The following is a 288358-nucleotide window of genomic DNA, read 5'->3' as shown; positions in this document are numbered from 1 at the left end:
CAACAAATGCGCGATTGTTGTTCCAGAGCAGGCATTTCAGTCATCTCAGTACTTTTGCTTTGTGCCTCAATCGTCTTTTATGGCTTTGTTTTTTTTGCAGCGCCACGCAATGCAACCTGCGACGCACTTTTTCTGCGCAAACGACGCTCGCCACTCTTCCTTCGTTTAACGCGTCGCCAAGTGCTTCTCATCACCAACGTAGTGAACCACCACACCGCATTGATGCAAAATCGATGCATTTTAGATTGATTTATGTTTTGTTTTGTCGTTTGACGGCTGCCGGCTGCAGGGAGCTTGCAACACGCTGTGGCCAACCGGCAACGGCAACGGCAACAACATCGACATTGGTACCGGCGCGGCGCTGGCAGTGGCAGTTATGCAAAATTGCTGTGGTAATCTGCTTCCTGCCACTGCCACACAGCTGCATAAAGTGCTTTCAAAAGCTTTTGCTGCCACTGCTGCTGCTGCGTAAATAATGCGTCGCCTCCGACTGAATGACTGTCTGTCTGTCGGACTATGGAAATTCGACGACTGCGATGATGATGAGAAAACGCATAGCGCTTGGTTTTAGCGGTGGATGTAAATAGTCAGTGACGGTAGGCAGGTGGGCGGGGTGTTGGACGCTTTGAAGTTATGAGGCTGTTAACTTTATACGTCGTTGCCTTAAAAGCCTTAAGGAAATTGAACGGAATAAGTGAATGCCTGCCCGGCTGCCTGCCTTCGCTCTATTACATAAGCAGTCGCTGCGAATATATTTTCTGAAATGTTTGCTATTGGATAGTTAGACGAATGGATGGATGGCTGGATGGCTGGATGGATGGATGGATCGTTGGTTGAATGGCTGTGTATTATGCATAACCAATAAAATAGAATGCGGGACATCAAGTGCAGATAGATTGAAGTGAGTGGATTAAGACTGCCATGAGAGAATTTTTAATAGACTTGTATCGAGGCTTAACGAATTTGCGCGTGCAACAAGTAAGCAACATTTCGATTTTAGCAAGGAAGTGCAGAAAAACGCTTTCTTTTCGAAGCGTGCCTGAGAAGAAAAGAAAGAAAAGAAGAACATTTAGTGAGTCCAGTGCAACAATTCCTCCTGTTGAAATTCCTTGAATTGCAAAGTGAAAAAATTATGCAACTTCCATAAACTTTCTTCTCCCAATATTTGTAAGTATGTGGGCTATTGTCATAGTTTCAGAATGTTGAAATATTTAGAAATAGTTTGAGTGCTTATGGATGTTAACAATGTGCGGCTTTGGAGAACAAATTTGCTAAAAAATAATATCAAAAGAACAAATAAAACTTCCCAAAATCAAAAAATTCGTGCCTAAGTCGAGTCTAAATGATTTTGTCGATAATTCTGGTGGCAACTGAAGGTACCTAAGGGGTTCCGGAGGTCAAGAGCTCGAATGTTTAAGGTATTTACAGGAATTTTATTTACAATAACAAGAATGAAAAACGACATTTAAAATTTTTGGGTCTTTTATTTAAATTCTTTTACATACAAAAATGAAATTGGAAAAATGAAAATTGGACCTGGACGGTGTTGCCTATTTTTTATATAGTATACATAAAGGGGTTTTTAGCACTAAGAGGTGTTTTTTTGATATTCAAAGAAAAATGCTATTTTTTAATATAATTGATCGGATGTTTATTTCATTCTAAAGAGGAAGGTACGCCGTTAATAGTGGAAAATAACATCAAGCAAATGACCACCACGACCACGCTTGCGGGACAATATCATTTTCATGAAATTTTCCATTACCGAATTACAAAGTGGCCGCCCTATGTCCTCGATAGGCTCGCGAATTCCATCTTAGAGTTCTTGAATCGGCCCTGGACTATTGGTGTAGACGTTCTCTTTCACGTGTCCCCAAAGAAAGAAGTCACAAGGTGCTAAATCACCATATCTCGGTGGCCAATTCTGATCACTTCTTCGAGAGATAACACGGTGCGGAAACTTTTCCCGTAAAAGATCAATGGTTTCGTTGCTTGAGTGGCATGTAGCACCATCTTGTTGAAAATAAACGTTGTCCAAATCAATACCATCCAATTCCGGATATAAAAAATCGTTAATCATCTTTTGATAGCGCAATCCATTCATTCATAACACCTGTTATTGGAACACCCTTTATAATTGGTGCGTACACCCTTTAATTTGGCCAAGCTCCTCCTCCTATTTATTGCGTGCGTCTTGATGTTGTTCCACAAATGGATGGATCTACAGTTTTAAGTCGGCTCCAAACGGCAAATACCTTTTATGAGAAGCTTTTTCATGGCAGAAATACATTCGAAGGTTTGCCATTGCCTGCCGAGGGGTGAACGCTATTAGAAAAACCTTTTTCTTCATTTTGGTGTATGACCAAGATTCGAATCTACGTTCTCTCTGAATTCACGCACCAACCCATTCGGCTACGGCGGCCTATACTTTCGAAATGTCGAAAAAACAAGAAATCGATTTTTTGAAATTTCTACACCACCGGGTCCCCTTAAGGAGACCACGATAGTCGAATGGGTTAGCGCGTGACATCCATTCGATAGTGCCCGAGTTCTATGCCCAGTGTAGGCGTCAAACACCAAATGGTAGACAATGTTTTTTTTCAATAGCAATCGATTGTTCATAAACAACCATCTGAACTTCGAAGCGGTAAGTCTAAAGAATGAATTTTGTCATAAAAAAATATTGACTCTGTTTGAGCTCCCTGATTCCGCTCTCATGACAAATGCTTTTTGCCTAATTCTTTGCATTTTAAAAGGATGCTATTTGAAAATATTTTACTTATATAAAAAATAATTTTGTTTTTTTTTCAAATTTTATTCAACATACATATTTTTCAATTCTACACATTTTTTTAAGAGCTTAAATTATTCTTTTCATGCACTATTGCCGTCATTGCGTTGCCGTTAATTTGCGTAATTCACGGTAATTACCACCTTAAGTTACATATGGTCAAAATAATTGCCGTTAGCATTGTATTGGAAAAAAAAACTTTTTGTTTTTCTATCAGATGAACTCAATCACGCACTAGGCCATTGACACAGCGAGGTGAAGGTGGTAATTTTAGCTGAACTCAAGCAAACAAACAAGTAGAGGAAAATCTAAAAGTCATACTGGCGATGCTAAAAAAAAAAAAGAAAAACAAGTAATCACTGTCGCATAGGCACTCGTCAGTTATGAGTTGCAGTGCTCAAGGAGTAAAGGCTAACCATGTCCAGCCGAAATCTTCTGTTTTTTTATTTTATTTATTTTTGTTGCATTTAAACGAAAATGTTGCAGTCATTGTGAGGCTGGACAAAGGCTGTAAAAAAACAAATATTTTGTTATAAAATTTTATGAATAATACCAACCAATTGCCAGCGTTTATTTCTTCACACATTTGCCAACGCATTGACTGCCTGCCGCCTGGTGACCTCTAATAAATGTCGCTGCCACTTGTAGCACTGCCGGCTCATATGTCTTTGCTGCACTCCAAAATAAATATCTTTTAAGCTGCTTTGTTGTCAATTTTCACGGCAACATTTAATTGATTTTAACGCTCGCACATACACACAAACACACACATGTAAACGAGCGTAGTTGGCAGAGCGCAGGGTGACTTGCTGCCGCCGCTTGCCATGTCATAGCATAATTTGCAAATTGTACTCGTATTACCGCCTGCCGCTCAGCAAGTAAGCAACTTTTTTCTATTTTCTGCGGCAATTGCATTTTTTTTTTTTGGCCTCTGGTGTTTTTTTGCGGCATTTCTGTTGTGGTATTTTATGAAATCTCTGTGATTCGACATTAATTCTATGACTCGTTGCATAAATTCGCCTATTTTCGATTACTTTACCACAATTGTTTTTATTGTTGTTCGGTGTATGTGCATGCATTTGTGCTCATTTACACTCAGTTAAATGTATTTGTAGGTATATTTTCGTGGAATTTTGTTTGGCATGTGGTAATTAAGTTGTAATTTTTGTACTTATTTGCCGATTACGATTGTTGTGGTGGCTTTTTTTTTTTGTTTCAAGTATTTCTTACACTTTGTTTACTAAGCTTTTTGGGTGTGTGTGCACAGGCTTGTCATTGCTACTCATTTTGATTTTTTGAATGACATATCTGTGTATCTACCTGACATTTGATTGAAATCCTGTCAGTTGCATAATCGTTCGAATCCAACCATTTTGCGCGTTGAATGCCTGCCAGATCTAATTTTTTTTGTATATCTCTAAAAATTTGCTAGGGTTGCTGCATTAAATATAAAACTTAAAAAATTATGATTATAAAAATTAGAAAAAAAATGGACAAAAATTCAATGTTTGTGTGGTTCCCACACTTTCTTAAATTGATTCCAACCGGTTAACGTTTTTGGCTGACTTTAAAAGAGCGGCTTAATATCGCAATTTCTGCCTATACTAATTTGCCACTGATTTGATTTTACTTCCTTTTCTATTAAATATTTCATCAGTGGGTGCTTTCATATTTCAATATCTCAAGTATTGCATCCACTTGGATGGCATGGACTAGTCGAGAGTGTAACTACAGCCCGTGAAAAAATGTAGCACCTCAACAGTTTTAACTATTTGCCTTTTTTGCTTGAATGCATATCATTTTTTTTGAAATTATAGCACTTTGACTAAAAAATTTATATTAAATTTACTAATAAAAAAATACATATTTAATATACAATTTTTGTGATAAAATTAAAAATCTTTGTCTAAAAAAAATTACATTAAATTTGTTAATTTTTTCTATAAAATTAAGTTTTTCTAAAAAACAATTATATTAAGTTTACTATTTTTTTAATAAATTAATTTGTCCAAAACAAATTATATTAATCCAAATACTAAACTCCATTCCATTTCATTCCAAAAAATATATTAAATTAATTAAAAAAAATTATAATAGGACTATGAATAAGTTCGTGCGGTTTTTTTTCGAAATTTGAAACTTTATTGACGTAAAATGGTTACAAATTTAATATTCAAAATATTGTCCATCGCTTACTACTACTTTTTCCCATCTTTCTGGCAATTCACGGATTCCCTTTGTGAAAAATTCGGTCGGTTTTGCCGCAATCCACGAATCGATCCATTTTTTGACTTCATCGTAATTACGGAAGTGCTGGTCAGCCAGGCCATGTTGCATCGATCGGAAGAGATAGTAATCGGATGGCGCAAGGTCTGGACTATACGGCGGGTGGGGTAGGGCATCCCATTTGAGCGTTTCTAAGTATGTTTTGACCACTTGTGCAACATGTGGCCGAGCATTGTCATGTTGCAAAATAACTTTGTCGTGTCTATCGGCGTATTGCGGCCGTTTTTCTCGCAGTGCTCGGCTCAAACGCATCAATTGTCGTCGGTAGACATCCCCCGTAATCGTTTCATTCGGTTTCAGTAGCTCATAATACACAACACCCAGCTGGTCCCACCAGATACACAGCATAACCTTCAGGCCATGAATATTCTGCGCCGACGTCGATGTTGAAGCATGGCCAGGGTATCCATACGTTGCCCGATGTTTTGGATTGTCGTAATGGACCCACTTTTCATCGCCAGTCACAATTCGATGCAAAAAACCCTTTCTTTTGTGCCGTTGAAGCAGTTGTTCGCATGCCATAAAACGGCGTTCAACGTCTCTTGGCTTCAATTCATACGGCACCCAATGGCCTACCTTTCGGATCATTCCCATGGCTTTTAAACGTTTGGAAATGGTTGATTGATCAACTCCCAAAGTTTTTGCAACCTCTTCTTGCGTTTGAGCCGGATCTTGATCGAGCAATTCCTCCAATTCGGTATCCATGAACTTTGGCGGCGCACCCTCGCGTTCTTCGTCTTCCAAGCCAAAATCACCACTTTTAAAGCGTGCAAACCACTTCTGGCACGTTCGCTCAGATAGAGCATGCTCACCATAAACTTCCACCAAGATACGATGACTTTCGGCTGCTTTTTTCTTCATATTAAAATAATGAAGAAGAATTCCCCGCAAAAACACATTATTTGGCACGAAATTCGACATTTTCAAGTGTGGTAAAAATATTGTTGTTTACGCTTCAAATAAAAAACTTATACTGACGTTTGTGCCTTACGACAGTAGCTCTCCAATGAATGTTTGGAAATGTGGATCGATGGAATAATAATCAAGTTACGCCATCTGTTGTAAAACCGCACGAACTTATTCATAGTCCTATTATTAAATCTAAGTCTAAACAAAATTATATTAAATTTATTAATTACAAAAAAAAATTGTTTTAAATTTACTATTTTTTTTTTATAAAATTATAAATCTTTGTCTACACAAAAATTATATGAAATTTGGCTAATTAAAAACAAAAATTACATCAAATTTACAATTTAAAAAATTTTTTTTTTTTTTTTTTGGGTGTTTGGCCGAGCTCCTCCTCCTATTTGCGGCGTGCGCCATGACGTTTTTCCAAAAATGGAGGGACCTACAGTTTTAAGCCGACTCCGAACGGTAGATATTTTCATGGCAGAAATACACTCGGAGATTTGCCATTGCCTGCCGAGGGGCGACCGCTATTAGATAAAACTTTTTCTTAATTTTGGTGTTTTGCCGAGATTCGAACCTACGTTCTCTCTGTGAATTCCAAATGGTGGTAACGCACCAACCGATTCGAAAGTTATAAATTTTTGTCTAACCAAAAAGTATATTAAATGAACTAATTAAAATAAAATTATATTAAATTTGCTATTTAAAAACAAAAAAATGATATTAAATTTACTAATTTTTTTTTTTATAAAATTATTTGTCTAAAAATTATATTAATCCAAGTACTAAACTTCATTTCATTTAATTTAATTTTTTATTCAATAAAAAATCCACAAATTAAAAAATATGTTGGTATGTAATTATAAATTTTATTAATTTTGTTTAGAGTTTGAAGTGTCTAAAAAATTGCCTTGATTTTTGTCTTTCACGCATTTTTTCCATACAACAAAGAACTGACGTGGAGATCCGCTATCCAAAATCAACGCGCACTCAAAGTCACATCAAACTTGCATTTTATTATATTAAAGTCTATAAAGCTTTAAAACTACGTACCCCAATTTTTTTTTTAAACTCTGATTAAAAAGTTTAAAATTTGGATGAAAATTTGTCGAATTCTTTAGTTCTTTTACAACTAAAGAGAATACGGGGTGTGTTTAAAAAATATCGCTAATTTTGTGTTTTTCAAACATTAATTATTTATTCATTAATATCTATTCTGTCCCTTTCAAAGAAATCCACATGAGACATTATACACTTATGCCAACGATTTCTCCAATCTTCGAAGCACTTCAAAACTTGCAGGTAACATTTCTTATTGACCGTTTTACCCTGTGGCAAGAACTCATGATGCACAACGCCGCTGCAATCGAAGAAAACGGCAAGAAAACTTTTACATTCGAACGAACTTGACGCGCTTTTTTTCGGTCTTGGTTCGTGCAGCAGCTTCCATTGAGATGATTGACCTTTAGTTTCCACGTCAGAACCATAAACCCACGATTCGTCACCAGTTATAACCCTCTGGAGCAAATTTGGGTCGTCGCAGACAGAGTCTAACATCTCATTAGCAATGTTCATGCGATGCTGCTTTTGGTCGAAATTTAGCAGTCCGTCTCATGCCCAAATCATAGAAAAAAATCTAATGGCACCAGACAATCAATATGTCTAGGTCCTCAGCAACTTCTCTAACGGTGATTCGACGATTGGCCAATACCATTTTCTTCACTTCATCAGTTATTTCGTCTGTTGTTGAAGTGCTCGGGCATCCGGCACACTTTTCATCGTTCACAACTCGGCTTTCTGAGAACATTTTGTACCACCGATAAACGTTGCTTTGGTCCAAAGCATGTTCTTTGATCCACCTTTTTGAATAGGTAAAAATCGAGGACGAGCCGAAAGACGTGCAAGCAAAGCAGCTGTCAACAATTAACTGAACATTCAAAATGGCCGAACTCGTCTGCATGAGTGAGAGACATGATTACCAACATATCGCTACGAAACAATCGAAATTCGCGATACTTTTTGAACACCCCTCGTAAAACTTGGATTAACATTAAACTTGAATTAACATAGCTTTTGGCGTAGAATGAACTGTATTTATTTTTTAAATAAATAAAAAATACTCAAAACTTGTTAAAACTTGAGGTGCTAAAATTTTTTCGCATGCTGCATATTTTTATTAAAACAAAAAAATCTCATTTCTCAAACATAAAACCTTATCCTTCCCATCCTTACTCCCGCACAATAGACAGCAAATTCAATATTTGCATTGTGGCTGATAAAACAAGCAAAAAACAAAAACAAAATAGCAGTTACACATTGCATCAGTGGCGTGAGGAAGAGGAAGCGGTCAACCGCGTCAATAGCGCAGATACACTAAATTTAGCGCAGTCCTCAACCATCTGTGCGATCCTTCTGCCAAAAAAAAGTGAAACACAGATGGCGTTCCAAGCAGTAAGAAGGCGTTGTTCCCAAGCAACGACAGGTGGGCATTCCCACTACTTAGGACTGCTAGCGGCAGGCTAATCACCTACCCTGTCAGAAAGCAAAATAGATTAACCAATGCAACGCAAGACAAGTCTTGTCGAGGCCCTATGCTCCCGAGAGGAGTGAGCAAGGAAAACAAAAAAAATATTTGAATTCAATATATTACGGCTGCCGTGGCTGAGTGAGTGCGTGAGTGAGGCCTTGAAAAACCTTTGTACTGGACCAAGGATGCATAAGTTAAAAAAATCCATCTAGCAGGATTAACAAAAAAATGCGTCCGAACAAGGCCGATTTGTATTCGTGGCTGAATCTTTTACAACTGACCTTACAACTGACCTTACAAATTATCTTAATTCTAAAACTAGGTCTAAAAGCTAAGCCCTTGTGCTTCCAACGTGACCGGTATTTTGCTGATTTGGCGTTTCCCACGGGATCCATGGAAAATTTATGTCCGTGCATTAAAAAAAAAATGTAAAACAGTTGCCTGATTTTCATAATTTAAATTGTTTGCTCGCTACTTGAATATGCGCCTTTACCTTTTACTGATATTTTTTTCGATACTCGATACTTTGCTCCGATACCAGAAACAAGTAAAAGTGTCGAAACCAAGGCCGCGTGTCGAATGATCACTACTCGTTAAGGCTCCACTGCAGTCGGTTGTACATACATTTTCCAAGAAAAAGGTTTTCGATTTCAGCAATCGCGCGTCTACATCTGCAGAGCGCACATACAGCCATACACACACACACACCTACAAATATTTTGTAAGCAATACTCATTAACGCTATTAATTTGAAGTACAGACGACACCGCAAAACAACACCGCATCAGCAGCAATTGTGGCCAATTAAGTGTATGTGCAATGCTGTTGCACAATCGCCGAGAACTTGCAACATCTGCAAGACAACACGCACGAAGCGGCATTTTTGTGGCAATTTTGTTTATTTTGGTTGCAGCTTTTTTGTAATTTTTATTTGTATTCTTAAGTTTGTTTATCTATTTGTTTTTTTATTTTTTGCTTTTGCGCATCGCACACACTTTCCTAAGCAGAACTTGCAACACAAATTAAAAAATTCAATAACGATGACGTTGGTGTTTTTTTATGCTTTTGTTTTGTGTTTCTATTTTATTCAGTGTATGTGTGTGTGTGTTTTTATTCGCTTCGTGTTGTTGTTGTTTCTCGATGTAATTTCCAAATTGCCGAATTGCAAATAAATTTTACGAAAATTACCTTCAAATTGGTTCAGGGACTTTGTGTGGCAGCGCATTTGGTTGGCTCGCATGCGTGGTGTTCTAAGTGCCACAACAAGTGGCGGTGCATGTAGCAAATGCATGTGTAGTGGTAAAGTAGCAAATTACAAATTGTAAATTGAAATAAAAATTAAAACCGAAAAAGAATGGCCAGATTCCAAACTCATTGTTGCGGTTACTCGCCGCTATTTTATTGTTATTATTCTGTGGCATTGTTGCTTTATTTTGTTTGTGTTGTTGTTTTTTTTATTTTGGTTTTGATTCGTTTTGCTTGTCGCTTTGGCTGTCAATAATCTGCATCAATCAACGGCAATGTTAGCGACAAAAAAAAAAAAAATACAACAACAAAAAATAGCAACAACAGCAGCCGTCTAATTTAGCTCATAATTATTTTTCGCCATTCACACACACACACACACATACACACACAAATTACAATTGCCAGCATGCATACATAAACACTTACACTCAGGAGTGCTTTTGTTTATGCATAGTTTCGTGTTATTGCTACAACAACACCCAATGATATTCACAACGTATGGCATTGCAACATTGCCGTTGCCGTTGCCGTTGTAGTCATTGTTGTTGTTGCAATCACCTGTTTGTGGTTGGTGGCATGCCTGCGCAGCATTTAAATGCGACATTAGGCAGCAACAGCAGCAGCGACAGCGGCGGCAGTGGCGGCGGCGTGATTAATTGAAGGCAGGTTGGGCACTTTTTGAAAGGGGAACAATGGCAAAAATAAATAAAAACGAACAATAAGAAATGTTTTGTAAAAATGCTCGTAAAATAGAAACTATCAAAACATTAAAATTGTCGTTTATGCGCCGCCAAATGAAGTAAATGCAGCGTTCGCGAAGTTGCACTAAACTGTTTAACTGTTCTTGATTCTTATCGCAGTGTGAGTGCAACCATAGTGCAGTCGGAATAAATTGGACCAATATTCAGTTGATGTTACTCACTCAAAAGGCGTCAACTGCTAATGGTTCCTAGTGAAGACCAATGTGCGTTCCAACACTTACAACTTATCGGGAGCGTCGATTATACGGCTACAAAAGATCGCTCAAAAATCACACTACACTGGGTCTAGAAAAGCCGCGATAACCACAGAAGATGTTTCAAATGGCCATAGATGCTACACCAACCACTTCTGTGCCTGCCTGCTTTTTCAAATGTTCATCTCCAGAGCAAGCTTTTCGACTTCTTCAACAATGTCTGAGGACGTCGTCGCAATCGACAGGCCTTAGCGCTGATCATCTCAAAGTGACTCTCTATTTTAATATACTTGGGCCAGAGTCACTGTAAAGATATGCCATCTTTTTCGTAATGATTTGTGATATTTTTCTTTGTTTGGTGAGGTGCGAAACCTAGTTTTAGTAGCTGATGATTTTTTCTCAATTTACTTCTTTATCTGGCAGTAACTCAAAGGTTAAACAAACTATTTATTTGATTAGTATTTTCAGTTACATTTGGCCGCCAAATAATGCTGGGTATAAAAATCTCTCCTATTGAGAATGTTCTTTATTTCTTTTAGTTTACCTTGACCAAATTTTTTTTTTTTTTGATAATTTGAATTCTTAAAGGAATCCGTAAAAGCACTTTCCAAAAGAAATATCGGAATTACTTCTTCTCCGGAGTAGGAATTGCGAACTCAAACAAGTCTCTTAGAAACTTCGATTTTTATGTATTAAATTTAGTCCAGATATGTCTTGCCAGATAAAATAGGACAGGTATCCCATCGATTATTGCGAATTAACTTTTATTTGGCGCGATAACCGCATACGCGATTTTAGTCGCTTCTTTCTCATGCTGACCGGCGTCAGATGGACACACCAAATGAAACCAAGAACCCTTGGAAACGTTCCTCTTCCAAGAGGGGGCCCTCCTCTGCTACATACTATCAGCTGGTACCGTATCGAATACTTTCAGAGCCGAAGCATTTGTACCCATTCGGACGACATGACACAGTCCACGTAGCTGCTGAATCTTTATTCGCTATTGTCGTAAAGCTCATACAGCTTATTGTTCCATCGCCTGCGAGCATGATAAGAGCTTTATAGAATGTTAGAATGTACATTTGGGTGGGACAATTTGCCTCAATTTTTCTCGAAATCATTCCCAGAAGATTTGGAATCTATATAAAATTCTAAAAACTGCCCACAAGAGTATAGTTGTATAGTCAATTTCGGTCTCCCCTAATTTTAAAATAAAGCTATATCTAATTATTGAGTGTTTGGCCGAGATACTCTACTAATTGTGGGGTGCGTCTTGATGTTTTCCCACAAATGGAGAGCCCTACAGTTGTATGCCAACTTCAAATGTCAGCTGGTTTTCTATGAGGAGAATTCTTATGGCAGGAAGAGGAGGAGATTTTTTGTGGCATTTGGAGGGGCGGCCACTATTTGAAAAGGAACGTATTCTATAGTTCAGTATTTCATGCCCACGGTGGGTTGTGAATCCGGGTCAGACCAAACGAAAGTCACGCACAAACTCTTTCAGCTACGGCGGCCAACTTTAAAGACAGCGTTTACCTCAGATAATCAAGTCTCTTTCCTTGTTAGATAAGGGAGGGATAAGATTTAGTGAGAGCTCAGTATTTTATTCCACTACTTAACCTGATTTTCATTCCAGAGTCATCTGTAAAAATAGTCTGCGATCCTGATTCTAGTTCCGTGAGGTTTTCCTATGCATTCCTCTCTGTGTTCTTGCGAAAAATGTATAGCCAAATAGATGAGAGGAGTGCGAGTTCGTTGGAAAAAGCTTCACCACTTGCCAATCCGGAAGCGATATCGCTACGAGTTATGTTAGATTTGATCACCGAGCTCAACGTAAACTTGCAATCTCAGATTATTCTTAGCTTTGCGGCTGGTGATACCAGGAGCAAGAGTGTTGCTTGTATACATAAAAAGATACCCGATTCTCAGAACTACTTCTGAGTTGCTTTCCAATAGACCCTGCAGAAACTCTTAATCTTAGCTAGTTAGATTATGATAATAAGAAAGATCTACCGAGCACTTCGGAGCGCAGCTCCGCTCAGTGACACGGTCCGTTTTGGAATCATCGGTATGGATGGCTATGTAATTCTCTTCAGTTACTTTGCATCTCCTCCACTTCACTGTAGAACGAAATCCCGAAGTACCGATTGCAAAGATGTGGCCAACATCTAACCGTTAATTGCGTCTCAGCGAACTTGAAGGTGTCGGCTGTTTTGCTGACGTAATAAGTGAGATGACAGCTGTTTATTTACAATGTAGGTCGGCAAAACCTTAGATTGCATTAGTCAGGTAAGGAAAAATCAATGCAGTCCCTGCCCATATTACTGCGTTGCCATCTGAACAACTGAACTGCTTGGAAGAGCGTAAGCAAACGCATTGAAATGTGCGGGCACTATTCTGCTTAAATCCCAGCTCTGCTCAAATCCCTCATGCCGTAGCAGCCAGAATTAGATTAGATTAGATTCTTAGATGAGGTTTGCACTTCGACCTCATGGTCTTTTGTGCCCTCTACTCATCACAGTAACTCATCCAGTCTCAGTTCCCTTATTAAACTCAGGATTGAGATGGGTTGGATTGAGCGTATGTGCCTTTCTTCTGGCTGCAGTTGGTCTAGATGTCTCAACTTTCTACAGGAGAAGGTGCATTGGAGAGCAGCCACAAATACTTTCACAATTTTGCATCGCAATTCCAAATCTTGTATTCAATCATTTTTGGAAGAATTGTACGCCTTAAAGTTCTGCTTAGGTCGTAACCGCTAATACCTTGCGCGCCTCGCTCTCCACTTAGTCTACCTTACGTTGCCACTTTTATCAGGTATTGATCAGTCGGCATCAGGTTACGGGTAAGATTTGGTATAAAATATAAACCTGTTTGGCCTGAAAACTGCTTATTAGCCTTATATTCCTACATCATAAAATTACTAATACTTTGGTGGTAAAAGCTCATATGGAATGCAATGCAACAATATCTATCGAAACTCCTCTCACAAGAATAAAAAATTATTTTTGTTCATTGCCACTCAGCCATCAAAAACGGCAACCAAAATCAAGAAACAAAGTAACCAAAAAAGTAAGTCAAATTACCCAAATCACATTTCCTTCGCTTGCAATAAATCTCTACGCCGTCGCACTAATTAATAGACAATGACAGCTACGCAGTCGCGTTTGCTTGCGTCAACACGTTACTTACCTTGCTGCCACACACCGGAAGTGATTGGCAAAAAGTCATGACTGGCAAGTGAGACTGTGCATGCGTCATTGCTCCTAATTGTTGCAGTTGTATTGTTCTTGTAGCCGCTATGTAACTGTAAAACGCTTTTGCCACCTTTCACCGTCAATTTAACGGCGCTCTCATTTACTTGTGATTATTGCAATTATCTTTATATGTTGCCTGTGCTGTGTTGTTTCTTTTTATAACTCTATTTTTTACTGCCTCTACCTCCGCATTAGACAGCTGCTTCCTTTTCAAGCGCCCAATTTTTGTAATTTTTTCTTTTTTTGGTGTTTTGTTTTTTAATTCTTTTTTCTATAAGCCTCCTCGATTTCAATTTGAATGGCTATAAAATTGCCACCATTTGACGCTTTATTCGAATTGCTGCAAGCTGCATTGACACCGCACGAGTGAGGTGGTGCCACACATTCGCATTTTTCGGCTGCGTTCTTTGCCACATGTGGTGCACTAATGTACTTTATATACAAAATTAATTAGCACCTCCCCGGGCAGCATGCAATTGCATACGTTCTAAGCTATAAAACATAAATCTCTGTTAAAATGTAGGTGCGAGATAGCCACTCATACATTCTAGTATACAAAATACGATTGTTAGGTAAATGTGGTCGTTGGCAAAAAGCAAGAGGAGATGCTTGGGTTAAAAGACAAGATAAAAGATGGTACCAGCAGAATTTTGGCAGAAGATCTTCTTAAATCACACCAGACCCTTTGTTATCACTGTTCAGTCTGATTTAGTCTGCCAGAGCTCCCGAAAATGCTAAGCCTGTTCCAGTACTGTCCGCTAAAGCAGTTATGGTTCTTGCTATAACAACAAAAAATATTACTCATAAATGCTTGCGGAATGCCGTGGAAGTGACAGTCCTTAGCCGGATATAAATCCCAGTCCTTCGCTATATACTCGTATGCTATAAAAGAAGCTCCTTACTGCTGCCGCAATGACTTTTCTTCTAATGCTACAGTGAATACAAACGATAGGACGCATCCGCAATAACTTTTTGACTAAGCTGATCTGGGATACGTTAGAACGGACGTAATGCGAGCCTTATAAAGTGTTAGTTTTTATGGCAAAATGGACATAGCTAACACTTTATAGGGTTCTTATCAAGACCGTTCTATCGTGTGGCGCAGAAGCGTGGACGATAACAATATCCGAGGAGGCGTCACTTGGAGTCTTTGAGAGAAAGACTCTGCGGAAGATTTTTGGATCTTCACACGTTAGCAGCGCTGAGTATCATAAACGATGGAATAATGAGCTGTATGAACTTTACGTGGTCTGGGTCATGTCGTCATACAAGCACTCCGGCTCTGAAAGTATTCGATGCGGTACCAGCTGGTGGTAGCAGAGGAAGAAGAAGCCCTCTCTTGCGTTGAAAAGCTCAGATGGAGAAGGACTCTGCTTCAGATGGTGTTTCCAACTGGCGCCGATTAGCATGAGAAAGAAACGACTGACGCGCCTTGTTAAACTCGATCAAAGTCGCTTAAGCGATTATCGCTTTTTATATCGTTTCCAATTTTCGTACTTAAGTCGTGTGGTATAAACAAAGTGATATTGACCCCGCTACGCTTAATACGCTTGGGTGAGCAATGATATACATACCTACAACCTCTTCCGCAGCTGAGCGCTAATCTGTATACGGCACTTAGCGTTGAATAGAAAAATGAGGAATGAGGCGAATGTACGAGAAGAGGGTCAGAGACAGGAATCTAGTCAAAGCATGCAAGCGTCGCTGAGTATCCTATTTTCACAAGGTGATGAAGCAGTACATGGGGGGTAGACCATCGTCGCAGTATCACTTTAACTAACCCTAGATGAGCTATATATAAATACGAACTTACTGAAGATGGGACAAAAAGGCATATGCGACTTCTTATGGCAATACCAAAAGAGTGCTGAATTATTGGTCATATCATCACTAGATTCCGTATCTCACATAACGATTTATTTAGAATTGGTAGGGCGGCCGCGGTAGCCGAATGGGTTGGTGCGTGACTACCATTCGGAATTCGGAAAACATAGGTTCGAATCTTCGTGAAATTCCAAAATGAAGAAAAACTTTTTATTTAAAAGCGATCGCCCCTCGGCAGGCAATGGCAAACCTCCGAGTGTATTTCCGCTATAAAAAAAGCTTCTCAAAAAGAATATCTGCTGTTCGGTGTCGGCTTAAAAGTGTAGGTCCGTCCATTTTTGGAACAACATCAAGAAGCACGTCACAAATAGGAGGAGGAACTAGGCCAAAAACCGAAAGGGTTGTAAGCGCCTTGTATATAGAATTGGTAGAGATGAGGAAGCGGTAGAGTTTATTTAGTATTTCTGTGCGATTACCCGACCCTCGAAAAAGGCGCTGTATATGTCTGAGAAACTGTGCCATCTGGATACTTTGTGCATAATCTCGCTGTGGAGGCTGATTGGTTTATCCATAAAGATATATAAGGATAAGACTCGAGAAAGGTTTAAAAATATGTAATATAAGACTAGAAAAATCTACTCTGAGAACGGTAACGGTCCTTTCGAGCGCGAGAAAACACTTTTTAAGAGCTGATATTTCTTAGCTATTGAGAAATAAATCTTAGCCCTTTTTCCAATATTTCTTCTTAAATCTGTTCGAGAACTTTTTGCAAAGACAACTTTATACAACGGTTTCTTAAACAGATCTTCTTCATATCATTTTTATTTTTTGACTGGTAGGAAATTTAGTAAAGTCCTAGCGAGTCTCGGAACCCTCGAAAAAATATTAGAAAATTTTTATGAAGTAAACATTCCTAAATGCCATACGCGCAACAAAAAATCTACTTTGAGATATTTGTTTTTGGATATGAGTCACCTGTATGTTAGGGCGTTCCAAATAAAAGGACCAAGTAGCGGAAATTCGATACATTCTTTAGTACCACTAAGACTAAGACGAAAAGTCGGAATTTGGATTATGACAAAAAATTCAATTTGCAAAAATTGTAGTGCATCTGCTTTCTTCTCTTTTGGTCCGCTGAATTACACTAGTTTACAGCCAAAAAGGCCCAAGAACCAGACCATCAAATTCCTATGTAAAATCGATCGTGGAGTCCGAAAATCTGCATATTTTTTTCTGTTATGTAGTTTATGGTAAAACGCCAAATAACGGTTTTGGATTAAAAAAATAACGGCAGGCAGGCCTTATCCCCGTTTTATTTATTAATTTTTTTTCTTTCATTTTCCAGTTTCCATAACCAAGAAAAAAAAAAATTGTTTGTGAACTTTCGGACTAAGCGCCCAATTTTGCATAAAAAGCGGTTGGTCTCATTCTTAACTAAAAAAAAACTTATTAATTATTTGTAAGCCCGTGTAATGTAAGCAATAGCAAACAGCCCTTCGACAAGTACGAGGGTTGCTATATATATTTCTGACCTTTGGCGCTTCCCGTTTCCATTGGAAAATTTGACTTGCTCGTATTTCACCGCAAGCGCAGAACTCAGAACTTTTTGATGAGTGAACCAAATTTGTGTTGATTACAGTTGTTTTAAATACTCAGCTCGGCTCAGATGGTTATCCAAAATCAGAGCTGATTGATCACAATGAGCACGACGATCTGTGACGCCGCATATTGCCAGATTGCGGCATTCTTGGGCATTAGTATGACGAGCATCAATACAATTTGTAGTATATATAAAATGCCGCCGTAGCCGAATGGGTTGGTGCGTGATTACCATTCGGAATTCACAGAGAGATCGTTGGTTCGAATCTCGGTGAAAGCAAAAGTAATAAAAACATTTTTCTAATAGCGGTCGCCCCTCGGCAGGCAATGGCAAACCTCCGAGTGTAATTCTGCCATGAAAAAGTTCCTCATAAAAATAAATATCTGCCGTTCGGAGTCGGCTTGAAACTGTAGGTCCCTCCATTTGTGGAACAACATCAAGACGCACACCCCAAATCCGGAGGAGGAGCTCGGCCAAACACCTAACAGAAGTGTACGCGCCAATTATTTATTTTTTTTTTTATAATATAAAATGTGGCAAAAAATGTATGTCCGCGATGCAACCCGCACAACCTAAAAAACGCCCTGAAAACATAACTAAAAAAAGTGCTTCGAAAATGTCTTGAGACGAATTCAAAAGTGTATTGTTTAAAATGGATTATATTTTGAAAGACAATAAAACCGTTTTGAACCACCAATCTTCATTGCTGCATTGTTAGGCCAGAAATATAAATAGCAACCTTCGTAATATTATAAAGGGTGGTTAAGTTTCAAGGGCCGGTGTTGATTTTGAATAAAATACAATTTTTTTGGGAATTTATTATCACTTCTCTTTATTATGATAATATTGGTACGGCTGAATAAGGTATGGAACAAAATATCGGCCAAATGGCCGCCGTGGCCTCGGTGACACACCTCCAAAAACCACCAAATGAAAATAGTTCCTTATCTAAGGGGTGGTTAAGTTTCAAGGCCCGGTGTTGATTTTGATTAAAATACAACTCTTTTAGAAAATTATTGTCATTTCTCTTCATTACGATAATATTGATATAACTAAAATACGTTTGGAACAAAATATCGGCCAACTGGCCGCCGTGGCCTCGGCGGCACACCTCCATCCGATGGTCCAAATTTTCGATGACGCTGAGGCATAATGGATGATCTATGCCGTTAATGTGCCGAATTATCTCATCCTTTAGCTCTTGAATTGTTGCTCGCTTATCGACGTACACCTTTTCTTTCAAATAACCCCAAAGAAAGAAGTCCAACGGTGTCGTTGACGTTTAGGTGTGGTTCACATTCAACATCGGCCCTTGAAATTTAACCACCCTTTAGTTTTCTTCGAGATCAAAGGATCGTGCACGGAATTCTTCTGACGGCGATAGTCAGAATTTTACAAGCAGACGTCAGTCCCTGAAATGATAAGTTTGTCTCGGGCTTTGCTGTTCCATACACTTAGGAAATGGCAATACTTCGCGAAACCTAGTTGGCTAATTTAGCTTATTTTAAAGCTTCCCCGTATAAGAAGTCATGATAACTGTTTTTATTAGTAACTTAAGGTGTGCATTGCTTTTTGAACTACCTGCCCGTGCGTGTGATCTCAGCTGCACTCAAACGCTACTCGTTCTTTCTCTACCATAAGATCCACAACTTTTTCACAGGTCCTTTAATCAACACCACCAATAGTCGCGTACATTGCGCCGCCTTGCTTCTTGCGAAAGGTGTAACAAATTCTGAAATCCCTGCCTTCCTGCTTGTGCAGCTCTGAACGATTTCAACTAAAAGAGACCGGCGATTGCGGTGATAATTTCCAAGCGATTACTGCTTAGCAAATTTAGCGAAAAGATTTTGCTACGATACGAGTAATGCAGTTATTAGAACGCCACTCCTCCTCTGGTCAATAGCTTTCAAGAACTTTATTGCAACATTAAATCAAAAGTTGATAATGCAGCAACAAACAAGCGCACGCATACATACATTTTATATATTTAGCTGCTTGTAGTTGCTGTTGTTGTAGTTGTGATTATGCACAAATACTCTTCTTACGTGTAATAAATTTCTTTTACGCAATGTAATAGACGCAGTGTGCCAACGCAGCACTTGTTGCATGCACGAGCATGCGCCTGCTTACACGCATACATATGTACATGCATGTCTAGTAGTACATACATACTTGCCACATGTGAATATATGCGTTTAGGCAGCACACCAATTGCCACCTGCGATATTTAGTTGCATTGTAGTTGAGTGCCTTTTATTTTTTTGGTTTGGTGGTTGCCTTTGTTTTTCTCAGCTTCTGCTGCTGCTTCAGTTTTTGCTTTTGTTGTTGTTTTTTTTGTTGTGCTTCAGTTTTTCTGCTCTAGCTGCTATTACGCGCTGTTAGCGCTTGCTGCTACTTATGTTTTATTTTTTATCTTTTATTTTATTTTCTATTTTATTTAATTTTTTTTGTTTTTGCCTCTTCTTGGCGGCGGCTACCAGCGCCAAAGAGTGCTGCTGCCTCGCCCGTATTTGCGATTATTAATTGCACTGCCATAACATGTGTACCGACCGATGTTGTTGATGTTTTTGATGTTGCTGCGGCAGCCAAAGTTATTGCACCGCCAAAGCAGTTGTTGCCCGCTGCTGTTGTTGACTCCCTCTGATTTGCCGCCACCGCCATTGCCACCGCTGCTGCTGCTGCTCCTGCTCCTACTGCTATTTGATGGCGTCGCTGATATGCTATACTTAAACTACTTGCCCGGCTGATGGGCCGGCTTGTTCTGTTTTGTTGTTGTTGTGGTTGTTGTTGCAGCCGCTGATGAGTTGCCTATGCACACGGTAATTGTTGTGTTGTTAATTTTTCAAATCTTTTTGCCATGTTATGCAGATTTTCAGTTTATTATAAAAATAACGAAAACAGACAGTCACAGGCATTCATACACGCACACATAAATACATGCCTCCACACATACACACATACACCCATACAACATCGGAGAAGAATGCAACTTGAACAAAAGCACAAAAGCGGAGCTTGACTTGTGTGTAGTAGTTCATAGTAGTTGTTATAATTGTTGTTTTTTCTTTTTCGTATTTAGTTGTTATTGCAGTTTTTTATACAATATTAAGCTTCTTTTTTGCATTCATAATAATTAACAACAATGTTTAATGGCTGCTTCATTTATAAACGTTCACCACTATCACAGTTTTATGCGTTTCATATGTGTATGTGTGTGTGTGTATGTTCTAGCGTATCTAGAAAGTGTTGTTGCATATGTTGCCAAACATTGTTGCCGTAGTCTTGTGATTTTCATTAACGACATTACATGACTGAAATCAATCATGTCCACTAATGAGGCTATTATTACCCCAGCTAATGTGGCTACAACACGCGACGCCAGGCTGAAAGAGGGGGAATAAGATAAGAGTTTCTAAGATGGGCAATTTAATGAGAACCGATGAACTTTTTGCTAGTGCAAGTCGAATGGTATTCTATACAGCCTTAAATAGGAATCTAACAAAGGCTATAAAGACATTCAGTGCTTGTTAAATCAGGTACGATTTAACTAAAGAGTTTTTCAAACGAAGGCAAAGTCTAACCGTGGCTTTGATGGCTGCAGAACGGAGTGGCGGAACGGGCCAAAGAAGTTGGCCTCAGAGCCCATTCTGGCTAAAGAGTCAGAGATATCTCGTTACCCACGATACCCACGTGTCCCGGAACCAATGTTAGCATCAGGCTATTATGTCTACCGGATTTACAGGACTCGACAACCACTGATGCGCAGCTTGGCTGTCGCTGCAGACACATATAGATCAGGTTCTCCTTCTGTTTTCCAGTTTCCAAGTTCACAGATGCAAGCATTCCAAGAGCAAAGTGCAGTTTGTCCCGCTGGATTCCACTTAGGCCCCAGAGCCGAAGTCGTGCTCGGTCCTGGAGCCATCCGTGAAAAACAGTGTTTGCCGGGCTTATTTTCTGAGTTTAACCACAGTTGAGCCTCTAGCAGCACCACACTGTATCTCTTATCAAGCACGACTCTGAATGGCATGGAGTCAAGGGGCATGCCAAGGATCGTTAGATCGAAGTCCATGCCTACTCTGTTATCCAATGCTGGAGAGGGGCCGTATCAATTCGCTTTGTGTTACAGCCTGCAGATGGCCTCCAAGGCCTCTCCTTGGATGAAAACATCAAGTGGTGGTAGACTAATTAAAGCATCTAATGCCGGACCTGAAGTAGTCGGAAAAGCTCCGCCGCAACAGATACCCACTGTGCGTCGTAGTCTCAATTGGGGTTTGTCCTTTAGACGCTATCGCGTCTCTTAACGTTGGGTGTTTGAGTCTGAACATTGGAAAATGTTGACAGAGTATTTCAGCCCTAAAACTTCCCAAATAAACGGATGCTGATGGCCATTCAGGTACTCTTTTCAAACACTGTTCTCTTCTTGCTCTGCGCCTCAAGTTCAGAGGTTAAGGGTAGTCAGAGGCCCTAAAAATGATGATTTCATTAATTTGTTTTTGCTAGTCAGTTGTTATTTTACAAAAATAAAAACAAAGCATTAATACATCATTGAGTTTAGCAAATTCTGTTTGTGTGGAGCCCTTTTCTCCAGAATACCCTTGCGGTGGTCATCACTAGTCCTTGGAGATTCATCTAAAATCAATCGGACAAGAGAAAGTAGTTTTACTAATAGATAACCATGTGCCTGATCGAAGCCTTTTTCAAAATTAGCAATATGGCGACCTCAGAAAATATTTTTCAGATTTTCGAGAAAAAAACCGACAATTAATTGTTTAAAAAAAATCGAAATTTTTGAAAAAAAATCCTTCGATCAGGCACGAGTAGTTTTTGTTTTTCAAAAGCAGTATTGTTGAAATTTACCTAGCGGCTTTTAAGTTACAGTAATCACCAGTTCAAAAAACATAGTTTTGAGAAAAACGCATTTAAAGTTTTGCTATCTGCGCCGAAGCGCCCGAGCGCCCTTTGTTAATTGTTGAATAACTCGAAATATATTATATTTGTCGAATTCACTTCAAATTTTCACACAATATTTTTCAGATATTATACTTTCAGAAAATGCTAATCCACTTTTTTGAAAATTCTGACTACCCCCAACCCCTTAGTTTTCAATAAATCGTTGGTCAGTTAATACTCCAATTTTTAAGAGAGAAAAAAAAAAATGATGATCGTAATTGAAGACCAATCTCGAAGCTCTCTTATTTGAAAATATTCTAAAAGAAACGATGTATTTTGCAACTAAAAGTATCATATCACCATACCAGCAAAGAGGTATATTGGCTTTCGTGCTATCATTTATCAATGATGTCATCATCTTCATCATCCCTTCGTCTCCGTTGCAGAGCATAGGGTCAAATCAATGATATACATAGTTTTTTTTCTTTTGCCAACTTCCTTCTGTTGCGGAATACTCTCTTTTATTTCACACTCAGCTGACTTAGCTGATATTAACAGTTTAGTTAATTGGTGTAATGTCCCTCGATTATCGCTTAATACTAAAAAATGTTTTAAACTCACATTTTCTAAAATAACTAACATCCCTTCTACCTGTTACGATATCGATGATGATATATTTCAATCTGCTGAAGAAATCAAAGATTTTCAGGTTGCTTTTGATGCACGTTTTACATTCCCCATAACCACTTAGAGTTTATTCTTCCTAAAACGTACTCTCATCTTGGTTTCATAAAAAGGAATAGCTCGAGCTTTGCATACCCTTTTACTCTTAAGTTACTGTTTAAAGCATTTCTTCATTCTGCATTAGAATATGTCGTGTTTATTTGGAGAGCTTACCATTGATTCTCTTTCGACAGAGTTGAACGAATTCTTCTCATCCTGTCCCGTCATATAAATGTCGCTTACTTCTAATTAATCTTTAATATTATTGTGGATTTTATCTTTAATGGAATATTGTGGGAGTGTCAGCCTTTCTAAATATGCAGACATCATGAAAATCGGTTGCGAAATAAAGATGCTGTAACTCCCTCAAATTTGCTTCATTGGCCGGAAACTTTGACATAAAAACTTTCAGTAAAAGTGCTGTAACTCGCTCAGCTTTGCTCTGATTGGCTTCAAATTTCAGGATGGAATTGTAGAAGCTTCAGCCTTTCTAAATATGCAAAAATGATGAAAATTGGTTGTGAAATAACAAAACTGTCAAATCTTCTCGGTAAAGATGCTGCAACTCCTATGTGGAATCGCTCAAATAGTATTCCGGCTATAGCCTTTCTGTTTATGCTGTCAAATGCTTGTTTTAAGTCTCCAAACAGCAGGCGTAAGTTGATGTTGTATGCAAGGTACTTTTCCAGAGAACTGTTTCAGAGAGAATATTTGGTCTGACGTCGATTTTTCTGGCCTGAAACCGCACTGATATTCTGGTAGAACTTTTTCGGTGTAGTTAATAGGCCTTTTTTTGACAATTTTTTAAAACAACTTGTAAGTTGCTGAAGTGTTGAGAAAAGAAATTCCGCGCTAGTTTTTACACTTTGTTTTATGTCGATGACACCAAATGCTCTCAGGGACTCAATACTAACAGGGTAGTATAAATTACGGGAAGTAGTTCTCAAATATCACACATCATCATCATCATCCATCAACAAGACATGGTTCGCTATTATTTTCTAAAATTTTTATCTTACTATTTAAATACTTTATTCCTCACATTTATTTGCACTGCTCTCATAGTAACTAGTTTTTCTTAGATGCAGAGCAATGCCGTTTGTATATAGTGGAGATTTTCTTGGAGATAATCTGACCATTCGCCTTTTAGCGTGTTACAAATCTATTTAACACTAACCGATTCATCCACATCTTTAATCATAAATGAACCAGTGTTGAAGCAGTTTTTAAAGGCATACAAATTCACACAAAATTATTAATAATTATATTTTTTTCTCATTAGCTGAAATAATAAAAAAATGCAGCTTTTTTCAATTAAGTGGCTTAATTATATTACACGAACGCTTTTTATGACTTAATTTTTACTTCATCAAAAAATTTGAATCGACTGGGTGGTATGAATGTTGCACCTATTCATGTACATAGGTATACAAGTTCATATACAGAAATGTGCGAGTATTTGCGTCTATATGAAAGTACGCCTGTTGTAGGAAAAAAAGTGGGAGGTGTACCCTACACATTATTAATGAGAATAATTTATTATTCTTAGGAAGTTATGAATAATGCAAAAGCAAAACCAAAGGTAGAACTTAGGATAGAAAAATTTCATTTTAGGAAAATTTTTATAAATTATTTTAGTAGCTCTCATTAATTATTTAACAAGCCACATGCTTCGCCAAAATAACAAAAAAATAAAAATTAATTAGGTTATTCTAATAACTTGTAAACATGAATGCACTTGACGATCAAGAATCTTTTGGGCAAAAATAGCAACTGGAAGGCATGAGGAGATTTTTGATCATGAAGAAAAAGCATTTAATAATTCAGTTGCGAAATCTCCAGTAATACCAATACCACTTAAAAGTTGCATAGAGTAAACTAACTTCATTTTCTTCTTCTTTCCCTTCTTCTTCTTCATAAGGGGTTCCGGTGGTCTAGAGCTCGGAAATTTAGGGTGTTTTCAGGAATATTTTTTACAATAAAAAAATTAAAAACGATATTTAAATTTTTTACACTTCCTATTTAACTTCTTTTGCATACAAAAATGAAAAAAAAAGTTTTTTTTTTATTTAAATTTTTTTATTAAAAATTGGACCTGGATGGTGTTGTCAATTTGGCTTTCTTCTTTCAGCTTTTTAATCAAAAAATAATAATTGAAATAAGAGTATAATTATAGTAGGGGCGATGGCCATTGAGGTTGTGCACAACATATTAAAATTTTAGACGCTTCGGTTGGATAGTTTTTTTTATTTTTTGACAACACCAGACCGAAAAAAGTAGTGAGATAATTGAGCTTAAGGTTTTGAGAGTGGCCGCATGACGAATCTGACTCTACCTGCTAAAATGGCTGTTGTATCAAAAATACTGGGAATATCCTTCGAAAAATTTGAAGAATATTCTTAAAAGCCTATACTTTCGAAATATCAAAAAAAAAACACAAATCGATTTTTTCAAAATTCTAGACCACTGGGAAACCTTAAGGATGACTCTATGTATGTATAGAAATCCACGCAAGTAGGAAGGTTCCTAATTGCTTTTGCCTTAGGGGTAGCCAGGACTATTCTTCTAAATATAGTCCAAGCAGTTCACAGCTTCCGGGCTTTGCCCAAGTATTCTCTGGGTAGCTTCCGAACATCCGTTTGAGAGCGAGAAAATGTGAGAAGGCGAAGCAACCCAAACGTAGAAAAGTCCTCTCTCAACGAAACTCACATTTTATAAGGCTTTTCCTATCGTATGGCGCAGAAGCTTGGGCGAAGAGAATAAAGATCCAGCGACTTCGTTGGCTGGGTCATGTCGTCGGAAAGGATGCAAACGCTTCGTCTCTGGTAGCAGAGGAAAAGGAAGGCCCCTTCTGCGTTGGAAATATCTGGTTGAATGGCTTGATTGGCTTATTGTTTCCAACTGGTGCCGGTTAGCACGAGAAAGAAGCGAATGACACGCTTTGTTAAACTTTGTCAAAATGACATAAGTGGTTAACGCGCCAATAAATGACGACCCTCGTACTTACCCGTAGAAAAATATATTAAAAAATAGGTTTTTGAGAAAGAAGCTTTAATATGAACCTCCGTTAACCTTTCACTCAATCTATTCCAATACAAAAAAACTGTTGTGATAAAAGTTTGATCCAGTGTTCCTATTTCGCAAGCAGTTGCTGGCATTTGCAATACAAAAATCCGTCTACAAATAAACCGTTCAACAGTTGAATGATTGCCGCAAAGAAGTCACTTGAGAAACGTTTTCACAATTCGAAAACCGAACTCTTTTACGATCGATTTCCACTTGCCATTGTTGCTACTGTGCGTGGCTGCGCATGCGCATATGCTCGTAAATTAATTCATACATACACACATGCACACATACACAACTACATATACAATATATAGGCACATAAAAATGGTTTATGCGCATGCGCACACCGTGGGATACCGAATACTGTTGAAATATTAACGGAAAATATTGCACGAGTGAAGATGAGATGAGGCCAATTTGAAGAAGAGCCTAAGCGCTGCGCAGCTGGAGCTGACTTGTTGGTGTTGTTGCAAAAGAGGAATATAAACATTGCAGCTTACCTTTTGTCTGCGATATGCACATGATTATTGTGCTTGTGTTTGCTGTGTTGCTGCAATTGGCAATTTGCAGCTCGCCTTAAATTACCAACAAAGCTACTCGACTTACGCCGCCAAGGCAATCAACAAAGCGTTGCAAGCACTGCAACGATTGTACACAACAGTCGGCGCTTTACTGTTGCAAATAGTCATCATCTGTTTTATGATGGCTGCTGACACAACAACAACAACATGACAGGAACCATACAAGCAATAGCAAATGCACTTGATGCACTCTAAGCACTCGTGAGTTCCCCACCACCGCTGAGTGCCTCATTAAGAGGCTTGAAAAGTGAAGAATTCATAAAAACTGAACAAAAACAAAAACAAATTTTTTTCAGTGATTGCCACTTGTTGCTGTCAGTCGCTGTAATTGTTGCGATGGTCTGTTTTTTTTTGTTTTTTGTTAGTTGGCAGCCGGTAGTTGCTACCGTTGGTGTACGCCGAGTGATGCATTTTGCCGCTAAACATTCAACTTGCTATTCAACAGCTAATTGGCGGTCAGACTAAGTGACGCAAATTAATTTAATGCATTCGCATTTTTTGTTGCGCTCGTCATTCCAAGAAATTGTGCACATTTTTCACGCCTCTCGTTCGGCATTAGGCGAGATTTTTTCTCAAATGAATTTTTAAATATATTTGCTGTCACTTTGTCTCATTTATAATTTACTCTATGCTTGGTTACTTGCAACAATTTCACATTCTCTTTTTTTTCATTTATGTTTTTTTATTTGCTTTTGCTGAAATTTTTCATTGTTTGTCGTTGTTGCTGTTGTTGTTGTTATTATGAGCATTTTGAGAAATGTGCAACACGCTTTCGCATTAAGGCTTCCACAACAACTTCCTGCTATCGCGCAGCGCCGAACAGCGGGCAGCGAGCTGTGGTGGCAGTGAAAAGTTCGCATTAAATACCTTACCGCATACTCGTATGTGGGCAAACAGACACAAATAAACATGCATGTGTGTGTGTGTGTATTTGCACACCTGTTGTTGAGCGTTTGTGCGCCTTTTTGCCCACTTGCGTTACGATGAAGCCATCGTAAATGACCAAATTTATTTAAACAAATAAAACTTTGATTTATCGCAGCACGCACAGCATGTTGCAGCATCGATATGTGCACACATACGCACACACATATGAACCTCCTCAATGCCGCTAGGCTGCATGGTGCGCATGCGTTTAGAGCTTACCGCTTTCTGCTGCTGCACAGCGCCACGAGTTTTGTTTGCTTTGAATTTATTTGCAGGTCAAAATACTTGCAACATGGCAGTGCGAAATGCGAGCACACGCAACAGTGGTCACGGGTGATGAGAAATGTTTGATCGTACAGTTCTCTACATTTTCGAAGAATCAAAACAGGTTCCGATCATTGCCAAATCTAGCGTGCGGTGATTCGAGAGGCGACAGAACTAAAGTTGAGAGTACAAAAAATTACTTACTTACTTAGGTGGCCGTAACAACCCGTTACCGAGTTTCGGCCGACCTCACGAGCTCGCTCCAGGCGCCTCTGCTCCGCGCGCGCCTTCTCCAATTCTGTACGCCAAGCGAGCATAGGGTTTCCTCCACCTGGTCTTTCCACCGGAGCAATGGTCTTCCTCTGCGTTGGGTCCCTTGGACTTCGCCCTCGAACACCTTCTTTGCTGGAGCTTCTTCATCCATACGCACGACAACGCCCTAGCCAGGCGTTGGATGGCGATGCGTTGAAATATGTCAATGTTGGCGTAGAGCTCATACAGCTCGTGGTTCATTCTTGAACGGTAGTCTTCGCCAACGCGTACAGTACCGAAGATCTTACGAAGAACTTTTCTCTCGAACACCCCAAGAGCGGCTGCATCGCTTTGTGACACTACCTATGCCTCTGCGCCATAAAGCAACACGGGTATGATGAGCGTCTTGTAAAGTGTCAGTTTGGTCATGCAAGAGAGGGCTCGACTACTCAATTGCTTACTTAGCCCATAGCAACACCTATTAGCAAGAATGATTCTCCGTTTGATCTCCAGGCTGATATCGTTGTTGCTGTTAACGGCGGTGCCAAGATAAATAAATTCTGGCGCAACTTCGAAGGTGTAGTTGTCCGCAATGACGTGCGTTCCTACACGCCGTGTGTTCCGCGTTGTAGGCAGCATATACTTCGTTTTACCCTTTAGTGTCCCAAAGTGGTGAGCAAAGACTTGTCAGAGTGCGAAAAAATAATTGCGTGGAAAATAATAAAAGAAAGCGCATCAAAAGCGTCTACAAATAAAGCTCCTAAGTAGAAAATAAAACAAGAGTAAGGTCTTAAGATGCAGTTTCGAGTACCAATAAAATACAATTAAAAATACTCTTCAGAGTCTAATGTCGCTAGCAGATTCGAACAATTAAGCTCGCGAGTGGAATACAAGTGGTTCAAAGTCGAGCGTCTAAAAAAAGATGTTTTCAGCAAAAAATAAAAAATCATGAGAGCCCATAAATAAAGTCCTTGAGCACTAAATAATACAGTTTTGAGTTTAAAAACAGAAAAAAAGCTTGTCAGAGTCGGGAAAAAAATTCTTGTGTAGAAAGTAATAAAACTGTAGAGACTTGAAATGATGATGATGAGAATCTAGCAACAGAGTTCTTGAATAGAAAGTAGTAACAGAAAGTTTTTAAGAATAATGTTTCGGGTAAAAAAGGTCCAAAAAGGTCTATAACTGATGTCGCTAGCAGATACAAGTAATTAAATTCCCGAGTGTAGGTAAAAGTCAAAAATTTAAAACAAAAATTCTCAAGGGAAAAATAGAATCGTCAGAGTCTACAACTGCAGCTCCCGAGCACTAAACAATATAGTTTGGAGTTTAAAAATAGTATTGCGAGCAAAAACAAAAAATCTCATCAAAATCAGAATAAAAAGTGTTTGTCATGAAAAATGATGATGATCAAAGTCTAAGAGTAAGAGTAAAAACTAATACCAAAACAGTTTTTGAAAATAATATTTCGGGCAAAAAACGGCTGGCTCGTCAGAGTCTAAAACTAATGTCGTTAGCAGATAAGCTTCCGGGTTTCTGCACAATTAAAAGTCAAGAGATTAAAAAAAATTGCAAGCGAAAAACAAATATTCCCAGTTTCTATGAATACAGCTCTGAGCACTAAATTATATAGCTTGGAGCTTAAAAGTAGTATTGCGAGCAAAAACAAAAAGTCTTATTAAAATCAGAACATAAAGTGTTTGTCATGAAAAATGATGGTGATGATAGTTTGAAAGTAAGAAAAAAAGTAATATCAAAACAGTTTTTGATAATAATATTTCGGACTAAAACGGTTCGTCAGAGTCTAGAACTAATCTTGCTACCAGAGTCCAACAATTAGGCTCTTGGATGGAAAGTAATAAAAGCCCTTCCCGCTTTGGCAGCTAACTGTACATCTTCCTCTTCTTCTTGATTGGTGCGATAACCGCTTACACAATTTTGGTCGAGTTTAACAAAGCGCGCCAGTCGTTTCTCCCTCGTGCTAACCGGCTCCAGTTGGACACGCCAAGTGAAGTCAAATCCTTCTCCACCTGATCTTTTCAACACAGAGGATACCTTCCTCTTCCTCTGCTACCACCAGCTGGTACTGCACGGAATACTTTCAGAGTCAGGACGTTTGTACACGTTCGGAGGACATGACCCAGCCAACTATGTCTATGTCGCCGTAAAGCTCATACAGCTCATTGCTTCATCGCCTACGATACTTGGCGTCATCAACGTGCAAAGGTTCAACAAGCTTCTATAGAACCTTTCTCTCGAACTCTCCAAGGAACGCCTCTTCGGTTATTGTCATCGTCCAAGTTTCTGCGCCATACTTTAGGACGGGCATGATGAGAGCCTTATAGAGGGTTAGTAATAAAAGTCTAGGTTTAAAAAATCTAAGAATAAAGCTTCTGAACCGAAAGTAGTAAAATGTAGTAATATTTTGAGCCAAAACAGACTCGACGAAAAACTATAGAGCGAAAAAATTAAGAAAAAGAACGAACCTAAAAATGATATCTCGAGCAAAGATATACTCCTCAGAGTGCAAAACTGAAGTACCAGAGCAGAAAGTAATAAAGTCTAGTAAAATTTTTACCAAAATTATACTCGTCGAAGTAGAATCTGAAAATTATATTGCGGGCACAAAAAGATAAACTCCTTAGAGCTCAAAAATAAATTTATTTAAGAGATATAGGGATTTGTTGCGAGCACAACCCGACTCACTGCTTGGAAAATGGGCCAATTGCGTCACCGAGAAGGACTGAAATTCAGGTGGAACTCGAAGTACCTGAGAAAGCATCTTTGTGTTTAGATATTGCATTAAATTCAGTACTTGTGACTAAATTAATTCCGAATTCGGTGCATAGAGTCGCTTCTAAGAGGGGGTGATACTAAGCCCAAGCACTACCATACATTTAGCAGTTGACGGTCAGTCGTATTTTTATTTTTTGGAACTAAGAAACCACTTTTAGAAAAAAAAATACACAATACCGCATGAAACCAACAGATATGCTAACAGGAGTAAATCAAATTGGATCTAAAGCACCTTCTGGTATAGTTAAAAAAAAAAAAAAAAATTTAAAATTTTTTTTGAATATTTTTTTACATTTTTTTTAATTTTTTCTTTTTAATTTTTTTTAATGTTGTTTTTTCCAATTTTTTTTTTGTTTTAATTTTTCCTTTATTTTATTTTGTAAATTTTTTTTGTTTTAATGAAGACGAAAATGCAGAACTGCCTCCCTGCAAGTAATGGAATCATTTCACCAAGAATATTTTTTTTTACTTTTTTTGATTTTTCCTTTTTAATCTTTTTTTTATATTTCTTTTTTTAATTTTTTTTGTTTAAAATTTACCCTTTTAATTTTTTGGAATCATTTCACGAAGAATAATTTTTTTTACTTTGTTTAATTTTTTTGTTTTTAATTTTTTTTTTTTTGTTTTAATTTTTCCTCTTTTATTTTATTTTATTTTATTTTGTTTTTTTTTGTTTTAATTTTTCCTCTTTTATTTTATTTGTTTTATTTTTTTTTGTCTTAATGAAGACGAAAATGCAGAACTGCCTCCCTGCAGGTAATGAAATCATTTCACCAAGAATAATTTTTTTTACGTTTTTTTTAATTTTTCTTGTTTTAATTTTTCCCTTTTAATTTTTTTTTAATATTTTTATTTAAGTTTTTTTGTTTTAATTTTTCCTTTTTTATTTTATTTTTTTAATTTTTTTTGTCTTGATGAAGACGAAAATGCAGAACAGCCTCACTGCAGGCAATGGAATCGTTTCACCAAGAATAATTTTAGTACAATTTCGCCAAAAGCCGCACACTGTAACCCCATTGCCAAATTACTTAAACGCTCAATACATATCAATAAACCTGAAACAGTTGCAATTGCTCTTATAACTGCTGTCGTTACCGTTGCTGCCTGTAACAACTTACTACCAGCCTATTTCGTGCTGGCGCATTGCTGTTACCGCTGATCGTAAAGTAAATTACATGCAATTGTTGCATGCAGATAATAATGAGAATTCAATTTGTGCGTTAGAAGCACACAAAAAACAACAACAACAGCAACAATAAAATTTACTACTAGCTTATTGCGAATACGCAATCCTGGTATTTTTATGCACTTTTTTTTATTCACTTTGGTTTTTGCATAGCCATAAAGCGCTGCGACAAGCAGGAAAACTTTCGGCAAATCGCTTTGTGCCACAAACAGCAGCACCGTTTCCCAATTCCCAGTGCAAATGTTGTTCGATCGCACGCGATTATTTAGAGATCGTAATCGCGTTATCGCTTTCGCTGTGCCATTGACAAACTGCGTGCGATTACGATCGCTGGCGAGGTGCAAAATACGAGCGCACTCGCTTGTTGCAGGTTGCAAGGTCACCAAGGCAATAGAAGCAATAAAAGCAAATTATCATAAATATACGGAGGTTGTAACGGTGTTGCCGGAGACATTGCCGCCGATCGAAGACCAACATTTTACAGTTGTGGCCATAAAATGGCACCATTTCGGAGTCTTGTTAGGAAAAAACTAAAAAAATAAATAAAAATAAAAAACAGAAATGGAAAAGTGTGCAAAACATTTGAAACTGTTACTCGTATGGCAACAACAAACATATAATGGCCCAACAACATTCGTATGAGTTGTTAAAAGTTGGCTATTACAATCGCTTTAACGCTTTACTTTGTTGCTATAATGCTACTGAAATTTACTGCACGCAATAAACAACAAAAACAACAGCGACAATAATAATGTTTACAACAGCAATTGAAACAATTGCAAATTGAAATAAAAATTTTTAGAATGTAAGTAACACTTTTTAGCACCGAAACTCACGCTAAACGCAAATATACATTGAATTTGCATGCAAGCGCAATTGAGCAAAAAAAAAAAAACTATATAAATAGATAAAAACAACTGTTATTAAGTACAGTCAAAACTAGATAAACGAGAACAGTAAAAGGAAAAACTATCTACGGCACGTTGCCCGATCGCTGCATTTCGACCCTCAAAAGTAGCTGTAAATATGTAGCAGAAGCCGCAAGCCTCTATAAGCGAAGGACGTTCCGTTAAGCTCGTGTCTTCTGCAAAAATTACACACTAAGTGAAAAGGAAATGGTTTACTGATTACCATCGGGTGTGCGTCGTTTCCGCTGCTAACTCTAAACTTGGATTTTTGAAGTACTTAAGCTACTTGCTTACCCTAAAAAGCATCTCTTTCATGCCTAGTGGGACCTATTTTTGAGTATGCAAACTCTATATAGGACTCTGGGTACACCGTACATTCCGATCTATTGAGAGATTTTTAAAAAATTCGCTAAATTTTCTCTTCGCCGAATGTTTTCCCATGATTCCATTGTCAATATTTAATCTGCGTTGCTGAATGTTCAACTTAATGAGCCTTGCAAACAGAAGAAAAATATTTATAATAGAGTGAATTCACTTTAACTATTATCTCTATTGTCTCTAAACAGTCCCCCCTGACCTCTAAACCTGAAAGAGATATTTTATCCATATTTTACATAAAATATCACTGAACTTTAATTTTAATGGTACATTTTTTATATGAAGAAAATGCACAACACCGTGAAGACGAAAAATTCTAAGAAGTCAGCGGAATTTTCCAGCAACTTCAAATTTGCACTTGCACAACTGCGTACCCATTATTTGTTTTCATTCTGATTAAAAATTATGTACAACTTTTCTAATTTTTGTATAAAATGTAATATTTGGATTCACTTGATTTTTTGTTAGACAATGAGCTATACTTTAAAAAAAAAGTAACTTTAAAAGGGCAAAATAGTCAAAACTGTCCAAAGTGTTGATTTGCTTAATTTTTTCGTGAGCTGCATATGCAGTTTTTAACTTTTGTAGTTTTTATTCGAATCTGTTAGGGGCAAGCCGGTTAGATTAACTTGAGATTAGCTTAATAAATAAGTAATTAAGTTTGATTTGAAATGAACTCCTATTCATACAATTAAGTTTTGATGAAAACCTCATTCAAAAGACCTCCTCGGCTTCTATTGCAGGAACGAATCCGATAAACCCAATAATTTTCCATTGAATTTTCTACTAAATCGGCTCGAATGTTATGAATGGCACGTTGAATATTGGCTTTCAAAGTATGTGAGGAGTCTAATTTATTCACATATAGCAATGACTTAAGTCATAACTTTTTGCAGGCCATTCGCTGTCACAATTTCTTTAAATAATCGAATCGCACGTAGCCCCGTTTTGTTGAAACTAACTCTTGTCAAGATCAAATTTTCTTAATTTTTAAATGCCCTCTATGAGAAAAATATTGAAGACTTATTCTATAATATGGGCTGGATAATAGAACAGGACAGACAACATCCAATCCACTTTGGACGAAAATTCATAGCAATCCCAGTTTGGAGTTGTTGTACTACACGTACAAGTTTTGAAATCCTGGAACAACGAATAATAGAATTTGTTCGAAGCTGAAAAATATCCACTCTATTCTGCAATTACCTTCTCCTTTGAAAAAAATATTTTTTCCCATCAGCCATTTCTTCAAATTGGGAAACACATAGTAGGCCGAGGGATTTGTTAAACAGCCAAGTCTGGATAATTGGGGGGATGTGAAATGATTGGAACCATATTTCTATTAATTTTTTCCGTAAATTTATATGTATAATTTTTTTTTTTCAAGAAATATATTAATCATATTTTTATTTTCTCATTTCAGGTAAGTTTATGCAGCGAAGTTTTCTATGTCAGAATAACAACCACATTTGCATTCGTCTACCTAAAAGGATTATAGTATATTTACGCCCACATCGCATTTTCCAAGGTAATGTAGAAAAATATCTATGATCAGCACAAGAACTGACCTAAGTTGGCATAAGATTGAAAAGGAAAAGCTGACTTTATTTTTCGTATTTTCATAGTTAGTTTAGTAATAGCGACTGTGGTAGTTAGTAAATGTACTGGAGTGGCAGCGCTGCTAAAAAAAGCGATGTCTGTTTTTGCATATTATAATTTTGAATATATTTTGAGGCAGCATATTTTATATGTTAATAATTTTCCAATAGAAAGGTTCTTTGAAGATACATAAGTAACAAAAAAAAAAAAAATCGAAGCGACAGCCAATGCTTTTCTACCACGAAAAGATCGACAATGCACTCGCATACCTCGCAGCTCGCTTACCTGTTAATATATTACACATACATACAAAAATCAGTTGACACAAGCCACATTTTGCAAATTGAAAGCTGAGAAATGGCAAAGGAAGAGAGAAGAGTAAGTAATTACGAAATATTCAGCCCTATCACTGAATCCACCGTCGAACGATGTTCGTAGATTCTACGAAAAAAGGCATCACAGAGTACGAATGGCTACATCGTAAGTTCAAAAATCGCAGAGTGGCAGCGCTAAGTTTATTTGTAACGCCATTTCGTAGATTTTCCAAAGAATTTGTTCCGATCTCTTTTTTTGGTTTTTGGCGAAAAGTTTTGATATACAATTTAGAAGGAATAACTAACTAACTATTTTATCACATAAAAATTCGCGAAATAGAGAAAAATTCAAGTATTAAATTTAATTAAAAAATAGGTTTTTTTAAGAAATTTGCTCATTTGAGCTAAAAAAATTTAACAAATCGTCAGTAATACACCTAATTGTTGCCACTTTGTAAAAAAAAATTCAAAATTTTGACAGCGAATGCCAAAAGAGGAGGTGGACAAATTTTGGCAAAATGTGTCACAGGAGGCGAAAATATGATTTGTTCAATCTAAAATTTTTAATAAATCTATAATTTAAAACTTGCAAAATTATAAATTTTGGAAAACAATAATTTTGCTCATAAAGTGTCGGCCATTTCCAGTAAAAGCATCTGCCTATGCCTTCCGCTGCATTTAGTGTAGTATTTAAAAATTTTGCTGTCGTGCTTTTTGCCAATCGCCAATTTTATTTTAATATTTTCCTTTAAATGTCTTTTATTATTATTGTATATTAAAAAGTATTTAATTGTACTACCTAATTTGCGAACCTCGTCATCAAGCCAGCTATAAATTTATTTTGATCAATAAGTGTTTTATTAGAAAATAATAATAAGCAAAAACAATAAATATAAATGTAAAATAGGTTATGTTAAAAAATACTTTTTATAAAAAGGTTTATTTATGTATTTTAACTTAAGTGCACTTTTGAATTTAATTTATGTGCGCTTTTTGCGATAATTGCTAACATTTTTCTTCGTTAAGCGGCGTTAGCAAATACGCACCTTATACCAAGACAATAAGCCAAGCGAAATTACTAACGCACACACGCATGCGTTAATTACGGAAAATTAGTATCCCACGCCTGATTTATGAATTAGCATTCTTGCAGCATTTAGCGTTGCAATCGATGAAAAGGTTGGCTTACTCGTCTCCTTTTCAGCTGTGTTGTGTGTTTTCTATGGTTTCCTCCTTTCACTCGCCCCTCAATTACCACTTTGGGGTTTTGCGTTGCAACCATTTAGTTGTCTGCAACGAAGTAGTCTGGCTGCCACTTGAATTTTTAAATTGTTTGCAGTTGCTTCCCTTGCAATAGAATTATTATGCGTATGCTAATCGTTTGTGGAATGCACTGAGACAGTTGTGAGTAGAAAAACAGGAGCATATCTTTATGAGTATGCAGTTAAATGAGTTTTTCAATGCCAGGTGATGCAAGAACTATGCACATTGTTGTTAATTTTTCTAAAAATTGGCTTATTTGTGGACTTCAGTGTAATAAGAAGTAAACTGAAATTTTTCCTGCATTTTATAATTTTGAGATTTATTCAATGCTGAAAATGTTGATCACGAATTCTTTTAAGTGATATATTATCGGCTACTTTCAACATTTTAAAAAATTTTGGAATTAATCACATTTTGTTTAAAAATATTTTTGTTTGGAAAAAAATTCCTTTTTTTAAAGAACTTTTTTGGAAAAAAGATTTGTTTTATACAAAACTTTTTTGGAAATTTTTTTTTAATGAAAATTAAATAAAATAAAGTCTTTTTTTAACAAAAGTTTTTTGGAAAAAAAATTACAAAAAAAAGAAGAAAAGTTTTGTTAAAAAAAAAAAATTTAAAGAAAAAAAAAGAAAATCTTTTCCTAAAAAATTTTGTTAAAAAAACAATGAATTTTTTTCCAATAAAATGAAAAAAAAAAAATTTTTTTTTCCAAAGAAAACCAAAATCTATTTCATTCCTCAAATTTTTAGAATGTTTCAAAATTGTAATTATTTGGTAAAAAGGTTTTTGGAAAATATATTGTATAAATTTAGTTACAAATTTTCCAAAAGAGTTTTGTTAAAAAATAAAAGAATTCTTAAAAGAAGAAAAAAGAAAATTTTTCTCAAAAAACTTTTGATTAAAAAAAAAAGAATTTTTTTCCAAAAAAGTTTTTGAAAAAAAGGAAACTTTTTTCCAAAACAAAATGTGTTTCATTCCAAAATTTTTTAAAATGTTGAAAGTAGCCGATAATATATCAAACATAATTTTTTTTCAAAAAAGTTTTTTAAAAAAAAAAGGAAATTTTTTCCCAAAAAAATTTTTTTGAAAAAAAATGTGTTTCATTCCAAAAATTTTTAAAGGGTTTTTTTTTGCCATTTTTGGAAAACCTGAGATATTTTTCTTATTGTTTATTAGTAATTGAACCTTTGCCCAGAATCCCCATAATTTTTCAAGGTATATTTAAATACGTGCAGCGAACCAGTGAAAAATACCGCGTATCTGCGTCTGTACCTTCAATCGATTTGCAAACGGATGTAATATTAGTGGAAAAAATAAAAAACAAATATGAGTGAGGTGTTTTCAAAAATTACGGAAAAAATGTTTCCCAAGAATTTTCAACAAACATTTTTTGTTAAAAACTTAAAATTAAAATTTTAATTCAAAAACTGAATTTACAATTATAGTTTTTAATTAATAATTCTTCTTCTTCTTAATTGGCGCTATAACCGCTTACGCGATTTTGGCCGAGTTTAACAAAGCACGCCAGTCGTTTCTTTCTCGTGCTAACCGGCGCCAGTTGGACACACCAAGTGAAGCCAAGTCCTTCTCCACCTGATCTTTCCAACGCAGAGGAGGCCTTCCTCTTCCTCTGCTACCACCAGCTGGTACCGCATCGAATACTTTCAAAGCCGGAGCGTTTGAATCCATTCGGGCGACATGACCCAGCCAACGAAGCCGCTGGATCTTTATTCGCTGCGCTATGTCTATGTCGTCGTAAAGCTCATACAGCTCATCGTTCCATCGCCTGCGATATTCGCCGTTGCCAACGTGCAAAGGTCCAAAAACCTTACGCAGAATCTTTCTCTCGAACACTCCAAGCGTCGCTTCATCGGATGTTGTCATCGTCCAAGCTTCTGCGCCATACGTTAGGACGGGCATGATGAGAGTCTTGTAGAGTGTTAGTTTTAACATTTTAAATTAAGAAGTTTAAAAAATTATTGTTTTGTAATTTATGAAAAACGTTAAAATGGTTTTATGCTTTTTTATTAATAGCTGAGCAAATTTTTCCACAAAAATGTTAAACAAATGTTTTCTATGAAAAACTAAACATTTTAATTATTCGGTGAAAAATATTTTCGAAAAAATATTAACTTTTTAGTTAAAAATTTTTCGGAAAAAAATTCTTTTTTGTCATTTATAAAAAACATCAAATTTTTCCTTACTTTTTTTATCAATAGCTGAAAAAATATTTTCCCAAAAATTTTTGTGGAAACATTTTTTATTACAAAAATTAGAAATTTAAAATTTTTTGGTTGGAAATTTTTACGGAAAATTTTTTGTTAAAAAAAATTGAAATTTATAATTCGAAATATACAATTTTTTGGTTGAAAACGTACGGTTTTTTACTTATTATGGTTTTGTTTTTCATTTTTTAATTATTTTTCGGAAAAATTTGTTTTTTGTAATTTATGGAAAACATCAGATTTGTTCTTTTTTTTAACAATAGCTTTTCGTTAAAAAAAATTTAAAATTTAAATTTAAACATTTTTTTTATGATTTTATTAGGAGCTGAGACTTTGCACATTGATCACAATTTTTTTCCAAAAAATTTTCAACAAAAAATTTAAACCTTTTCCACAAAAAAATTTTGTATCCATTAAATATTATCCCGAAATAGATTAAAAATATAAAAATAAAAAGAGACTTCCCGTTTTCAAATTTGAATGACTCTCAAATCAATTCACTTAAGCCTACAAATTTACACAACAAATTTATTAGCAGAATTGACAACTCAATGGCCAAAATACTTGAATGACTTGGCATGAAATCGCTTAGTTGCTAAATAGAACAACATCCAAGGCGAATCTGTCAAAGGTGGTATCGGTAAATCAGCTGATTTGTTTTCTTTTCCTTTCGCCGTGTCGATGTGGCTGTCAGCACAGAATGAAACAAGGCGAATTAATTCTTTGTTTTCGTTTTTTGCCAATACTTTGCCCTGACAATCGAAAGTACAAAACATTGTTGTTGGTGTAGTGCCATTGTTGTTGGAATGTGCCTGGACAACATCTCACCAAAAATAGTTCTTTTTTTTTCGAGCGGGGAATCTTCATAGATACCGTCACAAAGACGGCATGCTCGATTCATACTGCTTGCTAAAATACACCTCATTTGGGACCACGCCCAGTCAGTAATTATCTTACTACAAAACAGTACGCCTACGTACTAAACCCTGAACTCCGTCTCCTCCACCACTCTCCCTGCTTTACTGCTTCAACGTTGTACTTCGCAGGGTTGGTTAGCTACATATAAATATAGGTTCGTCACTTTTTTCTATTGTGTCCTCTAGCCTGTTCTATCTATATCTTAGCTCCCTCTGAGTTCTTGCAGCGAATGCAGCTACTTCAATAAACCTTCCTTCCTTCCAATTCCATCATGTAGCCAACTATGTCGGTTGCATTTGGAAGTCTACTTCTTGCCGTGAACAGCGCACATTGGAAACTGACACGTCAATGTTTATGCGTACAGGGCAGTGGGCGCTATCGTCGTGCCCAAACCTATAAGGGTATTTTCTAAAGCCTCCGTGCCCAGAAAGGAACTGTGTCATGTGATAGGTTGTATTACCAAAAATAGTCTAATGGAATTAATATGCAGATTTTAGTCGACTAATTTACATCACCGCTTTAGGTGATAGTTCAATTTCCACGATTTTCGTATATTTTTAATATTTTCCAACTTTGTTCAGGCGAAAAGTGACCAACTTCAACTAACCATAAACTAAATTTCTAATACATGACAGTTGTTATTTTTGCAGTCGAAGGAAATTTATAGTTTGAATTTCAAACGCTAGATGGACCGCCCTTTAGTTAGCTTCTTTCTTTCTTTTTTTATTATTCACATAAGGCATCAGGCTTTTGCTCTACTTTCTACTTATTCCAGTATTTAAGAGAAGGTTCTTCACTCAGTTGTAGGTCCACTCGTCGTTTATGCACTCAACTGGATTGCTGCTGATAGAACGGGGCGTTTTTATTTTTGCAATTTCTCACGCCATTTCTTATAAAGAGAATTTTGTTTATACAGCAGGGCTCACAACGCATTACAATCATATCAGAATATTGGCTTTCAATTTTCAGTTTTTCCACCTGTACATTAATACGTATTTATATTTATGTTTGTGGGTGATTAAAGGATTAAGTGTTGCTGCTGTGGCTATCATTGACCAGCGAAGCAAATGACTAATTACTCCATAGCTGTAGTTCGAATTTAATAAAATCACTTTTGTTTTATATTTACCGATTTTTGCTGACATGTTTATGACCAGCCTGCTGACAGATTTAAATTTCCCAAACATTTCCTTGTAAAACGAAAAATTAATATGACTTGCCACACAATTATAAGCTCATATGCACACATACATGTATACGTACACACATACATATAAAAATGTTCGGCTGCAGGCATGAAAATACTTGAATGGGGAAAAAATTGCAGCTCAAACCCGCAATTAACTAAATACTACACGCAACTAAAATTGAATAATTGATTTACATGGAAACTGTCTAGAAGTATATATCGCTGTAATTACTGACTGTTGGCTTAGCTTAATTTTTCACCTGTCTTCAGATTGCAACAAATGCGGATTTTGATGTAATAAAATTTTATTCTTCGGTTGTGTGTGAAAAAGACTAAGCGGCACTAGAAAGTGAACAGTGTGAGAAGTGGGATGTTATTTGAGCTGAGTTGAAAGAACGGCATGAGCACCAAGGGCGCGTCATAGGAGCTTTGCTTTCTGCACATAGCGCGCCTATGTTAAATATCTCGGGGTTTCAGGGTAGTTAGGATTTAGTCTGCTAGAATATCCAGCACGCAGGTGTTGAAGAGCAGCACAATGCATGATTTAACGAAGGTAGATAGTCTACTAGATCCAAAGATTTATGGGCCCTATTATTGCATATCGGCCAGTGACCATTAGAATGTGTGTATGGCAACTTTGCTCCTAGAATAGTATGGCATCTTAATTGACTCGGTATGGCAGCTTTACTTTGGAGTTATTTAGGAGTCATATGCCTATGTGTAGCATTCAAGCAGATTTGTAGTTTCATCTTCATCCATTTCAGACAAGAGTTATTATTTTAGATCTTTGTAAGATCTGTAAATAACATGAAAAAAGTCACGCCAAGGAAGGTAACTCTGAGTGCCGCATTCCAATAGATCTCTTGTTTCCTTAACTATCTTTTTATTCTCACGTCAAATATTTCTATGCATCAAAACGAGTTGGCCTTCACCCAGTATAGAGTTGTTGTTTCAGTGATCTACCACTGGTAAGATCAGTCTATAGCGTTTTGTTCATAAGAAGGCCAAGACGTGGCACATTCCTGCATTCCAATAGATCTGTAACCATCACGGCAATACCACAGATCATAGTGACAAGTACAGATTCAGACAGATTTGTAGTTTGATCTATTTCCATTTATTTCTCAAGATAGCCAGTTCCAAGTACTAATATGAGTTGAGGTTTAACCAGACAAGGCCTAGTTTTTGAATGGTCGGATCTGTGAACCCGTCGTACCATTTTTTTCGATGAGATTTAACTTCATTTAACTATCACTATTGCTACCTCGGCTGCACTATCACTATCACGGCAGACAACGGAGCAGATGAAGATGTCAACTGCAGGCTAAATAAAGCAACGGTGGCATTCGGGTGAATGCATACAGTATTGGCGAGTTCGCAAATCTCCAGGCGCTTTAACCTGCGAATATTCAGCTCACGTGTAAATTCGGTATTGTTGTACGGAAGTGAAATACGGCTGGTCTCTAACATCATGACACAGGGGCTACAATATGCAGAACGCGGCGATGGATAGGTCACACCTTTAGAAAACCATCAGATAGCATCACGAGAAAAGCACTGGACTGAAACCCGCAAGGAAGCAGAGGCCGTGGTCAGCCAAAGAATATTTGGAGGAGGGCGATGTTTCGCGAGCTAGCAGATGCCGACGTCACATGGGACAGCGCAAAAACAGAACCGTGTACAATGGAAGAGCCTTTTCGAGACCCTATGATCCCGAGCGGAGTGAAGAAGGAAAACAAAGGACTATCACTTGGTTTCGTTGATGGGAAAAACACTTAGCAGAGCATCAGCACTTTGTTTCTTATAAAATGTGGAAAAATCACTAGATCGGTTGTTTTGCTGAAAAGAGAAGACATTTTTTTTGTTTGTTTCTTGAAGTAGTGTTCGCAAATTGTTTGTGGAAATTACTGAAAGCTGTTATGAAAATGGTCGCTTTTTAAGAAAAACGTATGGCAAAATTCTTGTTTTTTTTTGTGCAAATAATCGTCCGAGTGAATTGACAATTCAAAGGTTGGTGAAAAAATTTCAAGAAACTGGTTCTTGAAAAAGAACTGGCAGACCAAAAACTGGACGACCTATTGAGAATATTACTGCTGTAGCCCATAGTGTTGCTGAGCAACCTTCAACATCGACATTTCGACGTTCTCCACAATTAGGCATTCATGAATTGACTGTTTGGCGGATGTTACCGGTAGAATGATGCAAATTTTCAAATATAATTTTTAACAGCCATATTTTCGTGAAGTAAATAGTGAATAGCGGCCGCCGTAGCCGAGTGGGTTGGTGCGTGATCACCATTCGGAATTCACAGAGCGAACGTTGGTTCGAACCTCGATGAAACACCAAAGTTAAGAAAAACATTTTTCTAACAGCGGTCACCCCTCGGCAGGCAATGGCAAACCTCCGAGTGTATTTCGGCCATGAAAAAGCTCCTCATAAAAATATCTGCCGTTCGGAGTCGGCTTGAAACTGTAGGTCCCTCCATTTGTGGAACAACACCAAGCCCCACACAACAAATATGAGGAGGAGCTCGGCCAAACACCCAAAACGGGTGCACGCGCCAATTCTATATATATGGTATAAATAGTGAATCCTGAAAAATCTAAGTATTCGCATGTTTTATTTTAAAACAACGTAGAGACGCGTCTTATGGCGCAGAAGCTTGGACGATGACAATATCCGATAAAGCGACGCTTGGAGTGTTTGAGAGAAAGGTTCTGCGTAAGATTTTTGGACCTTTGCACGTTGGCAACGGCGAATATCGCAGGCGATGGAACGATGAGCTGTATGAGCTTTACGACGTCACAGACATAGCACAACGAATAAAAATCCAGCGGCTACGTTGGCTGGGTCATGTCGTCCGAATGGATACAAACGCTCCGGCTTTGAAAGTATTCGATGCAGTACCAGCTGGTGGTAGCAGAGGAAGAAAAAGGCCTCCTCTGCGTTGGAAAAACCAGGTGGAGAAGGACTTGGCTTCACTTGGTGTGTCCAATTGGCGCCGGTTAGCACGAGAAAGAAACGACTGGCGCGCTTTGTTAAACTCTACCAAAATCGCGTAAGCGGTTATAGCGGCAATTAACGAGAAGAAGAAGAGACGTGTCTTCTGAAATACCCTTTATTTACGCCATAAACGCTTTAAAGGAGAAATGTGAAAAGTATGGGAGCTCTTTTACTCTCATATCGATCAAGTTTCCCCTAGCTTCGCCAATTTTTTTAATTCCGGTTTCATAGGTATAAGCTTGAAGTTCTATTACCAATGAAAATTCGTGACTTCGGAAAAGTTGTAAAGCAAAAACGTTATCAGTTGTTGAACGCTCTTTCAGTTTTATACTTTCATATAAGAGTATAATCCTGTCAGCGGGCACCCTCACCTTGACGCACATTGTTTTTCATCACACCGTTTTTGTTTTTGTTCTTGCATACTCGTACGCATATTATCATTTGCCAAGTATTTCCCCAGCTCACACACACGCACACACACACACACAATTGCTTGCCTTGTGTGGCATGTGTGAATTATGCGTGAACAGCATAAATTTTCCCAGGCATCTAAGTCGCCGAAGTTGCCGCCGCCGGCATGCCTCAGTGAATGCGAATGCGTTAATTGGCAAATTGGGCAAAATGAATGCAACTAAATGTGAGAGATTAATGCCTAAATTACTATAATCACCAACGAGATCAATTGCCAGCAGCAGTGGCGGCCGCGGCGCGCAAGTCTCAACAAGTGCAGCCAACAAGCGCTTGATTAATTTGCGAATTGTCGCGCCACCACCACCACCACCACCAGCAATTGGCGGCAGCAGCTGCAGCGGCGCTAAAAAAAGTGCGTTCACGTTCACATTCGTTCGGCGGCGTTGCTGCGTCACAACGACTGCGCGAATGCAAATTGCTGTTGACAATGTATCGTTGCATGTCCAACAAAGTATGTCAACAGCAATAATAATTACTCAATTGAACGGTGCGCCGTTGCGATTGACGGAGAGCTAGTCTGTCAGCCTATTCGTCTATGCAGCGGCCTGACTGACTGTGAGCTGGCTAGGCAGCTACGACAGCGAGCGGACGCATTTTTTTTGTTACAATATTAAGTAGTTGTTTGCCATTCCACATATAATTGAATGCAAATGCGTCGCTGGCCGACTGGTTGGCTGGCTGGCTCGCTCTCTGACTAGCTCGTCTAAAGTACTAGGCCTAGTGCTGGTTTAGCGCGTAATTGTCATAGTTAGCGCAACAATAGCAGCAAAACTATGTATATGGAGAACAGCACATTTCAGTGCTTCTCCTCCGTTTTCCATCGCGCAGAACGCACCTTTTTATTACGCAAATTTTAATAATCCAGCAATTAATGCAACAACCTCGTCACAACAACAATTACCGTACAACAAAAAGGTAACCCTCACAATTTATAGCGCACAATGGCACGAACCGGCAGTAGCGTCTTGCAAAAAAGTCGTCAATTAAACGTACAACCAACAAATTAAAATCGGTCAAAGAGGTGCGAGGTCAAAAGTTGAAAGCAGACAAGGAAAAATGAGCTAAAAGCGCATCCACGCATTTGTTTGCCACAAGTGTGTTGACTGGTCGTCTGTGGGCTAAATGTATTTATGCATGCATGCATGTGTGTGTGTGTGTGTGTGGCATGCGGCACTCGCATGTTAGTGCGCGCAAATTGCAACCAGAAATGCATGTCAGCAAAACTTTTGTATGCAAACGACGCGCACAAGCAAGCAAGGGGCCGAACGTGAGGTGAGTTCAGTTGTTTGTGGCACCAGTTGAGCTGAGGTGCGGTGGCAGATCACGGAAGCCTTGGAATTTCTATCTACGAGTATTGCTAGTGCAATCATTTGAACTAAGCTAACTAGGCGTACGTATAGTTGAAGGTGGCGCAGGCAACACTGGGCGGCCAGACGGTGGTGGATGGTGGACGGTGGACGATGAGGAAAATTGTGTGTGTAAGTTGTCAGAAAGCCACAACGATGTAGTAAATGGGAATACGTAGTACAACGAGTGCACCGGCAAAAAATGTACTGAAGGAGGGAAAAGTTTATTTTATCCGCTGCTAATCGCAGTTCCAGTGGTGTTTAGGTTTATTGGATTCGCTTAAGTGGTTTGGTCACTGTAGCGGTGGGAGTTTGGAAATTTTTTCAACGGGATAATGAAATCAAAAGAGTTTATACTGCATGACATAAGCTGCGTAATTTTTCTTTGTTTTTTCTTCTATAGGAAGGTAATATAAAAGAAAATGGCTGCTGCACAACTTTTCTTCAATGAAAAACTATTTTGAAAGGCTCTGTACACCTTCAGTTTTTAACCTACGGTGAAAAAGACAAAAGGCGGCCGCCGTAGCCGAATGGGTTGGTGCGCGACTACCATTCGGAATTCACAGAGAGAACGTCGGTTCGAATCTCGGTGAGAACACCAAAAAGCTCCAGGCGCACACCACAAATACGAGGAGGAGCTCGGCCAAACACCCAAAACGGGTGTACGCGCCAATAAAAAAAAAAAAAAAAAAAAAAAACCAGACAGATTTTCTATGAGAAATGGCGTGTTTAAACAAAAGAAAATGGTCCCAAACTATGAATGCATGGAAAAATTTATATATTGCGTTGGGGAATAAGTTCGTAGCGTTTTTATCGAAGACTTTTAGTTAAACAAAAAGCAACAACTATATCAATGAGTTAATCAATTACATATTCCCCGTTACTGTTTACAACCTCTTCCCACCTCTCGACCAATTTGTTGATGCCGTTCCGCCAAAAATCGCCTGGTCTGGTGTCAAAGAAGTTGTTGAGCCAGTTTTTAAGGATCTCTTTGTTATCGAATACCCTTCATATGGCTTGACAGGAAGCGGAAAAGATGGCAATCGGTCGGTTCAAGGTACGGATAATTCGGCGGATGCTGAAGGATCCTTCATTCTTGCTCTTGGAGTGTGGCTTTGACGACTTGTGCAACTTGGCGCCTGACGTTGTCGTGAAGGATTATGGTTTGACCATGTCGATCAGGTCTTTTCAGTCAAATAACCTCATTAGCGAGGTGTAGCTGGGCAATAGAGAGCTCCTTGTTGCCCTGGCATTCTTTTCGAGCATTTCAAAATGCACTATGCAGCTCCAGTCCCACCAAACAAAAATCAAGATCTTCTTTGGATGAAGATCTGGCTTGACTGTCGACTTCGGTGTATCTCCTGGAGCCACCCACTCATTTCTTTGCTTCATATTAATGTATAGGCACCTTTTCTTATCTCCCGTGATGATTTGATACAAAAAGCGCTGTTTCTGACCGCGTGTTGCTCAATGGCGGGCGAGATGCTGAGAAGTAATTTGAAGCCGACTTTCTTTGTTGAGCGCGTGAGGCACCCAGACTCCCAATTTTTCGGTAAGTCTCATTGAATGGTGGTGATTAAGAATCGTTTTATGCTCGCAACTGGTTTGGTGGTCGTTCTAATTCAAAAGTGATTTCAGACGTTCTTCATCGAATTCAGAAGGCCTTCCGCTGCGAGACGTGTTATCCACGTGAAAGTCGCCATGTTTGAGCACCAATTCCGTGCTGTAGATTCGCCTATGACAGCTTGTCCATACAAGTGTCGCAAGTGTCCCGGGCTGCTTCGGCAACTTTTGACCTCGTTGAAATGCAAGGAAGAGCAGGTGTCGAAAATATTGATTTATGCCTCCAGGGTATTCCATTTCTAAGCTTCAAAACTAATAAAAAAATTAAAAAACTCGAAAATACAAATAACATAGTTTTGCAGAGCAGAAAGAGTTCTATCGAATGAATACTTACCCTTTGCCAAACAGCTAACAAATCGTTGTAAAATAAAAGAAAATATAAAAACGCTACGAACTTATTCCCCAACCCAATAGCTCCACTATATGTACATATATATGTATATATATATAATTGGCGCATACACCCTTTTTGGGTGTTTGGCCGAGCTCCTCCTCCTATAAGTGGTGTGCGTCTTGATGTTGTTCCACAAATGGAGGGACCTACAGTTTCAAACCGACTCCGAACGGCAGAAATTTTTATGAGCAGCTTTTTCATGGCCGAAATACACTCGGAGGTTTGCCATTGCCTGCCAAAGGGCGACCGCTATTAGAGAAATGCTTTTCTTAACTGTGGTGTTTCACTGAGATTAGAACTTGCGTTTTCTCTCTGAATTCCGAATGCTAGTCACGCACCAACCCATTCGGCTACGGCGGCCTAGCTCCACTAGGTATCTATAATTAGAGGCATAAAACACATATCGCTCATTCACTTCATTTGTGTCATAGCTCTAAAACCAAAATGTCGAGAAAAAGTGGTTGAAAATTTTCAGTTTACTAAGCCTTCCTAAGTGAAAGTAAAGCCATATTTTCATCTAATGAGACACGGCTGGCAGATATCGCTATGCATTTTTTACACGGCATAAAGGAAGAGGTCGTGGTAATTTCTGCATACTTATAATCTTTTTTTGTGTTTTAATCTTGAGGCTATTGAAGTAAATGCGCGATATGTATCTACAGTAGGCCTTGCACCCGGGACAAACCGAGTAGTAATTGCGCCAACCCACTCGGCTACAGCGACCAGTCAAAAGGATGTTCTAATAAATTGCCCATCATTAATGGAATAAATGAGCTATATTTTTTTTGTTTTCTTAAATCTCTATTTTAAAAATTAACGGTGTATTAACACGCATAATGAAAATAAATCAAAGAGCGTGGCGCGATTACTTTAATCGAAAATTAAGAAAACAAAACCAACAGAAGACCAACTGCATTTGAACAAAAGCACAAAAATAAAAACAAGTAACGTATTTTGTTGTTGTTGCAGTGTGCATTTGTGCAAATCAGACTTCATTGAATGCACTTGCATACTAATGTGGTATATTAGTTTTTGTTGTAACATTTGTTACCACATGCAAAGAACATGTTTAATTACCAAGCCGTCGGTTCATTTGACAGCCGAACGATGTCGGACGGTCGGGCGGTCGGACAGCCGTACGATTTGACGGTCTTCTGGTCACTGCGCATGCGTGCGCACTCGCAGATGTGATCAGTATTTCATGCACTTGCCTTTAGCTTGTGTGTGTGTGTGTGTTTGGCACACATACATATGCATGCATATGCGTGTACATTTGCGCGTGCATTGCATTGCTGATGAATTGCTCTTTAATTCGTGGGCGAAATAATTAGAGGTCGGCTATGTGTGCGATTTTATTTGTACGTGAATTTTTTCACTTTTTCTTTTACTTAACTCGACTTCTTTCCTCGTGTTTTACAAATATAAGCCAATTTCACGCTTGGTAACGCTAAATAACTGGTTGCAGGCGTTTTGTGATCGACAATGTTTAGATAAAAATGTTATTACATTACCAGTAGGGGCTGATTGTTGAAGGCCTCCTGATAGCTTGCACGCACACACTTTCTTACACACTACTCATCAGAGTTTATGGAAAATTCGGTTTTTTGTTTTTCAAAAATCACCCACATTTTTTTGCGATAATTAGGTTTTTCGGTACTGATATTTTGTCCCTTGAAATGGTTTACGAAGTGAAGTCCAAAATAAATAAGACTGAGCTAAAATAGAAACGACAGCAGCTTTGTTCTGATAACATTGAGTTTGTTTATTCAAAATAGTCCCCTCTGGCCTTGATACATTGTTTTGCGTGCTCCAAAAGCTTTTCGAACGAGTGTTTCAGGTCATTGACCGGAATACCCTTCAGGATGTCGGCACCAACCGTTTGGATGGCCTCTACGGACCCAAAACGTTTTCCTTTCATGGCCAAATGCAACTTTCCGTATAGGTAGAAGTCACAGGGAGCCATATCAGGCGAATACGCTGAGTGATTGATGGTTAAAAGTCGATTTCTAGTCAAAAAAATCAGTCACAAGAGTAGATCTATGAGATGGTTCATTATCATGCAACAAGCGCCAGTTCCTTGCTTCACGGTATTCAGGGCGCATTCGACGAATGCGATACAACAAATGCTTCAAAATGCCAACATAGAAATTTGCATTGACGGTTTGGCCCATTGGCACGAGCTCCTTGTGGACAATTCCCTTGGAATCATAAAAACAAATGAGCATCGATTTGATTTTTGACTTCTCTAAACGCGATTTTTTGTGTGGTGGCTCGTCGGGGGCCTTCCATTCGGCACTTTCACGCTTAGTTTCAGGTTCATGTTGGAAACACCACGTTTCATCACCAGTTACAATGTTGTAAATGAAATTCTCGTCTCTTTGCGCCTCTTAAATGAGGTCTTTCGAATGTTAAATTTTCAGCAATTTTTGGTCCTCAGTTAACTCGTGCGAAATGAAACGTGCACAGACCTTTCTGAAACCCAAATGATCAGTTAAAATGCGATAAATCGGTGTTTTGGAAATATTCAACTCCGATTCCATGAATTTTAACGATGGTTTCCGTTCTTTTTTGATACATTTATGAACACTTTCGATGGAGTTTTCGGTGATTACTGATTTGGGCGGTCCGTATGTTCATTGTCATTTATGTCCTCACAAAATTCTCTGAAACGTGTACGAGTTAACCACTCATGAACTCGGGCACGAGATATACAATCATCGCCATAAACGTTTTTCATCAATTCAAATGTTTAGGTAAAGGTCTTACCGATTTTAAAACAAAATTTAATATTAACTCTTTTTTCGAAATTCATTTTTGTACCTACAACACAAACATGCTGCCATTTTAAACGCAATAACTTCGCTGCCACTGAACCGAATATCACCAAGCTTTCACTGGAAGTCAGCTAGGGATGTTACTTCCAACTCATTAACTCTTAAAAAGATGACGCCATGAAAAACATTTTTATGACGCCAGTCTTCTTTATTCTGGACTTCACTTTGTAGATTTGGAGGTAACCTGAGAATAAGAGATCGATCATTTGAACATATTTCGACCTACTGGATGTTTTGCATTCTGATATTACGTCTCTAACCACCAGCTGTCAAGTCAGTTTCAAATTCCCTACTTGAGGGTAAAAGATCCATTGACGCACCTAATTGTAATTTATTGAGGAAAATCAGTCTCTATACAGCGTAGGCGTGCGTTCTTATAAAATCTAAAATTTGAAGGCAGTTAATCGCCTTACAGACATATGCAGCATTATTTAGGTACAGAATCAAACGCTGTTGATTATGACTTAAGAGGTAACCTGAGAGCTACAATCAGTTGACGTTTTACACACCGGTTACGCGCTTTGTACTAACTACATCTTACTGCTTTCCCCTTTCTGAGTGCACCCACTCTCTTAATAACCCTCTAGAGACTTTGTCTTCAACATATTAGTGTCCGCACGATGCTGGTTTTGAAATATTTTTATAAATCCCAGTTATGGTCCAATTCGGCTTATATTCAAAATATAGTCCCAGGCGGTCGTATTTACATGGCATACCATCACCGGAATGTATTCAGAAAATTCAGAATACGAGTTTATTCCTCAAAGTGATATTATCGTGCCCCATTGAGTGCAACGCACTTATGCCAGCGTTTCAACCAACTCTCGAAACATTTCTGGCATCGAAGCCGTTTTCGATTTTTCCATTACTTCCTTTCGGCTGTTAATTTCTTCGAGTAAACGTCTCAGAACGTCAATAATCCATAGTTTGTGACTGACATTTGCTGTTACTTTAGAAAAATGTAAGAAACCAATATCAGTTTTTGTTGTTGTTCTTTTTTCCTTGAAAATTATACAAACACATTTGTTTAAATTTTCACTAGTTTAAGGGGTTAGGGACAGTCAGAGAACCGAAAAAATGAAGTTTTTCAGTATTTTTTTTATCCATTTAATTTTGCATTTAATTGAATAAAAGAATCCAAGTATTCCTTCTTCTTCTTTAACTTAGCCTTTATTCTATTTCGGGTGGGCTCTTCTTTTGCGACACTCTAGGTCACGTGGTCCTAAATCGTAACTTCGCTAACATTTCTCTATCGCATGTCTTTTTCCATGGGATTTTACAGGTTTTTGGTGGTCTGCCTGACTCTCTTTTAGCTACTTTGATCTGCATCGCTTGCCTCATTGCGTGATCCTCTGGTCTTCTCATTACATGACCGTACTAGTGTAGGCGATTTTCCTGGAGCATAGAGCTGATTGAGCAAACTTATCCAGCAGTGTAACGCCACTGGCCCACCTCAGCATCCACATTTCTACCGCCTGCAGTTTCACCTTTAGTTTACGTGGTGCAGCCCAGCACTCGGATGTATAAGTTATTGCTGACCTAATAATGCTTTTGTAGATTTTACCTTTAAATTTTTTGCTTAGATTTTACCTTTAAATTAGTTGCTTCATTTTACAAAAATAAAAACACACCATTTATACTCATACTTAATCTTGTTTCGACTTGACTTAAACAAAATTAAAAAAAATAATAATAATTTAATTTCAGATTTTGGAAGAAAGTGCAACAACTAATTGTTTAAACAAAATTGAAATTAAGAAAAAAATCCTCCATCAAACACGAGTTGTTTATGTTTTTCAAAATCAGTATAAATTTTATTGAAAGCTTCGAAGCGGCTTTTAAGTTACCGTGATTACTAGTTCAAAAAACATAGTTTTGAGAAAAACGCATTTAAAGTTTTTGTTTTTGTTTGGTTTTGCCCGAGTGGCCTTTGTTTAATTGTTGAATAACTCGAAAAGTTTTTGTCGGATTCACTTCAAATTTCTACACAGTATTTTTAAGATATTATACTTTAAGGAAATGCAAAGAAAGATCCAATGAAAATTCTGCCTACCGCTAACCCGTTAGGGTTGCCGGAGCTAGACTCCTTCGGCTTTTATTTCATGTTCTGGAGACTTTGACACAACATTCTGGGTGTATAATACTTAAAAAAAGTATAAAGAACCAAAACTCTGTTATTGGAAAAAAATAAATAAAAAATCAAATAGAGCTGCTAAACGCCAGAGCAGCGCATGACGGGTATTTGCCCATATATTAATTTACAAAAAACGTTTGTTCTGTTGTGGATTCCTTACGAGCTCTGAAATACATGCAGGTACCCAATCCGATAGATGTGTTCAAATTAGATTTACATTGTATACATATATACATATACATTAGGGCGGGTCGATTTAAAAATCGCTCATTGCTCTGTGAAAATCGTATTCTAGGGATCAAAATAAGAAACTTTGCCGAAGGAACCATACCTCTAAAACGAATTCTGATGTCCCCCACTTTGGGTCGAACGAAAAATCCCACTTTGACCCATTTAGAGTGCTCCAATCGAGTCCAAATGTATGACCGACCCCCACTAACTTTGGACGGCTGATCCACCCATGCCCGTGGCACACCCCCTGGAACTCCCCTGGGGGGTTCCCCATACAATCATTTCAAAATATCACCATTTTTGCCCTTTACATGAGAAAAGAAACTAAAAAGTTCGACCCGAATTGGGGGACATCAGAATTCGTTTTAGAGGTATGGTTCCTTCGGCAAAGTTTCTTATTTTGATCCCTAGAATATGATTTTCACAGAACAATGGGCGATTTTTTTGCCTCCCCACAAATCGACCCGGCCTAATATACATATATTATACATGCAGACCTTAAATGAATTAACCTGAAATTCAATCGACCTTAATAAATTTGCACGCAGTGAGCCTGCCATGGTTCTAAGCTCACCACACCCATACACACACACAGCCACACAGCAAAGTACAGCGGCGGCCACTTCTCGCATTTCCCTGCCTTTCATTTTGTCTAATTAACACGCAGTGCATGCTAGAGCTGATACATGCATTAATGCGCACATACACACACACACACATGCGTAAGTATGTAATCTAATGCTTGGCTAGCATATCCGCATATCTGCATCTCCATAAGTATGATTAATCATGTGTTTTGCGCAAATGTATGCACCCGCTTTGTCTATCCGACCTACTTACCGACCCGCAGACCGCCTGCCAATTACATGCGCACGCACTCGCACTCGCAGCCGTAACCGGCCTTCCAGCGCCAGAGTCGCAGCTCACCGCCGCTCACGCGCAATCACAATTTAACTGCAACACAAAAGCGCAACAGCAAACAAATGAGATTACATTCATACATAGGCGTGCATGTAAGTAGGTGCATATGTCGATAGCTGAGTGCGCTGAAATGTAGTCGCATGTAAACACGCATGCGCGCCAATAGTTTTAGCGCGTCGATCAGCCGACATGCGGCCCAGCAAGCGCATTCATTCATTCTTTCAACATTTGTATGCCTTTAGCTTCTACATTCACCGCTGCGCACATTCGCGCACGCAGTGCATTTAACAAAAACAATATTTAATTTACAAGCGAAACTGCAGAGAACGTGAAGAAGTGAAAAAGCGAAGCTCAAGGAGAACTTCCGCATAGCGCGTAAATTACTAAATTTTCCCGAACTAAACGGAAGGGTGCACTTGTTGTTTTTGGTCTTAAGAAATGTATATAGGCAGATATGTATATGTATGTAAAAATGTTTCTTTTTTCTAATTTGCATAACTAAATTCCTTTGCCTTCATGCGTGTAATTATATTTATATCCTAAGTTCTTTTGTTTCTGTGTTTTTTGTTTTTTAATTCGCCACACCAAAGCTCATGTTTCTGCCGCTCTTTCATTTTGTGTAATTACAGCAGCGTAAGCTGTCACCGACATGGGCAGTGAGCACTACTGCTTGAGGTGGAACAATCATCAATCCAACCTGTTAGGGGTGTTTAGTCAATTACTACAGGACGAGAGTCTGGTGGACGTCACATTAGCTTGTTCAGAGGGCGCCCTCATCAAAGCCCATAAGGTGAGTACAGTTGATTGATTATATTTACTTTTATAGATAATTATCTTAATGCACAACTTTAATGAATATTAATTGTTTAAGGAAATTGTTATATTATACCTGATAATTAAAACAAAATAGAACTCTAACTCTGTCATGTAAAGGTCTTTGTAGAAATAAAAAAAATTTAAGTTCACCGAATATAATACAGGGCGGTTCAAATGTTGTTGTCTACATTTCTGGAAATTGGGTTTATTTGCCGCTATAATAAGACTAAAGTAAAGTGGCATAATTTTGAAAAAAAAAAAGAAATGAAACTATAGGACCTTCCAAACAGAGGTGTTATTTTGATATTCAAAGAAAAATGCTAATTTTTAATATAAATGATCGGATGTTTATTTCATTATAAAGAGGAAGGTATGCCTCTAATAGTGGAAAACAACATCAAGCAAATAACCACCACGACCACGCTTACAGGGCAATATCCTTTTCATGAAATTTTCCATAACCGAATTGCAAAGTGGCTGCCCTCGATAGCCTCACGAATTCCATCTTTGAGGTCTTGAATTGACCTTGGGCTGTTTGATGTGGACCTTCTCTTTCACGTGGCCCCAAAGAAAAAAGTCACAAGGTGTTAAATCACAAGGTCTCGGTGGCCAATTGTGATCACCTCTTCGAGAGATAACACGTTTCCCCTAAAAGATCATTGGTTTTGTTGCTTGAGTGGCGCTTAGCGCCGTCTTGTTGAAATAAACGTTGTCCAGATCAATACCATCCACTTCCGGCCATAAAAAATCGTTAATCATCTCTCGATAGCGGAAATTCATTCATAACACCTGTTATTGGAAAACCCTATATTTTGAGATTTGTTCAATGTTGAAAATTTTTATATGCAGCTTTTTTAAAGAGAGAGACATTTCTTTGCTCTTTTCAATAACTTATTTTATTATCTGAAATTGTAAAAATTATTTTAAAAATTTATTTTTTCATGTTTATTTTTAATTTATTTTTTGATGTATTATAATATATGTTTTTGAAATTATTTTTTAAATAATAAAATAAATAAACAGCAGTATCATTTTTATTAAAAAATTAAAAAATTAAAATAATTTTTTAATAAGTTAAATTTTATACATTATTTCACTATATTAAAAAAATTTTTTTGCTTGAATAATTAACTATTTTTTTGAAATAATAAAATTTTTTTTTAAGTAAAATTGGTAAATAAAAAATTAAAAACATATTTTTTTAAATAAAAAATTGTTTTCATTAATATTAAAATTTATTTTTTTGATGTTTATTTCTATTTATTTTTTTACTTAATAAATGTTTTTTAACATACTTTTTTAAGTTACAAAATGATTAAATATAAATTTAATTTTATTAAAAAATAGTTTTAACAAAAAAACAATTTTTTTATTTATTTGTTTTATTTAAAAAAATATGTTTTTAATTTTTTATTTACTACTTTTATTTAAAAAAAATTGTATTATTTAAAAAAATAATTAATTATTAAAAAAAAAAAAATTTTTTTAATATAGTGAAATAATGATTACGCGTTTGAAATTCAGATGTATTCAATGTTGAAAATTTTGATATGGAATTAGAAAAAAGAATATATTTGGTTCGTTTCGACATTTTTATAAATTATTTTATAAAAAATTATTTTTTCTTCATTGAAACATTTATTTCTTATATAAAAAATGACTTTATTAAAATATTTTTAAAAATTTATTTATTAAAAAAAATATATATTTTTTTAATTATTATTTTTAAATAAAAAACACTTTTATTAAAAATTTGGTTTTTTTTCTAATTTTATAAAAAAACTAATTTTTGTAAATAAAAAAATGTATTTTAAAAATTTTTTACTTCTAAAATTGGGACTTATCAGCACGGAAAATTTTGTTGTAAAATTTTTTAAAGACAAATATCTTTGGTTCTTTTCATAAATTTTAATGAAAAATGATTTGTTTAATTAAAAAAAAAAGAATTTTCATAAATAATAATATTTTGAATAAAAAAATATTTTATTAAAAAATTTATTTATTTTTAATTTTATTAAAAAATTTATTTATTGTTAAGTTTATTAAAAAAATTTACTTTATAAATTAAAAAATTATTTTATTAAAAGATTGATTTAAAAAAACTTTTTGTTTCAAATTTTTTGTTTTTTTTTTGTAACACGCAAATACATTAGTTACACTGGCACACAAAAATAAAAAGTTGTCTGCACACCGGGTGTAACCTATCTACGGCCATGTTTTTCGACCCGCTGAATACGAATTTAAAGCCAGTTTGGGCCGTCCAGCCTTCAATTACTAGTAAATTGCAAAACCCCCCGAAAATTAGCGAACTAATGGCGTTCGTATTACATTTTGAGTACCAACATTTAATTGCACTCTCGTAGGCTATTCTTTTTTCACATAGTGATTCTTTCTGTCTATGCCATCCCACAAACATAGATAGCAAGGATATTTTGTGAATCCTGATTGTTGGCCTAAAAGAAGTGTTGCGGTTTTGAGATCCCTGCAAATTTGCCATTGGTGTTCTGAATATTTTATCTTGTCCAATACAATTTCCAAATTTTCATATTATGTTTCCAATGTGAAGCAAGAGAGCTTTGAGACTTCTAGTTGATGAATCTATAAAGAGTCTCCACTCATCGTCTTTACAGATATTAGGTTTTAATTCATCAACCAAGCTTTTAACATTGGAACAGTACACCACCGAGTTCTCATCGTCCTTTGTGAAAACTTCCGGAACTCCTCTTCTCTATTCCGATAAAAGTAAGTACGATCGAAATTAGTATGTAACGAACCAAAATACATAAAAAATTATGCTTTCCTTAGATCTCAAAATTTTTTTTTTTGCCAAAACATCGAATTTTCCATATTTTTTGGATTTGTTTGCAATTTACTCGAAATTGAAGGCTTGACGGCCCAAACTGACTTGAAATTCGTATTCAGCCGGTCGAAAAACATGGCCGTAGATAGGTTACACCCGGTGTACAGACAATTTTTTGTTTGTGTGCCGTTGTTATTTATCAAAATTACATGAATTGTTTTGATATTTCGGTACAGTTTGAGAAATAGCAAGTTAAGATTTTTTTATTTTTTTTTTATTATTTTTTAGTATCAGGGCAGCTAACACCCGTATTTGTTGCCTTCTGTTCATCTTTTACTGACAAAACTGTCCAATAAACAAATCAGTAGTTCCCTAATCCACGTAACAATCGTCTGCTATACTAAAATTTTAATCAGCTGAACTGTCTTAGTAATCAGGATTAGCGCCGCTGTCTGCCAATGCTATAAGAATACGATAATGCAGAGTTCATACTATACCCCGTGCCGTTTCACGCAATACGCACAGTGAGCGGTAAACTCGTTCGCAAATCTGTAAAAATGTGCCTTGAAATAGCCATGCCCGCTGAAAAATTGCGTTGTATGGAAGTCTCTTTCGTTATCAGACATCTGAATCCAGTGTTGGATATTAGGTCTACAACGGTGAAGACATCATTTCCTTGGCCGAATTCACGCAGTTGTCTTTGCTCGCATTTGATGAGCGTAATTTGTCGGCTACTGAGTGGAAATAAAATGGGCCACTTCTCTTCACATGAATCTCAAGAGAAAGCATTCCGGAAATCACCAGCAATGCCTAGCCCGATACAGTTGTAGCACTTGTGCACGCATACATGCGTATATATGTATGTATGTATTTTCTGAAATGTACGTAATTTCTCGCTCGTTTCATGCTCTGAGTAATTTCCTCACTAAATCATGTCGATTACATAATTTTCATATCAATTTCACTTATCATTCATTCTTTTCAATTAGCTAGCAATTCTCAAGCACTTAATGTACTTAAGTGCACATATTTCCCAACAACAACAACAACAAGCTTATACACGTCGTCGGCGCTTTTCAATTTGCGACGCATTACAGCACCGCGTCACGGCGGCACCGCTGCATGTCGCGCACATTTATTGACACGTCAACCAGCTATTCAGTTAGCTATTTTGAGCGCAGTAATTTTCATATTTGTCAGTCAATTGTCAACTTAAAGTGTACGCACCAGAAGTAGTAACGGCAGCGGCAGCGGCACCGCCAACAGCAACACTAACAAAGTTGGCTACTAGCGGCATTAAATTGCACACGCTTTGGCCTGAAGCGGCATTCGGTGTGTTGCATGCCAAGTCGAGCGAGCCGAGCACCGTTTGGCATGTTGCGGCAACATGTTGACAAGGTCAATAGTAGCGTAACCGGCAGCAATAAGTAGCGATTGCAACAACAACAACACTCACACTCGCAACAACAGTTATGCACGTAAATATGTATGGATGTGTGGTATGTGTGTATGTAGTTGCACGAGTGCATAAATCATGCGAACGTCGCTTGTCAATTGTGAATTCCGCCAATTAAATTAAGCGGCAAATGTTGCCGCATGCGTTGCAATGTTTTGTGACTTGTAATATTCTATTTATTCTTTTGCTGTTGTTGTTCTTGTTCTCAATGCCACCAGGCTGCTGCATTGCGTCTCATATTTCTGATGAAGTTATTTACGCTGTCGCTGTCGCGGCCAGCAATTGCTGCCACTTGGTGTGGTAGTTGTAGTTGTTGCCGTTATTGTTGTTCATTTTCACTATTTTCCTGTTGCTGTTGACATTGCCAACTAGTAAATTGATCAATTATTATGCGTTTAGCTGCGACTTGTTGCTTTTATTTTTTTCGTTTTAATTTTTTGCTGCGTTTTCGCTGCTTTGGGCTTTCTTCCTACTCACTCGGCGCATGCGTACCACCTTGTTTTTGCTGTGGCCGTTGGAGCTCTTAAATAGCTTGCGGCATCATTCATATGCACACACACATACGTACACCAAGAGCTCTAATAGAATTTTAAATGCTGTCATAAATTGCAGAATGCCTACATTAGCGGCTTTCATGTATTAGGTATACAAACACACGCACACACACATACACACTTACTTTCGCGTGTTTTTGGCTTGCGGCAAACACTTGCAGCTGATGGTATGCAAATCACGCTGGTGGCATGTGGGTTTTGACAGTGGGACAGACAGTTTTAGAGTATTTAGCGAGCGCCGATTGCTCGCAGACTCAGGGCGCTAGAAGCAATTCCAGGGAAGAGAAACAAAAATTATAATACCGCAAGTGAACGCAGAGCTGCGTAGGCTGTGGCGCTTGCGTGACGTCAATGCTTAAGTTGTGGAATTACGCTGATTAAAATTTAACACAGCATACCAATTTACGACTTCGATGTGAAATCAGTTAAAAAAAGAAAATAGTGATAAAGCAAATTTGATGGAAAAATTAAAATGTAAATATTTCTATTGCATTCAAATTTTATAAATGAAATGTTAGCAACTGAGAGTGGAACACCCAGCATGGCAAAAGTATGCACGAATAAAAATTGGTGGTCGTGACCACTGCACAGTAGGCTAAGTTAACACTTTTTCGGCGAAAAATCAATAACAGCTACGAAACCATATTCTTACAATTGAAACCGCAAAAATAATAGAAACTTTAGTAGGTAGGAAAAGTGAAAAGTAACGCGCACTCAATCAGACTTCCAAACCGGTGTAGTGTCTTGCAAGCTGAGATCTACGCTATAGCAAGCAGCAAACACAATAAGACTAATGGATTTACTTACTAACCTCCGGCAAACCGTACCATTTTTGTTGATAGTCAAGCAACGATCAAGTCACTGACCTCAGCGCGTATAAATTAGAGATGTGTTAAAGAATGTGGGAAGTCGCTCGCGCTTATCCAACAACACAACACCGCACTTTGTCGGGTTCCCAGCCACTCTGGAGTGTAGGGAAATGCAAAAGCGGATGAGTGTGCAAGGATAGGCTCTGAGCTGGATCGTCAGCGAGTGGTAGAGAACATAAGCATTCCTCTAAACGAGGTATACAATGCGACTGACTTAAGCGTAATCGCGTAATCGTGGTCTCTGACTACTAACTGCAGGGTCTTCAAAGCACTCTGGCCAAAACTGAATCTTAAAAGGACAAAATGTTTCTTGGATTCAGCATATCAACTACCAGCGTTTTCACAGGTGTTACAACAGGTCACTGCACTATTTGCATCCTAGCCATTAGAATGCATAGACCTCACAATGACTTACGCAATAATTGTGGATGTGAAGAAGAAATTAAGTGGTAACAACACCTCTTCTATGGATGTCCTGCCATGCCAAATATCTTAGCGATTATTTCTTTGAATACATGGCAAATTTGCGAAATGTCTCACTGGAGCGACGAGTTACCCTCGTAAAAAATCTAAGCGGTTTAAGCAACTAAGTTAGGGGATGGAAATCAAATGCAGGTACCAGAATGGGCCTTAGGGCCAGCGAGTGTAACCCAACCTACCCTCGCTCTCAAAAAAAAATTATAATAATAATAATAATAAGGACTCTTATTATTAAGTCAACTATTTAAAAATAGTTGACATTTTTTTTACCCATTCTCTGCCATATTTTAAAGAGGCCGCTGTTTTTGATGACGTGTTTAAAAGTGTTTTTCACTACGCTAAGTGCCACACAAGCAACGAAAGCATTGATCTTTTACGGGACAAGTTTCCGCACCGTGGGGAGGTGGTCACAATTGGCCACCGCGATCTTGTGATTTAACACCTTGTGACTTTTTTCTTTGGGACCACGTGAAAGAGAAGGTCTACGCCAACACACCAACAGCCCAGGGTCAATTCAAGACCTCAAAGATGGAATTCGTGAGGCTATCGAGGGCATAGGGCAGCCACTTTGCAATTCAGTATTGGAAAATTTGATGAAAAGGATATTGTCCTGTAAGCGTGGCGTGGTGGTCATTTGCCTGATGTTATTTTCCACTATTTAGGGGAGAGCCTGGTTTATGAGGTCTAAAAATTGCATCTCTTTGCGATTTTTTTTAAGGAAAAAATTAATTTAGCACTGCAAAGTTTTTTTCTATCTTTTAATGAACATTTAAAAAGTATACAACATTTGTGTACTGGTTAAAATAAGTTGAAAGAAATGTTTAACATAGAAGTTAGTAGCGCGCTGCAACGCTGGAGTTTCCAACTGGCGTACAAGATACAGCTCGTAATTATTATCTAAAGCAAAAAATTCAAATGGATTTCTAATTATCATGATTTTTTATTCTAGATGAACTAAGAAAACTGAGAGAAATCCCAAAATTTCAACTTTTTGGAGGTTTTAAAGAAAAAAATTTCTTTCTATAAAAAAAAATTCACTTCAACTTGGTTTAAAAATCTTAACAAATTTTTTTTATCTATTTTGTTAGTTCAAATAGAAGAGAATTTAATACTGAAGGGAACAAGCTATGATTCATTTCAAAAGGTTCATTAGTTTTTTTTCATTCATGTACGACAATTCAAAGAAATCATAAAAACGAAAAGTCGAGAAAAGAAGATAAAGTTTGTACTATAGCTGTCCGGTCACAGCGTAACTACCTAACGCTCGCTTACCTTTGGCTTTGTATCTACGGAAATATTGAGAATTAGGATCTGTAACTTTGTGTGAATATTCTGAAATATATTCGGAATCGCTTAAAACGAAAAAAAAAAAATTGATTTTTTTGACCTTATAAACCAGGCTCTCCCCTTAACGGCATACCTTCCTCTTTATAATGAAATAAACATAAACATATTAAAAAATAGCATTTTTCTTTGAATATCAAAATAACACCTCTTATTGGAAAGCCCTTTATTTCAGTAATGTATAATAAAATGCAAGTTTGAAATCGCTAAAAATTTTCGTTGATTTTTTATCATTTTTTCCCTGACGCTGTTTTGAATTTGCTCCGTATAAAAAAATATGTCCACAGTCGCCCAACCAAAGCCAGCAAAGCAAGCATGCATTAGGCCAGTATCCGAAATTAAGTTTCACTGTATGGCTTTCTATAATTTGCACTTACTGCTTTTAGAAAAATTAAAAAAATTCCAGTCACCAATATTTTTATATATAAAAGCGTCAAACCCATTAAAATGCCCAGCTATTTGGTCAGTGCTCATCAGCCAAGTGATAATAATCACTCACAGCTGCATCAGGCTAGAGATTTTAATGAAGTATGCAAATATTGAGTGCAATTATATGCTTGTAGCGTGCGTCATATATAAGTAGTGGCATACATCGTAATCAGTAGCAAATTTAGTGGCGTACAGGGAGGAAAAGGTTGCCTTGCGCTGCCTCGAGGGCGAAATGCATTTAATGAAAAGATTTGTAATTGCAATTTTTGAGGATTGGCACCCTTTAGGTATGAAAAACAAAACATGCGTACACACATTCATACCTGCATATCTACATATGCATACAACGGCCTGATCTACTCACTTCGTGATAGCGAATGGAGATCCCTCTCTAAAGAATGTAGAGAATACGCTTAAGCCGGATGAACTACTTTGTTATTATACTTTCCACCACATTTTGCCTGTATGTGTGTATATCGGAAAGTGATTCTGAAATTTTTACTACAATTAAATGCGATAAACATTTTTATTGTCTTCAAATATTCCCTTTTAACCGCCAAACCTACAATTATTATACTTTTTGTGTTTCTTACTATTCATCTCCCTACTCTTACTTGGCACTGTGTATGTAGGTATGTATGCTAGTCCGCTAAATTGTTGCCAACAATTATAACTGTTATCTCACTTTTTCACTATTGTGTATTTGTACTTTGTTGCAGCAATTGTTGTCGCTGGCAGCTGTGTAGATTTTTGGCATTAATTACACCAACTCCCGCGTCTCCTTGCAGTCATGAATGAATGAATGGCTAAATGAATGAATGAATGAATAAATGAAGCGAATGAAAGATTGTTATTACGCTCTTCTATGCACAGTGACACTGATTGTTGAGTCATTTTTTATTGTTCATTTGACAAATATCATTGCTATTGTTCGTTTCCACGTCGCTGGTCGCTGGCTCACTCTCCACAACAGTTGAGGTGGCGTTAGGGTAATTTGTCAACAACTCACTCACTCACTGTGTGTGGCAAGCGCGAGTGATGAAGTCATTGACAAGAGTAAAACTCTGTCTTATGTGTTGGTTGTGGTGTTGCTCTAATCGCAGAGTCTACTCTAAGATGAGGTTAGAGAAGCACGAAACGCGATTTTTCAAGTGATTAACAATACTATTACGCTACTGCGCACTGCCACCAAAATAGATTGATTCTGCAAAGTGTGCTGAGGTACCCTCAATTGTTAAGCTTTGTAAGGATTTTAGCACCTTCTGGGGCTTATTGCTCCATAGTTTATATGGAGGCACGGCAATACCACCAAGTTGCTGTAGCCGTTTTCTGTCTAGTGCAGGACATTTACAAAGAATGTGTTCTGAATTTTCATTGTCCATTTCACAGAATCGGCAGGTGATGATCTCGCAGAGGCCAGTTTTGTTTAAGTGATATCTCAGGCTGCAGTGGCTTGTAAAGTTAGTAGTTAAAAGTTTTAAGTCTGCAAGGCTACAGTGACCTCTAAAGTTACCAGTTAAAAGTCTTAAGTTTGTTCTGCTAAGTGAAAGTCGCTTATCAGAAATTCCTCTCTTGAGCGTTAGGAATTCTTTTGCTTGTCGCTGACCATTAGGGTTTCGCCAGTGTTCAACGAACTTCTTCACCTTCTACATAATTTAAATGTTATAACAATTAGAGTAGTTTCCTTATAAGCTGAGCTAGGGTAGTCTACTTGCTAAAAGTCGGTAAGCGACTTAGAGGGATTATTTGTCCTATAAGGGAATTAACCCGGAAAAAAAGCAAACAAGAAGATTTTAGAAATGGTTTAGGTAAATGGGGAGTTGGTGTAATTGATAACCCACAATAAAAACTTTTTTGTGTTTTACGAAGAGCGTTCAATGTATTCCCGGTATTCAAATTAAATCCCACACATTTTTATTCCTTTTTCATCATAATCGCACTTCAATTTTCAATAAACTTCTTATAACTTGAAATTAATTTTCCAGTGCCCTCTAGAAAACATATTTGCTTCTTGTTCAAAAACTGTGCGGCTTTAGCTTCCTTGAAATTTTTTGTTTTCACGAAGACTTTTTTTACAAATTTGAGAACAAAAATTAATTACTAGGACCTAAATATACGCTGAGTAATTAAGTTATTCGCAGGCACACGCTCATACATCAGCATTCTAAACTAAAGCTTTGTTTTGAATAAGCAATACACCGGCTGTCCGTTTGTCCATATTTTTTCTTTGCATGCTTCCTTTGAATTATGCAAAGTGGGCGCGTGAAATGCGTGTTTTTCGTGTGATCAGTAGATCAATCGAATTATCAATAGAATCAATAGAATTATTTTCCAATTGCCAAACAAAACTGCCGTCATGGCCTTTTCGGCAGATGTAGGTAGGTAGGTGAAATGGTTGAAGTGCCAACCTGGCACTCCTCAAATAGCACTGAAGCGCCGTTTTTATACAATTGTGAGACCTCCAACAGGCAGATATCAACAGCCAGCCAGAGCTTTTGATATAATGGGGAAGATTGACGGGATTAACGTTGACGCACTACCCCAGGCTGTCGAAGAAAGGAGCGCCCAGTGACCTTAATCGTCTAGCTGCCAAACCCGGACATTTTGAGAAAAAGTGCTCAACAGTCTTCTTCTCTGAAAAGTCCCCACAGCTTTTGCAATGGGGGTTGTAGTGACTTGAATTTTTTTATGAAGGTTTGCATTCTTATTATGCCACTGCATGGGCTATTGCTTACTTCCAGGGTCATAGCGTCGCACCTATGTTTCATCTTCAGTAACACTACGGTCCAAAATACTCATTGATTTTTCGCCATGGAATTCCAAAAACTTTTTGCAGCACTCTAACTTTATTTTGAGGTGTCCGCATCCGCATGTCCTCCATATAATAAATGCTCGATTTTTTTTATCCAACACCGTCAGCGGCAAAAATTGTAAAAAATGAACGTAATTTTGAGCGACTTGAGACTTGCACAAAATTCAATGGACACAAAACTGCATACGCGAAATTTTCCCAGAAATTCCGATTAAAAGTTTGAAATTTGTATGAAAATTCCACCGATTTTTATAAATTTTGTTTAAAATTTGAGGCTTTGCGTTCTATGGTTTTTGTTGAAGTATAAAGTATAGTTTATGTCATGTCAATACACTCGGAGGTTTGCCATTGTCTGCCGAGGAAACCGCTATTAGAAAAATGTTTTTCTTAATTTTCCCATTTACTGTTAAAAAATTTAAAAAAATTTTTTTTGCCGTACGAGGTTCGTTCAAAAAGTTATCAGTCTTCAAAAAATGCCTTTCCAAAAAAAAGATATATAGCTGACGACACGGATTCCGGGGCTCACAGGTGTCTGAAATCAAAAAGAAAAAAGGTTCTTATTCAGTATGAATGGCGTTTTCGTGTGAACTACGATCAATCGGAAAAAAATTTGTTTAGTATTCATTTCGAATCTTTAAAGTCAAAAACAAGGATCAAAAACCGGTTGTCATCTTTGAACGTCCGGCATTTTGTGAATTTTTTGTTTTTTGTAATTACTTTTTTTGAATTACTCACTGTAAATTTTGAGCTCAATTAAGCTGAGTCTACGGTTCTACGTTACCGGAACGACCCGGATTTATATCCGGCCAAGGACTGTCACTTCAGCAGTATTCCCTATATATGTATGGGGAATGTTCATGCTGCTACAACAACAACAACAACAGCTCAATTAAGCCATTTATTGCTAAAACTTTCCAATTGAGCAACAACGGCCATAGTATACAACAATTTTATGGGATAAAATATTTTTGGAGAAAATATTCGGTATTTATTCTGCAATTTAGTTTATATTTTGAAAGCATCTTAGTCAACTGGTTTACAGATGATACAATCAGAACAATAAAATTTATAATATTTTAAGACTTCTATCAAAATATTTCTGAAAAATTTTGAAATTTTTACAGAATAAATTAGCTTTTAAAGAAAGATTTTCCAAAAAATCCTTTCTGTGATTCAAAATGCTAAAATTATCTGCGTAAAATTAAAAAACAAAAAGTATCTACTAGTTTCCGATTCAGCTGAACGGATGAGAGCCTAGGCTAGACTGGAGAGGGCTGGGCTAGAGTGATTCGTACAGTAACATAAGATACACGCTTTGCAGAAATTCAATGGGCTGAAGTAAATATCAGAGAGATCTAATTTTGGAAATCTATTTTCTAACCTTATTCTGAAAAAATCGCATTTATGCTGCAATTTGGTTCATACTCGGAATGTAATTTATAAACCTAAAAAGTAATGCTTTCATAAAAAAATACGCTAAACGGCGCTAGCATCAACATGGTTCGGAAAATTTTGGTTATGGTTCGATTCAGAGTACCTTTTGAGTATTTAAAATGAATTGCTTTTGGAGGTAAATAGGCGCGCCAAATGCCCAGCGCCATTCCATCGCTTTGATGGTTCATATTCAGATAATATTTTTTTATTAGCGAGTATATGAGAAGAAATATTTGCGCAGACTATAGAACTGTTAACTGGTGCTGCGTTGCAGTTTTTGTTTTGTATAAGCCGCATTAATGGCGCAATTTATCAAATCTCAAGGTGTTTGTTTCTATTATCGCTATGAAGGTACAAGAAGCAAAGTACTTTGACGGTTTTGATATCCATTTGAGAAGAGAAGGACTCGGAATATCTCCCGGTTGGCATTATAAATACTTTCCATACTGCAGCGTAAATACTTCATAAACTGACTTTTGGCACTGCCTGAACGATAATGACCAGAAGTATAAAGTTACGAATACTTGATCTTGAAGTAAGAGAGAACTTAACCCTGTGCGGTAATGAAATATAACTTTTATAAGTACTCGGCAAAAGTTAGAGATCGATTAAAGCTAAGAAAATTTTGTGGAAGAAATTTTCTCGTGCACCCCTAAATCACATGCTGGTACAAAACCTAGTTTTTGGCTAGGTCAATGTGAGTAATCGCTCGCATTTTCGATGATTTTCGTTCAATTTTCGATTTTATGGTGTCAGAAGCCAGATGAGACGGCAGTGCATTTCATAAATGTCAATTTGTTTTTATTTATCTATATATAATTGGCGCATACACCTTTCTTGGGGGTTTGGCCGTGCTCCTCGTCCTCTTTGTGGTGTGCGTCTTGATGTTGTTCCACAAATGGAGGGGCCTACAGTTTTTTTTTTTTTATGATAAGCTTTGTCATGGCAGAAACACACTTGGAGGCTTGCCATTGTCTGCCGAGGGGTGACCGCTATTCTTTCTTTATTTTGATCTTTCACCGAGATTCAAACTTACGAATTTCCGAATGGCAGTCACGCATCAACCCATTCCGAATTTTTTACTTAATTTCAATAATTTTCATTACAAATATAGTTTATTCTACTAAAAGTTCTTATTAATCCGAGTTTTAAGCTTTGCGTAAATTAAAAAAAAAAATAATAAAAAATTTTCATTCGAAGCGTGCATTTCCCATCTGCTCGAAATTTTTTCATTTAATTTCGTAAAAATTAGACCGTAAAAAACGAAAAATGTTCTCTTCATGCTCGCATAATCAATCGAAATCGCGCGCCCCCATTTTGAACTACCAAATCTTCGCAAGCACCCAGTATTGGTCAAAAGTCATTGGAATCCAATGCATCAAAAAGCATTTAACAACACTTTGAGCCGTTGTAAACAGTGCAAGCCACACATTGCCTGCAACACAATCCTGCATGCACAGTTTAAAAAAAAACCACATACCCATATTGCGAAAGTCAAAATCACACACACACACACAAACCCAAGCAATGGTTTTTTCCATATCAATGCTTAAGTAACGCCGCCAGCAAACAAAGCGTATCCTAAGCGCCTAACAGTATGTTAGATGTTGTTAGCGAAAAAAATGCTTGGAAAAAATTGCTTCATCAAATGTGGCGAATAAAAGTGGAAGAAAAAATGTTGCATACATCTACACATGGCACTCGTAGTTGCAGTTGTAGTTGTAGTTGGAATAGCCGCCAGACAACTAACAAGGCAAATCGCATCAAATTTCAACCGAGCATACGATAAATGCCTCAAATTGAGTTACACTTTGCACGTGCGGAATTTGGTGGGCAGAGGAGTGCAGAGCACGAGGGAAGTTGCTGTAAAACAAACTACAAACTGCAACTTACACACAGCGTCGCCAGTGAGGCAGTGAGGCAAGTTAGGCAGCAAGCAAAAATCTGCAGCAAGTGAATTGGCCAAAGCTGGCGAGAAAGCAAAACAAAACTACGAATAGAAAAAAAACTGAAATGGAAAAGGCAAATGATTTGAAATGAAAAAGCCACATACAGAAAAAAAAACAAAAAAATCTCATAAAAAGTGGGAAAAAGTAGAATAACAGGGAGAGGCAAAGCATTTTAACATTTTTGGGAGCTAACCAGTTAACGTGTGGTGCATGCCACAAGGCGAACGGACAGTTGTGTGTTGATAGTTGAGGCTAACTTGCAACCGGCGGACAATAAGTGTCACGCTGCAAACACACACGCACGCACACACATTTATACACTCATGCACACACACATATATATATTGCATATATACATATCCTCACATGGCTTCACTTCATCGCTGTGTATGTTGCATGTCGCCTCTTCATTTGACTTGCTACAGTTGTTTTCGATTTATTGCTAATTTTTTCTCCACTTGACACTAGCCAAAACACTGCCTAGTATGTTGTTGGAGCTCGGGTGATCGGTTACTTTTAACTTGAGTCAATATGCGCGCAATTTTTTCTCTATAAATTTTTAGCATTTTTTCACATTCTTTCAGCCAACCAACTGGTGGCCAGCCGTTTGGCTGTCGATTGCCTGACAACGTCAACACTTTACCAATTTCCTAAAGCGATTTTACGACTCAGTCTCCGCTTAGTAGTAATGTTTGTCTCGTTTCTCCACACGCTCGCTCTCTCTCCCGCTCTCTCTCTTCCACTCTTCCCTATCACTATCTACATCCCTTTCTGTGAAGCTAGTGCCAACTTGTATCATCAATTTCCATTAAAATGTTTGCTTACTTAACAGTCTGAGTTGATTACTGGGAAGCTGAAATTTATTTCTATTTTCTTAGTTTATTTACTAGTTTTTTTTTTGGTGTTTTTTGCACTCTTTTGCTATCCCCGACTTGAGAAAGCGTTGATGAGTTGTTTGCCTTTATATGTTTTTCATTTTCATTTCATGTGCAGGGCTTTACCAATGTGCATGAATATGTGGATTTTCAAACAAACGCACGCACACACACACACAAGACCGCATAGGCTGGAGTGTATTAAATTCTCTCTTTATAGAGTCATATTTGCCAAAGCTCACTGCAACTTTATTGACTTCTGCTGCGTGTAGTTAATCTTTGCTTTCATTGATACGGAATTTTTCTCATTATTCCCTCTTGTTTTTACTTGTTTTTTTGTTTTTTTCTTTTCTTCTTTTCGGACTGTTTTTTTGGTTTTTTTTGTGCTTTTGTGTGCTTCTCTCACCGTTTCGCTCTATAAAGTGTTGACTTTTTTCTACTAATTTTTGTTTCATGTTGTGGCATGTAGCAATCAATACTCTTGTATGTTTGTTTGCTTTAATCAATTTAGACGTTTAGGTGACGTTTGTGCTTCTTCTTCAATACTGGCGAGCAATGTTGCTCATACGCCCAGTTGACTTTCGTCGTTGATGTTGACATATTCATTTCCCTGCTTTGTTGCATATTTTTGCTGTATGTACTTTGAAATGATTTTTGTTTGGGTAATATTTTCTCTGAACAATCCCATAAAATTGAAAATTCATGCAAAATTTAAATTCATTCACGCTTTTGCGCTTATGCATGTTTTATGTATTTCTGTAATCAAATATATTACTTATATTCAAATATTTGGTACGCGTCAACTGCAGCTACTTTGGCAATCATATCCACCAGATAATGAAAAGCCATGACCTCTGCTCTCAGTTTGTCCATTTACCTTACCTGGCCTCACTGCAACGCACACCGATTCTTTCGTAAGGACACCTGCAACGCGTATAAATTTTATTTGTATTTATTTCGCGCAAATGCTTGTCAATTAAATGCATGTCACTGTTTGGGCATCACAAGCAAGTGCGTTAGTGACGCGGCTATAAATACAAATTAAATTAAATATAAAATAAACAATAATTGAACTGTAATATTAAAGCCGCTCTATGCACAAGTACTTCTGCTTAGTTGTAGGCACATTAGAGCGGGTCGATTTAAAAATCGCTCATTGCTCTGTGAAAATCGTATTCTATGGATCAAAATAAGAGACTATGCTGAAGGAACCATACCTCTAAAACGAATTCTGATGTCCCCCAATTTGGGTCGAACGAAAAATCCCACTTTAACCCATTTAGAGTGCTCCAATCGAGTCCAAATGTATGACCGACCCCCACTAACTTTGGACGGCCGATCCACCTATGCCAGTGGCACACCCCTTGGAACTCTCCTGCGGGGTTCCTCATACAATCATTTCAAAATATCACCATTTTTGGCCTTTACATGAGAAAAGAAACTAAAGAGTTCGACCCAAATTGGGGGACATCAGAATTCGTTTTAGAGGTACGGTTCCTTCGGCAAAGTTTCTTATTTTGATACCTAGAATATGATTTTCACAGAGCAATGGGCGATTTTTTTGCCTCCCCACAAATCGACCCGGCCTAAGGCACATAGATTTAAATGAGAATGGATAGGCTCGAATTTACTTTGAATGCGACTGACTGTTAGAGTAGCACAGCCAAACGGGCGTTATTCTTTCTTTAAAAAGGAAAAATTTTACTTTTTTTTAATTTTTTTTCTTTTGTGGTGGGTGAGGAGGATTTAAAATGACTTCGCACGTACAGCGACCGTCGTCAACTGCATCGAATGGTGTAGCCACTAAAACGATCCCTCCCTTCCCGGAACTACCTTGCATTACTTCGGGAAGGCCCAGAACGGTGTCCATTAAATGGACCAATACTACTCACCCACGTCTGGGTCCACCATATTTGTAGCCAGCTTCATGCTATAGGCACGTCTTCTAATGTCTCAGTGCCGTCATACCAGTGGTATGTGTGGCATGCTCTGGGGCGTATGGATGTTGTACGCTATCGAGGTTTCTTTTGCATCTGTAGCAAAGAAGATGTTGCGGTAATATTATACCGTCTTATGCCGCCGTGAGCACATGACTCGACCGTCTGTTATTTGTCGTCAGTTCAAAAACAGTCCACCTCCTATCGAGGGCTGATTTGTTTTTCTCAGCGTACAAAATAATCCTCCTTAAGTACTGCTATAGCGGCCTGAGAGCAGAAATTATATATGAAGATGTTTTAAAATTAATATTTTCGTTAAACTATTCGCACTTTCGCCCAAAAACGTTAACTACAAATATATCGAACGAAATCAAAACAAGAATAGCTTTAATAGAAGATGAAGCGCCAAGACGAGGCTATACAAGGTGTTGTTGCCAGAGTAACTGGTTTGCTTTTCTCTTACGGTTTGGTGTTTTGAATAGAAGCCGACGTGGACGAATGGTTCGGCGCATGATTAGCATTTGGAAGTGCTCCAGTTCGAAACAACGAGCACGAAACACCGAATAATAACGCCGAAAAAGATTTTTTTTAGTAGCGGTCCACCCTCAGCAGGCAATGAATAGCTTTTTTATGATACATTTCTGCCATAAAAAAGCTTTTCATAAAAAACCATCTGCCGTTCGGGGACGATCTAAAACTGTAAGCCAGTTATTATTTTTATTAATTTTTAAAGTACACCAAACTCCAATCCGCTTTTATTAGTTAGGCGAAAAATTCACAAATAATTTAAAGAATTGATTTGAAATGATTTTTAAAATTTTTTGATTGTTTCATAGTTTTCATCAAGGCGAATCTATTAAAGGTGGTGTTGGTAAATCAGCTGATTTGTTTTTTTTTTTTTTTGCTTTCGCCGTGTCCATGTGGCTGTCAGCTCAGAATGAAACGAAAGGCGAATTAATTCTTTGTTTTCTACTTTTCCAATACTTTGCCGTGACAATCAAACGTACAAAACATTGTTGTTGGTCTAGTGCCACCACCTTTAAAAAATGCGCCTTGGTTTTCATATCTTACAAGAACATGTGCGGCAAGTGGTTTTGTATAGTTGGGACATAAACAAATTTTATTTTCCTCACCTTTCAAGTATTTTTTATACGCTAAATTCGGAAAATGAATTTGAATTATTTTGACTTCCTATGTATTTTTATTTTTATTATTTCCTATACATACACATATGCAATTATTTATTTTTACTTTTTAAAAACTTTTTTTTTTCAAATATTTATTGTGAAAATTTTTTTTATTTTTTTGTTTTTGTAAAAAATAACTGCTGGCAGCAGCTGCCACTCGCCGCTATTCTCCATAACATCATTTTTCTTAATCACGCAGCAATACCACACACACACACATACACTTCAAGTACCAACAATTGCCATTGCACACTGCTACGCAGCGGTCATATGTTGCGCAACTTGTTGCCACACCGCAACAACGTTCAGAATTCAATTAATCACTGTGCTACTAATACTAACAACATGCTGCTGCCTTTGCCACAAAAAATATGATGAAAATCGCTATTCAGCACCACTGTGGCACGTTGGTTTCGCTTGCGCATTGTTGCATAATGAAATTGTGTCAAATTGCCGCTTAAAATTAATTCATTTCCTCCACTCAACGGACATACGAGAACAATAAGCTTACGTGGCAACTTTGTCTGAGCGCAGCTGAGGCAAGTAGGCAAATGAGTGGGATTGAAAAAAAAAAAACACATTTACGAAAAAGCTTATTGCCTAGAACAATATGAGTACATAACCTGGTACCGTCAAACGCGTAGTAAAAAATAATCAAATAATGGTAATAATTATAGTGCGGCAAGTAATCGGCGCTTGGCATCGGCAACTTTTAATATGAGCAGCAATAGGTCGACGCTTTATTTAACAAAGCTTGCCACTCTTATGCTGCTGTTGCTGCTGCGAAACAATGCCACTCTGACGCTTTAACCTCGGCTAAAGCTGTTGTGAGCCTCCACTCTACACCTGCTGTCACTAGGCAATCGGCCACAGTTAGTCTACCCATGTGGCAGGCAGACCACAGGCTGACTTGGCGGTTAGTAAGCGCCAACATTCATTCAACAATAATCAATTGGCAATACGGCGCAGAAAAAAGTCTAACTACCTGGTCGACAATGCGCTTTGGCGGCAGCACAAACTCTAAGGCAAGTAACAATGTGCTGCTCAGTGGTAACAGCTGCTCAGCGGCACTTTTATTGCTGCAGTGGTGCATGCGCATGCCACTCCTACGACAATGGTCTCGTTGTACTCGCAGCAATTCGCGCAAAAGCAAAATTTATTCATTGTTGTATTTTTTATTTTATTAATTTTTCATATTTTCCTGCATGAAATATGAGTGTCAGCGATGAAAGATAACAGATAATATTTTTCTTTATATTGCATAGTTGCACATTTTGTGACTTGTTAACATAAAATTGCAATTAGCTGTATTTTGTAGGCTGACGCACTCGAGCGCACACACCTACATTCACGCATACATGCATACATACAGAGCTACTCGCTAACATTCTTAAGCTGCACGTGTAGATAAAGTTCAAATAGCCTCCCATTGGTCAATTTTCGCATTTGCGTTGAATTTGCTGCCACAAACAGCTATGTAATTATTGGTACTAAATTAAAGTTTTTCATGCTTATACAACATCTTAATAAGAGCCCATAAAGTCAACAATTACCATGTACTCAAAATTGGCTGATTTAAATTGCTGCATTACTATGTAATTACTAGTCAATTACTTGAGGTTGAACAGAATTATCTTTTTTGAAATTATGAAGTTGTTAAAATTTTGCGTGTATACAAATACTTTAGCTAATTTGTGCTTGGATACGCTCGATTACTTAGTAATTACTTTAAATTACTTTAATGTGTTAGTGAAGTAAGATCCTGTGGTAAAATTTATTTAGCTTTGAAATTTCTTATTTGCATTTTAGAGCATAATTCTTCATGCATTACTTTCAAATACACTAAGGCATTACTACCAATTACTTTTATGGATTAATGAGGCAAGATCTTTTGATCAAATGTACCAAGTGAGAAATTATTCATGTATGTGCTTCTGAAGCTTAATTCTTCATGCATTACCTTTAATTAATTAGTTTAGTCCGGTTTCTTATATATTTATCTTATTTTAAAATTTTTTACGTTGCGCTTTAGAGCATAATTCTTTGCATTACTTACTTGAAAATAAATCTAACTAAGACCTACTGGGTTGAAATGGTAAAAATCAACATAGTTACATACGAATTTAAATAAAAGCGTCAAATATTTTTTCGATTTTGTGCTCAGGCGAACTTAAATACTTATGCATTACTCTAAATTACATGCTGAATAATTTAATTGGAAAATGGTTACTTTTTATTACAAAACTTAGGCGAGATGTTACCTCATTCTGCGCTTGGAAGTGATTCATTACTTATGTAATATTGCTAATTACTCGGTAATCAAGTTGAAACAAGCGTAATGCTTCTAATTACTCGGTAATTAAGTTGAAATAAGCATTGAAATTAAGCAAACATTTTAAAAATTAACTTCGTGGTGTGCTGAGAAAAACCAAAGTACGCATTACTTTTAATTACATGCTGAATAATTGAATTCCAAAACTTATTTCAACAGAACTTTAGCGAAATATCATTTCATTGAATACTTGGTAATGTATTGTTTTCAACTACTTTGATTACCATATTTTTTTGTTAAAGGACAGCAAACATTTTTAAATTATTGTAAGCTTGAAATCTATGCATCATCTTCTTATAACTGTACAATATGCTTGCGAAGCAATTAAATTATCATCGATTACATTTTTGCCTAATTAAGACTTTTTAAAAAAAGTCGAACTGTCACTTTAAAATTAATATTCTTTAAAAACATTTACCAATCGAGTTAAATGAAATTAATGGTGTTTGCTTCTCTCGAAAAATCACTTCATTATGCTATAGAATATTCATAATTACCCATGCATTACATTTAATCATAACTAAATACTGCAGAGAAATTGTAATTAGAAGCTGCAAGTGTATTATAGTTATGATTGCGGCAAAACTGTGTTGTGACCTTTCAACATTCTTAGTTTTTAGAGGTTTAATTACTTGGGCATTACAGCTCATTACATTTTGTATTTAGAAACCATTCACTTCCGTTTTATTCCGTTGTATTTCAAACGATCTACTTATGATAACTCGACCAATGCATTACTTTTTTCGAGAAACTGAATTATTTATTTTGAATTACTACATAATTACTTTTGCATTACGATTACTTTGATAATACTTAGCAAATTTTTTTTTTATAAAGCGTGTAGGGACTTTGCTTTGACTACAATATAGTGAAAAATTTACTTGATTAATATTTGACTACATTGTAATTATATTAATATATTATTAAGAAATAAAGCAAATTGATGAAATGTTGTACGGCAAAAGAACGTGAAGATTGCAAATTGCGAACGATTACTTGCTAATTACTTTTAATTACTTTTCAATTAAAATCAGTAAATTAATACTACATTGATTTGCTATATCTTGTAACATTTTTCAAGTTAGATTTTGAGGCATTTAACGCGAAATTTATTAATAATTTTTCCATTACTTTTAATACCACAGTATTTGTTGAAAACTATTTGATTACTATTGAATTACTTACAGAATTTTGGTTAAAACCTAATACTTGCAAGAAAAAATTCACCAAGAATTTCCCCTCTCCATTCGCATAGTTAGCGTGCCGCCATTACGTAAAATACTTAAGCATTACTTTTGAATGCCGCACAGATTAGTTCTATCTTGAGTTTAATATGCAGTCTTCATGCTCTAAGTACATCAAAGTAAGCAAGTTTTTAGATAAGACATCTAAAATACACTTCACTTTAAGTAATGCATTACGTTACCTAATGAATCAGCTCCATTACTTCTTCAGTTCCATCTATGCACTTTTACCGACTACCGAACTGTTTCCAACAATGGAAAGTATGTATTTATAAAATTTAAGTTATTTATAAAATGTATAAAAATTAATTGCCTTACTGATATAAAAATATAATTTTTTTTTTTTTTTTTTTAAAGCAGCATTACTTCAGCAACAATGTTGCTGAAAAATTGCAAACAAATTACTTCTTTTTCATTTTTTCATGGCATTTCAAGAAAAAATATATATCTTTTTTCCTCTCAACTTTGTTGACAGCCAAACGTCAAATCGTATGTGTATCTACAAATCGTGATTACTTGGTTCACTTTGTACAAACTGCCAACTTTATCTGCGACGTGTATCGTAAACTAAAATCAAACTGGAAAATTTGTTGGCGATCACGGCAAATAAAGTCACCTCACCTCTCAGGTGAGACAAGACAAGCAAGCAAGCAGCATTTGAGATTTTGACATCTGACTTGAGTCGGTTGTCAATTTATGCGCTAGCGATAACACGTCAAAAGAAACAACAACAAAATTGGAGTTGAAAGAAAAAGAAAAATCTAAAAAAACACAGAAAATGGAAGGAAGCAAAATACACAACTGAAAAGTAGAAAATAAACACTTTTTTTTAAGCCAACAAACGATTTAAAGGCCAGGCAAATTTTTGACTAATTACCGAGGTCCAAGTGAACCAAGAAAGAAGAAAGGATGGTCAACTTCACTGTACGAAACTATAATTAAATTGAAAAAGCACGCAATTAAGCGCCGAAATTTCCAAATAAATAGTATTCAATTTCGAGTGCCATAGTTCATCCACATTGGGTTGCATTTCCTTCAAATCAACTCGAAATAATTAAATTTGGTTTCATTATGACGTCACACCTGACTAGCGTTTTTCGAATTTATTAGTGCGCTTGAAGTGCGTAGGTCTCAATTGGAAGAGTTTTGCTCTTGTGGTAAAGGATGTGATGGAAAACATGGCTGTTTCATAAGCCTCATGAGAGGTACAGAGATTTACCAGGCGAATGAAATAAGAAGCAAATTGTGCAACTTGCTGCACACGTAAAGGCGAGTAGAAAATTAGTTCAGCATAATTTGCAAATACCCTATACACCTGTGAGAAAATTAAAAGTTAATTTTCATTCTTCTATTTATAAATGCTTGCTAGAAAATTCTTGAGCCTTTTCGACTGGCTTACTCGAATTAAGGGGTAACACCACTGTACACGCGTAAAATAAACACGATTTTTAAAGAATTTTTTTGAATAGAAGAAAAAGGAAAACAATCACTCTGTTTGGGGAAGTTATTACTTATATACTAAAATACAAAACTACAGAGTTTGGTCGAAAAATTTTACAAAATGGCGGCATTGGAGACATTTTTGTAATACGGTTTCTCTTGAAGGAGCTCCGCGGCACGCAGCACAGAGGGTGCAAATTTTAATCTGGAGCAAAGAAACATTTTTTTTCTTAATCTAGATAAGAATAACTAGAGAAACACGTAGGGGATTTAAAAAATATTTATTTTTGTGGAATTAGCAAGCATTTGAAGGAAAAAACTCTATTTTGGACTAAAAAAACGGCATTTAAATAATTATAACAATCGTTTAAATTAATCTATCGAAAATCCCCTACGCTCTTCTCTTAAGAAGGTTATTATACAGACGTAGTGAAAACCCTGATTAAAAATATTTAAAATTGTTTGAGTTATGCTGCGTGCCAATTTCAGAAAACGTGTTTTGAGAAAAACGCGCTTAAAGTTTGGAAATTTGGCGAAGTTGTTAGGTAGCAGTCACTAACGCTTGGTTGAAAGCTTAAAATATTTATGAAATAAACTTCGGTAACGTATAAAACTTTTTGTTCTGTATTTTAAAAGGTTCAAGAATTTTTTAAGCTTATAAAAAAAAAATCAATTTTTTGAAATTTCTACAATGGTGTTACCCCTTAAACTGGTGACTTATGTATACTGAGGAAATACCGTAGAATTTACTATGTGATGGTTTTTACTTCTTTTTGTGTAAAAATAATTTTAGGAAGGGACATTTTCAACTGGTTTGTCGCAGACTAGTTCACAACTAGTTACCTTGGCACCAGTTGGTAAACTACTATAAATGACTAAATAAGGCCACAAAATACTTGCGGTACCATAATAAAATTTGCCTATCTTTCTCCCACCAGTTTGTCGGTGGTTTCGCTGTTTTTGGTCCTGCATTAGACAAAGCATAACTGTGGTTTTTTCTACTAGAAGCTGACTAGCATCATAAGAATCCTCAATAAGTACTAGTAAAAATTTGCTTCCCAACATTTTTTCAAGTTCCTATACAAATAGTTCGAAGAAAGGAGTTTTACAACTAGTTAATCACAAACTAGTTTACAACTAGTTACTTTGAAATTAGCTCGCAAATTACTCAAATCGGTCAAATAAGATCAGAAAATATTTCCGATGCCATAAAAACGTTTGCCGATCTCACTCTCACCAGCTGGTCGGTATGCAACTAGTCCTGTAATAGCCAAACTCACAACAAACATAACTGTAGTTTTTCTGACGAGTGTCATAACACTCCTGAACAAGTTTCGATAAGTAAAATTTTGCCCTCCAAAACTTTTCCGAGTTTCTTTTACAATTAGTTCTAGGAAGTAGCATTTACAACTAGTTAATCGCAAACTAGTCTGCGACTAGTTATTTTGCAACTACTTTGTAAATTACTAAAAACGATCACAAATAAGATCACAAAATGTTTCCGGTGCCATGAAAACGTTTGTCGATCTTCCTCCCACCAGCTAGACGGTATGCCCCATTAACTACGATCATGCATTAATCCTTTTCATAGCAAAGCGTAATTGTGAAGAAGCCGCCAAATCACACGAATAACACCCTTTAACAAGCTTGGATAACTATAAAAGTGCTCTCGAAAAAGTTTTAGGCTGGTTCATAGATTGGCAGAACCTCAGCCTGGTCATGTGTGCCAATCGCGACTAAAAGCTTGCTATACAAGTAAATACCCGACCCAATTTCCTTATATAACTTTGAATTATTTATACACCTTCTATTAAGTTATAAATTAAACGTTATTTTCTGATTAATTTTTTAAAGAGCGTACATGTCTGAGCATAAGATAAGGGAACTCGTTTATATCTGGTTTTACCTGGTTCTCAAGTCTTAAGTCTGGTCTTAAGTCTGTCTTCTAGTCAAATGGCCGGCTATGTCTTAGGGTTGTTAAGGTTTTTGCGTATATATTTTTTAAAAGTCCGATCTTCGTCAGGATTTTGGTCATGAAATCTTTACTATTACTATGGGCGAGCCCCATGAGCGTAAAGTTAGATTTCCTTATTTCGCATTGGAGGTGTTGTGACCTCATTCAGCGTTTTATTTAACCAACAAATTACATAGCTGGGTAAAGTGCTTTGATATATTCTCTCCTAATGTCCTTTCTAGTATTCCTCAGAAAGGCTAAAGAAATCGTGAGCTTTAGCAATTCATCCACTAACGAGCTCTTACCATTCTTTAGGCAGCCTAAAGGCAACTTGAGCAACCAGGGTTAGGTACGTATACACTGGAATACATAGTACACTTAAGGTCACTGCGACACTTCATTCTGCTATGACCAATATTCTATCTATCTTCTATTCCCTTTCACATCAACTTGTATTTCTGTATATATTTGCTTGCCTTCATGCATTCTCTATGTGCAAATCATCCATTGGAATTCTCGCATATTAAACTCATTTACCATTTACTGGCAACAATAAAACCAGTTGTTCGGGCAAATTTAATGAGCATTCATACGCCTACTAGGCAATTAAATATTACCAGCACACATTTACAAATTTACATAAGTGCCTTACACGTACATGCACGCACGCACACGTTGCCATATACATGCATCATACGGCGAGTGGCATGCAAGCGAGCCAACTAGTTAACCAGCTATGTAGCCAGGCAGCCATGAATGTATGTATGTATGTATGTATGTATGTATGCAAGTGAATTGCGCCTTTTGCTGCATGTAATTATCAATTAACAATCAATTGATTGCATTCTCTATTGCCATAAATTTGCGACAAGACAATAGCCGCAAGCCGGTGGCAAAACACCAACAACAAAAGCAACAGCAACATCAATAACACTCGATACACAACTGCATTGGCGGCTATTAACAGTGAAAACCACCAATTAGTATGGCATACATGTACGTACATGTGTATGGAGAGTTGCAACACGTTTTTGTTGTTGTACTAGCGGTGGGCCTGGGAAAATTGCATTGGAAATAGATGTGAAAAAAGTGCGAAAAAATCGATCGTAACCACTTGGAAGTGAGCGGGAGAAAATTAGGCATTAATTCAAATTGGAAAATTATACAAAAGTATTTGGAAATGTGCGGACACAGACGCAGGGCGCGGGCGCAGACACATTCGATTACATCGCCAACAAAACTGAAAGCGAAACGTCACGTTTTCACGTTGCATACCAACCGAGCAGCCTGTGTGTGTATAGGTCCAGAACAGCTTAGAGCGAAGTGGCTAAGCGCAGCTCAATTCAACTCAACGGCAATCAAATGCTCAGCCGCGCTGTAAAGGAAAAATGCGAAAATGCCAGCGTGTAGGGGCGAGGCGCGAATTCATACGATTGTTCGTTCGTTTTTTTTTTTTAACTTTTCTGTTTTTGGTGTTTTTTTCTTCCTTTTATTCTTTTTTTTTTTCTTTATAGCTGTCAATTGGTGTTTTTGTTATCACAATAGCAACAAACAATTCACGCATTCATTTAAAGCTAAAAAAAAATAAAACAAATAAAAATAAAAAAACGTGCCACTCCATGCACACGAAGTGCTGCCGTCGAGATCTTGGCGGAATTATACTCTTATGTATATTCATATGCGCATATCTCAGGCCTGGCATCCACTTACTCTGTTGCATGACAGCAACAACTGCATCGATGGTGGTGGTTGTGGTGGCGGTGGTGGCTTACACAATCGCATAACATAAATATGCATTAAAACTCAATAAAATTGTCATGTTTTTTGTATGCGATTATGGCTAATCTATCACAGCGATCAACTGTAAAGAGCTGGAAATTTGAAAACAATATGAAGCTAAAGCAAAAAATTGAAGCTTTCAAATGAAGAATAAAATAAAATGAAATAAAAAGCAATTAGAATAAAATAAATGTATAAATAATATAAAATTGAACCGGTTTTGTTGAGCCGATAGCGGAAATAGATGGTTAGGTGAGGCTTGGTTTGAGAGGCTGTCCAGCAGCGGCCCATTAAGGCACGTAAAGAGTAGCTAGCAGTCCATTGGGGCAAGCGAGAGAAATAAAAAGAAAGAAAGGGAATGTGTACTATTCGGTGGATCCCGGGTTCGTTACCCATTGCGGGTAATAAACCTTAAATTCTACTAAATTCTTTTTTTCATAGCAGTCGTGCCTTGGCAGACACTGGCAAATCCTAGAGTGCATTTCGGGCATGTAAATGTTTATCACAAAAACGGTTTGACATTTCGAGTCAATTGAAAAAAGGCGAGCCAAGAAGCACCGAGAGAATGGTAGCACCTAAAACACTCAGACTAAAAAGTCCATTGTATTCGAAGCTCTTCTAGATAATCACACAGAAAAGCAGAGAAGTTACACAGAGAAAGAGATAGGATAGAGTAGAGACAAAGACAGAGACAGAGATATCTACTTGTGTGAGTATTTTCCGGATAATTAGGCAAATCTAAAAATATGCTCCAGTTTGGAAGAACGAATTTTACTCATTCTCATGACATCGGAACCCAAAGTTCGTAGCCTTGCTATAGTAAAGGCAGGGCACTCACGGAAAAAGTGCTCAGTGCTAGCCGCCTCCTCTAAGGAAGATTAGGCAAATCGAGCTCGCAATGATTCCAATGGTGGTCACTTGGTGACTCCATGGGTTGTGTCCCGTAATACCGACCATCAACCGAACGTTTTTTCTACCAAGTTTTAGAAGAAAGTGCGTCACTTTTCTGTTCGGACTTGTCACAGAACTCTTTGCAGTTCTGCAGCTTTCTGGGCCGGACATAATCGCTGATCTACTACATGATTCCTTTAGAACTGATTCCGGTTATTGGGGTAACCGCTGATCCACAGTTGGCCAATTTATCGGCAATTCGAGTTGCAACTGTAAGTCTCCCCATTTTGGTATTATAACATCAAGACACACAGCAAAAATTGGCGGAGAAGTTCGGTCAAACGTCTGACAAAAACCGCATTTAAAAGCTCGGTCATGATTCTGACTGTAGGTAGGTTAGATGGCAAGAGTACCTCAGGTAAACTACAAGTAGCACTTACGTACCGTTTTGATACCATAATGTGGGCCACTATCTGCGAAAAAATGTTGGGAAGAGAAAACCGTCTACAACTGATGAGAGAATTACAAACTGGGCTTGCAGCATTAGTGTATAAAATCTAGATTTCTATAATTTTTCCTTGATAGCTTTTACTATCGCACGTTAAGGAAATTTCGCTCAAGACTCATACTAACCGCCGATGGATAGATAGATAGATAGATTTCCCGACAACTAAAGTACTCGATGAGGCAAAGGTAATGAAATCATTCACTCTCACCGTACACCAAATAACTACCACAGTGCAGACTTTTTAAGTGAGCTAAATAAATTCTTTGACTTGCTCATCAGTACAGCTCCCACAAAAAATAATTTTACGATGATCCAAACCAATGGTCCAGCATCTCATTAGGGTATCCATTAATTTTCGAGATCCTTAGTAAGTTCCCCTCTAGCTATGCTAGCCTTCTCTTCAACTTGCGAAAACACGAAAGCTAGCGAGACTTTTATGATTGGACTCGATTTCCCAAGTCGTTTTTCAGAACCTTTCTAATCACATACGTCTAGTTACTAATTTCAAAAAACACCACCGTCAGTGAGCTCTTGCAGAGATTGTGGAATTCTTCGACATTTTTGAACACATTTCAGTTAGACGCTGCTAATCGACTGGCCTGGGTTGCAGCTTGAATGAACGACGTTCATACTGACTACGTCATTTCACTTACACAAATCTCGACTTAAAAATGGCTGCAGTGGCCCAGAAGTCCGTAAGCTTTTCTGAATAAGAGTTGCTGGGAGAAGACGCTAGATCCTTCGTACCTACTACGTGAACATTAACTCGGAAATTTATTTGTGATTAGCCGAATTTTTAGTTAATAACTTTCAGCTTTAATAAGCGGGAAAAAGATCAAAAACTTTACTGAACTGATGTGAATTGATGTCAATAGTTCTACACCTATTTCAATTAGCTAAATAATCGAAAAATCAATAAAAGCGCACTACATTTAAAACAACAAAGTGGAGTAAGGCAAGCATGGCAAGGGGATAGCAGGCAAAAAAAAAAAACGTACGACTGACGATGACTCGACACTGTGAGGGCTGGTTTTGGCTGTAACCACGAGCTGCGAAAATGACATGCAGTGCAGTCAAATCAATGAGTGAGGCAGTCACTCAGCCAGCTAACTAAGAAACCAACCACAGGTAAACAGTTAGTTAGCAAGCCGAGACAGCCGCTTAGCAAGTTCTACACGCTGAGACAATGCGCTGAAAATGCGATAGAAACGCTGATTAGTGTTTATATAATTTGTAGCTAAGCTATCGAATGCGAAGGCATCTCACACATACACCCATACAGCCATCCATACATACATTCATATGACATACTCGCCTATATGTATGCGTGTGTATGTGTTTGTGTACTTAAGCGCATGCAGGTAATTGTTATTGTATAAATACCGCACAAACAAGCCGCTGCAGCAGCTTTTGTTGGCAGTAACTTTGTTTAAGCAAATAGCAAAGAAGGAGAAGTGAATAAGTAGAAAAAAAGAAACAGAATCTGAACAGAAATTATAAGCAGCCACGCTGATGTTGAGCATTAAAAACTTTTATTCAAGGTCGCTGCTGGCACGACTTTCGGCTTGGCAATTGAGGCGCGTGCAAAGTCAACGTATGTGTGTGTGTGTATTTGAATTTGTATGCATATGTATGCATATATGAGTGGAGATCTAAGTACATACATACACACATATCTAAACATACATGCATATGCATGCAGTTGAAGTGCCGCTTATTTACTGCCACTATTCGCCACCTTCTCCTTTTCCGCTACTTAGTCACAACTTGTCTTCAGCAGCTTTGCGCCTGCACATACGCATATACATACATACATACAGGCATGCATATATATGTACGTACTTATTCGCATTGTTAGCATTTCCTTGCGTTTCTCTACAGCGCCAGTTAATTGAGTGGGCGCAAGACAGGAAATGTATGAATGCCTTATATTTGCCCCTAAATGAATCTTACTCTGTGTTACCCAAATTAATCGAAATTTTAATAAGTTAAATAAATTGCTAGATCTAATAGTTGTAAGTGATAATATTAACAAGGCGATTGAAAAGCAGAGCCCTCTCTCGATACACGAAAAAAAGCACTACCAATCACTCATCCTCAGGGTCTTACTATATGGCGCTGAGTCCATGGTTGACGAACACCGATGGATTGCTATTTGGGACCTTCACGAGAAAAACTTTTCGCAAGTTCTATGGTCCGATTTGCGTGAATGATGAATATCGAATACGATGGAACTACGAGCTGTACGCCGACATCGACGTAGTAAAGCGCATTGAAATTCAGCGTCAGCGCTGGTTAGGTCACGTTGAGTGAATGGACAGTAACATTCCAGCAAATGCACTCTTTTCGAAATGCACTGGTGGAACTCGCAAAAAGGACGTCCTCATCTACGACGGAAAGACCAAGTCGGCGACGGTCTGACCACACGTCGGAGTCTAAGTTGATTGCGTTTACACTGACTTCTCTAAGGCATTCTTGAAAAAAAATTAACTTGCTTGGGCTTTCACTTTCATCATTTTGCAATGGCTTAGGGGTTCCGGTGGTGTAGAACTCGAAAATTTATGGTATTTTCAGGATTTGTTTTTTACACTAAACAAACTGAAAAACGATATTGAAATTGTTAGGCTTTTATTTAACTTCTTTTACATACAAAAATTAAAAAAAAAATTTTAATTTTAATAATTTAAAAAATAGAGCTAAAGTTGACCTTCCCAAAAAGTGGACGTTGTCCACTTTGGCTCTTCTATGTATTTATCTGAAACACAAAAACCAAAAAAACTACTAACTGACTGTAGCTATGTCCCGTACTAGAATAAAAAAAAAACTTTGACAAAATGGCGCGGTTTTGAATTTCACACTCTAAAAATCGGTTTTTCTTCAATAGTTTGTCTTTCTGGAATAGTTTTTTTTGTTTTTTTTGACAACATCAGGCCGAAAAAAGTCGGTTCGAGATAAATGAATTTAAAGTATGAGGCAGAGGAGCGTACAGACGGCTCTCTACCTAGTTAATTGGCTGTAGAAGCTATAATATTGGAAATTTCTGCATGAAAACTTCACAACATATTCTTAAGATACCATACTTTCGAAATATCGAAAAAACAAAAAATCGATTTTTTGAAATTTCTAGACCACCGAGGCCCCTTAAGTCATTTTTATCGAACCACCTCGTTGATTCATCAGCTGTACTCTAAGGAAGCATCTTAGGGCCACTTCTTTCTTTTATCATTTTTATCAATGACATAGCAAATATTTTACTTTTTCTAATTTCTTGCTCTTCGCGGATGATTTAAATATTTTCTCATCTGTTAAGGACTCAGTGGATGCTCAGAAGCTTCAACTCGACTTGAACGATCTTCATTGTTGGTTCACGAGGTCGCGGCAGACTTTAAATATTCCCAAATGTGTTCAGTTAACATTTTTGAGACGTCAGCACATTTTTAACACATCCTACACCATTTCTAATAATACACTACAAAATGTGAAACAGGGGTTAAGGGGACAGGTACCTGTAAATGGCCATATTTTTCCTGATTTTCATTAAAATTATTTAAAACGAAGAAGTCAAAATATTTTTTTCAAAATTGGCATACAGTTTGTTTATATAATACATTAAAATAATATAGAAAATTATTTTTATTTGAATCATTTAAAATGGCGGATGTACGATCAATTTTTCCATGAAGGTCGCAGCGAGGCTCCTCAATCGGCGAGCATTGTAGCAGCGGCGTCAGTGACCTGAATACAAAAAACCTAAAATTTTTGTGTTTATTAATGTCATAATTTCTATATGAATTAAATAAAAATAAAAATAAAAAAATCGCGGAATAAAATGCTTAAAAAAAAATTATTTTGGAGCGAATTTTCCTACTATTTTTGCTTCGAAAAATTGTCGAAAGCTTGGAACACATAGAAAGTAATATCATAAAAAAAATATGTGCAAAATTTCAGGGAGATCGTTCAATAACTTTTCGAGTTATCGTGTACGCCAATTCGAAAAATATATTGTAGTTTTGAGAAAAACGCGTTTAAAGTTTGAATACCACGTAATTATGTTTCCCCCAGCTCTCGAACGCAAAGAATAGAGTCGTCACGATTGACGATTTTTAATATAAGAAATACTTAAATTTACGTTCTAAAATTTTTTTGAGATATTCTTAAAGGATTATATTAACATTTTATGAAAAAAAAATTCGAAATTTTACAGGTATCTGTCCCCTTAAGGATCTTGGAGTTTTATTCGATACGAAATTTTCCGTCAGTGGTCAAATTAATTTTTATCTTTCAAAATTGTACTCGATTCTAGGCTTCATTCGACGCAATACAACTGAATTTTCTGATGCATATACTCGAAAGTTGCTGTTTATTCAATAAAATAAATAAGCAAATGAAATTCACAAATCAAAATATGAAATAATTAAAAATTTTTCACAGCTCTCCTTTCTAATGCGCAATAAGATGCAAATAAATGGTCTTTCTACACCTTCCTTTGCGGCATTTTTTAAATAGCTAATTTTTATTAAAATTTTTTTTTTTGATATTTTCTTTAACTCGCTAAGCAGCTGCATACATTGAGTTTTTCGCCAAGCAGCTGAGGTAATTCATAAGCCAAACAATAATTTTCAAAAAAACACGTAGGTAATAGTGCAAGCGCACACCCTTACTTAGATATACATAAACTCGCATATATGCACTCGATTTTACCGCTATATGCCCATTTGTTAACAGCAAATTGCCTGTCGGTAACAATATTAACGCGTTTGCGCTTCAAGCTTTGCATACACAAAACCTACTTACAAACTCTTGGTGAATATTTATGTGTGTGCGTATGTATGTATGTATATTTTTCCCTCTCTGTATCATACAGTTGTACAAATAACTAAAAAATTTGCACACAAAAAATATTTATGCACAATTAAAGATTTCCTTTAAACTAATTTCGAGTACATAAAACGATAACGGTACAAATGTGCACGCGCGCACGTTCGATTTTAAAGGTAGCTCAGTAGGAAAATTTGAACATTAAATCGCTTGAAAAGCGCAAAGAATTCTGAGTTGTAAAGTCGAGTCGGCCGGCATAGCCGAATAAGTTGATGCGTGATGACCATTCGGGAGTGCGAATCTCCGGGAGGAAGTTCGAATCTCCGTGCATAAAACAGTAAAATAATAGAACTCGTTTTTTCTAATAGCGTCCACCCCTCAGTAGGCAATAGCAAAGCTCCGAGTCTGTTTCCGCCATGAAAAATATTCTCATAAAAAACCATTTGCTCGGCCAAACACCTTACAGAAGTGTACGCGCCACGCCAATTACCAGGTTGCTCAATAAGTTTAGCGGTTCGATAAGAAGGGAGGTGCTAATAGCCAACAATTTTTTTTTTTTTTTTTTTTGCTATGTTGGTACATTCTTCATATAAACGCGTTTGAAGTTTCATTTCAATCTGTCAATTCATTATTTGTTCACAAGCCATTTAATAGCAACGTGTCAGAGTATTTTCTACAAAGGGAAAAATCAAGTATCGTTTGGAAGGCTTAAGAGCAGTGGAAATTTATGAACGAATGTTGAAAATGTATAAGGACTTTTCGCCATCAAATTAGAATAGCAAAAAGATGGATTGCTGATTTTGAATGTGGTCGTACTAGCCTTGAAGATGAACCACGTCAAGCGCGTCCAAAAACTGCAACAACACCAGAAATTGTAGAAAAAATACAGGAAATCGTATTGGAAAATCGTCAAGTGACAGAAAGAGGTTTCATAGAGGCCTTAGGCATTTCATTGGGAAGTGTAAGCAATATTTTGACTTGTGACAATACTGGGGTTTCAGAAGGCTGTGTGCCGCATTCACTAGTAATGGAACAAAACCACATTCGAATGCGACTTTCTCAGCAACGTTTAAAGCGTTTTCGAGGTGGATTTTGTGCGTCAATTCATCACTATGGCTGAGACCTGGGTACATCATCATGACCCCAAATCAAAACAAAAGGCTAAAGAGTGGTGGGAACCTGGTTACTTGGCTCCGGAACCAGGTTGTGCCCAGAAATCGGCCAAGAATACTTGTTTTTCTCAGTTATTTGGGATACGAGAGGAATTTTGTTTGTGGATTACTTGGGAACAGGTGAAACAAAAAATTCTGAATATATTGTAACCTTTTGGACCAGCTGATAGAAAAAATTCGTGAAAAAAGACCCTATTTGCAAAATCAAAAAATTATAATAGGACTATGAATAAGTTCGTGCGGTTTTTTTTCGAAATTTGAAACTTTATTGACGTAAAATGGTTACAAATTTAATATTCAAAATATTGTCCATCGCTTACTACTACTTTTTCCCATCTTTCTGGCAATTCACGGATTCCCTTTGTGAAAAATTCGGTCGGTTTTGCCGCAATCCACGAATCGATCCATTTTTTGACTTCATCGTAATTACGGAAGTGCTGGTCAGCCAGGCCATGTTGCATCGATCGGAAGAGATAGTAATCGGATGGCGCAAGGTCTGGACTATACGGCGGGTGGGGTAGGACATCCCATTTGAGCGTTTCTAAGTATGTTTTGACCACTTGTGCAACATGTGGCCGAGCATTGTCATGTTGCAAAATAACTTTGTCGTGTCTATCAGCGTATTGCGGCCGTTTTTCTCGCAGTGCTCGGCTCAAACGCATCAATTGTCGTCGGTAGACATCCCCCGTAATCGTTTCATTCGGTTTCAGTAGCTCATAATACACAACACCCAGCTGGTCCCACCAGATACACAGCATAACCTTCAGGCCATGAATATTCTGCGCCGACGTCGATGTTGAAGCATGGCCAGGGTATCCATACGTTGCCCGACGTTTTGGATTGTCGTAATGGACCCACTTTTCATCGCCAGTCACAATTCGATGCAAAAAACCCTTTCTTTTGTGCCGTTGAAGCAGTTGTTCGCATGCCATAAAACGGCGTTCAACGTCTCTTGGCTTCAATTCATACGGCACCCAATGGCCTACCTTTCGGATCATTCCCATGGCTTTTAAACGTTTGGAAATGGTTGATTGATCAACTCCCAAAGTTTTTGCAACCTCTTCTTGCGTTTGAGCCGGATCTTGATCGAGCAATTCCTCCAATTCGGTATCCATGAACTTTGGCGGCGCACCCTCGCGTTCTTCGTCTTCCAAGCCAAAATCACCACTTTTAAAGCGTGCAAACCACTTCTGGCACGTTCGCTCAGATAGAGCATGCTCACCATAAACTTCCACCAAGATACGATGACTTTCGGCTGCTTTTTTCTTCATATTAAAATAATGAAGAAGAATTCCCCGCAAAAACACATTATTTGGCACGAAATTCGACATTTTCAAGTGTGGTAAAAATATTGTTGTTTACGCTTCAAATAAAAAACTTATACTGACGTTTGTGCCTTACGACAGTAGCTCTCCAATGAATGTTTGGAAATGTGGATCGATGGAATAATAATCAAGTTACGCCATCTGTTGTAAAACCGCACGAACTTATTCATAGTCCTATTATTTCGTCAGGATAATGCACCGTGTCATAAGAGCATTTAGACAATGGCTAAAATCCATGATTTAAAGCTCGAATTGTTGGAGCCACCACCGAATTCAACAGATTTGGCCTCTAGTGGCATCCATCTGCTTCCAGACCTGAAATAATTCATGCATAGAAAACGTTTTTCATCAAATTATGAGGTCGTAACAGCTGTGGAAGCGTATTTTGCAGCCCTTCCAGATTCTCCTTTCAGGTATTGAATTCATAAATTTGAATCTCGTTGGAACCAGTGTTTTGATGCTCAGGGAGACTATACAGAATAAAAAAGTGCATTTCAAACCATAAAATTGTGTTTTGCTTTTCAAACCGCAAAATTTATCTAACAACTTAGTATTGTATAAAATATATATAATTAATATATGCATTTTTTTATAAAATTGCATACCCAGAAAAATTCTGTAAATTCTGTTCAAAAAGTTGTAAGTTATGAAGAAATTTTGAAAAGTTTCTTACAAAGTCTGAAACTTTGTGTTATATGGTTTTTGTTTCGGTATGAACTACAAAAGAATAAAAAAAAAATTTAAAAACAATTGTGGCAAGTTTATAATTTTGCAATGGCATGGGAAGAAGTCATAGGGGTACGAATTATCAGTGATTAGGGCAAGAATATAAAAATCTCAAATCTCTAATCTCTTTTAGTTTGCACCTCTGCGCTTCATCACCGATCGTTCTATATCACACCATGGATTTTACCGCCTTGGTGCTCCGGTGTGGTGAGCTCAATTGGGTCATCAGAGTGCTTGGGTTAGTATGATCGATCTTCGATGTGGACAAGTCTGCATAAAAGAAATCAGGCTCTTCGTTGGTTCATCTGATGGTATTTTTACCCAGCTGATAGAGTTAAATGAGCACCACTACACGCTTTCTAATCAAGTTATAAAATAATCTTATTAAGCAATAAAGAACAACAATCCCCTGCGATATTCGATACGTCCGTGTTGAGTCTTTGAAACACTGATATCGATTTTGTAAGCACAAACCACAACTAAACTGCCATATCAAACAAGTGTCAAACGAAGGCCACAACATCGGTGCTAACTTTCTAGCTTTAACAGCTGTTTAAATACATTTGCTTTCACAACTTAGGTCCTCTTCAACTGTCCGAGGTACATGTAAATAATACCATAACTAATAAAAACTGTGCAACAATTTAGGGTCATTGCCTGGGGAGGGAATGAAACTAATTTAGAATGAAAGCACTGGGGCCATACCTATAGTAAAAGCTCCAACATTTTTTGCATTTTTTGGTCAATTTTTTTATAGTCTAATAAATTTTTAATTACGTATGTACGTGAACGGTTTTCGAGAAAACCCCTAGTTCCGAAGTATTTTGTAGAATTTTACGAGAAACACTTTTGTATAATACCCTATGATCAAAAAGTACCGGGCTGACCGGGAAGACAGTTTTCTTCAATTGCCAAGGCGTAGTGCACCATTAGTACCTTCCATCGGGCCAGATAGTCAATAAAGAATATTATTTATCCGTTTTGAAGCGTTTGAGAGATGCTGTACGTCGCAAACAGCCGGAAATGGATTTTGCATGATGATGAAGCGCCATCGCACCGAGCCCAAATTGTGCTGGATTATTTGACCCAACACCAAGTAAATACCATCGTGCCGGCACCGTATTCACCTGATATGGCCCCGCGCGACTTCTTTTTGTTTCCCAAGTTGAAGTTACCACTTCATGGAAGGTGATTTCAGTCGATAGTGGAGATCAAAGAGAATGCGGCGAAGGAGCTGAGGGCCATTCCTTCGTCGGCCTACCAGGGGTGCATGGAGGACTGGGTTAAACGTTGGCACATGTGTGTTGCTTCAGACCAGTCATATTTTGAACGAGATAAAATAAATTTGTCTGAAATTTAACTCTGTTTTATTTTATTTAAACATTCCCGGTACTTTCTGATCATTGGGTATTTTAGTTCGTTAAGGGGGGATCCTGCTTTAGAGGCTTTAAAAAATCGATTTTTTCGTGGATATTCGATTGAAACGAAACTTTCAGGTTTTATTGTTATATATTTCAACAGTTTTCTCTTCTTTTTTCTTTAAAATATATGTCATATTATGGCTGGTGCAAGCATTTTGCCGAGGTGCTTCGAGTGTGCATTTTTAATTTTTAAAAAAATTTTATTTAAGTATAGTATAGCTTCTAGTTAAACCAAGAAAATTAAACAAAAAGTAAGAAATTCAACAATATTTCACTAATTAAAAAAAAAATCATTTTTTTTTTGGAAAAACAAATTTACTTTAGATTGTTTAAAAAGTGGGTTAATCATAACTTTCTTAAGGTTTTGTAGGTTCAAGAAGAGAAGAGAAGAGAATTTCATTCCGAATACAATCACTGTTATCTCGTTTCGATAGGACGTTTAACGTTTTCCCTATCTTTCCCGCCAATCAGGGAAAATCGTAAAAATAAAAAACCGAGAAATCGCGCGTCAAAGTTTTTGTATATAAAAAATTCGCTCGTATACCTGCTCGACGCTTGCTCACAATTTCTTCTGTAACTCCGAAAATATTTTGAATTTGCTTCCGAAATTTTGAGGACACATTCTTGGATAGTTTGGGAAGACATTTATGGAAAAAAAGAAATCGATTTTTTGAAGCCTCTAAAGCAGGCTCCCCCCTTAACTCAATCAAAATGTAGTAATTTCTACCCTTTTTTGGAGAAGTTTGAAAAACAATGCACTTCTAAGTTCGCTAGGGCGTTAGAATGTTCTAGAAAATTGTTCTTCGAAAAATTTCACTAGTGATCTTCTCTGACAAAATCTACACAAAAGAACTTACAAGTCTACTGAAACTAAAATAGTAAATAGTTCTTTGTCCAACTTCAATGCGCGCATTGCTCGTCTTTTTTTTTCTGTGGTTCCCAATCAGATACCGAACGCAAAAATGCTAATAATTTCCTTCATTCTCTAGCAAACTTGATTATTTTTCTTGTAACTGAGGTGAAAATTTAATTCTAGAAGCTTTTCGTTCAAATAAAGGCGCTCGAAATTCTACATCAGTTTATAGAAAATTTAGTTTACAAAAGCTTTTCCCATGCGGGTAAATGGATCTGCATACATTTACACACACAAGTATACATAAGTTCAGTATTCTACAAAACCATGCGCATGTTGCACGCAGCAAGCGACATATGAAGCCTATGTGGCAAGTAAGCTTTTCAACGCTGCTTCGACAAAAGTGACCAATAAGCGCGCTAATATGCCAAAAGGCTCACAAATAACAGCCAGCGTCGATTGTGCCGCCTCACCTTAACTATGCCGCTTGCAAATATTCATAAGAGCGGACATATGCGCGCACATTCATATACTAAATATGCATACATACATACCTACATTTATACGAAGAGATATTGGTATTGCTACCAATTGCCACGAAAACTAATAATAAGTGTATAAATAAATGCGCCGGCCAGCACAGGTAGAGCCGCAGCGCGCGCGTCGAGCCGTTGCACACTCCTCGTATGTATGTGCGTATGTATTCTAGCAGGCGGCGGCAGGGTAGGCGTTTTTTGGCTATTCAATTGTTTTCGGGGCATTTGCCGCACAAAAATTAAAAAAAAAAAATTGAGAAAACCCAAAAACACGGGCATATATTCAGATTGGTTTTTCCTCGACGGCTTGTGCAGCCGTTGGCGCTGCTGACATCTGCGATAAGAGGAACGGCACAGACGGCGCAAACGCGCCTTAGAAATATTCGTACAAATATTTTTTTACATTTTTGCATCTCGAAAATGAATAGATTTGCTATTTTGTTGTTACTGTTGTTGTTGTGCAGCAGTGCGCGCATTGTTTTCGGGGCATAAGCGCAGCATCAGCAATCGTAACAGCAAAAGCAACAGCAGCACTGCAGCTGCGCTTTGGTTGCTACTCCCAAAATGAAATTTACATACGCTTTATTGTTATCTCTATTAGCGTTGCTTTTATTATTGTTTTTTTTTTTTTTATTTTCTTTTTTGGCTTTTTTTATACATATTTTTCTGTTGTCACTGTCACAAGGTGCGTGCCAGCTTGTTGTTGCACGTCTGTTCGCCTGACCACGTAGCTCAAATGTGCGCACATATGTATGTATGTATGTATGTATGTATATGCAAATGTCCACCAACTCGTATGAGTGTTGAGCGCCTGTGTGTTTGGTTGCCTGGCTGACTCCCTGTCCACGCATGCGCGCCACTGCTGCGCCTCTCTTATCAGCATCTTGTATCAGCTGCGCCTATCAGCTGTGCACAGCAGTTGTTGGCGTTCCGTGTAGTTTCCATGTCTTTTGTTTCGAAGCTATACACTATTATTTTGGCTTTTGTTTTTTATTATTATTTTAATGATTTTTGCTGCTGCTTTTTGCCTTCTTATTTTCCATACACGAAATGTGTTTGTTTGCATCATGTTTTCGCTGAGTTGACATGAAAGCGCACACAACGCATATTGTAAGTCAATTAAGTTGGATATTTGTGAGCCAGGTGGAGAGATCAAGAGATAAGGAAACGATTCGAATGACTACGAAATGTAGAATGTCTCAAATTTAGATGTGCGTGTTAGTAAATTTTCGTGAAATTAGGAGTGAGTGTGAAAGCTTTGGCTGCAGTGCAAACGAGAGTGAAATTTGGGCGAAATTCAAGTATCATACTTTATCTAAATCAGGCTCGTGCGCAGACCCTCAGATTTAGTGGGGCTTCCAACTTTTGTTGCAGTGCCTTTTTTTCATATCGACTCATGCAAAAAAATTTTTTAAAACTTCGTCTGGGGGGGTTTGCAGGGTTGCGCATGGGCCTTACCTAAATGACTTGTATTAAAGACGGGCAACAGTATTTTTCGCTGTAATTGCCTCAAGTCGATACGAAATATAGCATAATGAGTATATTTTCTGTTGAGCATGCAAGGCTGGGCATTTTTTTAGAGTCGCAATCTGTGAAGACAGTTGCATAATGAGAACTTTATGCATTCACGAAAGAAATTATGCAGTAAAAAATAGTCATAAAATTTCGGAGATCAATTTATCAGATTGACAGCCGTAGCCGAATGGGTTAGAGTGTGATTTCCTCCTCTTCTCGATTGGCGCGATAACCGCATACGCGATTTTGATCGAATTTAACAAAGCGCGCCAGTCGTTTCTTTCTTCGAGCATTCCAGCGCCAGTTGGATACACCAAGTAAGGCCAAGTCCTTCTCCACCAGATCCTTCCCACGCAGAGGAGGCTTCCTTTTCCTCTGTTACCACCAGCCCGTGCCGCATCGAATACTTTCAGAGCCAAAGCATTTGTATCCATTCGGACGTCATGACCCAGCCAAACAAACCGCTGAATCTTTATTCGCTGCGCTATGTCTATGTCGGCCGTGGTAAATCTCATACATCTCTTAGTTTTTCATCATCTGCGGTACTCGCCGTCGTCAACGCGTAAAGCCCCAAAAATTTTGCGCAGAATCTTTCTCTCAAACACTCCAAGTGACGCCTCATCGGATGTTGTCATGGTCCAAGCTTCTGCGTCATATGTTAGGACGGGCATGATGAGTGCCTTGTAGAGTGTTAGTTTTGTTCGTCGAGAGAGGACTTTACTAATCAATTGCTTACTTTGTACAAAGTAGCACTTGTTGGCAAGAGTGATCCTCATTGGATTTCAAGGCTGACATTGTTATCGGTGTGAATGCTGGTTCCGAGATAAACGAAGTCCCTTCCAACCTTGCAATCAGAACTGTCGACAGTAACTCGCGATACGCGGGTGCGCCGACTGTTTGTTTGATGACAGTAACTTCTTCGCTTTGTCCTGGCTCACCATCAGACCCATTCGTTAGTGAGTGATTACCATTCGATAATTCGTGACCTCGGACCAGAAACACCACTATTTTAGAAAAAGTATTTTTTCTAATAGCGGTCGCCCCTCGGCAGAGAAAGAAAAAACCACCGAGTGTATTTCTGCCACGAAAAAGTTGCTCATAAAAACTAGCTACCGGTCGAAGGTGGCCTAAAACCATAAGTCAAGCTTTTTTTGAAAAGCATCAAGACGCACAAAATAGAAGAAGGCGCTCGGCCAGGTATCCAATCGGTAAAATATATTACGAATATATGAAATGTCTGACAGGCTTCTTGACACCAAATGAAACCAATATCATCCGCAGACGCTGGTAATTGTACGCGCCTATAATACAAGTATAGGACAGTTGAATGATTAAGTTTTGCGGCTCTCAAAATCCTTTCCGGCATTAGGTTTTAGAAGTCACACGGCAGAGAGTCTTGAAGCTCACCTTGTCTTGAAGCCTGTTTTTGCCAAACAATTCAGAGAGGTCCTTTATGGGGTTTTCAGTTAGAGCGCTTCAACTTTTGAACTTTTTTGAATAAAACACAAACGGTTTGACTTTTTTAACTAATTTTTTTTTATTATCGAGTTTGAACATATACATTTAAGTATGAAATTCGATTTCTTTTGCATGACCACCGCGTGCACGTTTTACGAAGTCCAATCGTTGAACCCAATTTTCGACCACTCTTTTGCATAAATCGGTCAAAATTCCAGCAATTTCGCGTTCAATATTGGCTCTGAGCTCACAAATCGTCGCCGGCTTGTTACTGTAGACCAATGACTTCACATAACCCCAAAACGGGACGGCTTGTTAAATGGACCGTAAAATGGCCGTAATACTCTTAAAGTAGCAGCAACAGAACGATTATTTTCATAAAAAATTTGCACGATTTGTAATCGTTGCTCAAGTGTGTAGCATTCCATGATGAAATGTATACTAATGAAGTTTACAAATGACAAGCGAAAAATAACAAATATTGCGTGGTTCGCCCTCCCTAACGGAAAAAAGTTGAAGCGCACCTATTGAACAACCCTATATATATATTATTATATTTCCGTTGTTCCTAGGTGGAACATAGGATCTCTCGGTTTCGGTATTCCCTAAGTTTAAGATGAGTGGGGCATTAGCCTTCTGCATACGGGCCTGAATCCGAGGCTGTCAGCTTTGACACCAAGCTGGCATGGTGTAGAGAATTTCTTCCTCGCTGATGGAAAGGTTATGCCACCTTGACTCAGTCGACAGAGCCTCGTTACGAAAACAGGGGGGCACCAAGTCCAGAACAGTAACTCTAGGATAGAGGGTGAAGATTGTCGTTTAGAGAGGAGTGGCTGTGTTATCCGCTGTGACAGTGCTGGTCAACATCATTTTGCGCACCGTATTAGTTTGCGGGGATACTGGCAACTTTTTTTCGTGTTACCGAAAGCGGCTTCAAAATCAACCAAGAGTTAGTGGGTGTCGATTTTCCTTTCACGGGTCTTTTCTGATAAGGTCCATCCAAATGGTTAACTCCGTGTTAGTTAGCGCAGATTGCAGGATCACTCTGCTTAGGGATTGAAGAAGCAAAATAGTGTTAAGCTTAAATCAACAGGCTTTTATCCGATTACATTTTTCTTTAGAGCTGATGCATGCACTTTATCAGCTCTTGGGCGCTATGTGTGAATTGCTCAGCTGGCAGTACCGCGACTTTGTTGTTGATGTTGTTGTTGTATCAGCATACATACACATTCCCCATTCATATACAGGGAATGTTGCTGAAATGACCGTACTTGACCAGACATAAATCCACATCGTTCCGGTTAGGTAGAACCGATTGTCGTGGGAACGGGACTTTGTTGTTCTTAAGTCGCACTATTGCTATTCGCTCCTCTTCATCGCCGGAATGGCTGATCCATCGATAGCAATTGAGAGATCAGTTTATTCACTCTTCCTGTGATATCCACTGCTGCCATCATCGAGTAGGTGGGAGTAGAGTTTCCTTCGTAATTTAAGATTGCTTTGCACGTCAATAACCAGGCCATCGTCTTTGTTCTTAAAAAACGCTGCGATCTTAAAACCCTCTGTAAACCGCTGAGCTTTCCGGCAACATTTTCGGAACATTTTCCTATCGGCCAATTCAAATTCTTCCTACTCATGTATTGCGACCTCTTATTTATTCTTTGGATTTCAGAGTGAGAACGTAGGTTCGAATCTCGGTGAAAGACCAAAATGAAGAAAAAAGTTTTTTATAATAGCGGTCGCCCCACGGCAGGCAATGGCAAACCTCCGAGTGTATTTCTGCCATGAAAAAGCTCCTCATAAAAAAATATCTGCCGTTCGGAGTCGGCCTGAAACTGTAGGCCCCTCCACTCATCAAGCCGCACATTATAAATAGGACGAGGAGCTCGACCAAACATCCAACAAAGGGGGTACGCGCCATATATACATATATATCTATAATACGCCTCATTTCCTTTCTAAACACTCGGTGAGTTGATCGGTGATGATGATATCACACGGCGCACAGTGCGCCCGATCGCGGTGGGATCTCATCCAAGTCGTTAATTATTTTTTCGTTGGAAAGTGGTTTTACATAATGGATCTCGAACCCAGTGTAGAACGTTACTCTGCGGACTGGTACGATTAACTACCGTTTATTAGAAGTTGGCTTGAATTTTGAGTCCGTGGATTCCTTCAGCGTAGTCTTGCTCATGGTCAAAATAGCATGCTCCCGTGGTAGTTGGCTGCTATGCAATTAATTATTTCTTAGTCTGCTTGGGAACTACAGACCTTTCTATCAGGCGAATCGAACCATAACCTCAGTAAAAGAGATGCACGTCCGTCTGATCCCACAGAGTTCCTTTATAATGGTAAATTCTGTCTCAGAATTGTCATAACCTAAAAATTTGACATCTAATTAACATTTACCTTCTTTTCCTTAGTTTTTCTCAATTCTCATTATTTTGCTGCCACTTCTGTTCACTTAGTTTGCGCGCTTTATATTATATATATCTTCGCATGCAATTATGTGCCACCAAAGCCTAAGGTATTTACGGAAATGGGAAAATAATTTCCTAACAATCGCGCATAAATGCAAGTGAATATTTCATCAGTCCACACCCATAAATATTGTGGATAAATACATAATTGCCATAAATATGAATGCGGCCATTCTGCTTAACGCGATGCTTAAATGCTAACTTATGTATGCCATGCCAAATTAACATTAGCATTAGCAATGATCAGTTATCTAAATTGACATCACGACCCGGCAATATTTCTACGGTACCTACCTAGTACCTACAAATAAATATACAAACACATATATAGCCATATGCGGGCGAATATATTTTGCAATTGCGAATGCATTAATTCTAGCGCTTGCAATAATTGCCGCACCAATGGAGGTATTCACAGAGAAGCTGTGCAAGGAGAAAATGTTGGATTTTTTGTACATTTTTTTCCAAATATTTAATGTAAAATAAGACTTTGTGTGTATTTGGTAAGAAAAAATGCGAAAATATTTTTTTTTTTTTAAATTCATATTACAGTAGAAACTCGAGTCTTGCATGTAATCAAAACCGAGCTCGGTGCAGGCTTCGATATTTTTTCACATTTATTAAAATATTAAATTGGGGAATGCGGAGCTTCTTGTTGGCCGTGGCATTCTTTTCGATAATTTCCCAGCGCACCAGGCTCTCCCACTTCCACCAAACACATATCACGATCTTCTTTGGTTGAAGATACGGCTTGACTCTCGACTTCGGTGTATCTCCAGGAGCCACTCACTTCATTCTTTGCTTCATATTGATGTATAGGCACCATTTCTCATTCCTCGTGAGGACAAAAAATGCTGTTCATGACCGCTTGTTGCTCGATGGCGGGCGTTATGCTGAGAATCAATTTGAAAGCGAATTTCTTTGTTTCTTTCGTTGAGCTCGTGAGGCACCCAGATTCTCAGGCTCGCAATTTTTCAATAAATCCCATTGAATGAAGGTGATTGATTGCACTTCTTTTTCTCCGCCAATTCATGACTAGTTTGCCAACCGTTCTCTTTGAAAAATGACGTGAGACGTTCTTTATCGAATTCAGAAGGTCTTCCGCTGCGCGACGTTTAATCAACGTCAAAGACGCCGTTCACGGCGCAAATGTCTCAAGCTGCTTCGACAGCTTTTTGGCTTCGATAAAAAGCAAAGAAGAGCAGGCGTCGAAAATGTTGATTTTTGCCTCCTGAGTATTCCATTTCTAAGCCTCAAAACTCCTAAGAAATTAAATAACTCAAAAATACAATCAACATATTTTTATAGAGCAGAAAGAGTTCTATCGAATGAATGCTTAATCTTTGGCAAATAGCAAACAAATCGTTTTGAAATATAAAAAAAATAAAAAGGCTATGAAGTTATTCTTGAGCCCAATACTTTATGACTTCCAGCAGCATTTGTACAAGCAAGAAACGTTACTCTCCCCTTACTGATCTTATGCCCTCTGAGTGCACAAGAGTTTTATCGGGTAGGAGCTTCCAAATCAGCCAGACTAATTGGCATTGTAATCTGCCCTTTGTTCAAATTTAAATCCGTAATTATTTTGTACATTTTTTTCAAAAATGAGCTATTGGAGTCCTTCTTATTTTAATAAGTTTTTCGTCCTTTGATCCGCAAACCAATTCAACAGCGTCGTGTCAACCTTTGGTTTTATTGTAAGCAGCGTAAATTTTCTCTTTGACATTATCAGGCCACCGAATGCAAAAGTTAACGCAAAATTATCATTTCGAATGGCAACTGCATTACGGTATCTTCCCTAAATTTATACAGCTGATTCAATCCAAAACAATATTATTATCAGAATGACATCGGCGGTACTTCCCCAAGCTGTATGCTCAAAAATGCAACGTAAAAAGAGCGAAAGAGACAGACAAACCAAAAATTGTTTCATTTATCGAGGTAAAAAATGTCTAACGTCGCAAGTACTGAGTACGCAATGAAAAGGAATTGTGTCGCAAGTATCGAGGTGTGTGCAAGAATCGAGCTTCTACTGCATTTTAATTGCCCTTTATGTGTGAATACCCCAAGCGCGCGTGTTTTCTGCGTTTAATGCTCGTTGGTAGCTCACGGCGTCATTAGCCTATTGGGGAAGCGCGCGTAAATTTGCATTAATTGGTTTTTAATCGTCGCTGCGTATATATGTTTTCACACATACAGAGAAGAATATACATACATACATATGTATGTAGATAAAAAAATTAAAAATTAAAAATTAAAAAAAAAAATAAAATTAAATTGTCAAGAATTATAAATATTAAAAGAAATCAGCAACTGACTAAAGTATTAAAAAATTAAATGCAGCCCCACAATTATTTCCTTGAAATTATTTATCTAAAAATTTAGATTTTAGCGGCTAAAATTCTCGAAAGCAGCTACTGCGCCTGCGTGACGTGTCTTTGCGAACTCACTCGTTAGGCGAAAACGCAGGAGAGCAGCGCAAAGTGCGCCAGACATGACCGAACAATAATGTCTAAAATATTTCCGGACTAAACAGCCACCAAATAGTACAAATAAAAAGGTAAACAAACTGACAATAAAAGGGCTGCATTAGTGAATTTGAGAAAAAAAGAAAACAACAACAAAAAAATGCTCGCATTGTTCGCGCGTCTGCCACACCATACAAAATGCGTGTCGAATGTATAAAATTTCGCATTGAAAATTTCATGCAACATAATTTTTTTTGTTTTTTTTTTTTTTGCACAGAACCACACACCGGCATACATACACACATCAATACGTATGTGCCTCGGTGCTTTTTACGGTCACTCTGTCACATTGCAGCACAGTTAGGCCAGCACAGGACGGACAGTCAACCTGCAGGTACGCAAGTCATAAACGATAAAAATTTAGATCGTCATCAAGCAAATATTTAATGAAAAGAAAATTAAAGACAATGAGCAGCGAAGCGCTGCAAAAGGACATTTTTGAAGTGGGACTTTGTGTGTTTGCTTGCATGTCAACTCGTGTGTCCCTGCTAGGCAGTGGCAGCCAAACGGCGCGGGTTGTCAGCACGTAGAGCTTGAGCAGCAGCGGCAGGAAGAGGGAATAATGAGCTGTGTTGCAGGACAAGCAGGACAGCAGGTAGAGAATTTGATGGCCTGCTTGTAGTATTGCTTGCTGTGTCCCTATGAAAATACCGAAATTCGCATTATTTTAAGTACAAAAAATAAAAACACACACAAACAAAAACGAAAAGTTTTCAATTTCGAATTTTGTGGACTTTTTTGTTTTGAATTTTTGCAAACTTTTTCATATGCGTGTAATTTTTATTCCACTCAATATTCGCCTTTTTTTCCTTTGCACTTGAATTTCGTTCAATACATTTGCATTCAGGTGGTGGATCAGTCAGCCGCCAGCTGTGTGGTCAGTTGTCGTTGTGGTCACCGGGTACTTAGTGCTCGTTCACATTTTAATAATGGTCCTTGGAGTCTTATTAGCGCAACATACACATACACATACACACACATGCATATACACGCACATAATGATGGGCTGTGGAGCCTCTTTAGTGCAACATGCGTACTCACATGCACTAGGGTGGTCCACAAAATGTCGAGGTGCTGACTATTTATTGATATTAAATGGTGACATAAAGCCGGCGAAGGTTCTTATGGATATTACATGGGAAAAATGCTTTTTTTGCAAAATTTTAGTACTTGTAAAATTAGTAAAAATGAGGTTGATAAATTTTGTAATAAAATTATAGAAATAGTAATTTTTGATCAAATTATAATTAATTTCTTTTATCCCATTTCCCTCGGGGTCAGCTCTCCTCTCTTAGTACGGACTATCCACATTTTTCGACCCTGGTTCGTCTCAGAGTTTATGTTCACGAGATTTTTCTTTACTAGGAGAAATGTTTGGCTTTGCTTTTGCGACCGGTTACGACCTGACGTCAAGGTAGTATCCCTACAGACCTGGACTTGAGACTGGCACCGTTGACTCTTACTCATGAGCTCCTCCGCTGTCCTCTCCTACACTACACCCTACCTGATGTTCTTGTCCTCCGTGGCCTCATCCTCGGTATATGACAGAGTTGCTCCACCAGAGGATTTGCCTGTTTGGTGCCCGCGAGGTATTTTATTTCCCTCCTAGCCTTCATACGTCTTATCTAGGGATTTCAGGCTCCTCCGAGAGAGCTTAACTATTTCCAAATGCAAGTTTCAATTCGTTTCGTTTAAGAAAAACATATTATATAAAAAAACAAAAACCTTTTTTTGGCTTTTCGCCATGTAAAACGCCTAAAAAACTTCATGAGCCTTGTGGCACCATTAAAACTCAATCGATTTCAAAATAACAAAATCTTAACCAATTTTCAGTACTTCGATTTTTTGCGACCCACCCTAGCATACACATATACCCCCATACAAACATTTCTTATAAGCCTAAACATTTTTTGAATCCTTTTTCTATCAACTTCCTTTTGCGGTTGACCACTGCGCAGGAAAAAACAAGTGTTTCTTGCGATCGCAAAAAAAATTAAATAAAATAATCGCTCGATCGCACTTGACCTGCCAGCAACATTTGTCCGGCCTCGAGCGTGAAGTTGATTATTTTTATTTATTTTTTTCATATCACATTATTTGCTAACCTTTTATGCCAACATTCTCTATTTAGCCTACCAATACTTTTATAATTTTTCCCTTCCATCCTCTGGACAATGGTCAGTGGCTAGTCACTTGCGCTTTGTTTGTAGAGACGCAGTCGACTGCTGGTTATTCATTGGGAAGCGCCTTTGGCTTTCACATTTTGAAGGTCAGTTCTAGAACTTGGACTTTTGTAAAGCAAACAAAGATGTGAAATAAAAAACAAAAAACCCCAAGAAAACAAGAGTTTGTTATTCTTAGAAAAAGATTTCCCACGCAAAACAAAGCAAAAGTTGTGCTCCATTTTATTTTTAACGGAAACGCCAATTGGACATTGTAAACTTGAATAAAAGAAGAAACGCGTATGAATTGACGAATAAAAAATATTTTAAAAACTGTTAATTCAGCGTCTAAGCTACTTCCTTTACGTGTATGAATTTTTATTTAATTTTTGCTGCTCGACTGTGCGAAATGACTTAAGCGAGTACTAAAATTTCCACTATTAATAATCGCTAAATATGGACGTAATGATTCTAAAAGGGTGCAATGCGGAAATCACATTTTGTAGCGTGGAAAAGGTGAATAATAGAAGCTAGGTTAAAATGCACCAAAAGGTATGAAGTCAAGTGCAATAGTGAAAATTTGCGCATCTTCTTAATTCTAGTATTTTTTGGTAAATTTGTCGCTTATTTAAATTTGGTTTTGAATCTTGAAAACTAAAACTGCATAACAATCACCCTAAAGGGAGAGAGTGTTCTCCCCTATTCTATAGGTCGCAGCGTTACGTTCACTGGAGTAAAGCCTAAGCTGTAGGCTATAAGTTCGATACTCCCCATTCGATTATGACCAGGATAAATGAAATGTTTCCACATACTTTGTGTGATACAACACAAGTTGATAAAATTCCAGAGGTGAACTAATGTGAAAACGTGTGGGAGTTCATAAACGGGTGCAAATTTCTACTGCTAAGATCACCTGTGTTAGCAAAAGTCACAAATCCGAAGCGCTTACGAATCAAGTAAGCGAATCCGTAGAGAATCTTGAAATGTTTCTTGATAAAAATAAATACAAAGGAAAGTGCGACAAACCACTTTTGGGGATTACAGCTTCGGGGTGTGAACTTTTGGCAGTATAGTGGTATGGTGGCGAGTACCTACATAAGAAGTATCAGCTGCTCCCCAAAGCAGAGAACGGCAGAGAGTCTCCACGCATTGGAGGACGCAATGAGACAATAAATTCTACTCTGCACATCCTATCCATAGAATCTGCGCTATTGCTACAATAAGTAAAAAGTGGGCAAGTAGTAGGTAGAGGTCATACTAGAGGGTGTTTCAATAAGGCCGCAGATTTTTATAAACCAAATTGTCGAAATATTTTTCTTTTATTTCATCACTTCTTTTAGTCTATGGCATTTATGTATGAAACACAATGTCCGTAAACTGCTCACCCCGACTTCTCTGGCTTTAAAGGATGAGCATATCAAATTTTCTTTGACTTTTTGTCATTGTTCGGGCGGTATATCATTCATAACCCATACTAATTCCTTCTTCAGCTCAGGAGTCGCCTCCGGCTTATTGGCACAGACCATAGTTTTTTTTTTGTTGAATGAGATGTGAAATGCACTTCTTGTGGAAAGACTATTTTCAAAAAACTTGCGGATCACTTTCACGAGTTGTTCAACTGGGTGTTGCTCAATTAGTAAGTTTGTCATAGCCTGTAGTAAAAATTTTTTTTCGGAAAACGAAAAGAAATTGAAATTGATTTCAAAGATTTACAGCACCCACATAAAGTAGAGGGAGCGCAGTCAAATGCCCAAAAAGGGATGTACTTATACAATATCAAAAACGAAACATAATCACAGTGTCTCTCTCCTTATCTCCATAGAATTTAAGTTTATTTGCATACACTTTGCATGGTTGAGGGAGAACGGATGACTACAATGTAAGCAGCGAATGAAAAGAGTTTTTGATCGACAAAGCTGCGTTTTAGAAGACAAACGGTTGTACTATAGTCGTTGTTTCTTCCGACCACCCTAATGCATGGATGCAAGCTATTTCCCACGTAATCGCAAGCCATAAATTATTAAATAAATATTCCTAAATTCAAGTATATTTTAAGCAATTAAAAATATATATTTTTCCAATCCAGTACCTTTACAAAAAACAAAAACAAAAACCATAATATTCAGTTACAAGCGCCAAATAAACCTTTACGCCTCAATTAGCACCTAAAGGAATTCAAACGAGATCAAAAGCTTACAAAAAACGGAAAAAAAGCAAGCTGAGCTAGACATAAAAACCCAAGTTCAATAGCCGCCAACTCACGCACTTTTCGGAGCTAAAAATAAAACGATTATTATGCGTATAAGCGGCTGCGTACGGCGTGCAACAACAACAAAAAAGTGGCTATTAGCAACAAAAACGCAATGAAAATACTAAAAAAGCACGCGTAAAGTAAACAAACGCACGAAAATTCCATTCATATTTCATAGACGCCAGACAAAGCAACAAATAAAAATTAAATAAATGAAAAAAAGCTATAACGAAATTCGTTGTACGGCTAACATAAAAAATTCATTAAAATTTACGCATAAAAATTAATCGCTTAACAAGTGCGTATACCACCAACAATAAAAAAAGTGCGTCGCGCTCACTTTTATTGGACGCGAATTATACGTCATCGCTGTTGGCGAGCATTGAACTTTTTGCGGTCTAAAAATATAAAAACAACATTTCTAGATAATTGCTTAGCGCCAAGCAGCTGTTTTGCTTCTGGCTCGCGGCCATTTAGCTCACGCACAAATTTACGCACAAACGTCAGCGTACGCATATCTTACCACTAACCGGCCTCTAGTTGGCCTCGACAGCCTCAAATGATTATGAACGCGCCGGCAATTTGGCTTTGAACTTGACTTTGACTCTGAATTTCTCAATGTTATGGCCGTTCAAAACCAATGTCACACACAGTAACCTACATTTTTCCAATCTATATGGTCATACAGTCATGCATATATATGGATATATATGTATATGTACATATATGTAAGTGTTTGTTTTATAGACCCTGCAGAGAAATGCTCTAGCAACAAACTGGTACGCTTCTAGTGAATGTAGAACCATTGCTAACCAGTTCGCGCTAGAATGGGTGTGAATTGTGTATGGTCGAAGTTTTCCAAGCACTCGGGTAATAGCGATCGATGATACCTGTGGTAACCAGGGCTTGTAGCTCACTGACTTTGTGTTTGAGAAGTAATCTTGCTCGGCCTGTTCAGAAAACACCTGCTTGTATTGCAGGTGTTAGTACTACACCAACGATTTTCATGAGTTTTGTTAATGAAAACCTGATATAGCGGACCGTTCTCGCTACGCTTAACCCTACAATTAACTTCAGTACAATTGAACATTCCAAAGAATCGCAATTCACCTGTTCATCAGCCAGTTCGTGGCCTTAAATAACACAGTGTGCCGGCACCCGCTTACCCTATGTAGGTTCAAGCTCATTCCATCTTCATTTATCAAAGCAGTTTAGTCTCATCTTACATTTCGGAACTATTTTTGAAGTGATGTAAGTAGTTTCTGAGGCATTTTGAGCAGCTCGGCTGTCACTGCAGGCTCTGATTTATCGACCTCACCATCTTTCATCAAGATCTAGCCTGCCTTAAGTATTGCAATTCCGCTATACTGAATTGACTAAAGTTATCGCCCAAACCCCATTCAACAGCAGCACAAGTTTCAGTCCTGGAGCCGTCGGTTGTCGTCTAGCTCGCATGAGCTGTTCAATATGTATAGGTATAAAATGTTTTATATAATTTGTCTCCAGATATAAAAATACTTTAATTTGAAAGCATTTGTTTCCTTCTCTTTAGCATTCTTCATCGAGCTGTTGGTTGAAAAATGTCATACTTTGCGTTCGAAATCAGCTGATTTCAGCTGCGAATACCCTTTTTATCAACTGATAGACATCTTACTTATGCATACATTTAAGTTATATATGTAATTGTTGTAACTGTTATGACCCGAACAAATCACTTTCGTGTTTACTTTTCGGCTTCCAAAGTGTCACACTCTGAGAACAAATGCCACCGCTTGCAACTTGACTAGCGAGTGGGTTTGCCTTTAGTGAAATCATATCAGATTTTTTCTCATTAAGTGAAATTTTCCCTGCCGGTCATATTATGAGCTGACTGTAAACATTATTAAACAAATGCGTTGTATCATCACTGATAAGCGTAAGTATATATTTGTAGATAATTTAAGTGTGAGTACTTTTGTGTTCACGTAACAAAATACAGTTTTGTAAACATACATATGAAGGTGTCTATTTATATTTCATATTTATAAAATATAATATAACAACATACCCTGCAGGAAAAAACCGAATTAAAAAAACTTGCTAGCTAGTAATAATAACAATAATTGGCGTGTACGCTTCGGTTAGGTGTTTGGCCGAGCTCCTCCTCACCCTCCCACTGTGGGAGCGCATTTGAGCTTATATGGTTCCCTTCAGTTGCTTTTATCAGAATTTCTAAGAGCAACATACAAATCCAAAACAAAATCCGTTAATAATTTCAAAATTTATATAATTTAATTTTTATTTTATTATTTTTGTTACAGAGTCCGGCACTCGAAGTGTAACGAATTAAAAAGGTCATAAATTTAGTTTGAAAAATTACTTTTATTCAAAGTAAAAAATGTGTGAAAATAACACAAAATTAAGAATCAATTTACCACCTTTTGCCTTAACTATGGCCCTGAGACAGTCCAGAAACGAATCGCAAGCTGCCCGAATGTGACTTGCAGGTATTTTGGCCCACTCGCGGACAATGGCTTTTCTCAGCCGTTCGAGACTGGTGAATCTTTTAGCTCGGAATTTGCTCTCCAAAATGGCCCAAAGAGAGTAATCCATCGAATTCGCATCTGGTGAATTTAAGAGCCATTGTGTGGACGTTTGAAGTTCGGAACGTTGTTTTTTAGCCACTCTTGGTTTACTCGACCTTTATGAGACGGTGCCGAGTCTTGTTAAAACCTCCATGGTCTGCCACGGTTGTACCATTGAATACTTTCCTGATAATATTTCGCATTTACCTTGACGCCAGGCTCTATGAAAATGATGGGAAGCGACCATCTGCGGTTACAGCGGCCATTACCTTTGGCGGGTGCTGATTCCTGGTGGCCTATCGATTACTCAAATTCTCATATGAACGGTTGGTCAAATAAACCTTATCGTTTTGGGAGTTTCAGAATTGATCAATTTGAAAAATTGTCTCGTCAGAAAACACAATGTGCGGAAATTGACCGCTTTCGTCCAAGCAAAGCAATTTCTTCGCTCTCTCAAGTCTGACTTGTTGATGCTTTGGGGTGAGATCATGCGCCTTTTGGATCTTATAAGGCTTGACTTTGAGATAATTTTTCAGAACACGGCCTATGATACGGTCAAATTTTTTCAATTCTTTTGCCATTTGATTGGCACTTTGTCGGCGATTTCGCTTAAGTCGCTTCTTCACTTTTGGAACCATTTTACGTGACGTTGCAGTCTTTTGATGACCAGCTCCGTGACATTTAGCGGTGCTACCAGTATCATTGTAACGGGTAATGGTGCGATAAGCAAAAACTTTATTTAGTAAAGTAAGTAAAGTAAGGTGCTCGAGCTCACGAACAACCTCCGGCTGTGACTTTCCTGCCAAATATAAGGCAAATCCATTACTGATTTTCTTTTTTCGCGTTTACTCTCGGCAAAATGCTTCGGTGCGCTTGTAAACAATACTCTGAACTGTCATTTAGCCAACTAACAGACAGCTGGTTGGTTGGTTACACTTCGAGAGCCTGACCCTGTATTATTCATTATCCTCTCAAGCTACGGATGTACCATGAAATTCCAACTAAAACCAAATCCAGTCAAAATTTGGAATTTAGGTTATTTAGAACTTATTTTTTCTAGAATCTTTACCCAAATTATGTTGTAAAGCAGACTTTAGCACCTTTTCCGTTTGGTGTTATCATAGTTCAGTTTCCTGCTGGGCACTTTCATTATTGCTATATAAGGTTTTGTTGTTTTTTCTACTTATGGCTTGAGCGTTACGCACCAGAGGCGTTATCTGTGTAATTTATTTATCAACTAACGGCGTTATCTAAGCACTGTTTCTCATAGGCTTTTTGTTGTTTATTCTATTTATTCCCACTCGTTCATCTTATCTCAACAATCGCATTTATGTCCGATTAATGTGTAAATGAGTACTTTGAGTAAATATTTCAAAGAATTAGTTTTATGTATTTTTTATTTTATTAGCTCGTTGTTTGAAACTGCTATGGCCAAGGAATGAATCGACAAATCCAAATACAATTTTTTTGGGCGTGAAAATAAAAAATGAAATACTAAAATGAAGCTGCATAAAGTTTGTTCCTCTACTGATTAATGGGAGTCGCTTGGAACACTTTTCAACCCCTCTATGTATTTTAACGGCAGGTGACAAAACGCCATTACCTAAATTTTTTGACTTGCTTTGACTATTTTTCCTTTAAAGTTCTCTTTGGAAGCTAAATTATATTTTTTATAAAAGTGTAATTACATAATTGCCTTACGAAAACCTCATAAATATCAATTTTAAAGTTTATAAAAACTTAGATCGCTTAAAAAAATTTTTCATCACAATTTCAAATTTCTAGTAAGATTTTTAGTACGCACTCTTATAGCACATGAAATTTTGGGATAAGAAAGTGTAAATTTGCTATTAATAAAAATTCGCGTTGATTTTTCACAATTTGTTTCCCTAACGGTGTTGCTCATTTGTGCCCTATAAATAAAATGTCTTGCATTCATTATAGGGAAAAAACGCGCAAAACCGTCGAAATAAAAAAATGATCAAAAATCAAAGAAAACTTTGAGCCACATCAAATTTACACTTTCTTATACTAGAATTAAACGAGCTATAAAACCGGATATCTAGAAACTTTCTAAAGGTTCTGAGTGAATGCACAACTTTGAAAAATTAAAAAATTTTGCACAAAGTTCGAAACTTGTGCAAGATGGTGCAAAATGAATTAGCCTCAATCATATTTCAATAATCATATTTGACAAACAGACAAACAATGGAGCGGGAAAAGGTCACAATAAAGATTTCCCTCACTTAAAATATTTTTTTTATTTGGTAAATATTTTTAAATTTCTATTGAAAACCAAATTGGATGAATAATTTTGCGCCATCTCGAATTTTTTTTATAGAATTAAATACATTTTTACAAAAAAAATAAAATAAAAAAATATTTTTATAAAATATATTTTTATAAAAAAATTTATTTATTTTTTTTCATAAAACAAAAAGTATTTTTGTGGAATTAAAATTAATACAAAAATATATATATACTCAAATCTTTTGAATGTAGGTATATAATATAATATGCGGTGATCTTATCATTATGTCACTCACTGTATTTTTTGTGTCAGTGCAACAGAATAAAATATTAGCTAATTCGAAATCTTCGTCGCGCTTAACTTTATAAAGTTCTCCAATTCATTTTTAATTTTTCAAACAAAAGATAGTAAAACATTTTTTAAAGTTATGCTGAGCGCCATTTTGAAAAGCATTTAAAATTGGTAAAAAGCATTTTTAGTCAGATATGCAAGATGCTTTAGGGGAAAATCGAGACTCCATGGAATTAATATTAGTTTGGGGAAAAAGAAATTCATTATTTTTGCATAAAATTGTTGCGCAAATGGCTCAAAACTGTTTTATGGTCGATCTTTAGCTCCTGGTTGACGCTATGACTACCAACATTCTGGTCATCTTCTAATATTTCTGTGATTTTATCAACATTTTTGATATTTTCTTTAACATTAAAATGTTTGAACGGAATCGATGGAACTAAAATTCAACGTAATCGGCTGTTGCAGTACCGCCACCATAACCACCATTCACAATTTCAGCGACCTGGCTGCATTTTCGTATATTCGCCTTCATCAAAGAAACAAAATTGTAAAATGTACCGAATTTTGTCCTTGTTGACTTCTATTGTTAATACCCGTTACTCACAACGGAATGGAACAAAGAAAAGACAGCAAAAGAATTTTGTAGTGCCAAATGTCATTTTGACAACGAGCATAAACTTTAAATTGTTTGATCGATACTTTACGAGATATCGATCACTATAGCTAGGTAAGGTAGTGGTGGTTGCCCAGAAAGTGGACCCACGTGGACGAAGGAAGTTTGGTTCATTCTTTGTGATACCATTGCAAGAGGGGGATAAGAGGTGAAGGAAAAGGACGATAGGACGAAAGGGGAAGGGGGTGGGGAGGGTTGAGTATTTGTGGACTATGAACGGTGAATAATCTGCGGTTGTGTAAACCTCTTTATGCTGCTGATGAAGTTCATCAGATTTTTGTTATCAAGACCTGCTATATCAGCAGGCGCAGAAAAGAAATGATAACCAAGATGCTTAAATCTTAGTCCCCCGAGAGCTGGGCAGCTAGGGAGCAGGTGCTGAGATGATTCCACCATCACTATTGCTATCAACCGAGAAAATAATATTTTTCCCACACTAATATTTTTCACGCATCCGACTTTCTCTTCATATTTAGCAAAACTCAAGGCATGTTTTAAGCCAATTAAAAAATTTTTATGTTTTTCAAAATTTTTCTGTTAAATTTTAATCATAAATTTTAGTAAATTAAAGCATGAAGGACGAACCTCCAATTAACAAATATTATTAGCTTCAAACCAATTCTATTTAATACAAAAAAGAACAGCAAACAAACAAACAAAGAGCAAGCACGCTGAAACTCCACTTCCGTCAAATCGGCAAAAGAAGTGTTTGTTGCCAACCAAAATGTGAGACCACAGTTTTGTTAAAGCTGCAAAAATCACTGCATAAACACATACACACCTACACATGAATAAGTGCCTGCAATAAAAAAATAAATTAAACACTGCCTGCATACCAAAACGAAGTCATGAATTTAAATATTATACAAGTTTATACAAGCATACACCCATACATACATACATACACTTATCCATGCGCATTCATTTGCTGGCGGCTAGCCCCAGCGTCTACATAGTTCAAGGCCACACATGCTACGCAATCAGTCAAATTATATGAGCAGCTTAACGATTTTTTTTTCAACTTTTTTCACTGCCTCTTTATTTCTTAATTTTCTCCTTTTATAAGATTTATTTACTATTTTATGATTTTTTTGCAATTCTAAATTTTTGGTAGTTGTTAATTTCTTTTATAATTTTCTGCTGAGTTTATTTCGCTCTTATATTCAATTTAATTTATTTTTATTTAATAATTTTTTTTATTGCTTCCAATTACATTTTAATGATCACTTTTAAATTAGCAAAAGAATTATTTCTGCTGTTTGTAGAAATACTATCTATTCGTATATGTGTACTTATATATGTATATGTGCAGTGCATTAGTATGCACGTATACATGCAATTATTTTTATACAAACACTTACGTACGTACATGAATGCGTTTTAGCGCAATTTACATTTAAATTATTCATTTACTTCTGTTCTTCGCATACTCGCCAACATCCCACTAAGGGTGCGTGCATGTCCGAGATGCGATAAGCGATAAGAGCGTCGATAAGAGCGAAGCGTAGAAAATTAATGTATGTATTTTAATAGAAGTGTGCATGTCGGAGCAGCGCGCTAACTCACTCTTCGCTCGCTATCATCGATAAGAGCGTAGAAATTATAGGTTAGTAATTTCTTCGCTATTATCGATGATGGACACAGAAGAATTTATAGGTGCAGTATTTTTAAAACCTGCAATTTGGGATCAAAAAGATCCAAATCACCACAACAGGTTCATTTTGGATAAATTGTGGCAAGTAAAAGTTTATTGCCTCATCTAATCTCATCAGAAAAATATTACTTCATTGCATAAACTAGAATACATACTATTTATATTGAATGTAACACTGAAAACTCCACGGCTAGATGTGATGACAATGCACAAAACAATGAATATCCGATTTAGATTCACAATATTCTAAATGTTTAAAATATTTCATTTTTTTTGTTATTTACCAATGAATATGTTAATTTTTCTCCAATAAAATTATTCGTACGTATGTATCTTATTGTAAGCATCAATCGCTCCTCTTGCAAAATTGGTATGTTGTGTCAGTTTCGCCAATTATGCTGCAGTCGATCCGAAATTTGAGACAGAATATAATCGAATGTATCGGTTGTCATTCTCATATATTCGAAAAACTTTTTTGGATCCTGTCTCAAACTATTATAAAGATGGTGAAATTCTCCGAGTTGTAGTCTTGCTTGGTTTATAGGATGCGCCGAAAACTGACGTTTTTCCCTTACAGTATTATGTAGATGATAATATGCAGCAGTAGGCGTCAACAACAACATATTTTCTTCCTTTGAATCACTCATTATTATAAATATTATAGCTCTTCACTTTTCAAAACTTAAATTTCAAATGCAACTAACGCTCTTATCGCAGCTCTATTTTATACACCACACAAAACTAAAGCTCGACGCTATGCTTTTGTCGCTGCTCTTATCGACGCTCTTATCGCTTATCACAGCTCCGACATGCACGCACCCTTACTCGTGCATACTTACATATGTGATAAATCACTCAGCACTTAAGTTCCCTCGACACGATCACAAACTGGCAAAACTGTTGCCACTGCTTCTTCTTTATTGGCATTATAACCACCGAAGTGTTTCTTGCCACGCTATGCAAAGCGCGTTCTGAGTTGTTGCTATGGAAAGTCGGGTGATGTTAATACCCACTCTGGTTGGTTTTGAGCCGTTGTGGGCGGAAAAGGATTCGCTTGGACCCGACTTAGATATACACAGGCCAGTCTCAAAACCTCAGAGAGAAATTCGGGACAGTGTCACCTACAATATCTTCTTCTTCTTAATTGGCACGATAACCGCTTATCAGATTTTGACCGAGTTTAACAAAACGCGTTAGTTAGACACACCAAGTAAAGCCAAGTCCTTCTCAACCAGACCTTTCCAACGCAGAGGAGAGCTACTATCACCAGCTGGTACCGCATCGAATACTTTCAGAGCCGGAGTGTTTGTATCCATTCGGACGATAGGACGCAACCAACGAAGTCGCTAGATCTTGGACTAAGTAGGCCCCTTGTTGGAAAGAGAGACTCTGCGTTGTATTTCCAGGCTGGCATTTTTATCAGTGTTAATGCTGGTTCCTAAATAATCGAAGTCTCTTACAACCTCAAAATTTTAACTGTCAACAGTGACGTGACTGCCGTTACGTGAGTGTACCGACTGTTTGCTTGATGATAGGAAGTACTTCGTTTTGTGCTAGTTGACCACCACTTTAATTCACTTTGCTGTAATATACACTGGCATTATATCTAACTAATTGCTGAGCGCCAGAGTGGAAGTGACTTCAATTAAGGCCGCTCTTTATACTCTCACCAGCTCCAAAAGCCAATGAAGCCTTCTCAACAAATTTTTCTAGCCAACATTGATTTATTACTGACCTCATTATTATTTTATAAAACTAATATAAATCTTAAAGTTAAATTAAAATTAAATATAAAACTTGTCCTTCTCCATGAATGTTTTCGGTCGACTCCTATTTCTTATTCTTTGCGGGGTCCAATGTCAAGACGGCATCTGCTATTTTGCTCACAAGTTTGCTTAAGGTGTGACAGATCCAGACATACTTTATTTTCATGATTTGTTTTTCAATTGCCTCTTGTTGTGTTAAGGCCCATAGCTACTTCTTACTAATTATTCTCGGCTACCATATTTTTAAAAGCGAAGCCATAAAGCAACACTCTAGGTCTCTACATCTTATTTAGATTGGCAAAAGCACATCTGCAGTTTTTTAACCGGTTGGTGATGTCAATGACAGTACCCCCCTCAGTGGTAACATTACTCCCAAGGTACTCAAATTGAGTAACGTCTTCTACCAGATTGCCACTAATATTAAACTGAGCATCATTGTTGGCGTTGATTCGCATGTAGTTTCATTTTAATTCATTAAATCGGACCCAGATAATTCGGCTTATGAGGAATCACTAGGAGAGCGCCCTCGTTTGAGACAAACTTGTGTTTCTACGAAAAAAATACGAGCTGATGCTTTCCATTTCAATTCAACCGGGCTATTCGGGACATGTTCTTCGATTTCGATGAAACTCAAATATGTTGCTGTCTAGTCAAAATAATGAGACACGTATTTTTTTGTTTGCCTGAAATTTTGTTTTTCGGCTCAAAATCGATTTTTTCAATTATATAAGGAAACATTTTTTTTAATTGCTCATAGCTTAGTCAAAAATCAACCGATTTTAATGATTCTGGGTTCAGTACTTGAATCAATTATATAATAGTTACTTCTATATTATAAAACATATCTAAAATACTGTGAGCAAAAGCAGGCTGAACTTCATTGCTGCAGGCAACAATTACTGGATCTGGTCGACGTTCAGTTAATCAGTTGGCGGAGGTTGGATCGAAATTACCTTACTTGTCAAATTTAGTCAGGTTGAAATCAACAATTATGATTATTTCCTTGTATGGAGGATGATATTTGCTTTGTTAAAAACTTATTGAGATTATTTTTCTCCTTTTTCTATTTCAATACTGGAGTTGAAAAATTTGATTTGCCAAAACAAAAAATCACTCGAGTGTAGTTAATTAGAAATAATTTCTCAAACAAGAATTCACAATCTGGAATATGATTATGCATTGCCCACTTGCGTCACGCTGAGCAGCGCCAGCCACATGGGTTTAACAGCAACAACAACAATAATAATGACAATAAATTAACGCAGCACATAAAAACGCAACGCGTTGCCGTTACCACCTCCGTCGTCGCCGCCACTGCCACTGCCAACTCAAAAGCAGACAGGAATTAAGCGGATCTTTTTTCATAATTAACGTCAAAGGGGCAAAAAACCAACAAATTTCCGATTAGATAATTTTTGCATTGACGAGCATTTTTGCTGTGTTTGTAGTTTTTTTCTTGAGTATTCTCGAAGTGTGTGAGTGTGCGTTTTTGGATGGATGAAAAATTAGTATTTTTGATTTTTTGCGTTGCCTTTTCATGTTCTCCGCGATTTCTAATATTCATACTCGTACTTGTTCAATGTCAATTTTTTGCAAATGAATTGCATGTTGTACAACTGATTTTTTGTTTAGTATTTCGCAATTTTTAGAGGTGTATTTCTGTGTTTTTTTGTTTTTAAATTTTTCATATTTTTTGTTTAATTTTTAATTTTTTTATTTTAATTTTCTTTCGTCCCAGTTGAGTACCCCGCCAATGACAGCGATCTCATTCAAGCTAAACACGCCCCATTTCGCGGTGTGCTATAAGCAGACTCTCCTATTTCAATGCGCTGTGTGCTGAATGCTCGCGGGGTTGAGGGAGCGGAAAGTTACGCAGTGTCCCAGTAGCCTATATAGAAAATTTCAAAAATAAACTTAAGCCATATGTGCGTGTGTGTACCTTTGTACAATGCACGTACGTTAAAGTATATTGCGCACAGGACAAACCTGAACTAGCGCAATAAATTTCTAGGTCTGGTTCGGAACTGGTGCGATTTTGCCCATTGCGAACAACTTTGCGAATTATTTTACTTCTGAGTAAAAAATTAAAAACTGGAAATTTATTAAAAAAAAACCATAGTAATAATAAAAATAATATAGTAACTGACTATTTGTTATTAAAACATCAATAATAATAATGTCTTTTATAATAGTAATAATATTTTTTATAAAAACGGTAAAAACTGAAATTAAAAAAAAGTAAAATTACTATAAAGCTTGTATGGCTTAAAACTAAACAAAACTGAAAACTTATTAAAGAAATAATAAAAATTTGAACTGAAAAGTTGAAATTAAAAAAAAAATCAGCGAAAGTAAAATCTAACCACTTGTCATTAAAATCAATAAAAAAAGGAAATTAAAAAAAAAATTAAATATACACATCTAAACTTCGCTATAAAAAAATGAAATGAAAATAAAACTGAAAATATTAAATTAAAAAATCCAAAACCGATCATTAGAACTATAAAAATGATCTTTGAAACATATCCACAAGGCGACAGAAAAAGAGGTCGGTCGAGAAAATTTTTTTTATTTTTTATTTTGGTTTCTTTTAATTCCTTTCTTTATTTCCATCTGTTTTTAAAACATTAAGCAATATTTTTTAATTCATTTAAGAGAAAAAACATTTATGGAATGCACCCAGTGGAGCAACCATTTACTAATTAAATTATAAAATAAATTTAGCCTAGTTTATTGCCTTAAGAGGTATTTTGTAGACTTTCTCTTGAGTCTGGTGAAGGTTATGGGATTTGCTATTATTTGTGCGACAAGAGAGTCTGAGTGCGATCGAAGTCGTGTGTTGTGTGATGTGGCCTATTTTCTTATTACTTTAATTATTGTGCGCTCTTTGACATCACGATGAGTTTGTGAATTTGTGATGATGCGGTTGAGATCACTGAGAGGGTTTTCGACTGCAAACTTTGAAGTATTTCAATATTGGAGTTGCAGTGCCCCAAAGTTGAATGCCATGTGTCCATATCGGCTTGAAGATAGCTGACCAAAGTGAGAGCTTACTTTCAAGAGAAACATGACAATTTGACATGACATAGAAGAAGTCACAAAAACTATAGGCATATATGATGTAAAAAGAAAAGTGGAAGACCGAGTAACATGGAGGCAAATTGTGACGGAAGCAATGGTACACTCCGAACTGTGTTTTTATGATAATGATGAAATAGCTTATTTTAAATTTTTGATATTTTGAAAGTGAAATTTTATTTCAAAACTATTTTTGTTGCATAAAATAAATTTGTTATAAAAAAAACAAAAATATTTAAAAAAAAATTAAAATATGAAACTAAAATCAATGAAAGTAAAAAATCAATAATAAAAGTAAAAACTGGCAATTTATTATTACCAAGAAATGCATCACGAAATGCCGCAAAATCAATCACTCTGTCGAAGGAATTGACATTTGTGAACTAGACAGTTGCTGTATACAAACAATCAAGCAATGGAGCTCGTAAAGGCCACAATAAAGATTTATATTCCTGAAAATCATTTTTTCTTTTATTTAGTAGAAGAGTTATTCAAAAACAAAATTGGATGATTAATTTTGCGCCACTTTGTATAAAGAGGGTTCGAAACACCAGGGACCAATCACTAAATTAAAGAAAAAAATTTTTTTCAAATATCGGTCGCCCCCCGGGTCAATGGCAAACCTCCTGAGTGTACATCTGCGATGAAAATGAAAAACCTATCTTCCGTTCAGAGTCGGCTTAAAACTGTAGGTCCCTTCGTCCCTCTAAAAATCGAACCTAATACTCTCGGGATGGAGCTTTAATGCTTTATGCGATTAACGCGATAGAACCCCAAATCCAGCTACACTAGAATTTTGTTTATCATAGATACCATACAACGATCTAAGTAATAAAAAACAAAATATTTAATTTTCTTTACTAAAAACTAAAACTACCGACTGAAAATTTTTTAACAAAACAAAAGTAATAAAAAAAATTAAATTTTTAAATTAAATTTTTAAATTAATTTTTTAAATAAAATTTTTTTTATAAAAAACTAAAACTAGCGACTGAAAATTTTTTAATGAAAAAGTTAAATACAAACCTAAAATTTTTTAATAAAAAAGCCGGTTAAGTAATAAAACAAAATATTTAATTTCCTTTTTTAAATACTAAAACTACTGACTGAAAATTTGTTAATAAAATAATTAAATAAAAATCGAAAATTTGTTAATAACCAAAAAAAAAAACAAAAAAAAAATATGTAATTATCCTCATAAAAAGTTAGTAAAAAAATTAAATAAAAACCGAAAATTTGTAAAAAAAATTAAATAAAAATCGAACTTTTCTTTTGCATATCCTAAAAATTTAACCTAAAACCCCTTAAAATGGAGCTTAGTTGCTCCACCTATTAAAAGCACAGAGTCGCAACTCCACCTATACTGCAATTTTGTTTGCCATAGACATCATCCAACGCTTTAAGTACTTTTTGCAAACTATCTAGATTTCAGCAGGCTAATTACGCAAAAATTGCGATGTATCAAAAACTTGGTATAGTGAAAAGTGAAGCGGGAACGACGAACACTTCCTATAACACAGCCATGTAAAACTCATCAACAATTTACCCGTAACAGAGGAGTAATGTGAACTGATCATAGTTCCAAAATGTACTAGAAACGCGCCAGAATAGATTTCCCTACAGGGTATTCACACACCTACACACTTTACTTTTTATCACGCTTCTAATATTCGCTTGGCGTAGCGTTAAAGCGTTTGCGTTGCGTTTCCCTATTCAATGCGAATCGCATAACGCTGGAGCCACTCAACCAGCCACATGCATATGTACATACATACATATGTACACATAGAAATAATTAGATGTACTGGCATACATACGTACGTACGTGCATACATACACACATATGTGTATGCCCATGTTTATATAAGCACATCGACGACGTTCGGTTTCGCTGTGTCTTTAATATTTATCGTCTCATTGCGAATATCAAGGTCAAAGTGACGTATGCGTGCACAAACATACATCCACCCATACATGTATATATGTACGTATTTCAAACACTAGCAAACAACAAGTGAGCGATTTTATTATTAGCCACTGCATACGCGCCGCCGTTCGAATAGTCAGTCACAGCTGGTTTGTTGAGTTGGTTTTTCTTATTCAATTTCTTATACCTTTTTTTTTGCTATTTCTTCAGTTTCTTGCGCTTTATTCTTCCTATTCACAACTAAACACTACATTTTTGCGTTTTCAGAAACAAGTTTTCTGCGGCGATTGTTAAATGACAATGATCTGCGTTTTAATGGCATTTAATAATTCACGATGTATCTCAAAGCGTTTGCAAACATAGCAAACACGTGTTGGTGGGCAGCAAGCGGTTGTTGTTATAGTGTAGTGTATTTTTATTTATTTATTTTTTTTTTTTTGAGCGCACAATTTGAAAATTGCAGGAATTAAAAAAAAATAGTATTTGTGGTTGAATTCTTCTAGCGTAGAGAAGAAAATTACATAAATGCAGGCGTATTACGTATTCCGATGCGATTTGAAAAGCAAAATGGTAGAGCATAGTTTTCGTACTTCTTCTATTGGCTTCTTCAATTCCGGGTTAAATTTCATTCCGGCGACACGGCGATTGAAGTTAAGTTGGTTACTAAGGTATTTCTCAAATATCCAAAGTTCATCCGCAAGAGTAGGAATTGAGAAGGTTGTGTTCTCTCCGAAACGTTCATTATTTTTTTGTCAAATATTTTATTGAAAATTAGTTCTCAATTTGAGCTCAAATTTAATTATCTTCTTTTGGGCTTGCCAAACATTTTATTGAAAAAAGTTAGTTTTTAATTTGAGCTCAAATACAATTCTTCAAAGGCGCTTCACATGATTATTCTAAATGAGTTTTGGTTTACTTTTTTCCCTAATTTTGCTCTTTAGAATCGAATAGTCATAGCAAAATAAATATATTTAAAAATTTATTTAATAATTTTTATAAAAATTTGCTTATGAATTTAGCAAATTAGTCATCTGCTGAGCTGTTGCAGCATTCTGAATAAATATGATTGACTCTGAAAATTGTATCCATAGCATTAAGTATATCGAAACTATGACTCGATGTCGTTGGGAGCACCGCAGGTACACTTTCAATCACCTCTCTGGTGGTAGGTTCGCCACAAGTTTCTCCTCGTGCTATATTTTTTTTTCTTCTTTTTTTTCTTTTGACTAGACAAAATCGCTTTATTTTAATACTTACATTTCTATCCTTTATATTTCTGTTCTATTCCAAAAATGATTTACATGTCTCTTTCACTTCTAAATGCATTGCCTGTCGTCTCGCTTTGAATACGTAAATAAATTAGAATGCAAAAAATTCATGTGTAGGTGCAGCCTTTTTTATAGGTACATTTGTATTTTTGTACACTGAATTTGTACAATGAATTTGTACAAAAATATACTGTTGAAAATGATGGCAGATATCAACTTGGGAATTATAAATTTCTCAAAAATTAGGAAGTCCAGTTTAGAAGCTGGTGTTGGAAACTAACTTGAGAATTATAAATTTCTCAAACGATGCAGATGCAGTTGAAAATGATGGCAGATATCAACTTAGGAATTATAAATTTCTCAAAGGTTGAAGTACCCATTTTCTCGTGGTCGAAATAACAAGTGTGGTTTGTTTAAAATCCGAGCATATTTTACCAAAGAAAAATGCAGAAGAAGCTTGATTTACAGTGCGTTCCATAACTATTGCACAGGGACTAATTGACAGGTTTTAATAATTTATTTGATTCTTATTTAATTTTCATAACTTTTTTTATTAAAATATAGTTTATTCTATAACCAAAACCACATAAAGGCAAGTTTCAAACTTTATGTACTTAAACAAAAAAGTTTTAAAAATTTCAACAAAATTTCAGAATTAATCAGAATTTTTCGAAAATTTTTGAGAATGCTATTTCAAAGCCCATATCATTTGGTATGATAAAGTGCAAGTTTGAAGTGGCTCAAAGCTCGCATTGATTTTTTCAAAATTTTATTTACTAACGATGTTGGGTGTTTTCTTCCATTTGGGGGGATTTATATTAAATTTTTAGGGTATGCAAAAACAAAAGTTTGAGTTTTATTTAATTTTTTTATTAACGAATTTTCGGTTTTTTAACTTTTTTTTTTACAAATTTCCGGTTTTTATGTAATTTTTTTATTAACAAATTTTCAGTCGGTAGTTTTAGTTTTTTTTTTTAAATAATTTTTTTTTTATTATTTCTTTTTTTATTAACAAATTTTCAGTCGGTGGTTTTAGTTTTTTATAAAAAAAATTATTTTTTGTTTTTTATTATTTCTTTTTTTATTGACAAAATGTCGGTTTTTATTAAACTCAAAGCTCGCATTGATTTTTTCGAAATTTTTTTTACTAACGATGTTGAGTGTTTTCTTCCATATGAGGAAAAAAAAATTAAAAAAATGTCGAGATTACGTTGCTGCTGGCTCACTTTCTCACCTTTCTTCTCTTATTTTTTATTAATTTTATTTTTAGTTTTCTTTCACAACTCGTTTCATACGCATCAATTATACTTTTAGTCGATCTTCGTGTTGCTTCTGCTAACTTTGAGCAGTCCATAAAACTATGTACACCCAGCTTAGCCCACAGAATATAGAGCCACAGCTTCATTCTAAGGTATTAGTTTCGAAGCCGAATATTAAGGCTGTGAGGGAGTTCGCAAAAATTGATACCTAAATAGAGAAAGATCGTAAATCACTGGAGACTGGTTGGTAATGTAGTGAGTGGCAACAGTTTAGATTATTTTTGAGCGTACTTTTCATCTTCAACCTTTATCTGTAAAGTTTGCTAGAGGGAACGTTAAGTATGGAGTGCTGGAAGCCTCCCTCCCCTGAAATATTAGTTTAGGAACTAAAATTTAGACGAACTGGTACACAGGCTACGTTGCTTATCCTTCGTTGCAAGAACACTTTATTTTTCTATCGTTAAGTAAAGTGTGGGTTAGGTTAGGTTGAAGCGGTTGTCCTATGGGACACACTCAGGCTCACAGCCTATTGTGATGCCTTAAGTGATGTCCGCTGCGAAGTAAAGTGTATCGTAATAATTTTTTTATTCCACAAAATTTATAGTAAAACTAACAAAAATATGATCCTAAGTTTCAAGTCAAAATTTCAATTCCTTCTGAAATCTTCAAAAGCTTATTTATTTTGCTATAATTGCAAATCTTTGCTATACGAAAAGTTATGGAAGAAATTCAAAGTGATTTTAATCTGATTTTATTACAGGTTGAGGTAGAAAAGAGTTTGCTGTGTAAGTTGCTTCATAGAAACGGGACACGAATACGTTTCGCCTTCAAATACAACACAAAGTGAAATCAGGCAAAATTTTTCGGTACGATATCTTTTTCGTATTTTAGATTCTTTATGCTAAGTGTTTTACAAATATTTTAGTTCAGTTACGGTAAGGTTAACTTGGCTGATCAATACTAATCCCACTTAGAGCAACACTGGACGCTTATACTGTCAACCATTAGATTAGATTGAGTTAGATGTGTGGGGTAGGACAAGTTCAAGCACTCAGTCAGGAAGACCATTGTACTACACACTGATAGATTACAGTAGAAGGAATAGAGAGGCAGGATAGCTACAGTATGGATGGTAAGACGACGAAATTGGTTTGAGGTCACTCTACCGCGAATCTTTTGGATTCATTGGTGAATCTTAAGAGATTCGGACGAGGAAGAGTACGAACTTTATCCATACTCAGTACATTGCAGCCCAACAGCCTAAGTTTGATTCTGGAAAACGCCGGATAGCTACAGAGAAAATGCTCTGCAGAGGGCTCATTCTCACCACAGGATAGGCATAACGATTCACCAATGATTCCCATAGTAGTCATATGCTAACAACAGGCGTTGTGCTCTATGATTACACCCACCAGTACTCTCAGGTCCTTCCTACTAAGTTTTAGGAGAAAGGCTGCTAATTTCCTGTTGGGTTCTTTCAGAAAGCGCTTCGCTACTCTCCAGGAGCCCAACTCCGACCAACGTCTTCTATGAGTAGACCTCGTGTAGTCGTCAAACCATAGTTGAATCGATGCAGAATTGACACCTAGAAAGGGTTCAGGGTCTAATAGTATGCTTGCAGAGCTTTTATTAGCCAGTTTATCAGGCAACTCGTTCCCTGCAATACCACAATGTCCAGGCACCCAAAGAAGACAAACTTTGTAGTTCTGTTTTGTCTTACATTCATCGACTAATTTCGGAGAGCAGCGTGGATTAGCAAGGGCTCTTAGTGCAGCTTTACTGTCATTGCAAACCAGACTCTGCATGCAATATTTGTTCTAGGCAACGGCTGAATCCCTGATCTATATTATTCCTTCAATGAGGTAGAAGTGCTCAGGTCATACGACTGATGCAATATTTTTACAGACTTAGTCAGCTGTTTATTCTTTGGTCCGCCATATCACTCAATAAGATGCAATAACGCAGAACTGATAGATTTTAGCTGATTTTTTAGATATCTCGAAAAGATCCAATTTCCAAATGAAATGTTGAAACTTCTCATGACTCTTGGCAAGCATGGCATTGAACTCCTCCATTGCCTTTCTTTGATCCCCTAAATCACTTTACTTTCTGAAAGAGCTTTTCGCCTATTCCTCTTTGAAATTTGTATTGAGTTGGTTTTTTTGTTATTAGTTTCTTGCTAATTCAATCAATAAGCCACACCTCAGCACAAAGTCCAGTCGTTCATAAATTAATTTCTCTGTCATTACGTGCGCCTGCGTAAAAGCCCAACTATCAACATGCAATAGCTGCAAATTATATAGCAATTTGTGAGCTATTTGCTGTAAAATTTATATACCAATAATATTAATTTGTGAACATTATAGAAAACTTGTAGATACAGTTGTTTTTTTATATAATAATAGAAGTGGGCAAACAAAAATCAAACGGTAATAAACCTTAAATCATATTAAGACATAAATGTTGAAGAAAATCCCCAATACTTATGTGAGTGTGTGAGTAAATGGCCGCCAGCGAAAACAAAAAAACAGAAGAAAAATCAGCACAATTTATATTCGGGTATACAGATACAAGTATGCATGTGTGTGTGTATGCATGGTATGTACATCTGAATGGGATGTGAATTTGGTTAGGCTAGCCTGGCCATTCGGCACATGCGCACCCGTCCAAATTACGATAATTTGCATATGGTGCTGCTGCACTGGTGGTCACAACAACAGCCATATGGGCAACAACAAACCCCAATAGCCGCAGCCTCAACGACAGACACAGGCACAGCTACAGTCACAGCGCCAGCTGAAGCATCAACCAAGCAGGCAGCAGCCGTTGGATAATAGAAATGTTAGACTTTTATATTTTAGCCATAAAAAGTCATAAAATATTTACACAAAACTGTGCTGAAGACAGCAAGCAGTGGCGGGGTAAGGGTATGGGGATGGGCTAGGAGTTAGGAGAACAGAAAAAACTACGAAACGAAATGCGCAATGTCCACAAACGCCTACTGTCCTTTGTTTTAAGTCTGCTATTTTCCTTAATGTTTTATTTTTCCAATTTTCCTACAGCATTTCAACCTCTCAAGCTCTCTCTGCAACAGCTTTACTATTTTCCTCTCCCTTTCCCCTTTCGTGGCTTATGCGAAATATTCACTTTGGCATAAAGTCACACCCTAAAATTGTAATGTTCGAGCTAAACAACTTAACTATTGCAGCACATACAGCAGATCTGTCTAGAAATAATGTATGTGCATAGGGAGAAATAGGCAAAGAGTGCGGAAAAGTGCGCCCAATGTGCAGCTGCAACCACCCTCAGGGCTGTATTGTAATTGCAAAGCTGAAGATGTGCGCCATCAACCCAACTATGATCGCAGCGTAAAATCGCTCATGTATGCATATTATAAATGCATTCGTTGTTGTTGTTGTTGTTGTGTGGGATTTTTATCTATTGCACTCGTCTACAGCAGCATTGTGCTGTGCTGTGCCATGCTGTGCTTTCGGTGGACTGGCGCCGCTTTTGCCGCTATCAAATTTAAATCTTACAATTCTATCAGTCGACGACTAAATAAAGCAAAACACTAAAGAAAAATTATACAAAAACAAACAAAAAACCAAAAGCATTTCTTTCTCTAGCCGACAGGTATGCATATGAATTCTGTGGTGATTTTGTTTGTGCAGTTGGCGCGCATGCGTGTGGCACATGACTCTCTAGAAGCTGCGAGTGACGCATGCCATTGTGCGGTGGTTGGCTGAGGTTAGGAAGTCAGTTTATTTTGCATATCTGTAGCAGATACGCGGAATTGAATCTATAACCGCCGGTGATATGCGAGAATTTTGCAAAATGCGCAGCAAACCGCTGCAAATTAGATTATGAGTCGTCAGTAAGAATAGATGGCTTTGGTGGTGCCTATTGAAGGGTTATCAGGGTAACTCTTGTGAAAATAGAGGACCAAAGTGGACGTAAACATTTGTATATTGTAAGACCAATTGCACGATGGCAACATCCGATCAGGCGGAGTAAACGATTCTGCAGAAGATTTTTGTCCTTTGCACGTTGGTGGCGACGAATATCGTACACGACATCACAGATATAGCACAGCGAATAAAGATCCAGCGGTTATGGTGGCTATGGACTCATATGGATGGCTGGTCCGATGCAAATGCTCCGGCTCTGAACGTATTCGATGCGGTACCAGTTGATGGTAGCAGAGGAAGAGGAAGGTCTCATCTGTGTTGGAAAAATCAGATGGAGAAGGACTTGCCTTCCCTTTGTGTGTCCAACTGGCGCCCGTTAGTATGAGAAAGAAAGGACTGGCGCGCTTTGTTAAACTCGGCCAAAATCGTGTAAGCGGTTATCGCGCCAATCAAGAAAACGGAGAAGAAGAAATGTAATCACCTACATCCATTACCCAGATACCTATCTATGCACACAATCTATGTGAGAGTTTTGACCGAGACTTTTTCGCCATGTACACAGTCTATCGCAACTAGATCTATATCTCTACCTCCGTTACTGTATCTATCCCTATCTTCTTCTCTATTACTATCATTATCTATATCTCTATCTCTATCGCTATCTCTACCTCCGTTTCTGTATCTATCCCTAACTCCTTCTCTATCTCTATCTCTATCTCTACCTTCGGTTCTGTATATATCCCTAACTCCTTCTCTATCTCTACCTCCGTTTCTGTATCTATCCCTAACTCCTTCTCTATCTCTACCTCCTATATCTATCCCTATCTCTATCTCTATCGCTATCTCTACCTTCGTTTCTGTATATATCCCTAACTCCTTCTCTATCTCTACCTCCGTTTCTGTATCTATTCCTAACTCCTCTATCTCTATCTGTACCTTCGTTTCTGTATATATCCCTAACTCCTTCTCTATCACTATCACTCTCTATATCTCTATATCTATATCTATCCCTGTCTCTATCTCTATCGCTATCTCTACCTCCGTTTCTGCATCTATCCCAAACTCCTTCTCTATCACTATCATTATCTCTATCTCTATCTCTACCTCCGTTTCTGTATCTATCCCTAACTCCTTCTCTATCACCATCTCTATCTCTATCTTTATCTCTATCCTTATCTCTATCTCTATATCTATCTCTATCGCTATCCCTATCTCTATCTCTATCTCTACCGCTATCTCTACATCCGTTTCTGTATCTATCCCTAACTCCTTCTCTATCACTATCTCTTTCATTATCTCTATCTCTATCTCTCTTTCTATCTCTATTTCTATCTCTATCTCTATCCCTATCTGTATCTCTACCTCCTCTATCCCTATCTCTATCTCTACTCCTTCTCTATCACCATCTCTATCTCTATCTCTCTCTCTCTCTCTATCTCTATCTTTATCTATATCTCTATCTCGAACTCTCTCTCTATCGCTATCCCTATCTCTATCCCTATCCATATCACTGTCTCTGTCTGTAGTCTCTATTCTCTCTATCTCACTCAATTGAATTCTATCTCCAACTTTTGACTGTATTTCTAACTCAATTGTATACAATATGTAACTTACTCAAAGTCAAACTCTAATATGACGGTTTAACCCGGCTCGTCGTCAAATTTATTTTCTAAATCACTCTTTGACCGTCGCAGAGTTCTTGATTCTGCTAATCATTCTAGGAACTCATGTCCAACGATATCAAGCAACTTCGTGTCATCTCTACCATTTTCCCACTCCACTCTTTTCAACCGCGCTCTGCTCAAAGCTCTCGTCAAAGTGCAATCGTTCGATAAATCGTTTCAAATCATGGCCACAAATCCAGCCTGACAGAGGAAGGCACACATTTTTAGCACTATGTAACAAATACACACACACACAAACACAATGTAATGAAGAGTACCAATCTGTTTAAAAAAGAATATTGGAAACAACAACAACTCAAATAAAAGGCAGCTAAAATAAAACAAAAAACTTCAGGCAATCAACAGTCAACGCATTGCAACAATGCGCTGTCACTTCAGCGTTTCTGCTCGAAATTCCCATGATGATAATAATGAATTGATGAGGCTGTACCAACCAACAACACAGCTGCCACACATTCACCGTCACACTGACCGACCGCTCATTTAGCTTGCCTCGCGTATCTTGCAACACGCCGCATTGTCGTGCGCACAAAAAAATGGCACGACTCTCGCAGCAACAGCGGCAATAACAAAAACAATAAAGAAATAATAGCGCAAAAATATGCGCAACGCAGAAACAGCAACAAAAAAGAATTGGTATCGCCAAAAAAAGTTTTCAAATTTGTAACATTTTCAAATAAGTAAAGCCTTGCGACAACACAGAAGAAATAAATGTATTTTCTTTTAGTTTGTGGCATTCAAAGAAAAAGGCGAATCATAATCGTAAAGAAAGCAAAAAATAAAATGAGTAACAAAATCACCAGCAAACCCATAAACCAAATGCGAATTAATAGAAAAAGAAAGAAATGAATTTGAAATCATAAGAAAAGCAACGGGAGCGAAAGCGTTGCATAAAATAGCCGAAAATGCAGCAGCCACCACAGCAGCAGCAGCGATTGAAGCCAATTTTAACGCAATTGAGGCAGAACGCGCACAAAACGCAAATGTTGCATGCAACAAACAACTATGCAGAATAAATGGTGCTGCAGCGCAATGGCAATTGTAATGCTTGTGTTCGGCATTTCTTACTTTATTGTTGTTGTAATTGTTATTGTACTTGTTCGCCACGTTTGCATTTTTCGTGAACTTGTCACGATCTGCAATAAATTTCATGATTGTTGCTTTATTTGCCAAAAATGCACACACACACACATATATACCTACGTACTTTCGTACTTGCACGCACACATAAACACTTCGCCTTGTGTTGTTCTGGTTGGGTGTAGGTACTAGAGAGTGGTAGGTATTTCTTCCTTTTCTTTTGCTCTCAATTCAAAGAAGTGCCCTGCGTTAGAAAAACTCAATAGATTCATTGCATATTTCAGCATAAATGCATTTTTATAATGTAACTTCTTTTCTGGAATATTACTATGCTAAAGTAAATATGTAACTTCGCCAATTTTGGAACTAAAAAGTTAATTTAATGCATCTAAGAGACTTTGGCGCTGAGTATTAAAGAGTGAGTGGAAATGGTGTGGAACTACTCGATTGCTAAATGCTAATTAGAGTCCCATGAGAGGAGTAATAAACATTTTAAAATCGCTATGCTAAGTTACATGTTTATAGATGCACATTAGGCCGGGTCGATTTGTGGGGAGGCAAAAAAATCGCCCATTGCTCTGTAAAAATCATATTCTAGGGAACAAAATAAGAAACTTTGCCGAAGGAACCATACCTCTAAAACGAATTCTGATGTCCCCCAATTTGGGTCGAACTTTTTAGTTTATTTTCTCATGTAAAGGCCAAAAATGGTGATATTTAGAAATGATTGTATGGGGAACCCTCCAGGGGAGTTCCAGGGGGTGTGCCACTGGCATGGGTGGATCGGCCGTCCAAAGTTAGTGGGGATCGGTCATACATTTGGACTCGATTGGAGCACTCTAAATGGGTCAAAGTGAGATTTTTCGTTCGGCCCAAATTGGGGGACATCAGAATTCGTTTTAGAGGTATGGTTTCTTCGGCAAAGTTTCTTATTTTGATCCCTAGAATACGATTTTCACAGAGCAATGAGCGATTTTTAAATCGACCCGCCCTAATGCTCATACATATGTATGTATGTAAATATGCAATTATGCCTTGTATTTGTTTTTTTTTTTTGTATGGAGGTGGCAAAAAGCATTGAAAGCCGAAAAGTGTGGGACTTGTCTTTCGACTCACCCACTAAAACCCCACCCCAGCTCCGTTTCCCTACCGCGGGACTACCGTTAGGTAATACTTCACGGGAGGGGGAGCGGCCTATTGCCTTTACATAGAAATCTGCGCTGTTGTTCAGCGCGACGCAGTTTGGTGATTACTATTCTTGCCATGTTACTGACAGCGGACCAATGTTCTTTTGAGTCAAGCTGTTGATATCTACTAGGCTACTAACCATTATTGGCTTCCCAACCCTATCACTCAAATCTTCTCTTTCTAGTTCAAAATGAGGGCAGACAAAGAAAACTTGCTCTGTATCTTCAATTAGACTGTCCCAAAAGGTGCAAAACGGGCCATCTTCGTGCTTAAATCTATGCAGATAAGCCTTAAAGCATCGATGCCCACTAAGTATTATTCGGAATCAATCGATATGTCCATCGTCCGTTCTTGGAGTTCCTCCATGCCTTCTGCCAAGAACGGATGCTTCGCTCCCGGTCAGTCCATCGGTTAGTCAGCTGTGCTGGATCCGGTCGATGTTTTTTTTATTTCGGCGAATTCGAGTGCAGTCAGCTTAACTGGTAGCATTCTCGCGAAGGCTAATACAGCATCCTCCGATACTGTGCGGAATGCACAGCACACCCTGAGGGCACATAACCGGTATACCGATTTAATGTCTTTCATGTATGTGCTGCTGCTTGTTGCTCCCTCCCTTGTATGTATGTATGTGTGTGTGTTATACACTCTATTTACATCAAATATAATATTTAGGTACCATTTTATTGGGCACCACATTAGGAATACAATGGGATACATTCTCACAAAAAAGGACTTAAAACAATACCACTTAATTGTTAATGTTAGTATAAACCATAATTTTCAACACCGAAGTTATACCAAACATATCGGGGCTGATCGCAAAATTTTTTTCACTCAAAGTTCCCATAATCTCATTTTCCAATTACATGTCGTCTTAAAGAGTTAATTCATCTGAGTTTTCTCTGTCTCTTCAATCCCGAAATTACGCCAAACACATCGGGACTGGCCCCGAAATTTGTTTGTCCAAAAGTTTCTGCAATCTAATTCTATAACTAAATCTTAACTCAAAGAGATAATTCATCTGAGTTTTCTCTGTCTCTTCAATCCCGAAAGTGCACCCAACACATTGTGTTCGATCTCGAAATTGTATATTTTTTTTGCTCAAAAGTTACCATAATTTCCTCTCCTAATTCAACGTCATCTCGGAGGGATAGTTTATCTAAGTTTTCTCTGTCTCTTCAATCCCAAAATCATACCGAAATAAGTAGACGTCATTTCAAAGAAATAATTCATCTGAGTTTTCCCCGTCTCTTCAATGTCACTTCAATCCCGCAAGTTCAGTAAACATAACGTGATCGATCCCAAAATTATGTGTTCTTGCTCAAAAGCTGCTTTAACTTCTTTCTTAATTAAAAGTCATCTCGGAGGGATAGTTTGACTATGTTTTCTCTGTCTCTACAATCCAGAGGTGACACCAAGCACCCGCAAGTGCAGCAAACTTATCGCGATCGATCCCGGAATTATGTTTTCTTGCTCAAAAGCTTCTATAATATTTTTTTCTAACTAAATATCAAGCCCTTGTTCATCTAAGGTTTCTGTCTTTTCAATCTCGAAATTACCCTAAACATATCGGGACTGATCCCTACTTTTTTTATCCAAAAGTTCCCATAATCTCATCTTCTAAATAACTGTCATCTCAAAGAGATGAGAGAATATTTTATCTGCCACCTCAATCCCGAAAGTACACCGAACATATCGTGATCGGCCCCGAAATTATGTTTTCTTGCTCAAAAGCTGCCATAACTTCCTTTCTTAATTAAAGGTCACCTCTGAGATTTCTTTGTTATCTCATTGACTTTCGCAATAAAGTGCCATTTTCATTTCTAAATCCTATGGACTCCTGCTTTAAAAACATCAAAAGTGTATGCCGGTATATTTAGATCCAATCTTTAACTCAAAAATATCAATTATGTACCATATGGTTAGACGAATCCATTTTCTACTTTCTTTTATTTATATAACGAAGCGGTCCGATCTTTCACCTAATCGAATTTCTGGACATATTTTGATACTAAGTTAGTGCTAATGAGTGCAAAAAACTATCCGTAATCAAAGAAAAAGACTGGCACTGGTGACAATAGGAACTGAATTCAGAGATCAACTCAATTATCATTTATCAAGTGCCTTGTGAAATGAAGTGCGAGAAGGAAAGCAATTAGTTACCAGTTGCACAAGATATGTGCTGTGATTTCATCATTCTCCAGACAGAATCTGTACTCTGTCTCATTCTTAATGTGAATTTTTGAGTGATGGTAGTTTAATTAATAGCGACCTGTCAGAAAACCAACCTTTAACGCGCTGCTCGATTGTGTATCTTTCCATGGTTCGAATTGAGTCTGAAATTGAAAAATGTCAAATGAAATGCAGAAAAAGCTTAACGTTTAGGTGTGGTTCACCTTCAACATCGGCCATAGAAATTTAACCACTCTTTATTTTCCTGATGTCCACTTTACGGATGTTATGCAGTTCCCTATTGTAAGTAAAATGTCTTATAAGCCTTTCGGCTCGACGGAGTTCGTGTGTTGCTTCCCAATGGGTAATTCTTTGAATATCCCCTCACTATTCACCCTGCATTTAGCTTCTGCCTAGTTGATACCATAGTTCTGAACCGTAAATCTGTCACCCACCTGTCCCGCCCTAGCAAGTTCATCAGCAATTTCATTTCAGTGCTGCTTGACTGCACCCTTGTTGCTCTTCACATGATTTATTCTCGCACAGATTGTGTTTAAGTTACCCTAAATGTTCGCAGATTACTTTTAGGCCAAGAGACATTCGCTATATGGGGAAAATGCGCAAAACCCTTAGGAGGAAAATCAAAAAATTTGCAGATTTTTTCAGCAAATTGAAACCTGCACTTTAAAGTTAAAGTTGAAAGTGCTATAAAACTGCATACCAAGAATCTTTCTAAAAAATTTAATTAGAACGGGATGACCAGTTTGTAGAATTTTTCTAATTTCTGCATACAATTCAAAGTTGGATTTGTATGGCTTTTGTTAGGCAGTGAGCTATACTTTTCTAAAGAAATTATCAACATTCAAAAAAATTGTCAAAACTGAATTAATCAACCATCATTTGTCGCGGGTTGTGGATGAGTAAGGCGGGTAACTTACGGCTCGAATAGATATTTTTTGCTTATCCCTAAAAAAAGATCACCTTAAGTCTTAGGCTATCCGACAACAGAGCACTTCAGAGAGTGTCAAGTTCCATGTATTATGGAGGGTTACTCCACTCTTAGACTGTTTATGAAGTTTCGCACATAATTACATACAGGGTTTGATTGAAAAGTAATGGGCTTTCCCGCGCAGAGCGGCAGATGAGTTTAAAAAATGTTTCCTGCAGTGGAGGGACCGCTACCAGCGGTGTATTGACGCTCAAGGGTCCTATTTTGAAGAATATTAGTTGAATAAGCCAAAAGGTTTAATAAAACTGCTTAAAAAAAAAAATAAGGCTCATTACTTTTCAATCAAACCCAGTACTTATACAAGGCGAACTATTTGAACAGATCACCAACAGTCAGTTTGGTTGTTGATGCTATCCACATTTGTCGTGCGGTCATAGAAAAACACCGACTAAATTAACGAAAATCTGTTTGGAATTTTTATTGACCTTGAAAAGGCGGTCGACCGTGTGCCTAGAGATCTCATTTGAACGGTATTAAGAAAGCACCTGATCCTGGAAACCATCTTGAACACTTCATTGCCACTTACCATCAAGTAACTACCCAAATGAATTGTGCAAGGGGGTTGACCCAAAGCTTCAACGTTAATATAGGCGTATATCAAAGCTCAACTTTAAACCTCCTCTCTTCAATCTAGGGCATCCGCCCTTGAACCGAATGGGCAACGAGTAAGCCGCACAAAGACCAAATTAATCGAGTTCCATTTTCCCACAGCGAGTTGTAAGCGTCCAGCTCTTACAATAAATAATGCCACCCTCAAAATAGTCGATAGCTTTAAATACCAGGGCTCGCATGTCAGCGAAGATGGCACCTTTAAACGAAAAATTGCTCACCGATTTCAACGTGGATGACAAAGCTGGAGAGCAGCCTCCGGTATTCTGTGCGACAAGAAAATTCTACAAATATTGAAAGGAAAAATCTACGAAAGCATTATCCAGCCGGCAATGACAAATGCATCCAAGTGCTGGGTTGTACCACGCAAACTAGAGCTGAAACTGCAAGTGGTAGAAATGCGAATGCTGTGGTGAGCCAGCGGAGTTACATTGCTGGACAAGATTCAAAACACATTTATTCTTGGTAGTAATAAAGTTGCTCCAACCAGCGCTGAGCTCCAGGAAAACCGCCTACGCTGGTACGGTCATGTAATGACAATACCAGTGTTGCCGATGGAGGTAGCGAGAAGAGGGCCTGGCAGACCACCAAAACTCTGGAAAGACTTCATTGAAAACGTCATGTGATGCTGAAACGTCAGTGAAGAGACGACTCAGGACCGCGTGACCTGGAGATTTCGCACAAGGAGAGCCGACCCGAAATAGGATAGGGCTAGGTTAAAGAAGAGGAAGATAGATAGCTTATGATACTAGCAACAAATAAAGTGGAGAAGTAGGGAGCCAGACTCGGTTTTTAAACACTTTTTTTTCTTCTAACTAAAAGCAGTATCAGTAACTGACAAGCAATTCATAATAACTTCTTCGAAAGTGCACCAGTTTCGCCACACTCACCCATACGTACTATGATACTCGTACATACTCAGCCACTCACACATGAGCGCATGTTCTATGTATGTATGTAGGTATGTTAGTTTGCCATTCATAATTTCTAATTGCCTTAAACGTGAATTTAGCAGAAGATTTATTTTTATCTGCTGCCATTTTCACCTCATATCCTAATGTATGAAGCCATAAACAAGAGGCACAAACGGCTAACGCGCGCGAAGGCAATGAACGACGATTACGACAGCTTACAAATGAATCAAGTCGCGGAGTGAGAAGCCGTGTGCGGCAGTACAAGTATTTGTTGTGCGTGCGTGCCAAATATATCGCAATGTATTAATGTAAGTAATATTTTCTTTTGCCTTATTGATTAAAAACGAGAAGAAAAAAAAAAAACGAAAAAAACGAAAAATATTAAATAAATTACCTGACACTGCGTGTTGTGGCGTTTGCGCGATGAACTGAGCTGCAGGCTCCGCAATAGCAACAAATACTATTTTGTGAGTGTGTGTGTTTATAGAAATGTGTAAAATTATGAAGTCTCCAGCGCCCGGTGTATGTGCATACAAAAAACTATTAAAAAAATTACAAAAAAAAAATTAAAAAAAAGGCCATCTGCCTACTGTTGTGCGCACATTTAGAAAAATCGCAATTTACTGCGAGCCAAGTGAGGTGGTCAGGACACAGCAGCAATTGGCGCAACACCAGCTGCTGCAACTGCATTTGAGTTTCTCGCATTTGTTGTGCTACTATCTGCTTGTTTGAAGGCGCATGCGCACAGCAACTTTTAATTTGATGACGATTTTATGAGTTGAAATGGAAATTGCAACGCCTCCAGACACGCAATGCAGTCAACTTGAAGCGGCAGTGATGATTCTAGAGCGTGATGTGTGTACATGTATGCGGCATGTGCGTGTGTATGTGAGTGTGTAGGAAAATTGCAATCATTTCTGGGAATTGCGCGTGCAGCTGGTGGCAGCAATAGAAACCAAAAAAATAAAGAAAAAAAAAACATATTCGCATTGGCATTGCGCTGACACTGGCAACTTTCAATGATTTTGTATAATTTATTTTCAACTTTTTCTCGCTATTTTCCAGCTACTTTTATTGCACTTTTTTCTCGCTCTCTCCACTCATCACTCTCTCTCTCTCTCTTTTTTCCACCTCTCCACTTTTCGACGCATTATTTGGCTCAGTTTCTAATTGAATGGGAGTTGTGGCAGCAACTCTTTAAATTTATGTTTGCCAATTTGCCACAGCTCAGCCAACTGATGCGCTCGGCTTTATTCCTCTCGGTCATTTGTTTTTCATGCACCATGCAACATTTGTTCAGTGCTGTCCAAATACATTTTGGTATTCGTCGCTCGTTCCAACTACAACAACTAACATTTGTTTGTGCCGCTTAGTTGCGCGGTGTCAGTGGCCAGTGGCGTTCATTAGCTTTTGGGGGCGTCAACGTCTCGTTATTAACAGCGCGATCAATTAAGTGTTGCCATCTGCAATTGCTGCCACTATAGCGGAATGATTTGCTGCCACCAAATGCCAATGCCAACTAATGTTTCATACTCCATTTTCGCGTCGCGTCGCGCAATCAGGAAATTCGATTTTGCTAATAGTAACGTTAGAAATGTAATAACGCGTCGCCGCCACAGCCGCAACCGCCAATGCCGCCTCATCCAACTTAGCCGCTTGCGGTCACTCCCACTGAAAAGTGCATTTGTGCTTTTTGATCGCCACAAATCGCCGCCGGCAATTGGTAAAGGCGTAAACCCGAATCAAAATACTAGAACAGGATTGCAGTGCTGCATCGTGTTTGTTTGTTGCTTTTGAGGTGTACGTGTACACTGCCCGCTAAAGCTGTGACAACAATCATAATACGAGCGAGAATTTAGAGTCAAGCAATTGCTGGAGGCATCTTCAAATGCTTTCGGTGCTTTCGGCCGATTGGCTGGCCTAGCTGACTTGAATTTTTTTTTTTTGCTTTTGTCGACGGTGAGAAGGCGGAAATCGCTAGCAAGATTGGATTTTTAATAAATTGTAGAGCAAACTCGCACTGACAGCTGATCATAAAGCATTAAAGAAACTATTCTGTGTTCGTATTTTTTTTTATTTTTTATCGTCAATCAACAGTGAAGAGCAAGAAAGGAAGGATTAGCAGAGTTTATGGAATGGCGCATTGTAACTTTGCTCGAATATTTTCAAAGACGAAAGCTATGTAAAGACTCAGAGTATTCCCCTATTTGGTACTTTTCGGGCGTGCATTTCAGGTATACATAATTTCGTGGCTTTGTTTGCTAGCTGAGCAACCTTCAACATCGACAACTCGACCGTCTCCACAATTCGGCATTCATGAATTGACTGTTTGGCAGATTTTACCTGTAGGGGCGCTCGTGCTTGACATTTATTTGATGTCATTTTTAACAAATAAAAATAATTGCTTTTAATTTTTACATGATTTATTTAAAAAAAGAAAAAAAGGTCGATACACTCTTCAACGCCACCACTACCAAGTTGGAGGGTCTGAGTAGGCAGACAAAAAATGTGTTTTGTTTAAGGACCAAATTGAGTATCGAATGTAAGAACAGAATGAGGATTCCTACGATTTCGTTCTACTAATATGAACGTTGAAGAAACGGCATGTATGTACCAACTTTCATGTACGTGCCCAAAGAAAACACCTTGGGATAAAATCTACGGAATTCAAATCTACGCAGTTCTAGTAGACCAATGGGCGTAAATGTCGATAAAATCAAGGACATTGCGAAGCTAAGTTGACATATGAGCGCTTATTTCATTACCCAGGCACTGAAGATTAGACAAAAAAGCATTCTACTTATATTTATAATAATTTGCTTCAGGCTGCTATCAAGAAAAACTTCGTTGTGCGGGTGCATACGAATTCGCCATACGTAACATGAACCTGTACCAAATTGAGGGCTGTAGTGCTCTGTTGATTTATTTATTTTTTGCTGCGAATGGTAACTCGCGAAGAAAAATTGCTCACCTACGAGATGAATAGTCGAAAAAGGTTATGGTTAAATTGCGTTCAGTTGTTGCTAAGATCGAAAATTGCGGTTTAGCAGCTAAGAAGAGTTTACCGGGATTTTGAGGGGATTGCAAAAGACGCATCCCTTAATAGTAGCTGCGATTGCCCTAAATATTCAATTGGAATCTTTACTGTTAACATATAACAATATTGAAATAGTTGATCGGTTAGAAGCGACCAAAATATGAAGGCTTTGTGCCCCATCAAGAGCGAGCAAGACGGCACATATCTTCAATGATGCGCCAAATGCTTCCAGAGCTAGAATGGAAAGTTCTTTTGCAGCGGACGTATAAGTACACTGGCGAGCAAAAGTGATTTTTGTTTTAAATATCGGTTGTTTTTTAAGAGCTTTAGAACTTAAAAAGATAATAGAAAATTGCAATTTTGTTCGAAGGAATTTTTTTTTTACAATCTGGTAGATAATTTGATAGCATTAATATAATTTTTTTGAATACGTTGTCTGGCTTATGCCCGCCGCAGCTAGGAGTTACGTAGTCCATTTGATCAGTCCAAATTTTGGTTACTTTTTCCAATAAATCTGGCCGCATGTCGTCAATGGTGGCTTGAATTTTGCTACACATGATTGTTAAGCGCACTGTAAGGCACAAGTTGCGCCGCTTGTTAGAACCTAATGTCGTCCATGTTTAGCTGATTAACTTTTGGTAGCAAAAAAAACTCAGTAAGCATGGCTCGATTGAGCTCGCCATTCATCTGCAGCTCCTGCCTCATTCGTCCGCGAATGAAATAAGGACCGATGATGCCATCAGCGTTCTATGAACTTCGCGAACAGATCTATTTTTTTCAATATATCATAAATTTCTTCAATTCGGAAGCGTTGTATGGGCATTAAACGATTCATGATGACTTTGCCAAACCTTACTGAATAGAAATGTAAACAGCCATTCCCAGCTGCCAAACCATAGTTATCGGTAACAATATTTCTCGTGAACCTAAAAAAGACATCTGGTATTTGCAATGGTGTTCGTGTAAAATTTTTTTTCTATTTTTTTATTTTTATATTGTTCACGCTTTACATGAAGTCATACAAATCAAACTTTGAAGCTTTACACAAAATTCAGAGAATTTCAATAAATTTTCATCTAACTTTTAAGCTTTTTAAAATAAATTTTTATACAAATTTTCGGTATGCAGTAACATGGCTCGTGGAATTTTAATAAAATTAATGCGCATTTTCGTTCTCAAGAAACTCATTTTATATGGAATAAAGTGAAAAAGCCGTAAGCCGTAAGCAAAACAAAAATTATTAAAATTCAACACCATTTTTTAGCCGCTTGAGACTTGGATTAATTCTGTCAAAATTTCATCAGCCATGTTACTGCATACTCAAATTTACTATTGTAATTTACTAAAAATTTAAATTAAAAAGTTCAAAATTTATATGGAAATAAATTTTTTGTTTTTTGATTTTTTTTTTTTTTTGAAAGTTTGATTTACTAGGTTGTTCAATAAGTTTTGCGGTTCGATAAGAAAAACCAAATTTTATGGTTTGAAATACACTTTAATAATAGGTATAGTCTCTCTGAACATCAATACACTTGCTCCAAATAGATTCCAATTTATGAATTCCATCCCTGCAGTGAGAATCTGGAAGGGCTGCAAAATACGTTTCCGCAGCTGTTATGACCTCATCATTTGATGAAAAACGCTTTCCTCGCATGCATTTTTTTAAGTCTGGAAGCAGAGGGAAGTCGCTAGAGACCAAATCTGGGGGATCCGGCCGATGCTCCAACAATTTGAACTTTAATTCATAGATTTTAGCCTTTTTCAAAATGTTTTTTTTTTTGTTCTTCAGACTCTGTGCATTGTCCTGATGAAATTTTTTTTTTGCAAACTGGGTGTTATTTCAGGATTTTTTTCTTTCAGCTGGTCCAAAAGGTTAAATAATTTTCAGAATTTATTGTTTTATCTGTTTGCAAGTAATCCACAAACAAAATTTCTTTTGCATCCCAAACAACTGATGCTAACATCTTCTTGTTTCGGAGCCGTAGAACCAGGTTTATACTACTCTTTAGCCTCCTGTTTTGATTTAGGGTCATGGTGATATATGATATAGCGATTAATGAACGCTTTCATTATATCCTTCCGAAAACGCTCGAAATGTTGCTGAGAAAGACGCATTCGAATGCATTTTTGTTCTATTTTTAGCGAATGCGGCACAGATTCTGCTCATAGCTGCCTAAAACCCAACACTTATATTACACTGTCCAGTGAGGCTTCTACGAAATCTCCTTCAATCACTCGGTAATTTTCTCATACCATTTCCTGTATTTTTCCCACGATTTCTGGTGTTATTGCAATTTTTGGACGCCCTGACGTGAATCGTGTTCAGCACAACAAAAGAAAATTTGGCTAGTAGCAACGCCCTCTGTTATCGAACCGCAAAACTTATTGAATAACCTGGTATAAGATTTTGGTGAAACCATGAACAGTATTAAAAAAATAAAGAATAAAAATAAAAATTTAATTCGAAAATCTTTGTAAATATTAAAAAAAAATTACCAATCATCCAGTTTAGTCGCCTGTGAACATTCATTGCCTGATACCAAATGATTATCAGCTTTTGAAGTATTTGCAAAATTTCATTGACGATACGAAACCGATCGCAAAATAATCGGCGCCTGCACTTCTGTTAGGTCTTTGGGCCCAGCTCCTCCTCCAATTTGTGGCGTACATCTTCAGATTGTTCCACAAATGGAGGGACCTACAGTTTCAAACCGACTCTGAATGGCAGATATTTTTTATGAGAAGCTTTTTCATGGCAGAAACACACTCGGAGCTTTGCCATTGCCTGACGAGTGGCGGCCGCTATTAGAAAAAACTGTTTCTATCTTTTTGCTGTTTCATGCACGGAGATTCGAACCTATACATATAAGTTTTTATTCTACATAAATACGCTTTTTCACCCGGCACTAGCCAAGCCAGCTTAAACTTAAACCATGCCCATCTGACATACCCAGAAGTATTCACCAATATTCGATCTGATTCATTACACGTGGAGTTCTGCCGTTTCTTTCGTCGCTAAGTATTTTTTAGTTTTTTATTTGAAAATAAATAAAATCATATGACACTAAATAAATATTTATATCGCCAACCTCACCACGCAATCTCATAAATATCAAAATCGCAAATGCAATTGGCCCACTTTCGCTCACACAGTTTGTTGGCCAACCAACCAACCAACCAACCCACAACCAACCAGCCAGCCTGCCACGCTTCGGGACGCTCTTTTGGGGTAATTGAAATTTCCCTAATGTGCGCGCTGCGGTCACAACAACTGTCCCAAGGAAAATATATTTGTGTATGCACGTAAATACATGCACGCACATACACATACGGCGCAGCCACAAAAAATGCATTAGTAAATATGAGGGAATAAATTTCGAAATGCACATAACCATTTAGGCAATTGTTATTGTTGTTATTGTTATTACAATTGCGGCTGCGTTAAAATATTACTTTTCGTGTTGTTACTTTGCTGTGTTGTGATGCTTGTTATTGTTGTTGTGCTTATGTTTTTCAATTTCCCGCAAAGCGCAACAATTTCTTTTATTTACAACCTGAACAAATCGTTAGCGCCTGCGCACAAAAGCAACAACAAATCGCACAAAAAAGCAGTGTGCAGCTCCAACGCAATATATGAGTTGCAAAGTAACAACATTAGCAACAACAACAACAACAATACAAAAATCTCAGCAATGCAATTGAAACTAACGCACTGGCACATGGCCGTGGCAGAGGATGAGGGTGTGGGTGCTGCGGAGCGTGGTGGCATTGTGACCAATGTGGCATTAGTTTTGTGGGCCGCAAGTGCGCACGAAATATGCATCGCATATCATTGCCTACCCCTAGGCGTTGAAGCCGTTTGTTTTGTTGCGCAGCTGGCCGCCTGTCCGGCAACGATTGTTGCTGTAGCGTGTTTTAATTTGCGCGAATGCGTTGCGCGTGCGCACATAAAAATCGACGCAGCCAAGGGGATGTGAAGCGTATGAGTGTGAGCGAGGTGATTGAGGTGAGCGCGCAGAGGATAAGCGCGGAGTGCGGAAAAGTGGCTTACGAGCAACTGCAGTGCGAGACTTCGCGGAAGGAGTACAGAAAATATCCAAAAGTGTTTCTTTACAAAATCAAAAAAAAATTTGAAAAACTTAAAAAAATATGCGCTACGACCGCTAACGTTGTTCTTACCATGCATTAATATTTATGTGTATTTTGTTTTTTTTTTTTGTTTTTTCTTTCTGTACCCCAGCACTGCATAAACAAAAAACTAGTCCAACGCCAACACTTGCAATGCAATGCGATCAGCCAGCTCGCCGAAGTACTTGCTACAATTTGTTGCGCATTGTACAATTGTGCGATTGTGCGATTCGGCGCATGCGCGGCACGCTGTTAACGCCTTCGCCACTGCCCTGGCGGCCACAGGCGGCAACAACCATTTCTAAGCTCGCCGCATGTTGCACGCGCTGCACTACAACTGTCCACAAGTGTTTATTGTTGCTATATATGCGGCATATGGCAGATTCTTTTTCCTTTGCCATTCTTTTTCGCATATCATAAAATATCATCGAATATTTCACAAATAACACTCCTTAGTTTTCACCAAGCTGAGGCAACAAAAAGCGAAGAAATTTAAAGTTTACGGAAAAAGAAAAGTGTTGAAAGGCCTGGGGAAGTGAGTTCTCTGTGTTGCCGCCAAGGTGGGCTGCCTGCAACAAAGGCAAATTATGAGTACGTACTTACCACCATCGTCAGCAACAACAACAAATGCGATAACAGGCGAAGCTATTTGTATTTGTTGTGCCTAACAACTGCCTGCGAATATTGGACTTGAAACTCTTCCAGAAAAATTGCGTTAAAGGAAAAAATTTTAATATTTATGAAGCTTTTTTCTACATATAAAATCTGATCATTCGTGAAAATGGCAAAATTTTGTAATGGTTGGAAAATCTTCTTATGAAAATTAGCTAAGCGCTTGCTGGCAAATACATATCCCTATACAGATATACCCAAACTGAGTCCATGGTTTAATTTCATAAAGGTTGGTTAAATTTCAAGGGCCGATGTTGAATGTGAACCACACCTAAACGTCAAGCTTTTTTCTCCATTTCATTTGAAATTTCTCAATTTCAGACTAACTCAATTTGAACCATGGAAAGATACATAATCGAGCAACGCGTTAAGGTTATTCAGGCTTATTATGAAAACGGGTGTACAGCTCGTACTGCAGAAAATATTACTGCTGTTCGCGATAGTGTGGTTAAAGAGCCGTCCACCTCAACTCGTCGTCGTGCCCAACAATTGCACCTCTCACGCTCGTCGTTGATGAACATTATGCATAAAGACTTGCATTTACACGCTTCCAAGGTGCAATTGACTCAAGAACTAAAGCCTCTTGACCATTTCAAGCGTCGTCAATAATCATAATGGTGGCAGGAAATGGCAACAGTGAATGACCAATTTTCGAAGAAAATCATCTTCAATGATAAGGCACATTTTCACTTCAGTGGATTCGTCAATAAGCAGAATTGCCGCACTTGGGCGAATGATAATCCAAGAGTGATTGCCAGAAAACCAATGCACCCACAAAGAGTGACTGTTTGGTGCGGTTTATGGGCCGGCGGCATCATTGGGCCATATTTTTTCGAAAATGAGGCCGGTCAGGCAGTTACTGTGAATAGTGTTCGCTATCGTGGGATGATAACGAACTTTTTATGGCCCGAATTGGAAGATATGGATGTGGACGATATGTGGTTTCAACAGGACGGTGCCACTTGTCACACAGCTAACGAAACAATGGCTCTTTTGCGCGAAAAATTTGATGGCCGAATAATCTCACGTCGCGGCGATGTCAATTGGCCGCCAATATCATGTGATTTGACACTGTTGGACTTCTTTCTTTGGGGTTATTTGAAAGGAAAGGTGCACGTCGATAAGCCAGCAACAATTCAAGAGCTAAAGGATGAGATAATTCGTCACATTAATGGCATAGAACCTCAGTTATGCCTCAGCGTCATCGAAAATTTGGACCATCGGATGGAGGTGTGCCGCCGAGGCCGCGGAGGCCATTTGGCCAATATTTTGTTCCATACATAATTAAGCCATATCAATATTATCATAATAAAGAGAAATGACAATAATTTCCTAAAAACATTATATTTTATTCAAAATCAACACCGGCCCTTGAAACTTAACCACCCTTTACTTGTTTCAAATGCACCATTTGTATAGTTTTTCCCACGAAATCAAGAAAAATGAAATTTTGTAAAAATTTGAGAACTATGCACAATTAATATTTCATGATTAATAATTGCTGAAACCATCATTTAATACATTTTTCAAAACATTTTCATATAAATCATAGGGGAGAATAGGGAGTTGTGAGACATAGGGAGTTGTGAGACATTGTTACCGTTCGGCATTATTCATTTGTTTACATTCGATTTTAAGTGTCAACAAGTGTTCTCGATGCGATCTCACTTTTCAGCTAGCATTGGTCATATTTACACGCGTTCGACGCGTCTCTCCAGTTACTGTGTTTTGGAATTTCTCGGTAAGTTTTTTTCATCATTTGTTTTGCGATACATTCGATCAGTTGTTGAAGCAAATTGCAAATGTTAATATATACAAATTATTAATTGTCCTATTAGCTTTGAGTTTACACATTCACTTGGGCATGAACGTTCGATATGTTTATGACTACGCGGCCATTTATAAAAAAAACGATTTGGGGAGTTGTAAGACAACAAATGTGGGGAGTTGTGAGACACCGTTTTTTTCGACGTTTGAACGCATCTTTCATAAGTACCTCGCAATATTCATGCATTGTTTGGATATATATCATGAAATTTTTGGTTAAATTTGAGTTTTTATTGTTTTTCCGCTGTGCAATGCCGAATGCAATGTATGCGATCGAGCTGTGCACCTAAAGTGTGCCAATTTACGAATTGGTTATTATACATTTTCTCACTGCGAATCATCAGATTGATGGCATTGCATTTTTTATACACTTTTTTATAACAATTGTCTTTTCTTTTCTATTTTTCATCTTAATAAAGAACTAATAACTAAAATAAGTCATTTTTATTGATTTAAACCATGGTGTCTCACAACTCCCCACATCTTAGTATTTTGTATTATATTTTATATAATTATATACAATTTTAATTTTAAGGAAAATTGTAGTTTTGTTAAATAGGCCATACCAATAGCTTCCAGTATTCATTGACTAAAGATTCCATCGTTGACATATGCAGAATATTAAAATTTTGAGTAATACGGGTCCAAAAACAAAACCCGTCCCACAACTCCCCATTCTCCCTTACTTATTTATCATATTAATTTAGTTACTAATTTTAGTATTTCACTTTTTTCTGTCTCCTTTTAGGTGGTCCTCTCGGCCTGTTCTTCATATTTCCAGAGCCTTTTTCTGGACCACCCCGAAAAGCATCCAATTGTGATATTGAAGGACGTCCGCTTAGCCGAACTGAAAACATTAGTCGAATTCATGTACAAGGGCGAAGTTAACGTGCAATATTGTCAGTTGTCAGCTTTGCTCAAAACGGCCGAGTCGTTAAAAGTAAGTGCTTAAATAGCGAGTTGAGAGCATCAACTAAATAGTGCTTCAGGGAAACTAAGAGCAGATAGTTACCGCAAAAAAAAACAAAAATCTTATAAAACAAATATTGTTGAATTATATTTGCCTGATCCCTATGGGGTAATGCACACTATTTTCTTTGATCTGGGATAGCTGAGAAGAAAAAATGTACTTCTGAGCTTCTAACGTTGAGGTTTACTTAGGCCACAGAAAACTTTTTTCGAAATCACTCGCGAGAAAAGTAGAGAAAGTAATATTTTTGCGCGCCCTTAAGTCTTCTGGTTTCAGATTAAAAACTGAGAAAAATGCGACTAGCAGCTTAAAAATGTGTAACACAAACTAATCGAAATGTCCAAGAGACCAACTTGGCTCCTTGGCATCACAAGATCTACTCAGATTTCTTCGCAGATCGGCGAGATTTAAAGAAAATTGAAAAGGGGGCCCAAGTGCAGTACAAGGGACTTAATGTTTTACGAATACTGTAAAAAAACAGAAAAAATCGACATTTTACTCGGAAACATTACTCCAAGAACTGAAGAAAAAAAATTCGGTTATATTAAAATTTGATTAGTTTGCGTGATAAAATTTGTAAATGCACTCAAATGCATATTTTGACCAACCTTTTTCCATTTTCCAAACTTTATCACAACGTTTTCTTTCTCCCTGTTTTACTCACACCCTCATTCACCCCCACTCCCCCTCTTAGGTTAAGGGCTTAGCAGAGATGACCAATCAGAATACAACACTCAGAGAGCCAGAACGTGAACCGGATCGCTTGAGACCGCACTCGCAGCCCAGCAAGAGCACCTGTGACAGTCCCGTCGATACTGCGCTAGCGGGCGGGTCCACCACATCGATCGCCACCTCAGCCGCAAACTTAGCCACATCAGCCACTTCGACAGCCGCCAACGCCGTCGCCTCTTCTTTGTCTGCCTCAGCCTCTACAACCGCCACCTCAGTCTCGACGACAGCAGCAGCAACCACAACGACGCCAGTCAGCACAGCAGCTGCAGTAGTCGCTGCTGCCGCAGCGGCCGTTGCAGCGGTAACACAACAACAACAACAGCAACAGCAAGCTGCCACAGCATCTGCCTCGACAACAACGACGTCCACGTCAACGGCAGCCGGTGTAACCGGTACCACAACAACGGCGTCCACAGCGCAAAAACGAGACGCCAGCGGTGAACGCGGCGGCAGTCCGTCAGCGGTGCCCCCTACTAAACGTCAACAAATGTCACCCGAACGTGACTCATCGCCGCTGCCACTTGATCTCTACCAGGGACGTAGCGGTGAATCAGCAACTGGCGCGGAATGTGGTATAGCCGCCTCGAACGAGGAACGTGATGCGACGACGCATGTCATAAGCAAAAGTAACAGCAGCAACAATAAGAATGCGAGCAGCAGTGGTGGCGTAAGCGGGAGCAGCACACAAACAGCGTCACACCACAATAATGGCAATAGCGATATCAGGACAAGACGACATGATAACTCGGACGATGAAGATGATGATGAGGGTGGTGGCGTCGGCAGCGGCGGTGGTGGTTGTGGTGCTTTGCTCGATTCACCACCCGCACGACCCGCCTCCTGTAGCGTGCTGGACGTAAGTGGCATGGGTCTCACGTTGGGCGTGGTGGAGAAGATCGAAGAACCCGATAGCTATGACGAGGAAATGGATCTGGATGAGGATGTAGAGGATAATAGCTCGAATGATGCCATGGGCTTGAATATGAAAATCGGCGCAGCAATTAGCCATTCAGCGGCTTCGTTGGCGTTGCCCTCACCACTAGGTGGTGGCAGTGGTGGCGGTGGCGGTGATCCAGAATCGGCACGTTCCACGCCCGCTGCAGCTACAAGCTCATCCTGCGGCGGAGGGCTCATACTCGCATCGGATCTCTCACACCAGCAGCAGCATCGCGCCACTTCACGTAGTCCACGCGATGGCGGCAGCGTGGCAGGCGAGCGGCCTAGCAGCAGTGGCGTCTGCATGCTATCGGCTACGTCGGGCGTAGTCTTGAGTCCAAGTGCGTCGGCGGCAGCACCAGCAGCGGGCAACGAACCGCTGGCGGGTACGTCCGGATTGGGGCCAGTGCAGTCGGTGCCACTGGTGAGTTTTGGAATATACATCGTGGAATAGAATATAGATTTTCGTTGAATTATTTCTTTTGTTTGCTTTTTGTTTGTTTGTTTTTTTCTAACGCAAACACAGTCGCTCAAGAAAGAGATCGATTGCAGCGAGGATGACAACAGCAACAGTCGACATATGCATCAGCCGCGCTCGGCGTCAGCGGGCGGCGGCTTAGGTGGTGATTTGGATTATCGTCTCACAACACACGAATCGGTAAGTGCACAAAACCCTTTACGGCTTGCCCTTCTTAATCCATAAAAACAAACCAAAAAAAAAACAAAAAAAGTACAAATAAAAAAGTGTTTAGTTTTTCTTTTGTTGACGTTTTCACTCCTGTTCGATTTCGATTTTCAAACTCAAATGATACCGTTACATTACTTACTACTTACTACTACTACATAAATATACCACCAAATATATTCAATATATATTTAAATATATTTTTTGCTCTTCGTCGTGTTCTTTGTCTATGAATTTGTTTACTTACTACATATCAACGTACTACATCACGTTTACATATTTATATATATATTTTTTTTTTTTTTTCACTATTTCCACTTCGGTTTATGTTTTTATTACGATTTTTCACTTCAATGGCGATTTTTTATTTATTATTTAATAGTTGCTGGCGCTGGCAAGCAAATTCAAAACAAACAAGAAAAAAAATTAAGTGCGATAAAGCTTGAAATGCAAACATTTTTAGTTTCCACACATAGAGCACACATTTTTTGATTTATAGCCTCCACCAAACCTATGTGAAAAAGGAAATTGAATTAAAAGAAAACGAAAAAAAAAGTAAATCCTAACCATATTACGAAGCTATAAGTGCGCAATTTTCCAATTTTCTGCTTAAAATCGCTTAGTAAAAAAATTTGAAAATTGTCCTCTACCAAACAAGTCCCAAAAATAGCTAAAAAATTGCTCGAAAACGTAAAATGTTGCACGATTTGTTCACAATTCAAATTTCCCTTTCCGATTTCTGCTAAATTTTGCCTCCCAACCACTTTTTGCTTTGCATATAAATTTTCAGTTGACACTTTATGTTTGCCAGTGTTGCATGTTTGCCATTTCAAAAAATTGCTAGATAAATAATACAAACCTTCCGCAAGCAAATAATATACGCTGCTCCGACATTATCCGCGCGTGCAGTGTATTATTTTAGTTATTTCCCATTTGGCCGCCATTTGTTTTCCCACACACACACGCGCGCATTCCACAGAAACTCAGTGGTGGTGGTGGTAGTGCAAACTTTACTGCTTCTCCCAACTTTTCCTCACCCAGCTTTTCCCGCTATTTCTGTCGCCAGTTTTTCATTTTATTTAATTTTATTTTATTTATTAACTCGTTGGTAATTTTTGGAATTTCTCATTTTATTAGTCCATTCTGGTTGGTGCTGATTTTCATTTTCATTTTGATTTACATTTTTATTTACATTTTTATTTCATAAATGTCGCATGTTTCCGTGTCCTCAATTTTTGACGTTCTATATATAGAATGAAATGTGTATGAAAACTAATGTGCCAACATATTCATACGCATACATATGCAATTGTCCTTGCTCTCTTGTTTTGTTGTTGGTTTTAAATTTTTTTTTTGTATTTCATTTCACTTCTCTGGTTTTTGCCTATTTGTTGTGCATTTTATTAGATTACCAATTTCGACATGTACGAGTTACACAGCCTTAGCCCAACGGCTGCCTACATCCCTCCGCTCTCCACCCCCTCTCCCATTCAGCTTTAACTTTCCTTTAACTACCACATACTCGTATATAGTGTACATGAAAATAGTTTCCTGCATTTTATGTGCTCAATTTTATCCAATTTACGCAGATTTTTCATTTTGCCCGTTTCGTGAAATTCTACGAAATTAATATTAGTTTTGCATGTATCCAATTTTGATGTTCGTGTTTTTTTTTTTTTTTTGTTTGATAAAAAGCAAAACCAAAAATATGTCACATGAAAAGAGTTGAACCATGAAATTTCAAAAGAATTCATAATTTGGTATTTTAAAACCTATGCAGGTATGTAGGTGGTGTATCCCTTTACTAATGAATTATCCAGTATAAATTTCGAAAATTAACAAACATATTTTTGAAATTTTATTAAAGCAAAGTTCAAAGTTCAAAACTCAAAGCATAAATATATAACGCATGTACATAGGGTTTTTCGAAGAAGAGAGCGCGTCGATGTTGATGCAACACAATTATCTTTGTGAGCGAACCAGTGAAAAAATACTGCGCACCTGCTTACTAATCGATCTAGCGATGCCTCGTTCAATTTACAAACGAACGCAATGTACTGGACCTGCCCAATATATATTCGTACTCCACGTTCTGTTCTCATATACACTCCGTTCAGAATTATAAGCACACAACGAATATACAGGTAGTTTATACTAAAACAAAACCCATGGAACGCAAAGTTTCAAACTTTGTATGAAAATTTTCAAAGTTTCAACAAAACTGTTCTCATAAACTGTTAACCAGAATTTAGAATTTTTTGGCATACGCAGTTTTATAGCTTATTGAATTTTAGTCTAACAAAGTGCAAGCTTCAGGTGACTACAAAATACCGTTGATTTTTGACGATTTTTTTCGCTGTACTCAAATTTTTGCTGTGTGCTCCAATTTTTTTATTTGGAAGAAAAAACCTGGCATAGTCGACAAACCAAGTTGCCAAATATAAACAGTTTTTTGTAGTTAGTCGGAATTTGCACTTTGCACACTAAAATGCAATAAGCTATAAAACTGCGTTCTCAGAAAAATTCTAGAAATTCTGGTTAAAATTTGATGGAAGAAGTTTTGGTGAAATTTTGAAAAATTTTGTAGTACAAACTTTGAAACTTAACGCACATGGTTTTTTGTTGTAATACGAACTATATTTCTATAAGAAATAAGTGGTATGTTTGTAATATTTGGGTGCGTCTGAGAAGATATCGGGGGTTACGAATTAATGGTAGTTAGTGCTAATAAGAATTTGTCTGCTAGCTCTTCGCTAGATACTTTGTCGAGGGCGCTTCATAAAGGATACTTCAGATACTTTGCACTGACTTTTCACTGGTTCACTGTATACATTTGAATATAACTCGAAAAATGTTTTGGAAACTTTCACAGAATACTCGGTTAGCAAAAGAAAATTTGAGGGGTGTTTTTTTTTAAAATAGCAAACAAAAACTTTTACGAAACAATAAATTTTGTTTTAGAAAATAATTTGTGCAGTTAAAAATAAAATTTGCTTACAAAAAAAAATTTGAATTAAAAGCAAAATTTGTTCTACAAAAACTCGTAGCAAAAAAGTAAAAGTTGTTTACAAAAAAAATATTTTTTTTAATTAAAAATAAAATTTTTCCACAAAAAAATTGTTTAAACAAAAATAAAATTTGTTTACGAAGAAATAGTTTTTTTTTCACTTAAAAGTAAAATTTGTTTACAAAAAAATTTTTTGAATTAAATATAAAATTTGTTCCCCAAAAGTTTTTTTTAAAACAGCAAAATTTGTTTACAAAACAACAAAAATATTCCGGTTGAAAGCAATATTTATTAAAAAAAAATGTTGTTTTAGTATAAACAAAATTTTAAACCAAAAAAAGTCAAATGTGCTTACAAAAAAATTCTTTGTTTTCAATAAAAAATAAAGTTTGTAGATTTTATAAAATTTGCTTACAAAAAAAAATTTATCTCGGTTAAAAAATGTTATTTTGATAAAAACTAAATTTTAAACCTCAAAAGTTTTGAGCAAAAAAGTCAAATTTGCTTACAAAAAAAAAATTTTTTTTTATAAAAACTAATTTTTAAATCTCAAGTCAAATTTGCTTACAAAAAAAAAATTTTTTTTTTCAATAAAAAATAAAGTTTGTAAATTTAGTAAAATTTGTTTACAAAAAAAAATTTATTTCGATTAAAAATGAAATTTATTTAAATAAAATGTTATGTTAATAAAATCTAACTTTGAGCAAAACAATAAAATTGCCTTACAAAAACAAATTAAAAAAAAAAACAAATTGTTTAAAAAAATATTTTGAATAGAAGTAACATGTGTTTAGAAAAAAAAAGTTTTAAATTTAAAACTAAATTTGTTTAGAAAAAAATTTGTTTTAATTAAAAATAAAATTTTTTTCCAAAAAATTGTTAGCACACAAGTAAAATTTGCAATAAAAAGTAAAGTTTGTTTAAAAAAAAATATTTAGCAGCAAAGTATATTAAAATGTGTTTGCAAAACAAAATTTTAAATTAAAAATCCAATTTGTTTAAAAAAAAATTTGTTTTAATTAAAAATAAAATTTTTTCCCCAAAAATTTTGAGCAAAAAAGTCAAATTTGATTACAAAAAAATTTTTTTTTTCTTAATAAAAAATAAAGTTTGTTTAAAAAAGAAAACTTAGCAGAAAAGTAGAATGTTTTTAAAAAAAAAATTTAAATTAAAAACTAAAAAAAAATTCTTTTAAGTAAGAATACAATTTTTTGCCAACAAATAGTTAGCAAACCAGTAAAATTTGCAATAAAAATTAAAATTTGTTTAAAAAAAAATATTTAGCAGAAAAGTAAAATGTGTTTGCAAAAAACAAAAATTAAATTAAAAATCGAATTTGTTTAGAAAAAAATTTTGTTTTAATTAAAAATAAAATTTTTTCCCCAACAAGTTTTAGCGAACAAGTAAAATTTGTTTAAACAAATTTTTTTGCAGAGAAGTAAAATGTGTTTACCAAAAAGTCCTTTTTAATGAAAAATTAAATTTGTTTACAAAAAATATTTTTTGTAATTAAAAATTAAATTTTTGTTTATAAAAAAAATTTTTTGTAATTAAAATTTAGATTTGTTTACAAAAGAGTTTTGTTTTAATTAAAAATAAAAATGTTTCCCCAAAAATTCTTAGCAAACAAGTAAAATTTGTTTGGAAAATAAATTTCTATTAAAAATAAAATAATGTTTTGAAAACTTCTTTATTCTTCTTTTATTATGCATTTTTTTCCTATTACTTACAAAAATACAATATGTATGAAAATTTTATTGATTCTAAATATGTATGAATATTTAAACTACAAGATATGATGTTGGTAAAAATTGGGTTTTGTTGTTGTGTTTTCTGTTAGGAAATCATCTCGATCTCTGGCATTCGTTCCAACTTCTGAGTGGTCGTCCTTGTTTTTCATCATAACATTTGCTTTAGCTTTAGCTACTTTGGCTATTCTGTCAGAGTGTATCCTTTCAACATGATTTCGCCATTTGCTTCTTCTTTTTCCGGTGCATTTGTTGATATCCTCGATTTCACATACCTCACGGATCTCGGAATTCGTTTTTCTATCGTACAGAGTGTACCAGGCGATAGCTCTAAGTGCAAGCATTTCAACAGTTGTTGCCTGTTGTTGTGTTGCTGATGTATCAGCTCGCGCTTCTGAAGCGTCGTATGTATTGGTCGCACGCATGTTTTATACTTATAGATAACCGTTTTACTTTTTATACGAATATATTTACTATGCCAGATTATATCTTTTAAACCTCCTGATATGGCAGCCACTTTAGTAACTTGGATTTTCAATTTTTTTTTTTTTATGTCTCTGTTGCTGGTTCCCTCTTACTCTGAATTTTTCTTTCGTACACAAACAGCAGAGTTGCATTAGGCGGGTATTTGAAGGTTTCCATATACAAAAGTTCTCATCATCCGCTTTGATGGAAAGTTTTCTTTCAGATTTTTCATTCAAACGGTCATTGAAGTATTGCGACTGCAATGGATTAATACTGAATTTGAGAAATTTCGTGTTCATATATTTTTCAAAACAAATTTTTAAAAACTATAAAACCATACAATTTTGACTGATCAGATCGTGCAAGGAACTCACTTTATCCACTTAGGTATTATTACTATTTTTGGTTATTTTCGTATCTACAAATGCTTGTGTTAACCGGGGACAAGCGCGTCTTGGCTTTAATAAAACGTTGATCAAAACAATTTAATGAACTGTATATTACTAAAAGTCTCTTGCTCTCACCTCATCAGCTACCATCATGCTACCAGGCATATAGCGACAGTCTGGAAGCATACCAGCAACATTCGCTGTAAGACAAGACCCTAATTGGTATGTTCCATATATGTACACACTGTGTTGCCTAACTTCAGTGGGACCATTTCGACCAGAACCAATCTTAGTCAGATTCTTACCGGACATCAACGATGTGACAGTTTTTAATGCTTGCCCTGGAAGGCCACAACAAATTTGCTAACAGAAACTTATTAATCTGTCTTCGGTACAAAGGTGCGGGTGACTATTTTTATTGTTATTTTTATAGTTAAGTAACTGAAATGATCTGCGTTAGTTGTCTGAAGAATGAGTTGGCATCAGCTCAGTTCATACTCCTTTGCTGCCTTGCGTTGGGAGGCTAAGATTTAGGTAGCTTGGGTCAAATTTTTTTTATTGTGTCTGAAGATCTCTCTTCTCCAGTTTATCATCAGTAGTCAGTACCCGTACCAACGGAACAACGCACAAAAATTCTACCAGAAAGTGTGGTTTTAAGACCCGAGCGTTTTTCCTGTAAGAACAAAGACGGCGATCTGGTGACTGGCATACAGAACAATCTCAAATTATGGAGGGAACACTTCTCGAACCTGTTAAACAGTGATAACTACGCATGCCACAGAGAATGTGAAGATCCCGATACCCCAATCGTTGACGACGGAATTGTCGTTCCGCTACCCGACCATGACGGGGTGAGAATAGCGATAACGCGGCTAAAGAACAACAAAGTCGCGGGCGCCGACGGACTGCCGGCTGAACTATTCAAATATGGCGGCGAGGAGCTGGTAAGATGCTTGCATCAGCTCCTATGCAAAATATGGTCGGATGAAGGTATGCCCGCCGATTGGAATTTAAGTGTGCTCTGCCCAATCCATAAGAAGGGCGATCATGCAACCGGGCTGTTAGTTCTGTCTTTTCCAAACTGGATAAAGAAGCAAAGCGAAAGGGTCTGGTGGTGAAGGAGGACAAAAGGAAGTACCTCCTTTCATCAAACAGTCAGCACACTCGCTTAATGCTGGGTCATGTCGTCCGAATGGGTACAAATGCTCCGGCTCTGAAAGTATTCGATGCGGTAAAAGCTGGTGGAAAGATCAGGTGGAGAAGGACTTGGCGTCACTTGGTGTGTCCAACTGGCGCCGGTTAGCACAAGAAAGAAACGACTGTGCCCGTAATTCATTATCGTCTCCATTAGCTTTTCTCATTCCTGTCTCTTTCCTTCTTTCAATGGTACTACGACGGACGAATCGAAATTGACTTCCATCTCCGTAATTCACATTAATATCCCCTCTAGAACAAATTTTCACTTTAACCTCCTCGAATTCATTGTTCGAATGCAAATTTATAACATTGAGGATTGTTTTTGAATTAGTGTTTCCGGCAATTTTTTTTTTTTTAATTTGACTTGGCTTAAAAAATTGGCAGCCGAAACACTGGAAGGATTTTTCATCCTGCCGTTTTTTTTCGCAGCAAAAACTGACTGTAGTTATTTATTTTAAAAACATATTTTTCAAATTAACGAACATCATCCGTTCAGCGATTACTCGAAAGCTGCACAAAACTTTATCACCGTTATCAACTGTACTTTTCGTCGAAAATGCAACGGTGTCGTAACAAATGTATACCATCTCAATGGTAGCCTAAAAAATAGCCTATACGGGGGTGAGAGTTAAATAGAAGGGGAGGTATGCCCACCGCATGCAACCACGCACCGTTGTAGCTCACCCCATGTGCAATGCTTTCAACGCCACAGCAAGAAGTCTCTTGTTGAGAAGCATCAACATGCAACAGCGAGGGCAGAGCGAAAGCCCGCCGTTGGCAAATAATTTCTATATAAAAAGGCCTTTTTCACAAAATACTTGCTTTTATTATATTTCAGCGTTCATATAATTTTCTTTTTTTTTTGACTTTTTCTTTTTTTGGCAATGTTGTTTCAAGTCTTTTTCAACTACAGCTTCTTTTTCTGTTCTTTTGCTTTCAAAATGCAATCACAAGTGGCAGAAAGCGCCAGAAAGATTAAAAAAAAAATGAAGTGATATAAAAAATGTAGAAACACATGCATGTGTACGTTTGCACATTAGGGTGGATCACCAACCATGAAAAATGAAAAAAAAAAATTGGAAAACTTGAATAACTCAGCCAAATCTTGACCGATTTAGACAACTGACCGATTTAGACATTTCTTGGAAAATCAGCTTATTAAAGTCCAAAAATTTTTTTTGACAAAAGTCAACAAAAGTCTGTGGATCCCGTTGATTCCATTGATAAATTGTTTAAAAAATTTTAAAGCACACCTTTTAAGCTTAAACTCTTCCATTGCCTGACTTTTGTAAAAAAAAAATTTTAATATCTAATTTTATTAAAAAAAAAAAAAAATGTATTGGTATTTTCATATCGTTTCCGCTCAAGTAATTACGCATATTTTTCCGAAATATTTTGGCAGAAATCTTTAAATATAATAAATTTAATAATTCTGTTGGAAGAGCCGCCATTTCTTTTTTGTGTGTCACCCTAATGTACTCACATAAATTAAGGAGTGAGGGAGTGAAAAACGAGATAGCAGGCCGAAAAAATGAGCAAAATGTAAATAACGGCAAAGTAATAACAACGCAAATAAAATAAGGTGAAAAGAGGAGTATCATTCGCAAAAAGAAAATTTTCGTCGTGGCAACAATGAGTTGTAAAAAGGAAAAAAGGAGAACAAGAAACAACTGTAAACGCACTTCAAATTCAGAACGCTTGACAAATTCCGTTGGCGCGTATAGCGTGTGGCATGCATACTCAGCTAAACATGATGCAACATGCACGCATACATGCAACACTTGTGCTGGCAAAGACAAAAAAAGAGGCTTAAAATTTGCACACACATTTGCTTTTTTCTATTTTTTATTGAACAACAAGAAAAAGTCATCAACATGCCACCTTGCGACATTTGCTGTTGTTGTTGTTTTCTACATAGCTTCGTACTTACATACTCATGTATGCTTGTATGTATGTGTGTATGTATATAGAAAACATAATGTTACAATATAATATTTTTTTTTTGTTTTTGCGCACGACTTTCTCCCCACAGCTACGTAAGCTCGCTGTCTACTTTGCGCCAAAAAAATTGTTGCAGCCGCAAACATCGTCGAGTGCGCTTCATAAAGGCGCGCATCACTGCTGAATATGTTAAAAGCTGGAGGAGAAAGCATCATCATTTCCGACGTCAAACGCATTTTTATAATGAAGAATTTCGTGTGGTTGCTGCTGTTGCTATACTTTCCTTTTTGTTTTTCCTTTTCTCATTTTTTTTTTTGTTTTTTTTTTTTTTTTGGTTTTCTGTGGAAACGTAATGAATTTATTTGGTAGACATGCATACATGCATACATCCTTCAGAAACTTCAGATATTGTAAATTACAAAAAAAAAATAAATACTACTTCGTTTTCATTCACTCTTATTTTCTATTCAAAGTGACGCTCCTATATTTACTGCTTTACTACCACCAGAGAATTAACATTCACTGCTGCTATGCAGCTCCTCTACATATCAAATTCACTGCTGCTATGCAGCTCCTCTGCATATCAAATTCACTGTAGTTGTGCAGCTCTTCTGCATTTAAAATTCACTGCTGTTATGCAGCTCTACAAATTCTGCTAACTTAACATTCTGTTGTTCTGTTAGTATCGTTAACGCCGCATCGCTCTTGCACATTGATGCATACCTTTAGGTGCTTGCCATGAGAAGTTGTGTAATTTTTTGCTGCTCTTGGCATAGCAAATCTGTAGGGACTCTTAGTGCAAGTGATTTTTCTTTCAATTTTTTATTTTGACTTTTTTGCCATTTTTTTTCCAAAAAAATGCAACAACATTCATGTCAGCTCTGTGCTGCATCGCTCGTAAAGTTTTTCTTCATGCTTACCTCATTTAGGGCATGGTACTTGAAGCTGCAGCATTTATAAGCGTATTTTCTGTTCGCAGTGTGACAAATGCTCGCAAACATACATTTGTTTAAAAAGCTTGGTAATTACTGTGTATATGTGTGTTTGTGTATGTGTTTGTATATGGGCGTCACTTCTCTACTTAAACTACAACCAAATTCCTTTTCGTACTTCACTTTTTTTCTTTCGCAATCCTGGTGCTGTCAAGCGCTGACGAAATTCATTTTGTACTTGTGTCGATTTATTCCACTCGTTGCGTGCTTTCAGCATATTTTTCTACTTTTTCGTCACTACCCCATACATATGTAGAAGAAGTACTCACATACTATATTATATCATCACATGTTTTATAAATCTGTATGTATGTGTAGTACGAGTGTATGCACTTGTGTGCGCTTATTCTCCCACAATAGCAACTCTGTCGCATTCTATCACATTTTTTACTGTCAATCCACATCACCTCTGCTAGCGCCTCTGCCTCTGCCTTTGCTTTGTGTCAACGCGCAAACTCTCTTCACTACTGATCTCTACATGGCATATAAGTATGTTGGTATGTGTGTATGCATAAGTGCTGCCTTCAGTTGGCTTCTGTCCTTTTTTCAAGCACACAAATGCATATATGTGCACGTATGTATGTTTGCTTTTTACACCCCCCTCGCTCATTTGCCTTTTCAAATAAGATATTTGTTTTTTTTTTAAATGCAATTTATTTCAGCCCATCTGGGGGCAATGCGAAATACCTACACAGCCCCATAGGTATTTCGTTCACTCTCCTCCTCAAATGCGTACTTAGTATAAAGCCAATAAGATGTAACTGTAAATGTTGCAAACCGCTATCACAAGAATAAAACTTGAAACATTTACTATTTTATTTTATTATATTTTTCTACAAACATAAACTTAAATTATATTGAAAAAAATGGACCATCTGAAAATAAGGTAGTGACACTCTACTTAGCAGCTGTGTCCCGATATATTTCATCGACACATAGAGGCGCATATATGTGTAAGTATACCTGTCGAGAGTGTATGTATGTATGCGGATGTGACGGTTTATTTAGCTTACCACCTTGCAGCTACCTATAAACTCGCCCACTTGATTCCAAACATAAAGTATCCCATTCGTTTAGAGCTGATTGCTGTTTCAACTGTCCTTTTGTTAGGCTTCACTAATCTTCCACTCACGCCAGTATTGCCGTATTTGAAAAAATTAATGGACGTCTTTCCAAACAGGAAGTTGTCCTCTGCTGACCAAGTTTTAGAGCAGATTTAACTCGGATTTCCAGCTAAAATAATTTTAACATCTAATTCTAAAGGCGGCCGTCGTAGCGGAATGGGTTGGTGCGTGACTACCATTCGCAATTCACAGAGAGAACGTCGGTTCGAATCTCGGTGAAACATCAGAATTAAGAAAAAGATTTTTCTAATAGCGGTCGCCCCTCGGCAGACAATGGCAAACCTCCGTGTGTATTTCTGCCAAGAAAAATCTCCTCATAAAAATATCTGCCGTTCGGAGTCGGCTTGAAACTGTAGGTCCCTCCATTTGTGAAACAACATCGAGACGCACACCACAAATAGGAGGAGGAGCTCGGCCAAACACCCAAAAGGGTGTACGCGCCATACATATATATATATATATATAATTCTAAAGGGTTAAATTTAGCTCAAAAATTCACCCTAGTTCAAAAAGCACGCATAAAAGCTCTCTGAACAGACTCTAATCTATTAATATGGACTGCATGAAACGGTCTCCAAATGAATACCTCATATTCTAACATGGATCGAGCTAAGAAAACGAAGAACTATTTCGCAATGTTAGAACGATTTAGAAATAATAGAGTTTATGTGGGTGATGAAGTTGAGCTTTGAGTCAAAATAAACACCCACTAAATGAAAAGCATTCATACTAAAGTTTCAGAATGCTTTTGCTTTTTATAAAACTTTAGTATGACTAGCCAACAGCCATTCCTATGTCCACTTAAGTCGATGTGCTTTTTTAGAGATCATAAAGGAAGTAAGCTGGATGGCCTTAGTGTCTACTTTCTTTTTCAAACAAGTCTCCTTCATGGCTGTTTCAAAACTTGTATTTTTATTACGTTTAGAGCGAGCGATTTCTTTAACTTCTTGGCCGACTCTACTCTGGTGTCCACATAGTCGATGCCAATACTGTGCCCAATTTTCTCGATACTTTCGTTGGTGAAACCTTTCTGTGTGTGTGTGTGTATCTGTTGTCGTTTGCTACAAAATTGTCAGCTGGGATATGGAAATCACCGCACACGTATACATACATACACACTCGTATACATGCATATGGTGTAATGCTGGTATTTTATTTGCTGCCGATCCATCCGTTGCCATGTTTCTTATTTAGTGTTTTTATTTGTGTAATGATTTTTAATTTCCTCTCTTCAGTTTCATTTCAATCAGAAAATTTTTATCTTATTTTATAATATCGTTTTCTTTTCATTTTTAAAGTGGTTATGTTATATAAAAAATGTCAGTGTGTTTTTTTTTTTCTTTTTTTCTTTGTTTCTTTCTCTTTTGTGAAGCGAACACATTTGGTATCTTGATTCGCATATAAAATCGTGTGCAAGTGTGTTTGTTGTACTCACACGAGTCTGTATGTATGTACATAAGCGCTTTTGTAGCATTTCGGTGCCGTAAAGTGGTTTATTTTCAGACAAGAATGAGGCAAATTTAAAGGAGATATTATGAATTTGGATTTTGATTGAAGCTCTGCGCATTCTGAACTCTTCGTCACACAAAGTTAAGCAAAATATGAATATGGAAATCCACTATTTTTGCGTAAAATTCAAAACTTTATTTAAGATACTGCGAATTATCCGATTTGGGTCAAACATGTACCGTTTTTTTGCACAATTTGTGGCGAATTTAAAGGTAGCTTCATCATGCCACTCTCATAGAAGGAAGTCTAGGTCCTTATTGGCGAAAAACTCCAGTAATCGATTTCACAACCTTCTCTTGATGCCAATTTCTTAACACTCAAAAAGTTTTGCAATGAGAGAAAAAGGCAGTAATCGCTTGGTTGCAGACCCTCACTGTATGGACGATGCATTAAAACTTTCCAACCAAGCTCCAGGAGTATTTGGCGAGCCACTACAGACGTGTGTGACCCTGCGGTGTGCTGATCGAACACAACACCTTTTCTTTTGCGCATATCTGGCCCTTTTTGGTCAATCGCTAGCTTCAAACGGTCCAGTTTTTGGCAGTACAGATCATACTTTAGTGTTTGACCATATGGAAGGAAATCATAATAAATGTTTCCTTTCAAGTCCTATTAAATACATCAGAACCTTCGTGGCCGTTAGCCCTGGTTTGGCTACCGTTTGAGCTGCTGTTTTGTCCACCTGGTCGTGGTCTGTAACTCAAAACTGAAAGAAACAAACAAAAAACAACAAAATCATTTTTTTATGTGACCTTGACAACGAGCATAAACTTGAAATTATATTTCTTTGAAAATGATGTATTTCTTTTTCTCCAAACTGATATGTGCAAGTTTTTCATTGATATGCAAATTCTCTATGAATTCGACTAATTCAGAGTTGAAAAGCTCTTTCAGAAACCTCAATTTTGACACAATCTTTGTGTTAATGTTAGATCTTCTATATTTTACAAATGCTTTTATTTTTTAACTCAGAAATTTTCCTTACAACCCTTTCTTTACTGCTGGTGTAAGCACTCCTTGGGGTTATTTATAAAAATTAATGACATTCCTTTCGGCGCTCCAATAGCCCTCTGGTAATAAAATTTTTCCCAGCTCATCATATTTTTCCTTCGTAGACATTCTTTCAAAGTCTGATGCATACATACTGCATTTGATATTCTACAGAAACCAAATTTTCCATCTCAAACTCTAATAAAGACGAGTTGACAAAGACTAAATAAAGACGGATTTTCGGAATTTTTCTATGTAGAGAATTTTCTAAGTTCCAAGTGACTACAAAATACGGTAGATTTTTTACTTTGTTTCTCGCTGAGCTGCCAGGTCTTTTCTTCGAGCCAAATTGCCTGTTCATTTTTATGTGGAAGCAACAGCCTATTACGGACAAAGACCTTTTTCCGTGAATGGGAAACTTTTGCATGGATCGGTATCCAATTTTTTTTTTAATTCATCGACTTAACTTGAAATACATTGCTCGGCAGTTTTTGGGTCACAGAGTATAAATTTTAAGAGAATTTTTGAAAATTCGGTGGTGGATCCCACAAGGTCTCATAAAAAAATTACAACAGCTTGATTTTTTGTATATTTTCTAGCGCCTTTCGAACAATCTTACTGCAAATTTTTAGACATAACTTTCCGGAATGAGCGAATTGTCATTCTGAACGACTATCAAGCGGCACTCAAGGCTGTATCATCCTGTGAGATTAAGTCCTCACTGATGCTTGAGTGTATCGAGAAAATGAATCTACTAGGAGCGTACAATCGCATCCGGCTAATTTAAGAGATAGATAGAGAGGGAGAGAGAGATACAGAGAGAGAGAGAAAGAGAGAGAGAGAGAGAGAGAGAGAGAGAGAGAGAGAGAGACAGAGAGAGAGAGAGGGAGGGTCGACATTAATAGAACCAGAGCCCTTGCTTGCTATGCGACATCACACCATGAAGGTGGTTTGCTGGCACCAAACTATGGCGGCTACGCCAGGCGAAATTCTTATTGGAAGAATCCAACCAAAAGAGGTTTTAAAGACTCAAGCCTTCACAAAGATGAATTGAGAAAGTTCACGGGCATTTTCACAGGCCATTGCAGACTGCGTAGTCATCTGCAGTTGATCGACATATGATCCGCTGATTCTTGCCGTTTCTTCTCCTGGAATGCTGCACCATAGCGCGGAGAAGGTTGAGACATCTCAGAAAATTGCAGTCAAAAGAAAGGTACATACCCAGCAATCCAACCCAGCTCTATCCAGAGTTTAGTAAGAGAACTAAGTCTGGATGGAAGTCTGGTACTGTGATGAGTAGAGAGCAGAAAAGGCTTTGATGTCGAAGTGCAAACCTAGCAGAAAATCTAGCTATCTATCTAGCTACCTAAAATCTATTTTCAGTAATACTAAAAACTAGCGTGTAATGCGTTTCAAGTGAATCCAATGAGCTTTGCAACTAAAAAATACCATCCCTTTACTTCCAATATTTTCCCACTCGATAACTTGGACTGGAGTTACAAAAAATTTTGTGCACCTCCACTGCAGTGCCGAATATATTCGAAATTTAATAAAAAAAATTCCAAAATTGTTCATAATTTGTATAACCACAACCCACTGTCATTTTTACCGTTACCCTATTCAGTTCTACCAAAGTGCTATTGAGTTTGAGTGAAAGTGTTGTTGCATAAAACAAAAAAATAAAACAAACCAAAATTAATAGAAGTGTTTTGCCTTTGGCATTTGCCTTTTTTTGGTTGTTTTTCGGCAGGTGTTTGTTACCATCGACTTATGGGCATACATACATATATATACATATGTGTACGTGTGTGTGTGACCATTCCTTTCATTTCTGTATAATTTGAATGCATAGTATGTGCTGTACTTTTCTGTAAATGCAAGTGTATTGTGGCTTCAATTTACAGGTGCATTTTCGCTTTGATGTTTTTTCAATCATCTTGCAAATGTTTTATTTCGAGTTGTTTGCTGAGATAATGGCAAAAATGTTTTGCGGGATAAAAATAATAAATTTTATACAAATTAAATTAAAATAAATGAATCCAACGTTTAGCGGCAAAATATATTCTTTTAATTGCAAGCCTTTCGGCAAACTAAAAGGGAAGTTTTTGATATAGAATTTGAGGTGGGAAATTTCTGTTTAAAGAATTTCATATTTAATTTAGTTTAAAAAGCGATTTAAAGCATTTATTTAGTAATTTTAGATGGTTTCGTTACAAATGAGTAAAAATGTAAGAGTTATATGCAAACGATTTTATCAATGGCAGTGAAGGGAAATAATGAAGACATCTACATTTCTTATTTATTATATTGTGACTGGTTATGATTTGCTAAGCAGAAGTTTTGAGCAACTAAAATTAGGCAATAGCCTTTTTGGCGTAAATGATACTTGATTGCATGAAAATCGGTACTGCTACGAATTCAGTTTTTTTCTTAAATAAATTTACAGCTTGCATCCGAATATGACCTGAGCTTCCATGTCATCACGCACTGCTTCCGCGTCAGACCCGCTCAAGCAGTTTATCACTTTCCGGATTTGATTTTGAGTAAGATATGAGTAAAATAAATATTCTTACCGCTAAATTTTGTTCTAAGGCAGTGGAGAGATGAGCACTTGTGGTAAGAAAGTGGATGTTGCGAGATGGAGAGGAGTTGTATGGGTTATTTAGAGTGGATTTCATTTGATTGTGGTAAAAATGTTCCAAAAATGATTAGCTTTTTCGCTGCTATGGCAATTTTTTCATTTGTTTATTTATTTACTTCTCATTTGTTCATATTTTTTTTAATTTTGCTACGCCTTTAGCCTTCTTATACTCCTTTAAGTGAGGGTTGAGCGACATTGAATCCTTCGCAAGAAAGTTAAACTTGCAATTTCCCTTTTAGGCTCAGTGAACTGAGCTGTCACGCTCATATCTTTTCGGTGAATTTCTTAAGTCAATTAGGGTACAAATTGCGGAAAGCGAAACACATTTTTCTGCTACTTGCGCTCGATCTCTTCTGGCAGTTCCATTTGTAAAAATAAGCATATAAATCAAGCTTTTAAGAAGTATTTTACTTTAGCTTTATGGGCAGCTTCTTATCTCGAGTTTTTTAAGGGCCCCACTTATGCAATGTATAATAGGATTATTGAAAACCAGCGTTTGTGAAAATTTTCTGTGATATTGAAATTTGAAAAGGTCGAGCCAAGGAGCACCAGGAGATTTGGTGGTTCCTAAAACACTCAGGCTAAAAAGCCCATTGTATTTAAAACACTGGAAAGAGGGTAGATAGTCAAAGAGGGAAGGAGAAAAATATCAGAGAAAGAGATAGGAAAGAATAGAGAAAGAGATGGCAAAAACTTTCGTTTGGAAAACAGTTGCCCTTTCTCCCAATATTAAGTCAAGGTTTAACGTCCCACAAGGGGTTATAATTGTACAGGCAACATGAAGCAAACTACACCCCAGCGCAACTCAACTCCTTAGAATTTCGAGATGTGCAACTCTAATTCTAATTTAGAATGAAAAAGTTCATCATCAAGAACTCAGTTAAAACTCTTATTTGAATAAAATACCTTTTTTTTTAATACCCACATATAGTAAAATTTTAAGGGGATTATTTTTATAGCTTCCTTTGGAAAGGGGTAATTTTGATATATTTTTTCAAAAGCCTGCAAAATATCAATTAGTGAGAAAATTATTTCCCAAAAAATTCTACTAGCGGTCTACTCAGACAATAATTGTGTGCGAAGAAGTTAAAGAAAAATAATATAAAAGTATTAAAAAAATACAACGTAAATGAAAAGAAAATAAAAAAGTGCGAGTTATTTCTCACTAGAAACTAGCAACCACGAGGAAAAACTCAGGAAAAATAGCCTAAAGTGTATCTAAGATATATATATAAGGTATAGCTCTGTCTCTCCTTTTCCTCCACGTTATATCTTTTTTCTCTCTCGCGGAACGAAAATGCCGAAAACGTTGCATAGCCTTGAAATTTTACTCTCCATTCTCGTTCGTCCATTGACGCTTAAGAAGTTTCGCTTCTAAAATAAAACTTGAATATCTGTATCATTCCACCCCAGCCAATGACTCTGAAAATAAGTAAAAAACTGAGGAAAGTAAGTTTCGAAAATTAAAAAAAAACTATCCCAACAATTTTGGAAAAAAATTGAGATCAGCTAAAGCTTAGTTATTTTATTTTGAAGGGAGTGATTTTCGAAAAAAAAAAAAAAATGATACAATTTTGAAAAAATGAGTTTTGTTATAAAAAAAAAACATTTACTTTAGTGATTTCTTTCCCACAATTATTACAAAAAAAAAAAAATTGTATTAAAAAAAACCTTGCCTACTTCACTTTAAAGAAAAAATCTGAGCAAGGAAATTATTCCGGAAATCACAAAAAAATACGAAAAAATTAAAAAAAAATTACATAAAATAAAAGTCAATTCTAAAAAGAAGCCTAAAGCTAACTTTAAAGAAGACTAAGAAAAAATCTGAGGGGGATAATTTTTGAAAATTAAAGAAAAACACCAAACATTGTGAAACAAAATTAAACAAAAAAATATTAAAAATAGCCTTAGCTATTTCACTTAAAAAAAACTGTAAGAAAAAATTTTTAGGAGTGATTTTCGAAAATTTAAAAAAAATGCAAGAAAATTAAAAAAAAATATATATTTTTTTTTTTTAATTACTTAAGAAGTTTATTTTTTCCTGCAATTATTTACTGCAACAAAAATTTACTTAAAATAACCTTAGCGAGCCTTAGCAAGTGATTTTGGAAAATTAAAAAAAAACCAAATATATGAAAATTAAATTTTTTTTAATAAATTTTCTTTAAATTAAATTTTTTCCAAAAATATTTGTATTCAGATGTGTATTCTTATCTACAAGAATTAAAAAACAAAAAGAACTCTAAGAAAAAAATTTTAGGCGTGATTTTCGAAAATTAGAAAAAAATGCAAGAAAATTTGAAAAAAAATTGATTTTTCTTTTAAAAAAAAACTTATTTAAGAAGTGTACTCTTTTCTGCAATTATTTCAAAACAAAAAAAAAACATTTGCTCAAAATAACCTTAGCGACATTAACAAGGGAATTTCGAAAATTAAAAATAAAAATACGAAACATTTTGGAACAAAATTGAATTTTTTTTAAAACAAAATTCTTGTTCCACAAGCGTATTTAATGCTTCAAAAAATTATAAATAAAAAAACTTAATATTAAAAATAACCTTAACTGTTTCACTTTTAAGAACTGCGAAAGGGGCAATTTTCGAAAATTAAAAAAATAATACCAAAAATTAAAAAAAAATTGAATTTTCTTCCTCTTTCTTATTCTTTCCTACAAAAATTACGAAAGAAAAATAATATTTGTTGTAAAGTAACCTTAGCCATTTCACTTTAAATATCTAAGAAAATTTCTGAGGGTATGATTTTCGAAAATTAAAAAAAAAATAACAAAAATTTTAAAACAAAATTGAGTTTTTCTCCAAAAAAATTTAGTTGAAGAAGTGTATTTTTTACTAATATACATTTTTCTATTTCCAAAAAAAAAAAAAAATAATATTAAAAATAACCTTAGCCATGCCACTTTAAAGAACATTGAATAAATATCAAACTTATTTTTTTTTCAAATTTTTGTTCTTTTTCCCCCCGTTTACTTAATATTATACTCAAGTCTACAAATCAAACATTTTTTTAAATATTTTCAAAATTTCAAAATACTTGTATCTCTTGATATAGAACCGCTCTGTTGCACAGTGTTGTTATAAAATTTATTTATCGCCAACCAACAGCTTACTGCTCTGAATTTAATTGATTCAATCGAAATATTTCTTTATTAATCCTTACTTATTCGGTTTCCTCTCTGAATTTTACAATAAGAGAATCCTTCATTTCTCTTCATTTTACAACTGTCACTTTTTCCACATTATTATATTCTTATAAAAAGCAACAGCAACCACTCATAGACGTGGCGCAGTGGAAAGTGACTGACACTACGCAGATCCATTAAAAGACCTGACAACATCAATGTCAGTCAGTCATGCGACGAAAATTGAGAAGTGACAAAAATGAAAAATTCCCATAGAAGCAGAAGCCCTGGCGACCATTGTGCCACATACAGTCAGCGTCAAAAGAAAGTGTACTCCATGTAGAGAAAAGTTTTGAATATTTATTTTTTTTTATTTTGTAATTTCAATTATTTTCTTATATAAAAACACATTAGGCAAAGTTTTGAACTTTGTAATATTATAAATTCTTTCGGCCTCGGTGGTCTAGCGTAAGTGCACTAGCCTGCCATCCCACAGGTTTTGGGTCCTGCCCATCCTTACTCCCGCACAAAAGTCAGCGCATTATTTGCATTGTGGCTGCTAAAACAAGCAAAAAACAAAGAAAAACACACAGTTACGCATTGCATCAGTGGCGTCGGCAAGAGGAAGCGGGCAGCCGCGGTAATAGCGCAGACACTCCAAATTTAGCCAAGTCCTCAACCATGTGTGCGATCCTTCTGCCAGAAAAATGTGAAACACAGATGGCGCTCCAAACAGTAAAGAAGGCGTTGTTCCTAAGCAACGGCAGATGGGCATTTCCACCACTTAGGGCTGTTAGCGGCAGGCTAATCACCTACCCTGTCAGAAAGCAAAATAGATGAACGAAACCAACGCAAGACTGAGACTTCACTACACTCCAGAGTGGAGTGAACAAGGAAACTTTTTTTTTTTATTTTTATTTATTCATTTATTTAGTAGTTTTTTTTTTGCCACGTGTTTTGTGCTGATTCACACCGAATATGGTAAATATTCTAATTTAAAAAATTATTAAGCCAGAATAGAAACTTATCGCTAAAAAGAATATCAATAAGAGACGTTCACTCTTCACTATGGATCATTTCGGCCCCTTCAACTTAAATTCGATGCTGGTTCTAATCCATATGACATCAATTCCTGTACGTGTCTCTGCTGTGTCTTATAAGGGTGTAAGCCAAGAATTTGTCCCAATATTTTCTACGAGTTGTGGCGAACGCTTGATTGATACGACAAATTTGGATTCATGCTTACCCTCAACCTTCCAGCACCGAAGACTTATTTGGTGGGTTTTATTTTTTGCGTTTTTTCTCTGTGTTTTGTGAGAATTTATACATGCTCCAATAGCACAGTCCATTTTAGCCCCATCTGTATAGACGGTAGCGTCGAAGTTGTTTAGTGAGAATCCCTTACTCCATTCCTGCCGAGATGGAAAGAGAATGGAAAAACTCCTATTGAACGTCACCGTCGGGACGATGGTGTCAGTGCTGTCCGAGCTGTACTGAGTTTGTCGCAACAATAGACTGGCATGACTGGCATAAGTTTGTTTCTTTCAGAGACCCGCTTCGTTAAACCTAAATGCGCTCAAGGAGATCTTCAAATGTTACTTATCCGCTTTTTTTAAGCAACTTACATGTACATGTGTGTGTGTGTGTGTGTCATAGCATTGTCCTGCAGATTTTGTGGACTGCACTTTTCACTTTATCAGCCTTTCCACCGCTCATTCTTCACCACTCACACCGCTTCTTCACTTCTATTTGCCTTCAGCGCGCAATATCAATTTACAGTTTTAAGTACTTTCATAACTTTTGTATTTGCACATTTCAGATTTTGCATTTCACACCCCCGACTCCCAACTCCCAACTCGCAGCTCCAGTGCATTCCCAACCGCCGCCGATTTCATCATATCAAATGTGTGTGCACACACATACGTACAAATATATCCAGTTGCTTATAGAAAAGCGCATAAATTCGAAAATCAGGCGTAGCGAATGGACGAAAGTTCAAAATTGCGTTTTTTCAATATTTTTAAAATGAGAAAATTCTCATTCACATTTTTGTTTTTAATTTTGCGTAAAGTGCTGGCAATGTCCTTTTTGTGCTATTGCACTCATACGCATGCAAATGTCGTATGCAGGCGCGTGCATTCATTTCAAATCTGTACTTGCACTGTCAGTCAACCCAAAAAAAAAAGAAACCAAATAAAAAAAACCCACAGAAAAAAGCATGGAGACATCACATGACTCATTCCCTTATTTGATATTTGCTGCCCCTACTCCGCCGTTCTTCCGCATTGTTGTGACTTTGGCCTGCGGGCTGTCAGGTTGTCGTGCCCCTGGTTCCGCGTAGACGACTCCTCGTTTAGTTGACATGTTGCAAGTTGCAAGCTGCAAATTTTTCATCATCTGCATATATTCTCATAGCCGCATGCATTGAAAAGCAAATACACAAATACATACATAGTTATATTACATAAGCCAAAAATAAATTAACAAAAGAGTGTTGCATAAGTTGCGGCGCATTTTCGTTGCGAATGTTAAGCGCACGGCCATGCAAAAACATTTAATTTATACATGTATTTGTATATATATATATATATGTGTGTGTATGTGTGCATGTGATTATACACACACACACACACTAAGATAAAATTTGATGTGCCCGTGACAAAATTTACGAAACTGCCAACGCATTCATTCATCACTGCGTAATGGAGCATTATGTTGATCACACAATAGAAAATAGAGGCTCATCACAAAAAACGCCCAAAAGGAAGAATTCTTATTTATGTGTCTATGTATATATGTGTGTGTGTATGTACGGACTGCAACTTCTAAGTCATTATCCATATTCCGATGCGTAGTCACCATTGACGATTCCATGGTTCTCTTTGCATGCAGGGAGGCCATGCTAGGGTTGACAAAATCTCCTTATGGGAGCTAAAGTTCAGAGCCGAATCAGTGTTAACTAGGAATATTACATCTAGACCTACGCCGACACTTAATGGCGACGGAATATGGAGCGTTTCTAGAGATTTGCCATCATTTTAACGGGGCGGGGGCAACTGCATCATTAACCTGAATGCCGTTCCTGCTGGATACCACTCCGCATACTAAGGAAACAGAATAGTGCAGTCGTCAGCTCAAGGTTTTATGTCCAATAATTTTCGAGTACGCCATAATTAAGACCTTACTGGGCTCAGTCTTAAGGGGTAACACCACTGTACACGCGTAAAATAAACACGATTTTTAAAGAATTTTTTTGTACAGAAGGAAAGGGAAAGGAATCACTCTGATTTGGGAAGTTATTACTTATATACTAAAATACAAAACTACAAAGTTTGATCGAAAAATTTTACAAAATGGCGGCATTGGAGACATTTTTGTAATGTGGTTTCTCTTGAAGGAGCTCCGCGGCACGCAGCACAGAGGGTGCAAATTTTAATCTGGAACAAAAAAACATTTTTTTTCTTAATCTAGATAAAAATAGCTAGAGAAAAACGTAGGGGATTTTGTGGAATTAGCAAGCATTTGAAGGAAAAAACTCTATTTTTGACTAAAAAAACGGCATTTAAATAATTATAACAGTCGTTTAAATTAATCTATCGAAAAACCCCTACGCTCTTCTCTTAAGAAGGTTATTATACAGACTTATTGAAAAACCTGATTAAAAATTTTAAAAATTGTTTGAGTTATGCTGCGTGCCAATTTCAGAAAACGTGTTTTGAGAAAAACGCATTTGAAGTATGGAAATTTGGAGAAGTCGTTAGGTAGCAGTCACTAACGCTTGGTTAAAAGCTTAAAATATTTATGAAATAAACTTCGATAACGTATAAAACTTTGTGTTCTGTATTTTAAAAGGTTCAAAGAATTTTTTAAGCTTATAAAAAAAAAATCAATTTTTTGAAATTTCTACAGTGGTGTTACCCCTTAATGTCATTGTTGATGGTTTGACAGCCGCACCTAACATGGTGAACAGACGCTGACCAGGAAGCCGCCCATTATGGAGCCGTCGCGCCTGGTTTTTTGTATTATTCATCATGCCTACACATGATGAGGTGGACACCTATATCTAAGAGGCGGTGTCTTTTCGCCACTGTCACAAGAACTTCATCAGATTTATGCTGGCTTTTGTACCGCATCTTCCGCTCCTGATCGCTCAATTGTCGGGGGTTGCTTATTCGTTTAAACTTATTTCGCAACTAGCCTGCTACTACAGGCTTTCCGGCTATCCGCAACCTGCCGACCCTCACGGTAGCTTAGAGCCCAACTTAGCAGTCCGAACCCGGAGCGTGGACCTCCGTGTGCATTTACGTATATGGGCGCACAAGTTTTCACTTGAATCGGCCTTAAAATACATTTGGTGAAGTTTAAGTGTGTCCTACCAGAGCGTAATCCTAACTTCAGGGAACCCGAAAGTCCGCAAAAGGTTACGTTAGGTTAGGTTAAATGGACACACTTGGACGAATATCGAAAATTCGTCCGTTGTGATGCCATACAGGGGAGAGGAGAAAGAAGAAGGGAAGGAAGAATGAGCCTTGGGTTTGAGAGACGGCGCCGACGGTGGCTGATGTGCGTTCGTAATTAGCCGCAACAAGCTACTGATGAACTACACCAAATTTGTGATATTTAGACCCGCTATATCCGCAGGCGTAGCGAGAAAATGTAGAGCCCAGATGTCTAAATCTTTGCCAAACGAGAGCAGGGCAGCTGAGAAGAAGGTGTTGAGATGATTCCACCTCGTCCTCAAGATAGCTTCTGCAGAACGGACTTGAGGCAATCCCAAGTCTCACCGCATGAACACCTAACGGACAATGTCCGGTAAATATACCCACCAAATTCGAGAGCTGGGGCTTTGTTAGCCTTAGGAGTTCCCTCGAGCGTCCCCGATCTACCCGTGGCCAGAAGGATATCGCGACCTTGCACGATTGCGCACTAGCCCAGCGCTCGCTGACTTGACGCGAGGTCCATCTTTTCAGGAGCAGACCACAGGTTCTTAAGGGAACCCCAATCCTCTCATTTCGCGACGAAACCGTCTCCAAAGTTCCCTCTCTAGTCAGCTCATCAGCCCAGCAGTTGCCCTCTATGCCGCTGTGACCGGGAACCCAAATGAGCCTGATGTCGAAGTATTCGGATGCAATCGAGAGAGGAGCCAGACATTCCCGACCAATCTCGAACAAACAACGAGCCTAAGGCCCTAATTGCCGTTTGGCTATCGGAGTAAATATTTACTTACTTAACGGCTTCCTTAACCAAAGTGAGCAACCAATCCATTGCTTCCTTAATTGCGGATACCTCCGCTTGAAAAACACTACAGTGGTCTGGAAGCCTGAATTTAAGTTTGATGGGAAGCTCCTTACAGAATACTCCCCGACCAACCCTTCCGTCCAACTTCGAGCCATCCGTGAACATGTTTGTCATGCCTTGCCGCCAAATGTTGCAATCCGCCCACTCCTCCCTTGAGGGAATATGAGTAGAAAACGGTCCGCTCGGACCTAGCGTGGATGTACAGTGATCCAGCATGGAGATGTGCTCAAAATGTTTAAGAATGCTAGAGTGGCCGTAACTTAAGTCTAGCTTATAGCCCGAACACCTTAGCCTGATTGCGGCGCGTGCAGCGGTAGTTTTTCCTACAATGTCCACGGGTGCCACATTCAGCATAGCCTTAAGCGCTAGAGTAGGAAAGTAAAAAGAAACTCCTATTTCGGCTGTGCGCTCAATGAAACTCTCCTCTTTAAGCTACAACTCGCCACAAAACAATAACACTTCAAGATTTCGAACAGTTTTAACCATTTTTTTTTTTGGAATATTCACAATTTTTTTTTTGTTATAAATGCACTCATTGTCTCACAAAAACCATATAAACATATTTTTCAAATTTTATGCAAAAGTGGGAAAAATACCATAAACTTTTCAACCCAAGTTTCTTAATTAAAATTTCCTGAACTGACTTCTTGGTATGCAGTTTTATAGTTGCAGACAGGTGAAAACACCCGCCCGATGACTGATTTACGGTGGTGTTAGCCGCCTCGTACTACTGATGAAGCTCACCAGGTTTTTAATATCAATGCCTGCTATGTCAACAGGGGTAGCAAAGTTATGAGAGCCAAGATACTTAAATTTAAGTTAAGTAGAAAGTGCTGAGATGATTCCGTCTTATCCTCCATACAACTGACACAAAATTAAACTCAAAGTAATGCTCTGAGGCCAACTTCCTTGACACTCCCTTCTGCAGTCATCGACGCCACGGTTAGCAGTTACTTTAACCCACAAGCGAGCTTAGTAGGCTGCAGATGGAAAAAACTGATGTTACCTGTCATGTCCGACCGGCTGTCGCAGTTCCGCCTGTCACTAAGCAGAGGGCTACTTTCTAGGGTTAAAGCACATGGAAAGTGTGGGCATCTCAGACAGTGCACCCTACCCAGCATGTGGCGAGGAGAATGAACTGTGCGTCTGCTCAGCCTTCGCTCGAATCAGGCTTGAGGTCTTTGGCACTGATGTCTTAAGAAGTGACCACCTTGGCGCCTTGGCACTACAAGATCTACACAGAGTTCTTCCGGGAATCCGAGTGTAGTATAATTCATTTAATTGTGTCTGAGCGCTGTACTTGCTAGTCTGTCCTAGCAAAAAACAAAAAAAAAAACAAAATGACGAGACTCACAGCATGAATACTTCGCGGCCAATGTCCTGTAATGGCACCCGCGAAATTCGAGAGCTGAGATTTTGTTAGCATCAGAAAATTCCTTGAGCGCCTCCGATTCACACGTGACCAGATAAATTTCGAGGCCTTACAAGTTTGTGTACTTGTCGCGCATTCGATGAGTCGATGCGCAGCCCACTTCTTCAGGAGCAGATCGCAGATACTGAACGGTCTAGTCAGCTCATCTGCCATGCAGTTTCCTGCAATGTGGCTATGACCAGGTACGCAGATGAGCCTTATATAACTAGTTTCGAGTGCACAATCATCGAGCCCAGGGCCCTGATTGCAGCTTGGTTGTCGTAGTAGATATCAACCTCCGTGATAGTTATTACCCAAGTGAGTAGTCAATCAGCTGCTTCTTTAATTGTCGCTACCTCTTCTTGAAATACACTGCCGTGGTCCGGTAACCTCAACTCAAGTCTCATGGGGAGATTTTAGCAGAATACTTCGCCACCTACCCTGCCCTCGCATTTCGAGCCATCCGTGAACTGGTCCACCAGGCTCTGCCTCCAAATACTGCCCCCTGCTCACCCATCCTGCTTTTCCCTTCAGTGAATGTAAGTAGAGGATGCTCCGCTTATACTAGGTAGGAATGCGCATTGATCAGTGGCTAAGTCGGGATGAGCCTAAAGTACTTAAGCATACTTGAGTGCCAGTAATTGAGGTCAAGCTTGCAGCCTGAGCCTCTCAGTCTGATTGCAGCACCTACAGCCTTAACTTTGCCTATAATATCTACAGGTACCACATTTAGCAGTAGGAGTAGTTCGAAGTGCCCCACTGATTCCAATGAAGGCAGACCTTTGGATTATCTCCAGCTTCTTCACCGATACCATCTTTTCCCAGTTAGGTCCACCAGACAACGACTTCATACAATAGAATTGGCTTTAGATGGGAGGCTTCATCTTTCTCCAATAGCGCCTTTGCATCCATACAAGGATATTATTGCCTGCCTTATCCTCTGCGCAATTCGCGGCCCATCTAACGCCTACGTTCAGATATTCCTGCATTAAATCGTACGGGGTATCTACAAACTTTATTCTAACACAAGCGCCACGTCGTCCGCGTAGGCAATCACCCAGCAGCCCCTTCTCACCAGCTCGCCAGCAATTTTGAAAATAGTTAAGAGTCATGGGATGTCACATCAGCTGAGTAGGCGAGTAGTGCAAAAGAAATAATTAACCTTTTCAGAATAATCTAACCTGCGAGATATTCACTCAGATTTCTAGAGGTCAATTTCTCGACATTCAGGCCGAATACCAAGCCTTATTTTTCTCAATTGTTCTAAAACGCACAAATAAATATTTTCACTGACTACCTAACCCGAAGGAACGAATTCTTAATGCACAATGCTCTAGTTTCCCCAGCTTTTCTCCCGATTTATGGTTTGAGTTTTGGTGTTTTGCTACAAATGGACTGGCCTACCATTTTATGCCGACTTCGAGCGGCAGACGTAGTTTGTATAAGCAGCTTTTTTGTGGCAGAAATTCACTCAAAGGCTTGCTAACGCCTGTCTGGGGTTGGGCGCGAAATATTTTTTGACGTGATAACGTCTTATAATTCGATTTAACAGGCTGCGCGCACGAAAAAATGTGTCGTTACCTTGCTCATTAGTGTTACCTTGCTCATATGTCGTTACCTTGCTCATTGCCGTTACCTTGCTCATTGCATTGAATGAACTGCAAGCGAGAGCGCGGAACGAACGACAAAGAGCACAATCGGTCCCCGCGTTCGGCAACGTTCGACATCTGGCTCTGTCCTACTTGAGTGAGCATATATACGTATGTATATGCGCATTTGTATATAAATTCACATATTTGTATTTGCATATGCCTTCTTCCTGTGTGCTTGGTAATGAACCATTTCTCTGTTGAGAATAGGACGATGATAGCAAAAGTAGGAAATGACTTATTAACGTCAGATGCACAATCAAAATTGAAGATATCTTTCATGAATTTGATAAGTGTTTCGTCATTTTTCACGTTTGTGTAAATGTAACTTGACCTATTCCATTGCACTTCCATTTACCTGCTCCTCTATATCCATACAAAATATCTATCAAACAAATAAAATCAAAATTTTGTTTTGAAAATTGCAACCATTCCATCAATATTTTCTTATGACGCTGTCACGTTAAACTATCGTCAGTAAACCGACTTTACAGACAACCTCTTTTTTTTTTAATTACAATTCTCCAAATTTTAAATTTCGAATTATATAGTTTTGTTGTACAATAGTTTCAGCTACATATATATTTATAAAAACAATGTAATTGTCAAAACTTGACAATATGTCGCATCGTTGAAATTTCGACCGTCTTGTTATGTACCTTTCATATGAGACATTTTTTTCTCCGCACAAGGAAAACGCTTCAAGAAGCACCGTTAGTGTATACATTTACCAGTAGAGGTTTTAAAATTTATGAAAAACTTTAAATTACTCAAAGTTTATAATCGACGCGAAATTTCTAGGTGTGAGAAAATTCTTGATTGAAAGTCCTTTTACCCCTACTCAGCGTCTATTTTTCAGGTTCAACTGATTTTCATACAATGCACAAAAAATACTAATGAGTGCTGAAAGCGCTGAACTGCACGCACACACAACCAACAATTTTCCAAGCCAGACAGACACCCCCTCGACTCCATAACCGTCAACTCAAAAATTAAGCAAAAAATTATAAATAACAAAAAACTCTTTATCTGAAATTGAGAAAAAATCTGCAAAATGATGCGTTCGAGTGTGGCTGTCTAGCTGATGCCGTAAAGGCCCAACACACATACGCCTTTGTGCATGCGTTCTCTCATGCCGTCACTCACACACATACACACTCTCTTACTCTCATCAAATGCAAAAAAAAAAAACGGTGCCTCCAAAATGTGCGCCACACAAAAACAACAACAGTGAACTGAACGCAACCATTGTGTAGACAGAGTCTTTATTATATTTTTCGTTGTGTGCATTTAGGCGCACTTGGTTGTGTACTATGCTCAAAGCACCGATACGCGCCGATTGCTTTGACGTTTATTTTAATTAGTTCTTTAAACGTTCGTTGGCTGCATCTAACGGTGCGTTGCAATCTCTGATAGCGCGCCACGCACACCAATATGCTGACGAACAGCGAACACCGTCAAACGCACACACACACATACACACACGCTTTTATAGGTGGATAGATTGAAGAGTTTATCCAAAAAAATATGCCAGAAAATAATCATAAAAAGTAAATAAACTGCCGCAAATATCAAGTAATAAAAAATCCGTTGCATACAAATCACAAAAAAACAAAAGAAAAAACAGGGAAAAGAGCGTAGGCAAAAAACCGAAACCGAATGAAACGAAACGGAACAAATGAAAGGGAAAAGGCGAAGATGAGGGGAAGTGAACATTGAAAACGCTACAATGACGCTGTATGCACAGGGCATGAGTAAATGGGTAGCTCTGCCAAAAAAAACAAAACAAAAAAGTAAATAAAAAAATAAAAAATTAATAATAAAAGCCCACTCGCACGCCCATAATGCACAGTTCAAACAAAAAGTACAAAAACCACATAGTAAAATAAACAAAAAACTTATAAAAAGCGGCAAGCGCAAAAAAGAGCGCAAGGAACTGCAAATAAAAAGCGACCACAAAAAAGCGCAACGCTGCGCCGCAAAATATGCAACACCCTGACAGACATTGCAATGCATTGCGGCTGTGACGGCAGCTCGCTGGCAATGGCAATGGTGAAGTTAGTTGCCGCGCAGTGCTGCGTTTGCATTGGCATTGAAAAATTGCAACAGCAACAAAAAGATTTTTAAAAGTGCGCCTGCAGGCGGGCAATGAATGTTTCAAGCCACGCATACCATAGTGGCTGCGTGTGTAAGTGTGTGTGCGTGTTTGTGTGTGAAGAAGGAAGTGCGGTCGCTCTGAATGGCGCGCTGAAGGACACTGTACGTGCTGCAATGTTGCATTGCATTTTGCCTTTCATTGTGCGTTTGCCTACACTCAGGCGTAATGACGTGTAGCTGCTTCTCACTTACCTGCGGATGCTATTACATTGCGTACACATCTCTGTGTGTGTGTGTGTGTGTGTATGCCTTTGGGTAGGCAAACAACAGAAACGAAGAATTAAAAAATTTCAAATTTTTTCTTTGTTTATTTTTGGATTTGCTCAAGTTTATGCTGTCGTATAGTATATTTTATTTTCGGATTTTCACTGTGCGTTGAGAAACGGGGCAATAGTAGGTGTGGGCAGCGACTTAGGGTTGTGCGAATAGAGGCATTCGGTTAGAATGGTTTAGGCTGTAGAGGTGAATAACTGGCAGTTAGCTGTTTAAAAGCCACAAATTTGATGATGAACAAACTCTTCGAATCTGATACGTAACATTGGCTAGATTACGTGTATGCTTTTTAATTGTTGTATTTATCAATAGTGTTGAGTGGAATCCTGCAAATGAGTTTGCTCTTACCGAGAGTTAGTGGTTAAAGTGGCCCAAGTTAGCATCGACCTCGAGATAGAAGGATCGAAAAAACATTTCTTTTGAATAGCAGTTGCCTCACAACTGACAGCATCGAGTTATTCAGAGTAATATTGTCATGAAATAGACATAGATGGGTTAACGATGGGATAAAAGGCAGTCCAAACTGCAACCTAAGCAGTCATTTAAGAACAATTAAATTAAAATCCCTTCATAATTCCAAGATCATAATTTGTAGTTCAAAATTCATAATTCATTATTCGTAATTCATAATTTATAATTCATAATTTATAGTTCATAATCATAATTCGTAACTCATGATTCATAATTCATAGTTCATAATTCATAATTCGTAATTCATAATTCATAATTCATAATTCATAATTCATAATTCATAATTCATAATTCATATTCATATTTCACAACTCACAACTTTCTTAGCTAATAATTCATAATTCATAACCCACAATTTTAGTTTATATTTCGTAATTTATGACTCTTAAAAATAAATTTCCATAAATCATAATTCATAAGTCTCTATTCATAATTACCATTTGCGTATACTTCTCCACCCCTCCTCACGAATTTTCCGCAATTTTACTTGCTTGACTGTCTTCACAACTTTTCACCTTTCCTTTTACTTCTGTTGACGCTAATCGATAAGTAATTCAATTAAGCTCCAGAAAAAACGATCAACAAGTAAATTGTCTCCCAAAAGTTAATCAACACAACCTGCATTTCAGCAGCCACTCTCACATTGAGGACATTTTCAATGCATAGTCCATTCGAGGGTAGACAACTCACACGGCTACGAACTAAACGAAGAGACGGGAAAATGTAAAACGAAGTCTCTAATTACAAAAAAAAAACAAAAAAACAAAAAAAAATCGGAGAAAGAAGAAAAAAAGTGTTGACTTCACTGGCTTAATGCAGCTGGTAAGCAAACGAAAGTACCAACAATTTCGTTAGATAAGCCGGCAAAGAAATTTTCCGTAAAGACATACCGGAATTTTCAGCAACCAAACATCAAAAAAAAACGGGAGAAAGGAAAAAATAAAAGTAATAAAAATCTGCAAGTAATTGAAAGATTTTGAAGTATGAATGACAGTCGAATGCATTACTGCCCCGCAGCCTCTCAGCATAAACGAATAGCTCCACTTGCTGCTAGTCCAAACTCCTTTTGGGAAAACAGGCAAACTGTAGAAAATAAAATAAACCAGCTAAAAAGTATTGCATAGTTTTGTGCGTGTATTTCGAATACTCATACATATATATCTGTTTTTGTGTGTATTATATAAAATGCATAAGGAAGGCAAAAACACGAAAACTTAAAAATGAAAAAGACATGAAGACAAGCAGCAGCTAAACCCAGACGCATACCGATCGATATTTGATTATTTCTTGCGCATTACTCGGGCCACTTAATATCCGTGCCGTACAGACAGCCAAGCTACCCAAGCAGCCCGATTCCAGCTTCCGCACGCACAAGCTGATATATGAAGTGGCGGCAGTAGTGCAGCATCCTTAATGAAAGGTTCAGAAGTAATTGAAGAATTTTCGGCAGCGTTAACGGCATGCCAGCGGAGGCCAGCTGCATAGCCCCTTTGCCGTTGCTGTGTCCAATAATCCCTCACATCAGGTTGAATTGAAGTGTCATAATACACTCACAAATATGCTGAAAGAAAGAAACATACAGAGGTATATAAATATTTTTGGCAACTGCATGCATTCTCTGCAGCATTCACTACTCTGCCTTCAGTCAAGGTGCGCCAATGCTGCTTTCCGTGAAGACTACTTGACGCTACAGTGCAGTAAATAACTATAGTAAAGAGACTTGACTTGTTGATAAGTTTTTAAAATTTATTTTTTTCTTAATTCATTGTAATAATTTTTTTATGAAAAGTTAGTTTCTTTTATATAATAACAACCATATAAATGCAAGTCTCAAACTTTGTTCCAATTGAAAAAAAAAACTCAAACAATTTTCATTACCTATTAAGTTTTTGTAGTAATGAAGTGCAACAGACTGAGATAGGCCGGTCACATATTAGGCACTCCAACCAATACTCTTTGGAAAGTGCCACAGACATAGAAGAAGGAGCCCCTTAGATGAAGGAGCCGCTCAGATGGGTGGACGTTGTTGATGAAGACGCAGGCTTTTTTTGGGAATCGGGCATGGAGGACGCAGACACGTAACCGAGACAATTGCAGTCATATGCTGCAGCAGGCGTAGACCCGACCAGAGTTGTCCAGCCAACAAGTGGCTCAAAATTCCGGTGATATTTCAAAAACATTTTTTTTGTTTTCTTTCCTATAAAAAAATGTTGAGCACGCATGACTCGAATTTTTGTGCAAATTCTGATTAAATGTTTCAAATTGGCACAAAAAATGTTGGTATTTTTTCACAAAGTTTTTTACCGGAATTTATAAGATTTTTGTATGTGAATTATTTGTGTTTTAATGAAAAAAAAAAATTACAAAAATTTGGCTCAAAATCCCGGTGATTTTTCAAAAAAAAATGTTTGTTTTCTTTCCCATAAATAAAATTTTTGTGCAAATTCTGATTAAAATATTTCAAATTGGCAAAAAAAATTTTGTTTTTTTTTTGCACAAAATTTACCGGAATTTACAAGATTTTTATATATTAGGTGAATTATTTGTGTTTTAATGAAAACAAAATTACAAAAATTGGTTAAAAAATCCGGTGATTTTTCATAAAAATTGTTTTGTTTTCTTTCCCAAAAAAAATAAAATGTTGCGCACTCGTTACTCGAATTTTCGAGCAAATCCTGATTAAAATATTTCAAACTGGCAGAAAAAAAAATTTTTTTTTGCACAAATTTTTTTACCGGAATTTATAAGATTTTTGTATGTGAATTATTTATGTTTTAATGAAAAAAAAATTACAAAAATTGGTTCAAAATTCCAGTGATTTTTCGAAAAACAATTTTTGTTTTCTTTCCCATAAAAAAATGTTGAGCACTCATGACTCGAATTTTTGTGCAAATTCTGATTAAAATGTTTCAAATTGGCACAAAAAATGTTTGTAATTTCTTTTTTTTTCACAAAGTTTTTTTCCGGAATTTACAAGATTTTTGTATGAGAATTATTTATGTTTTCTTGAAAAAAAAAAATTGTTACAATTAAATAAGAAACAATTAAATTGTCAAAACGTGGCAATAACTCACTGTGCCACAATTATTTAACAAACTGTACAGCTGGTCTGAGCCTTTGTACTTTCAGGATCTTTTGGTCAAACAGAAAGTTCAATGCTATAAATGCGAAAATACGCAATAAGCAGTGGCAGCGCACACATCTACACACATGCATGCATACACGACGCCCATGCAAAATTGTTTAATTTCGGCTATCTGGTAATGTATACATTGCCTCCTCTCATGCGCTTGCTATTTTTGCCGCCTGATTGCTGCGTGCGCCTGTACGTATGCTACGAACTCAGTGCAAATGTTTGCGTAAGTATCCTTTAGCAAGTTTTCCTTGCTGCCTGATGATAGCCCGGCAGCCCGATGGCCCATTGGCTTTTGTATTTGTATGTTTGTGTGTTTGTGTGCGAAGTTCAGTGCACTCGTTGGACGTGCATTGAACTTGTAGACGTGTTACAACAAGTGTTTGTACATATGCACATGTGTGTGTGTGTGTGTGTGTGTGTGCTTGCGTATCACTGCGTTTCGGCCTCAGCCTGCCTAATTTTTCATCTACGTTGGCAGTGAAGGCAGTCAACGCAGCAACAACAAGTTCAAGCTCAACAAAGGAAATCTTCGGTTGCAGCCATTCATCCTTCACTTTGGCGAACATCTTTCGCCTGGCCTGGCTAGCGTAGTGTTTCTTCTTACTTTTTGGATTATTACTATTTTTTTGTTGTTTTTGCATTTCATTTCATCGCATGCTTATACAATTTCGTTGGGTTTTATTGTCGTCTGCTTGAGGTTTTTGACATTGAAGACGCTTATGAAGAATTTGAATTTAAGTAACTGTACAACAACCCCTATGCAAATGTGTGAGTATATTAAGGTTCAATGGCTTTAGGCACATGCAACAGGCTAATCGAAATATTGGGCGTAAAGTTCAGCTGTGCGTATTTCCTTTGTGGAACGAAGCAGCAAGGCATATGAGCAGCTAATAAGAAATTTGTCTGCTTAGAACAGCTTAGGATCAGCGTTCGAATATTCCCACTTGCGAGTATGCGATGACTCTCTAATGTTTTTTATGCATTTTTCTGTAATAATATCATTTTATACACTTTCTATTGGTGACGAGATGTTTATATAGATGTCTTATGAGGGCAATTACTTAACACAGTACCTCACCCAAACCCTGTTTAAGACTGAGCTGGGTTGGACTGACTGTATATGCATTTCTTCCAGCCGCACCAGGCTACTACTTCTTCTCCCCATGGCATCACATTCGAGAAGAAGGTGTGTTGGAGCTTCCGTGGATTGTTCGGAAAAAATGACATGAGTCACTGGAATATATCCCCAAATTCAGTGGTCTGTAAGTTGTTGTTGTTGTTGAAGTGGTTGAGTATTTCCATTGAAATAATCCTAATTAGTGACCAGCACCGTTTTATTACCACCGTCCTCGTATAATGCCGTTTGTGTTTTTTTGTTTTGTTTTGTTCTAACTCAGATCCAGATCTGCGATGTCATTAATTTGCTGCAAAAAAGGCTTACCAAAGAAGCGGAGTCGTGCCTAGCTAGCCCTGGACATTCACATAAGTAGTGGAAAAGACTGTCCTTCGCTCCTTCTGCTTGACAGCTTCTGCAGATAGGTTTGAAGGGTAGGTTGAGTCCAGCTGCATGATCCCCTACTTTTCAACGGCCTGTAAGGGTTGCATTGATGCGTGAGATGTTTGGCCGAGAGCACCCCAACAGATCAGTCGTCCTCTGGATTTTGTATGGCGGCCATGTGTGGCCTTTAAGAAAGCACACGGACATTCTCTCTTTGTTCTTAAAGAGGTTTATGAGACGCCTGAAACTCATTTGATTGTACCTTTCCAATAGGAACTTAGCCGGTTGTAGCCCAATAGCTACAGGGTGCTAGCTTATCTCCCTTAGCCTTTAATCTTCGCTAGACTAAGTTAGGATAAATAGCTGCCCAAAGAATCAAATTCGGCAATGAATCAAATTCGTCCATTGTGATGACATACAAGGAAAAAACAGAAAAAAAACCGAAAAGTGTGGAAGAAGGAGGATAATGACCAAACGGCGCGGAATTACGTTATCCACTATAATCACCTAATGAAATACACCAGGGCGTAATATTTGAATCTCCTAAATCAGCAGGGGTAGCAAAAAAGTGAGAGCTTCGGTGTCTGAATCTTAGCGCAATGAGAGCAGGGGGCAGCTGAGAAAAAAGGTGCGGAAATGATTCCACCTCGATCTCCACACAGCTTCTGCAGCAAGGACTTGAGATAATTACAAGTCTCACCGCATGAGCACCTCACGTATAAGGCCCGGTTAGGACACCCATGAAATTTAAGAGCTAGACTGTGCATGTCTGCGCACTAACCCAGTGCCCACTGAATTGACGCGAGGCACATCTTTCCGTTAGCAGAGCAGAGGTTCTCAAGAGAATCTTAATCCTCTCATTTTGCGATGAAATCGACACGAGGGTCGCCTATCTGGCCATCTCATTAGCCCAGCAATTTCCCACTATGCCACTGTGACCACGGACCCTAATGAACCTACTATCGAAGTATGCGGACGAAGTTTAAAGAGAAGTGAGGCATTCCCCGACTGATTTCGAATGCACTTTCAAAGAGCCCAAAGTCCTAATTGCCGCCTAGCTGTCGGAGTAGATATACTATTTAGCTGCCTGACAGTAATTGGAGAGGTAGGCAACAAATTCACTGTTTCTTTAATTGCGGATACCTCCGCTTTGGAAACACTACAGTGGTCTGGCAACCAAACTTCGTAGAATACTCCTCACCAACCCTGCCATACAACTTCGCGCCATCCCTAACCATATTTGCTATGCTCTGGCTGTAAATCCTGCCCACTCCTCTCTTGATAACTCTTCCTTAAGTTAGTAAATTGTTTTTAATTCTCATTAAAAAGTTTGAATTTGGAATCAAATAGGTTGCCCGTAAAATGTGAATGCGCCAGTTCTGGTACCATTAATTGTCATTGAGCTTGAGTTGCATATGTCCCCTTTGTTGCGTTATCAAAGTAATGTCTTGTTAGCATAATCGAGTTCATCTAGCTGTTCCATGCTGATTTTTTTCCCTTGCTCACTCCTCTCGGGAGCATAGGGCCTCGACAAGACCTGTCTTACGTTGGTTTCGTTAATCTATATGATTTCTGGCAGGGTAAGTGATTAGCCTGCCGCTGATTGGGTTTCAGATAATGCCTCTTCTAGGTTGAGCGTCAAGGGCATTGCCAAGCACGCCATCAACTATGATCAGAAACAAAAGGGGGGGGCAGAATGCAGCCGAGTTTCACTCCAGCAACTGGTTCAAGGGGGTCGTCTAACACACCGTCGACAATGCACTGACAAATGTATTGAAAATCCGAGTTTACTTAAGGGGTTATATACCTTGTGGTCCGGTGAAATTAGCGAAAGTTGGGTTTTTTTTAAAGATATGTAGCAATAATTTTATTGTATAAAAGTTTTTATTATTGGATATTACAATGTTTAAAGAAAAAAAAAAGGCTTTGTTTGTGTAAAAATATTTAAAAATGGCGGAGTTATGGCGTTTTCCCCCAAGACCCTTTTTTTGGAAGAGGCTTGCGGTGGACGCGATTCAAGTCCACCAAGTCAACTGAAATCAAAAAATCGAAAAGATTTCATTAGTATAGGGTTATATCTTCTTAGTGAACGATCAATATATTAAATATTTTGATTTTTGTGAAAATAGGAACATGTTTTTAAAAAACTCCACTTCTACAGTCCTAAAATTGGCATTAAAAAATTCATATCTGCAAAATAAAAATTTATACATAAAAAGTTGATCGTTCACTAAGAGGCGACATTAATTACGAACAATTTAAAAAAAAAATTATAAAAATCGGTTGAATACTTTTTTTGCAATCGCGTCCACCGCAAAAGCATTTTTGGAAAAACACGTTTTTGAGATAATCGCGTTTAAAGTTTCAAGCGCCGCATGAGGCCGTACGCTCAGGACGTGACGACGCACAATTTAAAACGCTGTAACTTTCGATCTATTGCTCAGATCTCTATGAAATTTTTGGAAAATGTTCTCAAGGGATTGTACTTTACGATAAAGAAATAAAATTTATTTTGATTTTTTTGAAAAACACAAGGTATATAACCCCTTAAGTATAAAAGATTGTAAAAATTGAATTGAATTGAAAAAATCCCAAAAAAATTAATGTCGCACAAAATTTTTCAATTAAATTTCAATAGATGCTACTAAAACTTTAAGGGGGGAGCCTGCTTTAGAGGCTTCAAAAATTGATTTTTTCGTGGATTTTTTTAGGAAGGAAAGAAATATTCGATTGGAACGAAACTTCCAAGTTTTATTGTTATATATTTCAATAGTCTTTTCAAATTTTTTCATTAAAATATATGTCATATTATGGCTGGTGCAAGCATTTTGCCAGGCGCCTCGAGTGTGCATGTGTCGTGCGGCGGGAAAGGTGCAGGTCGCAATTTTCATCTGAAACCAAAAACCCAAAAAAAAGTTTATTTTAGTCTAGTTAAACCAGTTAGTTTATCTAGTTAAACCAAGGAAATTAAACAAAAAGTGAGAAATTCAACAATTTTTCGCTAATTAAAAAAATTTATTTTTTTTGGAAAAACAAATTCCTAAAGTGAATTGTTTAAAAAGTCGGTTAATCATAACTTTCTTAAGGTTTTTTAGGTTCAACTAGAAGAGAATTTAATTCCGAATACAATCAATGTTATCTCGTTTCGATAGGACGTTTAACTTTTTCCCTATCTTTCTCGCCAACTAGGAAAAATCGTAAATATAAGAAACCGAGAAATCGCACTTCGAGCGATCCGGCCGCTAGTATACCTGCTCGACGCTTGCTCACAATTTCTTCTGTAACTTCAAAAATATTTTGAATTTGCTCCTGAAATTTTGAGGACACATTCTTGAATAATTTGGGAAGACATTTATGCAAAAAACAAAAAAATGGATTTTTTGAAGCCTCTAAAGCAGGCTCCCCCCTTAAAATCATGAAATTTCTTATTATGATAGTCCTTCTATTTTTATTGTCGCTTCACTTTTTTTGCAATAAATTCATCCTCACAAATGTAAGCTTCGCCAATTGGCAAATTGAACTCAATAACTACAAACGGCAGTCAATAAAATTCAATAAAACGTCGCCTACAGCACAGCCTTAGACATGGTAGCTCTCACGCACCAGCATGAAAAAGTAAAAGAAGTAAAAAACGCCGAGTTCAAAAAACAGAAATTCGCAAAATCACAAAAAAAAAAAAAAACTTGCGCAAAAGAAAAATTGTCGGAAAGTTCATGGAAATCGCAGTTTTGCGGTCAAATGCTTTCACAACTGCCACACTCTGCATCGCACAGAAGGACAAGTTGCATGCTGATGATGTGTCTGCGTTATGCTTCCTTTGCTTCTCCTGCTTCCCAATGCAATGAAGAGAAGCAAGGAAACAAGAGCAAAGAAGCGAAGAAAAAATTGTTGCCGCATGCTAACTGCCTAAGCGCATTACTCCCATTAACTACATTTTTGGCGAAAAGTGAAATGTGTGGAAAAAATTGCGCCACATTTTTTCTCCCCGGTTTGCAACATATTGGCAGCATGTTGCCAACAAAATAAAGCAACATTCTACAGAGTGCAGTTAGAGGTTAGAGAAATAGCAGCCAACTCCAGACTAAAGTGTGATATGTGGCATGTTGAATGCGGCTACTTGAGTGGCACTAGTAGGGACACATACACGCACACACGCAAACACACGCATGCATTCAAGTGTTGATATGTTTGTGATGAAGAGTCGCACTCGTTTGCAACAACATATTCATTGCGACTACCTTCTGAATATATTTAGAACTGCACATATTCGCCGTATTGGCGACTCAATATCCCTGACCAGCAGCTGCCGTTCGCTTCCAACAGAAAAACAAGGACAACTGCAAAGCTCACTGCAGCCACTGAGAGCCTACCATATTTGTAGTCTCTATATAATCTAGCAGTGAATTTAGTGTGTGCCAATTGTTTGCTTATACGTTTATGCGTATACAGGGTGCTCCAAATTGAAGCATGTCTTTGAAAGGGAAATAAAGTGCCTATACAGAATTAATTCTCTTATGTTATGTTATGTGGTTCATTATTAGAGCGATTCCATGTCAGTCACTGTATGTTTGAAAATAACCCGACAAAATATTTTAATTCCATTATGAAACTTGCAGGGATTACTGAGCATAGTCGCAGCTACTCATAAAAAAGTAAGAAAAAAATCAGCTATTTCAAAAATGGCGCAAAACTTTTTTTTGAAAAGTATATTTTAACCTAGGGAAATGGAATTTCTGATGAGCTTGCCGGAAGAGGTCGACTGAATTGGTCTCGGAGACCTCTTACGCCATCCGCGTACCCCTGACTCTAAAGTGGAATTGCACAACTTGTTTGTCAAGAAAGCGCAGAAAAAATGAGGTTTATTTCTTCATGGGGTGTTTCGAATACCCCTTGGCCCAAGTACAATAGACAGAGGACTAAGAAAGTTCTGGGAACTCCACGTCATTCCATTTCCAAACTCGTAACTTTGTTTACCGGTCAATCAAAGATCGGTACATACGCGGAAAAGTTAGGTTTACCATTTAACATCCATCGCAGAAGCTGTGAGAACAATTCAGATAAGGAGACAGTCGAGCACTTTCTCTATAAATGTCCGGGCCTGGCAGCTAGACGATTAAGGTCACTCGGAACCCCTTTCTTCGGCAGCCTGGGGCAGTGCTCTAACCTAAATCCCATCAATCTTCTCCATTACATCAACAGCTCCGACTGGCTGTAGATATTTGCCTGTTGGAGGTCTCTTAATGGTATCAAAACGGCGCTGTAGTGCTACTTGAGTGGTACTTCAAACATTTTACCTAGTTAACATATTTTGGCCTAGCTTAGGTTAGGTATGTCTTGCTGATCTGAATAGATCTTACATAGACCACACGGGTCCCTAGTGTTACCAGTGTTGTTGGAGTAGTGTTAAACATAGTTCGTGATTCATGTCTTGCCGAGTTTCATTAGACAGTTCAAACTTTTGTCAGCAATATCCTTCAAAGATGGATGAGAGTATACCGATCGCAGGTAGTTGAAATGAGTTCTGCTTAGATCAGAGCAGTGACAAAGGAGATGTTCTAAGGTATCTTCGCATAAGTTACACGCGTCATTTTGGAGAATTTTAGCTGCGTAATATGCAGAGCGATAATATGGCGTCAGTACTCCATCCAATATTTTACATTACTTCCTTGAGAGCGTTAGAATAAACTTGGTTATTTGCGTGTTGCAAGTGCATAGCATTATTTTCACAATCCTTACTTCTTCCAGAGTTAGTTCCTCGTCTAGTTCCGTCTTCGAAACTGAGAGTTAGGCATATATGTTCGGCATAAGCATCCTTGGTAAGCCTGTGCCTGCCTTAGCAAGCTTGTCAATTCTTTAATTTCCTTCTTTTCCGTTGTGCCTTGGTACCCAGTGCATTGTGACTTGTCTATTCTCGTGCAGCTCATCCATTTTGGATAAATAGTGTCGAACGCAGTCCGAGCTAGTCATTACAGCCATTATTGATTTAATACCAGCTTGACTAGGGGAGTGCCTGATGTAGGGGAGTGTCGAGTGGTGTAAATTCTAACGCTAATTCAACTGATTTGGTTACAGCATAGATTTCAACTTGAAATGGGCTGCAGTGTCTAGGTAGCCTGAAAGACTTTCGGAGATCAAACTGCGGAGGGAAGACAGCCACTCTTACACATTCCATTATTTTGGATCCATCTGTTAGGAAGAAAGTATGTGCTTGGTAAACGGATTCTAAGCTCTTCAGCCAGGATTCTAAGCTCTCAGACCTCTTGCCAAAGTTTACCTGTGGAGTAACATAGTCCTACCTGTCGTTTATATTTTGACCGAAAAAAACAAACTCAAGAAAAATAGCCTAAAATGTATCTAAGATATATATAAGGTATAGCTCTCTCTCTCCCTTTCCTCTACGTTATATCTTTTTTCTCTCTCGTGGAACGAAAATGCCCAAAACGTTGCATGGCCTTGAAATGTTACTCTCCATTATACGCGACTTACTATACTTCTCATTATACGCTAGCCCATAAATAAATCAATGCTTGGCAGAAAAAGTTTTTTTTCTAATAGCGGTACCACTCGGCAGACCATGACAAACCTCCGAGTGTGTTTCGGCCATGCAAAAGCTCCTTATAGAAAACCTTGCGCCGTTCGGCGTCGGTTTGAAACTGTAGATCCCTTCATTTGTGGGCTAACATCAAGACGCCAAGCACCTAGCTGAAGTGCACGCGCCAATTATTGTATTAATTTATTTTATTAGAAAAACTGACGATAATATCCAAAATACTTGGATCACTCGACATAAAATCGCTGATTATAGGAAGAACTACCACAAAAATTTGTTATGGAATCGGATTTAATTTTGCTTCTGCGTAATCGTAATACAGCCTGTTAATCTAATCTAATCCCTCTCGATTAATTTTTACCTCGGCTTAAACGATACTCTACAAATGAAAGTTTGCAGGTATAAAATCGGAGTTATGATTCAATTGACGTTGTCACGACACGAAATCCGAGTCTCGAATTTGCTACACAAAACCAGATTTAATCGATGAATTGTATGACATGATAAATCGCTCAGTAAAAGTTCGATCCCACAGCTTTGAAGATCTCACCGGTAGGCAGAATTTCGTTTTCGTCAGCATTTTCGAAAAATATAGACAATGATGCCTCATAGGGCAATTTAAGAAGTCCACTACAAACTGCACTTTTTGTCAATGCACTGACTTATCGACAATCACGTGTGTATTTTTCGATACTCAAATAGGGAAATTCTCGATACTAAGAAATTTATGAAAGACTTTCTAAGTCGTTGTAGCCCGTTGTAGCCCTGGAAGCGTTCGCTCAAGACCTTTATGTAAAATTTGTATGGTACTTACTTGGTTAATGTCAAGTTGTTAAGCAAAGAGCAAACTTACGAATCAAGAAGATACCAGTATTTGTGCCACCCTGTACATTCTGTATATGTTTATGAACTTACAAGTTGCGTTGTGTAGTTTTTGGTGTAACATATTTCGGTTGTTGCTCATCCTCTCCCAAGCTCGGTCATATCTTCTAACTGTGTGGCCTGCGCAAATATAGACCATTCGATTTTCCATTTTTTTTCCACATTTGCCTCCAACTGGTGTCCAATTTGCTTAACTTGGCTGGCAACTGTTGAACGTCACTTTCATCCGCATGCAAATGCGTGTTGTTGTTGCTGTTGCAATAGATGCTAGTAATAGATACTAGTAATTTTTGGGGTTGGGTTCGGCGCTGCTCAAATTTACTTAACTAAGTGATAGACGTCGCCGACGAGATGAGTTCAATTTCCATTTGACCGCCGGGCAGTCGATGACTGTTGATGATATTTGCAGTATTTGCAAAGCTCTGATGATTTGATGATCTATTGGCTGCGGCGATAACAAATTCATTTCTTCATACGTACATTCATTAGAAAAGTCATGAAAAGATGAAAAAAAATGGATTTCTCATTTTTTCTGGTGCGGAAAGTGGAAAAAGTAAGCCGGGTGAGGTAATTTAGAATAGCTGAATGTTTTAATTTTGAGGACCTTTACCATTTTAACTTTAATCAGATGTTAAGTTGTTATATTCCAGTCGTTTTTCAAATAGCTTCATTCCAGTATTATTGTGTTTTTCGGCTTAACATATGCGCTTCGAGAGTTATTTATGAGTGAAGTAAAAGTTAAGTCAAAGGTAAAATATAACCTTTCTTTTGCTTGATCCAAGCAGAAATCTTAGCAATCGCAGTTAACCTTTTAGCGCTAAATAAAAGCGTAGTCACAGTTAGAGAAGTCTTCATTTACGTCTATAGGCAGGCCGGTCTGAAATCGCGCCAACCATGTAAACACTCGTCTATGACAGTAAAAAAGTGTTACAAATTGTTAAAAATACTTGCACGGTATTTTTCTATTAATCTACTCTGGGTGGCAGGGCACAGTAGCATTAAAGGTAACTGTAAGACAAAAGAGTTAGCTAGCTTCGGCTCTTCACTCCAAATTAGTCAAGACAATATCAATATGTTCATGCCCTTGGCAACAACTTTCAATTGAGAGACCAACCATTACTACAAATTTCAACTGGGAACAGTAAAACACCTGCGCTATTAGTAGATAAACTTAGCCCGAATAGAATTTGGGTCGCACTAAGAGTCTACTTAAACTAAATAGGATGGATTTAAGAATCGTAGTAGGTGATAGGACTGGGCAATGTGCAATGACTATTGCAGAAGCTGTCAGGATATACAAGGGGAAGAGACAGTCGAACACCGTCTATGCGGGTGCAAGGCTCTGTGTAGAAGACGGTTGAGATTGCTTGATTTCGCTTTTCTAGACAACAATACGGATGTTGAGAATCTCAAACAACTAACTAGTATAGCCAGCTTTTTAAAGGCCACACAATAGTTTTAGAGAGGACCAAGTAGAGTTAGGATAGGATAGTTCCGGTGGTATCACAAGGAGCCTCGAACTGGCTTAGGGGCGTCGAAGGACGTAACCTAACCTAACCTAAGTAAAAGTAAAAAAAATTCCAAAACAAATATATTTTCTAACATAGTAATAAAGCGGTTTTCAATAACAGGTGTTAGGTGTTAAACAGGAGAGATAATTAACGATTGTTAATGGCCGGAATTGGATGGTATTGATGTGGACTACGTTTATATTCAACAAGACGGCGCTTCGTGTCACAAAAGCAACGAAACCATTGATCTTTTACGGGAAAAGTTTCCGTACCGTGTTATCTCTCGAAGAGGTGATCACAATTGGCCATCGAGATCTTGTGATTTAACACCTTTAACACCTACATCGTTTATGACCCTCCTACCCTCAAGGGAAGAGTGAGAACGGGACGACGTGAGACAGGGCGAGTCCATCCATGTTTACACAGATGGCTCAAAGCTCGAGGGCAGGGTGGGCGGAGGTGTATATTCTGAACATCTGGGGATCTCCTTCAGTTTTCGGCTCCCCGACTACTGTAGTGTCTTTCAGGCTGAACTGATGGCAATAATAAAAGCCGCGACACTGATACAGTGTGATGCGATACCTGGAGATGATATCCACATTTTCACTGATAGCCAGGCGGCGATAAAATTCCTCACAAAACAGTAGACAATCTCCACGATAGCCATGAAATACCGCGCATCTCTTAACGAGATATCTGAGTCATTTCGCCTAATGACAACATGGTTTCCTGGTCATTGCGACATTGGGGGGAACTGCAGAGCCCATGAACTAGCGAAAATCGGTACCAAATTGACTGATGAGTACATAGACAGTGAAATAGGTATACCCTTGCAAACATGTAAGCTACTCATCCTTGAAGTAATTGTAAAGAAAGCAAACGAAAGATGGCGAAATGAAGCAACCTGCAAAATCGCCCGTCAACTTTGGCCAACTCTAAATGCTAAACGCACAGAATCTCTGCTAAGCCAAAATAAACACAGTCCTAGCACATTGATCTCAGTCATAACGGGGCACTGCCTAATAGGCAGACACGCCCAAAGGATGGGTGTGCAAACACATGACTTCTGTAGAAGTTGTCAAGATGAGGACGAGGAAGAGACAATCTCGCACCTACTATGCCACTGCCCTGCTCTATCCAGGCGGAGGTTTACTATTCTAGGGAAACAATTTTTTGATGAGTTGGAAGATCTCACTTCTACAGAAATCAGAGATATTTTAAAATTTTTGAAAAGCACACACTGATTTTAGGAGAGATAGGGACAAGTTCCCCACGCGGTATCACAAGTGTGTCCCACAGGACAACCGCTTCAACCTAACCTAACCTAACACCTTGTGACTTTTTTCTTCGAGGCCACGCGAGAGAGAAGGTCTACGCCAACAGCACAGGGTCGATTGAAGACCTCAAAGATGGAATTCATGATGCTATCGAGGACAATTCGGTTATGGCAAATGGTACGAAAAGGTTATTGTCCTGTAAGCGTGGTCGTGGTGGTCATTTGCCTGATGTTATTTTCCACTATTAACGGCATACCTTCCGCTTTATAATAGAATAAACATCCGATCATTTATATTAAAAATAGCTTTTTTCTTTGAATATCAAAATAATACCTCTTATTGGAAAATCCTTTATAATATAATGAAAAAATCAACTCGTATTTCTTTACAGAATTTCATTGAAAAAGTCCAATATATTATATTTATAAATATAACTGGCGCTTTCACAATTTTAGGGTGTTTGGCCGAGCTCCTTCGCCTATTTTTGGTGTGCGTCTTGATGTTGCTCCACAAAGGGAGAGACCACGAACGGCGGATCGTTTTTTCGAAGAACTTTTTAATGGCAGAAATTCATTTGGAGGTTTGCCATTGCCCACCGAGCGGTGATCGCTATTAGAAAAACGTTTTTTTTTATCATTTGGTGTTTCAAACTCATGTGCTTCCGACTGGTAGTCACGCACCAAACCATTCGGCTGACGGCAATGCCATGCCAATACAGCTAAAATGCAAGCAAATTGGTCAAGATTTCTTCCACTGACCAGAAAAATGCAATTTCGAGAAAAACGCATTTAAAGTTCGCGGTACAGTACGCATGGAACTGAAAAGTGCGGCGCCAAAATACAAAAATTCTTCCATCTAAATCCTTTGAGTAGGACATTTTTCTGATATTGTGGCAAGTAAAAAAAACAATTTTTTTTAAATTCTTCCGAAGGCATAAACTCTATAATGACGGTTGGTCTCTGCATTAACGCTCATAGCCAACCTCAAGACACTCGAAAACTCCACAAACAAAAAAAAAAGATTATTAAGAAATGACCAAGCATAATTTCTTGAGTCAAATTTTCGTATGCAATACGCAATTTTAAATAACTTTGCTACACTTATTACTATTTTTTGCCCCCTCTCTCTCTCTCTTTTTGCCTTCGCGATCGGCTCCCCTTCTCCTCATACGCCAGTTTCCTCTGTCCTCCTTCGTCAAATCATCTCTTATGTCCTTTGTATCGTATTTAACCAGCTCAATTGCGATCTTCCTCTAGTTCTTGTTACCTAATTTATTTTTATGGCGAGTTTGACGTTGTGGCCTTCGTCTCTACGCATTCGTATCCGTTCCATCTTAGCCTGTCTTCTCTTATCTTCTCTGAAATTGGTGCAATTTTCATAACTTCTCGTAACTCGAAGTTTTTCACTTTGTTCACGCGCGTTATTTCTGTTGTTCAACGAAGCATTTTCATTTCCGCCACTTGCATTTTCTGGCTGTCCTTAGCTTGTGTTGCACAACTTTCCCTTTTCGCTCAGAATCGTTCTTAGGTACTTGAAACTTGTTGTTACTGTTATTGGCTCTCCATAAATACAGGGGGCCTCTCGTTGGTCTGTTTCCTCTTCGCCAAACGGTAGGTGCAAGTGCAAGTATTCGGGTTTCTTCACATTTATGCGCATTCCGCTGTTTATCAGTATTTCATTCCGAGTGTTCAGTTTTCTAAACAGATAAGAGGGGTTCTACTACTATTTGCAGCTCATTTGACTTTTTCTTTCGTTTTTTTATCACTGAATTGTTCAACTTTATTTGAACTACTCTAAAATGTAAATTTTTGTTTATAGATTTTGACATTCTAGGGACTACAAGCAAAATCGAAAAGCATTTCTATTGTTGTTTTTGCTCTACTGCTACCGCCTTTTCAATGTGCTTTGTGCGTGCTTCATTATTTCTCACCTAAGAAGTGACAACATTGTCCTCTTCTATCTCCTCAGATGTTCTTAAAAAGCTTGAGCATAACATGTCCGATATTTTACTGGGAATAACTGGGATATCGGAGCAGAGGTGCTCATTCACTGGGAGCAAGAACTATGCTGCATAGTCAAAGTGAAAAAAATTTTCTTCTCCATTATAAGAACTCCCACTGAACCAAATCCTGCGTCTACTTGATGGTTGCAGCGTATTTTCGGCGAAACTGACAGCAATAAAAGAGGCCACAATTTGGCTCAAAGGCACTTCCGTGGCAGTACAATCTCTCACAACGACTTTCAAACTGACATTGAATCTCTACCTCCTCGCATACAATAGACAAGCTTGAATCAGTTGGTCGCGAAAGGTACCACGAGTTTTGTATAAATTCCTGGCCACAGAGGAGCGAACTACTCCAGATGAACTCCGCTCAAGATTGTCTTTTTAGCTAAGAGTGGGTGATAATTTCCGAACCTTTTTATGCATGCACTTGTATGCACATACATACATACATACATCCACATAAACGTATGCAATGTAGGTGCTGTCGCAAACATTAATTTCGAATAAGCACTGCATACTCGTATCATCAGTGCGCGTTTACCAATTCAATTATGAATTTAATCTAATATAACATTGGAAATATTGAATACAAAACAATTACTCCCAAATAAAATACATATAGCCATGTCAACTGCGTGCAGGTGTGTGCCAACGAAATTGAAATTGCCCACATTGGCGTTTGGCCATTTGGCCCACACAATGCGCCATACTTCTGCTGCACTAACACACGCATAGTGAAGTACCCGTAATATCCTAGCAGCGAAAAGTCGAACTACTCAGCAAACATTTTAAGTTCATGAACTGGTATTTGGGGAATATACCGCACTAGTACGTGAGGGACTAGAGTTCTACTAGTTGAAAAATGATGAATTATAGTTGTGTGCAAAACAAGTATTTTTTTATTATGTTTATTGCTTTTATTGTTGTTGCTTTAATTTAGTTTCAGAACAAATCAAATACAAATATTTGCTAAATGGAACAACAAATTCAAATTTATAAAAAAAAATCTTAAATAATTTAATTCATAATAAATAATTTTTGAAACGTTCATTTATCAATTTTTGTTGATTTTTTTAACTCAACCAAAATTTCTAATTTTGAGACAAATTGGACTAGTTTTGGTTTGGTCCATTATGAACTAGTTCATTGACTGGTACACGACTGACCTGAGGTGTTCTAGTTCATTAAGTCGTATAACATGTTTGCATGAGCTAAGGTAGGTAGGTAGGTGAAGTGGTGGAAGTACCAATCTGGCACTTCCGAAGTAACACCAAAGCGCCGTTTTGGTCCCGTTATGAGAGCTTCAACAGGCAAATATCTACAGCCCGCCTGAGGTGTTGATGTAATAGAAAAGGTTGATGAGATTTAAGTTGGCGCACTATTCCAGGCTCTCGAAGAAATGAGTAGTCAGTGAGCCAAACCCGGACACTTACAAAGAAAGTACTCCACAGTGTCTTTCTCTGAAAGATCCCCACAGCTTTTGCAATGTGGGTTAAATGGTAAACCTAGCTTTCCCGCGTGTATACCGGTCGTCCAATGACAAAGCTACGAGTTGCGAAATTGAATGACGTGGAGTCCCCAAGACTTTCTGAGTCCTCAGTCTATTGTAATGAGGCGAAACATTTTTCGAAATAGCACATGAAGAAATGAAGCCACATTTTTTCTGCGCTTTCTTGAGAAACAAGTTATGCAATTCCCTTTTAGCAACAGTCAGGGGTAAGACCGGGTACGAGGCCTCCGAGACGAATTCAGTCGACCCCTTCCTGGCAAGCTTATCAGCAATATCATTACCCTCTATGCTCTTATCTCCTAGAACTTAATATAGATCAGAGAAATATTACCTGCGCACCCAAGAGATTTGATCTCCTTACAGGAGTTGACCAGTTTGGATCTGCGCAATGGCGTAGTTGGAGCCTTTATCGCGGCTTGACTATCAAAAAGAATGTTAATATCCTCCTTGCTTCCCCATTCCTTAAGAATTTTGCAGACCTGCAGGATCCCAAAAACTTCTGACTGAAAAACAATGCAATTGTTCGACAATTTTAGGAAAATATGGTATATAAATTTGCTGATTTGGAGAAAACGCCTGTTCCGACTCCCGATTCCATCTTGGAGCCGTCAGTGCTGACAGAGGTACCAGCTTCGGAGCAGATTTTCTCCTCGTTACAGTTATGTCTACTTTAAAAGATTGGTCCGGCACAACCCTCAAGCTCCAGTTTTCTTATAGAAAGATTTGTACGAAGTTCGGAGATATACGGTGTGAACTGCCTTAAAATGCTCCATGTCCCTTGAGAGATTGTCCTCCTTTGACCTGATTGCTCTTCGAGCAGCGAAGGAAATAACGTAAAAGTGGATGGGAAGTAAGCGCAAAACGACATTCAGGACAGCACTGGGGCAAGTTCTACATGGGCTTACGAGTTCGTTGAGTGGTATAGCTGCTGATGTTGATGTAAGCAACTGACAGTTTGTTGCATATCGCCATGTTAAAGATGCCAGTTGCTAGCATTAAAAAAGTATAGAGGAGCAAATACTTGAGTTGCAGCGCAAACTGGTGGTAAGATGGTTCGGAACTAGTAGGTTTAACTGCGTGGTGACGATATATTCGCGTATGTACCTATTTATAAGTGCATGCAGTGCTAAAGGCAACATGCAACAACCCAATGCAGGCGCTGAATGGGTCACATGTAATGACTTAAATGATTTTTATTGATTTTCACTGATGCAGAGTTATGCCAACACACAAGCACAAATACGCATACATATATGGAAATCTGTGAGTGTGTGGCACACACGCATTGCTAGTATGCTGGTTATGCGACATTTTCTGTCGCATTGCGCTGCCATGCGCGACAGATGTTGCAACATCAACATGTCATCAATAACATATTTTTAGGTAATGAAAATTGAATTTTGCCAACATGTTAGCGCAGATAGATGTTTCGTTATAGTTGTTGTTGTTGTTGTTGTTGTTGTTAGTGTTGCCTCTGCTTCGTTGTTTTTTGGTTTTTTTTTTTTGCTTGTTTGTTGCAGATACTGACTATCTATTGCCAGATGCTTGTACTCATTTTTAATTGAACTCGCAATTTGATCAGTGGCGTCCACACGTTTTTCTGCCACACTGTACAATATTTCCATATGTCTGCACTTATTAAATCAAGATTTGCGAATTTTTTTTCAATACTTCATTGTGCTTAATTAACTTTTCGTATAGTAAACAAATTTTTTCTCACTCCCTTTCTACGAGTTTTGGCGCACCGCCATGTTTCTGCCAACTACCAGATGGACTAACGTTTTTGTGGCAAACACACTGACCCCATTTTCAGCCATTTCCAATTGCATTATGTGAAAAAATTCCACCAAAATATGGGCTCCCTCATTTATCTAGTTGACTGACTGACTAACCGGCCGACCCACCGACCGACCGAACCGCTCTGTGCCTCATTGAATTGCTGCATTGCGTTTGACCTGTGTATTTTTGGAAATTTTTGGCTCCTTACCAGCTAATCACATTAGTGCCACAATAAACTGAATTTGTTTTGAAAGCAAAGGATATGAAAAACCGATTTAAGAGGATTGCGTATAATGATTGGATATGGACTTTAACGTTTGAGATGTCGAAATGCAAAGTGAATTGCGCATTAAATTAGTGTAAGACGTTAATTGCTTTAGGCAAAATATAAGTAGGTTAAGTTTGGTTGCAGCGGTTGTCCATTGTAGAACACACTTAGGCTCATGGCTCATTGTGATGCCGCGTGGGGAACTAGCCCTTATCCCTCCTGAAATCAATGTGTACTTTTCAAGAATTTCGCAAGATCCTTAATTTCGACACAGCCGGGATCTTCTAATTCATTAAAGAAATGTCCGCCCAAAATGGCGAGTCTACATCTGGATAGAGCAGTACAGTGACACAGAAGGTGCGGGATCGTCTCCTCCTCGTCTAGACAACTTCTGCAGAAGTCATGTGTTTGCACACCCATTCTCTGGGCATGCCTACCGATTAGGCAGTGCCCCCTAATACCTGAAATCAGACTGTGCTTATCTCTTCTTAGTAGAAGTTCCATGCGTTTAGCATTGAGCGTCGGCCGCATCTGTCCGGCGATTTTGCAAGTGGCTTCATTACGCAATCTATCATTCGCTACTCTTTGAAACTTCTTTCGGATACGTAGTCTACATGTTTGCAGGGGTATATCTATATAACTGTCTATGTACTCATCAGTCAATTTGGTACCGATTTTCGCTAGTTCATGGGCTCTGCAGTTCCCGTCAATGTCGCAATGGCCAGGAACCCATGCGATCATTAAGCGAAATGACTCAGATATCTCGTTAAGAGATGCGCGGCATTTCATGGCTGCCTTGGAGGTTGTCGACTGATTGTCGACGATTTTATGAGGGATTTTATCACCGCCTGGCTATCAGTGAAAATGTGGATATCATTTCCAGGTATCGCATCACAGTGTAGCAGTGTCACGGCTTTCATTATTGCCATTAGTTCAGCCTGAAAGGCACTACAGTAGTCGAGGAGCCGAAAACTGAAGGAGATCCCCAGATGCTCGGAATATACATCTCCTCCCACCCTGCCATCGAGCTTTGAGCCATCTATGAGTACATGGATGGACTCGCCCTGTGTAAGTAGGGAGAAATAGAGACTGAGAGAGAGAGAGAGAGAGAGAGAGAGAGAGAGAGAGAGAAAGATATAGGAAAAATGTATGTGAGACGTGTTTATTTTTTTTATCGTAATGATTCCACGGAGAAGAGAATGTAGAAATTGTGACCAACATCAGACCGTTAACTGCTTCTCAGCGTTTTTGTAGGAATCAGCTGATTTGCTGAGAGAATATAAAGGAGGTTCAAATCAAAATATCAGGCATGCTGCGAACAATAATAATAATAATACTATAACAATCAAATTCCATCCCGGACCTAAAGATATTTTATCACAGTGGAACCACGTTTATGTCTGCTAACACAACAGGTACCTGCGTCCAGGTTCCTCTCCTGTGGGCGTATAGAGACTCTGCGCACTCGATAATATCCTGTTCTATCTCAGTGGTTTTGGCGTAAATAGTACATTGTAAATTTTGCGATAGTGTGACATTTACAATCTATTGTCTTGTCATCTTTATGCTACTATAGTGAGTGCTGGTCTCAAGCGTCTGTTCGATTCTTTGTTTCTCTAAAGCATTTCGCCACCGGTGGTATGCTACTGCTGTTGTCGCCGTTGATCTCTCCTTTCCCAATCAATTTGTTGCATTTTCGTCATGATTGAGACCGCAAACGCTCTTACAGCGTTCAATTTGGCACTGGACAAACACGTGTCCTGCACAAGTCCGATCTCTATAGGCAGGTGTTCTTAGAACCTCGCGAACAAGGGCCAATCTCCGCTAAAGCGAATGCAGTGGAAAGCCAGTGGATAAGACAAGGGTTTGTTTACAACAGAAGCCGGCAAAACCTGCGCTTGCTTGTGTTGGTGATGTACGAAAAAGCAACGCAGCCACGGCTCTTGCTACTTCGTTGTCATCTGAAAAACGATTGATTGGTAGAGTGATTGTATTCAACTAAACTCACTTAATGTATGGACACCAAGGGCTCATTGCAGACCTCTATTCTCTCTATGTTCCACCTCTTGCACTTAAAGAATTTATGCTCCGCATCATCATACTCAGTATCTCCATATATGCAGTTTGGTAGGCTCACTTTTCCCATTCGCCGCAAATACTTACGAAAGGACCCATGTCCGGACAAAAACTGTGTGAGTTAATAGTTAACCTCACCGCGTTTTTTTGCTACCCACTTTTTTTAGATCGGGTATTAATCTCGCTGTCCATCTACCGTACCATTCAGAGTTCCATCCACGTGCCTGCCACAGTGTGAGCGTTTGAACTCTAATATCGGAGAAGCGTAGTACTGGGATTCCTGAGATGTTTGCCTTCCATCTCCGCTTGCGCTCTTGTGCTACAATATCTATGGGGATGGTTCCGCTGATAACTAAAACCGCTGCTTCAGAACTGCTCTGTATGACGAAGCCACTTTGAGAGCGCAGTTGCGTTGCACAGATTGCAGAGTTTTTCGCCGGCATTGCACCCTTAGTGAATATGCCCATATTTAGCATCCGTATTATAGAATCGAGTTCGTCGTGTCCATTAAAAGTTGTCGCTTATTCTGCGTTGGACTTCCAAGGTTTGCCATGAACTTACTTAACATGCCGCTTACTTTGAAAGCTCTTGTGGCAGTATGATTTATGTGCGCCCAGTAAGTAAGCCATGTATCTAATAGCACTTCTAGGTATTTGACCACTCTTTTTGTCGATAAAGTGGCATCGAGTAGTTGTATATCTACTGAACTCGGATCATCACCTGATTTAACTTCCTTTTGGCTTCGTCAGTGCAGCGATTATTACAGCTGCAATGTCATCTGCGTATCCCACTAAAGGCACATCTTGCGGCATATCTATTCGAAGGATTTCATCGTAGCTTATATTCCACAGTTCCGGTCAGAGTATTGATCCTTGGACCGCACCTGCTGTTATTTGTTTAGTCTTACATCCTTCTCGCGTTTCGTATAAGAGCACGCGATTGTTAAGATAGCTACGAATAATCTTCAGTAGATTATTTGGGATCTTGAACTTTACCTTTAGGGCTTCAATACTAATATCGAAGAAGCGTGGTACTGGGATTCCTGAGTGATGGAACTATTTTTTTTTAATTTGATGAATCAATTCGGTTTTTAAATAACTTTTTTACTAAATAAAAAATAATTATTTTGAGTGATGGAATTATTTATTTTAACCTTTGACTTTACGCGCTCCATTGCATATCTGTTTGTATACTGCAGCTGGCTAGTTCACAAAGGTCAAATATGATTAAAGTAAAACTGCCATTTGCACAAATCATAAAACTTTCGATAGGATGATTAATTTTGCGCCACCCTGTATAACAATGCATGCAATATGCCGATAAAAATATGTTTTGAAATGTTATTATCACTTATAGAAAACAGACTTTGAACTTTGCTGTAAATGAGTTAGGCGAATACCTACAACAACTTTTTATTACCTCCGACCTTTTTGCTACCTGACCGCTCCCAACACCAGCTTGCAACTAAGCAAATCAAAGAAACAGGTGAAAAATTGAATGACAGAATTGTGTAGTTGCCTTGCATACCTAGAAATAAATATTAAACATTATTTTCTATATTTTGCTATTTTCCCTTTGCTTTCACTTTTACATATCAAACTCTTAGTTCCAACAAACAAAAAAAAAGTTCATATCTAAACAATTTGAACATATTTTGAATATTCCAACAACCCCCGAAAATGAAGCACTAATTTTATTCATTTTTATTATTCCTAGCTTTTGCCTACAATTTATGCATTTCTTAGTAAATTTTTAATATATTTTATAAAAACTGAAAAATTATATAAACTTTTTTAGTAAATATGCAAATGAAATAATGTGAAAAGAAAACAAGAGGGGTCTAATCTTCAGTGCTACGAAAAATAAATGTAACAAAAATCAAAGGCAAAACAGAAAGAAAGTAAAAGTACTTGGACTTTATTTAAGGAAATACTCTTTACAATTTTTTTTTTTTTTTTTCAAAATATTAAAGCAGAGCTTTCGGTGTTTCAAATAAAAATAAGTGTTTCCAAAATTTTTTTACTTGTTTTGTTTTTTTGAAACAATTAAAATGCTACTATTTTTTTCAACACACACTGGTTTTTGGCGTGTTATTTGTAATGAATTGTTTATTTTTATTTTGAAAATAAAAAACAGCAGTAATGTTAATTGTCTAATATTTTCTTTAAATTAATTTAGTAACTATATAAATGTCATCTAAATGTGGAACGCTTTTACATAAATTGTTGTTTATTTATGTAAATGGTAAATGTCAACTATAACTTATTTGTTGTTAATTTTTTTTGTTTCAACTAAAAAATGCGCAAAACGAAACTCTAAAAATCTAAAGCCGCATAAGAGCAACTCTTTGCAAAAGATGGAACTTTTTCGATTTCTCTCTATATATATATGTGTGTGTGATTCGTATGTTTCTTAAATTATATAACTATATGCATATACATATTTTTTTTTTTATTAAAGTATTCTTGTATATGCGTAAATATGTATACATACATACATAACATTTGCGTATGTGTCTGTTTTTTTTTTTTCTTAAATTTCATTTAATTGTTTTTCTTCTTCATTTTCTTTTATCGATGTCTTTCTTCAACGTTGTTGGTGTGTAACTTTTAAATATTAAATATATTCGTACATACATTTAAATTGTTGTTGTAAATGTTATTTGGCATCTAAAGTACTAAGCAAAACCGAAAATATTATAAAGCAAAAATTGGCAAAACTTGCAAAAGAAATTTCAGTTTGTATCGTAAAGTGTAGTACGCAACCAAAAAACAAAAACAAAATTTATAAAAAAAATTAAACAAAAAGCAACAAAAAACAAAAACAAATATTTAACTAAAATAAGTAATAAATTTGTTTTTAAATATTCACTTTCAACCAACAATAATGTGCTTTTGTGGGTAAAACGATGTTACTCAAACTGAAAACTACAAAAATATTGCGTTAGGTTAGGTTTGGTTGCAGCGGTTGTCCATTGTAGAACACACTCAGGCTCATGGCGCATTGTGATGCCGCGTGGGGAACTAGCCCCTATCCCTCCTGAAACCAATGTGTACTTTTCAAGAATTTCGTAAGATTCTTAATTTCAACACAGCCGAGATCTTCTAATTCATTAAAGAAATGTCCGTCCAAAATGGCGAGTCTACATCTGGATAGAGCAGGGCAATGACACAGAAGGTGCGGGATCGTTTCTTGCTCTTTCTCGACTAGACAACTTCTGTAGAAGTCATGTCTTTGCACATCCATCATCCATCCGCCGGGCGTGCCTACCGATTAGGCAGTGCTCCGTAATAACTGAAATCAGTGACTGTGCTTATCTCTTCTTAGTAGAAGTTCAATGCGTTTAGCATTGAGCGTCGGCCACATCTGTCGGAAGTGGCTTCATTACGCCATCTTTCGTTTGCTTTCTTTGTAATTACTTCAAGGATGAGTAGCTTACATGTTTGCAAGGGTATACCTATTTCACTGTCTATGTACTCATCAGTCAATTTGGTACCGATTTTCGCTAGTTCATGGGCTCTGCATGTCCCCTCAATGTCGCAATGGCCAGAAAAACAAACTATCATTAGGCGAAATAACACAAATACCACGTTAAGAGATGCGCGGCATTTCATGGCTACCTTGGAGGTTGGCGACTGTTTTGTGAGGGATTTTATCGCCGCCTGGCTATCAGTGAAAATGTAGATATCATCTCCAGGTATCGCATCACACTGTAGCAGTGACTTTTATTATTGCCATTAGTTCAGCCTGAAAAGCACTACAGTAGTCGTGGAGAGGAAAATTGAAGGAGATTCCCAGATGCTCGTGATATACACCTCCACCCAGATTGCGTTAATAGCTCAGAAAGTATTCCGTCAAGTATGCCATACCACTTGATCTTCTTCTTCTGATCCGCCTTAAGTGCCACACTAAATGCGCATAATGATTTTGGGCGGTTTCCAAAATGCATGCAGGTCGTGGCAGGTTCCTCAGCAAACTTACACTTAAACTCATTTTTCTCCATCCAACAGTCTTGGCGAATAGTCTTCAAATTCACGTTTCTTTGTAGGAAAATGTTTGGCTGGTGCTTAGTACACGAGCACGTCTCTTTTAGAATACTAATTTTGCTCTATATAGATGATTTTTTAGCACCCCTAATCGATGAGATCAATGGTATGCCCAACATTTCTGTGCCGGCTTTGAAGAAGGTAGAAGGTTTATCTCTCTTTTCGAGACAGAAATCCACTCGGTCATTCAATGATTAATGCTTCAGCTGTAGAACGACGATCGTAAATGTTTCAGCTTTTTCAGTGCCAGATTTCAGTTTAACAACCGTTATATCATTCACAGTGCTGTCACATGTATCTGGAAAGCAGAAGAACGCGATTTGGGGCTCGAAAGAAAAAAACCTATAAAAAAAAACGCACATCTGTTTCAACAAAATCGTTACTTGTGAGCGCGTTAAGGCTATTATCTTATGACTCGTTATACTCGCAAGGCCCTGAAATTGGTTCAGATCTTACGTGCATTCATCAGAACCTGCGTGCATTTGTTATTAGACCAGCATTTTTCAGTACTTTCAGCTTCAGTACTATTTGCTTACAAAATATCGCAGCCCTTTAGTTGTGGATCTCAAGAAATTAATGCGTTTTTGTTTCAAAGATCGCCTAAGATACTGTAAATAATTACAGAAATATCGCACAAATGAATTGAAACAATAATTAAATTATAAAGTAAGAAAATCATTTTACGATCCTTCAATAAAAAATTTGCTAAAAACGCAAAAAAGTGTTAAAACTATTGATGAAATTAAAAGAAATGTTTGTGGAGAGCTGTGTGGCTGTTTGCCCAAGCTCCTACTCCTATTTGTGGTGTCCATCTTGATGTTGTTCCACAAATGGAGGAACCTACAGTTAAAGCTGATGATTTTTATGAGGCACTTTTTCATGGCAAAAATAAACTGGGAGATTTTGCATGCCTAGGGGCGACCGCTATTAGAAAAAATGTTTCTATTATTTGGTGTTTCATGCCCGGGGTTTTGAAACTTAGTCATATTTTACTGCTCACTTCCAAATGGTAGTCACACATCCATTCTTCTAGGACGATCGAGCTTATTATGCCTTCGCAATTATTGAACCATGAAATAGCACACATTTATGGAAAGAACTCATTATAATAGCAGTTGAACTTTTTGATCTTTTTTGTATCTAAGTCCACTTAAATGTTTCAGATTTCGTAGGTCCAGAAGTCTTATTCTCCCCAATCCAAATTTGGCTATCCGCCTGGGTCCGTAGATGTTTGTGACTAGTTAGATATCCCATGCACAATCTTATAGCAGCGCTTCCTAACAGTTTACGTAATTTATCTGAAGGCGGGCTAATCACCTATATATATTTATAATTGGCGCGTACCCCCTTCTTGGGTGTTTGGCCAAGCTCCTCCTCCTATTTGTGGCGTGCGTCTTGATGTTGTTCCACAAATGGAGGGACCTACAGTTTCAAGCCGACTCCAAACGGCAGATATTTTTATGAGGAGCTTTTTCATGGCAGAATACACCCGGAGGTTTGCCATTGTCTGCCGAGGGGCGACCGCTATTAGGGAAATGTTTTTCTTAATTTTGGTGTTTCACCGAGATTCGAACCTACGTTCTCACTGTGAACTCCGAATGGTAGTCTCGCACCAATCCATTCGGCTACGGCGGCCGCCACCGGCTAATCACCTACCCCGTCAGCAATCAAATAGATTAACGAAACCAACGCAAGACACGTCTTGTCGAGGCACTATGCTCTCGAGAGGAGTGAACAAGAAAAAAAAATCTGAAGCATCAAATCAAATCGCTTCGCTTGCCTGAGGCTCAATACCGCACTCTGAGACTTCCTACGTTTTTGATGCTCACTCTCACTCACTTACTCGATGAAGACCGGCTGTGATCAATTATTAGAAGACTATTTTCGTAAAGAGTAGATAAAAAATCGCATCAATGCCGCAACAAAGCTTCATAAAACTAGTTTAGGTAGCGCAGCTCTTAACTTCTATATTAAGTTACTACGATACTTTCCCCCCCAAAGGCCGAACTTGGAAAGCAACTTATGTTTCCCCTACAAAATCGCCAAAGATTCTAAAAGGTGGTTAAGTTTCAAGAGCCGGTGTTGATTTTGAATAAAATACAATTTTTTTAGGAAATTATTATCATTTCTCCTTATTATGATAATATTGATATGGCTCAATTACGTATGAAATAAAATATCGGCCAAATGACCGCCGCGACCTCGGCGGCACACCTCCAACCGATGGTCCAAATTTTCGACGACGCTGAGGCATAATTGAGGTTCTTTGCCGTTAATGTGCCGAATTATCTCATCCTTTAGCTCTTGAATTGTTGCTGACTTATCGACGTACACCTTTTTTTTCATATAAGCCCAAAGAAAGAAGTCCACGGTGTCGTTGACGTTTAGGTGTGGTTCACATTCAACATCGGCCCTTGAAATTTAACCACCCTTTATAAAGGATCAAGCAGCTGGCTAACTCACAAATATTACCTCTTCCCCGCCCAATTTTAAGCAAATGGGGGCGCAAAGTATGCGAACTGGTAGTAGTGCATTTTAAAGGTCATCTATTAAAGGAATGATTATAGCTAATTTTCTGTTTTTGAGACGCGCCTGCAGTGGATGTTCTGCTGAATCTTCATAAATTTAAATAAAAATACAGTTGATTTCCCTGCAGTTGCTTCAATGGGAATTTAAAGCTGATAACATCTTCTAAAGCTAATAACATCTTCTAAGTCAAGATAGGACCAAGTGTGATTTTTATGTAAAAAAAATGCTAAATTTACCGAAATGGTATCAACAAAGCATGGAAAGACAAAGTTTGTCTTATCGCAGATGCTACAGAAGCTTTAAGTAGAATAAGAAATGATAAATTGCTACTCAGCTTCATGGCACCGTGCGTCTCATAATCGGCGACTACGCAAACAATAATAGTAGTGAGACCTCTAATTTTTCAGACCTGCGCCATAGGGGTCTTTACAATTTGCAGACACATTTTTTAAATAGCCTAAGCTTATGCCTAAATATTCTGAGCTGAGACTGCCAAGCAATGCGAAGACGAGGTTAAGTTTGGTTGAGTGGCTGTCAACCGCCACATTTAGGCCTAAATAGCCCCATTATGATACCACTGGAGCTTCTCCTTTACATCCTTAAGTCTTCTCTGAACCAGCCTGGGGATTTAATGAGTTTTGTTGAATTCGGTAACGATATTTGAGAGACCTCTTCAATGCTGTTAAGAAAGACGAAACCAAGCGAGGAAAGCCTTTTTCTGTATAGAAAACTGTATGTGCACAGGAGGTGTTCCACAGTTTCCTCTTCTTCAATATCTTCACAGAATCGACAAAAGTCATTTGGGTTCCCCCCGTTTATTTGCGTGCCTTCCAATTAAATAATGCCTTATTAGTACCCCTATCGTATTTCTCATGTCATAATTCCTAAGAATCAGTAGCGATTTTGTGCGGTCGTGGTTACATTCTGACCAAGTTTGCCCACTTACTTGCCTCCAACGGGCTTTAGCAACATTGGTAGAGTTCCTGTCTGTTGATAGTTTGCACATAGCTAAGGGAATCGGTATAAGTGCATTGTCTCAGTGAATGTTTACTGTTGTACCCCTACTTAAAAGCTCATCCGCTTTGTCATTACCTTCTATATTTTCATGGCCCGGTACCCAGATCGAGTATATTTTAAAATATTGCGATACTTCGCATAATAATTTGTGGCATTCAACTACCGTTTTTGTCGAGTATTTTACTGACTCTTTAAACTTTCAGAGCTGTCTGACTATCCCAGTAGGCATATGCTTCCCGCGTAGTTAGGGATCTCTTATTTAGGAACAATAAACCCTCTCTTATGGCGGTAACTTCTGCCTGAACGACACTACAGTGATTAGACAAGCGAAAAGATGATGCCCAACCATTCAGAGTAAACTCATTCACCTACTTGTTCATCAAGCTTAGATCTGTCAGTAAATATACTGATTCCATTTGCATCATGTAGCGGAACACTGAAGGCAGAATGTATTTGGGCACAGCTTTGAATTTGTTCATTAAATATCCCTGGAATAATTTCTATAGAACCAGTCGAGATGTGGACGTAAGGAAGCCACTAAAAGTTGTTCCGCTATCGAGCATAATTTAGGTGAATGCGTCAAGCGCTCGGCAGATATGCCTTTAACACGTTGACTGCCGCGCCGGCACCCATTGCCCGGCGCATTGTACTGCCGCGCCAGGCAATGGGTGCCGGCGCATTGTTTTTGGTGTAATATTGCGTCAATTATATTTTCTGTCGTTTGATTTTAAAATTGAAAACATATAACAGGATATATATATATAATGTATGACAATTCAAATATAAATATGTGATGCACACTTGCGGCGCTGTGTGATAACCAGCAAATTTCGCTCGGCAGTCAACGTGTTAAAGAACTTGAGGGATCTCAGTTACAGGAAAGTTAGAAAGCTGAAGAAATAAATTTTGAATACAAACCGATTTTAAGAGATAGGTGTAATTGTCGACTCCACTACAGTCCTTGTATAAATATACCTACTTATGTGTGATTACTATCAGCTACTTGCGAAAACTTGGCAACATTTTAAGATCCCAAAACGTTTTATTTGAAAACTTTGCGCTTTATATAGAGTGCATATTCGGTGGTTGCCACTCGCCATAAGATTGCAGAGGGAGCCACGTAGATCTGGCGGCCCATGGTGATCAGAATATATACTGCTAATATCACTTTTCTAGGCGAGCTGCTGCTTCAATTTGTGTAGAGACATATAGCCAACCCTATTATGCCAGCTCCGAATATATATATATATATATATAAAGGGCTATTTTTTAAGAGCTACAGGAAACTTTTTCAAAAAACACACGGAAAATTCAGAAAAGTTCATAAAATTTTTATTCAAATCGATAGTACAGTCCATATAATTTAATGTTTGAAGATTATTTCATGCAAATGTTTGCGGTCAACATCTGCGCTTCAAATGGTCCATCCGCTTAGTCCAATTTTGGCATACTCTTTCCAATGTTTCGGCCGGTATCTCACATATAAATGCTTTAATGTTGTCTTCCAATGCGTTAATTGGAGCAGGCTTGTCTGAATAGACATAAGCTTTAACATAGCCTCACAAAAAATAATCTAAAGGCGTTATATCGCTCGCTCCGGGTGGCCAATTGACAGGTCCCGAACGTGAAATAAAATGTTCACCGAACTCGCCTCTCAACAAGTCCATTGTTACGCGTGCTGTGTGGCATGTGGCACCGTCTTGCTGAAACCACATGTCATGCAAGTCAAGCTCTTGCATTTTGGGCGAAAAAAAGTTGGATATCATTTCACGGTATTCACAGTTACGTTACGATTCGCAGCATCTTTGAAGAAGTACGGTCGAATGAACCGCAACAGCATCCAGCCCATAAACCGCACCAAACTGTGACCTTTTCTGGATGCATTGGTACCTTTTGCAATTCTTCTGGCTGATCTTCACTCCAAAATCGACAATTCTGCTTATTTACGTACCCATTGATCCAAAAATGAGCTTCGTCGCTAAAGACAATTTTTCCATAAAAAAGTGGATCTTGAACTTTCTTAACAGAACACGCATTTTTATAACAAAATTCAATGATTTGCAAGCGTTGCTCGTTTGTAAGACGATTCATGGTTAAATTATAGACCAAACTGAAGATGTTTGACAATGAAACAAAACACGAAACGTGCGTCAGCTGCTTAAACCAACTGTTTAAAAAGATAATAGCTAAAAAATCTCCCGTTATATATAATTTTGGGTATTTGGCCGAGCTCCTCCTCCTATTCGTGGTGTGCGCCTTGATGTTATTCCACAAATGGAGGGACTTACAGTTTCAAGCCGACTCCGAACGGCAGATCTATTTTTTTATGAGGAGCTTTTTCATGGCAGAATACCAGAATACACTCGGAGGTTTGCCATTGCCTGACGAGGGACGACCGCTATTAGAAAAAAACGTTTTCTTCATTTTGGTGTTTCACCGAGATTGGAACCTACGTTCTCTCTGAATTCCGAATGGTAGTTACGCACCAATCCATTTGGCCACGGCTCCGAATATTAGCTGATGTTTTATGAGAAGCTTTTTCTTGACTAAAATGCACTCAGAGGTTTAGCTTTGTCTGCCTAGGTGCGGCGGCTAATTACAAAATTTTGCTTTCGTTTTATATTTCTTGCCCATAACGGACTTCTTATCCGAACACCCCCGACTGGTAGTCATGCACAACTCGCTCGATAACGCTGGCCGTCGGTCTACCGATTTAAACAGCCGTGAGCGGCCGCAAGCACTACGACTATGTTGGTGTAGGAATCTTTGGCAAACCGAATGAGCATCGACTGGTTAAACCCACAAAAGCACAATCATGGCATATGTACACTTTTATGTATATGAATATTTTTTTTTTACATTCCAACAACAACTAAAAATTATGACTACTCCAAAATTAACTAATTGATACTCTGGAATCATTTTCCGAAACTGAATCAGACAACACAAGAATTAGAGAAAATCAAAAAGAATTGGGGAATGCAAAAGTTAGAATTCAAGCATTCAGCCTTGCGAAATACATATTTACTACATATTTAATAATATAATTAATAATAAAATAATATAATTTAATATTATTGTCAAGAAGTTGATCTACGTTTTTTGGAAATGGCTGTGCTATTACATCTTTATTTAACTCCTATTTATTTGAATTTGAATTATTAAGCAAAAAAAAAAAATATTTTAAAATATGTTTACTCAAAACAAAAAAAAAATAAAAAAAAATTCAAAGTTCGCTTGAGCAACGAAAAAATATAAAAGCTTAACAATCAGTTTATTTAAAACAAGAATCATAAGAAAAAGAGTGCGCCAGTGTGCCAGCTTAAAAGTAAAGAAAACAAAGGAAAAACAGAAAGCAAAAAATACGAAGCATTCCGAAGCAAGTGAAACATTGCTCGAGATGCAATTAGCAACTATAGAATAGTAATGAAATATTAGTAAAGTAAAGTGGAAAAACTTCTTGAAAATATTAATGAAAACGAAACCAAAATTTTGGACAATCAAAAACTTTATTTTATTTGAAACTTAAACTGAGAAAAGCACAAAGCAAAAACACGCAACTCAAATTCATAGCAAACAAAAGCAATTTGCTAACAAAAAATTTAGGAACTATTCGGCCCAGTTAAAACGCCAAAAAGAAAACAGCATACAATACCAAAATCAAAAAACGAAAAAAAAACAAAAAGAAAAAAAAAACACACACACACTTAAAAAGCAGGCAGGTAAAAGGACAAAAGTCGCAAATATTTATCAAAATTATACAATACAAAATTTTGCACAAAATTTTATTTGATTAAAGCATTGAAAAATTCAAATTATGTTTATAGGTTTATTCCAAATTGAAATTTATCAACACTATTGGCTTTAAAATTTATCACGTTCCGACAACAACACCAACATTTGAACAATAAGGACAGCGGATTTACTTGTGATTGTGTTCTCGTTATTACTGGAACCGTCCCTTATTAGCTTAGCTACGCAAAATTATTTGAAAGACCGCAACCAAATAACACATTTGAGTTTCTTTTTTTTTTGTTTTTGTTTGTTTTGTATGTTACGACTTTACGCTCTACACACAAAACGCTCTTTTTCACGTTCTTGAAACCGAATTCGACAAAACAAAACGAAAAAAGAAAAGTAAAAATAAAATAAAAAAAAGGAAAACGTTCTAAAAATTATAAATTATTTTTTCCATTATTGTTGTTGTAATTTAGAATTAATTAAATTAAAAATGTACGCACACTCCACTCAGAAAGTCGGTTAAAAGAGAAACAAAAAAAAAACAGAAAATGCAGTTTGAGTTTAAAAAGTAATAAAACATAAAACGCATCGCTGAACAACGTTTGAAACGGTCGAATCGGTTAAACTTTTATTACGAGTTAAAATTTAACGTTTAAGCTTCAAATGCGCCACTACCGCCATTTTTTTTCTTTTGACTCAACTATTTTAAATAAAAATTAAAATAATTCTAATTATAATGGTTATGAAATAAATAAATAATGAAAATGTGACTTTTCGAACAACGCCCAAACAAAAATCGAAATTCAACTTCTTGCAAAAAAACAAAAAAACTTTATATGTACAAAAACAAAAAGTATTAAATCAAATCCAAGAAATCTCTATACATGAAAAAAAATCAAAAATTAATTAAATAGAGAGTTTTATTTTTCACTCTATGATTAAAATATTAGCGAATGTTTGAGACGATCACACACATTCCAATCGAGGACTTGTGGAAAGATAGATAAAGAGAGAGAGAGAGAGAAAGAGAGATAGCGTAAGAGTGAGAGAAAGCGAAAGCGAAAGCGAGAGATTAAAGTTGAAAGAAAGCGCAAATAAAGGCTTGCAGAATGGTCAAGCGCTCTCACGCCAACGCTGAAAAGCCCCTCTTGTTTTTTGGCAACATTTGTTTACAAAATTAAACAAAAAATATTTAAAAACGCAGCTAACGGAAAGTATTAGTAGATTTGCAAAAAATATATATTTTAAAGTATTTTAGAACATCATAAAGCATAATTTTTAAATTTGATTTTTCTTTTTTTTTTTCCTTTTTTTTTTTTTGTAATTTAAAGCGATCCAACTAGTTAATCAAAAAGTATTGCTGAAAATTTTCCATCTTCTCCTTTCCTCGTTGAGTTCTCATTCTCATTTGATTCAGTTTCATTTAAGTTTTAAATCTCGATTTTGATTTCCCATTTTGAATTTGGAACGTGTGGGAATTACTGTTGTTTTCATATTTGCAAGAAACAGTCCTTTTTTATCACATATATTTTTATACTTCCGTTCTTTTTTTCACTGTACACAAACAAGTGAAATTTCGTTTTTATACTTTTTCTATTTCGCTTTAATTGAAACAAAAAATAAAAAACATTTTACGCAAAGAAAATGAGAAAAATATGAAGAGCAAGTAATGTCGCTTAAGCGAAATCTTTTCATTGACAAAGAAAACGAAGAAAGGCAATTAAAAACTTTATATATATATTTTTTTCTTTTTTTTTTGTAATTTCCATAAAACTATAGTACGAGAGTTTAAAATTGAAACCGAACATAGCGAAAGCGCTAGCGAAAACGAAAACGAAACGTAAACAAAAGAAAAGCAAAGCAAAGCAAAACTAAAAGTAAAAGTAAAGTAAAAGAAAAACAAAACGCCAAAGCGTAGTACGAAAGAAGTTGATGTTGGATTTTTGTTTGGTGTTGTTCCAGGAAACGTCCGATTCGCCCCACGTTGCCGCTGCCGGCGGCGGCGCGAGCAGCGGTGGTGGCGGCGGTAGTTGTGGCACTGTTTCGTGTTCCACCTCTGCCGCCGCCGCGGCCGCAGCCATTGCTGCCTCGGCGGCCTCCACCTCCCATCATCTCGACCAACCGCAAACACCGCCGCCCCTTTATACCTGCATGTACTGCGGCCACACATTCCAGCACCAAAGCAAGCTAACGCGACACATACTCTCGCACTCGCTAAAAACGCTGGAGTATCGCGAAGCGGCACAACATCCGCTGTTGCATTCGCACTTGCTGTCGCACGACCTCAATATGGCGCAACTTCCACAATTCACCACGTACCAAATGAATGCTTTGGCGGCCAGCGGCGCTGAAACTCAGGAACAAGCGGCTGCGGCGGTGGTAGCCGCTGCCATGGAACTGGACTTTGCTGCCGCTTTGGCTGCTACTTGCGGTAGTGTGGGTGCGCGTGGGGCACTCGATCTCGATGGCAGTGGTGGTGGTGGCCGAGTTGGGCATGGTGTTGCTGGTGGTGGAGGCGGCGGCTCGACATCTGGCAATGGCGGCATTGGTGGCTCACCAGTGGGTAGTGGCAGTTTGGTGCTGAGCGGCGCTGGTTCGTCGTCCTCTTCGACGTCTGCGGCGGCGGCGGCGGCAGCGGCAGCAGCAGCTGCTGCGGCCTCCTCGGCGGGCTCGTTGCTTGGCGCATCATCGAGTGGCGCCGATCCAAATAGTGTTGTGCTGTGCAAGTTTTGTGGCAAAAGTTTTCCCGACGTGACATCATTGATTACGCATCTGCCAGTGCATACGGGTGAGCGGCCATTCAAATGTGAGTTCTGTGGCAAGGCTTTCAAGCTGCGCCACCATATGAAAGATCATTGTCGCGTACATACGGGTAAGTAACTATAAATATGCCAATTTAGTCAGTTTTATATTATTTTCAGTGCACAATTGAAGGAGAAACTAGAGAGAGAGAGTAACCGGAGAGAGAGATTAAACAGAGATATAGGGCAGAAGATGTCGTTGATAGATGGGAAAATATTTCACGACTGACTATTTGTTTAACGCTTTTCTTCGCTCCTTTTCATTTCTTTTCCTATGCAGGAACTAAAAAACACCTTCCAAATGAGGCGCTCTTCATCTTACCCAATCTAATCTAAAATATTCTTGTATCCTAACTCTCTTTTTCGCTCCCTCTTTTTCATTTAATAGTACCTCAATGAACAGATTAAATAATATACATGACAAGCGCTTTTTCTTCGGGTCCAATCACCGAGCCTAACTTAACCTATTCATGACACGAACTTAGAAATTGAGAATCTAGAAATAGTTTGAGGTTCTAGTAACGCATATCAAATATATAATACTTTGTTTTATGGAAAGCAAAGTTAGGCTCCAGTGAGCATTATTTTCTGAAAGTGCCCCTTCCTGCTATTATTTGAAGGCTGAAGATGTAGTATCAGATCTTGTGCTCAAGTTGTACAAAAAGGGTTTCCGCACTGTTATGACAGATTTGCATTGCGACAGCATTTTTCTTTAGAGTATTGTGAAACCACAGCCTTTGGATGCTTTAGAGTTAGAATACTATGAAGCCAGTACCATCATTCTCTAATTGTCATACGGCCTCAAGTATCAAAGAGATGTCTTACCTTTTATACAGAGCCTTAGCCGGCCGTAGCCACTCAGCTCATCCTGAAACAACAAAAAGTGAGATGAAACTACGAGCTTTATAGCATAGTTAGTTCTCTATCAGAAGCGCCGTAAAGAAAAACCGAAAAACTCTTCACCAAGAATAATACATTTTCCATTTAGAAGCTCACAGTTAAAAAGGAGAGCAGCCAACAGTCTTTGCATTCATTCCGGTCAAACTCGACTGTTCTAAGTCCTGCGTACATTGGCGCAATTGAGCTCAGTATTTCTTACCGGGTTTAACATCTACAAATTAGGCATACATCGCACTAATTTCTTCACACTCCTGCTTCAACCAACTTATTAAAAACACCTTTCCCTCTGATCCAACCTCGTCAGAGCAGCGCTTTCCTTGCGCTCACCATTAAATGAGCTCTATTTCAGCACTTGACAGTTTTATCGACCTGCTTCTTCTTCTTGACTGGCATAATAACCGCTTAAACGATTTAGACAGATCTTTTCCTTAAGATTTTTTGGCCGGCCCAAAAACCCAGCACACAACCAGAGAAACTGGACTGTTTCGCCTTCTCAAATAAGCTCACTCCCAAACGGGTATTTGAAAACTATGCAGAGAGTACTCCGAAAGTTGTGAGCTTTCCTAACCGTCAGCAGGAGAGTCATTCTGGTTACTCTCAAGTAAATCGGGATTAAAGACTTTCCTCCCTGGTGTGGGACTATCTATCATCCATCAACCGACCTTAACAGGATTTAAAAATGCGCTTAAAATAACATGAAAAAAACCGCACTTACCAGTCCGCTGTTCTGGAGCTCAGTAATCTTAAAAGCAGTTCTGTGTCATGAAAGCTCCTGTTATTATAAAATAAAATAAATAAATAATTGGCGCGTACACTTCTTTGAGATGTTTGGCAGAACTACTCCTCCCGTTTGTGGTGTGCGTGTTGATGTTGTTCCACACATGGAGGGACCTACAGTTTTAAGCCGACTCCGAACAGCAAATCGTTTTTATGAGAAGCTTTTTCATGGCAGAAATACACTGGGAGGTTTGCCATTGCCTGTCGAGAAACGACTGCTATTAGAAAAAACTTGTTCTTCGTTTTGGTGTCTCATGCACGGAGCTTTGAGTCTACGTTCTCCGAATGGTGGTCACGCATAAACCCGTTCAGCTACAGGTATTTCTTTACATTTCCTCGCGAGCCACCACAATCTTTCCACTTTGGTCTGATCAGATCATAACAACTCATTTCTTTCTTTGTCCTACCTATGAATGTCGATAGGGGACATTGACAAAGACAACTGGCAACCAAAACAGCGTATGAAAAGCTACTACAACAACACTAGCAATTCTGTACTTGACTAGCGGTTTAGTGCATTTCTGCTTCTGTCTGCTTTTATTTATTCTCAGCTGTCCTAGTAATTATCCGGGACATGAAGGAAATGAGGGAAATGAAATGGCTGATGACCTCGCAAAACAAGGAGCAAATGTGCAACTTACGTGTCCTGAGCCTTTCTGTGGACTCACAAAAGGCCACATTAATGAATTCCTTAGGAAATGCGAAGAAAGGAAATTTGCAGCACACTGGCTAAATTGTGCCGGTCAGCGTCAAGCCAAACTATTGCTAAGTCCGAACAAAGGAATATCTGACAAGCTACTCTCACTAAGCAGCGTAGATCTGCGTCTTTTAACAGGATATCTTACAGGTTACTGCAGCCTGAGGTATCATCTAAATAATATTGGTCTATCTGAGACCAATGTCTGCCGCTTTTGCGAAATGGGCATAGAAAGCTCAGAACATGTGCTTTGTGAATGTCCTGCGTCGGGCACACAGAGACTTCATCACCTTGGTGGTATCGTAGTACCTATATCCATACAATCTTTGGAACAACTAACGTAAAATTGTGCTAAAATTTTTAAAAAGACGAAAGCTCTAGGGTTACAAAAATAGGCCTTTCACAATAGATCAGCTCTGGTCGCAGTGCGTAATGGCCTTCTAATAATAATAATAATATTAAATCGAGACTCTGCTAGAGTAGAGCGTTCTGGTTTTGGCTAGACATTGTTTTTTTTTCGTTTTGTTCTGGAAGGACTAGGGATTTGGACAATAGCTTGTCGCTATTGCAGTATCTCTTGAAATGTTTCGCTACCGACACACTTTCTCCAACTGCAAATTGTAAACCTCTCTCATTTTTCCTTCATGCTATGCACACCTTAGAGATTAAGATCTTCTTTTTTTAACTGATTATATCTTCTCTTCATTACTCTTCGATTACCCCTCGCACTTGACGCAACAGGCGAACGACCGTTCCGATGTCAAATGTGCGGGAAAACCTTCTCACGCTCGACCATACTGAAAGCGCACGAGAAAACCCATTTTCCCAAGTATGTGCGCAAATTTCTTTCACCAAGCCCTGTCGACACAAAGGATGAACTACCACAATAGTGAAGCGACTTTAGTTTGCTCCTAAACTACTACTATTATTACTACTACTACAACTACAACATACAGGATAATAATAATTACAATTATTACAACTGACGATGAGCGATCGTGATCTAAAGTGGCCGGCACGGGACGGCGCATAAGATCACGATCAGTGCACCACGAAACAGGTTGAACGCGATAATGATGATGATGAAGATGAAGAAGGAAATGATATTCTGGCGTTGCAGAATAACAGGAAAAATAGTAATCGTAAACCACGACGACAAAGAATTTGTGGTTGAGCGCCCATATGTAGATGAGAAAGAGGCGTGCCACTTAATAAATTGTAAACAAAATATAAAAACCTAGAAGTCTGCACGAGCATACATACGGCAGCAATTACATATATACTTATCTTCTACAATACATATTAGCAACGTACATATATATACATACAATATGTGTGCAAAAGAGAGTGAAAAAGAAATATGTTAGAGAGAAAGAGAGAGAGAGAGAGATGAGGTGAAATCATATGCATACACACACATACATACAGATATATACATATGATTAAGTAAGCGAAGAAATTCAAAGAATAAAGCTACAGTAAGAAGAAGAAGTATATACATAAATACATATATACACAGTATATATACACATATATATATTTAAAGTAGTTGTAAAACAATTAATGAACTCAAAGAGCAGAAAATGTAGTGTGTGAAACAAAACATAAGAGGAGTGTAGAGGAGAAGTAAAAACGCTAAGCGTAAATGCAAAATTTTAATGCATTTTTTTACAAATAGGAATTGTGTACAGAGTGTAATGAGTAAACGAGACACGTGGAGCTAACGCAAACACAAACAGAACCAGGAGTAGTGTACGTGAGCGAGACCAGCGATGTATGGCTGGCATGAGGAAGGCAGAAAAAAATTAAGAAAATGAAAGAAAAAGGGGAAGAGGCATGTCATTACTTTTTCTCCTTTCTAAAACAGTGAGTCCTAAGTGCTGCCGTAGTAAAGGCGCGCAGCTAGCGAGAAAGATAGAGTAAAGGGAGAGAGGCTGGCAGAGTGAGTAGCAGCGCTTACTCAAAGTGGAGAGCTAACATAATAAAGCGTCTATTTTTAGTAACTACATACATATTTTCATGTGTATGTATGAATAGTTATTCAGCAGATAGAACGAAAGCGATTTTCGTTTTCCTTGGTTAAATGCAGGTTTAGGATTTCTTTTATATAAGAATTGTATGTACTTTAAATTGTAAGCGAAAGTAAATGTTTGTAACAGAGAAGAAGAAAAAAAACACAAAAACACAAAAACAAGATTAGTATAAAAGAAGGCGGCGTGATAGAGATGGTGCGAGCATTAAAAAAAGAGAAAAAGAGAAAGTGAAGTAAAAACGAGCGAGAGTCCACTAGCAACATGTTGCTAACCGTCAGCGCAACATTTACATTGATTAGGTTGAGCGCGAAATGCGCAGGATTTTCAAGCAGAACTCTTAAGTGTGCATACATACATACATACATACATATGTATGTACGTTTACTTTCATTGTACAGTTAAATAATGTGTATTGTATTGTTTTTGTTACATATATATTTACCTACATATACATATGCACATGAAAACTTATGAATATGTATATAGATAATAATTTTCACAACTAACTGTTTAGCTGCAGCGCACATCCCAGCGTTTGCAAGATCTCATGTGATCCTTTTTTATATACATACATACATACATACATATATATAATACATAGAGAAAAGTACACGCAGGCATACACACACATACTATTTGTAGTATACACATATATTCACTGCGCTAATGTGGTAGTAAGGAAGGCATACCTAAAAACAGGCACACAGAAACACATACATACATACATATGTGCATATTTGTGTGCATACTGGCGGAGTTCACGTACCCCTCTAGGGACTCGCTTGCGCATTGAAATTTAAATCTACGATTATTTTCCAAAAACTCAGTAATGTTAACGCGCATGCGCTTCGTCTCATTTGCTGAATTTCACATACAATTAAATTGCAACTTTCCAAGCAGCATATGGTGCATACATATGTACATACATATACATATATGAACATACAAATACATATGCACCATTTTTTTGCTTATTAAAGTAATTAGTCCGCAACAATTTGCAACCGGTTCCTGTTAAATATCACTTTTCCGAAAGTAAATGCAACATTAAAAATAGCGCAGATATGACAGTTACGTGCATACATATGCACACAATATATATGTATGTATGTGTAAGATTTAATTACAAGCAAACTAGAAGAACGACAACTTTTTTACATACATACATACATACAATAGCTTAGCAAGACAGAATGAGCGTTTTACAGCAACAAACAACAACACAACAAATACAATTACAATAGAATTACCAATTGGTGCTAATAAACTACAAACTTACAAAAGCAAAGAGGAAAATCAATGCAAATTTAGCATAAATCACAAACTCCCAATTTGTCAGTAAAATAAATAAAATAGTAAAAGTCAATAGTGAAAGCTCATATACAGTGCATATTTATCTTTCAAAAAATAACAGAAAAACAGAAAACCAAAATATGTAATAATAATCAACAAATGTGACTACGGCAAAGCAAAAGTTCGCATACAGTTAGAGACATGAAATAGTTATATTTAAATACCTTGTTCAGTTTTGTGAAACCTTAGCAATACCCCAAAAAAGAAATTGCTCTCAAGTGTAGCAAAGTTTGGTGAAGAAAAGCTACGAGGCTTCGAACTGAAAGCTCTATTAAGTATTTAAAGGAAATAAGTTTGCAATTGCCTTTAATAAACCCTAAAAATCTTCAAATTGAAATGAAACTTCGAAGCCCAAAAGTGTTACTTATAAAAGCTCACATTTATTTGAAAAGCTTTCGCTGACATTTCAACTGCTTTTCATATGCGAAAGCGCTATGTGAAAGCTTACATGTCACACACTTTTTATACAGCGTTCTCGTGCCTCTAAATAACGCTATTTACAGATTAAGTATTCTAAAATCATGATTTACTTTTTTTAAATGTTTATTTACTCTACATAGTTTGCTAATTAAGCACCCGAAGAAATGGAAAAATTCCGAACTTTGCTCGAACTTAGTGTAGCAAAATTGTACGCCACTCACTAATAGAATATTTAGTGTGAGGCCAAACGTTTTGCACTTATATTTCTTTTGTACTAGATTGCAAACTTTTGAAGGATTTTGAAAGCTAGAAGGTTCAGTTTTTCAGTGCTAGTTTAACGGTGGTGAATTTTTAAATCAGTAATCATGACTATTATAGCTGGTATTCATTGTTTCCTTTACAATATCTCTCCATACGTATCGGTTCCTTGCATCGCTCCTTCTAGCATTTATGCTTCGTAGGTCTCCTTGGAGTTTCAAAAGCTGCAAGCTTGTACTGATATTGTTCTTCAAATTCCAGAGTTCTTCATGAACTAAAAATAAATAAATTGTTGGTGCAAGAAGTGAGCCGTTATTTTCGCTCAACTCAGTTTTAAAAGCTTCCGCATCATCTTTAGGTTTATATTTCCCACTTGATTTTTGAAAATGTTCGGGTTATTTTTTATTGCATAGAAGGAAATTCTTTGCAAATAGAAATTGTTTTATAACCTTTAGAAACACTTTTCGAGCTTTCAAAGTTACCTTACAAGCTTTTAAAACTTTTCGTGAGCTCAAAAGCCTTTTTGTGAGCTTTTTCTTTATTCTGAAGCTTTTTATTTCTCTTAAGCTTCAAATATTTCATTATGAGCTGTCATTTTCAGAAGCTTTAGGTGCACTTTTCGTACTTTCATAGTTACTCTACGAACTTTCAGAACTTGTTGTGAGTGTCAGAAGCCTTTTTGTGAGCTTTTTCGTCATTCGGAAGGTTTTTATTTCTCCAAAGCTTCAAATAGTTCAATATGAGCTTTCATTTTCAGAAGTTTTAGGAGCACTTTTCGTACTTTCATAGTTACTCTACGAATTTTCACAACTTTTTGTGAGCTTCAAAAGCCTTTTTGTGAGCTTTTTCGTCATTCGGAAGGTTTTTATTTCTCTAAAACTTCAAATATTTCATTATGAGCTTTCATTTTCAGAAGCTTTAGGGACACTTTTCGAACTTTCATAGTTACTCTACGATTTTTCACAACTTTTTGTGAGCTTCAAAAGCCTTTTTGTGAGCTTTTTCGTCATTCGGAAGGTTTTTATTTCTCTTAAGCTTCGAATATTTCATTATGAGCTTTCATTTTAATAAGCGTAAGAAACATTTTTTGAACTTTGAAACTCACTCTACGAAGTTTCAAATCTTTTTGTGAGCATTAAAAGCCTTTTTGTGAGCTTTCTCTTTATTCTGAAGCTTTTTATTTCTCTTAAGCTTCAAATATTTCATTATGAGCTTTCATTTTCAGAAGTTTTAGGAGCACTTTTCGTACTTTCATAGTTACTCTACGAATTTTCAGAACTTGTTGTGAGCGTCAGAAACCTTTTTGTGAGCTTTTTCGTAATTCGGAAGGTTTTTATTTCTCTAAAACTTCAAATATTTCATTATGAGCTTTCATTTTCAGAAGCTTTAGGGACACTTTTCGAACTTTCATAGTTACTCTACGAATTTTCACAACTTTTTGTGAGCTTCAAAAGCCTTTTTGTGAGCTTTTTCGTCATTCGGAAGGTTTTTATTTCTCTTAAGCTTCGAATATTTCATTATGAGCTTTCATTTTCATAAGCGTAAGAAACATTTTTTGAACTTTGAAACTCACTCTACGAAGTTTCAAATCTTTTTGTGAGCATTAAAAGCCTTTTTGTGAGCTTTTTCGTTATTTGGAAGCTTTTTATATCTCCAAAGCTTCAAATATTTCATTATGAGCTTTCATTTTCAGAAGTTTTAGGAACACTTCGCACTTTCATAGTTGCTCTACGAACTTTCAAAACTTTTTGTAAGCTCAAAAGCCTTTTTATGAGCTTTTTCGTTATTCGGAAACTTTTTGTTTCTGAAAGTTTCAAATATTTCATTATGGGCTTTCACTTTCATAAGCGTAAGAAACACTTCTCGAACTTTAAAAGTATCTCCACGAAGTTTCAAAACCTTTTGTGAGCTTCAAAAAACCTCTTTATGAGCTTCTTCGTTATAATTTCGCCAAAGCTTCAAATATTTCATTACAAGCTTTCACTTGGAATACTGAATCTTTCGGAACCTCTCATCTGTTCTTCCACATACTTTGCTTATCACTTGAGAAAGTAATTTACAATAAAATCAAAATATTTTACAATCACAAGAATCTACAATATAACCAATAAGAACATTAGTTAAATATACCTACTTAAATACACATTAATACCTACCCATATAATGCCTCTACTTCATTGACCTGCACCTAGGCACCTATTTTGTTTCCCAACAGGCAAGCCAACGACCAAAAAAATTTGAAACCCACATAATTTTTTGACAAATAAACCTCATTTTGGATCACTTTAGGCATTTTCGGAATTTCAACTACCAAGCTTTCAGCGCTTGGTTCTTCAGATACTCACTCATGAGAGCAGGAAATTTAGGAACGGTATATGCAGGGTTAAAACAGTTATTGCATGCAGCTTTGGGCTCTCGATAATACTTTTGTGCACATCTCATTTTGGAAGAATTAAAGTATTTTTGCTTTCAAGCCTTTGCGGCGGCATTCGGAGTCCAAACTTTTAAATTTCTGATTTCGTGTTAGTGACAAAAACAAAGAAATTAAGACTAGGAGCGTGCATAGTTTGCAAATTAGTGAGAGTAAAGAGTAAAAAGGAAGATCTTGGAGAGAAAAGAAAGTGGAAGTGGAAGCAAAATATCCTTTTTATTACTAAAAATATAAAAAATACACAAAATATAAAGCTAAACATCGTTCATATATACATATATATATATATATATCTATATATATATAAATATATATGCATACATATATATATACTTTACATATATACAACCTAAGTACATACATAGACACATGCGCATATACAATACATACATACCTACATTACTACAAGTACATAGCCCCCGAAAGAAAGTGAATTAAGTAATTAAAAATAGAAGAAGAAGCACTAAAGGACTCCAAAGATAACAGAAAAATGTATGAAATTTTTAAAGTAAATGCAAAGAAATTTTGAGTATGCGGAAATTGATGAGGACGCCATACACAAATACATATTCGAATGTAGCTTGGTGGGATGTGAGGTGAAATTGTAGATATTTAGCTAAGGACTGTGGGGAATTTTTAAGGCAAAATAGAGTTAAAATCACTTAAGAGGACACAAAAATTTGTATAAGGCTAAATTAGGTAGAAAAGGCGCCGAAAGGTGGCAGCGCAAAAGACACTGAACAATTTCGAGCAAATACAAAGCATATGAAGCAGAAGAAGAAAGCAAGCGAGTGAGAGAGTGAGAATGAGACAGGTAATTTAGTTGGCGCTGGAGAAGGTAGGACAGGCAATTGAGGTGAAAACAGAATTATTTGAAGAAAAAGCAAACAGAAAATTTATTGCATAGAGAATATCTGTGATCTTAACGATATTTATGAAATATATAAATTAAACCGAAGAAAAAAAAACAAACACAATTTAAGTATATATAATATAATAACAGAAAACAAAAAAAAACAAATACAAACACAATTAATAAATAGAAAAGCGAGAACCGTGAAGCAAATAAAGTAAGAAATAAATAAAAAAAGTAAGAAATATTAAAAAAGATGTAAGAAAAATAAGCAAAAAGTACAGGATGTGGTGAAGAAATAAGGCATAATAGAATTCAAGAGGCATGAAAATGAAAAAACTTAACATTAAATCACTTATACATACATATATACAGTAGAAGCGTATACACACACACACACATACGCATGTATAATTGAAAACTGTTTGCAATTTGATTAAATGCGCGCAGGCGCAAAATTCTCTATTTTCCATTTATATAGATATTTTTTGTTTTTGTAGTACAGCAAGCAAGCAAGCAGCAAGCAAATAATTTTATTTTCATTTTCCAATTTTGAAGCAAAAACCGAGACATACACTCACACGTACACACACACACACAAGCACCGTACGCGAGCCAGCCACACATAGTTGTTTAGATACCTATTTACATACACACATACATACATACAGGGCGTATATATGTGTGTGTATTAGTTAAACACAAAGAAAACCTGCACATTAAAACACACACACCTGCACACATGCACAGTTAGATTTGTTATTTTTTTCTGTTTTTGTTATTACAGCTTTTGGCTAGCATAGTTATGCAACTAAAAGCAACAACAAGCAAATATATAGAAAAAAAAAGAAATATTTAAGCAAAAAATAAAAAAATTAGCTTTTTCGGCACTTTGGCATATTTTTAAGTTTAAAACTTTCGCTTTACGTTGATATTTACGTTTTTATGTATTTATGTGCATACATACATATGCACACATACACACATACATATACCATATGTAATATAAGCAAACACCCCTTTCTCTGATTTCTCTATGAATAACTACGAAGATATATTTTTAAAACTTAATGTTCGTTTCTTTTCTTGGTTCAAAACTTATGTATGCTTAAAATGTAGAAAATTAACAATTTAAAGTTATATATAACATAAATATTTACATACTATACATACATACATACATGCATACATACATATGTACTTTATGTAAAGCGTATTTTGTAAGGTAGTGAGACAAAAAGTTAACACAAACAGACATATTTAAAACAAAAACAAAAAACAAAAACAAAAAACGAGAATAAAAACAACAACAACAAAATTATACATTGTAAATTGTATGAGCGCATACAAAATTTCTTTTTAGAAAAAGCAAAACTAAAACAAAACCAAACAATTGAAAATTAAAACTGCGCAGAGCATTAGAATTACAAGTTTAGGCAAAGCAAACCCTTTTAGGCAAAAAAAAAGTTTATTAAAAATATGAAAACATAATATACATATAACAAATTTCGATAACTGAAAATTATATATGCTTATATACATACATACATACATAAGTCTTGCACAATACACAGGCCATCCCGCTGACTAATAATGAACCCCTGCCAACAGAGACACCTTTTGCCGCTTATATAAAGCAAAATTACTTTAACTTGCTTATATTATGATACCAAAAGGTAAAACGTTATTTTTATTAGAAATATTTAATTTTGTATTGAGGGCTGCAAGCATTAATTGAGTGGCTTTTGAAAAACAAAAAACAAATGTTTTAAAGAAAATCTTAAAAAAATTATATCTTTACCGCACTTGAATCTATTCATAACAGTTTAACACTTGTTTTGTTTTTGCTTTTCACATCATTTTCCAAAAATAGCGTAATATAATTCACTGTTAAGGGGGGAGCCTGCTTTAGAAGCTTCAAAAAATCGATGTTTTCGTGAATTTTTTTGAGACGGAAGGAAGTATTCGATTGAAACGAAACTTTCAGGTTTTATTGTTATATATGTATTTCAACAGTCTTCTCAAATTTTGTCATTAAAATATATGCCATATTATGGCTGGTACAAGCATTTTGCCGAGGCATCTCGAGTGTGCGGCGGGAAAGATGCAGGTCACAATTTTCATCTGAAACCAAAAACCCAAAACAAATTTTATTTTAGTATAGTATAGCTTCTAGTTAAACCACGAAAATTAAACAAAAAGTGAGAAATTTAATAATTAATTAAGAACTAATTAAAAAAAATAGTTTTTTTGGAAAAACAAATTAACTTTAGATTGTTTAAAAAGTCGGTTAATCATAACTTTCTTAAGGTTTTTTTGGTTCAACTAGAAGAGAATTTAATTCCGAATACAATCAATGTTATCTCGTTTTGATAGGACGTTTAACGTTTTCCCTATCTTTCCCGCCAATTAGGAAAAATCGTAAAAATAAAAAACCGAGAAATCGGCTGGTATCAGCTTCAACATCGTCCGATGACGAAACATTATGAAACTGATTGCCGTGGAATCTGCGCTTCCGTGGTTTTCCAGTCCGTTCACTTGAAGATGTGTTCCCTTTTGGATAGCTCTGCATGATTTCAAGATGTGCACGTGTCGAAAAGCAAATTAGAACTGAACTTAAATGCTAAATATGACTTTGCTCAAGCCGACGCAGCCAGGTAATACATATATACGCTCGTATACCTGCTCGACGCTTGCTCACAATTTCTTCTGTAACTCCGAAAATATTTTGAATTTGCTGCTGAAATTTTGAGGACACATTTTTGGATAGTTTGGGAAGACATTTATGCAAAAAAAAAATCCATTTTTTGAAACCTCTAAAGCAGGCTCCCCCCTTAATATTTTTAATAAAAATGCAGAACATTTTCGTTTCCAAATCCAGCTTTCCTTCAAACTGTGCTACACACATTTAGGGTTGTACTGCAAATCAAGCGTCTTCTAAAGTTAAATTTTCCTTTACCACACGCCATTTACCAAGCAAACTAAAATTCAACAAGCAACGTTTCAAAAATTCTCCATACTTAAACGCGCATTGATCAAATGAGCTTAATTTTGAGTTAACATCAAGGCAGGCTGTTAATTTAGCAGCCTAATGTTAAGCTTACTGTCAAGAAAGGCTGTTACTTTACACGCAATGAGCTAGCAGTGTTAGTAGTGCATAATTTGTCATAAAAAAAACAACAACAATAGTTATTTATGTGAGGTACAATACCATGCAACAGTTCAAAAATTCAATATTAAATGCGCATTGATCAAATGAGCATAATTTTGAGTTAACGTCAAGGCAGGCTGTTACTTTACACGCACTGAGCTAGCAGTGCTAACAGTGCTGAAAATGCCGCACATTTGAACGCGCTCTGAGAAATTTCCTCCAATTTGTCATATACAACAGTTATATAGTTGTTGTTGCAATAATCTTTTATACAGTTGATCAACTGATTCCTAAGCATTCTGTGTGCTTGAATAACAGTGCTTCTCTCAGTGATATGACCAATTGAAATTCGAAGTGTAACTGTTAAACGGGCAAATGTGCACGCGATTTGGCTCCATTTGCTCTTTAATTGCATTAGAGGTTATTGTAATTTGTGAACTATTGTCGTTAAATTAAAAACTAGCTAAAATTAACTAAAATTTAAATTCTCGAAAAACTTGCTGTGTTAAGTACACGTGCCTCCGTCTTCATCTGACTCTCATTAGCTCCGCTCATTTGTCAATCGACCCCTGGCTTAACTCATAGTTTGTTATCTTTGCCTTTGTTGGTTAGTAAAATTCATGAGATAAGTGTTTTCGTTGTACTGGTGATGTGGTGATTGGCTGTAGAAGACGATTGCCTTTAATACTGTGTGCTCAGCCACTTAGTTAGACTTGTGGGAGAGCGCCTATGTAAGCAGCACTGTTTTGTTTGAAGGAAAGTGACGCAAAATGTTCGTGTTCTAAATATTTTGAAAATTAAGCATATTTTTTTTATTTCTGCTTGAAAATAATGTTTTTATTTTTTATTTTATTTTTTCAAACAATGTTGCCATTTAGTTATCATTTACAATATGACGCATACACGCATATGTATGTCATCCCCTGCCCTCGTATGCCTTTAACAATTAAAAAAAAAATGTAAAACTAAAAAAGTCGCATCAAATAATGCTGCTAACTTTTAAATACCTTTCTAACTTGTTTTTAATTTAAATTAATTAAATTTCTACGCATACCTGCTTGTACTTCTCTCCCTTCTATTGGCGCTCATGACAGTGTACGCAAGCGCATGCTGCTTTACTGGCGGTGAATAAAACTGGGATAAAAATGTGACAAGAAAAAGATCTCAAAATTTTTATTGTATTAATAAATAAAAGCGAAGGCAAAGTATGTGTAAGGAGGTGGAAAAAAATAAAAATAAAAATAAATAAATAAAAATGCTAAAAACAATTGCAAGTAACTTGTAATCATAAAACTAAATTAAGTTAACCCGTTCAGCGCCGGCAATGCAGCATCGCAGCAAACGAAAAATATTATTATGAAATTATTTAAAATTAAGACGCCCGGCAAAAATTTTGAAAAACTATTTCGTCTTAAGTGCGTTTCGCTTTTGTTTTAAGGCTTTCATAAATATTTAACGACTTGTGTCTCGAACAAATCGTAGGTATACACACGCGAGTGATTAACAAACTTAGGCAAAATTCAAAATTCTAAATTAAAAAAGAAAAATAACAAAATTACGTTAAAAAAAAAACAAAAATGAAGTACACGCGCATGAAACCCCCTTTCGGCATCAACTTTTGGATAAACAATTTGGCTGTGATAGTGTTAAAAATACATACATACATGGAAGTAAGGCGAAAGATACGAAAAAACTCATACCAGTTTAAGGAACATTTTAGCATAATTAGAATTATTATAATTTCTCTCATTTTAATAAATATACATAAATATATTTTTGTTTTAATTTTTCCAAATTTTTTAGGCAGTATTAAATTTATAATAAAATAAAATGTAAACAAAAAAGCGAAAATGTGATGTTAAAAATTTTTTAATTCGAAATTAATGCGATAAAAATGTAGACTTAAAGCAAAAATTGCACAAAACCCCTCTGATAACATGAAAAAAAAATTGAAAATTGAAAGTTGAAAATTTAAACTTTAGGCAATCCAGCAATGCAAATTTAAGGAACTTAATAAATATAAATTACATACATATATACATATTGTATATGGAGTAAATAATTAAATATATATGAAAGAAAAACAAAATTGTGATTTTCGGCCTTTTTATGCAAAATTAAACGTTTAGGCAAACTTATAAAAATAAATTAGTAATAAATGAATAATAAAAAACAAAACCAAAAAAAAACAAAAAAAAGTACTTTACTATAAATGCATTTGTTGAGGCGAGAGAAGCTGAATTATGAGCGAAAAAAATGCTTAAAAAACTTTTAACCAACATACAGCGGCATGAGAAAATTTAGAAAGCTTTTAAGAAAACATAAGAATCGCCGCTATGCGCTTCAAATATATAATTAATTGCTACGAGTCGTGACAGAAGGATCTCAAAATTTAGCGTATTGAAGAATTTAAATCATTGCATCGTAGAAAAGCTATGTATGAGCGCACATACCTATACATGCGTACATGCGACTGTATGCGACTGTGTGCGTTTTTATTTTCTGCAAAAATATTAAATTTTTTTTTTTTTTTTGAATTGACACAAGGAGCACAAGGAAGTAGTTTTTAAAGTTTTTGTAAATATAACGGCGCAAATTTTTTTTAATTTAATTTCCCTTTCATTGCCTGTTCATTTGTGTTGCGGAAATTTTTTGTGTATGCTAAGACATTCCATACAATTAACTTATGTTTTCAACGTTCTAAGCAAAAAATGAACAAAAAAATTGCAATTTTTTAAAGCCAAACATCGACTGTCATGCGCGCCAAATTCACGAGGTACAAGCAGCGCATATTTTTATAGAAATTTTGAAATGAAAAAATAAAACTTTTTTGCTACTTATTTTCACAAAAATTACTACCACTACACACATACACGCTCGTATGTATTTACTTTTACTTATATTTTAAATAAATTTCGTTTATATTACATTATGTTTAATAAACAAAAACAAAAACCGAAACAAAAACAAAAAAAAGCACAGAGAAAATATGATAAATAATAAAAATTAAGCGAAAGAAGAGCAAACAGAAAAATGAAAAACCACAAAATGTTATATTAATTTTAATTATTATTGTGCTGTTTGTGTTGAAGCAAAAAAACTATGATATGAAATTTTTTCTAAATTTTTATTTAAATTAAATTTGTTTTTGAAATTCTACATCAAACACACGCCCACAAACACACACGTTTTCCAAGTAACACGCCTTACACATACACATACCAACAACAAGAACAACAAGCGCCACGATGAATTTGTAATGTTAATTAATTCTTAATTAAAACATTAATTAAAACAAAAACAAAAAATAAAAAATAAAAATCAAAACATCAAAAAAACAAAAAAACAAAGAAGCAGCGACTAAGCATAAGCAATTGTTATTTGAGTAAAAGTTAAATTAAATGCAAAGCAAATAAAATAAAAATAAAAGAAATTATGAAATGAAAAACAAAAGAAAAGCGATTTTGGTTTTATTCTTTAGTTCTTTACAAAATTCGTTTTCATTTTCCCATTTCATTTTCATTGCGTTCACTCGAAATTCATTGTGAAAATATGCCACATTCATTACAAAATTCATTGTGAATACACACACACTTTGCATGCACACATACATACATACATCCTTATGCGCACATGCACACACACAAGCACACGCGCACTGTTCACACTTTCACCTATTCCCAAACACCAAATAAAAAGAGGCAGAACTGCGTGGTGAAAGCACAACTTACGCATAAGATTTGCGAAAGGTTTGGCATTGAGCTTTAAAAAACGCGAAATTGCTCTATTTATATATTTGTAAAAAACGCGAAATTGCTCTATTTATATATGTATTTTGTAATATTAATAAATTTCACAAATTCCAGTTCTTAACTCAAATAAGTGGCATTGAAGCCGCCTCACACAAACAAACATTTTAAAATTTTGTGAAACAAAAAGGCGCTCAAAACTCATTAGTGCAATCAGCTTAGAGGGCGGAGTGATTGGCCTTGTCCATATGCTGGTCGAAAAGAGTGTATCCAGAAGCAGCACAAGTGCGTCTCCACCCATTAGGCTACATCCTGCCTGTGAAATCTGAAGAGAACAGCTCTCAGTCATGCAGTTTATGCGGTGTATTCAAGGCCACAGCAGCAATCTCGATTGAAAAACATTTTAAAAAATCTTTCTGGCACTGAGCATCATTGAGATCTTCACTGTAAGAGATTATATACAGGGTGAACGATATGAAGTGTTACCTATTCAAAACACCATAACTTTTTTGTGTGAAATTAGTTTTTATTGATTTCAAAGACAAAATTGTTCAAAAATGATTAGAATTTTAACATATATATTCACTTTAGCTCGATATGACTACCTTTTGCCACCTTATGACTCTAGCCTTCAAGCGGTCAAAAAATGAGTTGCATGCTGCACGAATGTGATCTTGAGGTATTTTGGCCCATTCTCGTATAATCGCTCTTTTCAGCGCATCCAAACTGGCATATTTTTTAGTCCTCACCTTGCTCTCCAAAATGGACCAGATGGAATAGTCTATCGGATTTGCGTTTGGCGAATTCGAAAGCCATTGTTTGGACGAAATGAACTGTGGAACATAATTTTTTAACCATTCTTGGTGCACACGAGCTTTATGAGACGGTGCCCAGGACTCGGCGAACGTCCATGGTCTACGACCGAAATGTTTACGTGTCCACGGCTCTAAAGCAGCTTCTAAAACATTTCCCCGATAATAAGTCGCATTCACTTTGACACCAGGCTCGATAAAAACGATTGGAGAGCGTCCATCAGCGGTCACTGCGGCTCAAACCATTACTTGCGATGGAAAATTGTTTCGAGTGGCCATACGTAGGCTCAAACTTTCGTATGAGCGTTCGGTCAAGTAAACACGATCGTTTTAAGTGTTTATGAACTGCTCAATTGGGAAATTTTTTTCATCAGAAAACACAATGTTGGGAAACTCGCCACGTTTGTGCAAGCGCAACAACTCCTTTGCTCTTTTGCACCGAACTTTTTTTTCGCTGGGGTGAAAGATCATCTGATTTTTTGAACTTGTAAGCCTTGACCTTGAGCTCATTTTTCAATATGCGTTGAATGCTGTCTTGCGATATTTTCAGTTCTTTGGCCATTTTTCTTCCACTTCGACGTGGATTTAGTTCAAGTCGAGCATTCACTTTCCGAAAAATAGTTAAAATATGTGCCCAAGCGAAATGAGTTGCAGTTATGCAGCAAAATTGCACGGAAAGTATTTTCGTAGAACCTTCTAACAGTTTAGCTCTCACCTGAAAGGTTCATTTTGTCACTTGCTTCAAGGGGAACACCTCCAAACTTTGCAAGTCGTTTGGCAAGTCGTTAGAGGACTTAATTTTTCTAGGATTAAATAATTTTACTAGGGGTCTTCTCGGACGCAAACTTTATGTCACAAACGTAAAAATTCCTAGAGACACTAAAATAGAATCCTAATAAAATCATGCTTATGGCTATGTAGATCATGTCAAGCCCTCAATGCGACCAGGAAGCGGTAAATGTTAAACTCGTGTTGAAAAAATAGAGCTTACATTGCATGCACTAGGTTTTCAGTTTAAAGTTTTTTCTGAAAAAGTAACTTTCACTTAAAAAACTATACTTTGAATACCTGCAAAAGGACGCATTGGCATTTTAGGTGCCTAAAAACCCGCTTACTTGCCAGTGTCTGCTGCTTGAAATTTGAAAGGATCGAGTCAAGGAGCACCTAAACACTCAGGCTAAACAGTCCATTGTATTTAAAGCTCTGGAAAGAGGGTAGATAGTCAAGGAGGGAAGGAGAAAATTATCTGAGAAAGAAATAGGAAAGAATAGAGACAGAGATAGAGATAGTTAGTGCTATGAGAATTTGCCAGATTCTTTGGCAAATCTAAAAATATCCTCCAGTTTGAGAGAAGGAATTTTACTCATTCTCATAACATTGGAACCCAATTCGTAGCCTTGCTCTAGCAAAGGCAGGACACTCACAGAGAAAGTCCTCAGTGCTATCCGCTCCTCCAAGCACGATAGGCTCATTGGGTCCTCAATGATTCCAATGGTGGTCATATGCTAACCCCATGGGTTGTGTCCTGTAATGATACCGACCATCAACCGAACGTCTTTCCTTGCAAGTTTTACTAGCAGAAAGTTTGACAGTTTTCAGTTCGGACTTGTCGCAAAACACTTTGCAGTTCTGCAGCGGTCTAGACCGGACCATCGCTCTTTATGTAGATTGCATACATAATCGCTCCAATCCAATTCATGATTCCTGCGGAACTGATTCCAATTATTGACTTTGGCCCTTGTGGAGGAACCGCTGATCCACAGTTGGCCAATTCATCGGCAATTTCGTTTCCTTGAACACCGGAGCGTCCTGGAAGCCATATAAGTAGAAGCCTGTTTTGTCTTGCGACAGAATTAAGCTTCTTCTTACGTTCTTGAACAATCTTTGAGGTTTGCGTCGCGTTCTCCAAGGCCTTCAGTGCAGCCTGACTGTCATTGAAAACTCCAATCTGTTTCCCGCTCCATCTCCGCTCGATTATCCATTCGGCTACTTTCAGGATGGCAAAAACTTCTGTTTGGAAAACAGTTGGCATTTCCCCCATAGCATAGTGATACTTATTACTATCGTTTAAGTACCATCGGGCTCCAGACCCTATTTCATTCTTGGACCCATCGGTAAAGAAAATATCGGTCAAACCTCTCTGAATCCATTCTGGATCGCTCCATTGCTGCTTAGTTGACTATGCCTTTGTGTAGGCTTTCTGCAATGTCAGGTATCGCTTGACTAGCACCCAGCCCTTAGAACGAACGAACCAATTATTAGACGCCAGAGCAAGGCAGGAATTTCAATACTTTTTTAAACCGTAGCCAACTCACTGCATTGGGAGAGGAACAAAATCATCAAAAGCTTTAATGAACGATTTGCCACGGAAAAACTGCAGAGCTTAGAACAGAATCCTGTCAAAGCCAATAAATCGTACACGTTGTGCTCTCACAATTCCATACAAACATACAAACATCAATATATTCATACATATATACATTCATACATATAGCTTTAATATCAATCAACACCACATTAAATTTCATTTTACTTCCATTTAAGTTAGTTATATTGTACTTTTACGTCTTTTACTATTATTATATATAATTAATTATTTCTTTCTTATTTCTATATAATTATTTCTTTTTATATTTTAAAAAATATTTTTTTTTTAATTTCCAATAACTGTTTTCAAATTATAAATGGTGCCTATTTGAATTGTGCCAAGCCCTCAATGCGTTTACGAAGCGTTAAATGTTAAATTTGTGTTGGAAAAATAGAGCTTTCACTGCATGCGTTTCGTATTTAAGCTGAAAGCTTTTATGTAAAAGTAACTTTCACCTAAAAATCTGGGCTTTCTGAAATAAAATGGTCGCTGAAATTTAAAGCGTGGCTTGGACATTTACCAGCTCGGCTATATGAGCTTTCAAAAGCTCTAGTTTGTTAAAAGCTTATGAACTACTGCGCGACGAATTAAATAGTTGGTAACAACGCGCAAGCTCCGTTAGATTTTTCGTTTGTTGCTAAGCTTTTACAAGCGCCAAGTTGTAAGCGCCACTACGCATATCGCATGTGAAAGCTCATTGCGTTCAATACACAAGTTTGCATTTTTCAACTGCAATTTTTTTTTTAATTTTTTTACTTTTTTTTAATATTTTTTTTTTACTCTAACTTTGTTGCCTTGTTGTCATCAAAATTAAAACGATGTACTACAACATGTTTTGGAAGAACGCGCTAAATTTAAATTTTTAGGCAAAATTTTACCAGCATAAAAAATTCAATTTTAGGAGTTACACACAAAATTATCATTTTGGAACAAAGTAATTTAGGAGAAAACAAGAAAATTTAAAGTAAAACTAAAATTATAAGGCAATTAAGAAGTCATATACTATATATACATACATACTTATACATACATACATACATATAGGAGGCGAAAATTATAGAAAGTAGTGCATTTTTAGGGCAATAATGATTATAATGAAGTAAAAGCAAAAGAAAAAAACCCAAACTTATACACGACATAAGAATTAAGTGAAAATTTATGAAGCAGAAAAATCAGCAAAATAAAACAAAAACAAAAAAAAAAATTTCAGGCTCAAAAATATGAATAATGAAAACCAAATATTTCCAAATATTTGAAAAATAACAAACTAAAGTGCAGTTTTTTTGAGGACAACAAAAACTTATTTCAATTAAGAAATTGCGCACCTTAAAGTTAAAAAACAACAACAAATATTTGTAAAATTGCCAAACTTTGTTCACTTTAAGCCGCTTCAAATACAGTATGGCAAAAAGAATTCGCACATATGTATTTACACGCAACCGCCAAGTTGCTTATCAGCTTTGACGCAAGCATTCATATATACCTACAAGCGTACAGACATGCATACATATATACATAGGTGACTGATTAAGTCAAAAGAAAAGCAGATTTTGTTGGTTTTTGTTTTGTGCGCGCGCCTGGTCAGAAAAACAAAAATAAAATACAAGAAAATAAAGTTAAAAATATGTATATTAAGTATAAGTGCATTTTAGTACTTAATAACAACAACACAATTGGGTTTATGCAATGCATATATGCAAGTACATACATAAATATAATCAAGCATCAATTTTTATAGCATTGAAAATTGTAAGAAATATTTCACACCAAAAAAAAAACCGATACATATAAACATACATTTCTATAAGTTAATACGATATAAAATACATACAGCTTATAGTGCCTCCATAAAAAGTAAAAAAAAAAAACAAACACTATAATCATGAAAAAGTATTTAAAGAAAAAATTTACAAGCACAGCCGCACTTAAAAGAAAAAAGCAGAAGAATATCGCAAATATTAGCGCCAGCCTGGCAATACTAACATTTTAGTTTTTATGTACGCAAAATCTACTAAAAAAGTTACGCACAACGCCATATTCATAGTAGAAATGAGGTCCCAAGCAAAGTCGCAAGCAAGTCAAATGAAGAAGAAGAAGAAATGTTGTTGTAGCAGCAGAAACATTCACCGTACATATATGGGAAATATTGCTGGAATGGCAGTCCTTGACCGAATATAAATCGGGTCGTTCCGGTAACGTAGAACCGACTGACGTGGGAGCGAAGAAGAAATGTATTTAGCTTCACTTTACTCAAAGGAATTGGTATTATTATTGTCGTTAAACTTTCCTTATTTTGTAGCGAAGCCTCAAAATTATTACTCATTTTTTTTTACTCAATTAAATTTAGGGTTCCGACATTCCAGGCCCATATCCGTAAATCGTAGTCCGGTTTTCGTTTGCGATGGTCGTCAACGTTGAGGGGCTCATTATCCGAGGCTATTGCGGTCTTCACTGGTTGTTTTTTGTTTTCCGTGGCGGGTCCCAAACCCAGCGCACAACCCAAATTTAATGTCCTGGGGAGACATTCGTCTCACACATTCGTTCACTGCCCGGCGGGTGCTCAGCAGCTGTCCAGGATGGCCAAGGAAAATACAGGATCAAATCCAGGGGGCTGTGTGTCATCTTGGATAAAGCAAGTGACAAGGATAGAGCTCTGGAGTTTACCATGTTAAACCCAGTCAAGCCGTTGCCTTGTATTGCTAAATCCCATACATCCCCTAATAACAAATTAATTGCCATACATTTTCACCTAATTTTTCTCTATATCTAAATATGCTAAAAGCAGTGAGTGCTTTTAAAATTTTATTTCCAATTGTAAAAGTTTTATTTCCCATTGTACTTCTCACAAAAGAAAATTTATAATTTGAAAAAAAAAAGATCATTTACAGTTCTGGCACAATTAAGCAGATTAAACTCCTACTTAACCAGAATCGACCCCGACATACCAAACATATGTCCTTTTTACCTGCCCCAACAAACCACTAATCTAACAGCGCTCCCCCTCTGGACCCAACCTGTCGAAGCAGCAAGTTTCCTGGGCCTACCGTTAGATGAGTTAGACGAAGACGACCGGTGATTTACACTACACTGACAGGGTTTAGTATTGCTGCTAAAACAAAAGCAACATCATTTACAGGTTTATTGCACATTTTTAGTAATCAAGAAGCTTTTCATTAGTGATTTCATATCTTAAAAGCTCCTGACAGCTCCCCTTAAAGAGGACAAATACATGTCAACGGCAATATTTTCTCTCATTTTCATTAAAATTATTTAAAATGAAGAAGTCAATATATTTTTTTCAAAATTGGCGTACAGTTTATTTATACATTTTTTTTTTATTCATTAAAAATGGCGGATGTACACTCAATTCTTACAGGAAGGTCGCCGCGGAGCTTCTCAATCGGCGAGCATTGTAGCATCGGCGTCAGTGACCTGACTACAAAAAACCAAAATTTTTTTTGTTTATTAAGTCATAATTTCTATATGAATGAAGCAAAAATTAAAAAAAAAAATCGCGGAATAAAATGCTTAAAAAAATGAATTTTGAGACGAATTTTCCTACTATTTTTGCTTCGAAAAAATTATTTTTTCGAGAAATTTTCGAAAATTTGTAAGTTTACATAGAAAGTAATATCATAAAAAAGATGTGTGCAAAATTTCAGGGAGATCGATCAATAACTTTTCGAGTTATCGTGTACGTCAATTCGAAAAATATAGTTTTGAGAAAAACGCGTCTAAAGTCGGCAACGTAACTATGCCTCCCCAGCGCTCGAACGCAAAGAATAGAGTCGTCACGGTTGACGATCTATAATACAAGAAATACTTAAATTTACGTTCTAAAAATTTGTTGACATATTCTTAAAGGATTATATTAACATTTTATGAAAAAAAAACAAATTTTTTTCGAAATTTTACAGGTATCTGTCCGCTAGAGATTTACTACAAGGTGCTACCTTTAAAAGCTCTGGAATACTAGCAATACGTCCCCTTTCTGTGTTAAGCTCGTAACTTCATTTCTTTCGAAATAGAGATTTTTAGTGAAAAACACTCCTTAGCACTCCTGTGTTCAGAGCGTTTCGATTTTTCTCGTATCTTCATGTTCGAATTCAAAAACCTAGTATCTACTATAAGTATCGTAAAGTTTAACTCTAAACATTTATTATCGATTTACTGAATCGATTTACTGAAAATTATGACTTTGTAGATACGAAGTTAACACAGAAAAGGGACGAATATTCTTCCAATATTGTTGCTCTTTCTTATTTTCATTACCGCAAGTGCTCTCGAATTTTCGCCCAAACATGGAATCATTTTAGTGAGACCTTTTTATGACTTTCACTAGCTGTTTACAACTATTTACTTTTGTTGCTTTATTTTTTTCCGGGCACTTCTGCTAGATTATATGAAAACTATGAGACAAAGTGAATAACATTTTAAATGTTGTTTTATTATTTTTTAATAGCTCGAAACTTTGTAAAGCGTTTTCGAAGCTGTTTATTCTCTTTCTTGATCATTGTACAGATCCATAAGTAAAAACACTCTCAGCTGGTTGCCGAAAAATGCCCACAGTGGAGATCACCTGATTCCAAGTGCATAAAAAATGATTAAATTTCAAAGAAAATCCTATTAAAAAATGGCGTAAAAATGCAGATATTTTTGAAGAAAAAGCAAAATAGCTAAGAATATTTGTTCTTGTAAATATACCAAGTCAAACATATTATTTTCTGTTTTTTTTTTTGTCTATTATTTTTAATGTTACTATAAAAATTCGAATTTGGTATAGCAGCCCCACCTTTTCATGCTTAAGCAAAAATACCAAGCACTTACAGCATCTCACACTTGACTGCCAATCAAACTCACACCAAGTGTGCCTGTCAAAAAATAGGCAGAAGAAGAGTGCTATTTAGTTTTGTATAATGCTCTTGATTTACGTTCCAGTTGGCAAAAACCATTTGGTGCATTCCAAGAAATTGTGATTTTCATTTTTTGCCCCTAAAATTTCCATAGAATCATACATGCAAACATTTCTTCAGCAGCCGTCTAAGTTTAAGTCGTACTTGCACGGCAATGAAACGAGGGAAGAAGAAATTTTAAAGTCGCACTTGCACTGCAATGCAACGAAGGAAGAAGAAAATGTCAACCCCACGCTTTTTAACATACAGCAATTCAAGTGTTGCTCTCAGAGACCAGAGTTGATACTCGTCGATGACTGTAAAGTTACTGTAAACGCAAAAACTGCCAGAAGTGTTATGAACCATACGCGGGATACAGTTGTGCGTAACTGAATTGAAAATTTAGTATAGCAATGGGACCATAGCTGCATTTTAGTATTATATTTAGCTTTCTTTTTTACTCTCGTTAACAGCCTGTTGTTAGTTTTTATTTTTCAAACCATTCCATGGCCATTTTTCTTGACAAACCTTGGCTGGCGCTAACGAAACAAAATTTGTGCGTATCGAATTTATAAGAAATTTAACTGAACAAGGTCAATAAGCTTAAATGATAAAAAGTATAAAAAAGCAAACAAGAAATAAAGAAATAAGAATAAATAAAAATTAAAAATCAATAAGAACCACAAAAAAGAAAAACTAATTACAAAAACAAAAAGAAAACAACTACAAGCTAATATTGCAAAACATATTTTATAACAAAACATATAAGTAACATTTATTACAAAAGCTTTTTTTCATTTAATTCTCAACAAAAAAAAAAAGCTAAAAGCTTTAAACAAAATTAGTACAGAATTGTAAAAAAATTAGAAGAAAAAAAAACTAATAATAAAAGTAACATCAAAAGTAATTAAATTTAATAAGCTTTGGCACACAAAATTCAATGTTTTTCACCAAAACCTAAACAAAAACTGAATTAACCACAAAATTTAGCATTTTCGGAAACTTTCAAAAACTTTAGAAACAAAGTCAGCGACCAGAAAAATAAAATCGAGTATGACGGACTCGTGCGAAAAAATGCAAAAATGAAAGAAATACAAAAAATTACAACAAAATTCAACTATACAAAATGGTTACATGAAATTTGCAATCACTACGAACCCCCATAATAAAAACAAAACCGCAAGTTTCGGCAAACAAAATTCTTGTTGCTCTCAAAAAACAAAAAAAAAAACACTACTCTCGACATTCATGATTTCGATAAATTTGAAATTTTTTCATTTTTCATTTTCAGCGTTTTTGTTTATTAATAATTTGTTCAGTTGATTTCGATAGCAATACAAGTGAATAACAACTACAACAGCTACAAGAAAACAAAAAGCTCAGGGTAATACGGATTCTTCCAATTAAAGAAAAAAAAAATAAAACTTAAAGCAAAAACAAATTAACATATTAACAATACTACAATATTACAACAAAAACAAGAACAACAACAACAGCTCAAATAAATAGTCTAACAGTAATGATTACCTTTAATACAATACAATGCATTAAGTAAAATACTACAACAACAAACAGCAACAGCAGAAATAACTACATACAAATATGACTAACAAATTTGCAATAGTACCGGAACATACAACAACAAATATTTATACATATTTTTTAATTGAATAACTGACGTATACGTAAATAAGCCCCGAAATAAATAGTTAGTGCATACCTACAAACATACATACACACATTTAAGTGTATTTGCGGAGGACATCAGAGTGAAGGCAATTATTTACAACAACAATCAATAACAATAGTACTAACATAATAAAGAAATAAATAATTACAAATAAATGTAAAATAATATTTTGATATTTTTTTTTGTAAGGATTTTTGCCACGGTTTGTTTTCTGCAAATAGTTGAAGAAAATGATTCAATTAATTTTTTATACAGAAACTTGAAAAATAGTGCAAAATATTTCAATTCTCGAATGCCTTTTTTACAAATAGCAAAACAAACAAATAACAACCGAGATCGGTAATACAACAAATACAGCAATAACTGTGAAATATTATACTTGCAAAGCAGGCAAAACCGAAGGCAGCGCGCGTGAGAAATCGTAAATGCTCGGAAGAGCTGCCCGATGCCTGTGGTGAGAGCCGTCAACGCTGAGCGCATTTCACAACTTGAATGCCTTTACAAGCTCTTGCAGCGAAGACAACAAATATTTAATGAACTAACAAATACAAATGTAATAAACAACAACAACAATAATGTCAACAACAGTAATATGCCTTGTTTACTTACATACTTGAGATAGATTCTTTTCTCCATATACATACATAAATATTGAATTATTTTCGCATTCAACAGCCGCTAGTAAATTTATTTATTTCCGTACCTACATATGTACATATATATGTATATGTACGTGCATCAGTGTGACTACCAGAGTACCAATCCATTTTACCTACATACTACATACATAAATAAAACAAATATACATTCATACGTACACACCTATAGTTACAAAATCCCTTGCAGTAGTTATGTATTTACTTATTTTACGAACTTTTTATTCTATTTAATAAAAAACATTTATAAATTGTTATGAGAAACTTGTAATACATACATACATAGTTACCATCATACTGTACCATTAATAGATACGTACGTACCGATATCCGAAAGTAGAACCGAACCCCTTCAATCAGCCAATCAGTCAAACAATCGAACAAATCAATTCACAGCAAGCCGATCTACAACTAATCCGATTGATTAACTAATTAAAGAAAAATAATAAAATATGCAAGCAAAGTGTTTGAGATTTTCCAGCGTGCGATTTCTAAATGACGTCAAGTTGTCGCTTGTCGTTGACAACGCAAATTCATTGAAAGATCTTCTCGTTATGAATCCAAAAATGCAACTTCATGCGCCACAAGAAAACAACTCAAAACACTGGATTATTTTAAAAAATGGTTTCAGATAGGGTACTTAAAATCTTCCCAAGAAAGTTGTATAAGCAACAGCGACACAATAGGAAATAGTGAAGGCAGTAAGCTTGAACAGAAATTAATAAAAGTAATGCTTAAATCTACAGTATTCTTTAAAAAAAAAAACACTTGCGAAAAACTTCTTTTCAAACAACTTTAAAAAATTCTCTGCAATAAAACTGATAAACAAGAAAACAGCACGCGTAGGCGCGATTAGGTGTTGATAGTAAAAAATTGCTTCGAGATCAGAGAGCGAGTCTATGATATGCTCATTTAAGCAGACAATCAATTGGTCCTAGTATATCATAGTTATATTAAATTTTTCGTGCTGGGTAAAGCAGCAGGCAGTTTCTGGCTCTAACTCGCATTCTACAGTTTTGCAGTTGAAATAGAAAAAAGTTCGTGATATCGTAGGAATGATAGGATGTGAAATCATTTGGTGCGATATCATATGGTGTGCTGAGATATCACGTGAGGTCGAATCATATGAGGTCGAATCATTTGTTGTGATATCATATGATATGTTGTGATTTCACGTGAGGTAATATCATGTGTAATCATATGATGTGAAATCATTTGGTACGATATATGAAATCAAATGCCTTGAAATCATTCGTGATATTCGCAGGAATGATGTGATATGATGTGAAATCTTTTGGTGTGATATCATATGGTATGTTGTCATGTCGATATGATATGGTATGTGATATCGAATCATTTGGTGTGATATCATATGATATAATATGTTGTGCTGTCAACTGATGTGATATCATGTGATGTGAAATTATTTGGTGTGATATCATATGATATGTTGTGTTGTCAACTGATGTGATATCAAGTGATGTGAAATCATTTGGTGCGATATCATATTGATATGATATCAAATGCCTTAAAATCATTCAATATGATATCACGTGATGTGATATGATATCATATGATATTGTATAATATGAAGTCATCTCATATCATATGATCATGTGATCATCTCATATCAATGCCATGCCATTTCATGGGCTATAATATTGCACTTGAAGTGATGTGTTAATAACTTATACCACATCAACACCTAATCACGTCTTATGCAACGCTTAAAATACAATAATAACAACAACCACGATACCGCAATAACAGCAATAATAATTATTCTAAACAATCTACATAAATACAGAAATCGAATCTAAAGCATTTCATTGGAAATTTTCTACAATACAATATGATGGATGAATCGATGAATAATTTGAGTGCCAAGCTATTAAAAAAATAAGATTAATATAAGTAATAAATAATTAACTAAAAACTGAAAAACAATAAAGCAAAACGTAAAAAAAAAAAAAATAAATTTATGATAATTGGATATGAAATTAGATTGCAAATACAAAATGTTATTACAACTACCAAATCCGATCGACGGCATTGCACCGCACACATTCAGTTCAGCAAGCGAAATTTCTTAATAAATTATGAACTCTTTGTACATAGCAAAAACCAACAAACCATACGAATGCAACTAAAGCCAATTTGCATGCATTTTATACAATTCAAAAACATGCATACATACATATTTACGTATGCAAACATATATTGATTTTCAGATGCGATAATAGAACACTTTTTGCTTGAAACAAAATTAAAAAAAAAATTATTATTATTATAAAAATTAAAAGCACGCTGAAAAGTTTGCTCAAAATTTTATTTCAGTGTATGAACAACATTTTCGTGCCATTAGCTAAGCGAAATGTTATGAAAATTAAAAAAATTGCTGAAAAAAGTTTGACAAAAAAATTATATTTTGCTGATTTTCGGTTCAAACGCCAAATAAAATTTAACAAAATCATTAAAACGCATACAAGTAAAATGTAAACACATACACACACTGTAGTGCCTAATCCCCTTAAAAAGAAAAAATGAGACGTAAATACAAGTAAATGAAATTGTAAAACAAAACAAAAATTATATATATCTACTAAAATAATATTTTATAAAAATTTAAACAAAAACAAGCACAGATAAAAAGAAATTTAAGTATAAGCGACACAAACACTGGATAAAACGCTGAATAATTAAGTGAACAAAGGCAGAAAAATGCAATTTTTGAATAGTTTTGAAAGCATGGAAAAAGATGTGAAATAAAAAAAATTATAAAAAATAATAAAAATGTACACAGTTTTGCAAAGCAAACAAAAGTTCAATATTGAAAATTAACTAACGGCATGAAATGAGCAAATTATGAGATAGGACCTTTTGTAGTGATGCCTACTTAAAAGAAAAATTTGCAAAAACAAAAAAACAAAAACAACAAAAGGTTATTTAATAGAACTTTATACAAAGCAGTAATATAAGCATTGTAGTTTACAAAAACAACTAATTGAAGAACAACCAAGTTACAAAAACAAAGTAGATTTTGCATATCCACACACTCACAAATGACAAAAACAAAACAAAGAAATTACACATTCAAAACCCTACACTGGAAAACACTAAGCAAAAAATATATACATATAATAAATACTTAGACTTTAAACAGCTTGAAAGCGGCGAGATATAAGCCAACAAACGGAAATGGGCAGAGAAAAAGGTTAAAAAAAAAACGAAACGCAAAGATTTATGAATAAATGAGTAAAGAGCAAAGAATTTTCTTGAATGAGAGGAATATTTTAGCCTTCCTGAAATTAAGTACACGAAAACATTCACAAATACAGCAAACCTTGCCGCTACGGAGAGCGGAGAGAAATACATAGTAATACTGAGCGCACACTGTTGAACAACAAAGTCAGCAGTGAGTAAATGACAAAGTAAAACAGTGCAAAGTAGATAAGCACGCGTAACTGATGAGAATTCAAACTATAGGGAGAGAGAGAGAAGAGGAGAGAGTGCGAGAAAGAGTTGTAGTGATTGCAGACAAAGGTAAAACGAAACCGTAACGGAAACAGGAAGACATACAATTCCTTTTAGCATTATTTTTTTTTTACTTTGTAGTTGAATTTTTTTTCTGCATAATATTTATTTGCTAATGTTAATAAGTAAATTTAAGCAGTAAAATTAAATCCATTTTTTTACATTTTATAATTTAAATTAGGATATTTTTGTTTAATACAAAAACATAAAATAGCGTATAATACAGACTACATTAAAGCATTAGAAATTACACAGAAAAAAAAATATTAATTCACAAAAAAATGTTATTCATATTTACTGAAAGCAATTCGCAATGTAATAATGAGTAGCGAGTTAGTAGATGAGCGAGAAAAAATTGCCGTATAAAACGCAGCCGTTGTAATTTGTTGTTCCTTCAAGCATATTTTTTAATTAATTTTTATTTAAATATAATTTCAAAATATTTACTTTTAGTTTTAATTAATTTTATGGGTATTTACGAATAAATATTTTTCATGTTTAGCCTTAAGCAGCGAAAACTATTTGAAAAACAATATTATTGAATTGCAAAAAAAAACAAAAATAAAATAGTTGAGAACTGGTATAAAATACCATGAAATACAACGCATGCATACAAACACAGCTATACACAGTTATAATTTAGCAAATTTTATTTTGTTTAAGCGCTAACAACTAACAAATATTTTAATTAAATTTTTTTTATAAAGATTTGCTATTGATTTTGTACATGAATCGATCAACACAAATAAGCAGAGGACTAAATAGTAAAAACAAAAAAATAAAAAGTTGAAAAAAAAATTAAAAAAATACACGAAGCAGTGAGGACACACAAGTGAATAGCAGCGAATGCATAAAATATTATTAAATTAATTAAAATAGTACCTAAAGGTTGAAATTTTAAGTTTCCTATGAGGCTCATTTAATTTGTAATTTACATACATACATACATACTTACATATATGCATACACACATACAGGCAAACACACACGAAAACGGCCAGAAGCAAGGTGGATTTAATAAGGTGACAGCATTCACCCAGCTGAATTTTTCGCCGTAGGTATGGCTTACGTCAAAATGATATGCTTTGTTTGTATGTATTGGTATGTTTACATTCGTATGTTTACATTTGCTTGCTGATTTTGACATGATGCTTGCACCAAACGCAACAACAAATACATGTAGGGTTTTACTTATATGTGTTTGCTGTCACCTGTAATAAATTCGCCTTGGCCAGAAGTAAACATGTAATAATTGCATACATGCATACATCAGCAGTAGCGAAGCGCAAGTGAGAGAAGAGTGTTAGCGAGGCAGAGAGATGAAAAATGAAATACGAAAGAGACAGAAAACATAGTACACAGCTGATGAATTACATTGAAATTACATAAATATTTAAAAGTTATAATGATAAAAAGAATAATAAAAAATTAACGCATAAAGCAGAAAGTAGGCTTCAGGCAGCAGACAGCAGAGAGCTAACAATTAGAAGGTCAAAACTATTATTTTAATTATTTAATTTAATTTTTAACGAATAATTTTAAGTCAGTAATTAATGTATGTAGCTTTAGCTTGGCTTATTTTCAACCAATATTATTCACATTAAACATAAAATTAAATTCAAAACTATGCGAAAACTGACAAGAGAGCAAAGAAAGCGTATGACAAAGAGAGCAAATGCGCTAGCGCAGGTGAGGGTAGTGAGCGCTCAAGTTGTGAGTCTGACAGGGAGGAAGAGAAAGGGAGAGACAGACAGTTAAAAGTTATGCAGTGATGAGAGAAGTGAGTTTCGAGTAATAGCTGCAATACGTTAATTACGTCAATATGTTCCTACAACAAAAGTATATTTTAAAGTATTTAAACAAACAAACACAAAACAAAAACAAAAAAAATAGTTAATAAATTTTAAGTGACACACTTACATACATACATATACATATACCGACTACAACTTGTAATACCGAAATATATGCATATGAGTAAAAAATAAACAAAGCAACAAAAACATGAAATAATTGAAAAAAAAAAATTAAAAATAATACACTCACGTAAAATAAAGGAACACACAAATTAAAAGTGAGCTAAACAAAAAAAATATTTAACTGAAAAAATACTTAAAGTGAACAGAGACATTAAGTTATGATAATTTTCTTTTTTTTATCACTAAAGAGGCATTTATTTCATTCATAATGCCACAGTAGGCACATACTTACATACCTTTATCATTCATGCATTACATAAATATCGAAAAGAAAAAAAAACAACACCAATTGTAAACTAAACATTAAACTGGCATGCATGAAAAGTCATTCCATAGTCACAACAGTGGGCATTCCATTAAAACTTTCATTGAACTGAGTCACGAATCACGAATGAATATGCATTGAACTGTAGTTAATCGAGAAATTTTAACAGTTTTCACAGTTTAACAGAAAATTAACATAAAATGTGTTGAAAAGATTTCCAAGCACTTCTTAAGTAAAAAAAATATGAATTTGATTCCAAAATTAAGAAATTAAAAAAAAATATGAATTTGTTTCCTAAATTGAGATATTTTTTAATTAAAAACAAACTACGTAGGAAATTTTAAAAAATATGTTGGCAATTTCAAAATTGAAATGATATTTTCAGAACAAAAAATTTTCATTTTTGAAGGAAATATTTTCAGAAAATTCAGTAAATTACAGAAAAATGCGTTAATAAAAACTCTTATGCAGAAGTTTCAAAGTTTAAATGGCGTAAACCGAAAAAATTAAAATACATACATTTTTTCAAAATGGTTTTTTTTTATCTGAAAACTTAATTTTGAATTTACTTATTTTTAATTAATTTTAGTTTTTTTTTTTTTATAATATATATTTTTTTAAAATAAATTTTTTTGTTAAAAAATTAAAAAAATTGTAGTTAAAAAAATTATTTGTATTCAAAACTTTTTAATTACATTTTTTAAAAAACTTGTAATTAAAAAAATTATTTTTATTCAAAATTTTTTATTTATTATTTTCTTTTTGAAAATAAATTTTTTAGTAAAAGAATTCGCTTCAAACAAGTCAAGAGTTAAAACTTACGGCAAAATGCGTTTTTAAAGGTATTCAACATTTTCGAACTCAAAATTAATTATATATTTCAAATATATGCATTTATTTATTCAGAAAAAAGTTTCAGAATGGTTTTTTAATTAAAAACTTTATTTTGACATTTAATTGATGTTTGTAAAAACAAACTTTTTTCAACTAACAAACGAGTTTCCACCAAATAATACTTTTTTTTAGTTAAAAAGAAGGTTTTTTCAAACCAGAAATTAATTTCCAAAAAATTTTTTATTAAATGAAAATATTATTATGTATATAAAAAATAATTTTCTTAATTGTTAGGCGCAATAAATTGCAAATATTTGGTGTTGAAAATATTTCAAATATTGCAAAAATCTAAAAATTTAATTGATATTTTAATATACTTTTTAGAATGGATTTTTTAATTGCAGAATTCGCATTAATTAAGTCAAGAGTTATAATTTACAGTGTTTTTTAAAATATTCACCAATTTCTGGTTCAGTTAAAAAAATTTATGTTTATTCAAAATTTTTTATTTGCTTTTAGAAAATATTTTTTTTATTTAAGTTTCAGAATGATTTTTTAATTAAAAACTTTATTGTGAAATTGAATTGATGTTTGCAAAAAACAAACTTTTTCAAATAACAAATGAGTTTCCTCTAAATAATACTTTTTTTAGGTTAAAAAGAAGGGTTTTTTCAAACACGAAATTAATTTCCAAAAAATTATTTTATTAAATAAAAATATTATTTCTTAAATAAAAAGCTAGTTTCCAAAAAAAAAAGATTTTATTAAATAAAAATATTATTACTTAAATAAAAAATTATTTTCTATAAAGTTAGGCGCAATAAATTACAAAACTGATATTGTCGAAATTATTTCAAATATTCCAAAAATTTCAACATTTAATTGATATTTTAAAATTTTGTTTAACAGAAAACAATATTTCTAAAACAACTTTTTTATATTCGAAATTTTTTTTCTAAATAAAAAAAAAAATGTTCCAAAGATTTTTTGCTTTATTTATTGTAGTTATGTACTATTTACAAAATAAAAATGTTTTAAATAGAAGTTCCACTTTCTGAAAAGTTAAGTTATTGCACTTACGAAAAATAGTTAAAAATATTTCTAAATTCGGAATGATATTTTTCGGAAGAAAAAAATTATTTTCAGAATACAGTTTTTGAATAACATCAAATTAAAATTAAATAAAATTTAATTTAAAAAATTATTTCTAAAGCAATTTTTTTTTAGAATTTTTTTTTTTAATGATATTTTCAAAGCCAAATTTTTTATTGAAAAATTCATTTTTAAAAATATTTTTTGTTTTATTTACTTAAAAACCAAATTTTTTATTGAACAATTCAATTTTAAAAATATTTTTTGTTTTATTTACTTAAAAACCAAATTTTTTATTGAACAATTCATTTTTAAAAATATTTTTTGTTTTATTTACTTAAAAACCAAATTTTTTATTGAACAATTCATTTAAAAAAAAAATTTTTTTATTTACTTAAAAACCAAATTTTTTATTGAAAAATTCATTTTTAAAAATATTTTTTGTCTTATTTACTTAAAAACTAAACTTTTTATTGAACAATTCATTTTTAAAAATATTTTTTGTTTTATTTACTTATTTACAAAATTAGATTTTTCTAAATTAAAATTTTACTTTCTGAAAAATTAGCCTTAATAACTTACAGAAAAATATTCCAAAAATTGGTATGACATTTTTCTGAAGGAAATAATTTTTGAGAGAATATATTACATTTTTCCAGTACAATTATAAACAAACAAAAAAACTTTTATTGAAAATCTTATTTTAAGACAATTTTTTTTTATTGGAAAACTATTTTCTAAATTTAAGTGGTGTTTTAAACGCAAATTTTTTTCAAAATTTTTTGTTTTACTATAATAACATATGATATTTACAAACTTCAAATTTTTCAATTTAAATTTTAGTTTTTTAAAAGTTAAGCGCAATAACTTACAGAAAATTACCTATATGTTCTTAAAAAAAAATTTCAAAATTTATATAATAATTTTCTGAAAGAAATAATTATTTTCTGGACAAATTTTTTTATTCAAAAAAAAGTCTGCTATTGAATTTTTTATAAATAAATTTTTTTATATTAAATTTTATTTTCAAAGATTTTTTTTTACTCAAAATAACATTTAATATTTACAAAGTTAGAATTTTTTAATTAAAATTTTACTTTCTAAAAGTTAACTGCAATAACTTACAGAAAATATGTTGTTAAAAACTTTCCAAAATGTATATCATAATTTTCTGAAAGAAATAATTATTTGTTTTCAAAAACTTCAATTTTATTAAAAAAAAGTCTGCAATTAAATTTTTTTATAAATAAATTTTTTTATATTAAATTTTATTTTCAAAATAAGCACAGTAAATGCAGATTACGGCAAACGTTTTTGTTAAAAATTTTCCACGAATGTGAGAAACTTTAAATTTAAACCGTGTTTGGCAATACCAAACCTTTTAGTCAAACAAATTTTAAATTATTAATTGATTTATTATTTCACAAAAACTTACTATGTACTTTTAAAATCTTCATCCATTTCACAAAATAAAATTTTTCAAAAAATTATTGAATTATTATTTTTTTTTATTTTATATAATTACAATAACATAAATGCATAAACACGCAGCACTGGCCATGAAGCCTTCAGAAAATTCAATAACTCATTCTAAAGATATTAACGGAATTTACTTTTCATAAAAAATTTAACGCATTTTTCTGGCTTCAAAACCCGTTCTTGCACGGCGAAATTCAATTTCGTAACTGAAACCGTTAAAATTCCGATATTTCGATCAGTAGATGCAATTCATTTCAATCATTCCATATTCCTATCAATTTACATATATTCAACAGCATGGCATTTAGTTCACCAATTTAATTAAAAATTGTACTTTTTCTTTCACATTTAATTTTAGTTTTTAATAATTTTATGTTTGAATTCATTTATTTTATAAGTCATATTTGAGTTAAAATCATTGCGTCCGAGGACGTGTCAAACGAAATTTAAGTTCCCATTTTTAACTACATACATAAACGTATTTGTTTAGTTACGCAAAACAAAAACAACTATTTTTTATATACTATATTCAATTATCTAAGCAAATAAAGTTATTTAATTACATGGATACAATAAAAAAAATGTTTCAATATTTCATTGATTTTTTATTACATGGCATTATTTGTTTGTGTAATATACATATACATACATACATTTCATTTAAGTTTTCACCAATCAAAACTTTCAGCCTTTGCTTCGGAGAATCTTTTTTACATTTTAGAGGTCTGATATATTTACAACACGGAGAGCAACTTTTGCTTGTATACCATATTGATGAGTCTCCGTTGTGCCTCTTTTTCGTCTCATTGCAATCTAACTGTTTGATTCATGTGGCGTAAGTGTCTGTTGAACGCAGGTCGCTCAAACAGCCGTTGAGATTTAAGTTAGAAGGAAAAAGAGAGAAGCTCTGCAAGCACTAAGTAATGTGCGATGCTTCCAATTTCCTGTGCGCTTATGCACGGCAGTAAAACTAAATTGAGAGAAATTATATTAAGCCTCTTCTATTCGCCATTTCCCCGCTCGCTATCTCTATGCTCGATTAACGTGACGAAAATTTTGCATGCGAAAGCAACAACAAAGTTATCGAGTACGATTCGTCGCAGGCGAGTATGGCTACAGCTCATTAGGCCGCACTGCCTTACCAGCACATGTAATTTAAGGCAGTTCTCTTCTCGCGTTGCCGACATACATGTGTATGTTCATTTGCTTCATCTATTCGCCACTTGCTAAGTGAAATGGGAAATGGCGACTAGAAGAGGCCTATAGCCTTGGTGTTGCTTTTGCATGCGAAATTTTCGTCAGCAAGCGGGGAAATGGCGTGTAGAAGAGGCCTATAGCCATACTCGCTGGCGACGAATCTTACTCGATAACTTTGTTGTTGCTTTCCCACGCAGGATTTTCGTAAAGTTAATCGAGATAGCGAGCGGGGAAATGGCGAGGAGAAGAGTGCTATAATATAATGCATGCATTTCTCCTGGAAAAAATATCACTACTCGATATGCATAAACGCAATTTAGACGATATATATCGACGGCTATATTTTCATCTTCATCATTTTTCCTTTTCTGATTTATTTACGTTCTTATTTTGTACTTTTTTATTACTTATTGTAGAAATTAGAGTTTGTACGCAAAATATCAATGCCCGGACAAAGTGTAGATCTAAACGTGGTATGCAGAAGTGAAAATAAAAAAAAATGCTCACAAATCATACTGACGTGAAAAGATACTCATAGGAATTTCGGAAGGTTAAAGTTTTATAAAAAAAAAAATTATATAGAAATGCGAGCAAAAACAAAAAAGAAGTTAATGTTTGCTCTACTCATTTTCGTACATATTCAATAAAAGCACACATACGTACATACTTAAATACAAATACTTCGCCCACTCATTCTTTACAAAAAAGAACAAAACACACAAAAAAAAAAAAACAAAAATAAATAACAAAAACGAAGAAAGCACATTTTTGTGCATTTTTTCGATACGCAAAAATTGTGTACATATTATTGAAAATTTATAAAATTACCCAGCACTGCGCATGAGATAAGACACATACAGGCTAAATATATAAAAACAGAGCAAACTAAATCCGGTTTTTGTCAGCTGAATAGAAATAAACTAAATATAACAACTTTTACATACATACATTCCGGTAGTATTGGTGCATGAAAAACTCAAAAGTTGCGTAAAAGTTAAAAAATCACCAAACTTAACCAAATATTTGAGGAATGTCTGACAAACAGATATAAACATTTCTTAACATACATACATACATATGTATTTTTAGGCCAATGAGCCCCTAACATAGCAAGGGAAATAAACTCAACAAATAAAAGAAACAAAAAAAAAACAAAAAAAGAAAAAAAACTCGTATACAAATACAAATGCAGCAACTAAAATGCAAAATTCTAATATTCAAGAAGCAAACAGGAGCAACAAAAAAGAATTATTACAGAAAACAAAAGAATGCATATCATAGTTGTAAAAAAGCAGAGGAAAAATTCGAAAGGCAAGATAAAATATGTGAACAAAAACAAATAAAATTATTATAACTGATTATTATTATGATAACTGACTATTATTACTGACCATTGAAATTACACAAACAAACAAACAAAAAACAAAAGCCGCGAGAGGGAGGGGAATTTTAAATAGCAAACACACAGCAAAACAAAAAAAGAGTGAATTGAAATTAAAAAACAAAAATGTGTAAGAGAACAAACGATAGGTGACTGCGAGAGAACAAAGGCAAATGGATAATAAATTCACAGCAAAATTATTGAAAATTAACAAAAACAGTAAACAGAAAACATGCGTAAAGCATCTTCAAGTGAGTTTATTGAGTAGCTGAAATGAGGAGCAGGCAAACTACATACATACATACATACATACATATTTATGTATAAACAATTGCTTAGTAGCGTTAACACCACACACACAATTTTCCAAAAGCAACAAGAAAACAAATACGCAAAAGCCAATACTATAAAGCATAAAAATAAAAAAAAGAATAATAATAGTAAACACTCGAGTTCGCGCACACAGTCACACGGTTCGGGTGTATGAGGCTTTGCCGTTGTGAACTCAATTGAGTTGCAGTGTATAAAATGAAAATGTTTAAAAACAAATATATATAATAATTATTAAATTATATATTGCATACATGCACACACACACACACAAATTGAAGAAAATAAAATCAATACAAAATAGAAAAACGCAAGTGAATGATAAAATGATAAAAATTATAAAACTGAAAAATAAATACAAAAAAATGAATACAATTTCTGTTTTTATTCTGCTGCTTGAAAGCGTTGGATCAATTTTTTAAAGGGGTTTTCAATAGACACAAAATTATGGGCAAAAGAAATTTAGATTTTTAATGAATGAAATGATTTATATGAAATATAATTATATATAAATAAAAATAATTATATTACACTATTAAAGCTATCATCTGGGGCTATCAGACTTTCTTATTTTTATTTAAGGGGTATATACCTTGTGTTGGACTAAAAAATCGAAAACTTTTTGATAGCATATTCTAAAAGTGCATCATCTGAAAAATATAAATTCAAAAAATCATACAGATCGGAGCACTAGAACGATAGTTACAGACCGTGGAAGCGCACGACCTTTCTTGGAACGAGAAGTGCACGCAAAACTTTAGACGCGATTATCTTGAAGTCGTGTTTTTTTAAAATCACCGTTGCGGTAATCATTATTTATAAAAAACTATTTGACCGATTTGCATAAACTATTTGACGTGATAACGTCTTATAATTCGATTTAGCCGGCTGCGCACTCACGAAAAAATGCGGCGTTATCTTGCTCATTCGTCGTTATCTTGCTCAATCGTCGTTACCTTGCTTGAACTGCAAGCGAGAGCGCGGAAAGAACGACAAAGAGCACAATCGGCTCCCGCATTCGGCAACGTTCGACATCTGGCTCTGTCCTACTTGAGAGAGCATATATATGTATGTGTATGTATATGCGCATATGTAGGTACATATATAAATTCACATACTTGTATTTGCATATGCCTTCTTCCTGTATGCATGGTAATGAACCATTTCTCTGTTGAGAATAGGTCGATGATAGAAAAAGTAGGAAATGAAAGCGGGTGTTTCGAGCGTAATGTGTCTTGAAAAAGGCCAATCGATGATGGTGCCTCTTAGTGTTGTTGACTTATTAACGTCTGATGCACAATCGAAATTGAACATATCTTTCATGAATTTGATAAATGTTTCGTCATTTTTCACTTTTGTGTAAATGTAACTTGATCAATTCCATTGCAATTCCATTTACCTCCTCCTCTATATCCATACAAAATATCTGTCAAACAAATAAAATAAAAAATTTCTTTTAAAAAATGCAACCATTCCATCAGTATTTTCTTATGACGTTGTCACGTTAAACTATTGTCAGTAAACCGACTTTACAGACAACCTCTTTTTTTTTTAACTATTCGAAGTTACAACCTCGTGAATCTGAACGGTTCACTTTTTATAAATATTTGCATAGTTCGCTGGAATTAATTTTTTTTAAATTTTTCAACCCCTCAAAAAACGTTTTTTTGGTGCAAAGCGGCTTTTATATCGAGCAAAATTTTTTTTGGGTAAATAAACCGTTCAGATTCACTAAAAAACATTTTACTACAATAATAATTTAATTTTTTTGATTTCAGTTGAGCTGCACATGCGCTACCGTGATCACCGCAAGCCTCTTTAAAAAAATGGCGTTTCGGGGGAGGGGCGATATCAATAATAAATAATAACATTTTTTAAATAAAAACACCAAAATGTATTCTTCGAGAGTTACCCTTCAGTAATGATATATGCCTCATTTGAATAAAAATTCTAAAACATATTTAAAAAAAATTATGAGAATCGTCCATTTTTTCGGGCCCACAAGGTATATAACCCCTTAAATGCAATCGCTTGAGATGCAATCATTTTCATAGAGCTCAACTGCGCGCAGTAGCTTCTGGTAACCCCGGTGACTTTGCTTTGCAAGGAACTCGGCCTGCCATTTATGATAGCCGCTATAAGAGTACATTAAAATAGGCGCCTTCGAGTGGCGCCAAGTGTTATCGAGCGACGAATAGCTGAAGCAACTGGCTTAAATAAATATATGAGCCGTCTTCTTTGAAAGTGTTGTAATTCCATTTTCACAAAAAATGAGTTAATAATAAAAATGGTTACAATTTACCAAGAACTTTTTATTTATAAACCTTTGTCAAAAAAAATCTGTTAAAATTTGTTTTTTTTTTTTTCAATCGCTCAATTGCTAAATTGTTTTTCTCATTACAAATTTTCGTAGTAGCTTTTCTCTACATAAATAAATGACGTACATTCGTTAGTTAGAAAAAAATGCACCAGTTCGCCAGCAAAAAAAAACAAAAATCTAAAAAAAAATCTACGCGATTTTTGAGCCACTTCAAATTTGCACTTTATTATATCAAACTTCAATCGGACATAACTCTGAATATGTGAAATATTTCTGAAAATTCTGATTTAAAATTTGGGAATTTCGATAGAAAATTTGGAAATTTTCACTTAATACAGGGGGCGCAAAATTAATCATTCATTGTGGTTTTGAATAACTTTTGTTTTACTAAATGAAAACCCCGATTTTGAGTGATGGAAATCTTTATTTTGACCTTTGCGCACTTCACTGCTTATCTGTTGGTATACAGAAGATGTCTACTTCACAAGCGACAAATATGATTTGCAAAAATTATAATATCTACCTTCCGATAGGGTGATTAATTTTGCGCCACCTTGTATAACATTATTTACTGGTAGGCGAGTACTTACATACGTCAATAACAAGTGAACGCTATAAATGGTACAAACAGTCGGCGTCAAAATTAAGTGTACACGACGCATTGAAAATTTTTTACTACAGGGTGGGCCATGTAAAATCTCAAAAAAGCAGAGCTATAAAAAAGAAAAAAATCAATATTTTTTCAAACTTTTTTTTTATTTTGAAGTTTGAACATTGTCATTTATGAATGAAAAATAATATCGTTCAAATGACTGCCACGACTGTATTGAAAATTTTTTACTACATATTTATTTATTTATGTATTTTGTAATTCTAATTTTTTTTTTTTTATAAAAATATAGTTTGTACTACAACAATAATCATATAAATCAAAGTTTCAAATTTTGTACAAAATTTGCGGTATTTAATTAAATTAATATTTAATTCGGTAAACTTTTAGCAAAATTTCAAGCTTTTTACTCAGAATGTTTAGAATAATTTCCGGTATGCAGTTTTATAGGTTATTGAATTTTGATATTAAAAAGCGTATGTTGCAAGTAAATAAAAAATATCTCAGATTTTTGAGAATATTTTTCGGACGCGGTTTCCATTTAACGACTACTCTAAATTTTGTTTTATATGGAAGAAAACAGCCAACACCGTCAGCAGAAAAAATTTACAAAAATCAACGCGATTTTCGAAACACTTGAAACTTGCACTTTTTCTACCAAAATTTAATAAGCTATAAAAATTTTATACTTGGAATTTTTTCAGAAATTTTTAATAAAAAATTAAAAGTTTTTTTTCGTGAGATTTTCCTATAGAACATTGGCATTTCCATAAGAAATCTACTAATGACAATTTTATACTAAAATTTAATAAGCTATAAAAGTTTTATACCTGAAACTTTTTCAGAAATTTTTAATAAAAAGTTAGAAATTTTTTTTCGTGAGATTTTTCTACAGCGCATTGACATTTCTATAAGAAATCTACTAATGGCACTTTTTGTACGTGACATAAAGATTTATATGGCAACAATTTCAAGCTTGTAAAAAAAATTAAAGTCCTGTGAGAAAATTGAAAACGTGTTGATCTGTAACGTTGTTCTCCAAAAGTGGTGTTCTCACTCTTTACTTGCAGAATTATATGGTCGCTTCAAAAACTATATATCAGGTCAGTCCAGAAGTTCGTGCGTTTTTAAAGGTGGTTTTAAAATTAATGAAAAAGATGTTTAAGTTATTTATTAATCAATAATATATTTTCCTTCATTATTTACAATGTCCTCCCAACGTTTAGGCAGATTTTTAATTCCCTGCTCAAAAAATTGTTTGTCCTTGGAGCCAAAATACGCTTCGATATCCCCTTTTATAGCTTCTTTTGAGTAGTAGTTCTTGTTACTCATATGGGATTGAAGTCGACGGAAAAGGTGATAATCACAAGGTGCAATATTCGGAGAGTATGGTGGATGCGGCATTAGTTCCCATCCGAGCTCGTTCAGCTTGCCTAATGTTTGCCTTGCGGTATGAGGTCTTGCGTTGTCGTGGTGAAACAAAACTTTGCGTCTATTCACTGAAGACGGTCGATTTCTGTTAAGTGCCTCATTCAGGTTTGAAAGCTGATGGGAATAATAATCAGCAGTTATCGTCTTGTTTGGTTCCAGAAGTTCGAAATAAACCATACCGGCCATATCCCACCAAATAGACAATCTTCTTGGGGTGACGGCCATCTCTAGGGGTCGGTTCTGGTGTTTCATCTTTATCTAACCATTGGCGTTTGCGAGCAGGATTATTGTAAAGGACCCATTACCAGTAACGATACGGTTCAAAAAACTTTCATTTTCAAGCCATTGCAGCAGCTGAGAAAACACATTCATTCTCTGCTGACGAAAAGTCTATGCGTAACCCATTTTCGCAGCTTTCAAACCGTTCCCAACTGAACCATGTGCCTGTGAACTGTGAATTTAACCTCTGAGCTATCATATCGACTGTCAAATTTGGCTCAGCTTTCACGAGTTCGAGCCAGAGTTCGTAAATACTTATCATTGATAAGTAAAATATCCCTCATTCAGCTGATGAAAACTCAACTCAATGCGTTTTGTCTTGAGTTTTTCATTTCTGCTTAAAACCAAACAAGAGAGCATCAGTTATTTTTTAAAAGAGCGCAAAAATCATTTATTAACATTCCTCTTTCGACATTCTTTTAACATGCGCTCTTTGAAAGCATCAACCGAATTGAATGTTCGATAGCTTATTCTCTCCTCTCAGATTATTTAAAAATGATAAACTCTCTTCAACAGTAGCAATCATTTTGTATGCTCAGTGAGTTTTCTTTGAAAGCATCATTTTTTATATCACTCTTTTATATTGACACATTTTCCTACTTGAATTTCTATCGCCGTTTGTTTTTATTAAAGCATTTTTGTGGCTAGTTTGCGTTTGCAAGTGTTTCGCGTGTGTAAAAAGTGTAAAAAATGGGCAGATTTTCTAACTGTTTATCAAATTGAATGAAAGTTTATTCAAAAGTACAGATTTTGACGAACCGAGGGCCGATCAGTCTTAAATAATATATTTAATCGACTTTCATTAAATTCAATGAACCTCAACTTTAATGAATTTTCTTTGAAATTCTTTGAAATTTTTATTTTCATATAAGTTTTATTTATTATTTATATTTAAAAAAATAAATGAAATAAACTTCACTATTCTCGCAAAGTATTACTTTCATTAAATAAAGCAGAAATTGGTTAGGGTATGCTCGAAATGCATATTTATAATTGAGCAATGCAAAAAGGGATAATATTGAATATCAAATTACTTATCATTGATAAATTCATATAAACTTGAGCTCAAATAAAGAGCGCATCATTTACAAAACTCGGGGGATGAAAACAAAGCGAATGCTCACAGAACGATCAGCACTCTTTGTATACAAACAAATGAGTAATAAAAGTGTTTGAGGAGTTAACGCAAAATAGATCCTCTCAATGATTTACTCAGAGAATATTTTGTATGAGTTTTATTGCTTTTGGTGATAGCTTGTAAGTAGGAGCGAATTTTGAGCGCTCTACGCACTCTGGTTCGAGCAGGGCGTCGGAGTTAAAGACTTCAGGACGACCAGCGCGCGGGGCATCCTCCACGTCGCAGTCACCACTTCGGAATTTTGAAAACCAATTTTGCGCAGTCCTTACACTCACGGTATCCTCTCCGTGAACAGTGCTTTTTCACCACTTTTATAAAAAAAATACAGAATGTGCCTCTTATACGCGTTCGAAGATTCCATTTTATTTTTTAACAACACGTGCTTCTATCCGCGATTAAAATCTCTTGTTGAATGCACAATATATCAAAGAAAATATAAATAGTTCCGTTATATTCCGCGAATAATTTTTTGTACGCAAAAATCGTACAAAAGTGCAATTATGGGTAAAATACGCACGAACTTATGGACTGACCTGATATTTGTCGTGCTAAGCCGTCATTGGAATGAATAGTGATTACCTGTTTCATTTGAATCTCTTAGTAATGAACAAAAAATTAAGGGCAATTCACTATTTGTCGTCAAATATTCTACCTTTTCTTTATTGCTAAGCAGAATTTTAAATGTTTGGCATGCTTCCTCTTCTTATCTAACATTCACATATATTTACTCATGTACTTGTACGTATGTATCTGTATTACTTAATTGTGTGTGCCTTTTAAAAGTTTTCAAATTTAAATGTTTAATGTGTCGGCTACGCAAAAATGGTAAGCTAATTTAACAAAATAACTAAGTAAAATATATTTTCTTGTTTTGTAGTATTCGTAGTAAAACAGAAAAAACGAACACTTGCCACCAATTCAGCATTATTCAAGCTTACTTCTAAAATTGTTATTTGATCTACCAAATTCTAAATTATTAATGAAACTATAAATTACCAAAAACAAAATTTAATCACCCACTCGTCCCCATCAGCAATCAAAAACAAACAAAATCTATTACATTTTCCTTTTGGGTTCGCATGTTTCAAAGCCTTTCAAATATTTAGCCACCTTTACTGCATTTTTTTCGTTTTATACTAATTTTCATATTTTATTACTTTCCTTTTTTTTGCAAAGCTCTTTCGCCACTTCGGTTCACCCTTCAATGCTATGGGAAATGGCAGCAGCGCTGCAGTGGCTGCAGCCCACTGTCCCACCCCGTTCGCCTTTCCGTTCACACCGTTCGGCCTGAATTTGTTCGACATCGATCCGTCCAGAATTTTGGGTATGCTCCGCCACCAGACATGGCTGGCCGAAGAGGCTTTAAAGTAAGCGCATTGAATGATAAAATTGTAATCGCATAAAGTACATATAAATTGTTGTTTTTCTTTCATTCATCTCCATAACAGGGGTCGTAATTTGCTAAACACACCTAAGGACTTTGCCCACCGTTACAATCCCATTGGCGAATTGTTCGCCAAAGATTTCCATCAGAATCATTCGCATGCCACCACTGCCGAATTGCTTGCTGGCGTGGCAGCCCCCAACAATCGGGCAAGTGCCGCCAGTCCAGTCAAGCAAGCAACAACATCACCACTGCAACAGCCTGAACGTAGCACAGTACCACAGCAGCAACAACAGTACAAACAGCAACACCATCAACAACCACAACAGCAACAACAGCAACAGCAGCAACAACAGCAAACATTCAACATACGTTATCCCTCACCAGCTGCATTTTTCCATCATCAACAGCAGCAGCAGCAGCAACAACAACAACAACAGCAACAGCATCTGAAGCAAAAGTCCAGCCGTCAAGGCACACCATCACCTCATGCCACAGCCACTTCTACACAATCGAAGCCAGATACGACACCCACAGCGCACACTGAAACACCGGTCGATGATGCGGTCATTGAGCTTACCACTCACGATGAAGCACGCGACAGTGGTCGTGAAAGCGCCGTTCACACGCCCAGCAATAGCACTGGCACATCCAGCGGTCTTGGCACCTCCGCCACTACTAGCAGTGGCGCGCTCAGCAGCGCTTGTTCGCCACTGCTCTACAAGGAATCGCTCGAACAATTGCTGCAACGTCGTCGTTCCGGCTCCTCACTCGGTGGCGTCAGCGACAGTCTGCGTTCATACACACAGCTGTTGCTCTCCTCGAGCACGCCCGGTTGCACCGACACGTCTAGCTGCAAGGAGAAAAGCTCCTCATCTTCTACCTCATCAACACCACCACCCACCTCAGCGCTGCTGGCGCAACACCAGCTGCTCACTCAACGGCTAAATAGCCCATCGGAGTCGTCGTCACTCTTTGGCGAGCCCATCGAGGAAGAGACACGTTGCGTCGTCTGCAATGCACATTTTCCGAATGTGTGGCTGTTGGAGCAGCATGCTGCCCTCCAGCACCCACACATTGGGCCGGGCGAAGAGAAACCGTTCATTTGTGAGCAATGCGGGCAATCGTATCGTTATCGCTCCGCATATGCTAAGCATAAGGAGCAGAATCATCGCGCCCGCTTGCCGGCCGACAAGCTCTTCACGTGCGACGTCTGTGGCATGCAATTCCGTTATCTCAAATCGTTTAAAAAGCATCGTCTCAATCACGCGCTGGAGCGCTTGCACGGCAAGAAGGGCGTGATCGGCAAACATTGTCTGGCACCGGTGCATGTGCTGGGGGAACAAGACGTGGTGACTAGTTCACAGGAGCCGATGGTTGCCGACGAGGGTGGTGAGGATTTGCGCATCAATGTGAAACGTGAGCAGGACGATGATGAACGTGAACAGCGAGAACGTGAGGATCAGGACTGCACCGTTGACTCGGCTGGGATGATGCTCTACAATGACAACAACAACGCGACGTCTTTAGCCACAACCAGCGTCGCAGAGGCGAACATTAGCAGTTCAGATGGAATTCATAGTACAAATAAGGGGGTGAGTGTGGACGCAAATACTAAGGAATGGTGAAGTCATGTATTAAAACTTTCGACTGGCGTAAATGCTTATGAGTTTTTATAACAAAATAGTTACCCACGTGCGCACATATTTATGTTCAATAGGAATTTCACAGCCAGAGTTCATCCACTATTTTTATCTTTTCCTACAGCCACGCCTTCTTGCAACTCCACAAATGGAAACGGATCCCTCCTATCATCATTTGCAACGCCACCCACAACATCCACATCACCACCAACAGCAACTACAGCCACAACATCAACATCAACAGTTGCCACCACATTTGCATGGCAATGTGGCTGGTACATCACTGCCACCACATCAACATCAGCATCCACATGCAGCTTTGCCTCATTCGCATCATCCACACGCTCATGCGCATCACGCCGCTGCTGCATCAACACTGAATTCGTTGAACTCACTCAACTCCATTACATCGCTGATCAATGCCGAACGCATACCAAACGAACAATTCCTGGGCCTTAATCCGCAAGAGGCTTCAATACTCAACTTTCTGCGTGTCGATGCAGCTGAGCGTCAGCGGGACAAACGGTAAGTTGTTCAATTTCGAATCTGTAGTGACTTTTGCATAGTACGGCGAAGAGGATTCACCAACCAAATGGAACTAAATCGCTGAAGGAACCGACCTCTGGTCGAGAAAGTATGAATTATTTCCGCGATCAGGTTGGCATCGGTCATAGGTCGAGAGGTAAAACTTCAGACCTGTTGCGAGATACCTACAAATACCTCCCGAACACTCAAGTGTTTACGTATTTGCCAGACTAGGTCTTTATTACTCCTTGTGGGAAACTGAATGCTAAGAAATCAATTTTTGCTCTGATCTCTGATAACTCCATTTTGTGCGCCATGAGGAGACAGTAAATGAAATAACAGATCTGTAAAAATATTGCATTTAAGTCCTCTTATGTCGTCTTCTTATGCCGTCCAAACAACTCCTCCACAGTAGGACCCTTATGCTCTCACTTAAGGAGCGAAGTAAACAGTTTTTGTTGGCCCGCTATCTCAAGCAAACGCTTGCTGGATGCTGAGTCGTTTCATAAAGGCATCAGAAGCCATGTCCTTGAGTTCAGGAACGACTTTCTACTATAAGTACGACAACACTGCGCGTTAGTTAAATGAAGAACCAGAGACTCTCGCCCCTTGAATGTCATTTGCGGACATCATCAGCCATTACATTCGAACAGTGTCGAGTTGCCGATATGCCAGACATTGTTGTCCGATTTAAGAAGAGACCGCGCATACCCACGTAAGACAACTTATTTAACATTTCTCTCCCTTTGGTTCCTGCGCTCCGATTTAAGCAGAGCTGAAAAGGGTTTATGTTACAACAAAAATAAAAATTCAATGACTTGAGAAATATTTGAATCAGATCGGAGTGTTTCCCTAAATTCTTACCTTGCCTTTTCTAAGCGGAGGTAGCCGCAATTAAGGAAGCAGTTGATTGGTTGCTTACTTCTGCAATTACTGTAAAGGACGTAAATATCTACTCCGTCAGCCAAGCGGCAATTAGGGCCTTGGGCTCGTTGTTTGTGCGACAGGCGACTCTCGAGACGGATTCACCGCAAAATGAGAAGATTTGGGTTCCCTTGAGCACCTGCAGTCTACTCCTGGAAAGATAGGCCTCGCGTCAACTCAGCGAACGCTGGGCTAATGCGCAAACGTGCAAAGTTGCGAGATCCTTCTGGCCACGGGTAGATCTGGAGAGCTTGAGGAAACTTCTAAGACTAACAAAATAGCAGATCTGCGTGACAAGTGGCACCGTCCTGTTGAAACCACATATCGTCCACATCCATATCTTCCAATTCGGGCCATAAAAAGTTCGTTATCATCCCACGATGGCGAACACTATTCACAGTGACTGCCTGACCGGCCTCATTTTGGAAAAAATACGGCCCAATGATGCCGCCGGCCCATAAACCGCACCAAACAGTCACTCGTTGTGGGTGCATTGGTTTTTCGGCAATCACTCGTAGATTATCATTCGCCCAAATGCGGCAATTCTACTTATTGACGAATCCACTGAGGTGAAAATGTGCCTCATCACTGAAGATGATTTTCTTCGACAATTGATCATTCACTGTTGCTATTTCCTGCCACCATTCTGATCATTCACGAATATTTAAATTGACCATGGTTCAAATTGAGTTAGTCTGAAATTGAAAAATGTCAAATGAAATGCAGAAAAGAACTTGTGGTTCACATTCAACATCGGCCCTTGAAATTTAACCACCCGTTCAAGTATTTTACGTTCTCTTTTAATTCCGTGCACTAATTTGTTTCGCTTTTCACAGTCGATGTCCATCTAGGCCAATTACAGTTGTGGGGTCTTAGCATCGCACTAAGTACTCAGCGATCCACGAACAGTATAAATTAGGGCATACGAAAAGGTTACACTCGAAACAACTAGACGACGACTTCTGTAGCAGTCATTTTTTTTTTTTATTGCTCGTTCTTATTACAAGTATATTGACGAGTAGCTTACAAATGTGAAATCTAACGAAAGCGGCCTCTGGAATCAATTTCCCATCGATCAAGAAACGAAATTTTAGTTTTACTTGGAGTTAACTGCTTTATGGCGTCAAAACACACAGTATTGATCAAAAAAATTTTGTTATTTTTTGTTTTGGCAAACTAATAAACTTTTCACAATTTACAGCCCCCAAACCTCACGTTTCGCCTGCCCCTTCTGTGGCAAATGCGTACGCTCCAAGGAGAATCTGAAATTGCATGTGCGCAAGCACACCGGCGAACGACCATTTGTGTGCCTCTTCTGTGGACGCGCCTTCGGTGGAAAATCGGACCTCACACGCCATCTGCGCATACATACCGGCGAACGGCCGTATCACTGCGAATCCTGTGGCAAGTGCTTTGCACGCGCCGACTATCTGTCGAAGCATCTCACCACCCACATACACAATGCACCACGCTGAGATGAGGTGCGGAGGAGACAACGACTCCTTCGCAGATAATAGAATGAACAGTCGACGGACCACTGGTTGGAGCGTTGGTGGTGGTGTTACTTTGTAGCAGCCACTGCGGCGGCGGAGAGCTGTACAATGCAAGTTGCTGGGGGGAATGAGACACAGCAATAGAAATAGATTAAAGAAAATTAAAAATTATTAAAAGAGAAAACGAAAACGTGTGAAAAAAAGAAGAAAAACACACACACACACACATATATATATACGCATACATACACACACTAAAAACAATGTACTAATTCAAAGGCGTGCGAAAAAAAATTGTGTATATACATATGAGGGCATTGGTTGGCTTAAGCAACAACAACCAAATACAGAGAGACACCTTTTGGCGAAGCAAAGAAATTGTCGGAGAATAGCGCACGTAGCTGAAGTTGAGCAATGAAGGGTGAAAGAGATGGTTCACCTTCTTTTAGTGTTCTTCAGGATAATTCATAATTTTTAATTCTTTTTTATGTAGAATTCCTTGTTTTAAGGTATAGGAAGATTTAATTTAAGAGAATATTCAATGCATAGCATATTTCAAATTGATTTGAAGTGAAGTTAAAAGTGCTGCAAGAAGAATTTTATAAAATACATACACAAACGCGGGTATTAGCTATTACGTATGAAGGTTTAAAAAAAATAATAATAATTATAGATAGTTAGTTTTAAAACTTAATGAAGTGTCTTTATTCCACCAGAGGAATTTTATATTATTTTATTTTTTTTTTTATAGTAATTTCTTGCTTAAAAATCAGTAATACACAAAATTGGGTTCTTAAATTTGTTTTTTTAACTTTTCCAACTGCACGCATAGGCATACCTACATATGGCTTTATGTATATAACAATCATATTTTACTGAAGAAGGGGAGATTAGCGAATTTCTCGAATTTAGACATTTTGCAATTTCTGAGGTCATTAAATAGCTTGATCTGAAAGCTAGCAAGAAGATCTTCTTTTTCGAGTTTCGAAAGTAAAAAAAAAGAGATTTAATTATTACCAATGTGTTCCATATCGTAACCTTCGGTTCTGTGCCTTTGGTCAGTTCAATAAGCATTGAACGGTTAGTATTACATAAAATATCACACGGGTGTTCTGGTCGAGTATAGACGGCAAATAGTAGAGAAGGCTTCCAAGCATAGCATGCAAATAACTGTTGACCGTTTTATGCTTTACGCTCTGTTCGCGAACACAATCGAAAAAAAGCATACACACTCGCTCTCGCTCTGAGCAAGAGACTTCGTTTCTTTTTGTATTTGTTTTCTCTTGAACGCACTGAATTCAGTCATTCGTGTCTCGCTCTTTTAAGAGCATCGTGTAAGTTGAGATACGATTAACGTTCACAAAATGAGACTCAGTAAGTGAGCAAATGACTGAAAAAGTCAATGCAAACGGTCTTCACATTAATTTGCCTGCCTTGTAGATAAAAAGAAATGCATTTTTTTTTAAAGAACTATTTAAATTTATTTCCAATTATTTTGCTGTTTTTTTATGTATCATTATATACAGATACATTTATTATTTATTACGAGTTGACCTTAATAACTAATAAAGCGTTAAGCGTTATTGGGTTCATGCCAAGTGATTCATAAATTGGATCCATTGTTTCTCTAAACCCTTCATTGTCCAGGAACAGAAATGGTTTTCCATCGGTAGTGACAATTTTTAATAGTGAATAAACAATTGGATTTTCATTCGGCTGATGCGTCACTTTTCTTTTTTTCACATTGTTGCACTTCGGTGCTCTCGTAATTGTCCCATTCTTTTTTAAAATTTCCGCATATTTTTTAGTTAAATGTCGTTTTAAATTTGTAGCATGAGTGCCTGACAATTTCAAACCGCATACATTACAAATTGATTTTTTTTTTTTGGGGATTAAATTTAAAGAATTGATGCACTTTTTTATTCACATCTCTTCTGATTTTGCACAAAATATAATATTTAACCGCACACACTAAATTCGCGAACGCAAACAATAGGTATGTTTAGGCAAAGCAACACTCGCATATAAACCAATGCATACGCAAAAAACCTTTTTCTTCATTTCACTCAACCAAACGGTTGGGGAATAACCAAAAAAGAACGGTTGCTCACCGAGCACGAGCGAGCTCGTTAAAGATCCGTTGCAATCGGTTGCTCTCGGAGTCTTTTCTCAAGGTTTGAGTAAGAGACATCTATTTGCAGCCAACGAGAAACGGTCAACAGTTATTTGTGATCTCTGCTTCTAAGGCTAACACAGCCTGCTTATTTTATAACGCAGGCCATCGTATGCTGTACATTTCACAAAAACATATCGATATTTGCTCTTCTTTCCAAAAGCATATTTAGATTATTTAGAACTACAATGAAGATGAAGAAAGAATATTTCTCCATTGGAAGAATTTTAGTGTGCATTAAAAATTATAAAGTTTAAGGAATAACGACATTTTGGCCCGTTTCCAGGTTTATTCGAGTGTTCCAGTTAGCTCCCTTTTTATGTGTTTGGCCGTGCTCCTCCTCCTTTTTGGGGTGTGCGTCTTGCTACTATTCCACAAATAGAGAGCCCTACAGTTTTAAGCCGACTCCGAATGGTAGGTATTTTTGTATGAGGAGCCTTTTAATTTTAAATACTTCGAAAATATTTTTTCAATGTCAAAAACTTCTAAAAAGTTTCGAAACTAAAGCGTTAAACTTCCAGAAATGCTCTCGAATCTGTTAATTCTAGTTGGTGTTTAGTGTTTAAAAAGCAGTGCAGTTACCATAGATCACGACAATTTGGCGCTCAGCGAGAGCTCCCACTCTCAGCACTTGGACACCTCATTTCTATATGTGTATGTATGTATGTATGTAACTGCTCGGTATATGGTTCACCACCATTTGTGTTCATTTTTGAACCTGCCCAACAAATATTTTAGAATACACACTTCCGACTTTCACAAGCGATCAAGCAAGGATTGTCAACCAATAGAAAGGCACAGATTGTAATCATACATAGATAATCAATCATACATACCATATGTATGTATGTAGTTATTTCCAGTTGTTTGTGTTTGTTTACAGTGGAAATGTTTATTGCCCAGGCAGTGAACCGCTAATCTCCCTCTCTTTCTCTTGAAGTATAATATGTGCAGTGGTGCCGTTTTTTTTCTTTTTAATATGAAAACGCATCCAACAACAACCGTTTAAACAAATGATTTATGAAAAGCAACGGAATTTTTTATATACTATAAATAATTTGGTGCTGGTTTCTCAAGGGAAGCAATTGTTATCAGGTAGCAGAGTAAGAGAGAGAGCAGTTGATAAGTGAGTTGAATGGATATTGAGGCATAAGAGACCTTACTAAGCCAAACAGAGGTTTATTTTTTTGTTTGTTTTTGAATAATTATAATTTTTATATACAATATTTTTACTCCTCATTTAATTACATAGGTTATGTTTAAAAAGCATCACAATAAATAGCTGAAATAGTTAAGTTAGTATGAGAGGTACGTAGGAAAATCGGAGCAATGAGGCAAATCTGCAGGAAATGCACAAATTAGAAATCTACAACAAAACCAAACAGCAACAAAAAACAGAAGGTAATGCAAGAACTTAGCAACTTTAAATTCTAATATTTCTAAAATATAATATTAAAAAAATAGATATATATGAATGAACATAGAAAAATACGAAAACAGATTTGGTTTCAACAAAACTACAATCAAAATGAAGCAAATACATAAGCAAACGAGATGTGTAAGTAAAATGAAATAACAACAAATTACAAATAACACAATCAAAAGCAGCTACCGAAAAAACTACATATACAATAAAACAATACAAAAGCAACAAATAAAGTATTACAGCCTGGAAATATTTTTAACAGTTCGCAGCAAATAGACAAATAAAAATTGCTAAGAGTATTTTTTTCTTTACTAGAAATTCATTTTTGTGTTCTTCTATTGCAAGGCATATTTTTACAAAGCAATAACTACAATAGTTTTAACATACACACATACAAGCATAAGCTATTGCATAGCTCTAAAATAACCTGAAATATGAAAAAAATAACTTAAGTTTTTGTTCATTTACATACTTACATATATACAATTTTTTTTTTAATGCAAATTAATTATTAAAGCAACAAATAGTAAAGAGCCAACTGTACAAGATTTTTTATATACATATTTACAATTACAATTATTACACCAATATTTTTTTAATACATACATACATATGTATATACTGTAAAATATATACAAAACAACTAATGCAACTCAAAGTAGCTACAACAAAAATTAGTGAAAATAGCAATAGCAAAGCCTAATTATTATTAATATACATGCATACATACATACATACGCATACGAAGAAAGTTGAAATGGAACAATAGAATTTATTTATTTTTAATGCAAAGCAAAACAAACAAACAAAGCATCTTTAAGCTTTATTTAAGTTAAAGCAAAAAATCAATCTAATTAATTTATCAACACAACACAAATGTGAAACAGCAGCACTTAAAGTGCATGCATGAAAATCACCACCGCCGCTAATAGTGTTTTTTTTTTGTTTTAATTTGTTTTGTGAATTAATTTTATAAAACAATTTGAAATATTTATAAATTTAATTAGTTAATTTTTAATACAACACTTATAAGTATACAGCAACTTAAGAGAATACAATACAATAACAAATATGAAAGAAAAATAATGCATACAACAGCAGCAAAAAACTGTGATTTTACAAGGAAGCAAATAAACAAGCAAAACAAATAAAATAGCGAAAATAGCAAAATATTTATTATTAATTACCACAAACAAGCAAACGTACATACATACATACATACAAACATAATAAATGAATAATTACCCACATAGATAGTAGCAAAAACGGATGCAATAGCAAAATAATAAATTATAGTGAAAATATGTACGAACAATGTAATGCCGACAGGCAAAACAGGTTCTTTTAAAATATTTAATTTTTACATTTTCTTTCTCAAGTAAGTTGAAATTACTTATTTTTACACATTACATTTATGCTAAATAATAATAGACGCAATATTTTTTTAAAATAATTTTACTTAGTACATACAAAATGTGCAAATGCAAATGAGCACAAATTAACGCAAACAGGTCTACAACAAAATATACACATACATACATACATACGTATATGTATTACAATTACGCAAATGGCAAAAGAGGAATATAAGCAAATAAAACAACAAAGCAGCAGCTAGCATGAAATACAAAAGCAAAAAATAAAAACATAAAATATAAAAAATTATTGTAAAAAACAAATAAATGTAAAAAAGTGAATTACAACACAGAACCGAAAACATCGAATTACCACTAAATAGTAGTTTCATTGATATACATACACACATACATGCATAGAAATTTATAAAAAGCATACAAATGCAATTTAAAGACAAAACCAAGCAAGTAAACCGTAAATTATACAACAACAAAACCTTATTGTTAACATAAAAATAACGGCGTACCGTAAAGTAAAAATAAAAAAAATTGAGCATCAGAATGTTTTTGAGCAAAACAAAAAAAAAAAACAGAAATATTAAATGTGCATCAAGAAATTCATAAAACAAAATTACGATAGAAAAATTGCATAAGACTCAGAGCCAGATATTGAAAACAAAAGCAAACACAAAAACAAAAAACATTTATTCCACATAAACATTGATGTTTAACAATTAATTCATAAAAAACAGAGCAACAAAACAATTTAAAAGAAATTGTAAGCAAACAGTAGACACTGTAAGACAAACGGTTAAAGATGATAACAAGCAAAAAAAAAAAAACAACAACAATAACAAACAATTAGCAACAGTTTTAAGCACCACATGAGCATAGTGAAATATTCAAAAATCTAATAATAACAAGCACAAAGGGCTGGGCCAATGAGCGCCGCACGTTGCTGAGCGTTAAGCGCTCTCTCTCGGTAACTACATTAGTACTCGTATGTATATATATCACGCAACACTTCAACGCAGTGGCGCGCAGTGGTACAGCAAACTTCAAGAGCCTATTTAAATCTAAACGGTAGCTATGAAATTAAAAACTTAAACACTAATTGGTATTGACAGAAGTAGTGGGGATAACGTTTTCAATTGATAATTCGTTACATCACCGAAGCAGTTTTCTATTGCTCTCAAAAAAATAAACGTTTCCAGAGCGTCGCCAATCGTCGTTGTCGTTGTAGCAGCATAAACATTTCCCATAAATGTACGGGGAATGCTGCTGAAGTGACAGTCCTTGGGCGTATATAAATCCGGGGAACGTAGAACCGCCTGTCGTGGGAACGGAGTGTCACTTGTTCACTTTGTTCGCTTTCTCAATTACCATTGCGAAATATTTCCATTTGCACGTCGCACTCGTAACTCGATTTGCTAGTTATTTCTCTTGCTCTAGCTTATGCCATCTTTTCCAAGGTGGAATGATAATTCAAACTCATTAGGAAGGCGCAATTTCTTCAATAGCTGCAACTGCTTTTTCTCGAAATGCAGCACTTGCTCTGAGAACAATTTGGTATAATTCGTCGAATTCAAAGCGCCCAAGAGCTCCTTTGCATAATAGCTTTTTTGGGATTTTCTTTTCCCATTCCAATCAATTGAATCTTATCGGGGAATAAATGCAAATCAATGCGGATAAATTATTGTAAAGTGGTCCGAGCAATGCCCACTGCTGAGAACGGCGATTTTGGGATGTCCTTGGTGACGTCTCAACACTGGCCCGTACACGACCAATATTCTCATCCGATCGCCTTGGTCGGTTTTGATTTGGCCTCTTTGGAATAGAAAGAGTATCACCAGTCGTCACAATTGCCTTCTTTTATTGAATGTACATTTCAACAATTTGGGAGCGCTCGCGTGGCGTGTACTGTTCCATGGTAAAAATCTGCTTGGACTGACGCTTCCAACGCGGTATGTCATTAAGCGATCTGACGTCTCTGTCAAAAGATACAGGGTTGGAAGATGGGTCCGTCGAATATTGGCAACCCTTTAGTTTACTGCTAACTCCGATCAGGACAAATTTAAATGTTGAAGAAGAAGTTTTGTGGCAGTTTTAGTTGGATTTCTAGAAATGATAGCATTTTAGCAGAAACTGACGATTCGGTTTGAAAGGCAAAGCGATAGAATTCCTACTCGTTTTTTTAATTGATTTTTGGAATTTCGAGTAAAATCAAATCGATTATTATCATTCTGGTCAGTCTAAGCTGTCTCTTCTGAAACCCAAAAATGTTGTAGAATCTTCAAATCAGAATTATTCATTTCGATTCTCAGCAAAATATTTCGAAAGCAATCAATTTAGAATATATTTGTCCGAAATCATAGAGAGTGGCGAAATAGAGTAAAATCTTATAATATGTATATTGTTTAATAATGCAATTAGTTTTCCTAATATCGAAATTCAAAACCAAAACAATGACTGACAACAAATATACACAAAATCCGCCTTTATTTTAATAAATGTACGCACATACATATATGTAATTCAACGAACTTTCATTAATTTAGCACTGAGTTTTTTTTTTTTTTTTTTTTAACTTTGAAGAAACTGGACAACTTAGTGTGATATTTATAAGTTATGTGCTTATTATTGAATGGTCACATTAAGTTTTGATAACTAAATTTACAAAAAAAAAAACGAAAATGAATAAATAAATATTTCGTATTTATAGGTTATCTAGTAAATTATTCTGGAAGTTTAAAACTAACATTCATAATAACCATTTTGTCTCGTTGGATGCTTTAACAAATCGTGGAGGCAGCAGCGTGCCAACAAAACAGTAAAATGTATTTAATCCAGATCAATTAAAAAAGCTCAATCCGCACTGCCCAGAAATCTATATTACCAAAGGCGTTAAATTTATTGAAGTAAATCACTTATAATTGTTTGTTCATTTATTTTGATAGAAAAACAACTGAAGCATCTCTTCAATTTAATTTTAAAAATATAAAGTAATGGAATATTAACTCAAAATTTACCATCTTCATTTATTAAACTAATAGGCGAATATAAAATTCGCGTCCAAGCCCTTTTATAATTCGAGGCAACCATTTAATCTTACCTTATGATACTATTAAGGGCGGTAACAAGCTGCAAAATACTATAAATCTTTTGCGACTCAGTTTCGGAGTAAAAATTTGAAAATTATTATTTACGCACTCAAGATGTACGAAATTATTTTCTGTTCTACGCTAATTATTTAGTTATATTTACTGTCACGTATCAATGGTGATCTTGTCCGATTCCACTAGTGAGTCAAGCTTATACACATACATGTACATATATCATGTACATACATATTTATGTACATATGTATATGAAAATAGTTACCGAAAGAGAGTACACAGCGTTCTCCAGCGCCATGTCTTTTCGCACAGCCCTTTAGGAAGGAACTCCCGTTAGAGAAACAAACACACACGAAATCAAACCGAATAGATTTTGCAGTACCAATACAAATAAACAAAAAAAAATCAAAAGACAATTTGTCAAAGCAAATGTAAAACAACAAAAAAATTGTGCAGCGTGAAAATGTGGAAGAAAGCAAGAGAGTGGTTAGCTGGAAATCTTTCACTGTGCCAAATTGTAAGAGTACCTCATTAATTTAATACGAAAACAAGCAGTAAAAGCAAAGAAATACAAAAAATAAAAAATTAAGTTGAAGTACGTACACATACATACATAAATACATACATACATATGTACATAAGTAATTGACGCAAATGCGAAATTCAAACAGGAAAAACAACAACAAAGAATATGAAACAAAAACCATTCAGGAGTTAAGCATACAATTACATACATAGATGTATAATGAAAATGAAAAACAAAAAACAACAACAACAAGTGCAGAAATTGCAACTAAAAATTTATTTATAAATGCATATATTTGTATGTATATATATTTTTTCATAATTTTTTAGGTTATTAATTTTAAATAAGTTAAAAATATTCAGTTTAAATTAATTTTCTTTCAAATAAGTTTTTCTTGGCATTGCATGACAGCGAAATATGGGCACTAGGGGCATGCATGAAACTTTTTAATTGATTTCAGATTTTTTAAAGTTTTCAATGCAAAGCCGCTTTGCCCTTGATTTCTCCAGAGTTTTGCACAAAATCGGAAAATTGGTGTCTGTAATTTTTTTATATTATATTTCAACGAAATAGTGAAACAATTCTAAAGAATTTACAACTTAACTGCTGTTTCAGAGCCATTTTTCAGTACTAGCAACAAAGAACGTTAACCAGTAGTAAATTTTGGAATTCAATTGAAGGCTTCACATACGAACATCCGTCCAAACATAGTTTGGCTGCATAAACTCCTCATGTAGTTTTGGTCTTCGTTCACTTCCTGCACAAGTCTGCAAAGAAAAATTTTGAAAACCTAATAACTACTTTGATTTTGTTGTTGATTTTATTTAAAGTTATGCTGAGCCGACTTTCAAATGTTCACTCTAAATGAGTGACATTCTTTGTCCTTGAGCACCAGAATATCAGTGGTTACATAAAATTTCAACTGATTATTCACATGGCTTCGTCCTCACTCTCAATTGCATGCACTTTACTATGAAAACAGCAACAACTCTTGATTTTAGCACATAATAACGCATTATGAGTACTCATTATGCGGCTTCCAGACAGTTACTCTCTCTCTCATACTCATATGAGTTACCCACACAGCTCAAATAAAGGGTTTCCGGGCGCCTGAGCTGAACTAACCCCCTAAAACCTGCCGATAACTAGTTTCTAACACACGCGTAAATGCAACAAATACAGTACGTACGCAGATCTATTAACTAATTACCTGAAACGGATTCGTATACATGCATACATACAGATGGTGAGAACGATTGTCAGCGCTTTTGAGGAGCTTGAAGCTCTTATGCAAGAATGATAAAATACAAAATTACTAATATCGAAACGGAATTTTGAGCGTAAATTCATTCTAGAGCGTTACGAGAGAAAAGTGAGAGGAAAGTGTCGAGATAACAGAATTTGCATATGCAGCTGTAACACTTTTTGAAAGACTTCTAAGGCACTTCGCACACGGCTGGAATCGTCATCGGCACGCTATGCCTTTTTAATGCAGCAACGATGACGAGATGCTTACATGTCCATAACAATGTGACTAAACTATCGTCAAGGTATGAGTTGTCAATATTTCGGGCGATGAAGAGGAATTTATTGTTTATATTATCTTCTCCATCAGAGGAGAAAAAAAGAGGCGCACTGAATGCACCAGTACAAGAAACACAGCAAGCGTTTGATTGCGTATACGCAGTGTATAACAAAAAGCCCAAGTAGACGTACTTCAAAGAGAAGTATAGTAAAGAGAAAATACAATATTATTTTAGCATTTCTGATACCATATTTCTCTGCTTCCATTTTTAGTGTTTTCGCGCGAATTTATTTCAAAAACGTGAGTTCATGCAGTATTTCTGTCTTCGATGTATATAAGTAAATTAAAGTACAAGAGGATGATTACAAATTTCAGACACTGGGGAGACTTTTTAGGAACATTACTATCTGTAGATACATACATAAATGCATTAATTAACAGGAAGATCAACATGTTTGTTGATTACAAAATCAAGGAAAATTCATAGAATAAATTTCTAATTGTAATCAAAAACCTTTTAAATATCTTTATGTCATCTACAAAGTCAACGAATTATTCAGGCATTTTTATCTTAACAGTTTTTAATGCACTGAGAATCAAGCACAAATTACATACAAGCGTACTATGATATTTGTTGTTGTACACTGCTGTACGATAGACGTTCGGTTGCTTGCTTGCTCTGACCCGTACGAGTAGTTAACGGCTCGTGTGTGGTTCGCCATTTGCACACAAGTGTGCGAAAACGAAGCGTAACTCACGCGTACATTTTGTCGCCTACACTGCGATGACGATACGAGCCATATGCAAAGAGCCGAAGTCATGCCGACGAGGAAATAAGAGTTGCGCTATGCTAAAAGTGGGGAATAGTGAACACTTCATACGTACATATGTATGTACATAGATATGTCTTATATGTGTTAAATCTCCTTCCGTGGTCAAACAAATCTGGAATAATATGTACATATGTATGTAAATGGCAAACAGGAGCACCAATAAAACGAAATTTTTTTCCATTCAACATTTCTCTGACACCTTTGAGTAGTGCAAAAACAAAAAAACAACCACTAACTATAGTGAAATCAGGCCGCATGCAATGCTAGAATAGTGCATACACATACATATACATATTTTTAAAATGTAATTCTATAAATATTAAAATTCTTTTTAGAAACAACTTGATATGCCTCAATACAGGTCTTAGTTAATGTTAGCAGCAATGTGAAAGCGTCTAAAGGTTTTAAGGGAGGTAACGTAAGCGTAGTTGTACATAGCAGCATACAATGCAATAATTTCTCTATGAATTCACTTAGGTTAAATATTATTAAGTTAAATTAAGTGCGTTTTCTGTTTGAAAAAAAAAATATTTTCAAACACTTTTTTTTAATATATTTACAATCATATCTTACTTTCGTATTAAGCTAAAAAGTTTAAAATTTAACTAATTTCAAGCTAAGTTTAATATTATCTTTTTTTTTATTCTACATAAAGTGTTCAATGTCCGTATTGTGATAATAATTTAATTATTTAAAAAAAATGCTTAACTGTTCTTTTTTCAATACACGCTTTTCTTACTTTTACTATCACTAAAATAATGCAATAGAAAAAAGAACAACAACAAAACAGCAAACATATAAATATAAATACATAAACACTGCTACAAAGACAAAGTCCCAAAAATCACCAGAATATGACCATAAAATTAAACAAAACAAAAACAACGTGAATTTCACATTGGTAGCAGGGCCTTTTTTCTAAGCAAATATTCGTAAACAAGGAATTGCTTAGAAAAAGTGTTGTCGCTAAAAGTACACATGTATACATATATTTAAAACTATATATTATATATGTATATCTTCTTGTATTGAATACAAAACTGCCGTATACCGTACAAAGTACAACTTTTTTATGATTCTTCTCCTAACAAAATCAAAAGCTTAATCGAATGCAAGTTGCTGGTATGAAAAAGAAAACTCCTATATTTAATAGAGCAACACGAAAAACACATTCAGTAACACAAGAGTCACGAAAATCTCAAACTTCAAAATTATTCTCTAGAAAATTATTGCGAATACCCCTAAATCATAATTTATAGTAGCGAGTAGGAGTAGTAGTAGCAGTAGGCCGTTGTGCTTAGGTTAGGTTAGGTTTGGCAGCCGCATCGCACATAGAGACAACGATCACACTTAGACCACGAAATGGGTCCGTTGTGAACCGCAGGGGTTCGGCTACATTTCCATTTCCACATTGAACCATCCTGTGCTTTTGACAAAGCGTAAAAGGTTGTTGATACCTAAAGTGTATAGATTATCTAAATTCGTTAAGAAGTAGGATCTTAAATATCGGTTCTTGCTACTGGCTAGAGTCGGGCATGTGCAAGAAAGGTGTTGAATTGTTTCCAACTCCTCCTCATTCCTACAGCTACGACAGAAATCATGCGTGTAAACGCCTAATCTCCTTGTATGTTTTCCTATGAGACAATGTCCTGTGAGAGCCCCTACTAAGGTCCTAATTTGAAGTCTGCTCAATTTTATAATATTCTTGGACAGCTGTAGATTTAGCCTTGGCCATGTTTGCCTAGCAATTTCAAAGGTGTTGACACTAATCCGTGTTTGATTTACAGAACTGAATAGTGTGACCGCTGTGCTTACGCAAAGATTTCATTTCTTTTCGAACTGCAAAGGGCTGCCTTTAGCGTTCTTAAACGAGAAACAAGCGCCAGAAAGGCTTGAAACTCTGAGAATATTTAATAAAATTCCTCAGGCATCTCTCTCTAACGAGGTGAGCGACAATTATTTACAAAATGTTATATTTCGGTACATCAGCTGTTCAGCGCGTATTCCTTACATGCTTAGAAGTCTAGTTCTTAAAGGGTCCCGGTGGTCTGGAGCTCGAAATTTAGCATATTTTCAAGAATTTTTTTTGCAATAAACAAAGTGAAAAACGATATTTACTTTTTTTAGGCTTTTTATTTAACTTCTTTTGCATACAAAAATGAAGAAAAAAAAATAAATTGGTTTTTAATTTTAATAATTTTAAAAATGTGAGCATCTGCCAAAACAATTTCCCTAATTGTTACACATTTTTTACCTGCCATGATTTTCAGTACACCCCTCTTGATATTGAATCTCTCTTAGAATGTGACTATGACATTTCACTTGAAGCGCGCGCTGGGTATCCGTAGAAAATTCTTGCCCGCTCAAGACACTTCTTTATCGTTTTTACTTTCAATCATTAAATTTCATAGCAATTTTAAATGTTTCCTAAAAAGGAAGCGTGAAATATTTCGTGATGCGCTTCGAATGTGTTCAACTACATACATACATACATACATACATACCTTTAGCCATTATCAAGGCTGATCGAATATTTTGAAAGAGCGACAAAAATCCTCATGTAACCGCTACCAATGTGAAATCACAAAGACACGCGCCTCTAAATGCACACATACAAGCGTACATGCAAGTGCGAGTGAGGTTCGTCTCTATGCTTTTACCTCACATATGTAGCTGATCGGAACGATGACAGAAAATTTATAAAGAATTAATAATTGAGTGGAGTCGCTGGAACTTGCAGAATTTCCTGAGTAATTGAATAAAATAAGAAGTGATTTATAAATATTTTCCCTTACATATTTCGATTGTGTGCCAAAATGGCACATTTTGTGCTGATTGGGTCTGGGATGTGTTGGATGTGTTACTCAGAGAGCACCTCTACCAACCAACATATTTCTTATTACATACATACATGCATACATACATGTATATGTACAAATGAATAAACCGACGGTTCAACGATTGTAAAACTCAATAATTGCTACAAATACAACTTCACATACAAGCATTACAACAAAAAAAAAACGAAGCAACCAATACAACATAGTGACAAAATGTTGCAAGAAAGCAACAAAAACATGAAACAACACTGCCACCTTGAAAAACAAACACACTGCTATATATGTTTTTTTTTTTATTTTTTTTAAGAATAATATACAAAACCTTTTTCGCAACCTATTTTTGAAATAAATACAAATAATTATATGCAGCTAAAGATTTTTTCCCCCAGCAAGTATTCTTTACAAAACCAATTTTCTGCCTACTAAATCTTGAATTCTATCCCCAAAGCCTCTAAATTGTATTAGCGCACATCACAATTTTTAATTCTTTTATATTTTAATTTTTTATAAATACATTTTTTTAAATTTTTTTTTATTTTTTAATTTTTTATAAACATTTTTTTAATTTTTTTTTACTATTCAAATTTGTGAAAAAAATGCATTTGCATAATTTTTCGCCTTGTCCAACAATAGTTAAGCATACATAAACAAGTCGACCCGCACAGACACCAACATTTATATACCTACACATACATGCACAAGTAAATTGTGCACATACAACAAGTACCAAACACAAACACAAGATTTTTTAGATATTTTAATTTTTAATAATTTTTTTTTTTTCACATAGCACAAATTCAAATATTTTTTAATAAATAGCTTAGTAAGCAATTACATAAATATTTTTATGCTGTGAAAATTGTGAAACAACAAATCAAAAAACAAAAACAAACGAAAAGCATAATGAAGCAAGAAGCAAGAGAAATTGCAATTTTTTTCGTTTATTTACAAGAAGCATATGTTTAGAGATTAGCTGGAATTATACATGTTTACATACATACATACAATATATTATATTTATATTACATATATTTTAATGTTATTATTTTATATATTAATAAAATTTTATGCTCAACAAAGTTCTTTTATTGTTTCATTTGATTTATTCGATTTTGGTTTAGCTTTTAGTTTTTTGTCGTTTTTCATTTTTTTGGCAAATTTTGCTTTAATGATTTCCCTCGCACAAAAGCCATGACACGCACGTAATACGCACATACACAGGGTGGTACCTAAAGTAGTTTATTTTCTAAAATTCCAAGAGATAAACAAAATCAATTTTTTTCGCTATATTATTAATTTATTCAAAACGTCAAAAATTCACATTATTTATGAAATGCAATTGCATTCATGTGGCTTCCTTACCTGGCTTTGCGGTAGTGCATCCCCGTAAGCTCAGTATTCCAAGACCTTGGTGACGGTTTCTGGCTCCATCTGACCAATGGCTCTTACTTCTTTGCTACGCCTGCTGATATAGCGGACGTTGACATTAAAAGTCTGATGAATTTCATCAGCAGCACAAAGCGGTTGACGTAACTGCAGCACAGTCATCGTTCGTAATCCATCCACACTAAACCGGTCCTCCTAACCATCCCAGCACCACCTCTCCCCGCCCCCTCCCTGCATCCCGTGGGTCTTCTTCCTCTTTCACCTCAGCTCCTTCATAATGGTACCACAAATGTCGAAACCGTTTTACTCTTCGTCCAAGTGTGCTCATTCCTTGGGCAACCATTCCAACCTAGCCTAACCTAACCTGACCAATGGTTGCTCGATACTCGCCTTAAAAGAACTGCGACCAGATTGATCTATTGTGTGTCCCCAATTACTTGAAATTGAAATTTGAAATTTGAAAAGGTCGAGCCAAGGAGCACCAGGAGATTTGGTGATTCCTGAAACACTCAGGCTAAAAAGCCCATTGTATTTAAAGCTCTGGAAAGGGGGTTGATAGTCAAGGAGGGAATGAGAAAAGTATCAAAGAAAGATATAGGAAAGAAAGGTAGTTATATTAGTTCTGTGAGAATTTTCCAGATTCTTTGGCAAATCTGTAAATATCCTTCAGTTTTAGAGAACGAATATTACTATATTACTCATTCTCACGACATTGGAAGCCAAAACTCGTAGTCGTGCTCTAGCAAAAGCAGGACACTCACAGAGAAAGTGCTCAGTGCTATTATACATTTTTTGGGAAGCACTTAATGAATATTAATAACACCGTGTTCATACAGAGAAACATTTACATTACATCATCTCGCCATTTGAAGACTAAAAACTAAGAATTGAAAGGTGTGTGACGGTGTGCGACGGGAACATCAAAAGAAAATTCGAAAAGTTAAAGCAACTCTTTCTTCTGGCTGCAATTTGCCAAGATGTCTAAACATTCTCCGCGCTGCATTCCAGGAAAAAGTGCATTGGAGTATCCTGATATTGGTCACATAAACGACAAGAGTCAGTGGAACATTGGCGTAGCCCCATAGTTTGGCGCCAACAAACCTCCTTAGCCCTGGATCTTCACTCCTAAGTTTCTTCTTGATGATGTGTTGTCGCATAGCAAGAAAGGACTCGGGACCTATTAATGACGAGGCCGCAGCCTCTCTCGCCCCCTGTTCTGTGATCCAAATTAGCAGGATGCAATGGCGTGTTCCTAGTAGATTAAGTTTCTCGTTACACTCAAGAACCAGTGAGGAATTATTCTAATGGAATGATAGAGCCTTGAGTACCGCCTGACTGTCGCTCAGAAAATTTCTGTCTAAGTTTATCTCTGCACATAGACAACTGGCATTGATCTCCGCCTGGAAGATGCTTGGAAAACTGCCCATCGGCGCAGAGTGTTTGTTTCTGGGGCCGTAAATTCCAGCGCCTATGCCTTCTGGAGTCTTCGAACAATCTGTGCACCAGTGCAGGGTGCATTCCTGGAGTTTTATTTCAAATGCAGATCTACTCCAGTTTAACTTATTGTTCAATTCAATTCTGAGAACTTCGCCATAGACCATGGATTTTCTCCGAACTGCAACAAATCGCTGGGAATTGTGCCCTGTTTGTGACCAACTTGACGTAATCATTGAATATTTACATTCATTTTATTGTTGTTTTGTTTTCAATTGTTTAAATTTGTATTATATTCAAATGCGAGTTTCCCTTGCAACGCTCGCGAATGGAGCGTTCTTGAATTCTATCATGTATGGGTAGCAACAGTGGAGCAGTTGATTTGATTTTTTTTTTTAATTTTTTCTGTTCTCTTAATTGTCAAACTTTGTTTACCTTCACTTTGTTGTTGCCTAGAGAATTGAAACAACAGTAAAATACACATTGACTTAGGCCAGATGGCTCATTGCGTTGCCACGTGAGGGAACTCACAATTTTTTATTGTATTAGGTACTTCCCTATGTTGCGAACTGACATTTATTTATGCAAAAATATTCCGTACGGGGGTTAAGTTCAAGTCAGCTAAGCATTCTACGAAGTGCTTCTGCAATTAATGAAGCCAGCCACGAAACATCCCTTGAACAGAACTACAGCGGACAGCGGGTTGACGGGTAACCGTTGTCAAAATTAAAACACATTTAATCATTTGGGGACTAGTGTCGGCATATAGCCGCCCAAACCGTTTTACCGTTCCGGTCGCGCATCGGCTTAAATAAATAAAAATTTTGTTGTTTATTAAGGTCATAATTTCTATATGAACTAAAAACAATGCCTCAAAAAAATATAGAATTTTGGGGCGAATTTTCCTACTATTTTTGCTTGGAAAAAAATATTTTTTCGAAAACTTGTAAATTCACATATGGCAATGCAAAACTTCTTATTGTCAAGGTCAGATAATATTTTATGCGTGACTCGGTGAATTTGCTGTACAGTTGAATGCTTGCATCTAAATCAAAATTGATGGCCAGAAAACGTTTTTTAATTGATAGTCTGGAGCTTTATTCTGCTTCATTTTAGTTTTAATGAATTTTTTTATGTTGTCAGTTGTAATTTTTTGATAAGTAGTTGTTGTATCAGAAGATCTGTCAGGGTCCATACCTGTTGGATTAATTATATTCGCATTGTTAAATAAAAAACTTGGAATTTGATTTTTTTATTCAACTGTGACCAGCTCTTCCTTGCCTTCCTCCCACGTGTTTGTTCTACGGCTCATCATATAAATTATTTTTTAAAATTGAAATTAGCAGCAGTGCGTAATAGGAAATGCTTGTGTATGTATATACTTAGAAATATATGTATGTATATGTATAGAGAAATGCTGTACGCTTTTTCTGTTTGTTCTCTTCGTTTTTTTTTCACTAAATTTATTTATCTTATATAAAAGTAAAAACCACCATGTAAATTTAAAAAGAAAAAGTAAAATTCAAAAACTCAAAAACGTATTTCGTATACGTACACAAAACTGCAACAAATACAGCAACGAACAATTTTTATTAGATGTAATAGATATTCGTATTTAGAAGAAAAGTAAAATACAAAATATACACGTGCATACGATATTAAGAGCAAAAATAAAATCTCAACAAAAAATCCAGCATTACAACTCTCGATGTGTGTTTTTTGTCGGTGTCTATGCTAATAATCGAAAGAAAACAAAAATAAAAGCAAAAATAAAAACAAAAATTATTAAAAACAAACAAAAATCATTTTTTCGAAATTTACTTTACTAAATATGAACTCTATATATAAATATATATATATATATATATATTATATACATACATACATACTTACATGAATAGGATATATATTGTATATTTACTATTTGATGTAGGTTATGAAACATTAAACACAAAAATTAATTGAAGTTCTCCCAATTTGCGAAATATTATGACAATTTCCAAGGTTTCAATGATGCAATTTATAGAAAAAGTGCGCAAGCGAAGTGTGAAATATTAAATTATTAAGAAAACCATTATATTGCAAATGATGGCTAAAGTGAAAAAATTGAAAATAAAAACAAAATAACAAATTGAGTCAAATCAGCATTTGTAGGGGAGAAGAAAAGTACTGAAATTGTAATTGTGCTAATTGTTTTTTCAATTATGGATATTGTAAGCAAATTTGCAAAATTTAGGAATTTAGATTTTAGTTATTCATAAGTAATGCATGAACACGAATTATATGAATTGCATAATCATTTGCGGCAACTGCGCGATTTTTACGAATTCTAGAGATTAAAAAAGAAATTTCATTTTGAATATAGTGGCGCCAGAAACCAAGCGCTAATGGCCTCTTACCTTATCATTTAATGTGTGCTTGATTATATTTTAATTTTTTTTTTACTTGCAGCTTCAAAGTAAACTTTTTAAATGTTTCACGATTAACGACCCGTACAGCTTACAACCTACCACGTAACCAAGACGAATTCATTCATTAAAGGTGGCAGCACTAGGTTAGGTTAGGTTAGGTTAGGTAGTGATGGTTGCCCAGAGAGTAGGGCCCACTTGGACGAAAGAAGTTTGGTTCATCCTTTGTGTTACCATTGCAAGAGGGGAAAAAGAGGTGAAGGAAAAAAGGGAGAAAGGGGAGAAAGGGAAGGGATGGGGAAGGTTGAGTGTTTGTGGACTACGAACGGTGACTAGTCTGCGGTTGTGTAAACCTCTTTATGCTGCTGATGAAGTTCATCAGATCTTTGTTATCAACACCTGCTATATCAGCAGGCGTAGAAAAGAAGTGAGAACCCGCGAAAGCTGGGCAGCTAAGGAGCAGGTGCTGAGATGATTCCACCTCATCCTCCATACAGCTGACGCAAAAAGGACTCGAAGTAATTCCGAGTCTCACGGCATGTATACCTCGCGGACAGTGCCTCGTGAGGATTCCCACGAAATTTGAGAGATGAGTTTTTGTCATCCTCAGAGTACCCCTCCAACGCCCCCTATCCAACTGGACCCTTGCACTTTGGCGATGGAACAATGAGCTGTATGAACTTTACGGTGACCTAAACATAGCGCAGGCGAGTGCTACGCTGGCTAGGTCAAGTCGTCCGAATGGATATAAACGCTCCCACTTTGAAAGTATTCAATGCGATACCAGCTGGTGGTAGCAGAGGAAAAGGAAGGCCTGCTTTGTGTTAGAAAGATCAGGTAGGGTAGAACTTGGCTTCACTTGGTGTGCCCAACTGATGCGGGTTAGCACGAAAAAGAAACGAATGCGGCCAAAATCGCTTAAGGGGGGGTGGTAGGGTTAATTCCACTAAAAATATGCACTTATTTAAGAATTTTTTTTGGAAAGATGATTCATGTAAATTTATTTATCCAATTAGTATACTGTAAACTCATATTTCAAAAATATTTTCAAAAAGTTTTACAAGAAAATATACAAAATTGAGCCGTTGACAGCAGATCTACGCAGACGTCTCGAAAAAAAGGCAATTTGCCGTGGACAGTTTTTCTCAGCATTGGATCATCTGAAATCAAAAAATCAAAGAGTTTTCATTAGGTAATTAATTGTCCGAGGTAACCCTGTCGAGTTTTTATTGAAAAACAATTTTTTTTTTCAATTTTTTTTAACATTTGAAGTAGAAGTTCGATTTTTAGACGATAAATCGCATAATATTGTTTATTGTAAAATAAACCGACTTGAAAAACGTCGTTTTCCAGAAAATCGATTTAAAGTTCGACCATAGCAGGTAGCCGAGTCGGAGCGGCCAACGGTTATAATGCTCTAACTTTGTGAGTTTTGCACCGATTGACTTAAAATTTGGACACAACATTCTTGAGATTATGTACATTCATTTTCTCAAATAAACCAATATCGATTTTTTTTTTACCCTAAACACCCCCCAACACCTTGGAAAAGGCCTCCAAAGCTGTATGAACCTCCCTATTATTTTTATTTTATTTGCAAAAAAGTATTAGTTAATTAGTTAGTTGTTGTGTTCTTTACTTTAAAAAGGTAATTATAAAGGGTGGTTAAGTTTCAAGGGCCGGTGTTGATTTTGAATAAAATACAACTTTTTTAAGAAATTATTGTCATTTCTCTTTATTATGATAATATTGATATGGCTCAATTATGTATGGAACAAAATATGGGCCAAATGACCGCTGCGACCGCGGCGGCACACCTCCATCCGATGGTCCAAATTTTCGATGACGCTGAGGCATAATTGAGGGCCTATGCCGAATTATCTCATCCTTTAGCTCTTGAATTGTTGCTGGCTTATCAACGTACACCTTTTCTTTCAAATAACTCCAAAGAAAGAAGTCAAACGGTGTCGTTGACGTTTAGGTGTGGTTCATATTCAACATCGGCTCTTGAAATTTAACCACCCTTTATATGTACAATGGGTGCTTATAACTAGTAGAACGTGCGTCTCTGGCATTGATATGTTCCCAGTTGGTATAATTTAAAATAATTATATGATGGCACATTTTTCTTCATTTTCCATTCATAGGATTCAGATTCAAAAATTATTATTTTCATTTTTGTTTTATGATCCAGCATTTTACTGCTTGAGCTAGAATTGTTTACGCATTCTTCATTTTTCGCTTTTTTAATTGCTGCAAATGTGACACTAAAAATTCAAAGCTTTAAAAGTGAATTGAATATAATTTAAAATCTGAAAAACAAAAAATAATGGAAAAATCGATGTTGTGCATAAAATTTGTATGTAGTTTGCTAAATTCAAAAAATGAGTCCAAGTTTGTTTCAATAATAAAAAATCAAAAAAAAAAAGCCATTAAACGTTAACAAAACTATCTCATGTAAAGAAATTCTTTTGAAAACTATTACTTTTTAAAGAAAATAAATAAGTATAAACGAAAATATGTGTAGTAGAAAATAAAATAAAAAAAAAAAATATTGAAAAAATTAAAGTTTTATAAAACTATTTTTCGGTGTTAGTTGTCTTTTTGGATAATATACTTACACATAACAAAAACAAAACAAAAAAAAAATAAGTAAATGAAAAAAATAAACCAAAAAAACAATAATAATTCACTGTTGATGTTGTGACAAAGGAAAAACAATTAAAGTGCAAATGCATATTTTTACTCACTTCTTTACGTCCCCCATGAACAAAAGAAAAACAAAATATGAAAAATAAAATAAAAGTAAATACTACATACATACATATATGTACATGTACGTCTACAAATATTATTACATAAACTAGTATTTTAAGTACCGTAAATTTTTCTCTCACTCACTCTCCTCTACTCCTCCACTCTCTAACTATCGTTTTAACTACATAGTTATGTATTTAACTAAGAAAAAGTCCAAAAG

General features: G+C 36.4%; 2 protein-coding genes and 1 long non-coding RNA gene across 7 annotated transcripts; 2 read left to right on the top strand and 1 right to left on the bottom strand.

Annotated features, from left to right (window-relative positions):
* Positions 1-54459: 54459 nt before the first annotated feature.
* On the top strand, positions 54460-243339 carry LOC128857932 (longitudinals lacking protein, isoforms A/B/D/L-like). The gene is made up of 6 exons (XM_054093788.1): positions 54460-54623; positions 145880-146071; positions 146796-148193; positions 148296-148427; positions 214643-215552; positions 218597-243339. Exons 1-6 carry the CDS (start codon positions 54483-54485, stop codon positions 218743-218745), a joined length of 2922 nt encoding a protein of 973 aa, XP_053949763.1. The 5' UTR covers positions 54460-54482; the 3' UTR covers positions 218746-243339.
* Positions 243340-251399: 8060 nt separating this feature from the next.
* LOC128857933 (pair-rule protein odd-paired-like) lies at positions 251400-272177 on the top strand. 5 transcript variants are annotated; one of them, XR_008453964.1, is made up of 6 exons: positions 251400-253374; positions 261567-261757; positions 261839-263369; positions 263542-263942; positions 266068-269658; positions 269785-272177. XR_008453964.1 is itself a non-coding variant. In XM_054093789.1 (5 exons), exons 1-5 carry the CDS (start codon positions 253345-253347, stop codon positions 266339-266341), a joined length of 2427 nt encoding a protein of 808 aa, XP_053949764.1. In that variant the 5' UTR covers positions 251400-253344; the 3' UTR covers positions 266342-272177. The 5 variants fall into 5 exon arrangements, 1 of the variants encoding a protein (XP_053949764.1); XR_008453962.1 differs by having other exon boundaries at positions 266068-269709; XR_008453961.1 differs by having other exon boundaries at positions 266068-269933; positions 269997-272177.
* A 3031-nt stretch (positions 272178-275208) lies between these two features.
* LOC128857934 (uncharacterized) lies at positions 275209-275894 on the bottom strand. Its single transcript, XR_008453965.1, has 2 exons — positions 275552-275894; positions 275209-275493 (listed from the first exon to the last, which is right to left on the bottom strand). It is a non-coding gene; the product is annotated as an uncharacterized LOC128857934 (long non-coding RNA).
* Positions 275895-288358: the final 12464 nt, after the last annotated feature.

The sequence above is a fragment of the Anastrepha ludens genome, chromosome 3 (genome assembly GCF_028408465.1).
Source record: "Anastrepha ludens isolate Willacy chromosome 3, idAnaLude1.1, whole genome shotgun sequence".
NCBI lineage: Eukaryota > Metazoa > Arthropoda > Insecta > Diptera > Tephritidae > Anastrepha > Anastrepha ludens.
This window is presented reverse-complemented; position numbering and strand designations above follow the sequence as displayed.

What these genes read in the sequence shown, in the direction of transcription:
- LOC128857933 (XM_054093789.1), top strand. Translation starts at nt 253,345, where the DNA reads ATGCCCGGACAAAGTGTAGATCTAAACGTG. An exon ending in AAAGTGTAGATCTAAACGTG is followed by an intron (nt 253,375 to 261,566) that starts GTATGCAGAAGT and finishes TTTTTTGCAAAG; the next exon opens with CTCTTTCGCCACTTCGGTTC. An exon ending in TTCATAGTACAAATAAGGGG is followed by an intron (nt 263,370 to 263,541) that starts GTGAGTGTGGAC and finishes CTTTTCCTACAG; the next exon opens with CCACGCCTTCTTGCAACTCC.
- LOC128857932 (XM_054093788.1), top strand. Translation starts at nt 54,483, where the DNA reads ATGGGCAGTGAGCACTACTGCTTGAGGTGGAACAATCATCAATCCAAC. An exon ending in CCCTCATCAAAGCCCATAAG is followed by an intron (nt 54,624 to 145,879) that starts GTGAGTACAGTT and finishes GTCTCCTTTTAG; the next exon opens with GTGGTCCTCTCGGCCTGTTC. An exon ending in GTCTCACAACACACGAATCG is followed by an intron (nt 148,428 to 214,642) that starts GTAAGTGCACAA and finishes GTGTTGTTCCAG; the next exon opens with GAAACGTCCGATTCGCCCCA.